Here is a 212,663-nt window from a genome sequence, read left to right on the forward strand (position 1 = left end):
CTCGAGGAGCGGCTGATAAGGGATGCTCAAACTGCTCGTGGGACGCTTACACGATGCTCGACTCAGAGCCAGCCCTCGCAATGCAGAAGAGGTCCTGCAATCGTTGCCGAGAGCTTTCTGGTCGCTCCCTGAGCGGCAGCAGGCAAAAAGCCAAGAAAATGGAGCACCGTAAGGAAGGGCATCGGAAGCAAGGGTTGTGTGGGAAACCTTGGTGCACCCACGCCTTGGGGACTGCGTGCAGTCTGGTCCCTGCACCTCGGGCAAGGTGCAGCGATGTTCCAAAAGGTGCGAGGAGGACAAGTGAAATCACGGGGGAACGGGGCACTCGCTTCACAGAGCCCAAAGTCTGGAACTGTCCTGAGTGGAGGGGACAGAGCCGACGGGAAATTTACCGGTGGGTCCTCGATTGCTATGAAGGCGACAGGTAAGGTAAACGCAGCGGTGGTATTCACCAGATCCTGCAATGCTAGGGCTGAGGGCCGTTTGATAAGGAAAGGGTTAAAAAACAATTAAGTGCTTTCTCAAGCAGCAAGTGGTGACCTCCTGGAATTTGTTGCCTTGTGAAGGTTTGGGGAGCATCAGCAGGTTCAAAAACCCATTAGACGAACTCACGGGCATAAAGTCCATGAAAAAAATACTGAAAGGACTAGGCAGGGATGAATCGCTAATGCGGCAACTGTGGCCAGAGGGGTGGTGGCCACCATTAGCCATGTCTCTGGGCTTCGGGTCCGAGGCCTGGTTTTGCTCAAAGCCGAGCAACGTCAAATTGCAGCCAGCTCTCCGCCGTCCCCTCCCTCCCACTTGCGGGGCACAGTGGCCCCCAGGACGATGCCAGGCGCCGGCGGGGCACGGGGCGGAGGGGCGCCGGCCCGGGACGGCCGCGCTGAGGAGAGGGGCGGCCCCGCCGCCCAGGCGCCGCCTCCGCTCCCTGAGGAGAGCCCCGCCCCCCCGCCGCCTGCCCGCCTGACGTCACTGGCCAGCGGGACGGCGCCGGCCAATCGCCGCGCAGGCGCTCCGCCCCGCCTTGGCGCGGGGGAGGTGGGGGTGCGCAGGCGCAGTCGGCGACGGAGCGGTGGGGAGGCCGCGCGAGACTAGCGCGTGGCGGGCGTTTCGAGTCGTGGTGGTGCCGTCGCCCTCCCTCAGCCTTCCCGCCGTTTTCTGCCTCTCCCCTCCCTCCCTCCCTCCCTTCCCTGCAGTCGCCTGAGGCGGAGCGCTGTGGTGAGTACCGGGTGCTGTGGGGTCGGGGCTCACTCGCTCCGGGAGGGGGGCAGTCGCCGCCGCACCTCCTCGTCCTGCCCCGGGGCGGCTTTTAGCCGAGATCCCCTCGGGGCTGTAGGCAGCCGCTGCCCCAGAGCTGGGACCTGGCCGGCGGGCGTTTGGGCTCACCGGCGCCGGGAGAAAGCCCCTGCGGGCCCCACTCGTGCGGGCTGAGCTGGCTGTGGCGATCGGGCGTCCCGGTGCGGGGGACGGGGATCGTGTGGCGCTTCCTCGGGGTCCTAAGGTGTTGGTTTTGGTGTTTGATGGCGGCTTGAGCGGCAGTGTCAGCGCGCCTTCAAGATCCGCGTACGCACATATAAAGCTATGTGCGGTCCTTTTTATTTATTTTGACCACAGCTCTTTTCTAGCATGGAAGGCCGCGGGCAGTTGGAAGGCTGCCCTGTGACATGAAACTTACATAACAAGTTCTATTTCTTATATAATCTGTAACTAAGATAAATTAAATACACACAAAATTTCAGAAGGATGCATTTACTTGTTCAGCACTCATGCTCTTCTGGCCGGCTGACAAAGTGGGGTTTTCTGGTGGGATGTATGTATTAGAAACAAAGTTTTAAGTAATACCGAACTAAAAAAAACCCCTGGATATTACCAGAGTATTGCAGACAAGATCTCCTGACTTTCTTGATAATTTATCCTATTCTTTGCCGTCTGTTCCACTCATTTTGGGATCCCAAAGCTGATGATTTGTTTGCTGGGAAACAGCAAACCAGCAAACTCCTTTTTCTTGTAACTTTTACGTTGTGACTATTTTCACAAGAGTGAAATTTTACACTGTGAAAGTGAAACTTTACACTGATCTTAATTTTAATTCTTTATAATTGATAAAAAAACTGCATTATTATGTTGATATATTTTTATGTTAAAGGATTTCTTGTTCCATTTTTAGAGGAAACTTTAAAACGGAGGTTTAGAAGACAAGATTCTGCTTGCTGCTGAAATTAAAAAAAAAAAGTATGAGCAAAATCTTGAAGTGCTGTGTAACATCACTGTAGTTTTGTTTTTAGAACAAGCTGAAGGCTTCTCTCATTTTGGGAGAGTTAAAATGATTGTGGGTGGGGTTTTTTTATTTAATGTGAGGAAAACTATAGAAGTAAATCACTTTTGCAGGCCAATGAATTACTCAATATTTACACCTGCTGCTTTTAAATTAATGGTAGTATTCTATTTTAAAAGTAAATTTATGTGAATTAAGGAAAAACATAAGTGTTGGCAAAGATCAGGGATTTAATTGATGTGTCCTGATTTGATGAACAAAATATATTAAGACATCCCTGAAATAAAAATTGGTTTCTAGTCTTTGAATAGCCACTCTAATCCAGAATAGCATTCAGTTTTCTGGTGTGATCTGATGCTTCCTTTTTCCCGTGCAGACTCTTTTTATTAAAATGCTGAATATTCATTTAAAATGACAAAACAATTACAACTGGAATAATACTGCAGATTTTTTCATGTATTTGGATCTTTTCTGCTTACAAAAAATATTTTAATCATGAGCTGTGGAAATGATTTTGTGGAAACTCTTAAGAAAATTGGATATCCAAAAGCTGATGAGCTTAACGGAGAAGATTTTGACTGGCTGTTTGAGTCTTCAGAAGACAAATCGTTCCTGGAGTGGTTTTGTGGAAATGTAAATGAGCAGTATGTGGTATCTGAAAAGGAACTGCAAGATTTTGATAGTCTTCTTGAGTCTGGTAAGCCCATTTTGGAAGGAAATGCACTGGATGAAGTCCTTAAAACCTTGAAGCCTGTGGATTCAAAGAACAGTAGCCAAGAGGAGGAGGAGGAAGAGGAGGAACTGAAGAAATTACAGGATGAGCTTCAAAGTCTTCAGGAGTTAAAAAAACTTCAAATTCATCGGCATAATAAGCTTCAAATGATGATTTCTGCAAACAGCCATATATTACAAACATTAAAAAGCAAAGAGGAAGAAGCACATAAGGATTTGAAAGAAGGACTGGAAGCGTTTACTGCGGCAAATAATAAGCTTAATAATGAACTGCTGTCTCTTACAGATGCAGCTAAGAAATTGGCCTCTTTCTTCACCGCTTCAGATTCAGAACAAGGGTCAGATCCACATCCAGTGTTTTTTTCCCAACTTTCTTTGGACGAGTATTTGTCTCAGGAAGAACAAAGCACTGCAGCACTTAACTCACACATAAAAACCCATTTTTGTCAAGATATGTCTGAATGGGTTGAAAATTCACAGGAAGACAGCTTTCAGCTCGCGGATATAAGCAAACAAGTCACTTGTGATGAGACTTATGAAGGTTTTGAAGAGAGTCAAGAGATGGCCAGGCTCCAGACGGCATATATTTGTGCTCAACATCAGCTAATTCAAATGCAAGCTAAAGAGGAGAGCATGAATTCAGCGATAAAGTGTGCGGAGAGCATGCTACAGTCCTTAGAGAACAAGGTAAGCTGTGAAAGGTGATAGAAGGTAGCGGAGTTTTAAACAGGCAGAAGTGTTCAACTGGATCTAGTAAAAGGAATTGCTGAGTTATTGTTATTTCAACTATTTTTATGTAGCGAAATTGCACTTTTATGAAGTTTTAGTTTGCTCACAAAACTCCTCCTGTGAAATAGCGCCAGTTTCTATAGTGAGAAATTCTTCAGTATGGCAGAGTACCTTTAATTCTACTTTCGAGAATTACTACCTTACAGAAACTAGAATTTAGTAGTACCTTTCCAGTTCAGTTTAACTTTGAAATTTCAAATTATAACTGGCTCTCAGTTGTTTGTACAACAAACAAAAGCTTAACTTTGGTTGAAATTTTGTGGTATTGAGGAGCTAATATGATCAATCTATTCCTGTTTATATTCCATAGCATAAACTTGAAAAGTTTTAGTTCATTGACTTTTGAAACTCAAGTATTTGTAATATGGTGACATTATGGTGATGTTTTAAATACCGAATAAACGAATTGGATAGTTGAAGCCCCAGAAATCTCTGAATGAGTGACGGTCAGATATGACTACTGGAATTTAAGAATGCGAAGAAATCGTAACAGAAGGGAAAATACTAGCTTATGCCAGTCATGGACTAACTTGAGGCAGTTTGTATATTTTCATTTATGGATGACTAGCATATAGGGCTTGATTGATTAGAGTAATTTCAAAAAGATTGATTCCGATAGCAGTGTTGATAGCCATCCAGCTGAATATAAAAAAATTATATTTGCATGTGAGATTTCAGTGAGACACACTTGAAATCTGGGTGCCAAGTAAAATACAGCTCTTCTATTTTTTTCCACAATAAACTGCTTCCTGGCCCTGTGACAGAAGGAAATTACTATTTATTGAAATACATTTATTTGATATCTACTTTTTAAATCTGTATTTACTTTATGTTTTAAAGTTCTGTAAAACTGCTTGTGGAGTTTTCATTTAATTTTGTAGATACAAAAGATGCAGTGATTTTAACATAACATAAGTATGTGAATCTTCTGTGACCTGAAGAAATGTGTTAGGGGAGTGACTTGGAGGGAACCGTGAAGAAATTGACAAATATTTTGCTTTATGCAGGATATTGAAAAACAAGAAGATCTCGATGCTGAAATATCTAGTTTAAATGATAAAATTTCAACAATTAAACAAGAAATAACTCAGATAAACAATGAAGAGCTGCTTCCCCTTCTGAAAGAGAATGCACAGCTTCTGAGCGTGCCAGTGGTGAAAGGATACTTGGAGCGTCAGATTGCGCAGCAGGACTACTATGCTTCAAGACAAGATGAAATATGGAGGCATTTGGTAAGACAGAAAGCATCATTTGAACTTATTGAGCTAGCCTGTGAAATGGAGTTGAAGAAACATAAGGAGATCTGCTGTCAACTTGAGAATTTGGTAGAATCTCTGAAACAGAGCAGTAATGAGTTGCAACAGAGACTACAGGTGCTAACTGAGCAAACTCAACATGCCAAGCCAAGAAACACTATTAGTTCAAAGGATGGTTTCTCTTGCAGGTAAGCGTTACAGTCACTATTGAACTTTGACTTACTTTGAAATAATATTGGGGAGATAAAGGCTTAGGCAAGCTAAGCCTTTTCTGTTGCTAAGTTCTTAGTTACTTGCTATAGCTAATTAGTATTTTGAATTCTTCAGAACTGAAGCCTTCAAGATAGAAGATTTGTCTCTTGCTTATCCTTTGAAATTCTTCTCAGGTTTGCCCGAGGAAAAGCTGTTCAATTATCAGTCTTGTTAATATTGCTGAAGCATTCCTAAGCAATACCCAGAATGTAATGAATGTTTAAAGCCAAACCTGTCTTATGTGGTGCCCTGGTCTTGAGAGTGGTTCTAGAAGTATAGATGTAGAGAGCTGTTAATAACGATTTACCAGATCGTATGCATGGCCTCATCAGCTTAGCCTGCAAAAGCCCCCATGTGGTAGAGGAGAGGAACTCCTCCTTGATTATATGAAATGTGTTTAGCTCATTTTTACTGCTTGATTTGCCATCTGGCTGCAGTGTCCTGTCACCCACGTAGGAGTCTGTTTTTTCACCGTCTAAGTAATTAAGTCTCCTTGTAGCTCAGGCGATACAGTAGGAATGTGTGCTGTGTTGCTGTCACTTCAAGACTCTCAACCTTTTGATGAGGCGTATTGCATAATTATAGGTGTGTGTTAATGTCAGACTTCTCCTCCTTTTTTAAAATGGTGCTTTAAGTGGTTTTTAGTAATTGTTAAGTGATAGTTGAGTATGGTTTTGCACCGTGAATAACTGCAAGAATTAGGCAGCATTAATTTTGATCCAATTGTGCGCTTGCAGTGGCAACTTGTAACATTTTTGTTCAGGTTTATTATTAAGTCTCCAAATCACTGAATCTGAATGTTGTCTGGCTACTTTTTCACTTTTTTTTTTTAAAAGGCATGTGTTAGTATTCATGATTGTGAAGGGAAGTTGAAAAAGTTAAAAACCCTAAAAGGTTTGTAAGCAGAAGACACTTGAAAGAAACTCAGTTACTTTTGAAATATAGCTCCTGCTCTTATTAAAGCCAATCTGATTCTATATTGGGGCTCAACTCTGAAGATTTTAATATGCAGAGGTGCGAGCAACCAAGCAGTTATCTGTAATTGTATTAGACCCTGATGCAGTGTCAGGGTACAGTTTGGTACAACAGGTATTACTGTCTTTTGCATGGCTCGTAACTAATTGGATAATTTCTTAGCAGTCTCTTAATAGGTAGAAAATGGGAAATACTCCAGCGAGTTTGAAAATGTCATAAAGATCTCTCTTATTTCTCATTGGCCATTGAAGTCTGCTGTTTTTCAGCAGTTAAAAAAATTGGATCTTACTTTGCTGTCCTTGAAATGTTGGGAAATAGTTGGGAAAGCACATTGTCAGCTTCTATTTGTGTTCATTGTATACTTACTAACTGTTACTTTGGTATTTCATTGCTGTTAAATTAATATTGAAATATTTTGGAGTCCTATTAATCACATACTAGCTGTATATAGATAGAATCATTAAATCAGTGGGAGATACAGCAGTGTAGTAAGCGTACCCTGAGCAGTACTGTTCTTTATTAGTCCTCTCATTTCTCAACATGAACATCTTCTCTTGGCTAATAATGACATGAGTGCTTAGGAAACTTAAAAATGTTTGTGTGTCTAACTTCATTTGTTACAGGCTATATCAGCTTCTGGAAGGAGAAAATAAAAAACAACAATTGTTTAAAACATATGAAAGCCTGGAGCAGATGGCTCAGAAGTTAAAGCAGGACTGTGCTACGGCACAAGATCAGCTAGCTGCGTCTTCTCAAGAACAGTCTCTCCTTTTGTCCAAGCTAAAAAGTGATGTAGATACCCTTCATGATGCTCTGTATCATGGAGGAAATCAGATACAACTCAGTAGTCAGGTAAGCCCTCATCTAGTTATTAAAAATTATTACATTAATATATGTCATGTTCTTTTACTGAGAAAAATGTAGTATGAAGGCTGTAGACAAACAAATTGGCTACCACATGTCAGCAACAAATCTATTAGCATAATGATGGTGGGCCCAGTGTTTACATTGTTCTTAGCAAATATTGGATTTTGTAAACGGTGGCAGGTAATAATTTTTTGTTTCTGAGCAAATTGTTGCATCCAACTTTTACTTCCTTTGAAAGGTATGTACAGTCCTGTATTACTAGTAAGTTTATGGTGTGGGAAGTATGTCATCTGGATATGGTGTCACTGGAAAATTCTTTAAAATTTCTCTTTATTTCAGATGGGCTTTTTTTCCCCTGGTACCTCTAACACCTGAATAGTACAGTTTGGTCCCTTAAAAAGCCTGGCCATGGGTGGCTCATTTGGACAAAATAAGAAATCAGAATTTTGAAGGACAGTTGTAGTAGGACAATCCTGGTACAGAGCTCCCAGGTGTTGGGTTTAGAGCCTCTCTTCAATGGGAGTAGGCATTGTAAATGCAACTTGTTATGGTTTTTACAGAATTTGTGGCTATCTCAAAAGTGGATTGAGGGAAGTCTTCCGCTATGTTAGACTTTCTTGGTTAAATACATAAAAATATATTTAACACATCTGTCAAGTGAATTTGAAACATATAGAACAGTTTTTATCAAAAAATGAAACTTTGTACTTGGAACAATACATATGTAGGGATTACATGTTATTAACTCAATCAAATACTTTTCTATTGATTCAAGTTACCTCTTAAAACATAGTGACATCTCTTTCTATTGCTACTGTTTCTCAAGAAAAGTAATTTCTTTAATAAGGAAATAATGTGCAAGTAGGTGACTAGTCTGCTTATACTCAACTAGCATAAGAATGACAGTTGGGAAAATTGTAGCTGGTAATTAATGATTTAATTTTAAAATTGAATTGGCTTTTTTTCTTGTGGGGTTTTTTGTTCCCTTTTAAGATTTGACTAGCTATGAAGACTTGTATTTGATTAAAAATGTCATTCAACCATCTATCTAGTTGAGGGCCAGATTCTTATGGTCTTAACGCATCTGGTTTAGTAAACAAGTAAATGAAATTACATTTTCATAACCTGATGCGAGTACCATTACATGGAGCTCAGAAGTTACATAAATTGAAAGGAATCCCGTATCACCTGTGTTTCTGTTTTTTGTGATGACTTTTCACTTACAAATGAAAGCGGCTTCCAAAAGCAAAAAACTTTTATTTCTAGTTCAGCTGGCGTATTAACAATATAAAAGTAATAATTTTTTGTCTTGTATTTTTTTGTTAGGAACTTACTGAGCAGTTTCATCAACTGGAAGTTGATCTAAATAAACTAAATCAACTCCTTATGGATCTGCTTGCTGACGTGAAGTCAAAGAGAAACTTTTTAGAGTCCAATAAGCTGCATCAGATGGAAAGAAACTTGTACGTGTATTTTTTCAAAGACCAAGACCACTTGAAAGAGATGGTGGAGAAGCTTGAGCAGCAGGCTGAGGCTAAAGCCAGCAGTCTGGAAGATTAGAATTTCACCACCAGTGAAGCTCTTGATGTTTAAACTTCAACGTACTCTTAAGAAAGGAAAACCTGTTAATGTAAACTGTCTACAAGTTTATGGAATGATAAGTATCAGCTTATCAAGGCTAACATCTATTTATCATTGCAATGTATGTTTAGCTGCCACAGTTACCAGGTTTGGATTTTGTGCTGCTCTATGACTTTTGGCATCTGCCCACTGAGTTCAAATATCAGTTTTGTCAAAGTTCTTTGATATGAAGTAATACATTGGTTATTTGAATGAACTACAGTCAGGCCGCTCTTCTTCTAGCCTGTATGTTGATTTCCATTGCACACAGCATAGCACAAAAAGGAACATTTCATACCCTTGAGATAAGTTTTCTTGCATGCTGAGAACCTTTTGATATGTGAACTGAAAAATAAATGCAGAGAAGGCATTCCAGGTTTTGGAACATGAATGGAATGTGCTCACTCTGAAGAGGAGAGTTCTCCAAGGCAGATGTTCTGTGATTATTTCCCTTACAGCTCTTCTAAGAAGATTTGGGGTTGTTAAAAATGTGTTGGAATATGTACCAGAATCCGTTTCAAGTACCAAGACCATCTGTTTAAAGACCATTCTGATTTCTCTTAATTTAACTTATGGCCCATCTTCTCCACTGAAACCAGTCCATACTCATACTGGGCTCTTCAAAGAAAAAGAATTTTAAATTTACCTTTGGGACTTCTGAGTTTGCTCTATAATTGATAATGATAGGGATTTCAATTCAGAGTCCTGATGCTTTCCTACTTCTGCTTTCATGTGCATTGTTAGACTATTTATCAAATTTTTATATAGCTTCCTAATATACCAATGGAACTAAATAGGCTTTTATAGTATGATAACTTCGTCTTTTATATTTTGATGGGATCAGCTGTGCTTGCTTTCAAGCATTGTACATATTGATGAAGGTTAATAAATTAGCTTTAACTTCAGTAACAGTAGTCTTAAAACTATTCCGATGGCACACTTTTAACTTTTATGTGAATATAACTTATTTTTAAATGTTTAAAATATTTTTAACTTAGCGGTCGGACGTCTTTGTATCTGGATTTCATGCTGATTAACTCTCTACATTGTGTTTATTATTAAATGCCAAAAACTATAAATTCAGTTCAGTGTTGTCAATATTTACGGTGAATCTGTGTGTTGGTTTTAGGTGTGTTCTCATACATAGTGTCTTGTTTATATTTAGTCTGCTAGGTTCTCATTTTGATATGCCCCTGGGGCTTTAAGACTGCTGCTTCCCACCCTGAGAAGCCAGGGAGTGTTTTTAGCCTGTGTAGGAATGAAGTGTTGCTCTTCATTATGAAGGTTAGGAGGAGTTGTGCATAGGGCAAGATTATACTTCTGACTGTTGGAATGTCATGGAAGAGGAAGCCATTCTGACTCTCTCTTCCTTTTGCATGCTTACCATAAAATTTGAGCTATATAGATATAGCCAATACTAATGCAGCCTGATAGATGTTCCTCTTTGAATCTGGATACAAATGTTTGTACTTGTAAGTATTCAAACTTGCAATCTGCCTATGGTCTTGAGCTAAGAAAAATATTTCCATGTAAGCAGAGGAAATATTGTTTACTTAATGGTTAAACTAGACTTGAAAGTCTACTCATTCACTGGATTTAGTGGGAGAAGACCAGAGCGACAGGACTCCAGTTATTAACTTGTATGCGAATAATTTACTTAACATCAGGTTTTGGTAGAGCAATTGACTTGTACAGCTTGAATCCTTTAAGTAGTTTGAACGTGTTGGGTATTTATCTTGTGTTTGTAGTAAGTTTTATGCATTGTTCTGATCTAACAATATAAGGTCAACAACATCATCAGTATGGACACTGTTGTTTCTAATTCTCCCATATGTGTTGTATCTAGGGGCTCTCCAAGTATTTTGTGTGTGTTATAGAACATGGCCACAGGTCAACTGGAAAAGCAACTGCTTTTCAAAAAAGGATTAAATTTAGAACAGCAATAGCTGCAGTCAAAGCTTGTAGAGACTTTAGATGTTGCTGACCTGTTTCTTAAATTAACAAATAAACTATAGTAACTATTTTAATGTTATTAATATTTAATAGTGCTTGAGTACATCAGTTATACGAAGTTGAAGGAATAGAGGTCTTTTATGATAAGTTTTCTGAAATAACACATCACTAATATTTGTATATCATGATAGTAATACTTGTTTCTTTCATCTTGTGTTGGCTCTAATTTGGCAGTTACTTGAAAGGTTTTTTTCTTGATAAAATCTGAGCACCAATAACAGTAAATGTATGCATACGCTAGGTATAGACTAGTTTAAAGATGTTGAGGAAGGGGGAAGTGTTTCAGACATAAATGATAATTCTTGTTTTATTTGTCAGATTTTTTTATTAGAAGTTAGCTTTACTTAATAGGACTGCTTAATTTGTTATCAGTGTATTAGAACACTATTTTAAAGAAGTTTCACTTTATGTTTTTTCTAAATTATTACAATTTGCTAATTTTTATTTACAATACTTAGAAACTGATAGGCATGTCAGGGAGGAAATGTCATTTTCGATAGAGGAGAATGAATGGCTGAACATGTTCACTATATTTTGTCTTTAATTTCGACAGAATGTAAGTGCAGATTGTTCTGTGGCCCTGATATCATGCATAATTTGTGTGTGTTCTGTGTTTAGGTTTAATCTTAAAAATGGAATGGTATACATCATACATAGGATGTGAGGCTTCTAAAGTGCCTTTATCTGATACCGCTCAGAAGATTATGACAGCTTTGCAGTCTATTCCTGTAGGAGAAGTTCAAACTAGCAGAAAAAATAACCAGAGTGAGTAAATCTTAGCCTGTTTAAGTGTTTCTATTTTCAGTTGAAAAACTGAAACCCAAACAAACAAAACAATATCAAACCTCTAGTCCCTATTTAAAAAGAAAAAAAAAAGTGAGAGTTCAGGTTTCCAGGTTTTGAAAAGAAATTAAGCTGTAACTGTGACATTTGCTTGGACTTTTCTGATTAAATAACACTATGTGAGTGCAAGGAACTAGGATATTACCAGTACCCTCAATTTCATTATTTTTTTTTCTTCCTGTTCCTGCTGTGTGGTATAGAAGTAGATGAGAATTTCAAACTGTTAATTAACTAATACTGCAAATTAAATGTATACATTAACTTGACTATGGACTAGATATTTAAAGATCACTAGAGGTACTGGGAACTTACCAGAAGGCCTGTGAACTCTCCAGACTCATGTCTGTCCTTTGAACACTTGTTCATTAACAACTCACTCCTTGTGAAATTCTAGGGAGAAGAGTGAACAAAAGTCCCAGTGGTAGAGCAAATTAGGTAATGTTAGAAGTGCCTCAGCAGATCTTTGACTCTGTTGAGCAAATCTGACCCAGAATGTTGTGGACATTAGGGAGGTTTTGCAAGATGGAATTTTTATTCTCAATTCTGTGTATTTCATACCCTGCCAGTCTTGTAGCTCTGGAAAGAAGTGGATAGAAAGGTAGAGTTTTGCTCAATTTCAGTTGTCTGTTTTCTCCCGAGAACTAGATCCTGGAACATTATCTGGTCGATGTGATTTAGATCTAGCACTTGTTCTTATATACATGGTGTTCGTTGCAGCCTCCATTTTACGTAAATAACAGTTCAGGCTCTTCTTTCAATAGTAAGGTATTGGATCAGTGGAGCCTGATGGCATAGCTGTGAAAAGGGTAGTAGTTCATTGCTGTGTAAATCAGTGATACACATTTGAAGAAATATGGTATGGGTTCATTTTAAAATGGGACATTTGGACCAAAACCCAGCTTATTTTAAAGAAAATCAGATCTCTTTTCAGACTCAGTTCAATTGCCGTTCTTCTTCTCTTGCTACCTTGTCATTTTCCCTTCCTTAATTTTCCTGTGTAATGTTTCTTGTCTTAGACTTGGGAACTCTGTACTGTGCGATATCTGTATCGTGTTATGTTGTCCGCTCTTGATCCATTCACTTTCTGTCAAGCTGTAAAATTACAGATTCTCTTTTTTAAAAAACACCATGAAGGTGTCTGGTATCTTTAGCCAAATGAGCTTGCTGTCCTCTTTGTAGTGCTGCTAAATCCTTATTCACTGGGGAGTGAAAGAACAGTATAAGCATTTAGTGGTGGCAGGTCATATGACTAGCTTTTCCTGCTCTTGTTTTCCATGTAGTAATTACTCACAGTCGTTTCTAGTGTGCAGGCTTAAGAGCAAATTTATTTGAATTGCTTTTAGGACATTGCCTGTGTATATATAGCTTTAGCTGATCAACGTGGATCTGGAGAGAAGAAAAAGTTTGCCTCCCTTAAAAAAGACAAAACCTGTCACATTAATTGATCTGTTTCAAACTGCATTGAACTGTATTTTATTGATAGATCTTTAAAGATTAAATTCTACTTAATGTAAAAAATGTTTGTCTTTAGAAGATAAATATTGGGTTCAAATAGGACAAATATCTGCGATGTTGAACTAGCGGGTGAAATTCTGTGGTTATCTTGGCAGTAGAGCATGTAATGGTTCCGTCTAGCCTTAAGGAGTTTGAAGGCAAGGATAGGTTTCTACTGCCATCTGGTGATACTTTTTCATAAACCAGAAATTTGAGGTTGCATAGCTCTTTAGATACTGTCATACTCAATACTGTGTGCTCAAGGAGGGAAATGTAATCCTCATCATCTTCTCCAGAGGATGAAGTTGTCAAGAAAAAGTATCTAGCTGTGAAACAATTAAAAGCACTGAATGTAAACTGAGTTACTGTCATTCTTAAATTATAATTTTATTGTTGTAGGAAGTGTCAGGAAAACCAAACCCAGAATGTTTGAAGCTACGAATACAGCTATGCCATATTCGCTATTCTAACAGCTCAAGTTAGAAGTCTGAGCTTGAGATAAATAACTGATTACATACACACACCAACATGAACCTGCATGTAATACTATAAAGTAATAAAGACTAGTTAGTCTTTGAAATCTTTTTTTTTTTTTTTTAATATTTTAAGTACAGGGTCCTGGTTTGCCTAGACAAAATTTTTTTAAACAGTTTCAGTATATAGGAATAGATCACCTTACACTTTTTTTGACACTGGTCATCAGCACATTAGATTCAGAAAGTGTCTTGCCACTGGTAATACAAATTTCATGGCTGAAAACAATAGTGGAGTGTTGTACTTGGTATGGACCAGGAGTTAGAAGGGAACAAAATACATATTTTGCCCACGCGGTGTCTTTTTTGTCTGGGCAGGAAAAGAATCTAGAGATAAAGGAATCCTAACTAATTGCAAACTCTGGGGAGACCCGCACTTCAGTGGAGTTCTTTTTTTCCTTGTTCCGCTTCCTGTACCTACTGAGTTTCTAATTACGGCTAGCCTGTTTCCCCTTGTTCGTTTATTCCAGTCTTTACTTGCTTCTCCTCTTCTTGGGGCTACGGGGCAGTGTTGAGGGCAGGAAAGAGAAGGCATGTCCTAACTGTTTCATTTGGCATGGTGCAGAGTCCTGAGGCGTGCTTACAAAGCCCTCCTTGAACTACAGCATCTGTCTACTTTCAGAGCTGGAGGCTGAATATCACCGGTAGTGCGGTGGTGGGCCCAGGCTGACAGCTGTGCTGTGGCACAGGGCTCTGTCTTAGACCCAGCGCTGGTAGCCATCCTGCTTCTTGGGGTGCTAGTCATTACCTTACCTTACTGTCAGTTTGGTAGGTCTGAGTTCTCCTTGCTCTCTGTTCTTCTCTGGTCTTACAATACCTGTTATATCACAAGGATGAACAATGTGAAAAAATTATCCTCTGCAGATGAAGCATAGTCAGTTCTCTGTAGGGCGTGATATGCTAAAGATGTATATGCAAATAGCGTTTTACTGAAGAAAATTATTTTTGAATAATACTGCCTAAGTCCAAGAAAACAGTTAAACTGTGTAAAGTGTGTAGAGTCTGGTTTTTGTTGTTTTGGTTTTTTTCTTCTTCTTGCCCATGCCCCCAGCTTTATTTTGACCAAGAAAGGATGTGTTTTCTTAAAAGAAGGAAATACGCATATTTATGGTGCTACAGTAATGCCTCTTCTGAATACTGTGGAAAAAGTTTGTCTGCTTTGTAGCAAATTTGAGTTAATTTTTTCTTAATGGAGACAGAGCATGCTTTTGCATATACATATTTAGGAAATTGCAGGCCCTTTTAAGAATGAATGATATTAATTGGAAGAAAATGGTTGTCATGGAAAATTTTATTGCAATTATTTTAGGTTTGATAAAAGTGTCAGTAATGTAACACTGTATGTAACCTAAGTTGTATGCACTGCTCTCAGATTCATTTGTATTGTAAAATATTTCCCATTCTTTTTTAAAGGTATAGAGAAGACAGAGGAAAATAAACTAGGTGATAAGGATGCACATCTGAAAAATGAAAAGGCAAGCATATTGTAAGATTGAAGACCACTCAAAGCAGTCTTTTTATAGCAGGTTTGAAGTTGTTATAGACGGGCTCTTTCATAACAAGCTTTATTACAATGTATTTCATACACTTATAGTTCAGATAACTTTCCTCTGTCTCATTTTGCACTTAGCATCTCTTTATCTACGAGAGTCTTGGCCCCCCTTCTGTTATCCTTTTTATAGGAAGTTAGTCTTTTGTGACAGATTGATCAGAAATACATGAGGTTGCCACGTTTGGATAGTTACCAGGGTTTAAAAATGTTCTCAAACCTCTGTCACTGAACAATCAGTAGCACACAATCATAAAGTGAGCTGTTTCATATGAAAAATTACTTCATATTAGGAAGTTTAATTTTTGTTTTAATCATCTCCCTGAATTTGGTTTAACATGCACGTGAGCAAGTGCCACTGCAAGAATGGGAATGGATAGCTGTGGCAGCCCCAGCTCAGGCTGTGATTCTAAGATCCATTGAGTTGATTGATGAGTTGCAGATACTGCAAGTGTACTTCTGTCCCAGCTGCAAATTTCGCAGCCTTCCTTACTCTGACTCTGGTGCACGCTTCAGCAAGTCCAGTCAGGTTGCTCGAGATGCAGAAAACTGGTTTTTATTTTTTTTGTGGGGTGAGATAGTTTCCTACAAATTAAATTGGCTCATGGATAGACATGCAGCTGTGGGTGCACATGGATAGGAGTGGAACCCCTTTTTGTGATGATGAGGTGCTAATTTTTACTGGCTGCATCTAGTGAAATTTTCCTACATCCACATAAATTATGAAACTATGTCCTGGGAGTTGTTTTCTCTACTTCCAGCGATGTCATTATTTCTAGTAGAAGATCAGTTCTTCCTGGAAGCTGCTGCTTCTCTCTGTGGCTAATTGTAGTTCCAGCTTTATTATTCTGACTTGAGAATTAAATTGCTGTGTTCTTATTTTTGAACTTTGAGAAGAATTGCTTATTCCTGAGTCTATAATTACTTGAGTGTCCTAATTCAAATTCTACCGTGTTAAACAATAAAACTATTTACAGTTTGACTGGAGAATACACTTGAGTGAATTAGTTGTCTTTCTACAGCTCTTAAACGTTTGGTCCTTCTGTGATATTATTTTTCCACTTATGGTAACTTTTTATAGTGTCCACTTTCTGATTAGCAATTGCCAAGTCCAATTAATTTGTCTTCACTCAGAACAACCCCTATTCATTTTGGTAGTAGCAAAAGCTTAATTAACTACCTTTTTCTATTTACTTAGAACCCATTAATTGTACTTTTGCTGTGAAGTATGATCTCAAGCAGTCTAAGGCTTTTTCATCTTTTGACTCCATAGTTCTGAGGTTTGGGAATACGGGAACCGGGTTGAGGAATATTGCAAAACCAGAAAAAAAAATTATTGGCTTTGTCATTCTGGCTTGCTCAATCAATACAGATTGAATAGAGATGGACGATATCCTTTGATCAGTGAAAAATGTCGTCTTGTGGAATGGATGGGAGCCCTGCACAGCAGTAACTCATGGTTCTTTTGAAGTGAGAAGGCCTTAGTTTTTGAAATGGTAATGACAGCAGAGGTACTGAAGGAGACTGACTATGCTACAAGAGCAGAAAATATAGTAATTATGAGAGGCTTCAGTTACTTTTCAGTGGAGTGTGTGAATATTACACTTATGCAATGATGCCGAGACTAAAAATTAGGAGACAGCTGCTTTGTGGAACAATTAGAGAAGTCACAAGAGAAAGTGTTTTTTATTTGATTCTGTGTGAGATCAGGTTCAAAGTCTCCCTGCTGAAAGATACTCTGACAGGGACTATCATCTTTCCGAGGCATTAAAAGATAGATAAGTCACTACAGGAATGCTTCATTTCAGAAAAGGAAATTACATAAAAATGAAGGTGCTTTTAAAAGAAAATATATGGAATTTCCCCTCCAAAGTCAAAACATTTGTAGGTAGTATAGGGATTTATTCAAAACAGAATATTGGAGACTTAAAACAAATACTAAAATCTGTCCAGGAAAAAGAAGTATGGCTAAGCTACAGTATGAAGGAGACTACTAAAAAGTGTCATCATGCAAAAAGCTGAACTTACCAGAATTTGTATTCTTTTATAGTTGCCTCATTTGAGTAAGTTAAATGTAAATATACAATAGTATAGTCAAAATAAACTTTGAGAAACTGCTTGCAAATGCATCACTAGAGATACATCATTTTTTTCAAATGCCTCAGGAGTCGAAAGCTTGCCAGCTCCTGTAAGACCTCTTGATGATCAAGGCGTAAGAGGATTATTGAGGGAAGATACAATTCTGTATATCTGTAAATAGTTAAACACGCATTTACCTTGGGGAATCTTGGAAAGGTTGCCAGTTGCCATTCCAGAGTCCTTGTTTATGAAATCAAGACAGAGGATCTATCTCAGCTGAAGAGGTTGTAGAAGAAACTAGCAAAATAAACTGTAAGAAAATACTAGAGCCAGTAGCATACCAAGGAAATTTCTGAAGGAAATAAAGGACAAAGAAGTAGAATCGTAACATTACCATACAACTTCTTGCTTAATGCTATTTAATAGCATGCTGGTGTAAAGGTATCCAGGTACTATCTGGAGTAGGAAAGCTCTTCAGGGCATAGTGGATTAAACAGAATAGAATATAATACTTATTCATACACCTGATAGTACTTCTTCGGTGCAACTTTCATATATATTTTTGTTACATCTTACAATCTTGTAAGTTGTTTAAAGAAATTGGTGGAGGTCCAGTTGACTCAGTGTACTTGAATTTCCATAGCAGTCATTGTGGTCCCTTGCCAAAAGTTCTTTAATATAAACTAAGCTGTCATGAAAAAAGCTCTGAATATGGAAGCTAAAGATGGAAATGGATGGTCTCTTCTCCCTTCAGACAAAGGTCACTAACAACCTAGTCACTATGGAGGACAGGCTACTGGTCTAGATGCATCTTACAGTTGTTAATTTGCCATTTTTAGTGTTAATAACTAATACTATATTAAATTAAAAAAACAGTGGTGCTTTTGGATGTAAGCAATATAAATCAACAAAATAATCTTTACTGGTAAATACTTGAATTTTGTTTTATGTAATGTGGTTCCCCTAAACTGACTCTTTGTTTTGTTAGTATCAACATTTTTTTCATAGCATATCGCTTCCTTCAAAGCTTATCTAAATTAACTCATGTACACTTATTTTTATTTCTCCTAATAAGTTGAATAATGGGTTCACTAAAAAATTTCCAATTTTTCCAGGAGATTCATGATTCCACAATTGCCTTATTGAAAACATTTGCCAGCCCTGAAAAAAGCGCTGCTGGTCAGATAGTCAGGACAGTACATACTGATGAAATGCTTTGCTGTCAAGATAGCAAAATAGTGAGCTATTACCAGGATTTAGACTTGCCAACATGGGGATATAGAGAAAAAAATCTTTCAGTAGAAGCAAAAAACCTGAAGGATAGTGAAAAGAATATAGCTACTCCTCTTAAAAGAAAGCAAGATGTGCCTAGATGTTGTTCAGAGAAAACAAGAAGATTATCTGTAAAGACCTACACTTCTTCACATGAAAGAAGTTATAAATGTACTTCTGGACAAACAGAAAATTCTGAAAATTATCCTAGTGATATCAGGAGTTTGGGATGTGAAGAAAAAAAAGAATTGCTTGCAACTATAGAACAGGCAGTGGCTTTTGTAACTACTATGATATTTCAAGATGGTTCTTCACAACTCAACTCAGAGCAGGTTAGTGAATGACGTGTTTTGTTTAGAGTCAGTTTTGTAGAACCATTTGAACTGTGCATATGACTCTCTGGTAAACATAAAGCTGTGTTCATTGGGAGCCTAGAACCTGGACCAGTTTTGTGTATTAATTGCTTACCAAAATATAAATGTAAAATGAGGTAAACCTTAATACTTCTGACTACGTTTTATATTTAGTTACCAAGTACAACTTAAAAAAAAAATGAAACCGCTTGGGCTAAACAGGCGTTTGTATACTTAAAGTGAGACTGTTTGAATTAGAATATTTTTTCCTGCTTTTTACTGTCTGTCACTGTGGATTTTTGTTTCAAGGCTGAAACACTTGCATGCTCCTCTACTGTGTCAATGGTGTATGCAATAACTCTAGTGTACATAATAGGTTTCATATTGTAAGATATTTGGGAAATTTTCTTTATAGGATTGCATAAAATCTGTCAGAGGAAACAGTATTTTAATTATACTTAACAGGTCTTAACCTCATCAGTAAAAGGAGTTGTTGTGTTAGTGAAGAATCAGACTGATCACCCTTGCCCTCCCAGTTACTCTTCAATCGACTATACTTGGAATGCTAAGGAAAAGGATAAATTAATTTATTTAAAAACTGAATGGTCATCTCTTTGGGAACAAGAACAACAGGCTCACAAGAAATTTGCTTGGTGAGAGTATGTAGGAAAAAATACTGTTTTGCTTTACATATGCTTTTAGCAACAGTGATGTTGGTTACATGGCACAGGCTTAATTTCCTTACACATCAAGCTCATTGACTTTCATATTAGCTGTATTAGGTCTGTGTCAAGCCTGGGCTAATATAAAACAAATAAGAATAGACTATTCCTTTGGGCTCAGCATATCACTAACTGCAGCCCTGTGGAACTAGGTTGGGATTCTGGTAGGAGCTGTTTACATTCACCAAGAAATCCTTTATGAATGGCTTATTGACTATTTCGCACCAAAAATATGATTCATCCAGGTTTATCTTTCTTGTCTTCCATTTCCTGAATTACATTTCTTATCTAGTACATTTTTGATGGACATTATTACGGTAAACATCCTTTTTGAGCTCTGCTAATATTTTTAATTTTTTGAGCACAATAGGCTTTTTAATGGCTTTTGAGATCCCAAATGAAGTTTTCCTAATATTCACTAATAACGTTACATCAAAATGACAAGATAATTTTTTAAAGTAAATGCTTTCTCTATCTATCTGTTTAATAGTTGGACTAAATTAAAAAAAAAAAAAGTTGGATTATGTTTTAAACTTCCAGTTAGTATTACCAAAATCCATTTTTATTCCTTACTATTAACTTTGAAATAGTATCCCATAAAGGGAGAAATGAGAACTGAATCTGATTCTTAGATATAATAGTCTCATGTTAAAACTTCATTAGAATATTTTGACTTTCAGTAATAACTGCTTTATTGTAAACTGCTGAATTTGGGTTATTAAATTACAAAGCATTCTTTTTGAAGATGTTGGACTTGGTTGTTAGTTGCATTTCTGCCAGTGCTTCATTGTGACTTGAAATAAATCACTTCACTTACCTGTAGTTCTCTAGCTGTAATATTGGAGTTATATGACAACTAGTTTAATAACTTGTTGTTAGTTTGAATATAGGTTGTTCTGAACTGAGAATAACATATCAATAAAGCATGTACATATGAACAGTAAAAATTCAATAATAAACAAGTTGAATAAGTTATTAGCATTTAGATGAAACCTATAGGTAATTATTTGTTGTAAGAATGGTGCAGTTGTTTAATAGTGGATCTACACCGTATACAAGAATACTTTATGACCCACACAATTTCTAATATGTCCAAAAACTTGGTACTGTGGTTTCATACCACCAAAGATAAATAAACATGAAAGCTCTATAAAAAATTATTGCTTTTCTATATTGCCAAAATAGAGCTTATAAAAAAAAAGACACAAATAATTAGCAAAATCTATATACTAATATATATAATTGGTAAAATCTATTTAAAATAGAATGGATGTGGGAACTATAGACACTTTCAAAAGGAATGGAAAAATGTGACAAAGATTAAGCATTCTAGATTTAAATATTATATTAACACTAGGCAATTATGGCAATTTAGATTGTCTAGTAACTTTTAAATCAGGATTTTACAATACTGCATTAACTCAGAAGCTTCTGTGATCTTATTTGGGTATATTAAAGTATTATAGGGATGCCAGTTGCTGTTTCGGATTAAGATTGCATTTAATTTTGAGTATTAAATAAGGATTTGTTTTCTTTATGAATACATGATAAGGCATATCTGCCAGGATGTTTAATTTTTTATAGAATGAAGCTTCAGGAGTTATTGAACAGAGAATTTAATATTAAAATACAGTATTCTGTTTGTACAGGAATAAAGAAATTTCTTGTGTTAACTGTTTAGTATTAGGTGCTAATTAAGCATATAAAGTAAATAGATTCACTAAATCTACTAGCAATACAATGTGTGTTAATGAGCTACTTCTGTGCAGGCAAGTGTTGTTTCAAATGCTACATTGCAAAGTTCCAATTATTTGCTTTAATGCAAAAGATTTCCTGAGGACTCTACTTCAAGTTTATGGTAATGAAATCAGCTGGAAACAAGGTAACTATCTCATCTAATCTATGATCTAATCCTATGATGTCTGTGCTTTTGATGTTTCTGTTAAAATCACTAGGTGTAGAAGTAACTAGATCGGTGGTTAAGTATTGGAAATATTGGAAAACAGAGTTTTAGTACCATGGAAAAGAACACCCTTCTTGGGAGATGTTGTGACCAGCGGCTTAGCATGTCAAGATGATGTATTTCTTCTCAGAGTAGGAACGAAATCAGTGAATAATTTAAGGATAGCTTCCAGTGGAAACCAGAGCTCTAACAGAGTCCTGAGTATAGCTGAAAAGGTCAAACTGCTTCATGTTTCATGTTCTCTAGAAGAACTTTCTCTGCTCAAGAGGAAAGAGTAAAATAAATCCTAGAGGTGCTCATAGTTGTCAGAATTAGGAATCACTTGAATGAGTCCTTGGTTTTTTGATAGGAACAAATAAGGCTCTTTTGTATGGATTTAAAAGCAACTGCAAACAGAAGATATAAGATGTAAATATAATTTTTATTTTTTTCTTTGTTCTGTGTATGGGATTACTGCTGAGTGAATTATAAAAATCAGCGTGACCTTTCAGGAAGGATTCCCTCTACGGAGAGTCTTCAGCTTGAAAAAGTTTCATCAGTAAATCACAGTAAACTGATGATGATTTAGAATCTGGTGTGAAGATCTACACAAAAGACACTTAGCCCTGGGAATGGGAAGAAGAAACATGATGGTACTGCCACTAGTGACAGTTTTATAACCTGTACACACAGGAAATATTAAATCTAGGTTAGATCCTATCTGATGCATGGGATTTGAGTCTGAAGTTTCTAGTATCCAAAAGAAGTCTTGTCTAGGTTTTTTTTAAACGTTGGAAGTTGATGCTTCCTCACCCATTATTTCTGCTATGGTGGAAAAAACCAACCAACCAACCAAAAAAAACCCAAAAAACAACAACACAAAACCCCTACCTTTTTTAAGGTAAAAAAATCCCATCATTGTAAATCGATCAAACACTGAAATTTCTATCTATGTCATATTGACTGCAATCACTTGAGTGATCGCACTCATTCTCAAACTAGTGTACTAACCAGTGGACTACATACAGATACATTAGCCCTGAGTAGAAAAATATGGTATGCTTTGTCATTGGGATTCACTAATGTTTCGGAGTAGGAGGAGGACAGGACTTGAGTGCCATTTCACAGTCTTCAGGAAAGTGTGCTTTTATCTCCACAGACTCTGCTCTTCACTTCTTCCCAGCTTGACCCTGGTTTTTCTTCACTCCTTTCGGCTTTGTTCTGTCTCAGTTCCATGTGTGCCTCCTCCTCACCTTGAAGGTGTCATCCTTTTTCCAGGACTGAATTGGTGGCTATAACTCATTACTGCTACTCTCACCTTTGGTGAAAATTTTAGTTGGGAAGGGAGGGAAGAAGGATGGACGGATGGATGGTTGGGGGGTTTCATTCTTTATCCTTTTTCAGCTAGAGACTCTCTCATGCTCATTGTAAATAGAGATATGAGAAAAGGATCTTTGAGGTATTTCAGAGACTATTTGGTAAGAGGATTCTCTTCCATGTATCCTTGGTAAGATGTAGTTGTTGTTATTATTAGAAAAATCAGTGCTCATTTCATGCAGTCTTCACATGAGCTTGTGAATGTCCAGCATCACGCTAGGCAGAGCCTTCCTGCAGCCTCTGGGCGTTTTCCAACAGCCGTCAGCTGCCGAGTGTTACTGCCCAGCAGTGAGGCCGAGTTGCTTAGTCTGCCTCTTCACAATGCATCGTTTGAGTTCATGGCAAATCTGTCTGTTACAGTTGTCAAAGTTTCATGTAATTCCTGTAGGGATTACTTCCTGCTGAAAGAGCAGTGGAAATCCTGTGGACGCATCCAAAGTTTGGTTTTAGAGTGGATGCAGGGTTTGACATACTTTCTTAAGCTGCATGATTCCAAGGCAAAGACTGTCCTTCCAATCACAGAGAGACTCTCTTAGTAGTACTACCAGGAGGGTATCCTTGAGACAATTTCTGAGACTGTTCCTTAGCATCTGTTAGCCTTGGAGGTGAATAGCTGTTTGCATTCAGAGAAAAGGATAGTGAGCTACATAAAATCCTGGTATGAGATCATGCAGATGAAGTATCCTTCAGTTATCTGGCTACTCCAGCAGAGCTCAAACTGATTCAGGGGCAAGGTGTCTCCTTCCCTAACATCTGCTGAGCCGCCACATGAAGTTCTTTTCAGCAACAGTTATATCCGTGGGGATAAGCAAGCCTGGTTCGCTTTAGAATAGTCCTGCAGCTGTAACTTGCATTGTGGACATGAAAGTTTGCTTCCAGGTAACTGAGTCTGTAAGGTTGTGTAGCATGGAATTCTCTATACATGTACCTGTGGGTTGTCATTTGAACTTACTTAGGGGTTACTGAAGAGGATACCTAGATCTACCTTTGAATATATCACAAAGCATTCTAGTTACTAGTTTCTCTCTCCTCCTCTTTGTAGTACTACAGTACATAAGTTGAGATTGTGGTTGAAAGGGATATGAAACAGCACTAGGCTTGCTCCATCCTATATATCTATGTGAGCATGAGAGAAAGTGCAGTGTAAGCACGTGTGATCCTATAGGACAAAAGGTTCTGATTTTTGGGAACAATGCATTGTGCACCCATATGTGAATTCATATATATATTAAAGATCTCAGAAGTCTGATTGCTAGGAAGTAAATCTTTTTCTTCCCTGAGCCCTTATAGCAATTTTATGGATATCAATCAAGTTAACAGCAACAACAAAGCTGTACCAGAGGGAGACACTCACAAGAAAAACTTCAATTTGAAATTTTTCAGTGATAAGAAAGAGAGGCTTTTACAGTCAATCTTAAGAACCAAAGGTTTACTTACATCTTAAAACTTGAAAAAAAACCCAAACAAACCCACAAAAAACCCTCTTCAAAAATATTCAATATTGAGCTTACTCCTATTTAGTCATGATATTGACTGTTATGGCTGCTAATTCAATGTTTAACGCTTTCATAGTGTAAGTATTTGTCTATTTAGGATGTGTTTCTACAGGAAAGATGGGCAAAACTTTAGAGGTATTTCTCAGTATGGGAGGTAATTTAAATATTCTGATTGTCAGAAATAACTTCTTTTTTGTAGTTGCTGACAGTGTCGTGTTAGATCCAAGGATTGCAGCATGGCTGATAAACCCCAGTGACACAGTTCCCTCTTTTGAATCTTTAATACAGAAGTATTTTGAAAAGCCTTTTTCTATGGGAATAGTAAATACAGATACAGGCACTTCGAGAAATGCATCAGTAAGTAGTTTGCTTTAAATTGTTTGTGGTTGGGATAAAAGGGGAAGGAAATGATGAAAGAATTGCGTTTGCTTACAAAATATTGCAAAAAATGACAGATAATGCTTTTTTGATGGAAGAAAGTTATTATATTAATATTACTTGTTCAAAATCTAATTTGAAAGAAAGGGGAGAAGGGAAGGGTTTACTACCTTCTACCAAGATGGGATCATATTTTCCAGGAACAGCTGTAAAATTCTGCTTCAAAAACATAAAGTTCAGTAACAATTAATAATCTGATCTTTTTTCTTTCCGGTCTCCCTGCAAACTGATTTCCAGCTTTGCTTTCCAAAATGTCTAATGCCTTGTTCTCTAATTCCTGTGAACTTGTAGCCTGTATTTAGATAAGTGTTATTAACAATTTTGCTGAATTTCACAGCTGGTAAAAACACTACAATATAGGCTGATGAACAGGAGGGAGTCAAATGTGAACCTTCAAGCGTGTGTATGAAAAATCTGTGAATTTTTATTCTCAGTAAGAGAGAATGCGTGATGAACTTTTTGAGAAGCTATTCGCAGCACTATAGAAATGTCTTGCTGTCTGTTGAAACTTATTTACTGAATGTTATAAAATTTTGGTATTTGTATTTTGGGCCATGGTGATCTACTCTGGACACATTAGCCTTCAGAGGTTGTTTGAATGATGAAAATAGGTGTGCAACAACCTAAATGACGTTTTTTGGAAATCTTTCACTTTTCAGAAGCCTTGCTTCTTCAGACACAAGTATTGTAACATGATTATAGGGCTTCTAGGATACAAATCCACATTTGTCAAGTGGGCTTAAAGCACGGACAGAGGTCAGTTGTATCAGCACATACCCATCAGTATAGACATTTCTGAGAAAACCAGAGCCAGTTTACTTTAAAACACTAGCTGTAAACTGCAGTTGTTCAGAAGCTACTTCATGAATTAAGCTGTTAGTGTAGGGAATGGACAGGCAAACAGGCAGAAGCTATAAACTTCTCGGTTATTTCTATATGTGATGTCTCCTCCTGTGAGTCAGCATCCTTAATCTTGTCTCTTTCATTAGCTTGACTCAGTCTTTTGTTCTTCATGTATCACATCTATTCTTAGTTGTCATTTCTCAACTTTGTCATCCTGATTCCCAGCTCCGAGTTAAATATTGAAGTCCTATTTCCTTCCTGCCCTACTTCAGGTCTAGTTTGTTTCCTTGCCCCAGCCATCTCCACTGCCTTTATGCTGACTTGTTCACCCAAGTGCCGGTTAATGCCTCCCTCTGACATCCCACGATTATTCCCCCCCATTCCTTATGCAATTAATTTGTTCCCTGGACTTTCCCACTTTCTTTTTGGCTGCTCTCTTTGCTCAGTGAGTCCCAGTTCTTCCTGTGAATTTTAGCTCTTTGCCAGGTTTATCTCTTCAGCCTTCTTGCTCTGACTTTACTGGTAGGTTCCTAACAGTTGTCTGTATTCCCGGAGGGATCCCTGTCAGGTGATATGTCTTGTGCCCCACTAGTTCAGTTAAACTCCCTCTGTATTGTGCTAGTCTTTTCCACCCGGTGTAGTACTTGGAATGACTGCTATTTTATTTGGTAGCCTGCTAGTCACACACACACCTCTCTAGCACAGAATATGTGCTACTTGCTGCTTGTCTGTATACTTGATGCTGTGCCAAAAGGCTCAGTAAAAGGGGTCATAGTCCGTATACCTCGAAACCTTTGCTGAAACAGGTGCTAAACATCACACTGCTCTTGTCATTGCTGCATTTGCTGATGAGGAATCTTTGTGTCAACTGAAGCCTGTCGCTGGGCTTACTTCCACCTCCAGAATGCGATCAAGGAAGCTGTCTGTTGCTGAAATACTATTCACAGGCAGCTCGTTTGTTCCAGAACCAGTGGGTATGAACACGGTTTCTGGGAGAGAGGTTGATGGCTTTTCACTGGTGTATGGGCCTGCTTAAATTAATCTGTCTGGGGCAGAGAGAAGTCCTCACTGATAGGACTAGACTGCTATAAGACAAGGATGGCCACCAGTGGATCTAGGTATTTTAGCTTTGAAGAGAGCCCTCTGCGTCCTACCTTCAAGGGCCAAGCATTTCTCAGTCTCGCGGTGTTCAAGCCTGCTGTAGGCTGAGGGGAAGCCTGTACAGTAGGTGTCCGTATTGTCTACTCACAAATGACCAACACAAACAATGCTGAAGTTGTGTAGACTAATAGCCCTTGAGCAGATGGGGAAGCCGCGTGGGCTGTCAGTGGAATTCATTACTCCATTTTAACTCTTTTCTGCTGCTGGGTCTTTGCTGGGACATGCTTCCCGCTAACAGACATCAGCTTACTTAGAATCTGTTTAGTATTATGGGCTGTTAGCTTGAGTCGTATGGTCATTTCAAGATAAAAACAGCTATGTCCATGCTTAAGTGTGTTCTGAATGACTGCAACAGTAGTGCCCCTTTATTTTATGGTGTGTGGTAGGAAAACGTGTCTGCAGCAAAGATTACCCCAAAACTTGGGTAATTGTTTTTAGCGTGAAACATAACTTCTTGTAACTAATAGGTGTCTCCTACGCTTTTTACGCTTGGCACTTCTCTTAAAAATTAGTCAGACCAGTATGATAAAGTTCCCCTGATGGTTATTCCCCAGCTGTGTACCAGAATGCATGCCTCTGTAGCAATGATGTGATATAATTTGTCCTGATGTAAAGTAATTTTCAGTCAGTTCTGGTTCTATTGTGTTTGAGCAGCAACAAGTAATTTGGATTCCTTCTGCATTCTGTTTGGATCAAATAATGGATAAAGCATTGCCCTTGTCATTCTGCATCTGCTGTAATGCTTTGGTTCCAGACTTCTGTTTTTCTTCAAATAATGGGGCTGTTTTGCAAACAGTAGGCTGAAATTGTGAGTTTTGTGTACAAAGCAGATTTTTATACACTGTTTGGAGGATGGATTATGTTTACCTGTTGATTTACAGCTGACTCTTGCACTGTGAGGGCACAGGATCAAGTGTTTAGATATACGGGTGTCTTGGTCTGTGCCTACCCTCACTCCCTAGAAACACAACCAGCAGGTTCTGAGAGTCACCCTGAAGACAAGGAAGAGATAATTGCATCTAGCTCAGAGAGCAGTTCCTGCAAAAGACGCTGTTCGGATGGAAAGAGGTGTCCAGAGATACCTTCTCACAAACTCAGAAGGGTCCTTACCTCCCTGAAGAGGGAGGAAGATCCTCCCCCGTCCATTAATTTTTATATGAATTTAATTTTTTTTAATTTTTGAAAAAAACTTAATTTGGAGATCTGTTTAGACTGTATAGACTTTCCTTTAGGAAAGATGTTGAAGATTTCCCAGCCACTTTGATTATTCTTACCTGCTTTTGATTCAAAAGAACTACTGTCCTGTCCGGACAGATTAAAAACTTTGGAGGACCATGGTATTCTCACACCAGGCCTGTTCTTAAGAAAATATTCTTGGAAACAATTTCAGTGGTAATCTTTCTGGTTTAGTCCATAATTCATAGCTTAATGGCATCCAGTTTAGTAGAGTGATGTCACATCTAGTTACATTGCATATACTCTTCCAGATGATAGAATCTTGGTTTTGTTCTTTACAAAATATTTGATGTTTCATTCAAATGGAAGCATTGTCTTCATTTTCTATGCAATTTTAGAGGAGAGTGTAAATCTGATAGCAAGTAGAAATGTCCTTTTCTTTCCTTCTCATCACAGAAGGACCAAAGGAAAGATTCTGAATATATCAAATAAAAACCATGAAATTGTGAAATGGGCAGCAAAGTCAGTTTTGGTAGCATAATTTCTGAGAGCTTACTCCGGTAAGGAAAATTCTTTCTAGCTCAGTTTGAGTGGAGAAAGCAGAATATATTTCTTTTGGAGCAGATTTTATCTCCCAACTGTAGGTATTTCATGAGAGTAGTAAGAAACCTGTAGAATAGTTGCAGGTCTGTAGAGGAAAGAGAGACTCCCTCTTAGTGTTCCATCAGCTCCAAGATAGGAATGCAAATAATAAAGTGGGCATAGAATAATTAGGATTCCTTTAAAATACACATAGGGTGAATGATAAACCTGAAGATAGATTGCTTACAAGATGCCCAAGGAGCCCTCTCAGTGCTTTTTCAATTCAGAAGCTTTCCATGTGATTTCATGGCCATTTGGTTTCCTGTCAATATACTTTTTTTTAAAACTTTTTTACTATTCTTGACAGAAAGATGTAATTCGCTTGGGAAGCAGATTTTAAATTTATTTTCAACCCTGCCTATGTGTATTAATCTAGTAGAAATGATCTTGGAATACCCTGTTCAGCAAGAATCTAGCCAAATGTAGGTCAGTCTCCAGCAATGTGACTATTGAGGAAGAAACAGTGAGTATTGCCAGATTATCTTCTAAAGTGGTTAGGACTCTATTGGCCTCAAAATTGATTTCCGCTCTGATGAGTCCTGTATGTGATGTACACTATACTCATGTTGTCAAACATAAAATAGTAAGCATAGGCATCCTGAAGGTCTACTTGCTATTGATTCCCGCCCCCCCCAAACTATCATGGACAGGAATCTGCAGTCAGTACTGCACTGTGTCTGGGATAATTATCTTGCATTCTGGGTTTCTGTACTTGCTCAAAATGCCATAGTCTTACAGGATTTAATGCAGGTGTTCCCTGTCAGACTTCTCTTGTCAGTTTTTCCTTTCACGGATTTTTTTTTTTTCTTCTTTTTTCCTTCTCATTTATTATATAAAACCATAACTATACTAGAATCTTTCTTAGAAGTCTTAGTTACCCTTATTAAAACACTGCCTTATGTCAAATGAATCTCACATCTACCTTTTTGGAAAGTCAGATGCTGATCTCAGGGTATGGAACTCTAGAGGATCTCACTAAATTGAGTGAGCATAAATTGAAAGTAATACATGCAGAGAAGTTTCAATTTACAAAGAGATCTTGGAATCACTGTTGCCAGTTTCATGTTGGTTCAATGTGTAGCAGCAGCCAAAAAGCCAACAAAAGGAAAAGTATTGAGAACAAGAAAAGGGACATGACTTTTTTGCCATAGAAAACCTTGGTGCACCCATGTCTTGAAGCTGTGCAGTTTTGGTCTCTGCATTTCAAGAAAGGCACAGTGGGCCTCTGAAAGGTCAGAGGATGGAACGGCTGCTTTATAAGGAGGATGTGGAAAAATCTGTGGTTATTTAAGACAGAGACAGAAAGACTGAAGGGCACTATACTAGCAGTTTTCTAAATTATGAAGGCAGTGGATAAAGCGAATGCAGCGGTACTATTTGGCAAATCCTGCAGTACTATAACTCTGAGTGATTTGATGAAACTAGGAGGAGATAGGGTTAAAAACTGATAAATGTTTTTTGTTTGTTTTTTTTTTTTTAATGTGGTTAGCAATGAAGTTGGCAATCTAGAAATAAACAAGAAAAACATTTTTTAAGCAATCAAAACCTGGACTGTCCCTTAGAGATGCTAGTCTAACTTAATGAAAAAGTTTTCTAGGCTGCAGATTAAGCAGGTTCCATTAAGCCAATTGTTCTACACCTAGTGTACATGAAAATAATTGATACGTGATTCTCTTTATAAAAACTGTTGTGTTCTTCTCCTTCAACTTATTCTTCTAAACTAAATAAACCTGATTAATCTCTTTCTCTGTAGGTAGCATTTTCTAAACTTACTATTATTTTTGGTTCTCTTCTTTAGCCATTTCTTAATGTCTGTCTGAAAGTATTGTGGCCAAATTGCCCCAATATTTCACTTGTATCCTCAGAAGCATTTATCAACACAGAATAAATGCCTCTTTTAACACAAATAACCCTTATTTTAATTTCACTGTTTTACATAAAAAAGTAAGAACTGTCATAACGTATCATACTTAATTCCATGTAACCTATTTTCCTGCCTCCAACACAGACCAGTATGTGATTCTTGGGGAAGAGTATATGGACAAGCAAACGCATAACTTTAGTCCTCTGGAATGCTGTCCTAGGTTCTATGGTTTGTGGCCCAGGAATTTTATGGGACAGCGCTAGTGTTTTTGCACTTAATGGCTTGGATGTAAATTTATTCCGTAATTTTGATTGTTCAGACATCATTGAAGATACAGGCTGCAGGAAAGAAAATCTACATCTGCAGCATTTTTCACATTCCCATCTTCACAGGAATTTAGTAATGAAATCAGCACTTTATTGTTTACATTTTGAGTATTAGCATGGTAAACAAATTTAATAGGTTGACATTAAGTTTATTTTTAGTGATCATATTCTTGGAGCTAACGATCATATTCTCAGTGTCCGTATGCATTTCAAAATGGTCTTCTAGCCAACTGAATGAGGTGGCATGGCTCTGTGCAGAACACCTCTAGAACAGAAGGGAAAGAAGTGAATCGTTCAGGCGCAGAAGAGCAGCAGTACTGATAGGAGAAAGAAAAGTGCAAGGAATGTTTTCATAATTTTACAAGTAGTAATAGAATTCTGGCTTCAGTGTCAAAGGCACTGTAGTGATACTATTTCTCCATACTCGGTCTGTGCAAAATGTAAATAAAGGAACAGGTAAAATCTTGAATATTCATGATCTGTACTGCTCTGTTCATGAATTGTGTTTGTGACAGGTCTAAGAATATTACTAAAATATTAAATATAACAGGCTACCTACAGAAAAAAATATTGTTTAATCCCTTTAAAAATAGATAGTATTCTAAATATTTTTATGTTAGCATTAAAACTATTGTTTTTTTTTTTTTTTATTTATATCAGTATCAAAACTTACGTGTGAACTTGGAGAAGCTTTATAATGTAATGATGTACCTTGCTCGTGACTTACAGGTAAGATATAAAAAGTAGTTACTCAGATATAACTTCAGAGGTATTATCATGAATTAGAGAGTTAGTGATGTGCTTCTCATTCAAATCAGACTCTCTACTCGGGTTAAATAGAAGGCTTCAATCCTTACTGGTTTACAGTGCTGGTCAACATTTAAAATAAAGTTGCCCATCAAATTTGCCACTTTTTCCAGAAGGAGGAAGTGGTTAGTCTCAAGGTTAATCTTTAGAAGAAACTTTTCCTCTGCAGCAGTTAACTAAATATTTAAATGAAGATTCTAAGAACAGGAAATGGTCAGAATATTGTGACTTTTCTTTTGGTATTTTAAAGCTACATGAAACAGTCTAAAAAGTGTTAACAGAGTTAAAACAGAGTATAGCTGGGTTTTTTCAATGTATTCCTTGGGTACAAAATAAAAGCATATCTTTTGCTCTAGGTTGTATTAGCCAAACACTGGTCAAACATTGGAACAGGCTTCCTAGAGAGGTGGTCAATGCCCCAAGCCTGTCATTGTTTAAGAGGCATTTGGACAATGCTGTTAATATGTTTTAACTTTTGGTCAGCCCTCAAGTGGTCAGGCAGTTGGACTAGATGATCATTGTAGGTCCCTTCCATGTGAACTATTTTATTCTATTTTAGCCCTTATTGCAGTTCAGAATACATCTCAAGAAGTCTTTTAGTGTTTTTTTTGTGTGTGTGTGTTTTTCTCCCTGTAGTCATATACCTGGAAAAGTATCAGAATTTAGGGATATGCTCAGGTTCTGGTGGGAGGTACATCACAGAATACTAGGGGCTTTCCTTGAAACTGATGGTGGCAAGTGTAGGGCTTAGACCGTTAGTTGATGGAGCCATATTAATCTGGATATCTAAAAGTGGCCCAGCAGTATGATGAAACAATCTGTGAAGGAACGCAACAGGGAAACACCAAAGGCACAGAAACACTGAGAGCCAGCCTACAGGAGGAGTTTTTAGACAAGTATTGCTGTCTGATGGCTTCAGTGGTTAGAGAAAAAACAGACTTCCTGTTCTTTATAACTAAATTTGGTTCATAACCCTATCATCTTTTATTTGCTTCCTAATGAAAACAGAGTTATGAATTCTGAATGATTGCTTAATTGTTCAAGTGAATAAAGAAAAAGGGTAACTGTATGTCTTATTATAATGGAGCTTGCTCTAAAAATAAACTGTTTAGAAAAATGAGGTATGTATATTTCTTTATTACTATTCCTGTACAAAATGATTACTATTACAAAATGTATTACTATTCCCCACAAAATTAAGTGCTAATGGACTACGGTATTGAGATACTATAATTCACACTAAGTGGTATTTCACTTCACAAACAGTGTTGTCATATAAAAAGGGATTATACAGAAGGTGAAATACTGCTTACTGGAAAACAGATCCACATAATGACACTGCTATATGTTTTAAGATTAACATTAGCTGATACTGAAGAATTTAGTTGTATCTTGCTTTACAGGTTCAAGGTTTGTGGAAATTATTTTGCACATTAGAGCTTCCACTTATCAAAATTCTGGCAGGTATGAAAGTTCAGTTCAAAATATGAATCTTCACTATTTTCACACAAGTGCTGACTATGCTCAAGTAGAATGTTATACTTCAGAATACTAAATGTTATCTTAGCCTCATAACAGCTATGTGAGTGTGAGTTTCCATTTTACAGTCTAAGAAGCATGTAAGATCAAAATTGTCAATTGTAAGTGTACTCAGTATATAATTGTATTTACAGTGATGGAAACACACAAAGTACATGTGAACAAACAAGAACTGAAAAAAACATCAGAGATTCTGGGGGTAAATTTTGTCTTTATTTTTCTCTTTTGGAAATTGTATAGCATCATCTTTCTGCTTTTACTGAGGATAACTGATTAAAAAGAGGAATCTTTTTGTTTTGTCACGTTTTACGTGGCCATTTGGGATTTCTAGTATTTGTAATATTATAAATATAACTAATGATATTTACATTTTAGGATACTTCCATGTAGGCAAGCAAAAAAGAGACATTTGCTTCATTAGCCTTGCTCCAGAATTGAGATTGCTTTGCAAAATGCACAGATCCTTTCGGGTTATGTGTTATAGAATAAAAATTGTAATAACTCTTTCTGAACATACAGTTATCAGTAACCATCTTCCTGAGAAGTGATAGATATTTCTGTCTCTCTTTTTAAACAAAACACTATTTACAACTTACGTGTTCTGGGAGTTCTAAGTTTGCTATTTCCCCATTGATAAAAATAGCTACAAGGCAATCCTATTTTGTAGCATAAAATCTGACTAGATAATGATAGTGGTTTGACAGATTATTAATTTAACAGAATAATTTCTGTAGCTCTGTTTCTCACAGGTCTCTATAGTCTTCAGTAACCTAAATTATTTTCCCATAAATTTTCGTACTTTTTACTACAGTAAATCCCATTCTCAGATCATGAGGAAATATAGATTAAAGAGCATGTAAGCAAACTACTAAACCAAATGCTGATAGCCAGCAATGATTACACATTATCAAGTACCCTATTTTTAAATAGAAGTCCAATATACTCATTAACCTAGGAAAGAGCAGATATTGAAGAAAATAATAATGTAAACAGAATAATTCTGATGTACTAATTTATAGTTGCGACTCAAAGAGCTTGAACAGGAAGCTCATCAAGTTGCTGGAGAACAATTCCTTTTGACCAGCAGTAGTCAACTCAGAGAGGTAATGTTATTACTACTATTATTACGTAAGTTATAAGTTCTGTAAATTGTTATTGATACAGAAGAAATGTAAAACATTTAAAATTGTCCTTATAACTTCAGAATTCTTTCTCTTTGATATGATTTATCTTATTTTCTGATTTTAATGGAGGACATATCAGTTTTTCATGAATCTGGCAATGTTGGATAATCTGTATTTGAATGTATTTACATAAATTATGCATTTGATTTTAGTAAACACACTACTTTTTCAATAACTCAAAAATAAAGATTTGATCTTTTCAATTCTGTGTTAGTCCTCTTTGCTATAGCATGCTCTATTTTCCTTGAAATCTGCTTTCTAGACTTAAGTTCAGACACCAAATAATTTTCCTTTAAGTTTCAGCACTTGAAACACTGAAACATTTCTCTTATGTGTTTTTTCTTACTTCAGGTACTATTTGAAAAGTTAAAACTGCATGTGCTGTGTGAGAAAGTTCACAGAACTGAAATACAACAACTTGTATCTACCTCAGAAGTTGTGGTGAGATGGGGAGGGGTTTTAAAACCATCTGCATGATTTAGCAAAAATTCTAAGTTATATTCCAGTGAAATTGTCATTTGGCTAAAGTTTTCCTAACAGTCTTGATTTATTTTTGTGTTGTACTAAACACACTTCATTTATTTATGCCAGAAATAAAGGTTACACTCCATGAAGGGAAAAAATGAACTAGCTACTGAAGCTAAACTTTAGCTATTAACCAGGTCATACATGCAGTACCATCTTCCTCAAAGGAGGGAGACTTACTGGCCAGAGTTCGGTAGCTCAGTACGACTGACTGGTTGGGTGAAAGAGACCACTGGTGAAAGACATTAATGTAAAATCTGCAGGTGAAGGAAATAGCAACCCAGAATTTCTCTTTGCCATCCGGAGATTTGGGCTAAAACTATGTTGTCATCATTTTATGCACCCTTCATTCATTCATTCATGAGGTAAAGAGGTCTGTAGGAAATTGATACCTGTGGTTTGAATTGGGAGTTTTCACTTTCTTTGTATGGTCCAGTGTTTTACTTGTGTGCATTGCACAATCATTGAGGTTGGAAAAGGCCTTTAGGATCATTGCATCCAGCTGTAAACCTAGCACTGCCAAGTCCATCACTAAACCATGTCCTCAGGCACCACGTCTACCTGTCTTTTAAATACCTCCAGGGATGAAGACTCAACCCCTTCCCCAGGCAGCCTGTCCCAGTGCCTGACAGCCCTTTCGGTGAAGAAATTTTTCCTAATATCCAATCTAAACCTCCCCTGGTGCAACGTGAGCCCATTTCTTTTTGTCCTGTCGCTTGTTACTAGGGAGAAGAGGTGGACCCCCACCTCGCTACAACCTCCTTTCAGGTAGTTGTAGAGAGCCATAAGGTCTCCACCGAGCTTCTTTTTCTCTGGGCTAAACAACCCCAGCTCCCTCAGCCACTCCTCACAGGACTTGTGCTCCAGACCCTTCGCCAGCTTCGTTGCCTTTCTTTGGACACGCTCGAGCACCTCGATGTCCTTCTTATAGTGAGGGGCCCAAAAATGAACACAGGATTTGAGATGCGGCCTCACCAGTGGTGAGTACAGGGGGACAATCACTTCCCTTGTCCTGCTGGCCACACTCTTCCTGATACAAGTCAGGATGCTATTGGCCTTCTTGGCCACCTGCGCACACTGCTGGCTCATGTTCAGGTGGCTGTCAACCAACACCCCCAGGTCATTTTCTGCCGGGCAGCTCTCCAGCCACTCCTCCCCCAGCCTGTAGCGTTGCATGGGGTTGTTGTGACCCAAGTGTAGGACCCGGCACTGAGCCTTGTTGAACCTCATACAGTTGGCCTCGGTCCATTGATCCAGCCTGTCCAGATCCCTCTGCAGAGCCTCCTACCCTCCAGCAAATCAACACTCCACCCAACTTGGTGTCATCTGCAAACTCACTGAGGGTGCACTCAATCCTCTTGTCCAGATCATTAATAGATCATTTTGTTACGATAATGACAGTAATGGAATTCCTTCTTAGAAGAGAAGAAGCCTCTGTGTAACTGCACCCGTTTCTGATTTGGTGCCACAATTGTATTGCTTTCGTTTACATGGGAGTCAAATCAACTCATTGCTGAGAAGAAAACATCTCTGGGGAAGGTGGAAAGGTAGTATTTTTTTCTCATGTGTGAAAGAGGAAATTCAACTTTTTGGGCCAAGAACTACCAGATATGATCTCTGAGGTATTGTCAACAGTATAACCACACACTACTCAAGGAGAAGGAGGTTTCATAGATCAAATCTAATCTTGGAGAGTGTAATGTAATCTTGGAGAGTGACAAAGAGCCTTGGGAGATGGGAGGGATCAATGAAATAGAATGCATGTCATCTTTTTGTGGGAACATAAGATTTGTTGCAGTAATCAAAGCAATGCTTTTATCTAGTCCAGTACTCTCTTTCCAACAATTGCTGAGACTTGGTTATTTAAAGGTAGGCTGAAACTTTCCGATAGATAAATACTAGATAATTAATCTTGAGATGTTGTCTCTCCCTGGTAGCAAGAAAAAAAACTTATGCTTTTAAATCTCCATTCTGGTACAGTTGCATCTATTTTTCATCCTTAACTATTGTAGTCCCAGATATTTTTGTTGTACTTATAAATACCCAATCTCTATTTTAATAATTTCATTCTTTTTCTTAACAAAATTTTATGGCAATCTACAGTCAAAAAGTAATTGGAAATATGTTTTCTTTTATTGCTTTTGAATTTGACAATTTCAATTTTTCTTGAAGGTCTTCTGTAACATATTTTAGGGGATGAACAGGAGAAATTCTCCTGTTGGATTTTGTGTGTATTATTTTGTATACTTTTATCATGTTCTCTCTTGCATTGATGCTGTCTAGCCCAAAAAATAAAGAAAGGATCACAAGTACCACTCCCCCCTCCATGCCCCAGTGTTTTCAAAGTTGTTGTGGAAAAGTTTTTGTCTGCATGTCTCTTTGTCCCTGTCTGGGACAGGAAGGGAAATGAAATGGGAAGGGGTGATCTCCAGCCCTCCTGCTGAAGGCAGGAAAGAATGGAGGCTTCCTTGGGCCTAGGGTGAGATTGCTTGAAGGACATTATTCTTTAGCCAATATGTTGTCCATTCAGCTTGGCAAGAAAATTTTTTCCTCCAAAACTTATTCTGTTAAGATTGTTAAATAATATAACTTAACAGAAAAGTGTACCATTAATTCACATTCTTTATTTTGCAGCTAAATAAGTTGCAAGATCTTCATCCTTTGCCTAAGATAATTTTAGAATACCGTCAGGTGAGCTGATATGTTTCACATAATGTAGTTGCACTGAAACAAAATTAGCAAGAAAGATAACATGTTCACAGCTAAATAAATAAAAGTTGGCTCTAATGTAAATTAACTCAAATATTCATTTAAATTTTGAAGTTGTAGGTATTCTTAAGATTTTTTTTTTTAATTTAATGTTTATACTTCTGTTTTGCACTAAGATTATAGCTAGCAAACTGCTGCAAAAACAATTGGAAAACTTCACTGTTAATTTTGTCTAGGGCTATAAAGCACAACTTAGGGCAAAACATCTATTTTTTGAGTTCTGAAGAGATACTCGGCAGAAAGTGGAGATAACTAGTTATGGTTTTTTTTAGGTGATGAGCCTCTTGAAAATCTAGTTAGTCTGCTCTCACACTTAATGTTTCGGTGTTCAGTGGATGAGTTAGTTTTGTAGGTTTTTTTTGTTTGTTTGTTTTGGTTTTTTTTGTGTGTGTGGCTCTTGTGTAGTTTATTGACCTGGGGATATAAGATGTAAAAGAATACATTCCAATAGTTCATTTACTAGTATCTGCAAAGACCTGGCTTTGGGGTTGTCGTGGTTTAACCCCAGCCAGCAACTAAGCACCACGCAGCCGCTCGCTCACTCCCCCCCAGTGGGATGGGGGAGAGAATCAGAAGGGTAAAAGGGAGGAAACTCGTGGGTTGAGATAAGAACAGTTTAATAATTGAAGCAAAATAAATTAGAACAGTTAAATAGGCAAAACAAAAAAACCGTGCACGCAAACAAAACAAAACAAGGAATTCATTCACTACTTCCCATCGGCAGGCAGGTGTTCAGCCATCCCCAGGAAAGCAGGGCTCCATCACGCGTAACGGTTACTTGGGAAGACAAACGCCATCACGCCCAATGTCCCCCTTTCCTTCTTCTTCCCCCAGCTTATATATACTGAGCATGACGTCACATGGTATGGAATAGCCCCTTGGCCAGTCTGGGCCAGCCCTCCCCCCGGCTGTGCCCCCTCCCAGCTTCTTGTGCACCCGGCAGAGCAGGGGCAGTTGAAAAGTCCTTTACCACTGTGAGCGCCACTTAGCAACTACTTAGCAAGAACAAAACGTCAGTGTATCCTCGACATTGTTCTCATCCTAAACCCAAAACACAGCCCCATACCGGCTACCAAGACGAAAATTAACTCTATCCCAGCTGAAACCAGGACAGGGGTGTAACCGAGCACTTTCCTAACTTATGCTAATAGGTCAAGCTGTTAGTGAGTATAGAATAGAATCATAGAATTGTTAATGTTGGAAAAGACCTTCAAGATCATCAAGTCCAACTGTTAACCTATCACTGCCAAGTCCACTGCTAAACCATGTCCCTAAGCACCACATCTACATCTTTTAAATACCTCCGGGGATGGAGGCCACCTGCGCACACTGCTGGCTCATGTTCAGGTGGCTGTCAACCAACACCCCCAGGTCCTTTTCTGCCAGGCAGCTCTCCAGGCACTCCTCCCCAAGCCTGTAGCGTTGCATGGGGTTGTTGTGACCCAAGATGAAGTATACATCCATTATTTACTAAGATAAGACTGTATTTTAAAAAAAGCCTACAAAACAAGTTAATATGCATTTAGAAATTAAGATCTTTCTTTAATTTGAAAAATCTCTTTTTTTATGAATAAGCATTTATCTAAACTTTTATGTAATTTAGGTTCACAAGATGAAATCAACTTATGTGGATGGACTACAAACATGCATGACAAAGGTAGAAATATAAAAAGTAGCCCGTAAAATATGGTATTTCAAATACATTATAAAAGGATGTGAAATGATTGCAGTGTTTACAGTTTAAGAACTTTTATATATGCAAAATTATAAAGTATTTCATTTTGTTTTTGTTGCACTGATTGCAGTAAGGTTTTATTACTGATACTTATATTAAATAAAATTTAGATGTTTGTCTTCATCCTTTTCTTTTTGGGGTTTTTTACTTTACTTGACTACAGGGATTTATTTCCTCGACATGGAATCAGACAGGAACTGTGACTGGCAGACTTTCAGCCAAACATCCAGTAAGTGAGCCTATTAGAAGATTTACATTTTAATTAGAATTAAAAATTAATATTATTTTTATAAAATATGTAATATTTTTAACACATGACATGTTCATTTTCATTTAAGTCTAGCAGTTGCCATATTGTATGTAAATGGTGGACAGAAAAAGCTTATTAAATGGGTGTTTAACTCTAGAACATTTATTCTTATGAATATTTTCTGTTATCTGTGGATGAGAATTTAATGTTATTACCTGAAGTTTACCTGAAGTAGAGGGGCAGAATCGTGAGCCATGCATGCACCCTCTAGACTTCTACTGAATACTTCTTTGTAATGAATTCCTGGTGTTCATGAACCACTCTTTGTAAAGGATCAGTGAGCCCTGGAAGGTACCCTGGGGATTATGGAAAAAAAAGGAAGCTCTTTTCTTCTGGAATTTGGCTTCAGACCTCATAGCAGCAAAGGGCTAAGCTGGCTATGCTGTTGCTCTGGAAGTCTTGCCAGATGCTTATATGTCTGTGACACTTGGGCTCTTTGTGCTTCCTCTCTTGTCTTTAGCTATAATGATCTCCATGTACATGGTTGTGGCTGGAATGTGTTTTATTTGACTTTCTGGACTGCTAGAGACTTGAGGGTTTTTTGCCAAAGTGGTCTTTTTAAGGTCATATTTGAATAAATTTTATTATACCATTTTATTTGGAGTTTAGGAAGCATATTGACCTTTCACTGTAGGGACTGGTGAGGGCTTTTGCATTCCACTTCTTTCACAGCCCATAGCTACATGGACGAGTGTGTAGGACCTGGAGTGGGAGGAGACAGGGTTGCAGACTGCTTCAGGGGCTCAAGTCAAGGCATAGGTGGGGCAATAGCAGTAGAAAAGTAGTGATTACCTGCCTGCAGAAATGTTCTGTTTACTAAGAAAGGTCATGTTTAAACCAATGACCTGACCTCTGGCCCTGTGGGAGAGGGGGAATAGATGCAGAAGTGGGACTTGGCTTATGAAGGCTAGAGGGAATCTGCTGTCCTTTTAACTTGTGCCCAAAAGTATTGTCAGTTCTTATCCATGCAGGTTTGAGCACTGCTCCACAGGTACTCGCCTTAAGCTTCATGGGTACAAATGGCTTTAGAAGTTTTCTGCAGTCTTGGGAGAAAGGCCATGGTCTTCCACAGCTCTGTCTAGGAGTAGAGATGTTAGACATAACGGTCATGTTGTGACCACTTTGCATGGGTGGGCTCATGTGTCTCCTTGCAAGTCCTGACTGGTATGGTGACTTTTGGAGTTCTGGCAGGAACCTGTCCTGGGAGGTTCTCAGCCTCACAATACTGGTGACTTCCTCAGCTCTTCTTTTACCTGTCTTCACAGTTCAGGTTTCATTTATATCTTCCTACCCTCATGGTATATATTTCCATACAATTTGTCATCAAACAATTTATAGGAAGTGCTTGTGCTTTTTCCTGAGTAAAAAACAGTGTCTGGGACTCTGAATTAACAATGGAATGGAGGAGCGTTACTGCTGCTCCCGCTTCTCATGCACCCAGATGGGGGAAGTGATGGGAGAGAATGGAAAAGATGATCATGAAGGTCACAGTTTGCCAAATATTCTGATGTGATGCACAGGCATTTACAAGTCAGAGCTGAACAGACAGCTGTCTTGAGCAACCGCGTACAATACAAGGTGACCTTTGGCCCGTCATGCTAAAAACAACAGGAAATCTACTTTTCTTAAAGGTTGTTTTTCTCCAAAATAATGCTGCTAAAGTTAGCATCCAGGGTTGCCTCAGGCTGGCTTTTCCTTATAGGGAAAAACATCGGCATGGCTTTTTTTGTGTGAAATGTTTATGGAACTTATACCATCTGTTTTTGAATCATTTATTGATATAGAAGATATACGGCAGTGCCCAGTCACTTTACTGAGTGTTAAAGGATTGGGAAGGTTCTTGCCAGAAATCATAAATATTGTAGATATTTTTGCAGTTACTGTGATGTTATGTCAAATTTTAGCTGAATATTTGCTGAGGTAGTTTATTTTTAACTGTCTTTTAAAATGCTTTAAGGAGTGATTAAAGCAGAAGATAAGTGTAAATTAGATCAAGTGAGAATTCAAATAGAAAAACCATCCCATTTCTTGCAGTGGTTGTGGGAGATGGGGTTCCAAACAAAGGTTTCTTTATCTTTCATTTGTTTTGTAAAGGTAATGGATCTATCTGTCGTCTTTCCTTTAAGGCATTAAATGGAGTCCAGGAGGGATTTGCTCGCAGGTTTAAGGGAAAATGACCAGATATTAGGTATAGAGCAGGATTTCTTTTTCAGATAAACTCTTCTGTGATCTTTCAGACAAATCTACATCTGATATATGGGTGATGTATATTTTTGGCTTTGTGTGGGTTTCTCTCAATAGATAAGCCTATTCACACGAATTTTTATGATTCTGTGTTGCAGCAACTTAGAGGGGGTTTCTTGGCAGAACTGTACTTCAGTGGCTCTCCATGTATACATCTATTTTAGTTTAACTGCGCGCTCCGTTTCTTCTCGTTTGCTTTCTTCTTCTACAATATGTGTGCTGCATAATCAATGCATTTTTCACAAGTAACAAAGTGTTATATAATAATATAGTACATCGTTAAACAGGGGCACATTTGATATTGTAGTCTGCTATAGCATTGTAACTGTCTATTTGCTACTCCATGAGAACCTGCATATCTGAAACCTAAAAGTAAATATAAACCCTAAAATTCTTCAGTCAAATTATTTCGTAATATATCCGTAGGCTAGTTATTTTTCCACTCTATGATGGATTGCTTATGACTATTAGGGGAAGTTAGGTTTATTATTTGAATATGTTATTTTAAATTAATTTTTGTATATTAGTCTTGTCTACGTTAGGATACTCCTTTATTATATTGCTCATAGGTAACTTTCCCATTAAATATATTTATTACATTCATAAAGAGTAGTTTATGTTCTCCAAACCTACCTTGAAATACCACTTTCCAGCCTCTCACCTTTTAAAGCAAAAATAAGTCATGACAGAGGTGGACAGACATAAAGCCAATTAAGATCAAGCCTCTTTCAGACTGAACAGAGAGAAATCCTAATTTGAGATATAAAGATTGTGTATAATTGGATGTTATAATTTGGTTTAAAATGTAAACTTCAGTGCTAGGATCAGATATTCTGTATTAAGGTTTATTTCCTCCAGGCTTCTGCAGCAGAGAGAACTGAAATGCTACTACTGAGTTTACACTTCTATACTTCAGAAGATGTTTGTATCATTAAACTAAAAGGCATAAAGCAGTGGGCTTCAGGGGTTGTTTCCTTCCTTTTAGTAACAAAAAGTTATGCTGAAGATAAATTTTTTTTGCCTTCTCAGACCAAGTGGAAAAAAAAAAAAAAAGCATTCCTATTTCTCCCCAGGAAAAATGCTTTTACCAGCTTGTCCAAAAAGGCAAAGAAATAAAATAATATAACCTGTCAATCAAAGAAGCATGTTAACCTTAATTTGGAAAGCAGGAATGTAATTTGAAAGAGAAACTAATTAGAGTATGTTGAATGTTAATGTGCTCAAAAAAGGACCATAAAACCCCCTGAAATATTGAATATACCTCCATCTCTCCAACAGATATAAGTAATATTTTCTGAGTGTGAGTGCATGATAGAGAATTGCATGCTTGTTTATTAGAAAATGTGTGTTACTAATAGTGTTTGGAATATGAATAATAAATTACCCATCTGGTTTTCATTCTAATGGGGGAGACAATCTCTTGAAGTAGAGACACCTTTGAGCAATTGCCATCAAAAATGAGTCTGCTGTGTCAATTAACTTAGCAAACCAGTCTTTCTGATTATCCACACTGTATCTGTATTACTTGTCTTCTGGGCTGTCTTCTGGAGTGAACGGACTAATTCTCTCTGAGACAAAGCTCGAATGCAGTTTCGGAATAGTTTGGGGATCGTTTATGGACAGTGTGGATGAGATGCTGCCTGTTTGTCTCCCTTTCATAACATTATCCCAACAGGTTTTACATCCTTAGCATACCCGCATGCGCACACCAAGCAAGGCGGGCTGTCAGAATCGTGCTATCAAAACTATAGTGACAGCCCTCAAATTTCAGGCATTTTGTCTCAGGCCTCATTAAGGCTACAGGCTGATTGGTGATATTACCAATACTCTTTCTGAAACGTTGTAGTCTATAGTCGCAATTGGACTCCAGCACAGAGTGTTCTACAAGGTATTTCAGTAGTGGTGAGCTGCTCTACAAATCTGAAGTGTCCTGTTTTTCCCTGTCCCTTTCCTTCACAGCTTTTAGAAGGCTTTGGCAGAGCTGATGCAATGTAAGGAGCCAGACACCAAGTCTGGGAGCAGGGATGTGGTCACATCTTTTTTTTTTCAGAAACAAACCGATACCTTGGCTGCTTTTGAAACTGCACTATTAGGATATAATTTTTGTAAACTTGTTTTCTACACTGTCCTACTGAAATGAATGTTGACTTAAAATGGACAGACAGTATGGGTCTTACATTTGTATCGATCTTGAGTGTTTTCTATTTTTTTAAAAAGTATGTTTATTGGAAAGCACTGGGGATAGAGACAAGACAGACATATTACGGGTTCGTATAAAACATCTTGTCAAAAGTATTCTATAATGTCATCTAGGCTAACAAAATCATTTTTAGGTAAGTATGCTCTGATGTGGGCTTCACTGAAATAACAGTAAGATGTCTTAACAGAGATGAGAATGTCTATGCGTTTTCTTGGACCTATGCATCAAAGCAATTTAGTTTCATATTTTCTAGTCAGTATAAACAACTATCACTCAGATGAGCTGATATGCTATTAGAGAAAGTCAGAGCACATGCCGTTTGTTATGGCTGGTCTGTGTTCTCTGAGTATCTCTTGCATTCAGAATGTATTTTTGTGCCATGTTTCTTTTCAGTATATTTATTCCAATACTCTTGAGTCATATGCTGATTATGACTGCACTAATAGCACTAAAATAGTATGTAATTCTATGAGTATTTAGGGTTTTGATGTTTTTAAAATCCCTTCTGTTGTCACTTTATTTTTTAGAGGTATACTTTAGTGAAGGCTTTAGCATTTAAAGAAACCATATTTACAACGTCGGAGACAGAAGTTCTCTACTTCCTCTCTTTCTTCCTCACTCATCACAGTTTTTTGGTTTATGATAGGGAAATTTTACTTAAAAATGAGTGAATGAGCATGTTGAGAAAACTTTAGTTCAATTGCATTCATGATGAAAATTTACACTATGTTAACATTACAATAGGATGTTCTTCATTATTGGTGTGACAACTGCAGTATGAAAAGTCACTGTCAGTCGTATCATAACACTCATGTCTGATGCTCCAGAACATCATCATCTTTATTTAATATCTAAATGCAAAAGTAAGGTTTCTGCATCATAGACCTTTGCTCTCTTAGCATCTCGAGTACACATAGTATCCTTTTCTAGGATATATGCATGCCTTTGGCATTCTCTGTAGTAATGTTCCTGATGTATATAAATTCATTAATGGCATGGTGAGTGTGGTGTATCCAATACATGGACTACATTTTTTAGCATCATGTTTTCCATTTGGCTCAGTAAAGCTTGGAGCATCATCTGGGCTGTAATTCTGTAGTAACGAGCAGTTCAATCATGTATATAACTTCTCTTCTATTTGGTATTATCTTTGTATGTATCATTGTTCTGTGTGTTATTTAAAGAAAGATAATGTGTAGCCAGTATAAATCTGCTTCTATGCAGTAATCAACATACAAAATGCTTGCATTTTATTTATTCAGGATAAGATAGGGAGTCTGTCATTATTTCTTCTATAAACTAAACATAAGCACAGAAATATATAAAGCAATTAAAATTAACAGCTCAAAAATGAAAGATTCTGTACAACTCAGAATAATATCCGCTAAAGTATTTTTAGCACATTATAAAATATTGAGTGTGGAGGCTGAATTCCTCCTTCACTCTCCTTTATTTTCTGGCAAAAAGCTCCTCAGAGAAGCTCAGACTTGTAGAATTGGAGGAAAAAAAGTTCTTGTAAAATTTTGCTGTGCTAGAGAGATGATGACACTGCATACTTCCACTTGTTTCATTAAAATTTGAAGATACTACATTTCAGTACACTATGCATAAATTAAATTGTCGGCACTTGAGTGTCTACTGCTGTTGAGTGGGCTTTGTTAAGGTAGTTGGTTATATGCTGATTCATTTTATCCTTTGAATGGCCTTTGCCAGCGATGTTTTGGGAATGCTGCAGGTAAAAGCCAAAACCACGCACCGATCATGTTATAGAAATTCATGCTGGAATATAGCTAGTGCTACTGCCAGGTTATTCTTCTCTAATATGAATGTGAGTGGAGCACATAGCTAACAAGAAACAAAAATAGTGTCATCTTTGATCAAAACAAGTGGTTTTTTAGCCATGTAGCTTTTGCTACACAAATTAAAAGCTGTTTTAAAGTGAAGTAATTATAGTAATATCTATTACTTAGAGTATTCTAGTACAGAAGTTAATCTATACACTGTGTTGTGTCCCTTGGAATTTTAAATCTGATTCCATGTAATTTTAGAATACTTTAAGACCTATGTTAGCATGGTATTTTTGTTACAAGAAAAAAATAGTGTTATTTACTTGTAGTCTACCACAATCTTCATTCTTCCACTGTTTATCCATATAAATTTCAGCTCCTAGCTGAGCACTTTTCTTGTGCTTGAGACTGGCACATGCTAGCATCCCTTGAAGTCTCAATGTGGTCACAGTCATTGTACCTCTGTACTGAGGAGTTTAATAGAGCCTATGTCCTACTGAGTTCATTTTCCCTGTCCTCATCCGTAAGAGAGTTGCTCAGATTGAATCTTCAGCAATGTGCAGAAATGCATGTATGATCTTTATATTAGTTTAAATATTTTTGTGCCTATTTGTTATGAAGTTGTCTGTTGGTACCTCTTGTGAGTTGATTAAGATTTTAGAAATTCTGCTTGAAGATTTTTTTTTCAGTCTTCATATGAAGTACTCCATGAGTGGGATTTTTAGATATACACTTTTAGGAAACACTCAAAGCTTGCAGCCTTATGTTCCGAGAGGACAATTGAGAAAAAAAAAAAAAAAAAAAAAATCTCAGACACACAAATTATGTCTTGTCTTACAAGGTTTCAAAAGCGAGAGGTGTTAGCATATTCCTCTAATGGCTGAATTCCTTTATGCAAGGACAAAATATAGTCTAATTCTGATCTCAGCGTAGGTTTCATTATGTTTTAACATAACAAAAATATTTAAATATATTTTTTTGCTATACAGTGTTCTTCTACTCTAAATTGTTCTTCCATTCTGTATCTCAGTCAGCAAAAATTACTTCAAAAAAATCTGAGATTTCTGACAAGACAAAAAAAGGAGGCAACAGAAATGAAGAATGATAAAAAGAGAATGGATTATAGGGGAAGATCAAAAGTTAGGTACAGCAAAAGAGACTTCTTGTCTTGGATGGTCCAGTTTTCAGACAGTACTGATTTTCAAAAGCTTTGTCGTTGGCATTCCAAAGAATTTCAGGAAAAGTATCTCTGTAGCTGTATTACATTCCTATTACATCCCTATTACAGAAAGCTTTCTCTGCTGACAGTTCTTTTTTTTCTGTGTCAATGAGTGGAAAACTTGCCAAGTCTTTATTTCCTCAGCATATTTTCATAAAACCTCAGAAAATTTCACCCAGTTTTGAAGATGATGCACCCTCTCAGGTTTGGAACAACAGCAACAACAGCAACAACAAATACTGGTTTGTATAAGGGTCACTGAAGATAGACAGAGTAGGACAGAGCTCATCTTGCTGACTCCCACGTGGCCTTATTGTCTACAGTTCTCCTGTACTGACATGATTGTCTGCTGGCTGTGGCTCTTGGGAACTTATAGTTAAGGACCATTTCTATCAAATCAAGAATTGTCCTTTCCTCACTGTGAGCAAAGAGAGAGACATGGTTATTTAGGTTTCCTGTAACTCCTTCAATCAGCCTCCTGTTCACAGTCTTTTGTAGCCTTTTAAGAGGAATTCCCCGCTAACATATGTTCAGTAAATTCCTCAGTATGTGGAACAATCTTGTTTGAGATGCTAAATTTTACCCTTTCGTAAAACAACTGTTACATTTTTTTCTTCAGAAAGTAAATTCCTCCATTCTGGAAATCTTGTCATTTTTCGTGTGTTTAAAGAAAGGTCTAGTATTTGTACCTTTGGGCAATATTCCCTTGATACTGTTTACTGTAAAGCTATAATATACAGCTAATATACAACTAGTACGATATTTAATAGCTCCAACTGCCACTCAAAGGGTTGTTATCTCTATGCCTTAGCACTGTTTTTTCACCAAAACCAAATCATATCTTCTTGGAGTTCATCCCAGAGTTTAATAGCCTCCCATACTAATGAACATTAGTTTAGCAGAGCTTATATTCTGAGTATAAATTTCTTTCAGGAAAATGAAATGAAATAAGTAATTAAATTTAATCAGTTTATATATGGGAAACGAAAGCAGTCTTTGTTTCTTTGAAAGATGTATAGAGCTGCATATGTACAAACTCCCTTGCTTGCTGTGCAAAGGTTAGTAACCTGTCAGTAGATAATGAAGCATCTGGGCCGAACCCGTGATTTGACAAAATAATTTGTCACAGAACATGTCAAATCAATAAGTTAGTAAAATAAAATATTTTTTGTTATTTTAAAAATCACTCATCGAGTCCTTTCTCATGTGCTGCTGCAACATTGTTACCTGAGGTCGTTGCCAGGTCTACATTTCAAAGAATATGGCAGAAACAGGATTAGTAATAGGAAATCAAGTGCATTATTCTTATGGCCAACTCTCTAAAGTAAGAAGCCGGTATTTTTCATTGCCATTTTCTTCTTCCCTTGTATTCACTTTGAAAGCTGCTTAAGCTTGTGGGAAGGTGATGAATTATTTCTAAGAAGTCTCCCACTTGACTGACACCTAAAACCTTGATAAGTCTGTGCTGCTGGGTAAAGCAAGAGGGGAGTGCATTACCTTTGAATGATTGTTCACTGCTGAAAAACTGTAACTAGTACCAAAAATTAAGAAATCCTTTACCAGAAGTCTGTATGACTCTGTTTTTTTTGACAAGGAAAATAGATGTCTTTAATTTTTAACTAGCCACTAGGTGGCAATTGCAGACAAGTCAAGATTTGCTTAGGAATGCAGGTACATATACATACCAGGCTGGTATTGCTATGGAGACCTTGTTCATTTTCATATTTTCTCTATTTATTGAGCTACATGCTGTATTTTAAAAATTAGATCTTCAGACTAACTTAAAATTGTGTCTCATATAGATGTCCTAGAACATAACTGTTTATTCCTTTACAATAATAAATAAATGCTGCTATGGACAATAATTAAATAAGGCGATTTTCCAAAAGAGAAATCATGTTTGTTTGGTTTTTTTTTTTCTGCTGTGTAATTTCTCATGAGTGAGTTGCCACCAACTTTGGAGGTGCCAGACAAATTGAGTGAATTTGATGTTGTGAGTGCCCTCAGGACTCAAAGTCATGTTCTGCATTGCAAGAATATGACTTTGTGCAGTGAGCAGTTTTCCTTGCTATTTCTCCAGCAGCTTTGGCCTTTAGCAAAGGAGCAAGCAGAGTGTTAACGGTTAAGGAAGTCGCTCACTGAACCTGTGCTTACGTTTCTTCTCGAACTGATTAACTGAGCTATGAGAGCACAATTTATCAATAGGTGTGGTCCCATGTAGAGCAAGAAAAGGACAACTGAAAAAGAAGGAAAAGGAGAGAGAAAATTTTGAAGAAGGAAATAAAGAGAGGGGAAAAAATCCACTATGAGAATAAACAGAAAAAAGTAGTTAGAGATATAGAATATAAAGCTCAAAGGAGTTGTCATCTATCTGTCTATTATCATTATAATGAAGTCTGGTCTTACAGACCAAAGTATTACTTCTGCTCCAAAAGTAAATCAATGCTAGTTATCAAACAGATGCCATGAATTTAAAAGCTTACTCTGTGTTTCATTGTGTAGAGCTGAGTTCTTGTTCAAAGAAAACAGTTGTGGCCTAATTATTTTCATAAACTTTCTGGAGAAGAATATACTAAGAGAAACTCCAGAAACTTTTGGACTTATAATGCTTCAGTTTTCGCTGGAGTGCTACATTTCATGAGACAAATTAGAATTTCTCTGCTCTGAACTTTTTTTAAACAGAAAAGAAAAAACGTGTGTTTCTCAAGTATTAGGAAATAATTGATTTCCCGAAGCAACAGCTATTAAAGTAATTAAATCTGACAAGATCACAGTCCCAGTAAATATTCTTGCTTATAGGAAATGGAACTAGTTTTTGCTATTTGCTGGCATTGGTAGCTACAGTAAAACAGTATTTAATTCCTCTATTTTCTTTATTTTGCTCTAGTGTTTGGCACTATGCCTCACTGTAACAGCAGGTGGATTAGTTGTCACATCAAAGGATATATATATTGTAATTTTACCTGGTCTAACTGCTTCCTTATATCTGTTCAGTCTAGCTCCTTGGCTCTTTTTGATCTTCCCTTGTGACACATCCATACTGTATACACTTCTGAATGGTACTCTTATCTCCGTAGTAAGTTTTGTCTCTGTTCTTATTTTTAAATAAGTCCTTAGATCAATGCAAGAATTAATCAGAATCAAATGTCCATAGACTAGTATGCAGCCACCTCCATGCATTCCCATTTATTTCAGTAACTTACTGTTCATTTTTTTGCTGTTCCCCTCCCCGCCATTTGTAGGTCTTCAGACAGACATATTCCATAGATATTTAGAAATGCAGATCTGAGCAGTTAGTAGATTAATGAGCCATTTTCTAGTAAAAAAGAATATACATATGGCTATAGATGCCTTTGTATACATATATAGACATCTATTTCTAGGGAGTTACCAGGGCTGACTGAGGTTATTTGCTCAAAAAATAGCAATTTATGCTACTGAAAATGTATATGGAGATGAAGAGAGAGGTATGGTTAGCTGAATCAATATAAATAACTGAAAGAGGAATTTAGCGTAGGAAATATGATCAACAACCCTACTTGACATAGAGTAAGAAATAATTAAAATGCACCATCAGCCTCTGTGATTAAGTGAAGTCTAACTATACTGACTTCAAAGGTAATTTATCCAGTATATATCTGCATACTGTAATCCTTTGAAAGAACCAAAATAACATACTGGTTTTTAACCTAGGAAGGAATCAAAAACCAATTGCAAGTGTAGATGTAGAATTTTGGATACCGAAAATGGAAAGCTCAACAGAAAGTGTAACTGATTGAGAATTAACTCATCAAACTGTGAACTGTATATTATTTGTTGGATTTTGATTAGGTTTTGTTTTCATTGGTAATTCTATTCTTCTTTGATACAATGACTTTCCTTATGGATTAGAGCATCCTTTTTGCAAGATTTGAATGCTTTATGAGAAGGCTGTGTTAGTGAGGCTCTAACAGAGACATTGAGAGTCCATCAATTCTGAGTCTCCTTGCCAAAGTGAAGTCTGTCATTGTTTCTGAATGGCTGTGTATACAGAAGCTAACAGTGTAGCCAAGAATCTACACTATTTTCACCTGAAACAACAGACAAAAGTAGAACAATCTTTAATAGAGGTATTTTCAGAACCAAGAAAACAGATTTCTAACCTGTGCTAAAACACCAGAGTAGGGAATGCATCAGGATCATCACTCAGGACAAATTATAGTGGCAAAAAATCAGATTATGGAGGTGGGGGGAAAGAAATCGGCAGTCTGTTTTTCAACATGTACAGTTTTAATCTAGTGTTCCTAGTGAGATTTTTTTTTTTTTCTGCTATGCCAATGCTCCCTGCTTTTCCAACATGATGTTTTCTGAAGAGTTTAACCAAAACCCAGTGATCCAACAACCATCTAGATGCTGGGAGAATGTGTCAAGAAATTGAAATAACAAAAGAGGTGATGAATTTATGGAGTGCTAGGTCCTTGTGTGGCAGGTCCACTGCCAAAGAAAGGTGTCAGCTTTGGACACCCAGGAAAAAGACAGCCAGCCTGCGTTTATCATACCCAAAGTGACTTTAGTGCAAATCAGATTCAGTCCTTTTTTCTTTTAAGTTTGATAACTATATCACAAAATTTAATCTTTAATGATGTAATACTTGTATAGGGGGAAAAAAAAGGGTGGGGGTGTTCACTGACAACAAAAAAGTGAAAAAAAAAAAAAAAAAAGGGTACAGTTGTAAGGGTGGGGTTTTTTTCAGCTTTCTGCCATTCATGACCTGAGACTCGACAAGGCTCTTGACCTGCTGGTGATGCTTTCCCTGATGCAGCCCAGGATGCTGATGGCCTTCTTAGGTACAAAGGCTCATTGCTGGTTCATGTTCAATTTGTTTTTCACCAGGATCCACAGGTCCTTTTCTGCAAATCTGCTTTCCAGACTCTGAACTCTATGAGATCCTTGTAGCCCATTTCTCCAGACTCTTGAGGACCTTCTGAATTGCAGAGCAGCCATCTGATGTATCAACCGCTCCTCCCAGTTTTGGATTGTCTGTCATCTTGCTGAGGTTGCACTCAGTCCTGTTACCCAGGTCATTAATGGAGGTGCTGAGAAGTATTGGCCATTGGGGTACTCCACTAGCACCTGGCCACCAGCTGGTCTTTGTGCCACTCGTCAAAACCCGTTGAACCTGGCAGTTCAGCCAGTTTTCAGTCCACCTCGCTGTCCACTTATCTAGCTTGTACTTCATCAGCTTGTCTATGAGGCTTTTATGAGAGTTTGTTTTGAAAGCCCTGCTAAAGTCAAGGTAAACAACATATGCTGCTCTCCCTTCATCCACTGAGCTAGTCACTTCGTTGGTTAAGCACGATTTCCCCTTTATAAATCCGTGCTGACTACCCCAGATCATCTTCTTGACTTTAATATGTTTGCAAATGTTTTCCAGGATTATTTGCTCCATCACCTTCCCAGGAACTGAGGAGAGGCTGATTGGCCTGCAGTTTTCTGCATCCTCCTTCTTGCCTTCCTGGAAGAAAGGAGCGACACTTGCTTTCTTCCAGCACTCAGGAACCTCCCCTGATTATCACAGCCTTTCAAACATAATTGAAACTGGGACCTTGGCTTCATCTATCCTTCTATCCATTGGAACCTCTGGAACTGAATTTTGGATTATGGTGCTGGTTTGTTTTTTTTTTTCTTCCCATTTTTTTTAACCAATGCTGGTGTTTTCTTGTTAATCATCCACTAGAATAGCTTGATTTTTTTTTTTCCTGCTCACTCAGAAACAATGAAGAGAAGTATTAACAGTTAACTTTCACAACCAGCCTTTCCATCACACTGTTTCAAGTATATTCCTTCTTGTCTGTTGGACCGTAATTGTTCAGAGAGAGCAATTTTGTTTCCCTATAACTTCTAACAAGATGTGGATGCTCTTTTCTAACAGTAAGGGATAACAGTCACATCTCAGTTTGGATCTGTGAAGGTTTTGCAGAAATATACTTTAAATAAATACATAAAAGCAAAAAATACAGGTTGTATTACGTAATCTGAGGTGGTAATGGTCAGTGACCAAAGCCACATTGATCTTCCACTTTTAATACAATAAAACTGTCATCTAATTTTCAACCCAAGCAAAGGAAAGCTTTCCATTTGGAAGACTCTTCTGAGATTGTCTCCTTATTTCTCCATCCTTTTAAATACCTAAAGTAAATTTATCTCATCAAATTTGATAATCTAAATCTTAGAAAACATCATCTCCAGGGGAATCTTAGGTCAACTCGTTGTAAGTATGTGTCATATACAGATAGACTGAACTACCCACTGGAGATTCCTGTCTTTGTCTACTGACTATGGTCTAGTTTAGACCAACGACTAGCCTATAGAGGTCTAAAATTAGATGAGAGGAATCTATTAAGCTATTCCAGTAGCTTAAAGATGAGCATTACCACTTTCATGTTTCTTGAGTTACTTCTTTTCTGAAGATTTATTCAAATTATGAGTTGTTAACTAATTTACAAGTGAAAGTACATTTTGCACTTGCAATTACTGACTAGTGTTTTTCAGAATTATTAGTAACACTTCTAAAATTGCATTAAAAGCAGACTTTCTGCATATGCTGTCAGTGAAAACAAGATGGCAATATAGTGATTTTTTTTTTAGCATTGTAGGTAGATTTTGAAATAAATTTTTATTTATTTCACTTTGTTCAGGTTTTTGAAGCTAATGAGTTAAGGAACAATAATCAGTGAGAGTAACTATAAATAACTCTTTAACCTGTGCTGGCGGTTATCTTATTAAGTACATGTCAATACCAGTATAGAGCCCAATGAAAAGTCCATACAGTGATCTCTACCATTAAAATAATTCAAGTCAGAACTAAAATATTGTTGTTTTTTTTTTTGAAGTGTGTAAAATTAGGCTCCCACACATTCATGTCCAGGTACATAATAAAGGACTTATTTTTCTAAACTTCTGAGGATCTACTAGCTTCCATGGCCACTTAAACTGCGTATTATTCATACGAACAAGCATTATCCTCCCCAACTTGTTATCAATAGAAATCAATAGTTATCAATAGAAATGTTAGGTTTGTGCACAGATTAAATAACCACTTATTTCAAAATATAGTTAATGGCATTACAATATGCGTTGCCACAACTGTATTTTTAGATGTTTCTAGAAACTGAAGAATAAAATATTTTAAGATGGCAAGTGTTTCTTCTGGGTCAAACCTCGTATTGATGGATTGAGAGCAGTGTTCCTAGTTTACCCATGCTGTGAAAATATTATGTACATTATGTAGTAGTTTCCTATCTCTCTCTCTGTGTATGGTGCTGTGGTGGGTGTTCAACGTTAATACATTTAATTGTAGATCTTTAAGGGTGATGCTAAGACTAGAAATGATACTGTTCTGTTTTGGGGATTTTGTTCTTTTACTTCTGCTTTAAATTTCAATAGCTTCTGCAGTCTGATTACATCCCTCTTAAGTTTAAAATAACAATTTTGAGTTCAAAATTACATAGAAAATGATCATTCTGATTTGGAAATTATATAGCACTATTCCCATCTCCTGAATTCACAGTATTACATAATATTAGTATGTTCATCTAATTCCTGAACCACTTGCAAATTAATTGTGTGGAATTACGAAAATTGAGCTTGATGCACATTATCTCTTGTCATGTGTTACCTTTCTAGATGAAGAGGCATGATGACACAAAATAACAGAAGGAAGCTATCGTGTGTCATTTTCTATGCTTTACTGGAGGTGTATGAACCCAGATCTTTAAAGAAAAATCTTCTGTTATTCCTAGTCCTGCATGCTGGTTGATAAATTTAGTTCTTGCTTTTAACCTTGGCTGGTGTGCTGTAGTTAATGAAGAACTCCTTTATTTTATCATGCATTTCAAAAAAAGTGTGAATTATAAAAATTTCTAGAGCCTGAAGGAGAATCTGTTCCCTTAGCTTAAGGTGGGGTTCACATGTATTCTTTTCTTGAAAGTAATGCACCATATCTAAAAAATACAGATTAAAATAAGAATAAAATTATTTTTATTGGGTTACTAATTATGTTCTATGTTGCATCCAGAGATTAGGATCTGGAAAGGCTGCCAGGAGAAATCGTTCTTACAAGCTTCCAGTTTTCAAGGAAGAGCAAATATTCAAAAGTATCTATAGTTAGAGAAGTGTGAAGATTCCTTTGAAAGGCCAAGTTGTTAATCTTATTTATTATATGGGAAAAACTTGTTGGCATTAGTATCACTAATGTTCTTGTAAATGCTGCTTATAAACTGTTCATAGACATGTTTTCATAAACTGTAACTTAGCATATTTATTCTTCTTATTTGTAGAACATTCAAGGTATCTCTAAACATCCAGTTAGAATTACAAAGAAACAGTACATAAAAGGTAAACTATGTTTTTATTAACATGAAAAGCCAATTTTATCTAATTATTTTACTGAATTATATTGTATTTTAAAGCTGACCAATAGCTCCAGCATTAAAGAATAGACTATATTGTTGATGCTTAGTTATACATTATCATTTAAACCAATTACTTTTTGCTGGTTGTTCCTGCAAAAATTTGCTGTTTCAGCACTGATCTAAATAGTCACAAACTTTTTAGATTTTTTTTTGTTTCCCTCGACTATCTCACTGTTCCTTTTTCCAGATGAAATTATGCACCATTAAATATCCTAGGGATGATTTTGTGTGTGTTCAGCTCATAAGGCTTTTCCTGAGGAGATGTTAAAGCTGGGTCACTTTAATCAAACTCACAACTAAACACCAATAGTTAATCAGATGTGTTGTTTTTGATAACAGAAGCAGATTTAAGGCAGATGATTCAGAGAGAATCAAAGTGTAGAAAAGCATGACCCAAGCGATAAAGAGAGAAATCCACAATCGTAGACTCAAATATAAGAGGGAGATTTGCCAACATAAGCTCTCCTTCTTGAACACCTGCAGCCATAGCCAGGAAATGCCGCTCGTTTGTTGCGCTTGGTTCTCGGATAAGGGCAGGCTTGCCTTTTCACCACTATTCATTCCCTGCGTTTGAAACAATACAGATCATAAACCAGGAGTCTGTTGAAGACAATGTAAAACTTTGACAGCAGTTTTATTTTATCTACCTGATTAATTTTTATAAGTGTTCTTTAAAAGTTGTTATAAAAAATGTGTGAGCAGTGGCTGTGTAAACCTGAGCTGCCTTGCATAACTCTGGCGCAGAGGCCTTTCTGTAAACAGTTCAATCAATTTTGTTAATGATCTTATAATATGTGCTTCTCAAAAACATATTTCTAAGTTTTTCATTCCTGTATCAAGGCACACTTATTTTTTCCACTTTTATGCTGATCAGATTAATTTTGTTGTGTTTCAAACCACCATCCCTTTCTACACCAAGACAAGTGGTATTCCCAGGATGCACTGAGTTTCTAATACTTTGTCAATGTACATTATTGCTTTGTGATGTTATAGGGGATATCTGTCATTAGAATTTGGATGCCTGTATCAGCTGTATGTTCTCAATATTTTATTTCCTTACCACTTTTAACTCAGAGTTTGTTTATTAACACATTACTGCAGCATGTTCAAAGATAAGAAAATATATTTTTTAGTTCATCTCTACAGACCCTTCCTTATCTGAATGCCTCCTTTATTAAGTGATCTGTGAATAATGTTAGTTATTGTAGATATTTGTTAGCTAGTGTTTTGGGAAGGGTTTGGTTTTGAAAAAGGAGCAGAAGTAAGCAGCACTGCAAAGATGGCAGAGATAAAGATGTTGGACATGACTGATAGAGTAAAATAATTGTGATGCTGACAGTTGGTGCTCTGCCAGGTTGCTCACGTTGCCATTTGTGTGGTTTTAGTTGTGGGTTTGGTATGTCATTTACAACCTCCTATGAGCTGCAACACAGTATTTTTGGACCGGGGTTTGGGACTTAAATGCCTATCTCCTCTCTAGGAAAAGAAGCGGAAATAGTAACTATTTCCCCAAGAACATTGTTTGTTTCAAAAAAAGGATATTCATTTTTAGCAGCAGGTAAGATACTACGTATTATTATTCTCATACATATTAACGTTTGCAGTTCTATCATCTCTTTTTCCCCTCTCCTTTGGATTATATTTTACAGGGCTGTCAAATCCCTTAGTATCAATTAATATTGTTATATGATGTATACTCCTTAGTGTGCTTCCGAAGTGGATGATATGTAAGCCTTGTCAGTAGAAACAAAGAGCTAATAAGAGTAATTGATGCCTGAAGATAATGAAGGAATCAGACACCTTGTGATCTGTAGCTGGAACATAACTTCTTCAGGATGAGCTTTTTACAGGCATCTGTTTTTTTTCAGCAAGAGGAAATGACTGAACAGTCCAGGCTTTCATTTTAATTTGTGATAGTTTGGTTAAAATACAGATGTGTTTTTATTTTAGAGCAATAGATTTATTTTTAACATTCTGTTTCCTAGATTTTTCCCATATTGAGTTAAGGATCCTTGCTGACTTATCATCTGAACCAGAACTTTTGAAACTGTTTCAAGAACCTGAAACCACCGATATCTTTTCCACACTGGCTTCTCAGTGGTAAGAGTAAATGTTGCGTTTATTTGATAGAAATTAGATGAAATAGTAAGAATAACTTAAACTATTGTATTACTGTGTAGTGATAACAAAATACAGTATTTTGCTACAGTATCTATTGCTAATACTGTTTTAACACTGTGAATTATAATTCCTTTCTGTCTTTCTGAACCTTTTCTTCTCCACTGTGGTAATTACCATGTGTCAAAATGTTGCAATCCAACTGACCAGTATGAGCCTTGTGACTAAAGCTAGTGCAATAATATATTGTGAACAGTGCATGCTGATAACTTTCTTACTGTATTATTGTTCACCAATTCTTTTTAAAAACCCAGAGCAGCAGGTAAGTAGGTTATCCATCTGAAAAATTGCAGAACAACTTTTCTCAGTAAAAATACAAGCATTTTTGAAACCTGCTTGTTTATCCAGTAGAATTATTGGAATAATGCAGATCAGAAGATTAACTACCAAAAAAAGGTGGAATATTAGATACTTAGCTCTTTGAAGGTATTACCGATTACTGTTTGTATCATGGTGATGCCTAGAAATCTTACTTGAGACTGGGACTCTCCTTGTACTCAAAAGTGCATGAGCATTCACTAGGTGACAGGATAGATGTCAAGAAGCTTACAGCTTGAACAGATAGGTCAAAAAAAGATTAAATATAATGCTATAACATATAAGCAGATTAAACAGAATGATGTCATGTAAATGGCATGCAATTTTCCTGTTTTCTCTTTGTTCCTCTCTTTCTCTCTTTTAATCTTTTATCTCCATTTTTTGTTGGAAGATTGTTAGCTGAAAATGAAAGCAAAAATAGATATGATGAGTTCATCAGACCTGATCTAGCTCAATTCCTACTCTACAGTTTCTAAATTTTTGCAGGTGTAGCCTTCCCAAACACAGTATTACCTACTCACTGCAATATTTGCTAATATACTCTGAAGCAGTACAAAGAAACAAAATGGGGCTCAAATTATAATTTTCCTGCTACCAACAACTGAATCAGCACTTGAGGCATGTGCATTCTGGGAGAACACAACTCAAGGTCACAAACATCCCAACGAATATAGCTATGGAAAGATCACCTTTCTCTTAAGAGTCGCTTAGAAGCTTCTATTGATATTATAATCAATTCTTAGCTCTAACATGATATCACTAGAACCTCGTGATGGAGTTAAATCCTTATTTTAGTTTGGAGGTATATTGCAAATGTATGCATGAAGATGAGTCAAATTTTGTCTCAACTCTGGGCAAGGCTCCAGAAATACCATTCTATTCAGCAACCTCACAGCTCTTGGCAGCCGTCAACCTCTTATAGTTGCTACACAGTAACTTTAAATTTAATGAAATATTACAGGCAAATATTTTTATCTGACAGAAGTGTCATGATGTGTCTACAAAATCATTACGTAATGATTCTGCCGACTCTTCTTTTAAGCTTCAGGAAAGCTAATGCTTGGAAGTAACTTTCTATTAAATCTATTATAGGGCTTTTATTAATTACAGAAACATGAAGGGTGTGTTTAATCTCATCTAACCTTGGACATCTGTTATATACCTGGAGAGATTCATTTGACCTATTGTTGATGTGCCCTGTATAAGAAGATCAATCATACATTAATAGTGTTGACTTCTCATCATTGAGAACAAAGTAGGTCTGGGGTGGCCAGCTCACATGTAGACACCTGTATTTGTTCTGACAAATTCAATTCCTCCTATGGGATCAGTTCCTATTGAACTCACCTTGGGTTTTGGAATTTTGTCCTTAATTTATTTAGCGCCGAAGAGAAGACACAAAATCACAAACTTCACAGATGCTTTCCCATTCCAGATACTTATTCAGCTCTCATAGTCCACTATTGATAAACAAAATCTTTAGAGCAAACAATTAGTTCATTGACTTTATTGTAGTTGGTTCCACCTCATTAGTATTAAAATGAGTTATGAGAAGGAAGAACAAAATAAACAACAAAACTTTTATCTCGTCTTGCTCTCCTGATTTTCTCTGGGTCTTAATCCTTCAAAATCTGTGCAAGTGATATGCCAAGTGGCATACCAAATGTTTTATTCTGTTTGAAGGAATTGCATGTTGTTACTATTTGTAAATCTTTTCTAACACATTTTGGACAATTGGAAAACCTTGACAAAAAAGGTTTTTTCTCTAAGAGATCTATAAAGAATGAATTAGTTTCTGAAGCTGCCTCTCAGAAGAAAAACATTAACTTAATGTCAGTGTCTGATAGCATTCCAGCTTCTGAATGCATGTCAGTTGGTATCTTTTAGCATGTTTTCTGCATCTAAAAATCCTTAGACTAATGAATATTAAATCATAAGTAGTAAAGAATATATTATTGGACAAAAATATGAGCCATACCTCAGAGTCCAGCCAAGTTTTATAGTAGTTTATTCACCTTTTTTTTTTTTTTTAAGCTTCATGGCTTCACCATTGAACTGTACCTCTATTTCTTAGCTGTCCTTCAGGACTTCTATCTGAAATCCAACCTTTTGAAAAACCTTTACAGGCTTTTTATAGCATTTGGAAACAAATACACATGGTGGGCAATTTCTGCCTTCTTGTAGTGAGGGGCCCAAAACTGAACACAGTACTCGAGGTGCAGCCTCACCAGTGCCCAGTACAGGGGCACGATCACCTCCCTGGTCCTGCTGGCCACACTATTCCTGATACAAGCCAGGATGCCATTGGCCCTCTTGGCCACCTGGGCACACTGCTGGCTCATGTTCAGGCGGCTGTCAACCAACACCCCCAGGTCCTTTTCAGCCAGGCAGCTCTCCAGCCACTCCTCCCCCAGCCTGTAGCATTGCATGGGGTTGTTGTGACCCAAGTGCAGGACCCGGCACTGAGCCTTGTTGAACGTCATACAGTTGGCCCTGGCCCATCCATGCAGCCTGTCCAGGTCCCTCTGTAGGGCCTTCCTACCCTCCAGCAGATCGACACTTCCACCCAACTTGGTGTCATCTGCAAACTTACTGAGGGTGCACTCGATCCCCTCATCCAGATCATCAATGAAGATATTGAACAGGACTGGCCTCAACACTGAGCCCTGGGGAACACCACTCGTGACCGGCTGCCAACTGGATTTGACTCCATTCACCACCACTCTCTGGGCTCGGCCGTCCAGCCAGTTCTTAACCCAGCGCAGAGTGCACCCATCCAAGCTGTGAGCAGCCAGCTTCTCCAGGAGAATGCTGTGGGAGACAGTGTCAAAGGCCTTACTAAAGTCCAAGTAGACAACATCCACAGTCTTCCCCTCATCCACAAAGCAGGTCAACTTGTCATAGGAGATCAGGTTAGTGAAGCAGGACCTGCCTTTCATAAACTCATGCTGGCTGAGCCTGATTCCCTGGTTGTCCTGCACGTGTCACGTAATGGCACTCAAGATGATCTGCTCCATGACCTTCCCCAGCACCAAGGTCAGGCCTGTAGTTCCCTGGATCCTCCTTCTGGCCCTTCTTGTAGAGGGGCATCACATTTGCTAGCTTCCAGTCATCTGGGACCTCCCTGGTTGACCAGGACTGCTGATAAATGATGGAAACTGGCTTGGCAAGCTCCCCTGCCAGCTCCCTCAGTATCCTTGGGTGGATCCCATTACCCCAGCTGAAACTAAGATGATATAAATAGATTTTAATGTTCACTTGTATATGCTTAGTACTATTCCTATTCTTATCCTATCCTGTCTGTAATGATGGTCATATGCTATTACCAATATTATCTTACAGTGAGTACTGTGTTATGGCCTACAAAGAGTAAGCCTTAAATGACAGGTCAACACCTGCTACTACAAGAACACCAAGAGTACATTACATTAATGCCCTACTTGGTGCTGAACACAGTAAAATTTCAAGGCTTGCCTAAACTTTTGAAAATTCATGATATAACGGATTCCAGCTACCTGCAAGATCACCTTGTGTTATATTGTCTTGATGTCCTATGACAGTTATAGTCCATTGAAAGCCAAATCGTCATCCCAGTGCTGAAGATGATGAGAGCTGTCTTGGCAGCTGTCTGACCAGCCAAGAGACCTAACTGCCATAAGACATCCAAATGACAACAAATCTCAGAATGAAATTGCTCTCACTTCTTTAATCTACCTTTTGCACGATAAATGAAAAATAAGTAATTGTATTTAAAATGCTGTTGATGGGCATATCTTAAAATCACTTTCAATGACAGAGGCTGTAAAATAAGTTTACAGTCTTTTAGGTAGTCTGCAATTTCTCTCTTAATTAGAGATGCAGTGACTACCAATCTTTTTCAAACTGTTCATTTGTCACGTTTCTCAGTAGGTTTTTGTTCCTCTGTCATAGTATATACTCATATTGACCATATTAGGTCAAAATCCAGGAAAAGTATCTTGATTTAGCTAAGTGCTTAAGCACACCATAAATACGTGATTTCATCGTACCTGACTGATGCCTACTTTCCTGCCTGAGTGCTTTTTTGAATTGGGATAGTACTGCTCTACAGCTCCTATGACTCAAGCATTAAGCTATACTTAAAATATTTGGATAAGTCCTTTCCCCTGCTTCTTTAGAATCTGCCTTAGAGAACTGGAGATCCCTGGGAGTGATGAGTTCAGCTGCATCCAGCAGAGCATAGTGATACCCTCCATCAAAGGTCCTGAGGGCAGCCTAGCCATACAAATGCAATTATATTATTTATGACTAGGGAACTAGCTTAGTAATTTTAATCTTGAAGATCACTGTCACTGTGTTCCAATGTTTAATACAGATATCTCTGATATCTGCAAATTATATTTACTTCCTGTATCTTAGGTTCTTGAACCTGAAATAGAATACAAAACCCAACATTGGGTTGCCAAGCTCCATGTACAGTGCCAAAGGATGCATCTCAAAGGGTGAAAAAGGCTATATGCTGACCGCAGAGCCATCTAAGTGAAGTTATGAGAAATTCTAATCACAGAAGTTTGCATTTGAACTCCTCTTAGAAAGCTGGAACAGAATGACAAGGACAGCCAGTAGTCCAAAGTCCCTACCTGAAGATACCTGCCAGATAGGTAGTGTTCTTTGAAAAAAGTGAGCAGGATTCACTCTTTTCAAGTGGCTGTGGTGCCCAGCTTTTATATAAGAGCTAGGTGCTTGGAGACCTCAGTTCAACTTTTTAAATCTTATTCAACTCTACATCTCTCTTCTTCCAGGAAAATACAAAGCAAGGTTAGACTTTGTATGTTGCAGCTGAGATTCTCTTCAGCAAATATTGTAAAGTTGAAATAATTGTTGAATAATAATAATTTGTTTAGTTGAGAGAAGATATGATTTAGAAACAACATGGTAAAAGTTTTCAAATAAATACAAGGTTATTGCAGAGAGTTGGGTAGAGAGTGAACTAAGCATAATGAATGGGCTTACACTCTTGTAAGAGATTTTTCAGTTAAAGAAATCTTTGACTACTAAAGGTAGATAAATATGGAGATGGGTTACCTATGAAGGCTGTGGAATTTCTATCACTGGAAGGAATGAGACAGTTAGACAAAGATTTCCAAGGATAGCTGAGGTCACTTCTCACTCTCTCCCAACCATATTTTTATGACACTATGATTTTAATGCAGATTGCTTAGAGCATTCAGTTGGAAAAGGGATTTCTTTGTCAGTCCCATTGGGGGGATTATTTGTTTTTTACTAAGTGATCGTTTAATTCTGTTTGTTAGTAGTAGATACAGGGACAAAAGTCAAAGATTTATGACTCTCACCTGAGTACTCTAAATAGAATAGGGATTACTTTTTTTTTGATCATGTTTGCTTTCCTTCTGAACTCATGGATTATGCTGTTGTTGTTGTTGTTTTGGGGTGGCTTGAGGTTGTTTTGTTTTGTTTTTTGCACAGTAGTCCCATTTCCATGTGGTCTCGGAGGATGCCAAACCTAGCTTGTGGCTTTGCAATTAGAGCATGCTTTAGGCAGAGTTGTGGATGTGAATCCTATCAGGTGAAGAGACAACTGAGTTGCTGTCCCTCAGTAGCCAGGCAACTGTTCCAGCATGGTACCTCCTCCACCTTTTGCTAAGAAAAAGCCAACAAATCCAAACCTGATAACCAGAAGATATCAGTGTGAATAATGACGTAATCGGATTACATTTCCTAGATTGGGTCCTACAGGAATCGCAGAGGAGGTCAAGTGGGCTCAGACTGTGTCTATGATGAGCATGCGCACAGTGTAGAATTTTGAGAGCCTATTAAACTGTCAGGAGGGAAGAGTTCCCTGAGGTACCCAGAGAATTCAAGGATGTCCAGGATAAAGTGGCCACTTTCTGCAGTGAAAAGGGTTGGTTCACAGTTTTGGATATAGGCATCCACATTAATTTCTTGAATTTTGTCTAGGTCTCACAGTTCCTTATGGAATTACCAGCGTAGATTTGTGAGAGATGGACTTCCACTGAGACTGTGTAATAGAGACCTGGCCAAAAAATAAATGTAGGGTTACTGCTCCGAGGTGAGCATCATCCCAGTGGCCAAGTCACTTAAACTAAGCGCATAGATTGAGCTTCAGGTGTCTGCTTTATGTTTTAGTCTGTAGAAAATTATTACTAGGTTATGCTTTCATCTAGCAAGTGATTCCTAAGGCACACATTGGCAAGCACCAACAAGGTATTACAGATATGTTTGCAGCCTCTAATCTTCTTAGTTTCTATTTAGATGTGTTTATGTCATAAATGTCCTAGCAGATTTATGAAAACATTTTGCCCTTTCTAAATTATAACTATGAGTGGAGATGTTAAAACATGTAGACTATATATCTTCATAAACCAAGAGGTTCAGAGGAAAAGACCCTATCAGTAGGTTGGTTACAAATGGATTGAAGTGAAAGTCCAGTACTTCTATATCCAGAAATTTAGGTATGGGAATAGGCAGGTGATTTATAGTCTCTAGGAACAATATTAGCATATGAAACAAAGAACATTCTCTTGACCACATTATCTCTCTGAGATTAAATCAGTACAAACTTAATCTAGAAACATTATTAAATGTTGTCTTTTCAAGCTAAACATACCTTTTCTGTGGATGATATTTACTATGGGAGAAGGGGAGAAATTCAGAAGGGTCTTTAGTAAATTGTTTGCAGTATGATCTAATTGTGAGCATAAATCTATTACTACTATAAACTGTGTATTTTCATTTTTGTGGGAGCAGAAAGATAATTGTCCCTGTGCACAAACTTTTCCACACAGTGATAAATTACCTAGGCATTTTCTGTCATATATTCTGTGTCATAGGTTGTCTGTTGAGCCAGTGCAGATCCAGTGTACTAAAATCCATGTTAGTCTGTGCCTCAGAAAAATCCCTTTATAGGTAAGACTGTTAGACAGTTGTGACTTGGTATTTTAACTTTTGTACTCTGTAACTCTTTTCAGTTTGGAAATTATAGTATATGAATCGGAGAACACACAAAAAGTTTGCCCATATACAATCATTTTTCCTTGTATTCTGCAGCTGGTGAATAAGAGAGTAGAGAAATTTTAATAATCTCTATTAAAAGTACTTATATAGTACTATGTAGTGGAGGAATATCTCTAATACTGTTCAATATGCAGGTGTATTGTGTATTAAAAGATAATGACCTGAATAATCTGATAACTGCCGCCATTCCAGTATGAAAACAGGCATTCTCTTTAAACTATTAATTTCTACCTCTAAACTATAATTTAACCTGTACACATTAACTGCTGATGGTGAATTAAAGTAACAAGGTAATTAATGGATACTCTTTAAGGGTAATATTTAGTTTGATTATACCAATGAAAGGACAATTTGTGACAATTGTGTACAATGGTTACACTCCAGGCTACGCTTGAAAGAAGGCTGGAGAATTTAGTAGTGGTCTAGATGCTCCTGTTTCTCTTTGAGATCTGAGTTTTGTAAAATCCAAACCACAAAATGTTCCCTTCTCTCTCATCTGTCATCTGCTTCCTCATATTCATGCTATTAGTTCTTTCTTTTGTGTGATGATGGAGAACAGCATGAATACATGTCCTTCTTCCAGGTATTGAATTTACCTTCTAGTAAGTACTGGACATAATAATTGTTCACCTGAGCCTATGTGGCTTTTAGAGAGTTAAAAAAAATGGCTGCAGTATCTACACTATCCTTGCCAGAATCAGAGGAACCTGAACACTTGATTTCCAGTAATCTTGGGAACTGCAGGCTGCTTATAAAATGTACTGAACATAAAAGTCCGTCTTTCCTCAGCTGATGTGTATGTGGGATCGTGGTAATATCTGTTGGAACTGTTTTGGTAAGAGACAGACATGCTAATTTTGGAAATTACTCGAGAAAAAGCCTAGAGAGAAACAAAGCACAGAACTACTTGGAATTACCATATCTGAAGGACAAAAGTATTTAAAAAAAAAAAATAAATCTTTTTGTTTGTTTGTTTTTTAAAAAAAAGATAAGTTCAACCAGATTTGAATAGAAAGACCACAGCGCAGAAAGGTTTGTTTTGTTCTTTGCAGACTGTCTTCCTCCAGGAAGTGAGGAAATTTTATTTCTTTACCACCTGCCAAGCAGGGGGCTCAAGGAACTGATTATATCTAATAATTGCAAGGTGAGCCAAACTGTTGCACACTGGCAGCTGGTCCAGCAGGAACTATGGCAAAATAGGGACTCTTGTTTTTCCAGCCACTTGGCAATTCAGGACACTTCCTGACAATAGCTCTATCTGTTCATATCCTGCTGAGTTCTGAAGAACGCAGGAAATAAGCAGAGGTATTTTGGATGTTCCTGAAATAAATCAAAATAAGTCCTCATGGGCTGAATTATACAAAAAGATAGCGTACTGGGTCTGTTTGAAAAAGATAAGGTCAAGTATGCACAAATGCTTGGTGGCAGGCTGACTAAATACATGTACACTTGCCCATACCTGTTTTATACAACCTTGTTTCAAATACATTGTTTGTATAAAATAGATTAAAGATTCATCCCCAGCAAAACATGGTCTTTTTTAGGTTACTTCATATAAATGTATGGTATAGCAGACATTTAATTCCGTTAAGCTGCCTACTCCCTTGAATAGCAAGAGCAAAGGCCAGTAAATCCGAAATGAGAGAAATAGATTGAGAGGCGAAAACCACATCTGTAGCTAAATGATTTTTAAACAGATCTGAATATTTGTGCTTCTATATTAATTTTATGAAAATATTATCACCAAGCTCTTGAAAGGGTCATTATTAATCAAGAGATGACACCTGGGTGTTTGTTAGGTGATTAAGGAATAATGAAATAATCATGCTTATCCAGGTGGACTTCTACCGAGGAGACAGGAAGAGCTTTAGCTCTCCTCCTGTCCCCATTAGCAGACATATGGTTACAAGATGCAACCACAGGGTTACACAGCTCCCTTTACCCCAGCTAGAGATTTCTCAGTTTTGTTCATTGTCTAAATAATGAGATAAACCAGATTAGGACTTTTAGAACCCCATCTTTGTCTAAAGATTTTTTAGGTAGTCCAGGCTATTTCATACACTTCTAATCAGATATTAGAACACGTAGTCTCTTGGATTCATTTCTCCACTTCTTATGAGCTTACTGTCAAGTCTAAAATGAATTTGGGTTAGTTCATTTCACTTCATATATTGCAAAATAATGAAATCTTTGTTTTTTGGAGTTGCAAAGAAGGAGACTTTCCATACCATTGAGCACATATAAGATTATCAAACTATGTTTTGCAGTATTAAGACAAATTGCAAGCATACCTGCTCTTCACCATGGAGTACTTAGGGTTACTTCTAGAATCCTGCCCTTGAAGAGAGTGGAAAAAAGTTTTCATGTGTATTATATGGCAATCCCCTTAAATAAGTGTAACTGAATATCCCTGCTGGAGTCTCCGTTTAGAAATATATGACTGTGTCGTGATCTTTCAGCTCTGAAGTTTGGCTGTGTAACTCAGGCAATATTGATTCGCTATAAATCTGCAGGTCCTAAACTCAGTGCTACCTGCTAGGAGTCTCACTAAGGGTTAACATAACGTTTCTTTCATTATCAGTGCTTTACCTGGTTTTGTAATACTGTTATAATTTTTAATTAGTTTCAAGGCTTCTGCTTGTTTTTCTTCTGTGAAATAGATTCTGAAGAAACAATTTTTGCAGTATTTTTAACTGAGTAATTACTAGTACTTATCCATCGTCTCATTGTTTATGTATCATTTCTATTCTGATCAATATCTAAAATATCTCTTATTTTATATCTTGTATCTTTTTTTATTCAGAGTATTACTGATAAAAAGTGAGGAATCAAGATCTTATTTTTTTCATATATGCAGTTCAGAGAGAGAGACAATTTCAATTTGAATGGGAAGGCACGCTCTTCCAAATGAAGTCACGTTCAGGGGCAGGTATTCTGTGGCAGAAGGTCTAATTGTGGAGATACTACTTATTATGAATGTGGTGTTTAATAGTAATTTATTTGGTAAAATAGTTGTGAGTAAGCCTGTACCACTTGCAGCTCCTGCAGCTGTATCACTGCAGATTTCTTAGGATTCTACGTGAAAAATCTTTTAGACCTATGAGGTACTATAGTATAAGCTTGAATTCCTGTGAGAATAAATGTGATCTCTTGTGGTAGGAAAAGACGCTGACAAGGTGACAGCAGTTATTAAGAAACAGAGAAGCGTTCAGAAGAGAAGCTCTAAGAAAAAGTAAGGCAGAATCTCTCACACTGCTGGTTAGTGCTTTATGCTTGGTAAGAGTATGCCTGGTCTTACACAGGAGTATAAGACTAGAAGGACCTTTTTGCTCATAAAATTGTTGCAGGTGACAATATCATAAACTCCCTTTCATAGATTGGTACAGTCTCAACTTAGAACTAGTTTTAACCTACGTAATGCTATTGAAGAGCTGTTGAATTCCCCATTCCTCTTCTGGCTAGAAAACTCCTTTTACTTTCTACCTTATATTTATTCCTACAGTTTATATACCAAATTATTCTTGCCAAGGTTGTCCATTAGCTTTATTAGCTCTCCTCGCCCCCCAGTGTTTGCTTTGTATAAATACCTCAGGAAGGCAATCAAGTGTGTTGTCAACCCTAATTCTTTAAGGAAAGAAGACAAGGTTTCTTAGGGTATTTGTCATCAAAATACCTTAATGAACTAGTATTAGGAGCAGCTAGTTATGACTACATGGAATTCCATGTACGTTAATCTGTATTTCTTCTTGGCAAGGAAAATGAGTCTTTGTGGCACTGACTAACTGTTTCAGTTACCAAAGCTAGCTTTTTTAGCTAGCTCTGAAATCTCTGCACCAGAGCACAGTGTCAGGAATACTTGTATCATGGTCCAGAAACATAACTTAATTTTGGAACAGCCATGAAACTGAGCTAGCAGAATGATGAATGAAACAAAGAAATAATGATTCGAGAGGCTACCTGTATTCTAATAAATTTAGTGCCAGGGATGTTCCTGGTTGCGGGCACTCAAAATCTGGGTTGGTAAATTGGTCCCTATCATGGTTGTGGCTCTGGACCAAACAGCTTCTGGGCATGGTTCCTGAATTAGCATGGGCCAGGGATTATTTCCACCAGGCTGCTGGATGCAGCACCATGTTTGGATGGTAAGAGAGTTTTAAAGTATGGATATGTGGTGGTGTTTTCCAGTTAGCCCCAGTGCTGCAGAATATTTATGGGCAGGTTTGATATCTTAATATTGATATAGTCAGTGTCTCCTTTCACATCATTGATTTTTTTTTTTTCTCTATTCAATATTCTGGTAGCCTACCACCAACAAATTCATATTTCTTGAACATGGTAACCAAATTATGTTAACTACCCCAGATAAAATTATAGAATCATAGAATGGTTTGGGTTGGAAGGGACCTTAAAGATCATCTGGTTCCAATCCCCCTGCCATGGGCAGGGACACCTTCAACTAAATCAGGTTGCTCAAAGCCCCATCCAACCTGGCCTTGAACACTTCCAGGGATGGGGCATCCACAGCTTCTCTGGGCAACCTGTTCCCGTGCCTCACCACCCTCACAGTAAAGAATTTCTTCCTTACATCTAAAATCTTACATCTAAATCTATGCTCATTCAGTTTAAAGCCATTACCCCATGTCCTATCACTACATGCCCTTGTAAAAAGTCCCTCTCCACCTTTCTTGGAGGCCCCCTTCAGGTACTGGAAGGCTGCTATAAGATCTCCCTGGAGCCTTCTCTTCTCCAGGCTGAACAACCCCAGCTCTCTCAGCCTGTCTTCACAGGTGCGCTTCAGCCCTCTGATCATCTTCATGGCCTCCTCTGGACTCAGTCCAACAGGCCCATGTCCTTCTTAAGTTAGGGTACATTCATTCTTATGAGTGCAGTACTCCAGGTGGCGTCTCATGAGAGTGGAGTAGAGGGGCAGAATCACCTCCCTTGACCTGCTGGCCATGCTTCTTTTGATGCAGCCAGGATACAGTTGGCCTTCTGGGCTGCAAGCACACATTGCCAGGTCATGTTGAGCTTCTCATCAACCAATGCCCCCAAGTCCTTCTCCTCAGGGCTGCTCTCAATCCGTTCTCTACCCATCCTGTATTTGTGCTTGGGATTGCCTCGACCCATGTGCAGAACCTTGCACTTGGCCTTGTTGAACTTCATGAGGTTCGCATGGGCACACCTCCCTAGCCTGTCAAGGTCCTTCTGGATGGCAGCCCTTCCCTCCAGCATGTCGACCGCACCACACAGCTTGGTGGTGTTGGCAAACTTGCTGAGGGTGCATTCAATCCCACTGTCCATGTTGCTGACAAAGATGTTAAACAGTAACGGTCCCAATACCGACCCCTGAGGAACACCACTTTTCACTGGTCTCCACTTGGACATCGAGCTGTTGACCACAACTCTTTGAATACAACCATCCAGCCAATCTGTGTCTCCAATTTAGAGCCAAGGATATCATGTGGGGCAGTGTCAAATGCTTTGCACAAGTCCAGGTAGATGATGACAATTGCTCTTCCCTTATCCCCCAACGCTGTAACCCCGTCATAGAAGGCCACCAAATTTGTCAGGCATGGTTTACCCTTAGTGAAGCCATGTTGGCTGTCACCAATCGCCTCCTTATTTTCCATGTGCATAGTTTCCAGGAGGATCTGCTCCATTATCTTGCTGGGCACAGAGGTGAGTGACTGGCCTGTAGTTCCTCAGGTCTTCCTTTTTTCCCTTTTTAAAAATGGGGGTTATGTTTCCCCTTTTCCAGTCAGTGGGAACTTCACTGGACTGCCACGACTTCTCAAATATTATGGACAGTGGCTTAGCAACTTCATCCGCCAGTTGCCCCAGAACCCACAGATGCATCTCGTCAAGTCCCATGGACTTGGGCACCTTCAGGTTCCTTAGATGGTCTCGAGCCTGATCTTCTCCTACAGTGGGTGGTTCTTCATTCTCCCAGTCCCTATCTTTGCCTTCTGTGGCTTGAGCGCTGTGGCTTCAGCACTTGCCAGTGAAGACTGATATACTGAATCTCGCCAGTATATTGTACAGCAGTACTAATATTGTCCTGTCATTGGAAATAACTCACTTGACATATCTCGAAATTGCATTTGTTTTTCCGCAGCCAAACCGCACCTTGTTGTTCCATGATCAATTATTACATCTTTTCTCTGATTCTAATTCCTCATCCCCTACTTTATACAAAAATTCTATACTTTAATAATTCTTATTTGCAAATAAAATAACTTGTAGAAAAGCAATAGTCTATTATTCTTTAGACTTGTGAAAGGGTTTATTTCTCAAGCTGTGCAGCATGTAGGGATAGGTTCCCAATTACTACAGTCTGCAGGGGGGAAATGGTGTCAGGGTGCTATCTAATTTTGTTCCTCTGTGCCGTGTTAGAGAAGAGTTTGTTGTGAAATAGCTTGGAAGACAAGCTCTAAGATCTCTGTATATTGCATTTCTGTGTCTCTCTTCTGTCCTATTATTATACTCACTTTGGAATTATATCTGCTTGAAAACATTGTGAAATCAGCTGTAATTTTATCCTCAGATTATGCCTCCAGTTTTGGCCTAGGAGTATTTAGCCTAGTATGCCATTAATGGTCAAGTTCATTACTTTTACTTAAATTTCTGTAAGGCTAACAGATTAAATCATTGTTCTGAAGAAGCATCATTATTTAAATCAGGCTTGTTTGCATTAGGCAAAAAGCACTAATTCTAGATGGAGATTTTCATCCCTCTCTCAGTAAACACCACTTGTGAGATATGTCTGTTTCTTAATGAATGATGGTAGTAACTGTTACATTTTTGCATAGTAAAAGAATTGTACTAAAAGGTACTCCTCAAAAGATTCTAACAGGAAACACTTGAAAATTGTGGCATTTGCAAATATAATGTGCATGATAGCTGAAATAATTTTTGTTTTGCCTTTGGAATGCCTCCACAAATGAGGGTTCAAATATATATAGGTATATATATTTGAACTTTTCTGCTGAGATATAGGAGACTCATCTAGGTTTTGGCTTGTGATGTTTAATTACTGCAGTATGTTTTTTCAAAGAGCGTTCATGTAGCGGTTTAATTAGCTATCGCTTTCTCCACCTACTCCCTTCTACTCCCTTGTTGCATCCCCTCCCCTCCCCCCCCCAAATAACTACTGTAAATGCTGAAATGTAGTAAAAGGGAGGACGTTCAGTTTGCCTTCTCAGAATCAGAGTTTTAAAACATTTTAAGCTCTGATTTCAATGCCTCATGGGTGTTGGTGTGGAATATTTTAACAATTTTACTTTTGCAGCAAAGCAATTTCTGTCTGTTTTGAAAGCTCACTTGCAATAGTTGATATTAATGAAATGTAACGCTTGTCTTGCTTTGCACTCTGACAGACTGTCTGTATGGCAGCTTGTGGAAATTTCACCTTGTAGTTTACAGTCCCTTGGAGAAGTGCAGCTGTGACATTTGTTTAGACTAGCAGATAATAAGGCAGAGGGAATAAAGTCTTCAGGAAGCATAACGGCTTTTGTTTTTAGAAGCGCTAAACAATAGCTTTAAATAAACCAGGTTGTTAACTACAAGTTTAACCAGACAGCTTAATTTTATGTCACATTGGAAGGTTATTATTATTGCACATTAAATGCTTTCTTAGCATTCTAGAATAAATGAAAAATAAGGTTTTAGAATTTTCACCACCACAGCTAACACACACACTAGTGAAAAAGCAAGCTCTGAGGAGGCTGGACAGTCCTCAGTTTTGTTTTTTTTCTTGTGGTATCTGATAACATTTGGCTTTGCTAATTTCAGGGAGAGGCTTTCTTGTGTATGAGAAGCTATCTCCAAATAGTCATCTCCTCCAAGAATGACTTTGATAAAATGCTACATTTTATGAGCACACTCCAGAGCTTAATGAAATGTTTCCATTTATTTCATTTAGCTCAATTAACTTTAACTTTAGTGTCAAGCTAAATCTTGATGAAATCAAGAATGCAAAGGCAATTCATTCTTCATTTTTACTTTTGCCTTTAATTCAGTGTGATCATGGGCATAATAGAAATTTAAGCTGCAAGAGGTGTTTTTAGTGAAGATTGAAAGAGCTGGGATATAAAGTATCTCATCCCTCTCTGCAGAACCCATTTGTTCAAGACCGTGATATATAGCATGACTGATTTCTTCCACTTTTGATTGCTCTACCAAGATATTTAAAAGTCTGTTGCTTATTTTTTTTCTGAACTATGTAGATGCAGTTTGATGTAGTGTGACATCTCCTCTCTTCTTCCGCTGCTTGTTTTTCCTTAGCAAACTGTACATTGTTGTAATAATATTATAGCTCCATGTTTTGTTCCATGTAACATCTGAGATGGCAGTTACATCATCTTTTGATTATATATTAAGAACTCTGTTTCCTTCTGTTTCACTTTTCTGGTATTTGTCTAAAAGCTACTCTGCAGGTCCATCTATTTGTTTAAAGTTATGAGACTTCAAAAAGGTCCAAGATGGGTAATTATTTGATACTCTGCTGCAGCTACCTGTGTCGTCTCCCCAAATGGCTTCTGTTCCTTCTTAACTATTTGAAGTCTCTTACAGAACAGCTTGGCAAGTAGATGTGAGAAATGAAGAAAGAACTCTGAGAGCGTTAATTTGCATTTGATTCCTGACATTATTGTTTTATATAAATGGCCTCTGTCAAATTTTATGTCATCCCAATTTGTATAGACCCCTTAATCTGTTTACATTTATTTGTTCTTTCAGTGATGGTGCCCATCACTGTTGATGATCACACTGGCACCTGAGGCTGGGATTTAGTTACCCTGACTTCCCTTTATTCTGTGCTCGTAGACCCGAAGACCCTAAAATAAGAATGCCCTCTAGTTAATTAATTCCTTCAGCAATCACATGACTCAGAAATAAATATCACTTGTCGGTATAATTCACTACGTAAGAGAGACTATGGATGTGAGAAGAAAACCCTTTTTTTTATTCCTACAGGAGTGAAGGAGAGAAAAGATGTAGGTTGCAGGGTAGGATGTGCTCTTTCAAGCACCTTCATCGATGTCAGGGACTTTCTGTTCTAACTGACAGATGTCCAGAATTGTGCATTTTTAAAGAAAAATGTCTAAGCGACCTTTTTTGTCAAGAACATTGAAAATAAGTGCTATCTAATTTATGTCTTCAATATCCACTCTCTGGGACATCAACATGCAGGTAAATATCTTAATAAAGATAATGGATCACTTTACTCCCAAATGAATCTTTCAACAAATTGTTGCTGATGATAGCTATAATTTATGACATGACCTTGTTGCAGTTTCTTTATCTGGTTCCCTGCTACTTTAAAATGTAGCAACAGAAGCCTTCTGGCCCACAGAGCAAGCTGCAAAGACATGTCTTCATCTTCTGTAAAATACATGAAAGCTAGATATCATGCTCTTTAAAAGAAGGTTGAAGACTAATGAAATAAATCTTCATGCAATGAACTGTAGAGGCTACTCAGACAAAATAAATTGTTTTATGATTAACCACTTTTAAAATCTTTAAACCTTAAATCTTTAAATCTTTATTTAATCTTTAATAGTCTTTTAAAATCTTTTTTAGGACTTTTAAAATCCTAAAGTGCTTCTGGAGTCTTCCAAAAGAGTTTTATAGGGGTTATAAAGCTTTTCCTGGTGCTAAATAGATAGAAGACAAATTAAAATGCAGTTTGACAGGGTCACATACAAAGAGGGAAAAGAGACACAATGACAAAAATGTTGCAGAGCTGACTGTAGTATAGGAAGGATGACATCAAGCTGACAGTGCTGTAGTCTTTCGTTGAGAGAAGTTGACCACAACTAAAAGCTTTTATAAAGCCCTCTAAACTAAATAAAACACAAATTTAAACTCCCTGAGTGGGAGGTTGTGACCCTCTCCCCTCCGTGTTTAAGTACATGACCCCTATATTTACATGGGAGATCCATAGCAGAGATTCTCCAACATGTGGAGTGCCCACTGGAAGACAGCTCTGCCTCTCCCGATGCCAGGGTGGGAATAAATATACATGAGATGGGAACCCTGTGTATTATCCTTTAGATAAGGAGGAGAAGATGTGAAGAATCTGGTGTACTACTTAAGATATCCCAATGCCCTAGTTTGTTGATTCATTTATCGGTGCATATCCTTGGCTGAGGATTTTCTTTGTGTTATTCTGTAACCTTACATCTCACTTATGCAAACCAGTTTATGATAAAAATGTGAATACAAGCACTTGACATAACATCTGAATCAGACATGACAAGTGTTTAGAATTGACATGGATAACGAAATAAAAGAAAACTTAGGTTACATCAGAAAGGCCTTTGTTAGCTATTTCACCTGCCGTTTCCCTTCTGACAAGACGTTAGTCTGCATTTCAGTCTTTGTAGATGCTTCTTTCCTTTTTTTTAGAAAAGTGTGTTAACTGTATTTCCACTCTCCTGGGCAGTCTAGACAAATGTCATTTTTCATCCTGTTGTTTCTATGCTCTTCTTCTGAGGAAGACAGTCTAGCTACTTTTTGTTTAGAACATAGTTATATAAATGCCTCATAGTTATAGAAGGCATATATATGTGTTTTTTTCTGGACATTCTGTATCAAACCATACATTAAAACTGTGTATGATAAAAATATCTAGATGGGCTAATTGCATGTACCTTATGCCTGGCTCTTGATTGACATGTGAGGCAAAAGTAGTGATCTATTTTATCACTACTACAGTGAAGCAGTGATCTATTTTGATCACCACTACTACAGTGGCTTCTGGAAAACTGTTTCCCAACCTCTTCCTTTTCTGTATTTTGTAACAGAGATTAACCAGGCAGAAGTTGTTCCAAGATAGCTTCCACATGTTACCTTAAAAATGTCTGAAACAACCTATGCCTGAGCCTTGTCAGCATTTTCCATTAGTCATGGAATAGCAGCTTTCAAAAAAATTGCTTATTCTTGCACATTGCATTAACAGTGAGCAGACTAGGTTATGTGTTGCCAATGTTTTCCATATGTTTAGGATGCTCACATACATTGTGGTATATATTCTGCTTGCCTTGGTTATAATAAGGCCAATGTAATTGAAAAAGGAAGCTTTCAGAATTTACCTCCTACATGATCCGTCCAGTGGCGATACTACTGTAAAACTGAGCTTCTCTAAAGCTTGCAGTTGTCACTAGTTACATAAACTGTCTCTACCAGTTTCATATGCCAACACAAAGTTCCAGGCACAAACTTACAAAATAACACAACCTTCATCTGCTGTTAAATAGCAACATGTGATTAAAAATGAGAGATTTATACGGTTCACTGATGAAATTTAAAAAAGCTGTAAAAGCAGTCAGATGAATGAATGTGTATTCGCTCATCTATTCACTCATTTATTGGACATTAATGACCATGTATAAAATGAATTTAATGCCACTCCATCTCGTTTCCCACATCAACAGCTCACAGCTAGGTCTTGGATTAATTGGCAGATGCAGGAAAGCGGCCAACAGCTTTGTGGCTATTATGACTGAGCATAGCTTGGCTGGAATGTAATGCAGATCAAGGCAACGCAAGTCTGCCAGATATTGTGTTTAAGAAGTTTGTTCTGCCTTTTCCTGTACATAAACAGGCGACTTCCGTCACCATACAACATTTCCCAGAAATGCTGAAATGTCTTATCGCATTCTTTTAAGACTGATTTCCTTCCATTTCTACCTGTTCTCAAACTTTTATTTTGGCATTGCTCAAACTTTATGCCTTGTGGCCTCTTTGATTTTTTTGTTTCAGATACTTTATGCTGCGTGTGCTCATTTCTGTGTACTGAAATTTGTGTTAATTCTTTCTTTTGAATATTCTGTACACGTTAAAATTAAATCCATCCAGATCTCTACTCTGTATTAAATATGTTATTCTAGTTTATAGTTAAGCCTTTTTTAAATTACAGATATGATATTGCCATATTTTTCTTGGGTGTAAAGAAAGTTGGTATTCATATATTTTAAAGACTTTAGACTTAATTCAACAGAAACTCTTTGAGACGTCCATTAGACCCCATTAATACATGAAAACATATAGTGAATTTTGGAGAAATTATAGAAAATATTCAAGATATTATCTCTGAAAAAGTAATGAGTTACATATGTCTGCCTTTAAGTTTCATATCTGCACTGTATATTTCTTACTAATAATTTGATGTTATCCTTCTTCACTGTTTTGCTAGAAAATTTTTCTCCATTTTTTTCACTCTAAGAATTAGGCAGCTATTCCCTTTTAGGCATACAGCCCAGTTCTTAGTAGAACCACCTTTTTAAAGAGTTTTTATGTCTCTACTCTCACTATGTTTGTCAGATTTTCTACAATTTTCGACTGTAAGTTGTTTTGCTGTCCTCACAGACCTTTCCGGGTTGTTTAGCTCTGCTAACTCTTTCCAAGAATAATGAGACCTGTTAACCTGAACATGTCTTCCAGCACTGAAGTCCATTCTTGGTTCTATCTAATAGATGCATATCAAGTAAAGTACTATAAAGCAAAGTACTTGCAGAGCAGTACTAAACAAAGAAAGGTAAAGGACAAACAAATCAGAGATGTGGAAATAGACTGAGACAAGTATGCAGGCAAGGACAGGAACATAGGAGGTGAAATACTGCACATTTGGAGACGGCAAGTCAGGAGGAATTTGAAGATGATGATAATATTGATTACGAACTTGAACAAATAGCGTATTTGAGAGAGAGAGTAATGAGAAGGATGTCATAAAATGGAAAAATGTTTCATGCTAGAACTAATAACTGCATATATATTTTCTGCAGGACTTCAGAAATTGTGCTATTTCCACAACAAAACCTACAGCAAATTATTTCTTCCCTTGAGGTTTTTTTCTGCATCAATTTCTACTACATTGCATTAACGTTCTTCCTGTTCCTCCAGATGTACATACAGTACTGGGAGAGCTGAAGTCTGCCTCCATGTCACTGTCTGGGTCCAGCAGCTAAGGCTTTTTTATGCTCATTCAGCTTCCTTTTTCAGATTCAAGTTTATTCAAAAACAATGCATCTCCACTGTAGATCTAGTTTACATCATACCACAATTCAGTGCTGAGTATTTTCATGCATTAGCTAGCTTGCTTAGTGGTTGTAGCTTAAAAATTTCTTACACAAGTAAGAATCGTAGAATCATTAAGGTTGGAAAAGACCTCTGAGATCACCGAGTCCAGCCGTTAACCTAACTGCCAGGTCCACCTCTACACCATGTCGCTAAGCACCACATCCACATGTTTTTTGAACACTTCAGGGACTGTGATTGCACCACTTCCCTGGGCAGTCTGTTCCAACGCCTAACCACTCTCTTCGTGAAGGAATTTCTCCTAATATCCAATCTAAATCTCCCCTGGCACAACCTGAGCCCATTTCCTCTTGTCCTGTTGCTTACTACCTGGGAGAAGAGACCAACCCCCACCTCACTACAACCTCCTTTCAGGTAGTTGTAGAGAGCGATAAGAAGATAACGATGTCTCCTTTTAAATATCATGGTATTCCATGATGAGTCCAAAGCCAAACTAAAAGTTTTAACTTTATATAGGTTCTCGCAGTACCCATTAAAAGAAATTAATTATCACAAATATAAATTTGTTTGTAGAGGAAACAGGCTGAAGAAGAAAGCCCACTGGGGATTTCTAACATGGCTGCTGCGTTTCTAAGCAATTGTCGTCCCCGTCCCCCCCCCCCCCATTTTGTTATTTAAAGAAATAGTCTTTTCCTCAAACTGCAGGAATGCCACTCTGTATTACAGAAGGAATCAAGCATCCTAGGTAGAAAATAATCATTGTCAATACAAACAGAAAAAAAACATTTTCATTAGAAGAAAAAAAAGGAATAGTTTTGATTAATGACTTCTGTTTGCTTAAGCACTTGTGATTTATATGGCAATTTCATATGTCATCGTTCCGGATTCTTGAATGTGGTACATAAATTTACAAATATACAGAGTGCTGGATGTAATGCATCTCTGCCAAGTGTTCACATTTCCCACTCTGACACACTAGGAGGTGTTGACTGACCATTTTGTTTTTAGCATTATATTAAAGGGAATATTTGACATAAAGCTCTGAAAATTTAATTGCTTCTCATGTATTTCATGACTAATCAAAGATCAGGAAATGCTAAGTGACTGTTGTGATTGCCATGGTCACATGATGTATGTACCTGGTCACATGATGTATGTACATCTGCACCGATAACTGGCAAGGTTTTGTTGCGATTGCTTACAATGGAAACAGGATCCTCCTCCTGACACTGCCTGTCATGATTACAGAATAAGTCTATTTCTGTTTTTCCCAGTCAGCCCTTTCAAGTTGAAGCTTGGATAATGCAAAATCATCCTTAAAATCCTAGCAGTATGTATCACTGTGCACATAATCAAGTTCTAGTGTCTTCTTTCACTGTTAAAGCATCTCTAGAATCACAAGTCCCTCCCAGCAAGACTCTCATCTTAGGTCTTCCTCAGTACTATGATCTGATAAGTATGTATGTTCCGCTACAGATCTCCGTGACTTCTCACCAGCTGTGTTCTTTCTATTACAGCCCTTCTTTTTCAGAGAATTGAGCAGCTAACATACTTAGCCCCTGCTGACCCCTTGGCTCTCAGGTGTCTCTAGCCTCAGACTTAAGTAAATCTGCAAGTAAACTCAATTGCTGTACTCTTATTTCTCACCTTCTCCCAGCCTCTGGTTCAAATTATGCAGTATTAGGAAAACAGTATTACATTTTGTATTGTTTCCCTAGTTTCAGCATTTTTCAGTCTTGGTTCTTTGTTTCAGAAAGGTCCTCATGTAAGATCTGCTCTCTTATCAGATTCTGTTTTCCCTCCTGGTTCTGGATAGATGCTTTCTCAAGTGTATATGTAGCTTTCTGCCAGGTTCTTCAGGAAATTCCTGTGGAATTTCTGCCAGAGGTTGCTTCAGGAAATCCTTAATGATGTCTAGTTTCCTAATTCTGCACTTATTAGCTGCAATTGCCACTTTATCCTCTTATTCAGGTACATCTGGGAATCTCAACCTACTTTATTCAAAAGAGCCATGAACTTTTGACCTGGCATAACTAAGAAGGCAAGTTATAAGAGTCTCCAACTACCAGAATAATTGACTTAAGTGGGAATAGTCTTCATTACAGATGGAAAACATTATGTATTAGATTATCCAGTTCTTCATGTTTCTCAGCCTAAAATGATCAGTGAAAAGTCCATTTTATCTTTGAGCAATTAGTAGCATTCAAAGGAACAATGTGAGCTTCTACAAAACCAAAGATTATTTGCCCAATGAAGGTTTGAAATCGTATTCAATTTTATTTTTCCTATTCAAAAAATCTGTACTGCCATAAGGACTTGCTTAAATCTGATTGCACTGAAGGTCTACCTGTTTGTCATTCAGAGTGCCTAATTATACTAGCACTGTGCATAGGCTTGGCTAAGAACAGTGTATGGGCCAAGCAAGCAAAAACTTGTGGCTCTGCTGATTTTCTAGGTGTTTGAATATCATAATAATGGTGAAAGACTCTTCTTCAAGAAGATACAAAGAAATATGCCAATTTATCAAAGCTCGTCAGCCAAAACTTTCATGACAAAGCATCTTTCATGGCAAAAAAACTTTCATAGCAAAGCGTAGCAAACTTTGCTTTTAAAAATGCATCCAAATCATCATGAACAGACTCCTGAGGAGAGTTATTCACAAATTATGCATATGTCATCAAGTATCTCTGATAGCAATTCATCTTTGTTCCAAATACAATTTGTGTAGGTATTTGTTTTCAGAGTGTGAGTAGGTGATCGAGATTTCCCCCAATGCACTTCCATTTAAACAAATGATCAATATTCTTCAGTGCTGTCAATAATGCCAACATTCTTTCTGAAGCTATGTTTGGATAAGGAAAAGCATAGGTGGCACGTACTTGATGATTGCAGAGTCCTAGCTTTTTATTTGCAAATTGCTAAATCCATTAGCCCTTTCATAGGGCTGTTTACACCAGTTGGTGAGTGAATGAGAACTGGGAAGGATGATACTTTGCTGGGAGTAAACTAGATACACGTTGTAGTTAAGAAACAGCCGGTGCTGCTGTTTTATGAAGTATCTCTATTGTGGAGGTCTGTCAGAGATATGGAGAGATTCAGCGCGTGCTTTTATCAGTCATTATTCTTGACAAAAAGTTGGATATTCTTACTAGTGAAGCCCTGATATAACCTTTGTTTAAATAAGCTTTAGGTCAAACTCAGCTTTGAGTCTCTCTATACCTCATGTCTTGAAGAAATGCTGTTGCTGGAAAGATTTAATTTTTCTCATGGGTCAATATTGAATCCTCTTCAGCCTAAAGAACTAATAATACAGTAGTAGGATTTTTCCTAGCCAAGAATTTGATTAAAAAGAAAAGGATAGGACAAGATGAAGTTTAAAATAATTTCATTTACTATGGACTATCACCACCAAAATTTGTAAAGAAGTTGTGCATTCCTGGCCAAAGACAAAAGCCCTTAAGTGCTTCTGTTCATATCTTACGAGTCTGTAGTTATTAAATGGTTATTGACTTTAAATACATTTTCTGTGGGGATAAAAAATTACTTTTAACTGCAAATACATGATTTTGGTTTGTTTGTTTAGGAAGGGGATTCCAAGTGAAGAAGTGAAACACGCTGATAGAGAGCAAGCAAAGCGTATAGTTTACTCAGTGGTTTATGGAGCAGGTAGGCGTTTTTAGAAAAAAAAAAAACCAGCTACAGTAGATTCATATGTTATACATAATTTATATAAGTAGACTGAATTTCTAAAGGTAAATAAAAGTTTGCCAGAGTATTACATTATTAAATGATCTACCCAGTATCAAAATTATCAAATTAATACAGCCACATTGACATATACAAAGATTACTCTGATTTTGTGTTTATTTGCTGCTGATGTAACTGAAGTATTTGTCTTTATCTAAAATGAGTTTAATTTTGAGTAGACTTTGCATTCTGTCAGTATATAGACAGAGATAAGAATAACTGCAGTGAAATTAAAAGAACTCCAGTATTGTCTCAAAGCACATTTATAGAATCGCAGAATGGCTGAGGTTGGAAGGGATCTCTGGAGGTCAGCAGATCCAGCCCCGCTGCTCAAGCAGGGAAATCTAGAGCTGGTTGCCCAGGACCGTGTCCAGACGGCTTTTGCATGTCTTCAAGGACAGAGACTCCACGACCTCCCTGGGCAATCTGTGCCAGTGCTCAGTCACACTCAGAGTATAAAAGTGTTTCCTTACTTTAGATCTTAATGTTTGCTGCAATTTCTTCACAACTGCAGAAAACCTGCAGAAATCCAAACTGTTACCCATTCTGCCTAAGTCCTGCCCAAGCCCTAGATAAGTCAAGACATTCCGCACACTTTCCAAAACTGCCTGCCATTTCTTAAATGATGCCCAGCTCTCCTTATGCTTCAAACATGCTTAGAATTGCCTTTTCTGGGAAGATGGAGGCATATGTATCATCAGCCTACAAGCTCTTGTGAATTTGTTTTAGTGAACAGCTAACTAAACTTTATGTAGGTCTTCTGGAGAAATCCAAAAGCTCTACAGAAGATGAGTACTTGGAAAACTCATTTAGAAAATGAGAGTCCTAGGTTACAGGCTTTGTTTAACTTGGAAGAACTTAAAGCTACAGCTTGGGTTCCTGGGTAAGAATGCTTTCTAAACCATCTTTTGCAGAGAGTCATCAATAGTCCTCAAACCAAAGGTGTTGGCCAAGGACATTAGATTTCTTGTTTAGGGCATTCAACTGGGAAGGGGAGAAAAACACTTCAACTCTCCAGAATATTTATTTTATATATAGGGGAGTGTGTAGATTATAAACTCACATATAAGAAAATATATAGATATACACACACGTGCATTTTTACATTAAGCTGTATTGCATTTTAAACATCTGTGTTTAAAATCTATATTAAAAAAGCCCAGCACTAGCTCCCTGCAATGTAAATTCAAACCTTCCCATGCTGAGACTGGAATCAAGTCTCCCATTTTCAGCTTGCATGTTTTCATCACTAGATTATTTTACAAAATGCAAGGATTAGCACCCCTGCCCCTTGGTCCATGCAGATGCTACACATTTCCTACCTGTTCCCTTCACTCTGGGTGGAACAGGCAGATACGTGGCTTAATCAGACTGCATCACCACCGGGTGTACACCCTGTAGTTGTGTACATAGTCAGTGGAGAAAAGGAAATGCCTCAGTTACTGGGGCTAGAGCCTCCCCCAGTAGAGCCTATGCCTGTCTACTCATGCTGTAGAGAACTTAGGTGATGAGATTAAGCAGAGTATTGGCACTCCCTCACTTGCTCTGTACCAGGCACTAAACATTTCAGTGCAGTGGTGCTTGATTTAAGTATCTCCATTTACTTGTTCGTGCTTCATCTCCCTCTCTCTCAAATGAGGGCAGTTGAAGCACCTGAAAGATAATAAGATGCTTCAGTTCATTAGCAGTGTGATCAGATCCTAATTAAGACATAACATGGAATGATATTGTTAAACTATTTAGATGGAAACTGGGCTGACAAAAAATAATTATTAGATACCTGAAATTGATGGACTGAATTCCACCCACAGTTTGTCTCCCTTTGAAAGACAGCTAACTTTTCATTAAGGAAACATTTTGATACAACTGAAGAGTGTGAATAATATTTATTTCACTTCTTGTGGGATTGAAAAATACCGAATCATTCCCTGAGGAGCTTACCTGTATTATGCTTACAGGAGTTAATGAAAATCTTTCATATAGTAAATAGTAATCTTTTTTTCTTTTTGTTTTCTTAGCTTTAGGTTACACTTGGTTCATATTTTCAAGGTCTTTTCTATAATCCTGGAGGATAGAAAATAGTATAATAAAGATAGAAGAGTCTGTTTATAAAGTCTAGGAGTTGGTACTTTAATAAATACAGCAAATATTGAGAGGGATGAGAGTATTACTGTCTTTTGCTTGGTTTGGAGCAATTCAATTCACCCACTTCTGCTTCAATGATCTTGTAAAACTAAAGCACAGACAACTTAAACATCTGTAAAATAAGGAATTAATTCCATTCAATGGCAGTATGTTCAGGCTCTGAATTGACACAGAGGGATGTCAAGGCATTTAAATGAAAGGCAGAGAAACTAACAATATTTTCAGTTTCGAAAGATGATATTACAGAATGGAGAACCCTAAAACTCATAGGCTGCTGCTAGCAATTCCCCTGGCACAGATAACTCAAGGAGAGTGCTCAGGGAAGCTTTCGTACGCTCCTGAGCGTTGCTTCGCACAGCCTATGCTCCTGCATTGTGGAACGTGATCTAACACAATTACGTGCCTGTACGTTCCCCTCTTTTTGCTTCCCAGGAACTGCATTTCCCTGGAACCTTTCAGACTTCCTTACTGATATTGTGGCTTAATTCTCCTACTATTTTATGCAATACTCTGTTCTGTATATTAATAGTAATAATTAATAGTTCTTTAGATGGACAAACTTAGATGTTGCACTTCTCTAAGGAAGCCACAGCAGTCTCCTAGCTATTAACAATATGTGCTTTAGCAGATAGATTTGTCATTTGCTGACCCAGGAAGAAAACCCAAATTAATTAGATGTCAAATAAAAGTACAGACCTATAATAGCTCAGCAAGAGTCATCCTGGATGCCTTGTGCGTTTCTTCTTCAGCACCTTGTCCAGACTGGTGTTCCTGCAGCTCAATGCAGATCCTGGCATGACTGCGAACAAAATGCTACAGAATTATTCTGAAATGCACATCAGACTGACAGTGATGGCATTTAGGTGGCTGAAATCGTCTCTCTCTCAAAAATGCTAGATAATTTTTCTTGACAGTATTACTGTGACAATAACTATTCTATGCTTTTGGTCCCTTGAGACGTCGCCTCTCAGCTTATGTTATTTGCAGACACAGTGCTGGTTTTGTGTTGCTGTGCAGCTGACATAAATATATCTGTCTTTCAAACCTCATATGACTAATGTTGATGTATGTTTTATTTTTACTGGAACTGTTTGGTTTATAAATGTGTTTAAAGTGTAGCTCTTAGTTTATATTTTCACACTCTGGAAAACTGTCTTCAGCTTTTTTTCCACCTTATCTTATCAATGCTTTTAGATTCAACATAATATATATTGTGCATCCATATCCTATCCAAAAGCTATTATTCCTTTCTCTCTCTGTTGAAACACTTTTCACTTCTGTTTTTTCTTGTTCCAATGCTTTTATCTCACAACTTGGACCCAGATTTTTACAGACATTGAGGAGCCTAAGACTGCTTGAAATCCGTGGGACTCGGACTCCTAACTGCCTTTCTAAAATCAGGCTACTTGGTCTGATTGCTTCAGCAGTTAAGTTTTTCTGTGACTTCTACACCAAATCTAAAACTCAACCATCCACATCTCCATCCTTTTTTTTTTTCAATCTTCATTCACATTTGTGTTTATTTAAAATTGATTTCAAGTTCTTTATCTGCTCCTCAAAGTTTGCAGATTTCAACACTGAACTAGTAAAATGATACTTAAAGCAACAAAGTTATTTTGTGAACAACAGGGATTTCAACCACGTTATAGGTATACATTATAACTAGGAATTTCGTAATTACATACTTCTTATTAAGTATATTCTTAATCCAGTAACTTCAGTAAAACATTCAAGCTCAAAGTTAAGCACTTGCTTTGTTGAAATATGACTGTAGTATATCAGATCCATCCTTTAGGTTAACTAATTCCACTAATTGTGAATGTAACAGTGATATTGTATGTAATGGATTTCTGTTCTGCTTTATTGCATGATAAAGATGATAATTTCTTTACTGCCAGGTAAAGAACGACTTGCTGACAGCCTGGGAATTACTCCTCTTCAAGCCAGTCAATTTATAGAGAGTTTTATGCAAAAATACAAGAAAGTACATGAATTTACAAAGAAAACCATTGAACAATGCTGAAATAAAGGTAATCTGAAGTCTGTAAGCATATTTTTGTTCACTGATCAGCACTGTGTGACAGTACTGAAGACAAAGATTCAGCTCAACCAAAATTCAGACAGTTATAGGACAAGAAAAAAGATGGAGTATAATTTCTTGGTGAATTGGGTTTTTTTCTCTTTTAACCCTAAGAGGAGCCTGTCTGCCTTTTCTTAGAAAGGTGCTAACAGAATAAGACGTCTGTTCTCAGAGTGAACCCTACTTAATGTCAAGTTACACTGCATCATTTTGACATATAATGTAATCCAACACAAAAAAGCCCAAGGAATCTTTTACTTAATAAATATGCTACATGGCTGCTGGACCATGGAAGTTCAGACATTTAGTCAAAGAGCCAATTTACAGAGCCAGGTTTTTTTAATGTATTTCTTCTTTGCTTCAGTCAGAATTTATGTGCTTGAAGTTCAGGTGGTATCTGTGATGACAGGTGGGTACAGAGTGCTGCTTGGAGCCAGCAGCTGCAAACTCATCTTGCATCAAATTTGTTGTTATTCTACATATTCATTTAGATTTAGTGAATCTTACGAGTGCAGTAATTTGAGGAGAGAAAATATAGCTGCTTGAATTATTTTCTTTTAAAAGCTTATTAGCAGAACTGTCAAAATAGATTTCTTTTGTTTCTTAGTACGCTGTACCAAGACATTTTCCAGCAATAAATTTGTAATATAATATTATCCACCATTGTATGGGTGAGTGTCATGACAGAAACATACAAGTGACTTCTAGTCATGAAAATTATAGTATTCCTACTTTGTATGGCTTAAAAATCTACTGGAATCATGAACCGTCATTGTGTCACACAATTGCATTCCTTCATTCATTAATATTGCTAAATTAACATGAAGTTACTGAAAATCTATTTTCAGCCATAATTAAGCCCAACATAACATATCTAGCAAAATTATTACACATTTACTATATATTTCTTTGATCTATTTGAAATAACATAGCATTCTTTTCTTAAAGGTGAATGAATTTCAATAACCAGAGTTCTGTGATAAAGAATCAGGTTTATGAGTTTAGTAGACTAGAGCATCATAACTAATGATGTCCTTGATTGTCATCAAAACACACTTGTCTAATTAGTGCTTATTCCTCCTCTCCCTCCCATCTATCAACCATTGTTTTAACCGTTAACGGTAGAAGAACAATCTGTTTCAGTTGTACAAGCTGAAAAAAATCTGCAGCAGGTCAACATTGTTTAATATTTTTCTTGTTAAACAACCTCAGATTCCAACTTTCCAACAAAAACATTCCAAGCTAGTGAGCTCATTATAAGGTAACTTTACTTATCTGCAGATCATAGGTGAACAGCACCCACCTGACTAATATTATTTAGGTGTTATGAATGTCTGATACTCCATGTGGATGTGTTAAGCGTGTAAATAATAACTTGTGATGAAGATATTTTTGTTAGTGTATCAGTATATATGTTATTATATTGTTGTTGGGTTTTGATGACATTACCAACATATTAAAAAGGCTACATTAAGACCTCATTCAAATATGTATTCACAGATTAATCTTTGACCACAGAAGCATACCGTGCCACTATTATATGAAAGATGGTATCTGTTTGGGGATGCTAATCAGCTATGAGTATTGCAAGGGTGATTCTGTTGTGGAGACATACCACACAGGAATAAGGATATTACAGTAAATCTATTTTTCCCTGAGAATCCAATGTTTCAAGAATTCCATCTTTAGATACTGTTCTTTATCGAAAATCTTAGTTAAATTCGGAAGACTGATTTGCCAAAGAATATCCTAACCTCCAGATAATTCAGCTCCTTGTTCCAAAACTGGTACTTCTGGTATCAGCGCTCCTGGAAATATACTAATTTGCAGAAAGCTCTATTAATTCAGCAGAACTATCTTCATCCTCTGCACCTAAGTTTGGGTATGTGTTGTCCGTAGTAAGGTCATAACTTTGTGTTTGAAGAGAACTCCTTACCACGTGTGCTTGCGTATCTTGGTTGCCAAAGAGGAGGTTAAACTCTGTGGCAGTTTGAACGCCCATGGTATCTAATGACGATTTATGCATAGTCAAGGTGATCAGAAGTATAATGAAAGATTTTGTAAACATATATTTTTAACATGGATGATTTTTCATTTTTCTTAAAAGAAGAAAAGAAGTTTAATTTTGAAGATAAGCTGAGATAAGGTTTTGTGTGTGTTATTTTGACAAGAGGATCCTCACATCTCTCTTTCTTTCTCAACTCCTCTCACTTGCCATCCAAAATAGTTGTTTTGGCAAAATACGTCATTAGGCCTAACATAAAGCTTTAACTGTGTTTTCATGTGTTTCTTTTAAACTCAAAAACCCCACCACACTAGAGTTAAGGAAGTTTAGGACTTTCATGTCCCAGAAAGGGACATGAAAATACCACATAAAGAAAATGGGAAAAAAAAGTTATAGCTTTGATTTTTTTTCCGCAAAACTATTTGATAATTTTGGGAAATATTCATTAATGATTTAATTACTCTACAAATTGATTTTTCTTTGCTATTCCCAAGTAAACTATTCATTGCATGGAAAGCTCTAATTATGGCTGCTAATAGATAGCTAATTCTGCTAGGTATTTATAGTTTCATCTCCCACAGAGAGAGTTTGCTGGTATATCAGTAGACATTCCCAATGAAAATATAGCTTTAATGAACAGAAGTTTTTCTTGTATAACATGTACCAATTCTCTGAATGAAATAATTCTTAGACCAAAAATACAATAAGCATTTAAGGTTTGAATAAGAGAAGCTCTGACTATTTTCAGAGGGCAAAATGTTGAATTGACTCAGGCAGTACATAATTACAAAAGTCTGTATTATCTTCAAAAAGAATTTTTGAAATTTAATTTTAATCGCTCTAAGAATACTAATTTCTATTTGAATCCTACAAGGTTATGTGGTTTCCATAATGGGACGTAAAAGACCACTGGCTAATATCAATGCACAGGATTACAAACTACGCACTCAAGCAGAGAGGCAGGCTGTCAATTTTGTTGTTCAAGGTAAAAACCCACCTGCCTACCTTCCTATTTACCTTCCTATCTCTTTATCTGTGCTTGGCTTTAGTGGGCAACAACTCTGATTGATAATCTCAAAAGAATGAATATTCTGGTAGTCTACTAGAGTAGACTACTGAGTCATATAAACGAGAATTTTAAATTATGTATTCTATCTACCTTGAAAATTGCCAGTAAACAGTATCATAAACCACAATGTTCTAGTACACTATAGTGCTCTGTGGCAGTTAAATATAGGTATAGATACGAACTATGCATAGAGAGAATATCTAGAATTCAGTGCTTCAGATGTATTGTTGTCTAAAAACATTTTACTTTCTGGTTTTGATAGGTTGTTACTACAAAAGAGTTTCTGTGATTATGCTGCTTACAGATTCTAGCTTTTATTTTGCCAGATTAGTTTAATAAATACATAATATTACAAAAATTGTGCATTATTATTATTTGTTTTGAAACCCAACTCATTCTTTGTAAGGAACATTCAAACTTAATTCTGTGGAGGGCAAGAAAAAAGGTGTTTTTTCACAGGAAAACATTGCAAATTTGCAATATAGGTTGGAAATGTGAAAATCAGCATGAAGTGCCCAAATGTTAGTTAATCTGATGCATTAACATACTCTGTATAAATTGCTCGGGGCTCAGTCTTGTACAGAATTTAGCCACCTAAAGAAAAAAATAAAAACCTAACTGGCAGTCCAAAACTGAGATCCCTCCTACAAAGCTACCCCTTGGAAGAATTATTTTTTTAATTGGATGATGCTAACAGGGTTTTCATTAAGTTATACTGGAAGTGTACAATTTACAGGCAAGTAAAAAGTGCTTTCTAGACATGGTGCTTTTTATAAAGTGACTTGAATTTTCCTTTTGAAAGAATCATTTGTTTTTTCTTTTTTTCCTCTCCAAATATTATTCATTTTAAGGTTTCATTTTAAAAATTACTTGGGTATTTATGTCATGTTTGACACTCCTTAGAATTAGTAACTAAATTTAAGTAACTAAATTTAGTAACTAAATTTAAATTTACTGTCTCTGCAAGGATATGTACAGATCTAGAATTCTAATATATACACTGTTGCTTGAATAATAGTTGTGCTCAAGTGATGGCTGCCTTACTGTAGTAGGCACCCAACTATAGAATTTTAAAATATCCCTATAAAATCTGCAGCAAAGCTTGCACGTTTGTAACACTGGCCATGCCTGTACAACCTTCTCCAGAGACTTGTGTTCAGTTTACCTGGGTTTCCATCCAGCTGGCCAGCAGCCCTCTCCAGTTGAAGGCACAATGCTTGAGCTAATACAGCGAGTCCTGCTGAGTGTACAGTGTAGCATTAATAAAGCTACACGGCCTTCTGAGCAGCACTTGCTTATGTCCATCTGTCCAAAGAGCATGGAGCTGAGGCAAAGCTGTCACAGGACTGTCTACAAAATGCTTGCTTATAGGTATCATAACCTACAATAATAAGATGATTGTCATATTTCATTGTTGGTTCAAATAATACTGGAGGACAAATCTGATGAAAAATAGTGTAACTGTTATTCAAAACATGCAGTGTTAGAAGGTGTGACGAAGCAAGGATTAAAAACTCTAAAGTATTCAGTATTCCTAAATTTTATTAAAAATTTCCTTCTAGACTACAAGGATTTTTTAATTTCAGGATTTCATCTCTGAGATAATATTTAAAGACTCTAAAAATTTTCTAATTGTGCTAAAACATTTCATCACAGTTAGGGTACTAAACTATATATATGTGGTTTATACATACATAATAGTCTAATTAATTTAAGCAGTTTGCATTTTGGTTATGGTAGCAGCAACTGAAGAAGGCTTTTTCTGATGCATGACAACATTGACACGTAGAGTTCCAGCTTTAACTTACTACAACTGGATTTGCCACTGGTCTTTTGTAGTGTTTTTTCTCTTTTTGAACATTTCCCAGTTCGATAGTTTTTACCAACGTACAGCATAATATTCTTCAGTTATAATTCAGCTCTAGATAACCTTATAGAGCGAACCGTTTACTTTATTAAGATATTATTAATCATGAAAACTGTTACATTTAGTTAGAAGAACTCTACTCTGGGAGTTTGCTGGTTTGTAAGTTCCAAATGCACTGGGAAAATAATGGAGCACCATCTACCGGTATCTGGGCTATTATGTTATTTTATCATGTTAACTTTAAGGAACATTTTTAAAAAACACTGCAGAACTGGTCAGAAAAATATAATCAAAATATTTTTCTAAAGTATGCTATATCAGTTAAACTTTTACAAAATTGTGGCAAAGTCAACCAGAAGAATATAATTATTTTCTTTTAAAATATTTAAAATACCTTTTTTCTAAAAATCATCTTTCAGAAGAAAAAAAATATTTTTTCTTTTGAGAGTTCTTCTGTATTTTATTACTTTACATTGTTTCATGAAGAATACATATAGAACATATATGTTGTGATGGATTAAATATTCAATTCTATAATTTTATTCTCACAATCACTTAGAAGGTCACCTGACCTTTGCTGAAACATCCTTTCTTACTTTCTACATCAACATGTCACTTTTTGTCTTATATTGAATTAGTTTGACTGCAGAAGATAGGTGTTTGGGGCTAAATTCACAGTCAGACATAGCCATCTCAATAATCAGCTGTGGATCTGCACTTGATGTAGTTAATGAGTAAAACAGAGTCTCAGTATGGGATTCAGAGAAAGTGGTTTGTCACAGAAAGCCATGAAGAAAGAAGAGGTGTTAAGTCTATCTCCTCAATCTTTTAGATATCCTCTCCTATCTCCCAGGAGGGTACCCTTACCATTTGCCTACCTGGCTGCTCTTTATCCCTGCTCTGGAAGCTGGACCATTTGGAAGAAAGAATTAAAAATTCATTGAGATAGGGGGTATGAAAAGGAAGATGTCTTCGGTCTAGTGCATTTAGGATATCTGATGGGACACCGAGAATGATGGCTTCCAATCCTTACGTAAAGATTTTTTTCTCTACTTTATCTGGTAGATGTATATGTAAAATGTATTAAAACAGTGTGGCATGGTTCAGAACAGACCCCTTCACCAAACTGCAGGCCTGGAGAATCATTCTGCCTCTTGATCACCAGAAATGTGTAATCTAGCATATAGCATGACGCTGTTTTATGCACCACTGCTCTTAACACATTAATGTAATGAATATATATTACATACACATAGAAATATGAAAAAGTATGTAATTACATTTCCAAATGGAAATGTAGCTCTGAACCAATGTTCTAACCTTTTGTGACATTAAATTTTAATTGATTTCTAGGTAAATTTTAATTCCAAATTAGAATGAGATAATTCCAACTTTTTTTATAAAAAGGAAGTTTTCAACTCATGGCCATGACTGACAAATTCACCTTTAATTAACACATAATTTAATATTATTATTTTCTGGTTTTAATTAGCATGTAACTACTTAGTTTGTTATTTATTATCTTATGATCTGTTAAACATATCAGATGAATTGAATCTGCTAGTTTTGCAAATTCTTATAATTCAAAATCTTTGGATATTTTTCATTCCTATGCCATAGTTCCAAGAGGAACATTTTCCTTTTGCATGCTTTAAATTAAAAGCAGATCACTTTCTTTCACAGGATCTGCAGCTGATCTTTGTAAAATGGCTATGGTGGAGATTTTTACCTCTGTTGTCATTTCTCCGACTTTAACAGCCAGGTTAGTAATGAATGATTGCAAAACTGTTTGATTTTAAACAGAATTAGTTGAAATGAATGTGTTTTTAGCATTTTAAGCAGCTGTAGAAATATTGTGTATGCCTCTGAATCTTTTAACAAACAAGGACTTGTGGGATGGTTTTATACAGTCAAAGTTATATCTTTGTGCTTAAATGGTTGGATCTGTAAATCCATCCCAAGGCGATGAAGTGCCCTGGGGCCATTTAAACTCAGTCAGATCTAGTTCAGTGGTAGTTCCGCATGTTTGAAATCAAGCCCGCTGATCATATCCTTCCTGTATTTTGAGGGTATTGTACAATGGGAATTGAACATTCAATGGGCTGGGAAAAAAACAGGAATCAGGAAACCAGTGCTCAAGCAAAATAAATGAACATTTTTTGTTCTTGTATAGATGGCTTTCCTTTGCTAAAGAAAAGCTAGGTCGTCATGATTGTCCTCTGTTGTGACTGCTCATAGTTGGGTAGGAGATCACAGAATGTCCTCAAGATTTTTATGCCACTAGCAGAAATAATGAAGTCTACTTTTCCTGTAATACAGGATGGAGGGGATGGTGCAGAGTCAGTGAGCATTATTATTTGCTGCAATAGAAAGATACTTTGAAGGCAAAGATGCAGAAAAAAACCCAAACAAACGGATTCTCATCTTTTGTAATGCTGTAGTAAACAATCCAGTAGAACATGAATTTTTGCAGTAGCAGTTCAGATAAAAGCGGAGAGAGCGAGTAGTGCAGAACATCAGTGTTTCTGTTGTCATCCAGAAGGGGAAATCATAAAAACTTAGCTGTAGCAATCATGTATTAAGGACTTCAGTGGGAGTTTAGGTCAGTACAAAGTAACAGGTTTTGGCCTTCCAAACATACTTTGCAATTATATGTAATATCTAACCCTATAAATACTCTGTGTGTGTTTGTGCGTGTATCATTTACACACAGCAGTGTTGTCTTATTTGATCAATGTTTCAAAATGTAGTTTCTAATTACAAATATAAATTGCATGTGTTGAATTCAAAGGTGAGTCACTCCTATGCCAAAAATAAAACTTGTTCTGAGTAACACTCTTAAGTGTTCTTGCAACTGTTTGAGCAAAATACTATTACCAAAAAAAAAAAAAAGAAATAAGGGGCTCGCTAGTACAAATCCAAAATGGGAAATGGTTCTTTGGTGGACATACTGCATGCATTCAGACAATGATGCATTTATGTATTAAATGTTGGATGATGTACTATAACATATTGCATTGCACATTTTGGGGCAGATTCTCTGCGCTGATTATAATTCTTTCTGCTGCCTGAGTTGTACGAAGAGACCAGAATCTGGCAGCTGTGGCCTGGTTGAAAATTTCTGTAGCAGGTGTAACTTTGAGTTAGATTAGCGATAGAGCAGCTGCCTTCTGGGACAAGCAGCCAACGGTCTTTAATGGAGGAGGCAAGGGGAGGTGGTGAGAGGGCAAGGAACATACTCCCTTCTTCCATTCCTACCTAGCACACAGATCTTTAGGTTCAATAGCTAGCTGTTTGTTGTAATTCTGAGAAAGCCAAAGTTTTTTTGCGATTAATGCCGTGTCTGATAAAGCTCGTGAATGTTTTCTTCTCTCAACGGAAAATTTTATTTGGGTTGTCCTTTCTCAGAACTATTTCTTTTAAAGAAGTAGTGTCACCAGATGGCTAAGGAAGTAACAGATATGGGGAAGTATTGAAGTTTCACATGTTGAATTTCCTTGTGTTATGAAAGCATAGGGCAATGGCTACGCCAGACATCAGAGAAGTATCACTGCCTATCTTTCTTATTCCTATCATAAATGTCACAGCTGGGAAAGACCAAGACTGCAAGGGCATCTAAAAGAGACAGACTGTTTTAAACTGGAATTTTGAACTCCTGCCAGCCATTAACAACTGGATGGCTTTGCTAAAGGGGAGCCTTTTAATAGTCACTAATGGGTCCTTGCTGTAATATTTAGTAGGTACTTACAAGCCAGACTTGTCAGAAAAGCACAATCAATGCCTTTATAAATTCTGTGAACACTCACCTGGTTGGACGGTGGTGTTTGAAAACATCACTGTGATCTTGCCAAAAGAGTACAGGACTGAAACTTGAAAATTTGTGTTTCCACTTGTCTGCCAGGTGGCATTCAGTTAGTTATTTTTTCAGTGGTCTGTTTCTTGATTTTCTTATCAGTCGAGTCATGATAATGATCCTAACATCCTTTGTAAAGCACTTTGAAAAATATTGTTAAAAGGAAGTGTATACATAATTGGTGGTGTTGTTGTAACTGTAGGAATGCACAGTAGCTCTTCCAAAATGAGAAATATAATCAATCTCCTATTATCATCACATCAGATCATATTCATTCCAAAGATAGCACACTACTATCTTTTCTTCTATCTTCACCCCCTTGCAAGTATTTTTTTTTCCGTATTAGAACTTTTAATTTTGGAAACAGCATTTTCACTTTGAACAGCATATCAAAGAGAAATATCTTTTATATATGCTTTAGAAGTGATTGTAAACCCCACATTTACATTGGGAGACAGTATCCTATAAGGCATAGCCAAGTAGTGGCTAACACTAAACATTTTGTCTTCCTTACCTTGGAAATAAAAAAAGAATAAATTAATTCTGGATAAGGTCTTACAGTTTTTAGTGTTAGCTTGCAGGTGTGTTTGCAGTCTTCTCTACTGACAGCACTGCATTCATTTTTCATGTTCAGCTGTAAGCAAGCTCTGACCCAGCAGTTTGAAGCTTCGTTTTGTAGAACTACTAGTCAGTAGATTTTCAGTTGTTGTTTGCACATATGATATTGCCTTTGCAAGTCAGGGAAAGGTAATCAAGTTACATTTTCATGATGCTTCATCAGAGAGGCCCTCTTGACGGACCAGTATATTCCACTGTGACTGATCAATGGCTATTCTGTCAACTAGCAGTCTCATTTTTCTCTTTGTGTTTCTTCATCGTTTAATTCAAATGTCGGCCTAGCAACTTATGCTGTTGACAATATAAAGTCAATCAGTCACTTGGAAATAATCTTACAGAAATGGCGAAAAGTAGCATTAAGTGCAATACATATGATAAGAAACTGATATTAGTATGGGTTAGCTACTGGCATCGGTGTTAACATCTCTGAATTTTGTGTGGTACTGACAAGTAATCACCATGATTTCTTCAGACTTCTTCCCTATTACCTATATCTTTGTTAAGATGCTGTTCTGCTGCTGACGGCCAAGTTGCTTACTGAAAATGTGCTGTTGACATAAATTATTCAAGTGCCAGCTTTTACCTGTCTGATACAATTCACAGAACCTTCGCACAATGTTTCCTGCAGGCAGATGATAGCAAAGAAACTTCTGAAGCGAGATCAAGGCATACAGTAGCAGCGGAAAGAAAGATTTATGGAACTGATGGGAGTGGAAGGGTACTCGGTGAACTCAGATGGATAGTTGTAGTTATTTTCAGCATTTAAAACATCATTGCAGTGGCAGATGCATGGAACCTTGGTAAGAAAGAAGGATGCTGGCAAATTGTGGAAGAATTGCTTCCTATAGCAATTCTTGTAAAAATTATCACTTTGTAAACTGAGATGTACTGATGTTACCCAAAGTCTACCTGGTGCTACACGGACTTCTCAGAAAGTCATTAAAGATGATTATATCCCAACAACATGCAAATTAAATTTAACAGGTCTACAGAACTATTGTGTAATTTGGTGTGACTCCAGCAATTCTACTTTCTCACCAATTTATTGTTCCTTCAGCACTGGACCTGTGCCACAAACACACAGCTTTACTTCTCAGCATGTCCAGAGCGTAAAGAGACAGGTTCAGCAACAGGCCAGATATAAATGAATGCTCCGAAAAGGAGGAGCCACCAGTAAATAAAAGGAAAAGGCACGATCTTATTTTCTTGGTCGCAGCTGCTTTTCAATAGCAGTGGATGTTGGAGGTTTTGTATGTCTTCCTCAAGGAACAAACACTTTAATCAACCTAATGATTTTCTGAGTTGGTGAACTGTAAATGCAGCTCGCTTCTACACAGATAGCTAAATTAGTTAGAAACAGCTCTAATCGTCCCAGGAACAAGCATTGTGTCATGTGACCTGGATTTTTTTCAGACACAAATCACGTGATAAATCACAAATGATTCATTTGGTGGAAGTGGCTTCAGTTTTAGTTACACACAAGAACCTAGAGGCATTTTTATAAGGCGTGTTGGGATTCGAGCATTAGTACTTTATTGACTGCTTATCGTTTCTCAGATTCATAGAAAAGGACTTACCGATAAAACCAACTTCTTGATTACATCATAGCTTCAACTAAATACATTCAGTAAACTGCTTAGTGCTGCTGCTGTGGGTGATGATTTTCTTTAATTCTGGGCATAAATCTTATGTCCCTTTATCTGTTTCTTCAGGAATTAAAGAATTGTTTTTACTCATGTTTCTGCTGTAGCAGTTACCCAGGATGTTCAGGTAAATGCTTATAGCTCTGGTACTCTGCCCACAATTCCCCGTATATGGTTGCAGATCTTCTCTAAAGGATTAACTCTAGCAAGATTGTCAACTTTTATCCTTAGCCTAATACTGGAGAAATAGAATGACAAGGAAAAGAGAAAAGCTTTGGATTCTGCTTGAGAGGAGAGTAAGATTTTTGTTTCATAGACATATGCTTTTGTTTCAGTATCAGAAGGAAACACGCTAGATCATATTGCTATGTCAGAAGTGACTGTGAGCTCTCCATAGCTGCTGTCCCAGTCCAGTGTGTAGCTCTTTGCTTCCCAAAGTGGCCAAATAACATTGTATTTCTAGGCGTGCTGTGACTTAGCAAAATAATTTCTTTCCTCAAGCATTCAAAGCAGTATTTTGCATGTATCCGCAAGATGGTGAACTGTTACCTGAACACTTCATGCATAGTGAGCCAGAACAAGCCAGAGTGATTTATTCTTTATAGGAAGAGCTAAATATATTTAATATGCTGAAATCTCACAGCCAAGAAGGACATTCATGATGTAGCAGGTTTTTCAGTGTTCCTTTATGGGGATCGTTCAACACAAATAAATAATTTTCGTTTATAAAAACCTTTTGTAAGTCACCATTTAGATTGGTATGTTTTAAAACACTTTGGATACATGCAAAAATTCTATTCTCTTTAATTAACCATCTGTTCAACTTCCTGCTCTTTGTGATGTAGCTGCTGAGAAAGCAAATTTCACAAGTTAGCTGAATTTTTATAGTTAAAATGTTAAAATGTCAAAATATCTTGGTCTTTATTATGGAAATACCGAAAGAGGTAGCTTAAAGGTAATGCAGGTAACATCTATGCAGGCATGATGTATCTTAAGCTATAGCTTTTATACTACCACATTAGAAATCCTTACAGATGCAGCCTCAAAAGAAACTTGAAAAATCTACAAAATGTTACAAAATTATCGTAACCTTGTTCCTTAGTTACATGACAACTTAATAGGCATTCTTTGCACTGGAATCTGTGTACGTTTGTGGGGACACAGTAACACAATTAAATAACAGGTAGTATTAGTAGGATCAGAAAAAAATTAATACAGTTTTAGTGTGGGGAACATAGAGATTTCTAAGACGAATCAGATCCAACATCCATCTGGTCCATTATCACTAGTGTGGCCAGTAGCAGATGCTTCAGGAGGAAGGTGTAAGATTTGTAGTAGGATAGCCTGTCTATCTGCAGATTTTCATCTTGCTCTGGTTGTGGGGATGAACCTAAGTTCTGAAACAGAAGATTTTAAAGTCTTCCCCCAAAATCATTGTATGTCATCATTTCTAAATGTTCTCGAAATCCATACAAGTGTTTGTTACATGAGCAACCATTCTGGCTTTTTCTGGCAATGTGTTTCATTACATGCCTTTTAAACCAATATTTTTTTCTATTAAATATGAATTTATTAAGTATAATTTTCTCAAAATTTCAAGTCATTAAGTTCTTGTTTTTCAGTTACAGAACATAAAACATCTTTACATTTGTTATTTTTTTTTTGTATTCCCCCATTTATCTGATTTCAAAATATCTTATTCTTTTTATAATTTTTTTTCCAACCACTTAACAGCTTTTATGCTCTTTTGGGATTTTTTTTGCATTTATCATTATATACAAAGCTTTTAACCATGTACTCGCCTATCTGCAATTTTGAAGTCTCCCATTATGCATTTAGAAGTTTCAAATTCAAAATGAAAAAATGTGATGTTACTAGTTGGATGATTATTTTATTAAACAAAAAAGGGGATAACATAGGATGACAGACAAGGATATTAATATTTGGGATATAAAATCTGATACTGTTCAGCATGTCTTCAAATTAGAAATAAAATGTGTAATTTTTCATGGAAATTTTACACTTGAGTACTCTAGCTCATAATCAGACAACCTGATGGTGCCACACCATTTTTTTTCTGAAGATGTAGAGCTAACCAACAGGAAGCATATTAAACTATTTTAGCCTGGGATCTCAGCCTGGTTCTTAGTCAGAATAAGGTGCCCTTAATTCCTTATAGAATCATAGAATCGATAAGGATGGAAAAGACCCGTAGGATCATCAAGTCCAACTGTATTATGCATGACAATTGGACCCTCTTATTTAAAGCTTTCCCAGTTACCCAATTTTAAACCTTATTTTAACTTATTTTCTGTTCAAACTCTTAAACCAGCCAGCTCGATGAAATATGTGAGCTCCTCTCAGCTCTTCTTTAAGCAATATACTTAGCACCTTACACGTATGGTTTAGCCTGTTTCTTTCCCTTCCTTTGTGCTGCCTGTGCTTAGTTAGACCTCACATGGGAGTGTCAGGTGCTGTGGTGAGGGAAGTGAATAGAGACAAAAATTGAGATTGAGGTGAGTTTTGAGGGGTCTGGAACGGGCACGTGGTCAGTCCAGATTGCCTGCTACCAAACGATGGAGTAAATTAACCGCCAGTTTGTAGGAATTCATTGGTGGTTTATATTTTGTATTATCTTCATGCAGACTAGTGTGGAAAACTAGGCCATGTTATGCTTTGGATATGTTGTTAACAGCAGTAAAAATTTCTGTGGTGATACAAAAACGTATCACAAAAATGTACAGAGGGCTGTCTAACTTCAGGTATCCAACGTAGGTAGCTGTTTTAGGAGGTGGTACCCCTGCAAAGTCAATGCGTAGAGTTGGGGTTTTCCAAACATTAATTCAGAACATCTAAGTCAGAGCCTACCTTAGTCCCTTGACCATAGAAGGAGCATTAATTTAATTAGTTTGAGCATCTCTTGGCACATTGTAATGGCCTGAAACACTGCACATGGCTGTTAAAAAACAGATTCTGAGAAAGACTACTATGCTGATCTTGTCTTTCTTTTCCCTATCCTACACTGGCCTTTTCTACAGGATATTCCTGCAATAGAGTCTGCAGCATGTCATGCCACAGCGCTCTCATTTGCAGTTTAGACAAAATGTTGTTTCCTTGAATGGTAAATACAGTTGCTCGCCAATAAGGTAATAGCTGTTTTGTAGAAGTCAGTTCAATATTGTACTTATTTCTAGGCAACACATTTGAAGTAGTCATGGAAAAACTTGCTATTCTGTACTTTAGAACAGAGAGGTCCAGATCTGGAATATATTGCTTTACATTAAGAAACAAAATCCTCATTTGTTCTTATATCAGACAAACTGGCCTGGTAATAGGGAAAAATATACTATAAGGAGGCAATATGGCGTCATAACTAGAATACTATGGAAAAAAATCTCTTGATAGTTTTATTTGTTTTGGCATATATAAATCAATAATATGATTATGATATAGTAATGATAACTGGGTGGATGCATTGAAGGCCTGATAAGTTTAGTCTCTGTGTTGTTTCACAGAAACTGGAAGAATGATGAATGTAGTGTTGAAGAGAATAAAAAAGATTTTCTTTTCAAAATTCTGTAGTCCACCATAATAGTTTAAGAAGGATATTGTGTGGTGGGCACACTAAACTGGTGTCAAAAGCCATATTCAGACTGGCAATCTCAGAAATATTTCTGCATTTGAAGGTGCAGGTTGTAGCAGTATCTCCATCCCACACCACAGTCATACTCAGATGCAGGTCGTGTTTCTCAGTAAAAGAAATCATGTGTGTACTCATCAAAAACAGTGCCTAATCTGCAGGCAATCAAAAAATAGTCAATAAAATATTAGCTTGTAAATCAAAGGCATTCTTATCATCTGCAGAACAACAAAAATACTAGTCTCTGCCTGGTTTGCAGTTTCTAATCTAGTTTACAATACCTTTTAGCAAGAGATAATGAGAGGAGATTGCTATTTCAATATTCCTTCAAAGTGAAGATGATTTAATTAAGCTCTTAAGCAAAAGTATAGGATTCTTTTCAAACTTCTTTCACTCAAGGTGTGCAACGGGTGGGTGGGTGCATGCACTGGAATGGTGAAAGGTATGAATTTTGAATGTATAAATTGCTTTGATTTTTTCTTTCATCTTTATTGATGTCAAATTGAATGCTTCCTTCTGTGGAACAGCATATTGCATGCAAGTATTATTACTTTAACAACCCTGAAAAAATACAGGTGGTCTTGTACTGTAAACATGCAAGAGTAGAACCCATTAAGTTGGTGTGAGATGGATAAGAAAAAGAGATAAGAGATCATAAAAAAGAATCTAACTTGTTTGATGAACATTAAGGAGGAAATAGTGTATACTATTCCACTTCTCGGCATCAAGCTAGGAAATCATGTTTAGTGTTAACTAAAACTTATGTAATACAGAATCATAGAATCACAGAATCGTTCAGGTTGGAAAAGACCCTTAAGATCATTGAGTCCAACCGTTAATATTTTTCATTCGAAAACAGAAGTGTATTAGAAATACTTATTTCTTAGATCTTGCATCTCTGAGATAAATATTAGCCCAATTTTCTAAGTGAATGTGCATTACCCAGTAAGAGAGTAGCAGAGCTAGACAGAGAACCAGCAATGCTAACTTCTAGTTTGGTATTTCAGTAGACAGAATATTGTCCTGAACTTCAAATTAATCATGAGATGTTTAAGATGGGTTAGATGTAATTCTGCAACTCTGCGCAGTTCCTCAGTTAACTGGCAATATAACTGAGCTGACAGGGTGTGCTCCTGAAGCATGTAAAGTTGTGTCAAGTCTATTGTGCTGTCTGGACAGAAATTTTGAGTTCAGTTCACATTGCTTCCACAGGTTTTCTGGCTCACATAAGGTAGCACTGATCTCTGGTCCAACCCTGCTCCTCCTGAACTCGGTTTTACTTTTATCGTGGAGATGAGGTGGTCAGTTGATCCAATGCTGAGTGGTTTTGAAAAATCCTATTCTTTTTCCTCTATTCCTAAATCCGGATAAATTTATGATAAATTTTTTAATGTATATTGTAAGTTCTTCTAAGAAAGGACTTTTTCTTACCAAATATTCAGAATATATGGTGCTCTAATCCTGACTGAAGGCATGAGACACTACTCTGGTACAAATAATCACCAGTCTATCGCATTTTTATTGCACTGGTTTAATCAATGCAATTATTGTCACTTATTCCATTGATTTACAGTATATTCACATTTAATGTTCACAGTTCTTTCTGATTTATATCTTTTTACATGTCATTTCAATGGTTAGGAATCTCTTGATTTAATTAATTTACTTGCATTGGAAATTATAACTTTTCATGTAACTGTATTCTCTTGCTACAAATGATCCTGGTCTTTTCATCTATTTCTTTTTGTATCTTGTGTCCCAATTTCCTATTCAAAATATGTTAATCTGTTTCACTCTGCTTCTGACTGTGTTGTAAGTGACTAATAATTTAAGATCTATTATTAGAGCTCACCACACTGTTAGTCAATGTCACATTGCAATTTAAGGCAGTGTGAAACTATCTTAGGATATTTTCCTGAAAGCTGTGAAAAGTTATAAGTAGTAACCACATTGATATTTCAGCCATTTTTAAAGAATTATTTGCTTGAATAACTGCTAGGTATTAAGAAAAGTCTACAATGGGCATTTAATTTAAATGTTATACACAAATTGCAAAGCAATTTGGAAATAGGTGGTACAGTTTCATGACTTAGACTCCCAGCTACAATAATTAAAGAAGTAATAAAATAAACCTAGTAGGAATACAGTCTAATCAGATAGGCAGTATTTTTCCTTCCTGAGTGAGAACTACACTCAGGGATTATATGTGCTAGATTATATTTATTATGCCGTGGACTTGATTCAATCAAATACATTTATTATTTCCATTGTGAAAGTACTTTTGCACCCAAACCAACAATTTAGGGTGCTGTTCCTGTAAGCACTGAACAATTAAGTCACAGTCCATATGCAAGAGACCTATCGATATAGAACTAATACTGACAAAGACAAAAACAAAGCAGCAGTATAAATTCATTACATAAATTCAAACAGCTCTGAGTGAAGAGCTCAGGTACGTGTAGTTGCATGGCTTTCAAGATGTTACTGCTTTCAGCTGTACACTCTGTCCTTATGAAGGCAACTGCCCCGAGAGCAGAGGCAACAGATCAGGTTGTGTATCTATGTGTATCTACATTTTCATCCTTCAACCCACTTGTTTGTCAGCATGAGGACACCTATTTTGCACTTAAGTGAAAAGATTATTTCCTGGAAAGGACTGGCCAACTAGGAGTTAATATTGGTATACCAGCAATCCAAGTACTCTTACCATTGACCTGATTTGCATTAGTAATACCACCCATTTGCAATCACATTTATTCCAGCTCAACTTGAAAAAAAACCAAGTTATATTAACAAAACATAACCTGTCTCTATAATTTCTTGCAATTTTCTGCAAATCACATTGGTTTTAAGTAATACCTTGTCATGTCATCAAATCCCTGAATGACATTTATAAGCTAGCAAGCACAGTTTGGGTTCATGACCATGACCTTTATGTTTTTAGAATACATGGAGCGGCAATTCTTTTAACTCCGTTAATGATTTTTTTCATTTTTTTAGGATGTTTATTTTCACTTTAACATATCCATTGTGCATGTGAGAATTAGTTGATGGTATGAGTGGAAAGCACTGTTAGAAATTTCTTGCATATGTTATCTCAAATCTCTGAAATTTTTCAGGTTAATTGCCCAGATTCATGACGAGTTGTTGTTTGAAGTAGAAGATTCTCAAATCCAGGAATTTTCAGGTAAATACAATCTTTCTTGCTCTTTCTCTCCCACCCCCTTTTTTCTCCCTATAACCTGTGATTTCTCAGAGCGTAAAGAATTAATGTAACAAGAAGCAGCACATTGATTCTCATGATTAAGAAAATGTATACTAAGCAGATTTTTCTGAATGTTTTCCACCACTGGCTCTTATGTAGATAAAACATGATATACTCCTCATCTGGAGTTCATCAACATGCTTATTTGTATTTAGTTTTCTTATCAAGATTCCCTCATCCAATGTGTGAATTCTGTAAAGCTAAAGAATAATACTTTCTCCAAGGTTTCAAAGGGTTTTAGAAGGAAATAAACCAGCTTAAAAAGAATGGCTTGGAAAGTAACTTCCTAAATACTTATGATTGGGGCCTGTTACATAAAGAAGTATAAAATTCTTAATGTAAGAATATAATGTACTGTAATTTCTAAGTTAGTTTACTGCTTTTTTTGTATTAAGAGAAATTTATGGTGGAACTTTCAAGGTTAAGGGTTAGTAAAAGTTCCTGCCTACATTTTTATCCTCTCATCTGGCTTGCTTCCAGACATTATTTCCTAAGCCAGAGTTTGTCTCAGCATCTGGTACAAATTTAGCTAGCAAACGAGGGCACACAGGAGGCTGTTGGGTCTCTTCTCCAGTAAGTAGTGGATTTATTCCTGTAGGCATTCACAAACTTTGGTCTAGTTTGAAGCTCAACAATACCTTTGGGTAAAATACTTAGCATAATGTCACAAATATTTTAAATGAACCAATAAAAGAATATCTTCCATTATAACCTAAGCGTCTAAGCAAAAATTAATTTCACCTTTCTGTGTCGCATTCATTTAAACAATACAATTTGCTGTATTAGTCTCATTTCATCACTGATCCCTCTTGTGAGTATTAGTTCATAATGAGAACATTAAACCTCCATCTAATCAAAACACAGAACCTGGGAAATATTTAAGTTCAGTATATTAGGGACATTGTAATGAATTACGTTAATATATTAACATTTGACCTCTAAATACAGGAGTTCAAATCTGGTTTAAATTAAAAAAACACCATACAATTTATCAGAGATTGCAGTATCTACTCAGACAAGGCCAATGTCTAAAAGTGCCATAGTTTCACGGGTAGAAAGTGTACTATATTTAATGAGATCTGTAAGACAGCGTAGAATGATTTTTATTATCTTATTTTACATCAATTTGCATTAAGTATAAAACTAATATACCCAAAAGATAAAAATTATTCGTGTTTTTTTATACATATAGAAAATCACAGATTATGCCCTCATCAGATCAAATTCTAATCTCCATTACTAGTATGGATTTGTAGTAAATTCAGCAAAATCAATACTTTTCCAGTATAACGGAAAAAACCTCTAGCCATCATATGAATAATAGTAATAAATTATCACACTACATAAGCATGATGATGAGAGGCTTTTTTCTGAAAACACAAAAGAGTCCAGTTCAAACACTTGAGAAGTGTCTGCTCTCCATACCAGTGTAACTCGTCTGCATATCTCCACGTCTAGCTGCAGCGTGCAGAACAAACATACCTGTAAATTCCTTGTTCCGCTTCAAAGCTATCACCATGTCATTGAAGTTGCTAAGATGACCTTTAGGAAATGGACCTGGGAAGTCTAGAAGTCTGAGATAGCTTGGAAATTGTCATTGCACTTCACATAGGCTGCCAAGCTTGAGTGTTTAAGATGGAAGTTTATTTCATTCTGCTGATTGATTGAAGATTGATTTTTAGGTTTGTCTCTACTTTTCCCTAAGAGGCAAAGAAAAAAAGAAAATTGTGCAATACAGTAACTTTCAGATACACTCACTTACCTCAGAACAGAAGAGTGAAAAAATGTCTTTTCCTTAACACTAAAGACCAACCTAAGAAAGACATTCGTTTCCTTCTTCATGTCTCCAGTCATTCCTTTCCTTCCCCCTTCTTCATCACTGGTGAGGCCGCACGTGGAGTACTGCATCGAGTTCTGGGCTCCCCAGCACAAGACAGACATGGACATACTGGAGAGAGTCCAAGGAAGGGCCACAAAGATGATGAAGGGACTGGAGCATTTCTCCTACGAGGAAAGGCTGAGAGAGCTGGGACTGTTCAGCCTGGAGAAGAGAAGGCTCCGGGGGATCTTATTAACGTATATACATACCTGAAGGGAGGGAGCACAGAGGACGGAGCCAGGATCTTTCCAGTGGCGCCCAGTGACAGGACCAGAGGCAAGGGGCACAAACTGAAACACAGGAGGTTCCTTCTGAACATCAGGAAACACTTTTTTACTGTGTGATCAAGCACTGGCGCAGGTTGCCCAGAGAGGCTGTGGAGTCTCCATCCTTGGAGATGTTCAAAAGCCATCTGGACAGAGTCCTGGGCATCTGGCTCTAGAGGGCCCTGTGTGAGCAGCAGGGTTGGACGAGATGACCTCCAGAGGTGCCTTCCAACCTAACCATTCTGTGATTCTGAGTTTTGCGAATAGTTCTGCTACTGGTAAAAGAACTAATCCGAGTTGGCTTAAAAGTAACTGAAGCTGGCTCTTCCTTCAGTGTCATTAGCGAGGATTTTGCTTGATCTGACTAGGCAGAGAAAGGGTGCATCTGCACCAGCATGTGACTTCCAGTCAGGAGTACGATGATGAAGCAGATCTCCCTGTTGTCCCTAGTCCATAGTGTGAACAGTTTTGGTTCACATCACAGAGCAGTCTGAGAGCAGTTGACCTAGATTCCTTTCAGATTAAACTAAATAGGAAGACTTTTCTCCTAATCTTTTCCAATTATTTCAGGAGCTGCTAACTGAGGTAACAAATTAGGCATGTGAGTTTTAAACCAAAGAAGGAGTGTCAGTAGGATGTATGCTCCTAATTCACTTTGGTGCTTTGAAAGTCTAAATATGGTTTTCGTCCCTTTACCTAAAGTTCTTTCTCTCTCTTTTTTAAAGTCCTTACTCTTCTTACTTTTATTTGCTGATATTCTTTAGCTGTCAGCTTTGTCTTTACATATCTAATGAGCTTTTGTCCATTCAGAAACTTTAAATTACAGAATCTGCTGACTTGCAGATTCCAGCCTGCAGCTTAATGATCCAGAGAGGAATCTCAGTTACACAGTCAGAAAGCTCGGTAAAGGGAAAGACATGGACTTAAAGCTAAAGAGCAGTGCTTGATGGCTTTAATAGAGTACAGTTCAGTGCTGTGTTCGTCTCCTGCATTTAGTGTGATCCAAGAAGCACTGGCCTACTATTCAGTGTGTTTGCATTCTGATTCCAGTCATGCTTCTGATCTACTTTTTTCAGGAAAGCAACAGCAAATATATGTGTCTCAGTTTTCTTATTTGCAGAATGGATATGAAATCTTAAAATACTTTTAAGATTTATAAATGAAGACCATAAAGGTAAATAGTATTATTTCAATTAGATCGTAGTACAGAACGTAAGCCTTCTCAGCAGCATTTCCCTTATGGAAGTGTCTCTTTTGTATTGTTTTACAACATTAAAATGTCTATTTGCTTCTAAGACTCTCCTGAGTGGAGGCTGAGAATTGCCACAAGGCAATCATGATGCTGGTGCTTTCTCTATTCCTGCTTAGGACTTCATAGACCACAATAAGAATTTTCAGTACTTTTCAGTATACAGAATCCAATTTATAGTGCACCTAATAATCTATGCCCACCAGATGATTTTGAATCTTCTGAATTTGATAAACAAGGGGCAAGCAATAAGGTGTTCTTTTTTTCTAATATCTACTTTTGCACAAAATACTGCATGTAACTTAAGTTAGGTGTTATGTGTATTTTGGAAGGATATCTTCTTCAAACAGGATCCATCACCCACAATTTTATGGTATGCATACAGTTCATTTTGAATGGACAAGGCAAAACATAATTTATTTATAACAAGGCTTTGAATGTCCAAGCTTTCACATACTTTGAAATACAACAAAGCACGTACTACTCTGAATTGTGTAATTTTCAACAAAGATATGGGATCTTATTTCTCTCAATTCTCTGTTTAGGGCAAAAACAAGCCAGCAAAAGAGCTTTTAAAAAAATCCTCATTTTCTATTGGAGGGTGCCTGGAATGATCAAATCAAAACATTTGGCAGAAATTGGTTTGGTTTTGGCAGAAGACTGTCAGCTTTACCGTCAATAATCTGCCTGGTTTTTAGCCAGCTTGCCTGTCTGGCTTCCTCACATCCTGAGCTCTCCAGCAGCCAAGGAAGCAGAAAGGCAGATGATATTTTGAGAATGCCAAAAACTGGGCTCTTGGATCTGAGAAGGCTCAGCATCTCTGAGTTCTGAAGTCTGTGTAATCAGGTAGGCAGACAGTCCCCAAATCAAACCGTGAGTCTGTCTAGGGACTCTGGAAGAGTATTCAGGAATTGCAGAACCCAATTTTTCATTTTGTGGAGACTATTTCTGAGACTACCTCTCCATGCTCTGTTTGAAATGCCTCTTTGCCCTTGGATTATTCTGAATACATTACTGCTAAAAGGGGGAATGCACTTTGGGGTGAAGAAATGCAGAATAATTTTTTTTTTACAGTAAGAGGTACCCATAGTTACAACTGTAAGATCTGGCTTCTGATGCGTATTCCATATATACCTGGTGGATTTGAAAGGTGAACTTTGCCACTGGTGATTACTGTGGATTGTTCCTTGTCCCTATGCTTGCTTAATTGCATCCATTAGTGAGAAGCATAACTAAATGAAAGATGCTTGCTACTTGAAATAACATATTTTTGTAGAAATATATGTATTCCAGTACTTTGTGTTGGACTGTTCAATATCACAATGCATTAGGAAAATTTTTAAAGGTGGTTTTTTTAGAACTCATTTATAATCATACATTATTGATAGAATTAAAGAAGTTAATTTCTGCATCTGTTCTTACATTTGGTACATGTAAAACATACAGTTTTAAAAAAATTTTCTGATATTCTACCAGGTATAAAATATTTCAGCTGAAATTCTTACTTTAAATGTAAGAACACCAAAAGGACCAGTCTAAGAAAAAAATCAGAATAAACTAAGCCTATTTATTTTGATATTAAGATCAATTAAGAGTATTACTACCTAAAGAACAATATCTTATATTTTTTAAAAATCTGTCAATACAAATTTTTGGCTCATGTACAAATTCCATGAAATTTCATTTTATTCTGCTACAATTTCGCACTTAATGGGTACTGAGGCAGCTGCATTAAAAAGTGCACATGTTCAAAAGGGGACTCAAGTAACAGAAGAACAAAGAATGAACTGGTCATCACAAGGTAGTGACATTTTCTGTTCTCTGAGCTGCCTTTCTCTAACTTGAAAAACACTGGTGCATAAACTAAAGATGCCTTCAGATAGCTTTCAGTTTTCAAAAATCCCTATTCCATACATCATATGTCTGGCCAGCTTTGACATGTTTCTGGAGTCATAATTTCATAGGTGAATGAGCTTGAAAAATGTCCTCAGTCCGATAGGGACAAATAAGCTTTTGTCCCACAGCAGGCATGCATGTCTTGTCTTTGCTCCTATTCACAACACTTTCAATAAGCGTATTTATTCTGGCCAGTATCAAGAAAATCTAATATATGTTAAAATATACGTTAAAATTTCAGTTCCTCTATGATCTCTTCACTTTGCTGTCACCAATTTTTTTTTATACATAATATTTCAACGTGACATACTCAGCACTCACAAAACATTCCAGGATGAGCATAATCAACAAATCCCATAATTGCTGACTATGGGTTTTGAGAGATGAGAAGTTGCAAAAGTTGGGAGAACAGCATTGTACAGATGCCATGGCAGTATATGGCTGGCTGCAAAGGAACATTTTAAAATTAATAATTTATGTGCCCTAGATATACTAGATTCTTGACTGAACAGAAATAATCATTACCCCAAAAGCCTCCAATCTAAATCTTAGAAAAGAAACAAAAAATTAAGAGTTGTAGAGACAGATCTATTTAAATATTGTGGTCACTTTCATTAGTGACCACACTCTATATGAGATAAAGAAAATACAGTTTTGTATGCCTGGATTGTTTATTTTGAGCCTTGAGAAAGAGGAGAGTTTTCAAGGAAACTTGAGAGAGTAGCGGGAGAATTAGATATTATATGCATAGGACTAAAGGGGACCTCTTCTGCGATTACATACTACCATGCCATATGGTCTCTTTTATAAATTATCATCTCCATATGAAAAATTACTCCCACTGGGAGACTGTTCCAGAATTTCATCTGTCTGAAATACAGAACTTTAAATTTCAAGTCTAAATGTATTCAGCCCGTTTACCTATTTATTTTCTTGCAAAGATTTTAATTAGTTTAAACGCTTCCTTCTTCACTGTTTACTGTCTTAGCAGACTACTGAACAGCAATGGTAATCCAGCTGCTTTTTCTTGAGATTTCTGTTACCATTATATATTCATTATTTCATTCAAAATCTGTTGAGAAGTAGATGTAGGCAAATCTTTTGGATACTTTCAAAGGTATGATTTCAAAAGGCTGACACTCTGAGGGTGGTGAGGCACTGGAACAGGTTGCCCAGAGCAGCTGTGGATGCCCCCTCCCTGGCAGTGTTCAAGGCCAGGCTGGATGGGGCTTTGAGCAACCTGGCCTAGTGGAAGGTGTCCCTGCCCATGGCAGGGGGTTGGAACCAGATGATCTTTAAGGCCCCTTCCAACCCAAACCATTCTGTGATTCTATGATTCTGTAATTCTATTCTATGAAATGCAGGCAAAACAACTTCAGATTGCTTGAAATGAATGGGTTTACTATGCCACCCACTAAACTCTGGGAAGAGATGGAGAAGTCAGCGTGACGTGAGAAAAAGAACAGGGAGCCGAACTGACACAGAAAAAACAATGAAGAAAATGGAGCAAACCCATGGAGAGGTTTTTAATGGGTTGTCAAAGTGAATGAGGAACCATTAGGTTTGTTCACTGATGTGGCCACTTTGTGCTTTCTACAATTAAGAGCAGTTAAGGATGCAGCAGAATTCCGATCGCGCCAGATGCCTTAAAGTGAAAACTGTGTGAACCAACAGAGAAAGGTGTTGCAATCATCACTGCCATCATGAATCCCCTTTTGGGGATAACAGTTACATGGGAGAGAAGTAGTCAAATTCAGAGGTCTAGAGAACTAGGCGAAAACTGGTCTAACTCCATGCATATGCAGACAGCACCCCTTATCATACCACTCCCATCTTTCAACCCATAAATTGATGCCACTGACTCATGCTCCCTCTTTCATTGTCCGTTGGAGTTCTTTTTTTTTAAAAGGAACTATTTCTCCTGTTGCGCTGTTATTCTATTAATGTTTATTTGTCTAACAACAGCTCAAAAAATGTTAAGTTGCACAGAGTTGAGTGTGCCCTTAGATTGTTCATAACTGCTTTGGTGGAACATACAGAGATGAGCGATTGTGTATGAGAAGTGCAGAATTCAGATGTTAGGCTCTCACAAAAGCTGTGTGCAGTCATAGCCCGGTAGGGAGCTTACTGACGGAAAACATGTTTACCCAGGGACTGACCGGCAATCCACTTAGGCTTCTGAAGACATGCCACCTGGTTGGAGTGCCACGACGACTGCTGCATTGCTGACGTCCCCGAGCTGGCAGCTTGTTCAAATTCAGAGTGGGCTTCTCAAGACGGAGGCAGTCCAACACTTCTCTATTAATAGCCGTGTTGACTTGGACTAGATTTTAAACAGATAATTATTTAGGCCAGCACTTCCCCTTTCACAATCTGTGGTTGTCATGTTTGTTTCTGCTCTCCAAAAACAATTCTCCGTCCTACACCGGACCATAAACTACCTCAAATCTAACATGAAGCAAATATATAGGTGTAGCTGTACATAGATGTGTCAACAAATGTCTCAGTTTCCTCAGCCTTGGCACTTCAGCCACTGATCTTTTGAGTTACTGCATAATTCGGACTTCATGGAAAATCTTATGACAGCTCATTAGCACGCAAGTCGGAGCAAGCCAGCACAGTCTGAGCACGCCGCTTCTGTTCAGGCAGAAGCTAGTTATCCTCATCATTATTATCAGGCCAGCCTCAGTGTCACAAATGTGACACAAAACATTACATACTTATCTTCATTGCTGGCATCGTTAGAAAAGGTTTCGGCAGCAGCCAGAACAACCATACGCAGCTTCTTAGAGTTCTTGTTGCTCCTTTGCATCTAACGTCAGCTGTGGAAGAACCATGATGTGCATCAAGGGATAACTTCAGAGAACGCTTCTAAGTAATCATGTAGTTTTTGGTCTAGCAGTTATCACCACGTATTGCATACCCTGGTATTTCTCAATTCTGTAAGGCACATGACAACTTTTATATTATTTAGTCAGCCATCCCATCAGAGCAACGGAGGTTGCTCAATAACTTTTGTTCTGGGGCTGCCTGGTATACCTATTTCACTTTCACTAGCCAAAAGTTACTTCTTTTTTAAAAGCTGTTTATCCATTGACTCTCTCTTTGATTTTTATTAGAACCATATTGTGTTGCAGCAGCAATCTTTGTCAAGCAAAACACTAATTGGCATGACCAAGGATGACAAATCTGGTCTTGATTTGGAATAATTATAGATGCATTTTCACAGTAATAGTGAGCATAGTGTTATGACATGATGAGTTGTTAAGTTACATAAATCATACTGAACTTTAATTGTTTAGATTCTTCATAGCTCCACTATTCCACAGGGAAGATTTTTTTAAAAATTTGGCTCTGATCTTTTTACTTTGAAGAATAAGATATTTTAGACAGTTCAGACTTCTAGTATTTTTTTTCCTAGCTTTTATTTCAGAATGAGTTTTATGGCTGCACAAGAAAATTAAAATATATAAAATGTCACCAAACATATAGTTAAGAGTATTGAACTTCAATATAATTCTCCAAATTTCACTCTAAAATTCAATTTAAAATAAGGAATTTAACCTTCCACAAGAGTTAAAATTTAACTTAAAAAAAAAAGCCGGAAAAATTGTAATGATTAATTTTTTTTTATGTAGAAATGCAGGTATTTTATAACAGAATATAAAGCATGTGATTTTTTTTTTTTTCTATATAACAATTCTTACATGGAAAATAAAGCTGTAGGTTTTCAAATTTACCTTACAGCACTGGTAAAAAGAACAATGGAGTCCCTGCAGCAAACCACAGCCTTGGAAGTGCCACTAAAGGTAGGGACAATTCTGAATTTCCATTACCCTCTCAGGCATACTTAGCTTTGTATGTTATCATCATTATATTAAGAATCTAGAGACAACTATTTTGTCTTTCACTTCAGAAGTTTCATTTTCATATTTGCAGGTAATTGCTTTTTTAAATAATTATAAAAATTCTAAAGGAAAATAACTGAAAGAAACTCAACCTCCATTTTGGAAAGTGAGATTGTCATCTACTCTTTGTCTTAGCAATGCAGTATGGTAATTTCAAAACCTATTTCGTTCATTGCCATGAAATTTCTGTTGGGTGTGGTAGAGTGAGAAATATGTGCCTTTAATAGGCTTTCTAAATGTGCCAGGCAGTCATTACTGCTGAAAAATTATTGCAAAAGATCTTTCTTCAGTAATTTTCACCTATAAAATTGGTCTTTTTAAAATTTCTGTGCGGATGGCTAACATCAAGCAGACAAAATCATTGGTCATTGTTTAAAGTATTTTAAATTATCTACCAGAACATGATCTGTAAAAACTGAGTAGATAGCTACACAGCTATTGTATCTATCTATGTATTGGACCTAATTGTAATTATTTTATAAAATAATTATATTTTTCTCTCTACAAGACTGGTACCCTTCACTCTAGCCTACTGCTCAGCTTTTGTTGCTTAATAAAGGGACTATAGTTCCTGGGAATCCCTAAACTGATTAAGTGAGCAACAGTCCAAGGGTTTCCAGTTTCCTGAGGAATGGAGTTCCATGTTGCCGGATCACTCATTCAGTAGTATCACTGAATAAGATTTGGGGACAGAAGATCATTTATTCTATTTATGGTTGCAACATAGAGACTTGCGCTAGTGGAAACCATTGAAAAAGAAAACTACTAGATCAGTTCTAGCTTGTATTTTTTCCTCCGGATCCTCTATATCTATTTCAGCATCTCAGACACTTTGTGAGGCTTTCTCTGGAGGTCTTGCGCTTACGTATTTCTGGATCCTCATGGAGCCTATCTTTCCTACAAGAGCTGAGAGGAGAGAATGAGGGGTAGCTGAGATCTAAATTACTCTTTCTCCTTCCCCTGCTGGACCCACCCCCCTTGCTGTTCACTTAACCCTTGTAAGAACTTGTACTCCTCTTTACCAGATTTGGTCAAGTGAGACCTTTTGACCATACTGGGATTATACATTTTTTGCGTTGACACTCCCAGGCTTTGTAAACTGCATTTCTATAGGTTGCTTACACTGTACATCTGTGCTTGCCTAGCTTCTTTTATAACAAATTCCTTGAAAATAGAAGCAAGACTGTTTTTCAAGGAGTACTACATATAAATATTTTTAGTGATGGTATTAGGCACCTGGCACTCATGCTGCTGTAAGGTTCATTAAAATAATGGTATTATTGATGGTATATAAAGTGAACAGCAACACTATAGTCCTTCCTTTATAGTTTTAGGAGACTCTTTTTGGCAACTTTGTCCGAGACAACATCATTCATACTTTGCCTGAGGAAGTCATTGCCATGAAATAAAATTTGAACAATTTAATAGGTTTCTAAGACAGACAAATGTTTACATGGTTAATGAGAGTGTTCATAGTTACATGGGCAGAATATCATTTTAATGTTAGGCATTTCAGACTAACCACTAACTGGCAGAAGGTTTTAATGTCCTATGGACAAAATGGGACACACTATCTTAGAACACAGTTTCTTTCATCTCTGTCTAAGGTGTCTACTATCACACACTGAGAAATTCATCTCGATGCATTAGCAAATGGATTCAATATGTCGTTCCTATGAGAACAGCAATTCTCTGTTAAAAAACAACTACATTTTAATAGGTGAAAAGAAACACATTCTTGGACAATAGGTGGTTGTCTGGGGTTCTCAAAGATTAGGACTTTTTAGTAAGCAGTAAAAGTATTTGGAGATACATGTTTTATTACCCTTGTTTTGGTCTCCTTTTCCTGAGCAAATTACTGTAGGAGTCATGACATTCTTTTAATCCTACTGCACGTTAGATTACATGCATCATGAAGACACTTCATCTTCCTCTGAAGCATCACGAATGGATCAATGGCAGAGGCCAGATAGATAGAAAACATAAAGTGACCAACAGCTTGATCTCAGAGGAGAAATTGAGAGTGATTTTTAAAAAAAGATCTGTAGTTTTGTTCATGTTGTTTACCCTTCTATACAGTAAGAATACATATTTTGGGATTAGAGATGTTGAAGATGAAAAGATTTTTGTGAAATGCTCCTGCGCTCCTTCAGCACGCTTGCTTCAACTAAATATGTATTATGTGCTCTGTTAATATGAATATTATTTTTCAATGCAGAGGAAAAATGTCACTAAAGTAGAGCACACATACAGTCTTAATGGGGAGAGATTTCTTTTTCTTCTTTGAGGAAAAGGATGCTTTATCTTTGAAGTAGCTTCTTTTCCAAAATATAGTCCTTGCTAATGAGGCAGCTTTCATGTTAGAAAATCTACTGTGTAACAGAGCACCAGTAACTGCAAAGCAAAGCAACAACAAAAATACCCCAGAACTGGAAAAGTGGATGGTAAAAAAACCCTAGTATCTTTATGCATTACTGACAAAATGTTGCTGATTATAAACACTCTGATTTTGTAGCTCTTTTCAAAAGCGTAATAAGATGAAATTTGTTTTAGCACGTTCCTTGCAATTCAGTAACATGTATTTGCAACTTCAAAACTGAAGGTTAGTCTTAATTGTTAAGGTGTTTTAATCAAAATTGTAGTGACAATTAAGTATTAATAGATACGAGGAACATTTCATATTGGATAGGCATGTAATCTAGAGCAGTATCAACATCCAAAGGGAAAAGCAAAAATAGTAATCTTGCTATATGTGATGTGTTTGTTTGTTTAAATTTTCATTTTTTTTTCTGACAGGTTCCCTTGAAAGTGATTCTTACCATTGGGAAATCATGGGGGTGTATGACAGAATTGCAGGAGATGTAAAGCAGTCATTGGGGATGTTATTCAGTACCCGTACACCTCATTGGCCTATGCTGATTCCTCGCTGAATCGCTAGGCAACAGCGCTGCTGGATCTTTCATAAGCACCTAATACTCTGCATGTGAATTTTTTTACTTCATTTTGTCTGTAGCCCTAGGCAACAGCAGTGAGATAAAACTGGTTTTTACCAGTTCATTGTGTTTCCTTTAGCCAAGGTAACCAGCAGGGAGCCGCTTTTGTTCAGAGCTAAATTACTACATGTAAGAAATGAAGCAAGACAATATTAACCCTTTGGGAACATGACAAATATATTTGACTTAGATGGATGTTTAAACTGTAGTGTTAAGTATTTTGTGAAGTGCTTGTGTGAAATACTTCTGATCTGGCATTAGAAAGACAGTGAACTGTATCAGCCAGTGCTTAACTGTTGTGTTCAGCTTATTTTATAATTTGTGAATAGAAGGCAGCTGCTTGGTTTGCATCACGTATTAAATGTCATGTTCCACAGACTTAGAAAAAGAGTTCTATGGAAATGAAGAGTCTCCACCTTAATTTATCTTTAGAATTTTGGAGCAAAACAGGTAAACAAAACTGGATACCTTAATGCATTAAAAATAACCAGATTGTTGTCAGCTCAATTAATTTCAAACTCAGTTTGTACATTGTAGCCATAGCATACTTTAGAGGAAGTATTATAGTTTTGCCTAATCTATTATTTTTATTATTGATGTAATGCTAAATATTGTTTAGATAAATTTTAGGATTCAGCCTTATACTTTTTAGGATTCAGGCTGCTACTTTAATGTTTGGATTTGTTATTGATATTTTGGTTTTCTGTAGAGTTTATTCTTTAAATGAGTTTGTTTCATAACATTACTGGTTGCCAAAGTCTGCCTCCGTGCTTGTGGAATGTGAAACTGTCCTCAAAGTCTACCAATTATTTAGAAGTTGAAGTCAAGCACAAAACTTTTAAGAGGTGTTCAGTATCCTTCAGCATTAGAACTCAAATGATCAAAAAGTAATATAATTTAAATTTTAAAAGTGTACAGTTACAGAGGTTTTGCAGCAGTTTTAATTTGTGTCATTAAACAATTTTGCATTGTGCTTAAAGGCATTGAACTATTAAACATTGTTTTATTATGTTGCGTATTAATCATATGTAACCTGTCAGCTGAAGTGAGTCAGTCGTTTCTAAAAATTGGTTATTATAGTTATAAAATTGTCAGTGGTCATGTAAGCAAAGTCAGAACCTTCTACATATTAACTAGGGGTCAGCTCCTTGGCTGGGGGAGAGCCCAGCCTGCATGGCTGTGACACCGCACCGGGTCCTGCGAGCAGAGGGTCTGATTCCACCTTTCCCACAGAGAAGAGGTTGCACGAATTTTCTTCTGCTTTTTGCCATTTTCAAGCTTTCTGTGTTTGCAACGGCATTGAATAAGTGTGAAATGTTCTACTCTCTCATCTGTTTCACTCCTCTTGAAGACCTACTGTTTCCAGGAGGGCTGTGCTAATTAAGCCTTGCTTCTCTAAGGCTACATTTCTAAGCTTATGCTATATGAAAGAAGTCAACATTTTTTGTACATTTCCCAGCTGATTTCCACCTTGTGTATGTTTCTTAGGATGCATACTTTTAAACTGGATAGTGTATTATTTCAAGTCCTGCACAATATTAGGCATACCCTTCAGCCTAGCAAAAAACAAATACGCACTTAAGAACATAAAGAACCTTGATCCTGTCCTGTGAATTGACGTCTGTTCAAATATGAAGCTACAGAAATGCAGAGGTCACCATACAGAACAAATTTGCCAACACAGCCCTTCACAAAAGACTGCCAGTCACAGTTCCCCAGACGCATGCACTTTGTCTAGGTTGTCATGCAGTGGGCAAAGTTAATATTTTGTTCTCCTTGTGTCCCAGAGAGGGACTGTGAGCTCCTCTGGGCACCACGTTTGCCCCTTCTGCTTTTACAACTTTTCTTCCTAGTTTTAAGTTTCCAAAGAGTAAGCTACCAAAAGGAAGAGAACCAAGCAATAAGGGCACCGCTTTATCACATGTGTCTGAGGGCTCATTCTGCATACACTGGTGTGGGGGCAAAAGGCAAACTGGCATAATTTTGGAGGACTGTTGATGACCAAGATCTCAAGACTTGGTGCAGTTTGTGTCCCCACAGCTTGCAGGATGCATACCATGAACTTTATCTTTTCAGTGCTCCAGATTCTCCAGTAAAGACACTGTGTTTTCTTCTAACTGTAGACTGTGAGCTAACTAGCATGTATAGATTTATGGCATAACTAGGTGGAGACCAGAGCTCTTTGATGTACATGCAACCAGCGTCTGCTGTACTATTCATTAAAAATACTGGGATGTGTTCTCCGATCTTTTGGTTCTGTTCTCCTTGGATAGCCAGGTGAGTATCTAGTCTTCACTGTCTGCCATGTGCTACTCTGTTAAGGTATAGATTTTGTGGATTATTAGATTTCTCAGACCTCACTGAAGTGCTTTGGCTTCAAAGTTCCTCAGTTTTTAACTCATAAGTTCCCAGATATTGAGAAGAGTGCTGAGTCTTTGGGACAATTGCTTTTGCTTTGCAATCCATTCGCACTGCCTTCCATCCCGTATAGCAATATAGGTTTTGGAAACAGTTCTGTTTTTCAAATTGTGGAATTGCAGAAGTAAATATCTCTTTAGCATGGCAGTCATTTCCTTGAACAAGCTGCCTGAGATAGATAGGGTAATGTTTGCAATCCATTTCCCGACAAGGTCCTCTGGACAAGGCATCAATTTTACCACACTTGTGTGCTGATCTATGTATAACTATAAAATCAGGGGAGTGCAGTTTTTCCAAACTCTAGGCAAGCTACCCTGCAGCATGCCTGAATCTAAAGAGCCATTATAGGGAAGCAAGGCCAGTCCTGACCACAGATTTCCTCCCAAATAAATACAGGTGAAAATATCTGTATTTCATGACTGCCAGGAATTCCTTTTGGGTGGTACAATAATTTCACACCAGAGAACTCAAGACCCTTATTATAATAAATGACAACCTTTTCAGGTTATTTTGGTTATGCATGAAAGGGACTGTAAAACATGGTTAGGCTGGAGCAGGAGCAATCATAAGAGCCCTTTTCAATCCTTAAAACTCTCAGTTTGATCTCTAAAATGATTCCGTTTTCCCCACAACCTATGAAGAGATACTGGGAGAGCAAGAAACAAAACTTCTGTTTGAAGTGCAGAACCCTACAAAAGTACTGATCAATGAGTGTGGGAGATCACAGTTGTCTTTTGTGGGCAGAAACTTCATTAACTGATTCTCTGAACACAGCAATAATGCTTTTGAACTGATTTGTGTCTTTGGGTTTAATTTCAGTTGTGTCTTTGGTGGCCTGAACCTTTGCTTAGATCATCTGTAAATCTTTTCGTTTGCCATGTGGAGCAGCGGGGAAGGAACGCTATTCGAAAACACTTTAACCCAGTGTCTGTGAGAAATGGAACAGCACAGCTATGTGCTGGCATTTGCATGGGCATGGCAAGACCGATACATATCTGCTCAGGGCTTGAATGTTTTAATGTCCACATACCACCGTGGAACAGCGGGACTCTCGTCTTGAATGTTGGTCCAACTTGATAATAACTGTAGTTCAAACACTGGTCTCAGATTTTATGTGAGCAAGACATTTTAATTGGGGGGTCGGGGGGGGAAAACAACTTTCTGTTTTTGAAAACTGAGAGTAGATGATGAGAATGAATCTGCTAGAGCATCCAGGGCATCATTTGTTCTTGGTAATGATTAAGAAAAAGCCCTTAAAAGTAAACTCATTTCATTCTGGGGAGTCCACAGAACCTGATATCTCACTTTCTTGTTTAATCTGATATGAAAACTCCCGAAGAGTGGGTTGAAGGTTGTATTATGCCTTCCTGACATATTTCCTCAATGGCCTAAAGTGTCTCTTCTCGCTTCACCATTAGAAGACCAGACTGGATAAATCCCTGAGTAACCTGGTCTTAACCTCATCGCTCACCCTACTTTGAGCAAGAGGTTGGACTAGAGACCTCCTGAGGTCCCATCTTACCTGAATTTTCCTATGATCTTATGTCATTCTCCAGTTGGACAACAGCAGTCAGCTGGTTGAAAGACAAACCAGAAATTCCCTTCAAATATTCTGCTGTACCACATTAAAGTATGCAGTGCCATACCAGAAGAAGCCCCAGAAATGTTTTGGGATTTCATTCCTCCTTCCCACCTGTGTTGCCTCATTCTGCGCCAGCATTTACTATATTCCCTGGCTCACGGGCTCGCTTTTGGCTGGCATACTTCCTTTTGGTATTAGCAGGTTGTCAGAAACATTCAGGGAGTGGAAAGGAATCAATTCTTATTTCTGCCATTCTGCAATAGTTTTAGTAGGCAGGGTGTCTCTGGGATTTTAAATAAGTTTCAATCATGGCCTGTCTTTGCCTTCCTGGGAAACTTCCCCAGCCTGATCGGCTCATCTCTGCTGAAAACAGCAGCCTACAATCAGCTGGTTCTCTTGAGACATCCTGGAAGTGCACTTCTACCACCCATTTTTGTAAAACCCTCTCATATTATCAAGTATGTCTATTATCCGCTGTAAGTCCAGGCAATTTGTTATCCTCTCTGCTTGTGTTTTGAATTCTGGAGGTCCAACTTCCAGCCAACGTTTACACATTTTTGGTGCATTTTTCCATGTCACCTTCTCCATTCAAGGCTAATTAGTCAGATAATTTTTAGATTCTTTCTTCCTCTTTTTTTGCTATCTACACTGAAAATTTAATCCATTGCCAACCTTTCCCCTGCACTTCATAGATACTGTTATTATTGGTAGTAAAACGCTCACTGTTAATTGTCCACAAGTTAAAAAAAAATGTTGCTTATCTTTGTACCTCTAAGTTCTGTGCCGTCAGCTTGCTTCCCTCTACCATTTGGCATGGAATTGATAAATTTACGCCATTTTGGAGACTATTTTCTGGCCAACTATGTTTTTACTGTAGTTGTTCATTTCATGATCCATTTTTCCATGGTATCAAAAATTGACTGTAGAAATTCTCTCTTTTTTTTCCCCCTTCATTTTTTGGCAGATTCATCTGCTGTGCACACTGAATTTCTCACTTCTAATTATTCAAACGTGTCATGCATCAGATTACAATCCCATTTTCCAATTTGTGTGTTAAGCAGAGAGCTGTACTTAACAGGCTCCTGAGAATCAACCTCCATCCTCCCCAGAAGTGGCTGCTGCCTGTTACACTGCATTTCTGTACAGAATTGACTGAGACAAAACTAAGTATCTCCCTGGCTTACCCTGGCCTCTCTGCACTGAACCATTAGCCCACATCCAGCTGAGTCCAGAAATTAGTTCATTGCTGATTTATCCTAAATGTCTTGTTGGTACCTGGTTAGGTGAAGAAGACAAGTCTCCTCAGGACTTCTGCCAGAAATATTTTTCCTTTTCTTTTTAACTCTAAGCTGTGCCCCAAAGCCAGCTCAGATTGATGACTGACTCCAAACTGCATGTGAAGGACACCTATAAGAACTTCATTTCTTTACAGTGAATAAATTCTGCAGCAGTTTGAAAGCTGGGCCACCCTACTCGCCTGCCAGCAATCCCCATCTCTGTTTATCTTCCTGTCCATTCACTTGAACTGCGATGGTAAATTAAATAAGCTTCTCAGGGAGGTTTTCCTTTAAATATAATGAGCTTTTGTAACACTCGAGCTGGGAGAAGTCAACATCTTCCCTCAGGGCCTCTGTGGGTCACAGATGAGGTTAAAAAAGTGTTGTAAATGTTGCGCTTTAGTCAAATTCTCTGGCCGTGTTGTGCTGCTTCTGATACTATGGCTTGTGATACATTTGATTTTTCTTTTGGAGCTGAATTTTTTTTATTTTTTTTTCACTTCTTCTCATATGTGGCCTAAACCTTAACCTTTTCCTAGCATTCTCCATACCCCTTAACACTTCCCATTCCCTGGTAATCAGGTTGGTAGTCACTGCTTTAATTAATCTCACCCCTCCGGATTGGGCCATTCATTGTTCAGACATTTATAATTGCACAACAAAACGAATATTTTCTGATAATGAGTCATTTCTTTCTTTTCTGGGAAGCTTCTGAGTCTTGTTTATATTGTGTTTGTAGAGTTTAAATCTTGCTTTAAATCCTTACAGCCCATAGGTTTATAATTCAAAAGGATTTTAACACAGTGGAATAATAGTATAAAATCAATAAAAAGAAGTGATTCAGTGAGGATGAGTGCAAAGCTTTACACATAAGCAAAACAGTTAGCTACCCAAATGTAGGCAACATATTTCCCAAAATGTAGGGAACAGCCAGTTAGGTAGAAAAGACCTGGGAATTTGTGGGTGTTTGCATAGCGATCAAGACCGGTATAATCAATCCCTCCACTCGCTTCAGCCCCAACAAGGGCTCAATTGAATGCTCTGCCCAATTTCAGAACTACATTTCAGAAAAGATGTGGAGCAACAGGAATCCATAGGAGAGCAACAAGAATGATCAGAGCTGTAGACAGTATCATCATCTGTGAGGAAAGACTGAAAGAATTTAAGTCATTTAACCTTGAGAAGACTGAGGAGAGATCTGAAAGCAGCCATCCAGTATGAAATGGGCTGTCATAAAGACGGTAATAAACTGCTCTATAGGTCCCCTGGAGATAGAATGAGAAGTCAGGGGCTTAAATTTCAGCAAGGTGTAACTAGGGAAGGTGTTAAGCAAGCCTTTCTCAAGAATGCTAGTGATAATTAAGCATTTGAATGGACTGGAATAGAGCTTTTGGAATCTTTATTAGAATACATTTCTAGAACAAGATAGACAGATATCTGTAAGAATATACTTGTGCTTAGTTGATCCTGCTTTGGGACAGGGAGAATGATTGCGTAGCCCATTGGGATCCTTTCCAATTCTAGTTCTGCCTTCTGGGGTTCAGGCCTTGAGAACAGTACACATAGCATCAGGAAAAGTGCCACTGGCTCTTCAATGACAGCAGCAAATCAGACCCTCAGTTTACATCTCTAATGCAACATGATGGTGCTTCCAGTACAATGTACGTTACTAGTTCTGGACAGGCTCTGTGCTAAGTAAATGAAACAAAGCTCCCTGCCATACCCATCTTTGAAGTTGGCCTTGCTTTGAGCTGGGGATTGGAGCAGATGACCATCAGACATCCTCACCAACCTCAATTATTCTGTGAGTCTAAGTAGCCACCAGTAGCAGACCTGAAGCACCCTGCTTTCCTGCTGAGTTATTCCTAGCTAGAAACCCACCCAGTTCAGCTCTGCTGCCTACCTGGATGACAGTGTCGGGGTCTAATTTGCATCAGGGAAAGAGTCCATAGTGATATTTTTTAACCACTGGAGTTTTACTGGGATGCAGAAACTGGAGTTTTCTGATGGAGTCTGTCTCAACTAGTGCAGATGGATTTTTTTTCTTCATAGTGAAAAAAATGGTTAAGGGTTTTCTTCTGACCCATCATTGATCTTTAAAGGATCTTGTTCTTTTGATAAAGCAAAAACTAGTAGTGTTCAAGCTCTTCAGGATTCTCTTTGTTGTTAGCCTTTCTCCCTGCACATCTCCCTCCTTGCCACTGGCTGTTCATTGCCAGTTCCTTATGGATAATGTCTAACAGGAATGACTGCAGCAACGCCTTGCTAAGCAAGCTTTATGGGCACCCTGGAACGGGGTCGTCGGGCACGTCTTGACCAAAAAGCTCTTGGACAGGATGAGTGGTCACTGTCTCGGGGCTGGTGACAGGCGTCCCCTCCACAAGTCTCAAGGAGGCATCTTCAGCTGGGTAAGGTGAAATTCCCACAGACACCTGTACTGGTAATTTTTATCTGTATCTTTGTATGTGATGCTGTTCAGCTGGTCGAGGTTTTGACACATTCCCTTACCCAGTGTCACTCCTTGTACCTGTAACATCATAAACTATATGATTGTTTAAACACGGCAGTTTAGGGTCTTTTCCCCAGAAAGAAGTTACAAGGTCAATAAGTCGTAAAGACATAAAACACTGTTCCCAGGTTGATTTGCAGACAGCTGCTTCAGACTGGGCAGGGAGCAAAGTTTGTGTTCATCAGTTTTCCATTAGAAATTGCTGGGTGTCTTTCAATGCTGGGCAACACCTGAACTTCTTGAAATATTATTTCCATGTATCCTAATATGTTTAAAGTACATGATTATGACTTTAGAGATTATTTTTTTTCCCTGCTTCAATTTTGAGAAAAACATGCCTCTGCAACCTGCAAGCTCAAATCACAAAATGGGCATAAAGGCTCACAGTTCCAAATACTATGCGTGGTGCATTTAGTAGAACTCATAACACCACAGTTGATTTTTTTCTCCTTTCAGCCAGAAACACTGAACTTTTTCTGTCTGAAGTCTCTATTCAGAACTGTTGCTGTCACTTCATTTGGGAGCATGGAAATAGCAAAACTACACACCCGTGACTTTTTCAAAGATGAACATGAGGATGGATCCTTTGGAAGCCATCAGGACCTGACAGGCACAGTCTGAAATGCATTAGTTTTTGCTTCCTCTGTGTGCAATACAGTGCACCTCACCCTTCCAGTTGGCCATAAACTGCATTTGGGTATCCCTCCACGCCAGACCCGGACCCAGCACTCCAGTCTTGCTCATGCATTTGGTGTGGCCGTCCTTGCCATGCAGGGAGCTATTCCAGTTTGTAAATGACCTAATGAGCTGGGCAATTTATGTTTGCTTATCTAGAAGTCCAGCTTGGGTCAAATGAACTACTGACCTCTCTTTTCATCAGCTGTTAATGCAGGATTACTCAGCGTTACTCAGCCTGGCAGGAGTAGCAGGAGCTGGCAGACTTAGTGTCACATAGCATTTTTAGGATGAGATATACACTTAGAACTCCATAAAATGCTTAAGACCTATCCTGTGTTTGCCAGCCCTCTGAATGCCTAAGTAGCCTGCACAAAAACACTGCAGTGTGATTGATTCTGCCCCTCTGGGATTTAAGTGCCGCCTTCTGGGATTCACCTCCTTACGACTGATATGCTTTTCGTTCCCACACTGAGAAGGCAGTTCCTTCATTCAAAAGGCAGCCAGAGCAATGGATGTTGCTGCTGCTCCTGTGCTTTTATCTACAAAGTGTAGGAAATCTCTCTCCCTGAAAGGCTTTTGACATCCATCATCCACGGGAATGCATGAACCGCCAGATTACAGGACGTTCTGCCGGCGAGCTTTCTGTGCTCCCTCTTGGGGCTGGCCACTGTACATGAACTAATCAATATTCACTCTGCCAGAAAGCTTTAAAAAAAAAAAAAAAGGGAAAAAAGAAAAGCGCGCGACTCTCCAGCCTCTGAGTTACCATATCCCACAGAACAGCCTAGAGTCTGGTTCCAACCTCCAGTCCGGGGAATGCTTCACCGTTTTAGCCATGTTATTGTATGTAAATCAGAACAAAGCAGAATTCACGCTGTTGTGTAATGGCCCATAGGTACAGCCCAGTGAAATGCACATCTTTTGCCATGGAGATGGAAGACTTTTTCCCTTTAACATCACTCCTGCATTATACATCCTCCATGTCCGTCTTCTTCATGCTCCACATTAATGGTACGGTGGTGTGCACTTTCTTCTCCCCACTTCCCCTTCATCACCTTTTGACTCAAAAGTAAGCATTTCAGCTATTTTTGTGTGATCTCTTGGCCTTAAAACTCATTTCTAGTTTCCTTATATTTCAGTTCTTTCACAAAATTATCTTGGCAGTAGGTGTTACTCACTCCCTGCCCACTCCACCTCCTGCTCTGTTTTGCTTACTGATACTTCTGTACCTAACAGTTGCCAATGACATTTTTTATTTCTTAGCCCAAGGACGTTCTTTCCCCAGCAACAGCAAAGTCTCTTTTCATACTTGTTTTTTTCCAGATCAGCCAGCTTAAAGTATTGTCCTGTTTGTGATGCAGCTAAACACATTAGTAATAGTGGGGAAACTGTGGAATTGAAATCCTTTTACTGCCTACATGAACCTCACATTGTGTTTAATCTCCAGATATTTCCTTTCCCTGCCTTGAAGAAATGGGGAAGCAAACCATCCTGTTGCCTGGTTCATAAAGCTATTGGACTAAAAGTCAGTTTTGAAAACGCTTCTTGATATACAGCTGAAAAATGTGGGTTCTGTTCCATAAAGACTAGTGATATGGAAGAATCCAGCAGGTAAAACAGAGGCTAAAGGAAACCTGCATGGAAAAGACTCAACTCAGAAAGCATGAAGATGCTATAAAGAAGCCTGTGTCTTTCTGCTTCCCACAATTAAACAACTCAGAAGAACATTTTGAACCCTTTGGTACTGATAATTTTGAACTTGGACATCAGTGCAGGGATCTGAAGTCTCAAGCCTCAGCAAGAGGTTTAGAGAAGAACCACAATTTGCAGTAGACCTTCCAGCGTGTATCTCCGAGTGCATCACGATTTCTTTCCTGAGGTTGTTTGAAATTGCATCTCAGCCGTCAGGTCTGTATACCACTACTCTTCCAGCCACCTTATCGCTTAAAGGCAATTCCTTGTGGAATGAGCGCGTGGTCCTCTTGTTCCATCAGCGTATGGCCCCGGACTGTGAAAGTGCAGCCTCTGGCAATGATGGTAGTCAGGACACAGGCATGAAGCTATTACCAAGGCAGGCTGTATCAAAGAGATTTTATGGGAAATGGTCTTACATTTCTTGTTTTCCTTAGACTCTGACATGCCTTGTCTCTGGAGACGTCACCTGCACTGTACGTGACCTTTGACGGTCCACCCCAAAGGACTCCAGTGCCAGAGCCAAACAAATTCATCGTTTGTTTGCAAACTAAGTGAGGGCTGGAAATCGAACTGAGCCATTTGAAGCCTTGGGCTTGTAATAATTGGGATGGATTGTAGGCAGAAGTCATAAATAGGTGTTATTAGACTGAGCAGGATTGACACGGTTTAGTGGTGGACAGTATTAGATTTACGGTTGGACTTGGTGATCTTAAAGGTCTTTTCCAACTTAAATGATTCTATGATTCTATGATTTAGAAGTTAAATGTCTAACCCTGGTAGCACTCCCAGAAATAATAATTAAGTAGGAACTAAATGGCTTTCTTTAATTAAAACATTTTACCAGAAAAGTAACATTAAGATAGGTATCTCACTTCCAAGAACTTCATGTCCCAGTAAACCAACCACAAAGTTACTATACTGTATTTCAGCAAGTGCCTCCACGCTCATAACAAGAATTCATTCTTAGTACAGTTTCGGGAGCTCCGTGGTCAGGCGGCAGAGCGGCACAGCGTCGGCTGCAAAAGCCGTTCGTGAAGGTAAGTACTCCAGTGAAGATCCTGTAGGAAGCTCTGTGCACGTTACTTCCCGGCTGTAACACCTCCATCGGATTCATAGACCCAGAGGAACCCCTTTAAAGCCTCATTCCGTGGGTATTCCTGAAGGAAAGGAGGGAAGAGGGGCAAAGATACTGTGGCCCATCTCTTAAAATGCATGCAGCTGGCAGAGTTAACCTCACCGCATGTCAGGGGACTGCACTCTGCAGACCGCATTGCAGCTACAACCACTCTGATTTAGAGCATCTTGTTCAGAGCTAGATGCACTAGAGTGGAAGTGGCTTGAACTGGTCTTCTTCAGCTCTACAACACGTAAATCATGCAACTTTTATTAAACTCATTAGCAGTAAAGTGAATGTAAACAGGTGTGTGTAACATTCTCTAATTTAGTGGAAGGGGAACAAAGAAACAATCTTGAATGTTGTCCCTTACCTTGACCTCATTCTTCACCTAACACAGATTTTATACAATAATATACAACGCTGCAAGCAATAGCTCTGCAGCCTCTGGCCAGTCACCCGGACACTTACAGAATGAGCTTTATAGCCTGCACTTAAACGTGTAGCTGTGTGCATACAAGGAGCATTAGGCTATTACACGTCAATGAAAAAATATTTCTTCAGTTTAATCATACAACTTTTAAAAATAGGTTTCTAAGAATGAGTTTTAGAGTACAGGAAGGAAAATAAGACAAACTTAGATATATTATTCTATATTAGCATGCTTGAAGTATGTTAAATTCGCAGCTCTTACACATCTGACATGGCCTTCATGGGGCCTGAGCTTCTGTGCTGTTTTCCCTTAAGACTTCTTTACATATGCAAAAAATACTGAAAATCTGTGCGGAAGCGCTGGTGACAAATCCTTTGACACTATGACATGATGAAGGAACAAACCATCTCAGTGAATAATTTTGCAGTTTATTAGCATATTGAAGTGTTTTGATTAATTTTGTTTAAGTGAATGACAAAGGAACAGTTTTATCATGTACCCTGCTCATTTCACTATTATTTGTACTATTGAAGTCTATCTTTATTTTTAATTATGCATAGGCAGGGCACATTCCTAGGACCAGAGGTGTCATGACACTGGTATTAATTAAAAGGCTACTGCAAAAATAGTAGATAATCATGGGATTGAGTTGGGCTTCTCAGACGTTCAGAGTCTAGGAAGACAAACAATCCTTTAGGGGGAAAGGCTGTTTATTTTTTTGTCTACATAACTTGCAAGTGCTCAAGCTAGCTGTGTGACTTGTTCACATTTGCTATGCAAACATAACATATAATAAACCTAAATGACTCAGCATGAGAGTAAGGGAGAAGACAACACTATTGCTTACCTCTCCAGCTTATCAGCTCTCCCAAAGCAACGCACGCAGTCTGGTTGGGCTCACTTCAGGTCGCCTAAACACAGGGTGTCTCAAATGATGCTAGATCCTTATGTTTAGCCAGCTGAATCATGTCCATTGTATTTCTAGAGAGCATTACTACTCATATCAAAATCTATTGTATTTATTTGCGTTAGAATGAGGGTGAAAAACCAGCATCTGCCTTCACTGAATGCAGTATTTCTGCAAGTCACAGCGAGGGAACTTTGCCAGGATGCCCAAAATCTCGCGTGCCGGTTTTGAATACTGCATAGACCTGAAGCACGAAGTGAAATTGCAGTCCTCTTCCCAATGGCCAGACTGAAGGCGTTTGTGTGTGATAATCATAGGTATGATCTCACATTTAGGAGATTGATATTGCAACGATAAAAAGTTCAGATCTAGCATCAGTGAGAAACACCTCAGCCTTGTGAAAATTTAATAGCAGATCAAGGACATTTTTGCTGCAGTTTAATGTGCCCAAGTGCCAGCCATGCAAGTTTTTGCTGCCTGGGAACCAAAATAGCACAACAGCTACTGGAAAGTTTTCACAGTATTGCATTTGTAGAAATTAGTTTTCAGTGTGGGGTTTTTTTTTCCTTTTTTTTTTTTCTTTTTTTTCTTTTTTTTTTTTTTTTTGCAAGGCTTTTCATTTGCTCCCCCTTTTTTCAGCTCCTCACCCTTCCCAGGACACTGACATCCTGCTTAACATTATTTGAAATAGAATCTGATGGACAGAGGTAATTTTTTTCTTCTGTGTTTAACACCTACAAAACTTAATGGGAATGGAGGTAGTGGTAGGTCAGTATAATTTTCCCTGTCATTTGAACCCCATTCACCACACTTTGCAATGCAAAAGGAGAATCTTCAGTTGGGTTCTTTCTTGCAGTGGACTCAATGGGAGAGGTGGATGTATAATATACATCTCTACATTTGTGAAGGAAAAATGGTAGCTTTTTTAATAGACATACACATGTTTTTATGGGTTGTTAGATGAATTGATGTACATATACAGTCTAATAATCATCAAGAGCCTGTTTTAGGCCTCATTCTTACATTAGATAATATTTTGAACAGAAAGCTAGTCTTTGCAATGTGAAGCAGAATTGCAGAATTGCATAAAATGTAATGCTTTATTTTTTTTTCCCCTGTGGTTAACCTCAAAGTTATTTTAGATGATGTTTTGTTGGATATACTGCACTAAAATGAAAGGAAGAACTGCTTCTCTGTCATGCATTTGCCTCTATGTATATCCATGATGGGATTTACCTACAGTGTCAGCTGGAGAACATTTGACCTAGGGCATTCACAGCAGCAGACATAACCCTGCTCCTCCAACATATGCCATGCATTCAGCTTTAAGAGGCTTGGCACAAAGTTGCCTGGTTTTGGTTCCTCTCACCCACCTTCTGAGCTGGAGCAAAAATTAAGCTATTTATGCAGTTTTTACATGCAGCATGAGGTCATTTTTCAAGGCAGGGGGCTTTTGTCAGACCAAAGCAGTCCAAACAGGACTAGCTACCCTGCAAGCACCTCTTGGATTGCTCAGCTCATCTATATACATGAAAAAAAAAGAAAATCCATATCTGGGGAGAACATCCAATCCTAAGTTCATTTTCTGGTGCGATCCTCTTGGGTTTGAAGGCTTGACCTTCCCCTTCTAATTGGACTGCAGTACCTCTGAGACCTCCCAGCCTTTAAGAGCAGGAGGAGGATCTCGTCACTGATGGGACACCAGAATGGATGCTTCCCCACCTGACACCAGGCCAAGGCCAAGAACAAGCATTTGTAACCATTTGCTCATCCCTCGCCCAAACACTCTTTGATGCTGCTAGGGAGAACAGCCTTCCCCGGGACCTGCTTGGCAGGTCCTGGTTCAGTACTGAACCTTCTTCCTTCTCCTCTTGATGCTCTGCCAAACATCTTCCTAGTGCACAATTATTTAAAGGTTTTTTAATGGTCCACTGGCTTCTAGCTTCTTCTTCAGTTCCTTAAAATGTTCCTAAAGAAGTCACAACCTGTAAGACAAAGTATTTACTTTTTTCTTTGTTTTCTTTACCTTTCCGCAAAGAAGAGAGCACAAAAGATTAACCTTGGGAGCTCGTCTCATCATACAGACCATTCTCTCCTGTACTTGAGAAACAAGTTCTGTTCAGCTTAGATGGCTGTAGAAGCTTCTGTTCTTACAAATAAGCCCATCGGATGTAAACCAAAGTTGTCTCTAAATAATGGAGTTGAAAGAATGAGCCTCATTTTTTAATGGCTGTTATTCAGGGGTGCTGCAAGAGAAAGTATGAGTGATAACATATAACAAAAAAAGAAGAGTCAAAGGCAATTCAGTTTGCTGTAGTCTTCCTCTCGTCCATCCCACCTACCTCTCTGCAGAGAAACACAAAGCAGCTGATTATTCTTCTTTTCCTACTCTATCAGTTCTTTCCTGTTTAGGGAAAAAAAATCTAAGTAATTAGCTTTTAATATAAATATTACTGGTGAGCAGCTGATTTTCACGCTTCTCTCCAACAGGTGAAACCACAACGCATGTAACCAACGCAGCAGGAGTTGCACCAGACTGTAGACCAATTGAGTTTTTGCCAGTAATTTGTCTTTACTACAGCACCAAACCTTCGATTCTTTAGCAACCATTTCAGATTATTTCTAGGAGCATAGTTCACTGTTAAGGTTTTAAGTTTTGGTGGCTGAATACAATGTTACCTTTAAATCCCCAGTGAATATTGGCTGAAAAAAAACGATACTGTTTGTCCTTCAGCTTCCCTGAGTTCTCAGGCACAATTAAGCTTTTCTGCAGAGACATCATGTTAGGATTTATCTCACCTTAGGCGTTTATAGGATAGACATCTACTGCTGGGCTGGTCTAGACTCACCTTGGACTGGTCATTTACGGAGAGAAATGAGCACTTCTAGAGCATGATTCATCTGACCCTGCCTTTGACATCCATGTGAGAAGATTCATCTCTCTCCAATGCTTTTTCCTCTTCTGTTATAACTGACCTCAGGTGTGAATTTACTTTATTAACTTTGCAAATGCAGTCAAGCACAGAAAAGAACAAAAACATACCTCAAAGAAATCAATAGTTAATTTCTTGGCAAATTTGACAAATTTTATAAGAAATGGTATAACCATAAACATGAAACTTCCAAGCTCCGTCTTCCTCCCATGCCAATAGTTGACATTCCAGCATTTTACACATGATTGCTGTTAAGTGACAGAGCTGATAGCTCTACAGATTTCACCTCGTAGGAAGAGCAACCTGGAAAACTTTGATGGCAAGAGCTGCCAGGGCCTGAATGTGTCCTGGCAATAACATGCAAGTGCTATGCCAAACCGTGGGCTGTGAGGACTTCAGGGAGCCAAGCAGACAGCCTGCGGTGCCTTAGCCTGCTTGATGAGGAGTCCATTTCAAAAGGAAGTTTTCTCCAAGGTCTTTGCTCCCCAGAGGAGCGTGGCCATATCTTGAGATGACGGGGCAGTAAAAAGAAGCCGTTTTGCTTTGCTGCTTTGGCCAGTAGTGTTGCAAATAACTGCAATAAAAATAATCTTTGGGATGGGACACATTCACCCTCACTGGAATACATGAGTTTTTCCTATTTATTAAAACAGAAGAGATGGCAATTGTGGCACTTACTTACTTACATTTGTGTAACAGAGGCGGGAGGTGGGGAGTTGTGAATCAGGGCGACGCTTAAGGGAGTAGAGAGAGAAATGTAGCAGCAAGCTTGGTGAAAGACTCCAACCAGGAGAAGGAACCGTCAGGCTGAATCCTGCACGCCCTCAGGAGCACTCCAAGCAGATGCTGGCTCTTGCTAGATTTAGCAGCGGCTCCTTTGGCTGAAGCCGAGCAGATGTGTGAGGGCTTTCTGTGAGGTTGGCAGGTGGTGGTGGGATGGCTTGTGAAGGGGAGCTGCTGGCTGGGAGTAGAAACACAGCCTGGAGCAGCGAGGCTGGATGTCCCGCCACGTGATCAGACCACAGGTCCCACCGCGGTGAGCTAGCTCACCACATTCATGGCTACCAGCGCGTCGTGTCCCAAGTATACCTGACTTGACATACAGTGAATACACCTCAGCTTGTACTAAAACACAACCATAATGCATAGGGTCACATAATCCTTGCTGCCCATCAGCCCTTGCTGCTGCGATAAGCATAAGGAGGTCCAGTTTATGGCTCCTGGTGAAGCCTAGATAGGAAATGACCCCAGCCCCTGCAGCTGTAGGGACATGGGGAGAACGGGAGGAACCCCAGAGCTTGCCATAGCACCCTGTACTCGGCCTACCTGATAGAGAGAACATAGCCAGCAGTAGGGAGCTGCCCGGGTGGGCAGTGGGCTTGTGGTGGAGCGTGGCTGGGAACCTAGGGGCGGGGACTTAACAGCTCTGTCTCTTGGCAAAAGGTGGGCCAGCATGGATGGACGGAAGGTAGATAGGTAGATAGATAGGTAGGTAGATGGAACATTTTCATGGCTTTTTGGCCAAGTTAAAAGCAGTTTTTGGGCTTTATGTGCTCAACTGTGTTAGACCCAAGGGCTTCGGCCCGGCTCCAGCCTCAGCCTCCCTACTTTTCTTGTGAGAGCACCAAGCCACTGAGGGGAGGCCACAGTTACGGCAGTGCGAACAGCTTGCGGTGGGTTCGCTTTGGCTTTTTAGGAGGCATTAAGGTGTACATAGCTAGCGGGTGTGCTGGAGAGCCTGCAATGGGGGCAGCGATCATGAGGTCCTATCTCATCCAGAGCACGAGGCACATCGGGCATGGGGGCAAAGTCCTTCTCCCCATGAATTTTAGGTTTTTTTATCCAAAGCAAGCCACCGTGAAGGGGAAGGAAAGGAGGCCAGGACAGGAATGTGTGGCAAGTGGAGAGTCAGAGCCCAACTACCAGTTAATTGAGGTACTTTAAGGCACACAGCACACCCACAATACAGCTGCTAAAACTAACACAGCTTTCATTGCCACTTTCCTGTTATTTCATTAAGCAGTTTTGAGGTGGGCTTCTTTTGGTAGCTTTGGTATAAAACAAAGCTTCTGCACGTGAGTGAACTTACCGCTGTTTCCCCCCTGAACCCCCCCAAATCCCACAACACACCGCTATCAGTCCCAGAGGTGTATTACATACTCCTCCGCTGAGTGAGATACTGCTATCGGCTGTCTGCACATCTGGATAAAGCAGGCAAGTGACAGGGGCTGGATCCACACTGCGAAGGCATTAACCTTACGCTCCACGGGGCTGCCTGGCTGCTCGGCCAGATAACCCTGTGCGTCCCAAAGCCTCAGCCCGCGCCACGGGGAAGGGGACGGCACCCAGTGCCCTTGCTGGGGGTGCTGCCTGGGGGATCTCCGGAGCCAGGTCGCCAGGCTGCCCCTTGGCTGCTGGCTGGCAGGGCTCTCCTGGCAGCATAACTGCCACCAGAAACCGCTTTTCAGGAATAAACAGCCCCCGAGGCCATTTCGGCAGCAATCCATTTATTCCAGCTGTACCTAATTGAACTGAAGGCTGGAGCCCCGTCTCCTCTCCCCACACCGGAGGTCAGTCCCTGCCTCACCGAGCTGCTCAAGGGGTGGTCAGAACCAGCCTGGGGCAGGTCTAACACATGAACAGCGGCGAACGGCCCATCTGTGCTGATTTTTACCTAAGGAAATGCAGAGGCGTAGGGAAGAGAAAGGGGCTTGTGTGGCTCGGGGAACCCCCACAGATGTATCTCCACCATGAAAAGGTCCTCACTGACACCACACACTCTATCGCTCCGTGTCCTCGGTGGCAGAAAAAAGACACCGCGTGGTTTTGTTTGGTTCTCTGCTCCAGTGGGACATTTCTCAGGGCTATCTCCGATCTCAGGTGGGATTTCGGGTGCAAGGGCTCAACGGGCAAATGGAGGCACGTGGCTTCAGGCAGACCTGTGCCTGGTGGCCAGGGCCGGGCAGGGCCTCATCGCAGGGCAGAGCCAGCAACGCAATGCCCAGAGGTGGCTCCCATTTACTACATGCAGCTCCAAGAACATTGACGCTTCCGAGCGTGTTAGCATTAGTCAGCGAGCTGGAACAGCATGGAAATATAATCCAAGGACACAGATGACACACAGATAAAGATATTCCTATTTATCAATGAAAACAGGAACGAGTGGTGTTTGCCCGTGCTGGACCGGGAGCTGGAAAAGATGGAGGCACCGTCTGCACTGCGGTGTCAGTAACTCGACAGCAATACAGTTTAGGAAAAAACTGACATAAGTTTTAGATTTTATTCATTCGTACATTATTTACAGCAGTTGCTTTCATATTACAATTCTTTCATCTTTTCAGTTTTCACTTATAAAAAATTAACCAAATAAACCTTATATAACCAAATTTATCACAGCAGGTCTGGTTAATTTTCACAGTTACAGCGGCCATCAGGAACAGAACTTAAGTACCTACAAGTCATTCACCCAGAGCACCTCGCCCGGCCCTGCCCGAGGACACCCCGCTGTCCCTGGAGAGCTGGCGGCTCCCGGGGCTCTGCCGACGGAAGATGGAGAGACCGTGCCGCATCGGGATAACGCTGCGTAGGCTGGAGCTCCAACGCCTAAAGCACACCACGGGCTAACTCGCGCACGTCTTAACACAGCCTGCCACGCTAGAGGAACTGGTTTGTATCGATACGCCTTGACAGTACGCAAACAGCTTTCCAACAGAGCCGACTGCTGCTTCCCTCCATCGGAAAATTGTATTAGTTTATTCTGCTTTCTGCTATTGTTGAGCCCCAGTAGTGCAGTAGCAGAGTACACTGGGGTACGAGAGTGCGGCAATGAGCGTTTACCTCCCTCTGACTCTGACAGCTCGTCCTCGTGCCTGTCTGTCCCACCAGGAACGGTATTTGCAATAGCTCACCCTTAAAACTACACTGAAAAACCTGCGCTGCCTAAGGACTTACAATGCCGACGGACGATTCAGGCGGAGGGATCCTACACGGGCAAGTTCTCTGCCGAGGTGAAGTCCAGTCCCAGAGACCGATGGCCTTTCCTCGTACTTAATCCTGCTCCCCAGGTGCAACAGCAGCACTGACGCCAGTGTGTTCCTAACGGTATCGTCTTCGTTAACTATCTCCCTGTGCTCTCCCCCACGTGCTCGTTTGCTTTACAGTGGTAATTATTGCTGTTTTTAAATATGCTCGTATTTCTTTGAGGACTTGTAGCCACTTCCCGTTACAAAGTACAGTACATACTATGCTGAACATAGAAAACACAAGACTAATTTCACATCGGTCTTGTACAACGGTGAAGAGATGCAGAGTAAGAGGCTGTTCAGGGGAATCCGAGTTTCTATTTAGGTATGTATTTAGCCTGTAACCCATGAACTAAAAAGCCACTGCCTTAGACATGAGCGGTTCTGGTAAGCAACTTAGCCCCAGTTTTGTTTTTTTTTTCAACTGACGTTGGACGTTTTCCAAATGCATACCACACATCTGCTTAACACTACCAAAAAAAAAATTATTGTTTTTTTCCTTTACCTTTACCGCATTTGTCTCAAGAAGACTTTTGCTTTAATAAAGTAACACAAGCACACAAACTGCTTAAAGCTAACAGCCCAGCACAATCATAAGTACAACTCACAAAGCAATGGATGCTTTGTTAAACCTAATTATATTTTAAAAAAAGCAAATATACATATTACAAGTCAAAAGGACTAAGCTTTGGAGGAAAAGAAATTGAAAACAATGTTAGCTATATGTTCATTACGCTTACATAGCAGTAGCTGCTTCTGCATTCAAACGTGTTATTTGTAAATAAAAATTTACAGTTGCATTATGTATTTGTTATGCTCTTGGTCTCAATAAGTCCTTCTTCTACTATTTAGATGTTAAAAGCATATTCTCTCCCGCAGCTGACCATCGTGTAATACAAAGACAGCACTGAACAGCGATTTTAAACAGTGATCAAACTCTAAATGCTGACGTAGAGCTTGTTGTTTTAAATGATGCTGTGTTTTAACTAAACCCTCTGTTGTTCAAATTATTCTCTTACTTTATTTTCAATGAAAGGTACTGCAAATGACCACTCAGGTAACAGTTTTTCAGTGGGAGATGAGCATAACCTCTGTGCATAGTCTCTATTACTGAGGGATGCAAGAGCATACCATTTTTTTACTCAAGATTCTGTGTGGATCTATTTTGAGGGAGAAAGAAAAGAGAAAATTATCCTTTTGCCTGTTAAAGCTTATTTAACAGTTTGCATCCCTTTGTTTTCTTTACGTGGTACAGTATATTCCACTGCAAGACTCCAGCTAGCATGGAATTAAAATGCCTTTATTAAGCGTTAAATAGAGTGCATACCAACAGCATCATACTAGCGCTAATGAAACACAGGCTCCCAGCACATCGAAAACGAGATTGTTAATTCGAGGTAACCGGAGCTGGTTCCTGCCCCTGTGTGTTTGGCAATTCGGAAATCCCTGCAGTCAGTCTCTATCCATTTGCACCTCGGCCAGCAAATCTGGCAAATTAAAAGGCAGCAGACCTGCACCACGGACGGGTACGGTTCAGTGAGCAACGGGCAGCAGCAAGGACCGTGATGAGGTTTTGTAAAACCATGGTTCCCTTGGGAATTCTGACCACGGGACTTTCTGTTCTCGCCCTCCAGGGCCTTATCCTGCTCCCCCCGGTGCCGAGGGGCAGTTTGCCACAGCAAGGACAGGGCCTGACCCCCCCCGGCACCGAGCACTTTCTGCTCCTGCTGCAGGTGTGCGGCTCTGGGACCCCAACAGGCACGTCCGAACCCCAACAGCCACCGGCCGACCCGTAGTCCTGCTTCTCCTGCACAGGGACTATTAAATTCAGATATCATGACATAAAGTATCACCCATATTTCACGTGGGGATGAACGCAGAGGGGAAATGACTGCCCAGGTCCCAGCCCCGGGGACAGATGTCCCCAGGGTCATTTACCCCTGCATTCGCTGAAGGGCAATGCTGAAACAAGTCAAGACACAGAGCTGGCCCTTGGGGTTTTAAGGATTTAGGTGCATCCATCCTGCATGTAGTGGAAGAGGAACGACTTGTGCCCTGCGGGCCGTGATGCTGGCTTTGGGCACGCAACCACCTCTGCGGCATCGCAAATGCTGGTCCTGCTTCTGCGCCCCACGCCACCCCCATTGCACGCTGCCTGCAACGACCAACCAGCTCAACCCCGCAGCACTACCACACCTCCGACCCGAAGGGCACAGAGCATCCTTACAGTCGCCTCATGACTCCGTTAAACTCATCTTGCTTCCAACAAACATCTTTTAAACCAAGCCTGCTTCTCCCTGACAGGGTTGACTATACTGCCAGCTATCTCCTTCCATGATGGCCAGCCCAAAAAGCCCCGCAGCCAGGGTACCCCACGGCCGTGCATCTCTCCTCCCTGAGCAGGCAGTGCCCTGCAGCAGCCCCGACCTCCCCGGCTGCTCCCTGAGCCGTACGTGCCGCAGAGACAGGAGCGCATGGACCGTGCAGGCAAGAGCCCAGCTCCTGCCCCTCAGTCTTGTGTGTGGGGACAGCCTGCAGCGCGCCGGGGAGAGGCAAAGGCTGGCTCAGCAACACCGTCCCACATACCGCAGGGGAACAGCAAGGTAGAGGAAAAGAATAGCTTTCAGCTGATGGCAGTGCCCCAAACGTTTCTGTGGCAAGAAGCGCTGCAAAGGGCATCTCCCAGCAGAGATGAATTATGGCTGCTATCTCTAAGCATCTTGCAGGTGCAGTCTGCTTCACAGAGGGAAAACTCGGCGGGATTTTACAGCAAATACCAGTTCAAGGTTTCGAGTAAGATTAGAAACCACTTTCCTTGTTGCTTTGATTGCTCAGCGTTATTGGCCTGGGACCATTCAGGGGCCAAGCTTCCCACAGAGCTTATTGCCAAATACTATGTGTGCTTGAGATGCCACTTTGCTCAGGATGCACAGGGCGTTCCTGCTCACTCCCCAGGGAATTGCCCAGGCTGTGCCGGAGAGCTAGGGCAGCCCCGAGGCTGCGGACCTCAGCCACAGCAATGCAAAGTTTCCCCTTTTGTTTTTTTCTACTTTTTTAGAGACCTCTACATGGACACCACACCCTGATCCTGTAAGGTGCCTTCCCCAGTGAGCAAGGGCTCTGCCCCAGTCCCCTCCGAGCAGAGGACACTCGAGCAGGGATTAGCAGGAAAAGCCACGATGCTAAGGAGAGAGCTGCCAGGCGAGGAAACCGCATCCTCAGTGCCGCCGCACGGCACGCCGCCCAAGGGCAGCGGCCTGCGACAACCCACCTGCACAGCAAATAAAAGCGGGCACCTGGCACAGCTGGGGGAAGCTCCTTCACATCTCCAACGCCTCCTCCACCTAAATTTGAAGTAGTCCTCCTAGCCATCGTGTTTACTAAGACCCAAGAGATGCTCCACTCTTCCCCGTGCTCCAGCTAGAAGTGTCCTTGGAAGCAGAAACCACCAAGATAAATTAGAAGCATCCCCTGCCATCTCATACTGATGGGACTCTGTTGGAATTAGACTTGACAACTGGCAATAGGCTTTTGATGGCAGTAGATCCAGACCACAAGTTCTTCTGCTCAGGACCAAACCCACAACCATCTTGTGCTGCTCTGCACTACTCAGATGCTGAACTGGGATGGGAGCAGGCAGGAGGTGACGCTCAAGCCTGGAGAACAGGGGATGGTGACGGTCCCAATGCAGGGCTGTGCCGACCACGGCTATCTGGTGCAGGGGAAGCAAGAAGCTCCGCAAGGGGGGCTGCAAAACCAGCACAGGGGGCACGAGTGACGAGCTGTGGGATCCTACTTTTCCATGCAACGCTGTTTAAACCAGTGCACCCTGAAAGAAGCACCGTGGATGGATGGATCCACCAAAGGCAGTTCAGCCTCAACACGTCACCCCGTGAACTGCACCGTGCTCTACCAGCACACTGGCCTGGGCGGCGAGGGCAAGGCAGGCTGGACCCTGGGGAGGGCAGCGGGTGAGCCCAGCGTGGTCCAGAGCCCAGGGGCCACGCAGAGCGGCAGGAAGAGGCTTTCTGGCTCCAGAGCTTAGCCCAAGCTATCACATTAAGGGAAACTTCCCATGAATGCAGATGAAACAACAGTATCACTTGACGCTTTTAAGCCCAGCCTTGTCTAATCCTATTCAGAGCAGCTCTGGGTGGGAAAGCAGCAGCAACGCCGGAGGTCCTGTACCCCCGTCCCGCTGCTGCCACCAGGGATGCAGCTCTGGCAGCCAAGTGGGCTTCCCAATAAAAGCCAGGGCTGGGATCTGCAGTGTTTCACCCACCACCCCTCTCCATCTTCCGAGGAAAGCAAAACCCAGCCTATTTGGCAGCCAGCCCTTTCCTTCAGAAACGAGCTGTCCCGGCTGGAGAGCTGGGAGCAACCAGCTGGATTTTTTCCAAAGAGCCTGGTCACAAAGCAACTGGCAGAAGCATTAAGGGAAGAAATTTGCTCGGCAGCTACTGGCCAAGTGGCAACGACTCAATCCTTATCGGTGCATCTCTGGCAGCTGGCATGCCCGGGGAGGAACGCAGACAGCACCCCAGAAGCTGCACCTTTCCAAAGCACCTCTCTGCCAGGCAACTCAACAGGTATTACGATCAGATACTGTAATATCATCAGTTAAGGTTTACATGTTTTTGAAGAAAATACTGGTAACCTGATGGTACTTCTGCGTCTGTGGGATCTGGTGGGATTTATTCCAGATTTGGCTTTTCTGACAGGATGTGGAGTTGTATTACAAAGGCACAGGTATCAAATAAAACCAGCAACATTCTTTTAATTAAATATCCCAATAAAAAAATTAACACTCAATTTAGGCTTTACGTATTCCTCCCTTATTAAGAGACTAGTTTTGGTTTTTTTTTTCCCCTCTGGAAAGGTTTTAGTGCAGTGATTATATAGCAACAGAAAAATAAACTAAAAAAGGCACAAACTGTTTTGTATTTTTTTTTTCTTTCAACTTTTGCTAACACTTTATATTTGTCTATTTTACTTCGGTTAATAAATCACTGAATGCAGCAAGAAAATATTCTGCCAATTTCTGTACACTATACAAAAACCCCTACCAACAGTACATTATTTCAGCTTCAGGAGAAATGTACAGCATAGAAAGACTTTTAAAAATATAGTGCCCCATACAGAAATTTTGTTAATTAAACTCACGGTCTCTTGCTACAGTGCCCTTCACCATCCTCATTCTCCCCCCTTATTGCTGGGACACACACTGGGACTCTGCCCCTCCGGCTCCTTACAGGCTGGGCCGAGCCCGAGCCCAGCGCTGGGCGCGCTGCCGCGGTTGTGCCAAACGGCTCCTCCATCCCCGGCGTGGGGGCCCGGTCCAGGGCCGGCGGGCACTGCCATCAGCACTGCCGGCCGCGTCCCAGCGCTGCGAAAGCTTTCGGCTGGAGAGGAAAGGGCAGCTCCCGGTACGAGCGAGACGCGGGCAGCACCCCACGCGTGGGTCCGTGCCGCCCGCCCCCCGCCCGCCCCACGGCTCCTCTCCTCTCCGCGCCCCACGCCGCCTCCCCGCCGGGGCTCTCCCGCTGATGCTGCCATTGTGCTTGCAAGCGCAAGCGTGGTTAACACAGGCATAACCCTTTCATCAAGTTCATTGTGATAGGTGTTGGTTCCCCCCCCCCCGCGTAATACTTCATAAAATAGTAACTTTTTTTTTCCCCAGGAACTAAATTAAAGGTGTTTTCCCTTTAAATGTATTAACAGAGCTGAACCCCTCCACCCACCCCAAATTAAGTGCAGCCAGAAATGGTTTTCTTTATACTTCTGATACCACGTTTTAAAAATTAAAACCTACCGATCTTTTTTCTCCCCCCCCAAGACGTAATTCATGCAAAGTTGCTATTTGTTTAAATAAGTTATAAAAGTTGATATCTCAGGCTAGAAGAAGCTGTAGTCTTGGTTATTCTTTAGTTGGCAGGCACTGTACATACATACCGGGTACAGACACATGCCGAATCTGCTTTGCATTGCTTTTTGCATTGTACAATTCACAAATCTGACATCATTAAAGCAGTTAATTACCTTTGATGGAAGGCTGCAGTGAGGCCATCTACATTTATCAAACAAGCAGCTGGTTAAGATAATAAGTATGTTCCCCCCCCACCCCGGCGCTCCCCAAAATGCTATTATCTGTCACACGTTGCTTCTCTGAAGTGGTTAGATTTGGTGCGCACATTAATGTGCAAATGTGTTGCCATAGGAACTGCAGCCTCCATTACGCCTCAATGACACCATTCAGCAAAAGCCAAAACTAAAAATAATAACAACAACAACAAAGAAAAAAAAAACCCTTAAAAACAAAATAAAAACAAACAAACCAAAAAACCCCAAAAGGCAGCAAAGAGAAAGTCCAACGCACATGCGGAGTCTGGCCCAGGACTGCAGGTTACGTGTGGCTACAGAACAGCGCAAGAGATATTTAGGTTTGATCTTAACTTCACGCTATGGTACAACGGGGCTCAGAGTTCAGCCGGTCTGAGTCTGTGCTGGCTTAGGAAGGCGGGGGGGAATGGAGCGGAGTCGTGGTTACCGGATGCACCCAGGGTCTCTCAGACATTTGGCAGAATGAGGCACATCCAAAAAAAGTGCAACACCAGTGCCGTGGCGGCAGTGCGATGTGTTTGAGTGCGTGCACGCGCTTTCCTCTTCATGCATTGTAGCAAGCGGGTTGGGGCGGGGGTTTTTTGCCCCCCACCTTTTCTTTGAAAACTATTAACCAGTAAATAACGGTAAGACGAATGCATATTCTACTTACTGGTGCATGAAATACTGAAAACTGCATTCAAGTAATATTTCTGCACTATTATGAATGCATCACTATGTTACTTACATTTGGAAAAGGAGAAGACTATGTACACCAGAGCAGTGGTACGATTTTGCAGTTAAAGTTTCTGTGCTTTACGGAGGTACCTGGGAAGGAGAGGCCGCCGCTCCGCTCCGCTCTGCCCCACCGGCTCGCAGGACTCCCAGCGCCACCACCTACAGCATGCGAGGAAGGAGCGCTGCTCGGCCGGACGATCGAGCTGCACGGAGCAAACCAAAAGATGACGTGAGGGAACAAAAACTCAACCCAAAATTGGCAAATCAACAGTGACGAGAAATAGAAGGGCAATTTATTATTTTTGAAGGGGGAGGAGGAGGAAAAAAAAAAATAATTTTTTTTTCGTTTGGTTGGTTGGGTTTTTTTATTCTTCCCGCAGCTGCAGGCGGTAGCGGTGGTAGCGGAGCTGGAAAAACATTCTCTCCAGTAAGGAGCGCGTCATCCCTGGCAGGGCGTAATGTTCGACGACACCCACGTGCTTGAACCCCAAGGACTCGTAGAGCTTGTGGGCTGCCATCTTCACGGCCGTGGTTCCCAGCACGACGGAGGAGTAGTTGTTGAGCACGGCAAACTCCAGCACTTTGCGGCCCAGGGCCTTGGCGATCCCTTTGCCGCGGTAGTTGGAGTCGACGGACATGCGGCGCAGCTCCACCGTGTTGTCCTCCTCGTTGCCCCGCGCCGCCACGATCCCCACCACGTTGCCGTCCAGGACGGCGACCCAGAAGCAGGAGCCTGTGGGAGATAAAGCAGCACATGTAGCTGCCGGCCACCTCGGACAGGCAAAACAGGCAAGGCACCCGCTTACAAACACACCGACGGGAGCCGGGCTTGGGGTCAGAAATCACCTCTGTCACACATGGGGACTAACGACCTCCATAAATAAGGACCAAACTTTCTTTTCCCTTGACACTGTGAAGGGGATGTTGTTTTCCAGAGGAAAATGCACAGGAAAGTCACTATGAACCAAAACATGAGATTCCTAGGGAGCAAGTATTATAAAGTGCCTTTGGCTGCCATCACAGACAGGTCACGATCCTCAGCTCCTGGTGGCACACGATGGGTAACTTCTGACCCACACACAGCCACGCTCTCCTGCCCCACCACGAACTTCACCGCAGTGAGTCCCGGGCCGCTCCCAGCCCAGCACAACCCATCTTAGGCTGCTTGTTGCATCCCACCCTGAGACCTGGCAGCGGCGCAGGCAGCCCCTTGTACGCTTTGTTGCCAAACTCCTCCTCTACTAGGTGCCACGCTTTCCAGAGGATCTCATCTCCAGGCGAACAGCTCACCTGCGGTGCGGGCAGAGCACCATCGGGCTCATCAGCCGAGAGCTGCCGATGTGCTCCGGGCAGACCTGTGGTCTCCAAAGCGAGCAGGACCGGCCGCATGCAGGCAGGGAGGCACAGGGGAGAAGCACAGGGTGGTGCACAAAACACCACTGGTGATTGGGGAGGGCAGGATCTGACCCAGATGCCAATGAGGGGAAGGCTGAGCCCCCTTCCCTGGTGCTGTGGCGAGAGGCAGGGAGCCAGCTCGGAGCAGGGCAGGAGCAGGAGCCCCTGTGCCAGGGCACAGCAGGCAGGGCTGTGACACAGGGAGGCGGTGGAGCCTCCCTACGTCTGGGAAACTTGTGCCTTCTGTGGGCCAGACACCCAGCCATGGTCCCAACCTCTTCTTGGGACTCATAAGGGTGTTGCTTTTTGGGTGCAATGCAAGAGCAGCCCTAATGGCTCTGGGGTCCCAGGGAAGGGGGCAATGACACCAGCCCTGGGCACCCAGGCACTAGTGCAGCCGTTTCCCCTCCTCAAATCTCAGTACCTTCATGGAAAACACTCTGGAAGAGAGATGCCATGGGACAGGCAATTCACCGCAGAGAAATTGCTGCAAGCCCCAGGAGCAGAGGAAGATTGTCCCTCTTCCCCAGGGACACTTTGCCTTCAGCCAGCACCCAAAGCTTGTTCACAGCCATGACTGCAGCCTTGCCAGATGAACAGGGCTGGCTGCTGCACCCTGGAGAGCCGTGAGCACTGCTCCACGCACGCAGGGACAGCACGAGGACCTGGCCTCCCTGCAGCATCCTCCTGCCAGCCCCTTCTCCACCCCATGAGGCCTGGCTTGTTTCTGACCTCCCCCCCCCGCACATCTGGATATGTGAGTGCATCCTCCTCTTGCGGACTTCAGGGGCCCAGTGCAGGACTCGCCTAAGACAGTTGCAAATAGAAAATCCAAACTGGGCAGCAAGATGAGAAACCAGGATCACCAAAGCTGGCGAAGCACAAACAGGGGAAAATGCCATATACATCCCCCCAGAAAGAGCATCTCCTGTGCACAGCCAAGATCAGGCTCACCCCCACCCCTTTTGCCCCACAGTCTGGGGTGCTCATGGCTAGACACCCCTTGCTTTGGAGCTGCTGCTCCTCCTCTGCTGGCATGTGCCAGGCGAGAGCATCTCGTGAGCTGGAAACATGGTGCTCAAGCAACTCAGGCCAAAACCACGTAGAGTTTCAGCAAGCAAAACCAGCCCATCCTTAATTGTGCCCCGGCACCAGTCAGCTGGCAGTGCTGCTCCAGGGACGAGGACGCGGCTTAATGAACGGGCTCGTTTTTGGGGGTGCAGGAGGTCAGCACTGCCGCTCTGCAATGGGGCTGAATGCTTGATAGGGCAGATGCTGCCTTCAAGGCAAAACCCATCTAATCAAAGCCCAGAAGCCTGAAGGGCACCCAGTCAGGCTTGGGGCAAGCACCCCAGGGTCCCAAGCGCTCCCACTACAGCCCCAGTTACGATGCTCAAATAAAACTGGACCTTAATGGAGAGAAGTACCAATATCTTCCCATCCCACTGCTCGTAACAGCCAACGAACATTCAAGCTGATGCAATTAGAAGCTGCTCTAACTCTGGAGTATTACAGCATTGCTTGGCCCCATCAGCACGGGGACTTAAAAATTAAATTCAAGTAATGAATTATTCAGGTCTTAACTAAAGATCTCCACAGAAAATCCTGGCGAAGGAAAAGTGTCTTGAATTGAACTGAAAAGACCAATGTTGTCAGCACAGGGCAACTGTGACCTTCGCTTGGGATATTGCTTAATTAACACCCAGGAAAGCCACTATTCAATTACAGCAGCTAACGAGGGGCACTGACAGGTCTCTTGCCACGAAGGCCTTTCAGTGCTCAGGAGGAACATGGCTTCACCCAGAAAAAGAGGATCCCATCACAGGAGAAACCCCCGGGGCGCTGCGACCTGCCACAGGCCTGGCCTTCTCCTTCCCCTGGGCTAAGCAGAAGGAAACCTGACTTGGGCAGCAGCTCCATCTTTAGCATCAACCCTGCCAACTGCCCCAAGCCAAACGCGTGGCACGCCTCCGTAAGGACCGGTGTTGAACAGCCTGGGTGGGTGCTCAGGGGCACACGGCACCACTCCCCCTGCAAAATGGGGAGGGAAAAATGAGTAAGGCAACGGAGAGTCCTTCGTTACTGGAGGAGAGCAAAGCGCGGGGCGGCGGGAGGCGCCTCCCCAGCTGCTGCCTGCGGGACAAATGCACCTTGCGGCTCGGCAACGCCATCGGAAAGAGACAGCCGAGGTCGTCTGCGCTTCCCCACGGCACAGCCCCGCTGCCGAGGAAAAGGCGAACAAACGAAGCGTGGGGAACCAGCCCAGGTTCAACCCAGCACACCGGGCTCGTCCCCGCCTCCAGAGCGACGTGCAGCTCCAGCGATGCTCACTTTTGTTCCCGCTGCGAGCAAGTCATTACGCTGTCACTATCTAGGTCAACAGCTAATTTTTAAAACACTGGGACCCATCTTGACCCATTTATCACAAGCAGTTAAGATGTCTCTCCTCTGCTGCTGCGTTGACAGTGTGGCTTGTTCCCCTGCATTCACCTGGATCTCAAAACGTAATTTATTCAGACGTGACCTCAGACGAAGACCTACAAGCGCTGAAAACCCAGCAGCCGCCTTCCCTCCGAATACAAATCGCAGGGCTGAGAGCTCACCGCTCTCTGCTCTGCAGCCTTGTTTTTAAACCTCCCTACACGTGGCAGCTCTGCCCAGCACCCCCAGCCCATCCATCAGGCCTCTGGCCACACGGCAAGCACACCATGAGATCGGGGCTGCAGCGATCCTCACCCCTACATGCACAGCCACCAATTTCAGCTCCCGTGGCATAGCCCAAAAAGGGGATTCACGAGTCGCCCTGCGTCCGGGGAGCAGAGATGAGAAACAGCTCCCGGGGATGCCCCCCCGGGGGCACACGGTGCCATCCCCCAGCACCCACCTGGTCCTGAGGTGGCCCCAAAAAGTGCCACAAAGTGGCCAGTGACTGGTGCCCACCAAGCCGCAGCTGGTGGCAGAGCCACCATGTCCCTGTCACCCAGCCCTGTGTGCAGCAACTCCGCCTGGAGCTGCTTCTTCAGCAAGACTGGCTCGTCTCCCTCAAACCAGAGACACCAACCTAGGCTCCTCGTGGCTCGAGGATACACGATTACTTCCCTGATTGCTTCCTGCTTTTATTCCTGATCTTCCCTTCTTAGCAAGCACCTCTCCTCTGTGCCCACCAAGCCTGAGAGGCTGCTAAAGCTCAACCCGTAACACACTTCCCGCCTTTGTAAAACAGCGCATTTCCAGTATTTTTAGGTCTTCTGCCTATTTAAAACCCAAATCTGGCCGTGCCTGCCACAGCAGAGCCCACAAGGCCCTTCACACCCCTGGCCCCCTCCGACCATCCTCCAGGACGGAGGCCGTACCCTCATACCCGGCCACCCCAGCAGGGACTGGCCCGGTTGCAAGCACCATGACCGCAAACCTGCACTCCTTGTTAAGTTTTTACTTACAACTTTAAAGCTTAATTATAATGATTTTGAGTTCAACGTGAAAAGAAATAGTATCTGGCACATCTCCCAGTGTGTGTTGTGCACGCAACGCTTATAATTAGCAGCAGACAGGACGCATCTGCTCAAACAATGCGAGTTGTATTCAGCTCTCATTTACAGCCGTGCCATCAGTCCCCAAGACTTTTACCCTGCTGCCCACCCCATGTCTGCGCCTGCTCTGAGGATCACCAGTGGCCAGATCCTTCAGCCTGCTAAACACACCTCAAGTTTCCAAAGGTGGCTACAAGCCCGGGAGCAGCTTTCACCCATGGGGTTGTCAAATGCCTCCTCCAGGGAGCTGCATCCCATTCGGATGGGGATTTGCTACTGAAAGCGGTTTTGGGGTCCCACCACGTGCTGCTGACCTTGGGCTGAGACCTTCTCTCCTCTAGGCAAACCCTCCAGTTTCAGAGCAGGAACCCTGATGGTCTTCAGTTTGCTTTTTACCTAAACTCAACATGTTTTCAGCAATCCCAGCCAGCTGCGGCTCCTCACCATACCCACTCTGCCAGCAGCACTTGCTCTGGAGCGTGGTGGAAGCAGCCTGGGAAAACCACCTCACACTGCTACTCCCCAGGGCTGAGGGGCTCTCTCCCATCTTTTCTGGACCAAGGGGATTGACTCAGAGCCTGTCTTGTTTCTGCACTTTTTCATGCCTAGGATGAAATAACATTAATTTCATCTCACCTGTCAGTAATGAGCAACAGCCTTATTGCTCGCAGCGCTATTAATAGCAGGAGCTGACGTTTTACTCTCTCACACCACTATCCGAAAATAATCACTGCTACAAAGATAAACACAAACCCTGACGGCTACAACTCTCCTTGCCCTTCAGATACTCATCTCGTGGCAGAGTCTCTGTCTCTGCCTTTGCTTTCATCTGCCTCCATCTTCTGGGGTTCCCCTGTCAACTCATCACTACAGACATCCAAAGCCCTTCCAGTTCACCCTGCCCTAAACTCCTCTCTAGATTTTTGACCCTGCAAGAAAATTTACTCCAAGGTCTGTTCTTCATGGATGTCTTGCATTTAACTCCAGCTGCCCTGTGAACACCACTCTGGCATACTGGAGGCATTAGCTGTTTCCAGCCAAACACCAAGCCTCTTTGCAGCACTGTCCCTTGCCTCCCCACCCGACTTGGCCCCTCCAGGCTGCCAACAGGCAAAGGTGAGGAGAAACAGCCGTGGAAAGCCCACCACCACCTTGCCTAGCTCTCTCCACTCCCCCAGCCCACTGCCTCACCACACAGAGTCTCAACTTCAGGAACTCACAGCCAAAAGCCGTAATAAAGGAAGAAATGTTTTACGATGAGGGGGGTGAGACGCTGGAACAGGTCTCCCAGAGAAGCTGGGGGTGCCCCATCTTTGGAAGTGTTCAAGGCCAGGTTGGATGGGGCTTTGAGCAACCTGATCTATTGAATGATGTCCCTGCCCATGGCAGGGGATTTGGACTAGATGATCTTTAAAGGTCTCTTCCAACCCAAACCATTCTATGAAAACAAGAACTTGGGATGCACACATCTATGAAAAAGGCACAAAACGTCTGTGATGTGCATAACAAGGAAGATGATTTAGGGTTGCTCATGCTTCACAGCAAGGTCAGATGTGGTTCCTCAGCTGACAGCACCCAGGGCCTGAAACCACACATGATGGCTCTGTCTTTCCGCTCTAAATTTAGGGATGATTCCCAGCTTTTGAGGACCAAACGAGAGCATTCTTCTAACCTGCCCACCCCTCTCCCGCAGCGCAGGCTGCCCTCAGGCTCCACACACCACCACGTGCCCCACGCCCCGAGGACCTCCCCAGAGTGGTGGCACCACACTGGCCCTCATCCTCCATCCGAGGCACCTGCCCAAGGAGGACATGCCGTGTGATCCCCCGGCTGCGCTTGCAAGCCTCCCCTCCCGCTCTCCTCCACCGTCATGAGCTGCACAGCTCTCCCCCGTGCAGCCGACGAGGATGGTGGGTGAAAATAAATTCATTTATTTTTGCTGCAAATTCTTCTACACCCTTCGGTGAATAAAAGGCCAGTGGGTGGATGGGTGGAAAGATTGGAGCCAAAAGCAATAGCAGAGAGTACTGCTAGAAAGGAGGGGGAAAATGAGACATCAGCCTTCCCCACCAGTACGAGTGCTGCACGATTGACTGTAGCAGGTTCCCCCAGCTTTCCTAAGTCCCTTAGCGCTCGAGGACCGCCACCCCACAACCCAGAATTGTAACAGTGCACATCGCTCTGACAAAGCAAAGCTCTGTCTGCCACATACTTTTAAAAACCATTGTTTTCTAGTAAATTCTAGTATTTCCACAGGAACAAGCGAAGCTCTGCCACCCCAAAACATCCTGAACTCACACTTGGGTCCTCCCCTGTGCCCGCACCCACACACCAGGGTGAGGAGGGGGTTTGGGGCTGGGCCAGATAAAACCCATCCCTGCTTTCCACGGGGCTGGAGAGAGGACAGAGCAGCTTCTGCAGCCACCACCCACTGCTACTGCTAATTTTGCATGGGTGGGGTTGCATCCCTGTGGGAAGGAGTTTTCCTTGGAAGCTCAGCACAGGGCAAGTATGGAAACCTTGCCCAGAGGCAGGCCAGTCTTTTCCCTCTTTCTCCAAGGGTGGCACTGCTATCTACTGCAGCCGAGCTCTTATTAACGTATTAATTAAGCACGGACTGTGATTTTCAGTTCTGCTTTAGCATGTCACAGCAATGCAAATGTGAGCAATTCCCCTCACGGCTCAAAGCTGTCCTGGGTGACGTCCTCAGAGCATCATCCAGATGAAGGGACCAGCAGAGCCACTCTGCAGCTACCACCACTGCCGGGAACCCGCCAAGTGAACACCAGCTCCTCTGCGTGCTTACAGCAGAGCCAGGAAAGCATCTGAGGACGGGCCACCGTGAGAAAAGGAAGCTGATGTCGAGAGAAACTCTGCCCAGGCCAGGTGTGAGCTCTGGGAGGGGATGGAGGCTGCCCGCAGGCTCGGTGTGTGTCTTCAGGGCTTTGCTGGGATGAGCAGCATCCTGCACTGGGCAAACCTCCCTCTCCAGCCTAGATTTTCCTCCAGGCTGCTAGGAAAGGGCAAAAGGAGAAAAAAACCCAAATAAAAAACCCCCTAAAATCAGCCCTGTGCTTCCCATAGGAAAGGACCTGCAATTGCCCGCATCCCTCGCTCTTAATATACCTATGTAAAAGCTTGCCAAAACCAACAGGCTTGCTAATCCTAGAGATCCGAATGCCCCCAAACTCCTCTCTGTGACCCGCTGATGTACTGCGGTGCAGGGCGGTGCGACACCGTCGCGCAGAAATACCAGGGCAGAGGAAATGCAGCACGCCATCACATCATGAAGCTTTAAATATTTGCCCTTGGAGTCACGTGTTCAGCATCCAGTGCCATCTTTCGTGTGATTTTGGCCAGAGCAGCAGCCCTTTCTGCCAAGCAGGGGTGGTCTGAGCAAGGCGGTACAGAGGGAACCAGGGGCTGTCCTGCACTGGACACAGTGCTGTGCTATTATTACTTATTTATAGATAACAGAGTAAAAAGCCCCAAAGTTCAGTGTCTCGCCTCTCCTCCTGCCAGCGCTATTTATATACATTGCTTTAAGCACGACAGGCCATGTGCGGCAGCAAGTGGACAGAGTCCCCAGCCCAAAGCTGGCTGTGCCCCGGCCACGCATTGCTGATGCTGTTTAAGTCCTTGCCCTTTTTTCCCATCTGGGTTTTGAAGATGGAGCAGAGGAACTCAGCACTTGAGGCAACTCTCCCTCCTCCTTCCCCTCCACCCTCGGCGAAACGCGGGGCAGACCAGCCGAGTTACATCAGTGTCAAGGGAGAAAGGAGGCTCTTCTGGGGAGAGCGCGGCTGCCGCCATGTGAATGCTGCCGGCGGGAGGAGTTTGGGGCACAGACGTGGCATCAGCTGCTGCCCGGCCACAGACACAGGCAGTCGGGGTGCAGGGGCTAACCACGGACAGGCAACCTGCTACGGACTGCAACTGCTCAGCTAGCCCGGTCGGGAAGGGATTTATTTCTGTTTACGAGGCACGTTATCTCTCCTTACCTCCATCTTTCCCATGTCTTGAGTTTCTCTCCCTTTCACCCTTCTAGTTCCCATTGGCTTCAAGCAGGGCTGCATAACAGCTCCAACAACTTCTGCTAATAACTCTACATTTGACTTCAGTTAAAAGGCATTCCTGGAGGGCTCCTACAAAATAATGGCATTTCAGTGTAGTTTATGGCCATGGAAACCGGGTGAGATGTGAGAGACCCTGACTCTGACACTCCTGACACCCATGAGCATCCCTCTACACCAGACAAGGCCCAGGCGTGGGGGAGCAAAAAACGTCAGAGACACACAGGAATTATTCATGCGTGAAATTAGAAATGCTGTGGGACCCCTTCCTTCCCATAAATAACTCCACATAACCTACCACCGCAGGATTCATTGCCCTGTTATAAATAACTCCCTGCTGGAAGAGCACAGGGCAGCACATCTGTATGCCGAGGGTGGGTGACACCCCTTGATTCATGGGGCATCTGGGCAGCAGGCAATGAGATCACCTACACAGCATGAAAAGAGATGGATGATTTGGTCCCAAGCAACCAGCTCAGCTACTTCTCCATCCACCTTCTTTTCCATCCTTGCTACCTTTCACCTTTGTTGTTACCAAGGGCTGAAGCTACTTGCAACCATCTCTAAGCTCAGGCAAAGCCTGACGGTGACATCCAGCATCTGACCTGCACCATGGCCACAGCATGGTTCCACACACATTTGCTACCAGAAACACTGTGACCACAACCCACAACAGCAACGGGTCTCAAACTGCCCCAGGAGACAGGAATTCAGAGGTGGCCTCTGCAGCTGATAAACTTGAGCATAAAATGAGACATGGGAGGTGAAGGGGTTTTCAACTGCAGGCAACAGCTGGCCTAAACATCCATGCAAACCCAAAGGCATACTTGGATTCACACTGGTATATGCTGTAATGTGCCACCGCTGATAAAGCTGGAGCGGCAGCACACGCTGCACAGGAGCTGGTCCCACCGGGAGGTTTTGCTGCAGCCTGGCTTTACCCTCACCTAGGGATGGAAAGGGTGGTGGGGTTGCAATTTAGAGTAACAGTACAAGAACCGACTTTCATCAGTGCCCACTCCATGCTTCCTGATGGAGCTTGAGAGCACCCAGCTACTTTATCACAGGTATTCTGTTTTGGGGTGTCAAAGCCCCTGTAAAACCCCTAAGATGTTGACGGCTAGCTGTAGTTCACTTTCACTCTAGTATTTTGACTGAAGAAGAGAAAAACACATTCTGCAGCAAACAGGCTTCAGAAAGTGGCCAGATTTGGTCCTAAACAGCATCTCCTGCTGTCACTGCTGGGGATGTAACCCAGCGGGCATTTCTAATCTTCTTAAAACCTTTGCTTCAAACCTAACCCTGTTCCTTTGAAACACCTATGTGGCAGCTCCTATGCATGCACCTTACTCCTGTAAAGCTTCAGGAGGACCCAGCCTGAATGTCTGGATCAATGCAAGCTGTTAGTGGCCATACCCCGTGTCAGCACTTCACAGGTTGATTTTTCAAACAGGCTTCAGTCCTGCGGGGCCTGGAGCGTCTCCGTGTGTGACAGCACCGGGGGAGCTCAGCAAAGCCCTGGGAAGCGCTCGGCACATCTCGGGAACAGGCTTTTGATGAGACAGCTAGAAATCCAGGCGACGCCACAGACAGGGTAAAGACAGCCGTTCCAGCACATTTCAGAGGGTGCTATATTAAGAAGTGCAACAGCAGGACTTTAAAAATCTTGTATCTGGCTCTTTTTGCTGGCCGTGATGCACCTTGAAAAGCAAAGACTGTAATAAAGCCAATGTATAACAACTGTTCAAGAAAAAGCTGCAGAAGCAGTTATGTGGGATTAGAAATACCCTGCTTATCAGGGCATGTTTAGCCTGGCCCATCGCTCTGCTCTCCGCTATTGAAAAGAAGGACACGCTACAGAGAAAGGAGAGACAAAACCACCGATTTAGCAATTGGGGTCTACCTGCTGGGTCATCAAGAGAAAGCACAGTTTGAGAAACCAGGCATTGTCTGTGGTTTTTGCATGTGAGCAATTGTTATCGATAAGCAAAGAATTAAATAGCTTAAAGGAGCGGATAAAGACTAGAATATGCGATTTTGGCCCGGCATTGTCCCCAGGGCTAACTGGATGGTGAGTCCCAGCTCAATGGAGCTGGCTCAGCAGAATGGACTGGTCTGCACAAATGGACAAAGCCAGAAAAAAGTATTTAGAGTACTTTCAGAGTAGATGTTCCCTATGCATCCAAAATCTGCACTAAGCCTATCCACTGCAGAGTCAGGCCTTAAGTAAACCAGCGCTTTAGAATTTAGACTGGTTTTTAGTTAGAAGTTTAAAGGAAAAAAGAAATCAAGCCCTTCTGCCAGCTTTGCTAGCCTGCGTCCTCTCAGCAACTGCTCCAAAAAGACTGACATTACAATTAGCTGCTCGTTAGTTAAATTAGTTTACAAGATAAAATGTGTTGCTGGTTGTGTTTTAAGCCAGCTCCTTAAATGCACATTGTTAAGGCTCACTCTCCATCTTCTACATCAATCTTTCATTATATGGCTTTATTGCTTCCAGAAAGGTACTGAACTTACGTTACAGCACTTTCCACTTCCAAATACTGAAAAAACTGGAAAAACCTACAATTACTGGATGTTTTAGAATTCATTATTTTCTGGCTGACTTTTACTTCATATGCATTACTGTAAAAAGGCACTGAGCAATAATCACCAAATGATTTCGTTTTAGCTTAGCAGTTGGCCGAGCCATGAATCATGCAGGGAAAATGGATAGAATCGATCTTATTTTCGCCATCCATCATTACTCGTCTGATCTAAATTTAGCCAAGACTCCCTTTAGTTCAATAGAAGTGCCTGTATCTACACAGGTGTTGGACCAAATGCTTCACAGCAAAGAGAGAAACGAACGTTATGTTTACTTAAGGTTAAACAATAAATGCAATTCTGAGCTCTACAAGGACTTCCAAGGAGTTTTATGCTGCTCTAACCGAGGTCAACAACCTTTAAGGTGAGTCACCCTCCAGGAGAGCCCCTCCTCTGCAAATGACCCTGGCAACAGCCTACACAGCTGCCTGCAAACAACTACTTTTAGCCAGGAACAACGGAGGCAAGATGAACGGGCACCCAAGACGTAGGTTCAAACTGAGGGTGTGGCATAATGATGCATTAGGACAGAATAACCATCTATGCCTGCAAGCTCTTTAAATCAAGGGTCAAAAACAAGGCTGAGAGGAGCTTCCCCTACCTTACAGCCAGATCACCTACCTACAGCCAAAAGGAAGGGACTAAAAACATTTGCATTTTTAAAAAGTGACAGACAAAAAAAAAAAAATCCAAAACACACCCCAAAACAGGACTACATTGCTTACATTACTTTCAGGGGCATCAAGGACAGCAGAGCTGGGAACAGTTCACCCCCATCAGGTAATCGACTGCATTTTATAGCGTATAATCCCAACGCATGGGATGGGGCTCCCCGAGCGCCGCCGCAGATGCTGACTGGTTCTGCAAACACACCCAAATCTATGTCTGTAAGGCAGAGAAGTGACAGAAAAGGGCAATGGCACAACATTGAACTGTAAATCATGTAAAGGATGCAAATATTCAGCCAAAACACATTGTACGCTCTGCTTCAGTGGTTGGAAACAGTTTCCCCCCTTAGCACATTCCTGCTGCCCTCAAAAGCCTCTGAATGAAGACTTCACTACCACAGCAGCTGATGAGCAATAATGACGAGTAGCAGTTCGCAATATTTATGGTGCAGAAACACTGACCAGAAAAGTCTCAGACTCCAGGGCAGCTCCTCCGCTTTCCTTCCTGGGGCATACCAGGCATTGATGGACAGGGACTGCAGCTCACCAAACGCTGCACAGCAAAGAGAAACTACCACGATGCTCCCTAAAACTAGCAATAAATACAACTCTGCTGCACTCAAAACCTTTCTTTCTGCAGATGACTTGAGTTTCACAAGAATCCTACCTTGTTGCTAACACAACGAATCAAACCTCCCCGACCTCTAACTTTCCGTTGTGTTAATAACCTACAGGAGTGGAACAGCAGTCGTAAGGAGCTATATTTTCTCTGAAACCACAGCAAAGAATTCATTACTCAACATAGAGGGAGACGGGGAGAAAAGAAAAGGTTCAGGGCACAGATTTGGTACAAACTACAGGCTGAAGTCAGTTGGCACGTGGCTTGATCTCCTCGAGCCTATTGCAAGCAATAAAAATTTCTTCCTATTTCTAGCACAGCAGCTTGAAATGGTGCTGCCCTTCCCCAAACACACCCTTCCCAGAGCTCAGGCATCCAACAAGGATGCTAATCATAATCAGCTGGGACCAACTCAACCCATCGTATCACAGCGCGTGAATAGTCACCATCTGCCACATCAAGGTAAGGCCCCAAAATCCATTGCAACAGACTGGGAAGCGCTTGAGAGGCGAGGAGTGAGGGTGACACTGAAGCACAGCTCACTACCTCTGTCCTCCCCAGCCGCTCACCACGGATGCTTCTTAGGGCACTTCTCACCAGGACCAATCCTGTCTGACTCGGTAGTATGAGCCCCCCAACTAACGGGCCAAACTTATTCCCCTAACCCCTGGGTAAGGAGTAGATGACTAAATAACAGGGGAACCAAAGTGATAATAAAGCTGGTAAGGAGAATCAGGCTTGGGTCAACCAACCAAACCTACAGCCTCTCTGCCCTGCTGCCATCGAGGCAGCACAGTGTCTCTGGGGAGACACTCACCCTGGCCTGGAAGGTGATAAAAAGCAAACAAACAAAAAAGCAATCTGCACCTGCAGCATGCCAAGAAACAAGGCCTTTCCCTTGGAAAGGGGATCTGCCATGCCTTTCTGACATTCAAGGCTAGAGGTAGCAACAGGACTGATGCTTCAGTTTGTAGCAAATGCAACTCCTGACCCGCATAAATAAATGAATAAACTAGCAAACCTCTCTGGAAGCAAACCTTGCTAGTATTCCCTAAGTGCTTTTAACACCAACACCTTTTAAACACCAGAGGCTTCCTCCAGCAATGACTCTTCCTCTACAGCATATCAACCAGCCTATCCTCTTCTGAAAGAGCAGGGAAACAGGCACTCACCCCACCACATGGGACCAGACCCTGAGGCATTTCGTTACGCTGTTGTGGGGCTGAACCTGACCCATTGACAGCTGCAGGCACCTCCTGGTGTTTGCACTTTCCCACACCTCCAACCCAACCCTCAACCATCTGACACAGTGGGTGGTGATGCCAGTGGACAGGTAGAAACAGCAGACGGAGGTACTGCTGCGTTCCCATCCTGCTGTGCTTGTAAAGCCTGGCTGTAGGAGATGCTGAGCCCCTCCTGAGATGGTGCCTGGGGGTCCTCAGCCCTTCTGAGGCAACCGGGCTGTTGTGTCAGCTAGGACTCTCATTACTGCAATGGGCACTCTCTCCTTGAAAATAAACACAAGCTTTTTTCCAGCAGGAAAAGCTTGTGAAGGCAACCTACTGCCCTTCAGGTACCACCTCCCCATGGCCATCCCGCTGCAGGTTCCCACTGTAAATCACCACCTTTCTTGCCTGCAGCCTTCTTTTCTAGATTTACTGTGAATATTTAATCCCTGAAGGGCTGTTACATTTTTACCTAGCTCAGCCAAACTAAGCCCTGGTTGCTCCAGTGTGTCCCACCTGTGTATGCCAACTTCCCCCCACTCACTCTGTTGGAGCCCTACACAGCAAGGAGGGTAACACTGGGTCAAGACTTCACTTTCTTCTGTCACCCAAGTAATGAAAACAAAAGTCCTCTACAAAGCCTCGGTATTGTCTCCTTCCACCCACCGCACTGCAGACCCCACCAAGACCTCCCGAGCAGTGCGAGCCTCCATCACCACCCATCGCTTCAATTTCTAACTCTCAGCAAACCGGTGGCAATGTCCCCACGTAAAGTCAGAGCACTGCCACGGTGCAGAAACACACCTCACTGTTGTTAAAAGCAACGTGTTTCTATATCTCTCTTCCAGTACGTCAAGGCCAACGCGCCTTGGGTGTAATTCTACTGAACTCCACTACTCCAGACTGAAACTAGCACATTTATTTAACATAGCAGCAAAAGAAAATTCTACATCCATAAATACATGAACATCTGTCAGGCTGGGCACAGACAATGGACCTGTTGTGGATGATGCATTAACAGAAAATGAAAATTACATGTGTAAATCTCTACATCTCTAAAATTAAAAGAGAAAAACCCCCTTTGCCACGTGTTCAGACTACCATACCAGACCAGTCAGGCCAAAAGGCCCCTACAAAAGCCTAATCCAGTTATTCCCAGATCTCCAGTGATGACCATCTATCAGCATCTTGCATCCTACATCCACATGAGTGGGTTCCTTTGAGCCCCAGCCTCAATACCAGTCATGAGAGCCACGGATTTGAAAGAGATTTGCAGAACAAATCAATGGAGTGAGTAGGTGACGGGCCATGTTGGGGAGACACGTGGGAAATGAAGGGCAGCCTGCTGAGGGCTTGTGAAAGCAGATACTTTCATACCCTGTACCATCAGTGTGCGGCACGTTCATTCACCAAGTACCTGCGGAAAGGGGGTCAACTTATAAATATGAACAGCACCTCCAGCAACCAGAGCCAGGAGAGAGGCAAATCCACGTGAACCTGGGTAGAAATGCAGTATTTTGAGGACCTGCTGGATTTTCCCAACTACAAAGGCAACACCAAATAACACTAAACCCCCCATACCCGATGCTAAGACAGGGCAGAATGAATCTAAGAGCGGGTTCACAGCTGCAACAACGCCTTCTGATGCACCAGTTTTCCCTAAAACACCATAAATTAATCTTGCAGGCAGCCGATAGCACACACAGAGCAAACTCAAGGTTTACTCCATCACCGCATTTTACATTTACGTCACACGTTTCCTGTAAAGGTCAAAAGAGCATTTGGACCCGTACTGGAGGATGCCCCTAAGTACAGGCTAAACTCCCAACAAGAGACGAGGGATTTAAGCACATGAGTAAGTTAAAGCAAATGCTCCCCCAGAATTTCACTGCAATCCTCTTTAGCTGTTTGAGTTATCCATGAAAAATGTTCCCACTTCTCAAGAGCCCCTGCAGATGCTTTGATGCTTTTCAGACTACTGATGGCTCAAAAAAAGCCCCGTAAAACCTGATGATGGCTTATTCCCAAATGAAAATCGCTGCCCGAGAGGCACGGCTTGATGTTATCCTCTGAACATTTGCAGGTTCTGAAATCACACCAGATGTGTATTTTCATACCCATTAAGTGAATCCAATTGACTTTACAGGCAGCAAAAGCTTGAAAAGGTGTTCTACAAATACCCCTTCTAAACAGTTTGGACTTTAAAAAAAAGAAAAATCTCTCATTAGCATCCCTTTCATACAGGAACTTCCCCCCCACTTGCTTTCTCTCTTTTTTAACAAATCCCACCACTACGATGTAATTCCAATAACAAGGACTTTACCAAGACGCTCACTGCTGTTAAGCAGAGTATCTGCCATGCTTTTATTGCTCTGTCTCTAACTAACCATCATCTAAAATTGCTCAGCGCTTACAAATGGCAGGTGCTCCAAACCAGGCTATTTTCAAAAGCTTCTCTTTGCAGTTCTACTATTTAACATTATTTTAAATTGAAAGACTACAGATTTAGGTCTTCCCTGGATTCCCACTAGAAGTGTTACACAGTGTTTCTGATGCTGTTATCTAGTTCCAGGGAGGATGAACAGATTTGGCACCTCCAAAAAAAGAACAAAAAGCCCTGATCTCAGCAAATGAAATCGTTCTTTGCTGTACTCTGACTGCAAGAATGATTTTATATATCCTCTTAAAATGGGCAGAATGTGTTTTATAGGAAAAATCGTAGTGAAAAAGATCAATAGGCCATGCCCAGATATAGCTGGGAGCGATGTGGGTCAGATGCTCTAAAGAAGGTGTAAGAAATCCTGTTGTTGGCAGCTCATCTGCCTTTAGGCAAAATGTTCTCTCCCTACCATCACCGACACGTGGGTTTGTGCACTGACGCACTCTGTTTTCAGCTTAGCAGATACAATATCCTCGTGCTGCTGACTTCTATTTATTTTCTCATCTTTGTTATTCTGAGTATTCTACCAACAAAAATAAATACTTGTGCTCACCATGCAAAATATCCAAATGACAAACTAAGAAGGAGAAGAAAGTACTTCTAGAGTGAAATTAAGCAAAGGGACATAAATTTAAAAGCGCAATGGGAGGAAGGGGAAGATCAGAGAGATACAAAGAGGGATGCTGGGTGTGGGACCACCACTCTCGGGAAATGGCAGAAGTGATGAATGAAGCAAGAACCAGACCAGACAAACCCACCGGAGAATTCAACACTGGGATGGACAAGAGAGCCAAGCAGAATTCAAAGGATAAAAAAATGCAAATATTGCAGTTTGACACAAGACTGGAAGAGTGGGATACAGAACTGCTGTGGCAGGGGAAGGAAGGGGGGAAAAAATGGAAAAAAAAAATAATTCAAGGAACCACTATTGGTTCCCAATAGACGGTATTATCTGATAGCTGTTGAAATGAGCGTTGTACGCGAGATGCACTGAGGAGCCATTCATGGCTGGACAGCTGGTCCATCACCCCCCATTTCAATTAGCAGCGTTAGCACAGAGACCAAGAGCTGCAACTGTAAAAAGCAAATAAACTTGCATCTCTGATGCCCGTTTCCAAGTCAGGATTCAAGCACATTGGCAAGAGAGAGTGGGAGCAGCTTGTATAGCAATCACTGGTGACCGAGGATAAATCTAGGCAAGTAGCTTACTTAAAAATGCAGTTTTGTCAATTCAAAACAATTTACACATTTGTCCTGAATTGAAAGATCTTCAGCTGGGACAGAAAACGCAGACGAAGGCCAGGCTGGCACTAATCTTGCGCACAGTGCATCCCCCAGCGCTGCTGGCCGAGACACCTGCGCCAGTTGGGTCCTCCCCGGGGTCGCAGGGGACGTCCCAGCTGCCGGGACTTCGGAGATGGTCCCCCTCGACACCACCTCTTCAACTACTATGCTGGTATAAAATGCCTAAATATATAATTTAAACAGGGCCTGGGATCCAGGCAGTCCGACCACTGGCTCAGCATATATTTAATAGTGCCGTGCAAAGAGGAACAGAGGGACCTGCCTGGGAGGTAACAAACATTAACTGTATCACGGCTCTACCATAATCAGCGTTTTTTAAACATATACTTGGGTCTGACCTTTGCTTAAGGAAGCCTATAACAGAACCAACAATTTTGTTTCAGGCTGAAAAAAGGATTACGTTCACCACTAAACACAGATTTTTGCTTCTTCACAGTGATAAAACAGAGAGGGACTAGTAAATCAGCTTAATTTGCATGAAAACTATCCTCCCTCTTATTTTCCAGTTCCTGAACAGAAAAATAATTTTCTCATAAAACCTCTGGTTTTCAGTTTTGCCACTTGGATAAATCCTAGAAGCAGCACGTGAATTTTAAGTGACAAATATTACTTGCACGTTCTCATTTCAAGCAGTACACGCTAACGTGCGACTAATGTGTTGTATTTTTCTATTCGCGTTTACACTGTTGTAAATCCAGTTTTAAAGAGCAATATCTCACGTAGCCACTTAAAAATACACCTGTAATACATGTTTCCCGTTACCTAATTTTGAAAAGTCTCCTTTCACTCACAGAATCCCATTTTAAAGCAGAAAGCCAGCTTGGCACTAAACTGTGGGAGTCCCATGTCTAAATTTTAGAATTATCCTGTAAGAAATAAAATTTTCAATTCTTGAAAGAAACACTCATCAAATGGTTATAGAAGACAATAAATGATACTGTATATGCTTTCATAAATAGTTAATTGATTGCTGGGGTCCAACGGGTCAATAGATGACTTAAAAGAATGGCTCAAAGCCATCTGTAACAGATACCATAGCTTGTACCTGGCTCTAAACAGACCACTACAAACTAATTTTTGATGCACCCTTAATAAAAGACATGAGACTTCATGGTGGTTCCACTTGGCCTCTAGCAAAAAAAACCAAACCAAACAAAAAAAAAAAACACAAACAAAAAACCAAAACAAAACAAAAAACCAAAAAAACAAAACAGAAAACAAAAAAAACTCCAAAACAAACCAAACAACTTATTATTCGGTTACAAATAATAGATTTGTGACTATAACCCAGGTAAGATACGCTACTATCTTTGGATTCCCTTTAAGACTGCTTTCATTAGCCACCTGTCAGGAAAAAAAACCCAATTCCTCAGCTTCCTACTGGGAGGGGAAAAAATAAAAGGGAAAAAAAAATTCTAAATATACACTTTGAAGCTCCCTGTTTCACTGATGCAGAAAGCAACAACAAAGGCCCGTACATCCCTCGGCTCCGTGCAGAACCAGATACTGGCAAAACACTCTGCGAAGTCTCTCTTTTTGCTTTAGTCTGGAAGGGAGTAGCATCAAACATGCTATTATTTGTAACAGATCTCCAGCACTGCATTACCAAAATAAAAGCGTGCGCTCCGCAATACACCGGTAAACAACGCTGCCTGCTCCCGCAGCCCACGAGGGGCTCGGGGCTGCCCCCAGCCCCGCCGGCCGTTCCCGTCCCGGGTAATTAACTATAACCTGCCTGAATACAGATGTAAGCCTACAGAAGGAATACGTGATTTTCAGAAATATGCTCTGAAATTTGGAGGCATTTTGAATGGGCAGTCTTCTTGAAAATCAGGCCATGCATTTAAGCTTTTACGTTAAAAACTGCTTTTTCAACAGATTTAGAGGACTTAAGATAGAGAGCAATACCGACTCATAATTTCTAAAGTACTGGGACCCCTGGTTGTGCACACTGGGAGGAACCAACCTGACCACAGACGCTCCTGAATAATCCTAAGACGCTAAATACAATATTAAATATAATATAATAATGAGCTTGGGAATAAGATTTTTCAGTTCATGTTCCTACATCCAAAATTCAGCGTCAAGAGGGTCTCAAAGCTTTCTACTTTTAAAACCCTCGCCACTTGTTAGATACCTGACACAGAGCCTACGTTTAGCCTCTTATGAAAATCAACCTGAAACAGACTTTTGGGTAATTGTTTTAAATCTTAGCCATTCCTAAGAAAGCGAGAGAAGGAAGAAGAGCCACTGAAAAAACCTTTAAAAGAGTAATTGATTTGCATTTAAACTTGTGGAGAAAATTCTGCAGTCCTTTTTAGGTTTACTCACAGTCATGAGAAATTGCACACAGCCATGCTAGAAAACATTAAAAAAAAAATACTCAAAGCTAGGAAAAAAAACAGAACACCTGCTGTTCCTGCCCTCTTCATGTTCATAAGTCCGGGCATGGCTTGTGTTTGACAGTCTTGAGAAGTTAACTGTGCCTAAAAAACTACTGATCTTCAATTTACACAACTTATTACTTCTTGTATTGAAGATTAATGAACAGCACTTGCATGTACCAGGGTTTTTGAATACCTGCAGGCAGAGCTTACATTCAGAAGCATCATAACCACTCAGTCATGGCTACAACTTAAATACCGCTGCATTAACCGACAGTCGTGGCAATTAGGGACTACCTTTACAGAGCATTTTTGAACGCATGGGAGAAAAAAAAATAGGTTATATTGCTCTGCAAAATTTACTATAAAATCTATTTTCATCTAATTTTGACATGGGACCGTGCCAAAGCTCATGGATCTGAAGTGAGAGCTATTTTTGTCTTATGGATACGCACACTGAGGAATGGGTTTGTGCATATGTTCCTGCTCCAGGAATAAATAAATAGGAGGGGGGGGCGGCTGCAGCGGCCTGCCTGTGAATGTGTTTATCCCATTTGTGTGCATGCCACAGCCCTGAATCCGCAGGCAGCTCTGCTCATCAGACAATCTCAGTTTTCCCTTGTGCCAGCCCTTGGCTGACAGCACCACTCTTCCACTCTGCACTACCTGAACCTCCCCAAAAATGGAAAAAAACCCGAATAACAAAGATTTTTGTGGGGCACAAAGACCTTGCAGGTCCCTGAGTGGGTTGAGCGGAGCTGACCCGCACGGCTCGGTCCTGCGTGGGTCTCGCATGGTGCTACCTCCAGGCCCTCCCGGCGCTTATCGGCAGGGGTGCAGGGTTGGGCCAGGGCCAGCAGAGCTGCCTGCAGCTCGCCCGTGCTGCCAGGACCAGGGAGAGCCCTCAGGGTGGTCAGCTCTGGAAGGCGGGGTGGAGGTTAGGAGCTCTGGTGCTGGCCCTGGCAGTGCCGTGCCTTGCTCGCTGTGCCCAGGCTCGGTGCCTGCGGGACGGGGCTGCCTCCGGACGCAAAAGCCAAGGCTCCTCCACAGCAAAAAAAGGCAGGCATGTGTGATGGAGTATCGGAAGAGGTGGGTTTTGGGAGAGGCAACCTAACTTTAAAGACATTTTGCATGATTCAAATAATAAATAAAAAAGTATTTCAGTCCATTATTAATGCTGGACAAAGCACATCCCTAACACTTGGAAACATGTTTTTTTTCCTATTGCTTCCCAACGAACTCTGCACTGGAGATGTGAAACGCCAAACCAGGCAGTTCCCGTGCTGCTAAGCTGTGGAAACCCAAAAGCAACAATGGGAATTGCTAAGCAGCAGCACCAGCATCCCTGACCGTCCCTCTCGCAGGACGCCAGTCTCAGAAATACTTTCAGACATAATACTTCCCACTATAAAATGTATTAGAGGTCTCTAATCCTAATCTTGTACGATCTCTTTGATGTGCAGATCGCATCCCTTGAAGCACCCCCATTGAATCGCAGAGATGCCAGCACGTGAGATGCTCGCGGACAGACCCTCCGCCGCCTGAGGATGAGACCTGACCTCAGTTCCCAGCAGCGGTGGGGAGCAGAGCCGGGAAACGCCGAGGTGGAGATAAGGATGCAGCCTCTCCCCTGGGTTCTCCAGCTCTGAGCCCCACGCCGGACTCCTCGAGGCCCTATGGGGTGCGTGAGGAGAGGCATGTGCGAAAATCCCGATACAGGACAGCTAGCTCAGGGGTTCGGCAGATACGTGAGGTCAGGGCGCTGCATAAGCCAGCAAGAAATGCTGAAGATAGGGATGCTTCAGATTCCAGCTGCCTCTCGGGCACCAGCAAGCGGGGTAGGGCTCTCCCAAAACACATTCCTCCACTGGGAAGCAGCAGCTCTGAGCCCTCTCCCGGCATCAGGTAACTAAGCCCTTTCTTTGCAAAGCAAGAGCTGCTCTATTCTTTCCAAACAATGTTATCAGTGGGCAGCGGCACTCCTGCTTATCTGGCAGCTTGAGCATTACCCAGAATGTGGAAGAACTGGGCTCCACGGCAGCCCCTCTGCCCGGGGGCTCTGTGGTGGGGAGAACCCCCCCCCAGCTTGCAAAGGGCCTGGGCATGGCAGAGCAACGGCAGCTCCCAGCCCAAGGATCTCCTCCCAAAGCGGGAGGAGATTTTCCCTGCACCCCAGAACTCAGCGCTGCTCACCCCGCAGCTCAGCACCCACTGAGCGGGGCTAACGGGAACCACGCGATTTCCCGTCCAGCTGCTCACCTCCTTGCAAACACCTGGGCTCAGCTCCGTCCCTCTGGCACCAAACCCACTGTGGAATGGGCCCGATCCAAGAGCACAACTAAAATGCTTGTTACCCAGCCAAACATCCCACCGACGGCGAGAAACACCTCAAAAGGAAGGAGCAGCAAACAGGACCTCACCTCCTCACAACCCAGCTCCAGCCCCACTTCAACTGGTGTCCTTCCGGCAGAAGGATGTGATCCCAAAACCTCTGCCAAGCAGGGCAGGACATCCCTGCTTTGGGCTCCGCTGCAGAACGTGTCACCCAAGAGCGGCAGGAATTGAACTTTAATGAGCCATCCCCCCTGGGCCTTGTCCCCCAGGGACGTTGGGGTATCAGCACAGGCTGTTCATCCAGACCCTCACGTACCAGGGGACAAAGGGCGGCGGGACAGGGAGGCTCTGCTCACCCCTGGACGGAGGCAGGAGAGCAGAGACGCGCGTCCCCTCCCAGCACGAGGCACCCAGAGGCACCCACCGCCCAAAGCGCGAGAGCCGCAGATGCGCAGCCACTGCTGAAAACCACAGCTCTCAGCGCGGCGTGTTTAATGCGACCTGACACCTCCTGCAGCAACCACTTCGGCTTCATCTGCTGCATTATGCAAGGCAGATGCCCTCAAGACTCCCCCAGGTCCCGCAGCCACAGCTCTCCAGATTGCCCATCCGTGCTGTCTGTCTGTCTTGCCCTGCAGCACTGGCCATTGCAACGCGGCCACCCAGCTCGTCGCCGGTGCCCAAAACCACCGGCAAAGGTCAGCTCCCACCACCACCAGGTCTTTGCACCACCATGACACACAGGCATGCCCTTCAGCAGAGCCTGCCAGGACAGCCAGCTGCAGGAGGTAACACTCTAAACCACTGCAGAAGGACGTGCTGGCTCATCAGCCAAAGCCCCAGCTCCGCTCGTTTTGGAGAGCAGCGGTTTATGCATTGGAGGCAAGGAGTCCTGGTTTCCATCAGCTCTCCAGCGGAGACCTCAGCCTTGCAAGAATCTCTCTAACACACCAACCACCGCAAAAAATACACAACGCAACTGACTGGGACAGAAGCTTGAAGAGACACTGTAAAATTGATTAGTCGTCAAAATCATCAGACCATAAAAGAAGCTCCAGCTGTGCTCCTCTCTTATTTGCGTAGAGAAATGCAAGAGGCAGGGCTCTATTTAAAATTAATTCCTCCTTTTTTTTTTTTTTGTTTACTAGAGCCTAAGTTACTCTGGTTGACAATTACGCCCATTATCCAACTCCTTTCTTTTCCACCACCCCAGTGCCTTTTTTCATAGCCTATGAAGATGAAAAAAGAAAAAAAAAAAAAAGGAAAATTCCAGTAAGTGCTCTTCTAAAATGAAAAATGCAAGTTTACAAAGAGCTCAGGAAGGTGTTTGAACCATTCAACCTTCTGTTTTAAGACTCCAGTGCAGGACTCAACACAAACAATTCCTTTAAAATCAACAGCGATTTCAAGTCACCCCACCGCGTACGAGCTCAAAGTAAAGCGCTGGCCCAAAAGTTCTGCCAGATCCCTGGCATAAGTGTAGGAGGACAAGAGAAAACAAAGATTTAAATTTTGGCTAGTGTACTTCTGCAAAATCACTGTCAGCACATATTTTTCAGTTCATACAAAACACAGTGGAGGAAATTTAAAACAATAACTAACTCGGAGGCAAGCAGTTCAGAAAAACTGCAGAAGAAAAATCATAACACGACGTAACTCACCGGATTGTTCAACACTAATCATTAAGCTGGGTGCTTCCAGCATCCCATTGCAAACCAGGTCCTCTTGGTTCAGTTTTAAAACTGACCTACGTTTTTTGCAGATGCTTTGGCAAAATTACCAAGAATGACCCATTTTAATAGTTAAAATACTCCCTCACTGTAGACGCCTGCCTTACCACAGGTTATTTGCTGTAGATGCTCTGGACAACGGTACCCCAACCCCAGGCACCACAAGGAGCCCACTGCAAACAACAGGTTTTCATGCCTAGGTACCATGGATGCCAAGAGCAAAACCTCAGCAAAGCCATGACCCACATCGTGATGCAAGACCTTAAGACCATGTCCCAGTTCTACCTTTGTGTTCGTCACCCTAAGAAAAAAGAATTCGCAAACCCATTACAGAAATGCTCCCTTGCCCTATTTTCCATGTTGGAAAAAAAAAAAAACCCAACATTCAAGCAGGTAGACAAGGATTCTCCAAAGAAGGAGTGAGAGGTTGCCTGGTCATGCTCCCAGCCAAAGCCAGGCCAACCTGCAGTTACATCAGGTTGGGTTTTTTAACTTGTCTGGCTGAGCTCTGACCCTCTCCAGCCTCTCTGGGCTCCCGCTCCCACGCTCGATTGCCTTTGCTGTGACCATTTCTTCCCTAACACCTCACTGAGAAAGCTTTCACGAATATCTCAGCTGGAGCAAGACACAGGAGAACGAGCCCTTCTCATTCCCACTGCAATCATTTCTGCCTGCCTGCTAATTTGTAAACTAGCTGAATAAAAGACAAACTTGGGGCTGGAAGCCGTTTCATTGTCATTTTTCTGTCCTTTGGGCGGGATGGGCAGCGCCGATGTGGCACGTCGCTGCCTTTCTCTGTACGTTCAGACAGACGGCACACAAATCTCTGGGCTTTTCCAGGATGACTGTATTTATACTTATAGGGAAGAAATCTGGCAACTGTATTTTTGGGGGAAACAGGAGCAAAACACTGGATTCATGCCTCATGCACAGCTACACCAAATAGCACCACATGGCTTCATGGCACGTGGACAGGCACTGGGCAGACTGGCATCACTGGTGGTGCCAGTCCCGACCCACGGACATCCTTCTCCTCCTTGTTCCCCAAAGCCTCTTCGGTCTTTACCTAATTACGACTCCAGACAACTTGCTTAACACCACTATCATCAAGGACCTATAACAAGCACCAACAATCCCATAAATCTGCTTTTTATGGCACGGCAGAAGCCTAATTACACATGATTAAATTCTGTCAAAAATTAACGCCCACACACTTGCTCTAAAATTGAAATCAGCCCTTTTAGGTACCAAATAAAAGCAATGCTAACATTTCAAAGACATGTTGGCAACACAGCTGAACCAGATTATGTTGCTGACCCTAAACAAATCGAGGGCATTCCTTACTCTTCTTTGAGTCCCCTTCCTTTCTTTTCCATATATGCTAGTGTTATAAATACAGGCACTTTGCTCCATGCCCTGAATTGTGACCATGCAAGTCCCAGGCGTTAATGAGCGACGCAGCTCAAACACCTCCTAGCTCCATACTACGTGTTCTTATTCTACTGGAGTCCCCTGCTACTTTCTCCAGCATAACACGTCGTTGAACCTCGCTACAGAGGTTCGGAAATGTTTTGCTACGAGCCCTTTTATTTTTGTGACACCACCTTTAATGAAGATTGAGCTTTTTAAATACAAGTCACACGTTACTTAATTTTTACAAAAACAAGCGCCGTAAATGAAACGCAAGCTGTGTGTAAGGTGGGACAACATCTGTACGAGATGCGCACTATGACGGGAAACGAAATCTAAAGCAAGCACATCTAAGATATTTGGTGATTTTTATTAGACGTGGAGCATCATTTTAGCAAAATGTAATATTGCACATTAGAAGCGAAGGCAAGTTTCTGGCTATGGTACTTCCTACGAGTCCTCTAAAAGCGCCCGAGACGAGATCTGTCACACCTGGGGAACAATGATACAGCGAAAACACAGTCACACAGAAAAACAACAGAGTAGGTACCCCGGGAAGATGGAACTAGGGTGGGGTACTGGCATCGCCTTGCTCTCCCAGCTCACCGCTAGTACTACACGACCACCAACAGCAAACCTCAAACCCCAAGAGACTGCCCAGACACCCCCTTCCTCTCGTCCTCAGCATGGATGTATGCCTGCAAAAAGGGAAACAGCACCTGCCAACTTCTAAAGGGACTTTTTTTTTTTTTAAATAATCACATAAGAAATCTTTTACAACTTAACAAGCAAATGATATATCATTAGATACTGTGGTTTCAATTACATGCATATACGTAACAAATGGATAAACGCATATTATGTCAAACCCAGGCAGCATCCCTTTACATACCTGATCTGTGCCGCTTCCAAAACACTCGCATTAAGGAGGGTTCCTCTTGCATAATATGGGAAAACGGGCGCAATAACTAAAATGGGTTCCTTTATGCATTTGGCCTAAAAGGCCTTTCGTTTCCCCCTCCCCCCTCTCAGAACGAATACCAAGCGTGAGGAGCAAAGAAATACCCAGCTCGAGAAACAAGGGCTGGGGTGGACCTAACCAGCAGGAAATAACCTGCATCATCCGCCCCCGAAAACCCGTGCCCCGGAGCGGCCACAGGACCCAGAGTGCTGCGCGCGGGGGTGGATGGAGGCTGCCTTGGATGACTAGACATTTTGGGGGTTGGGGGAACCCAAACCAAAACCCCAAAACAAAACCAGAGATGGCTTTGTGGCTGGTGTGGCTAAAGAGCTGCATTCTGGTGACTTTTGAGCTTGCTCAGTGCTGCTGACAGGAGGAAAAGGCGCCAGCAGCGGGGAGCAGCCATGTTCCCTGAGCAGGGCTGGGGGAAGGCGCCCTCCGGGGAATTCGGACTCACCTGGCGGTTTCATGTAATATTGCTCAATATCGGACATGTCCGTATGCAGCGCACAATCGAGATAGTGGAGGATAACTTTTCTACTGAAGTAGTACCTCATGCCCATCAGAAAGATGGGCAAACAGCAGGTCAGCAGGAAGGACTTGGTCACAACAAAGCATATTACTATGGAGATAAGGAAGAGAAATAAACGATACCTGTCAGAAAAGAGAATTTAGTGTTGATTTCGGAATACAAACTCATTATTAAAAAAAAAAAAAAGCACAGACAAAAATATACATTTACAGTACACACACAATTCACACTCTCGAGATTATCGTGTTAAGTGACGGCGCATCACGCCGAGGTAACCCCGGAGAAGTTTAGGGGGTGTCTGGAGAGAGCCGGCGGGGAGGACGCCGCCGCGCCACGGCAGGTGCCACCGAAGCCCGGGCGCGGGGCTGGCGGGGACGCGGGGGCCAGGCACAGCCCGGGCCCCGCTGCGCTTTCCCCGGCCAGGCCGGAACAGCCGCGCTGCGGGCACGCCGCTCCGCAGCCATGGGTTTGTCACTGCGGCATCGCTATTTCCATCACGGGCCGCACCGACTCCCGGGGAAGACGCCGTGCCCGCCTCGATGCCGGGGGGCTGCTGAAGACCTGGGGGGGCTGCTGCAGACACCCCGAGCCGGCGGCTCCCCGCAGCACGGCCCCAGCCTCCCAGAGCCGCCGGCTGAGACCCCCTGCGCCCCAGCTGCCTGCTGGGGGGGGTCCCCCTCCAGCACAGGGCCCCGTCCTCCCCCCTGGCTGGGGGCACGGGGGTGCAACTTGCCTGCAACCACCAAGGGTGTGAGAAGCCAGCCCAAAGCTTGCTCGGGGGACACACACACACACACAATATTAACAACGTGCCCCCCCCCTTCCGTACAATTATTTGCACGGGGAGCGCACGTTATTATTTGCACGGGGGGGGGGGGGGGCACCTTGTAGGCGCTATTTCGGGGTTACCCCCCCCCCCCCCCACGCCGGGGGCGGGGGGTCGCTCCGCCGGCGGGCCCGGCCGTCTCCAGGCAACGCCGGCACGCGGCGACCCCTCGCCCCCGCCCCGGGCTGCGCGGGGGCGGCGCAGTGCGCGGTGCGAGGCGCGCACCGCTCCCCTTCACCGCACCCCCACGCAACCCCCCGGCCTGCAACAAGCCGCAGGACGGCTCTACCCTCACCCCCGCGCAACCTACGCGGCGACACCCCCCCCCCCCCTTAAAACCCGCGCATCCCCCAGCGGCGCAAGCTCCCATCCGTGCCCCCCCCCCCCCCCCCCCCAGCCCCCGCCGCAGCGCTGCGGCTCCGCGGCCGCTCCGCACCGCACCGCGCGATGCCGCAGCGCGCCCGGCTCCTCCCGCCTCTCCGACCATCTTGTGCCGATCCGCGGGGGGGGAGGAAAAAAAAAAACAAACACCCGCGACCCCCCTGCCCCCAAAAGGGAGCAGATACTCACCCGCCAGCAGCCCGTAGAGCAGCTGAGTGAGGGGCTGCTGCTTCAGCCCCCTGAACGCCGTGTTGGGGATCCGCTCCATGATACCCTCGTAAAATATGCGGCGCACCACTTCCTGCTCGGAAGGGTGGAATTCGCGGATATAGACATTATCGCGGCGGGGGTCCTCTTTTGGGGAGCTGAGGGGAGGCGGGGGGGAGGAAGGGGAGCCCGCCAAAGAGGGCCACATCTGGGAGGAAGAAACAATGATCGTGTCTTTTTTGGATCCCGGGATTGATTCATGATCTTCCGCCACAATCTTGGTCTCACAAACCATCTTGGGAGACAGACAATGCATGCAAACCGGCCGCGGGGAGGGGGCGGAGGAGAAAAACGGGAGGGGTGGGTAAAAAAAAAAATTAAAAAAATAAAATTTAAAAAAAAAAAAAAAAAAGGAAAAGGGGAGGGGGAAGGAGCGGGGCGCGGAGCAGGGACGGAGACCCGCCGGGCAGCGGCGGCGGCTGCGCGGGGCGCGGAGCGGCGCGGCCGGTCGGGACGGGAGAAAGGAGCTCCGCTGCATTTTGGAGAGGCATTTATAGGGCGGGGGGGGGGGGGGGGGGGGGGCGCGGGTCCCCGGGGTCCTAGCGCCCCCCGCATTGGCTGCGCGGGGTCGCCATGTGATCGGGGGGGCGGGACGGACACCCCCCCCCCCCATCCCTGTACCGCCCCTTGCAAATTACTACGGCGCGTCCCTACGCGGGGCTGCGCGGGGGGCGGCGGCGGCCCCGCTCCCTCCCGGGGGCTGCACATCCCTGCCCGCATGCACCGGTGCATGGCGGGTGTGCGTGTCTTATTTATTTATTCATTTGCAGCCAGCGCACCGCACGCCCGGCGGCTTTCTGGAACAGTCGCTGCGGGTGCGCGGAGCGGTGCGCGGAGCCGCGGCGGGGTGGGGGGGAGCCCGGCGTCCCCGCACCGCACCGCACCGCACCGCGTCCCGGCGGGCTGCGGCGTGGGCCGCCCCGTGGTGAGTCATTCACCGCGGCGGCGCGTCCCTGCGCAGGCCCGCCGCGGCGCTCCGCGGGCGCGGAGGGGCGCCCCCCCCCGCCACCCTGCGCGGGAGCCCCAAATAAATCCCCCTCCCCGCAGATCAGCCCCCCGCGGCCGGTAACTTTTCTTCCCGTGGCCGCGGCGGTGCGGGGGAGCGCGGCCGGCCTCGCCGCCCCCGCGCCCCTCCGCGGGGCGGAGAGAAGAAGAGGCGGGGGGTGAGGGGGGGCGCGCAGGGAGGAGGACGGGCTCCTCCTCTTCGCAGGACCCGAAAAACCTTCGGCCTCTCCCGGTTGGAACCGGCCGGCATCTGCCCGAGGCATGCGCCGTGCACGGCCGGTGCGGGGATGGGGCGGAGGCGGGGGGTGCTGGGCGGGGAGCCGGGGTGCCCCGGGCCCCCCTTCCCGCCGCCGGCCCGCCCTCTCCTGCGAGGTGCATCCCCCACCAGCTTCAGCCGCGCCCCCCCGCCAGGTGACGGCCGTGCAGCCCCCCCTGCGGGGCGCAGCTCTGCCGTCCCCAGCAGCCTCACCTGTGCATCCCCCGGGAGGTGCCGCCGCCTGCAAGCTGCACCCATGCACCCCCCGGAAAGTTTCACCTGGGTCTTTTCCTCCCGCAAGGAACACCCTTGCACCCACTCCTCTTTGAGTTTTACATCCCTGCATCCCGCTGCCAGGGGCACCCATGCACCCCCCTGCAAGCTTCATCCCTGCATCCCCCGTCCATCAGCGGGTGCAGCTGCGGCGCTGGCACCCTGCAGGATCTGCTGCCCGGGCAGCTCCCGGGGTGCGCTTTGGTCCTCAGGAAGACGCACGGTGCCTGGATCTTTGCTTCAAGCTAAAGCTTGGTTTCACTGTGATGATTTCATTGTGGTTTCATTGCTTCACTTTTCTATTAAAAATTGTTCAGCAGTAAGAGAGATGAGAAAGGGGAGAGGGGAAGGATTAGGTAAGGGCTTGGAAACCTTCCCACCCAGCACTCCACGGGCTCGCGCTGCATCGGGCATCCCTGGTGAGAAGCTGCTGAGAAGCTGCTCCTCAGGCGGCTGCGGGACCTGATGGTGGTCGGACGCTGCAGCGCTGCCAGCCTGCTCGGAGGGGCAGGCACGGCACGGCCTCGCTAGCAGCAGGCTCCAGCGCCCGCAGAGTTCCCATTTCTAACGAGCATCTTCTGCAACTGCAGCCAGAGCAACCCCCCGCTCCCAAAGCCTGCCACCGGCTGAACCGGAGATCAAACTGTAGGATTATGAAAGACGGCACGGCGCAGGTACGGCGGCGGCCTTGCTGCTCGGTGGATGGGTTAGCCAAAGGAGCAACATCTGCTCGAGAGCGGAGCCTCCCACGGGAAGGAGATCCCCCCCCTCACGGGGAGAGGCGAGACATACGGCATCCCTGTGTCCCCCCGTCACGTCTCGCCTCAGCAAGGATCAGTTGGACTCCTGCACTCGGGAGATACCTGGCAGCCCCAAATTCACCAACGCAAAGGCAAAGAGGCTGTGGATGGGAAAAAAAAATAAAAAAATCGGGGCAGCATTTGCCTTTGAATTCTGAAAGCTTCAGGCCAAAGATAGGAGGTTGCTGTTTCAAAAATATAATTAAAATAACGCTTAGTTTCCATATGCCTGGGTTAAGCAGGCATTTATTTTTGTTTGATCCTTTCTAGTCAGATGCGTTGCTTATTTATGAAATAGCTACAGTAATAAAAACAACCCATTCCTTAAAAAAAAAACCAAACCCACTGCAGTTATGTAACAGCCAGGGGAGCTCCCAATTCCAGTCCCAGGCTACGGACCTGAGTATTTGCAGATGAGTTATCTTTAGAAAGGCACTAATTACTTGTTTACTATTTATGCTGCCACATTTGAGCATCTTATGAACAGTAATTAATATCCCCTGCTCCCCCGAGGTGAGGGGGGTACCGTCATCCTCAGCCACAGCGAGGGAACTGAGGCACAGGGGAACGCAGTGATTTATGCACCATCATGCAGTAACTCGAAGACGACACAGGCACCGGACCAGATTTCCCGAGTCCTTCCTCGCTGTCTGAGTGCCAAACTTTGCCTTTCTTATTGCAGAGCCAGGAATTCAGCTTTCTCTGTAAATGGGGGGGAAGGGGAAGCGCTGGGGGTGCTGCTGCACGGTGGGGAGGAGGGATGGGGAAGGAGCGGGCAGCCGTGACTGACCGAAGCAAATGTCAGTGAAAATCAAGGGCCTCGCTGAAATCAATTGCAAAAGCCAGTCAGGTTCGCAGACGGCAGATTTGGGCCCCTGGAATAAAAAGGATATTGTTAACAGCAGCTTGCTGGCAAGGCAACTGCTCTGCCAGGAGCTTTCAGTCTTTAAGAACGCAGTTGTCATCCCAAGTCACTGAGGATTTTGCTCTTGGGTTTACTCCCGCTCCTCCAGGACCTGAGGGTAAATCTCCCACATGCCATGACCGACCGCTGAACCTCATGGATAGAACTAACGTAATTAAGATGGACAGTTTAGAGTTTGAATTTCATACCAGTGCTCTCAGCAGCTCTCACTGCTCAGCGTAAAGAAGGAGCTTGTATAGATGTTTGATCCATTGGTACGGCCAGGAAAAAAACCTGGGATAGCCGGGGCAGATTGCGCGGCTCTGCGGGGCTGAGGACGTTTGAGTATTTCGGTAAGAAACATGTTTTGTTTTCAGCAGGTCTGCTTTGGGCTGACTTTGCTTTGGATTAGCACATCAAACCAGTAAGGCTTGGAAATGTCATTATTCATCCTTCCCAAAACTGCAGCTCTCATCTTGGGTCGGGGGGAGTCCCTCCCCTTTACGGGTCATGGGAAGCCCCCACCAGACATACGACAGAATCACCTCTTTTGCCGCTGGGAAGCTCACACCCTGCTCTCAGTCTGAAATTTTAGGTTTTCTGTCTAACCTTGGGCTTTGAATGACTTGAAACCTCTTCCAACTAGGTTTTGCTGTAACTCTTGAAGCAATGAGATGTGATTGATCTGCGATGTGATTGCAAACGAAGCAAACAATTTGGGATGAGCAGTTACTCTTGCAGAGCGTCTGTACTTAAGGAGTGGGGAACACCAAGGCAGGTCCCTGGCAAACCTTAGCCCACTGCTCAGGATCTGCTGGGTGAGGAGAGGGGTGCTGCCGGCACGGGCCCTGGGCCGGAGCACTGCGATATTGGCTCTACATTTCTTCAGCAAAAGCTACAAGCAGCCACAATCCTTTGCTCATCAGGGGCTGTATCAATCAACCTCAGCAATTAACCGGTTGACAGCAAAAACTGCCCCAGGTTATATTAATGCAGCGACTCCGGAACAGCTCTTCCCAGCAGGATGAGGCTGTCTGGCAGGGATGCCTCCCACCCTGTCCTTCGCAACGTCTCCATCAGCGAGCGAGGAAGGAAGGTATCCAGGTTTAAAGCTCTTCTTCTCAGCTACCTCCAGGTTCTCCTCCAGCCTGGACCTTGGTCATTTCAGCTGTTTTTTCCACGCTTGACCCGAGATGCCTGGGTGGGCTGAGCCCCCCCCAGGATGGCCGGCTGTTTGGCCACAGCAGCCTCCCACCCTCCTGCTTTGCTGGGCTGGAAAAAAAGTAAAAGCCTCTCTGTTGACTGCAGATGTGCATATGAATGTGAGGCATTTGCCTAATAAATATCTTCCTAAAGGGGGATTAATTAGCATCCCAAGATTTGCTCTCACTGCACTCCCTCTGACTGCAGCAGCTCTGCAGCAGCTTCTCTTTGGGGCACTTATTTCCAGCTGAGAGCGCGCTGCTGGCCCCTTTCCCGATGCACAGACCCCCGAGGCCGAGGATTCACAAATCTTTTGCTCAGGAGCCGTCACCAGCAGCAGCACCCATGCCCTGCGAGAGGCTGGCAGTAACCACGCACACATCCCAGTCTCCCCAGTCCTGCCGTATGCCGTGGCCCATTGCAGCGGCGATGCAGGCTCCCTCCTTCCCCAGCTGTCTGGGTGCCACAAATAATAAGTCACTATAAAACCCGACGTGCCAAATTATTTCCAACTTGTAAAACTCGGTGAATTGGTAACCAGGGGCCAGAGGTGGGATCCGCTGACCAGCGTAGACCTCTGCCACGTGGACCTCTGGGCACTACGAAGGGGGAAAACCATCCTCTTGGGAGGCACGGAGCCTCCCATCCCAACGTGGACCTCTAAAATAGATCGGATGAATCATGTGCTAAAAGTGGTTGGGTTTGTCTACAAAGGGAGTGCAGGGTGACTAGCGTGGCTGTGGAAGTCTCCCCAGGGGATATCTGAAGATTAATCTCTTCCTACAACTTTTTTGGGTTGAAAGAATTTTGTGGGTTGTGAATAAAATCCGCATGTTTCCCAAAGAGCGTACATACACACAGCTGGCTTTATCCTCTTCCGAATGGGGATTTTGGAGCTTGCATGTACTTTTAATGTACAGTAACATCTATGGCAGATGTCACATCAGAAACTCCACTCTAATGACAGGAACATCAAACTCTGAGCTGGGTTTCAGGCCTATCCAATGATTATTCGGAGATTTATTTAGAGCATCTTGGTGCAACCGTGAGGAATACTTTCAAACAAGGAGAGATTCTGTAGCGATTTAAAACAGCTTCAGTCAAGGAGCAGTGTTTCCTGACACTGAGTGCAGTGGCGCGGGGAGACAACACATCTTTCCTCCTGTTAATATTCTTGCTGCAAGCTTGGATAAAAAAAAAATTGAAATTTTTGTCCGCTTTTACCAGAAACCTTCATTTTAATTAGCTGTAAGAGAGAGAGCTGTGCAAGGCTCTGCGACACATGGGAGAGGCTGCAGGGGGGCTGTGTTGGGAGCACGGTGCCATGAAGGAGGGCCCAGGACTATGTGTGGCCTAAGAAGAGCCGAGAGCAGGAGAGCTCTTACGCACGTGGGAATAACACAGGCGGCGTGAGCCAGGAAACGCTCATTTCTTGGGGCTTTCAGTGCAGGACTTTGCACCTTCTTTGTAAATTAGCAACACCACTTTGGAAAAATACCTGCCTCCACAACCTTCTCTTGCTGTAAATAACCTCCAGCCACCCAAATTTTGGCTACCTGCTTCGGTCAGCAAGGTAATGCTACTACAAAATTTGCTGTATCATGAACAACTCTGTCAATGTGTATCCATCTTTGCTAAGGAAGAAGAGAAGAACAGAAGGTTAATGACCGTACTTTCGACCAACAGCTATTTTGCTGGCATTTTTAATGACAATTATTTTAACTAACTATCACCAAAGTATGGCTGCAGCCTTATGATCCTCTAAGGAGGCTTACGGGACTTGGATGAGCAGCATCTTATTTACCCTGCTACATGGCAGCCGCTGCAGCCTGACAGCAGGCAGGGGGGGGGAAGGATTTGAAAAGGGCCCAGGGGAGGTAAAAGGAAGGAAAACAGGCAGAAAATCACAGAAGAGAAGAGATGAGTATATTCTTTAGCAAGAAGAGGGAAATTAGATGTCAAACCAACCACAGGTGGAAAAACCTCAAAATACGACTAACGAATGCCCTGGCCCAAGATGAGCTCTGTGATGAGAAGGCAGGAAAAGACGTGAAAAGATTATTTGAGGTTTTATTGGTGACATGTGGGAGTCGGTTCTGCTGCTGAGCAAAGGAAAGTGGCATTTTCAGCTTGGCCTGCAAGGCTGCGCTGTAACTGCTTGCAAGGGCCAGCGAGTGCCCCGAACTCCTCCAGCAGCAATGTGCGCATTGCCTCAGGGGAGGCAATATATATCATCCCCTGTATGCGCTGGGCTCCTGTCAGAGCTGATTTTACACTGGTTTTTCCAGCACTTGATCCAGGCTGGGATTTTCCTTTCCTTGCATAATGCCTTTCAGCAAGGAGCTGAGGCAAATTTTCAGGTATTTCCAGTTTTCCTGCTCAGTGGTGCCTTGAGGCCCCGATGCTGCGGGGTGTGGGTCCTGTGTGGGTCCTGGGTCCCCCTCCCTCTGCACAGGGATGAGGGGATGCTCGCTCTGGGCACCGCAGAGGCCTGGGCTCCTCCTGGAGAAGCAAAACTAATGGCAGAGAGAGGCATCAGCCTGACCCCCCTTCACTATCTGGGGGGCCTCAAGCTCTTAAAATCCCACTTCCCGCAGCTGTCTGACACTCGCTTTTCTTCTCCACAGAGATCCAGGTGCCGTTGAGCCCAGCATCCTCCTTGGGACCGGTGTAGGCATGGGGAGAGGTGTTGGGCATCATCAGCTGGGGTCTGCAAAGGGGTTTCTGGGGAGCCGGGGGCAGGCTCCGAGCCAGCCACAGGCAGCAGCACTCAGATGCGCTCCCAGCAAAGAGCACGCTGGACATCTGCTCGTGGAAGGTTTCACCCCCAAAGCTCACTGCTGGGGCAGGAGGATCAGGGCAGGATCACACATCATTGTTTTTCTCAGTCAGACGGAGACCTGCCCCGAGAACGAGGCGTCCCCATTTTCCTAGGGTAGACAAAGGTAGAGCAGCCTGAGCCCGGAGTCTGCTGTGAAGCCTGCTTTGGTTTTCTCTGTGTGCTGCTCCGATTTTGCTGGAAACATTGCAAGTGTAGGGCATTTCCTCTTCATAAGCCAAGAATGATGGGGTTCACATTTTCAGGAAAGCCATCCGCATTTTCTACCACTGCCACTTGAAAAACCACCCATCATTTAATATCTCCTTGTTCTTCCAAGCTGCAATGCTTGCGAAAAACAGCAATGCTCCTCCTTTCCTGGAGCTGGCCATCCTTTTCCCTACGCCACCCTTGTGCCTCCTTTCCCCAGTCCAGCCTGGCATCCTTGTGCACTAAGAAAATGTCCCGTACCTCCGGCCCCTCTCAGCTCCCATGGTGCCTTTGCTGCTGCTTTTCCCTCCCTCCAAAGCACATGGCCCAGCTGAATTTCAGTTATTTTTTGCCCAACCTGAACCGAAAGCTATTTGGGGGCTGTTTTGTGGGTATGTAACACGGCAGCAGGTTTCCACAGCTCAGTTAATAAAAAGCCATATTAAGGTTTTGCTTGACCCCTTGCAAAGCAAACAGCGAGGCTCTGATGGTTGTTGCTTACTTTAGCTCTGCTTTCTGCTCTCCCTTCATGGTGAGATCCACCACTGTCATCTGGAGCTCCTGGCCAGAGCAGGGCAGTGTAGATGATGCAGTTATAGGTAAGGAAAGCCACAGGAGTATGTCCCAAGTAAGACTTTCAGCCCTAAAACATCCAAGCAGAAAAGCTTGGGATCTGAGTGTGGGCCAGGTCGGAAAGGGTCGTGGCAGCGCCCAGGAGCAACAACCTTGGCAGCAGATCATAAGTGATTGGTCCTTTTTGGTTTCCTTCTGTTTGGAGCTGAGGAAACCATTTCATTCTCTAAAGCTTTTTTCCTACACTGAATTCTGGGGAAAATCCCCTTTTGTGATTTCTGCTTGGTTTTTTAAAGTGGGACTTTGTGGGAGGCACTTGGTTCCATAAACTAGAACTTCAAGGAAAACACCAAATATCGTGAAAGCTGTAAAGCAGTGGACTGGCAACAAAGGTACTGGGTGGAGAGAGACACAAGCAAATCTTGTATTTTTAAAGAAGCGTTTTCAGGAAAGTGTGTGTGACTGGAAAGACAACACTCTTGGAATTACCTGGTGGATACTGTTGATCTGATAGCTCTGCAGGATTCACATTGACACAGGTCCTGGTCCAGGAGAATTAACCATCTACAGGGAGCAGGCACTAGAAACAGAAAGGAGAGGTTTGACTCTCCCCTCTGACCAGGGCCACCACATGGTGGTGGGTGACGCTATGATCCTGGGGTGCCATATCTCCTTTAATACTGAAGTCCTAACAACTTGTGAAATTTAAAAGATCCAGCGGCGTTTTCGTGATGGTGAAGTTGCAATATTCATTGCACTGGGCAAATTCACAAAACGTATAGTGATATCCCATGGCATCCCAGCCCAGAGCGATGAGCACAGCCTGGCACCCTACAGAGGCCAGGGCAGGGAAGAAGCCATCCTGCAGTCGTGGCTGGGTAAAACTGGGCTGAAACACAGCAGGTGCGAGCTACCCTTGAGCCTCTGCCGTGATCCCACATCCTCGGTGCCGGTGCAGAACTGCTGCCTCCGTGGCAGACAGCTGCTGTGTTGTGCCTGTCTGTTTGTTGAGCTGGGAAAGTGGGAGAGCACCCTCCCAGAATGAAAACTGCTGTGCAAACACACACTCACGCCATTATCCTGTGGCTCAGGCTCAAAGTGTGTTTGAACTTGATTATAAACAAAGTCAGGGCAACCGGTGCAGCAGGAGCCAGGGAAGCAACGATGGGGATACAGGCAAGAGGTGCAGGACTGCAGCTGCAGGAGCTGGATGACAGCAAATGTCTTTAGAAAGCAGGAACCTGTGACCCTGGAAAAATGAGCCTTATTGTAAGCATCACCCTGTCCCTGAGCCCAGCCCAAGGAAAGGAAGGAGGTTTGCATGTCCTGAAGGTCGACAGCTTCATGCTGGTCTGGCCTGAGGATGAATTCACTCCAAACTTGGGAGAGCCACAGGCAGCTCCTTGGGAAGCAGAGGGGGGATCTCCTGCCGGTGGGGTTTCAGCTGCAGGAGGTGCCTCCTGGGTGGAGAGGAGCCAGACGAGCCATCCTCCTGATTTCCCTGTTTTGCTGTTGGATTTTCGCCCTGCCGTGGAGCCAAAGGTGGGTCAAGCCCCAGGGCTGCCCTAGGATGCTCAGGTGGGAGTGGAGCTGCCCTGTGGGGCCTGAGGCTGGCCCGGGGAGGGGGTGCGCTGTCCTGCCCGGGCTAGGGGAGGGCGAGCGGGGTTTATCCTGCACTGTGCAGCGCTGTACAGTGAAGAGGAGAAAGCAAATGCACACAGACCTCCAGTGGCCCTCCCGAGTACTACACTGCATTGTCACTGCCACCCCAGGGACGGGGACCTCGCCTGGGGCTCCTCTTCTCCATGCCACTGTACCTGGGTGAACCAGAGCTCATGTACAAAGTAGGGGTCCCGTAGAAAAGCAAAGAGATATGGAAGAGATCCTCTTCTCCCTGCTTCAGCGGCCAGTGCCTCAAGCAGGAGGTTGGCTGAGGCTGCAGGCTGTGCTTCAGGTCTCGGGGAGGAGGACAGCCGGCAATGCAGCGAGGCCGTCCCGTGGCAGTGCTGAGCTGCCTTTCCTGTGCTCGGTCTGACTTTTGGGGCCCAGAGTCTGCAGCCTGTGTAGGAGGGTGCTTGTAGCTGCAGGTCCTTGGAAACAGAGATGAGCCTGCACAGTCCTAACGTGGGTCTGGGATTAGGCGTGGGCTCAGCTCAGCTGCTTACAGGCTCCACTGGGCGTTGCAACACGGAGCTCAAGTGCAGGTGAGACACTCAGGGATTTCTTTTCCCAAACTTGACCACATGCATTCTCACAACAAGGGACCAACACTCAGGAATGCTCTGTGGAAAACATACTGAAGGGCCAGAAAAGGTCTGGCTTAAGGATTATTACAGTGCATCGCCAGGACAAGCACCACACAACTTACGGCGTGGTATGGAAACTCTGCACCTGCCTCCTTCCCTCCCTCCCTCCCTCTTTGAGGCACACAAAGCCTTTCCTATGCCATCCTCCCTCCTGGTGTTCTCATCCGGACAGGCACAAGGCTTGAACTCAGCAGCTTCAGGTGATCTCACCAAAACCCTTCTAACAACCAGCACTTCTTCACACACCTCTATTGTAAATACCTCCGTAAGAAATGGTTACTCATTTACAAGGTAGTGCTCTACGTGCCAGTCTGCTGCTCCTGGGGGGAAAAAAATTGTAGCAAAATAAACCCCTGGTTTTTGATGATGATTTCCCAGGTTTAACAATGACTGGGGAATTAGGTTTGATGTTTTTTTCTTTTGTGACCCCTTTCCACCGCATGGGAAAGCTGTTTTTCCTTAGCATAGTTTCTTAGCCCCAGTCTCCTGCATTGCATGGCTTCTTCTGACTGCCCCAGTGTCCATCACCTTCCTGTCATGACCTCTGCAAGACAAAACTCAGGACAAATGTTTTACAGCCCACTTCCCAAGGAGACATCTTGTGTGTCTTCGACAATCAGGTTTTATAAGGGAAAAACCAAGAGCAGTGCTGAATGCAAAAGAGAAGATCAGAGGATTTGAGTTCAAGGCTTAGCGTCTAATTTCAGCACATCCGAGTGAGGATTGAAGTCTGGTAAGAAAAACCTCCTTCCTGCTGTACCCCATCCACCCGCCGGCGCTCCCTGGGGAATTGCTGCCGGCTGCTTCGAAATTCAATTTCTGCACTAGCAGCGGAGCGTTGGGCCTGGCAGTAATTGCTTTGCCAAATGACCAGCTGCTCATTGCTGCTAGGGCACTGCGGGGCCAGAGGGGCTGGTCCGTGGTGCCGGGATGGTGCCATAAGTCTTGGGGCTGCAAGAAGCCCCATGCTTTTGGGCCTGCACCCCCCTGCGCTCAGCTGTGCCTCCATGAGCAGCACGTCAAGGCTCAGGGCTCAGTGCCTTGCCCAGAAACAGGGTGGGTTTGCTGAAAGCAGAGCCAGGAGTCTTGAATCAGCATCACTGAGCCCACCACCTTCCCCATCCCAGCCTATCCCAGCCCATCCCAGCCCACATCCTCCTGGTTCCTGCTGTATTCCCCCAGCGTACGCTGGGGTGCCCAACCTAGCGGGAAAGCTTTTGGGGGACCACAGGCTCCCTGGCTGATGTTCACCTGCTGCTGCTCCCTGACTACCCCGTGCTATTTTCAGCACATCTCCAGAAAATAGCTCACTCCCCCCGACACGACTGGCTCTCCACAGCGGGGAGCGAACTCAGCAATTTACCAGAGGGATTCTGATTCTTATTTTAGACTCCTATTTTAGCCTTCTTTTTCTTTTTATATTTGTTAAGTTAATCCTTTTTACAGCTCTGGGAGCAAGGTGCTGCCAGTGCAGCATGGCAGTGCCCGCAGGAAGACTCACTGGCTTCACAGCCACACTCCCTGCAAACTGCTTTCCTCACCTTGCCCCCATGTGCCTCCTTTAATTTGGACAATAAAAGATGCTCTGAGCTAGGCAGCTGCTTTTTTTTTTTTTTTTCCCTCTCCCAACTGCAAACATCACCATCTCCTCAACAACAGCAGAGAAGGAGAAATGGCAAATCTGGGGTTTTGGCATGCCTGGTCCAGGGTGGCAGCAGTGATGTTGCTGGGCCTGGGACTGAAGACTGCAGAATCCTAGCGCAAATTGAAACTGCGGGTCATATCCATCGCCTTGCAATCTGCTCCATGTCCATATCCCTCATTGTAAGTGGCCCTTCCCAAGATCACATTTTGCCACGAGATCTGCCTTCTATCTGCCATGTGCGGAAACCTGGTCACCAGAAAATCTGTGTATAACATCTGCGGGCCATCTCAGTTTCAGTGGACGGGAAGAGGGTGATATGTGGTGGTCATGCGAGTCTCTTTTCAGTTGCTTCAGTACATCAACACGCTGGTACAACCAACCCGGGTGACATCTGTTATTCCTGCAATGCCAACTATGTATCATCTTGACTCATTTTCTATCAGATCCAGCTGTTCTGGCTGATATGCTATTGACCTTTTCAGCTGGTTCAGCACTTGGCTACCATGGGGTCATTGGATGCGACTTTGACACAGGCTCAATGCTTACATCTATTCTGCTGGGGTGAGGAAGGATTTCATCCACCTGTTTCGAGCAGGAGCACCTTGGAAGATCAGCTGGCCCTTGCTCACCAACATGAGGTCACTGCCGTGTCTGCAGGCTTCAGGCAGCATCAATAAATCAGTCTGGCCCTGAAGTTTCAGTAAACTGTGTAATCCGGGAAGCCCAGCTCAGCGGCTTGCACCCTGGCTCTTGGGAACCACAGGTTCACATCACAGCAGGACCAGGTCCTGACTTGAGCTTTGTTAGGCGGGAGGAGATGCCATAGTGATGCACGTGCTAAAAATACCTACTAAATATCATGTAGCAGCCCTGCTCCCGGGGGGAGCATGGCCAGGGCTTGGGAAAGGGGAGAGGACAGAAAGGCAGGGTGAGGGACTGACCAACACACGTAACTGCAACACAGGAGATGGGAAGTAAGCAGAGCATAAAATGTTGGGATGCTGTATTTTGTAGAGTGGCTTGTTCTTCCAGGCAATGATTTCTCAAAGTAGCTTTATCTTTTAGTTTTGCCCGTCTGTTTGCCCATGTTCATCCCCTGAAACAGAATCTCTAGTTGAGAAGGGGCCAGAAGTTATCCAGATTTCCTTCACCAAGTAAGGAACAAGTATTCCCAAAGTATTCCTGGTCAAAGTTAGTCTCATCTGTCATTAAAAACCTTTGGAGATGGGGACTCTACAGCTTTCTTCAGGAACTTAACCTCCAATTTTATTGCCTGTTGTTTAAATCTCCTTTTAGTTACTCTTCATGTCTAACCTGAGTCACTTTTGCTGCGTATTACCCCAATTACCTCTTGTCCTCCTGCCAGGAGCTGAGAGACAACAACTGACCAACTTCTGCTTGACAGCAAAATGTACATGTTGGAAGACTATTGTCTTATGGCTTTTTAGCCTTCTTTTGTAGACTAAACAAGGCTTATTCCTTCAACTTTAGCCACAAACCTTTTTTTTCAGCCATTTGGACTTTAGAGGGTAAGGCTTGGCTGGTGTGCCTAGGCTAAGATTGTGAGCAAAAAGTCCCTCTCCTCATCACTGCAGTTGTGCCGGCAAAATCATCAAAGCAGATGCAGCCACATGTATTATGTGGCCTTTTGTCAGTGCTGCTTGTGGTCACAGCACCATGGGGAAGCTGAGCCAACACAGCCCTTCTGCAAGAGTTTTCTAGCCAAGACTCAGCCGAAATTCAGAGGTTCATCCCTTCACTGGAGCTGTGGTGGTTTGCAGCATGTTTCTGCTTTGGTTCCCAGCGGTATTGCCACTGTCCAGCTTCTCTAGGAGGCTTCCCAGGCGGGGACACAACCTGCGCCTTTGGCTCTGAGCTTCCTTGTGCTTTGTGCTGCTTCTGGTGCTGTGGACGGGGTAGGGAGTGGAGAAGAATCCGTCCTGCAAGGCTCTTGCTTTGTCTTTTCTCCGTGCAAAAGCCCATGCAATGCTCCTGGAGCAGGACAGCCCAGGCTGGATGTCCGTCTCACCACGGGGACACCCAGCCCGTGCTTTGTGCACCCTCACCTGGACCCCTCTGTGCTGCAGCAGGTCTCTGAGAGATGCCATGGACTGTTACAGTCCTGCCTGGACACCCTCCTCCAGCATGAAAAAAGCCGTGTATGTATAGGGAGAAGACAGAAATCTTCTCTCCTTGGGTTTTCCCCACGGGATTCCTTTCCTCTCTGTAGGTGGGAGCATATATGACTGGTGTGCCATCACAGGAGGCCATCTGGGCCAGATGTCCTGCACCTTCTGGGAAAGGGAGGACTAGAGAAGAAGGAGAGGCAGGACAGCACCCAGCTGGCACATCCAGGGAAGTTTGGTTTCCTTATGGTTGGGTCTGCACTGAAGCCTCCTTGGGTCCCCAGTGCTGAGGACAAATTTTGCAAACCTCTCTTCTGCTTTTGATAATCCTCTTCTCATCTCAGAGGCCCCAAAGAGGGGTCTGTGTCCTGTACAGGGGCCTCCCTCGGTGACTCGTGGAAGGCATAAGGTTGTTTGTAGGCTGGAGGGACACACTGGGAACAGCATGTTTAGCTGGTTTTGCTATCTCAGTGGGACTGATTGTGGGGAACAGCTGGTCCGGCCAGGAGAGAAGTGCGATAGCGAGATGCCAGATGAGTAAGACTAAACAGAGCAGTCCTGACTTGCCTTTCCCTTCCAGCAGATCAGACCAAAAATGACCCCAAGCAAGTCACCCAGGTGAGACGCAAATGAGAACCAGTGCCTTGATTTTAAAGTGGCACCCGGTCCCACTGGAAAGGACCCCTTCAAAGGACCTGGCACCCTGGCTGTTTTGTGCCCAGCGCCGATGCTCAGCGACTCCCGTGATTTTTGGCTGTACCGCTAACAATGCTCAGTTTTTCTACCAGATGCATTCCCTGTTGGAAATCTCTGTTGGAAATCCTTGTAAAAAAAGTACTGGGTACAGGTCCTACAGTTTCCTGCGGGGACCTCCACCTCCCCATGCTGGGGGGCGGACGGCCGTTGCAGGGGATGCTCTGGGGCTGCTGGTGCTTCTCACCCCAAGGCACTTTGCAAACATTCAGCCCCCCAGCTGTGTGGTGGAAATCAAGCTGCCAGCCACCGAGACCTCCTGCCAGAGCTTTGGGGCTGGGGTGATAAGTGCTGGGGCCCTGCAAGAACTTTGGGCTGAATTTAAAGGTCTTACATTAAGTGTCTGGTTTAATCGTGGTGCTTAAGGTCAGGAGAATGATGAGATCTACCCACCAGACCCGACTGCCTTGGCAGTGGGGAAAAGCTCTGTAGGACGGGGTATGAACACAGTCACGCTCTCACTCCCCCTGTAATATTCAGGTAGAGAAGAGTCTTCTCTTTAAGCAGATGAGGACAGTGTTTTGTCATTGCCTAAACAGAGGTGAGTGATGCCATTTCACAGCCTGCCTGGCGTGCAGCTGCTCTGCACGGGCAGGAATCTACCCCAGGCCTCCTATCACAGCCACCAGCCCCGTATGGACACTCCAGTGACCGCAGAGGACCCCAAATGGTGCTATGTGCTTCTGCAAGGGCAGCCGAACGGGGCCTGTGCTGGCTCCGCTTTGCAAAACCAGAAGCAGACCCAGACCCTGGTGCAGGTAGGCGATGCCCGGTGGAGACGCCTGCATCCAGACCGCAAGATGTCATTGCCCAAGACTCGAGCAGATACAGTTGCTTTGACTTGTTGACTGTTAATACTACTGTTTGGGTTAAACAGCCAATTGCACAAATGGGCTTGGGGTAGCCCTTGTTTTAAGTGTACACACTACAGCCTTCCCTGCAAAACAATGTCTGGCCCCAAAGTGCATGCAACTAGAGCTGGGCAGAGCGCGGTTTTCTTTCCCTGTGAAATTTGTTAGGGTATCAAAGAAAAGAATAATAAATCTGTCATGAGTTGCAATGAAAAGCCACAAGCACAGAAGCATTTTTCAAGCTGTAAACCTGAAAGAAAGATTCCAGTGAGCAAAACTGAAATGTTTCACTTCCATTTCAAGCATGCAGCAATTGCCCGTCACCCCACTCTAGTTGCAAAACAATACGTGTTCAGCGATGTCAAGCGTAGTTCAAAAAAATACTTTTCCAAGTTGCAAAATTACTTGAAGCCAACTTTTCCCAGCAGAACACATTGTTTTTAGCTCATATGATTAATTTTTAATTTTCCCATGAATCTTGTTAGCCCAGCAGCAATCCAATAAACTCCAAGCTGTAGCTGGGCTCTGCCATTTCTATGAGCACGGGAAGAATAAATGTGGCATGTGGAGTGATTTATGCAAGTTCACTTGTGTTTCCCAGTTGTGGTCGCAGTTCCCCTGCAGCTCCGATGCTCTCCAGGAATCTCCTTGGTTCTTGCCCTACTGCTGTGCTCCCGAACGGGCTGTCTGGGTCTCCCGTCTGTGCTGCTGTCTCCCAGCCCACCCACGCCCTATCAACCTGTCACTGCGATGAGCGTGGAAAACGGAGAGCCAAGGGGAGCTATGAAGTGTGTATCAGCCCACCTGCCTGCCCGGCAGCATCGAGCCCACACCTCCGCCAGCCTGCTCTGACTATGGCAGCGAAAGGAGGAGAAATCAGAGGAGGACATCAAGGCTGGGGAAAGCGGTGACACAGAGAGTTTGGAACTAGTGGCACTTGCAAATTTGTTTCATAAAGACATATTTCGGAGGGAGGATTTCACCTCTGTGCATGAGGAAATATCTTGTCAGGGAACGAGACAGAGGCGCTTGTTTTGTTATTAGGCATCCGAAAGGATCATGGGTTTCTGATGAGCTCGGAGGCATGCAGAGCTTCTCCTGGGCCCAAGATGTGAAGTCAAGCATGAGATGAAATCAGTTCCTGGGACGAGATAATATTTAGCATTATCGAATAGGGAATGGGGGGAGAAGGCAGGGAGGGATGCTGTGCACGGCAGTCAGGCTTTCCATCCTGCCAAGCCCCAAAGTCATGGAGAGAGTCCCAGATGGAGAGTCCCTCAGGGAGGACAGGCATGGTGATTGAGCCAAGGCAGCCAGAGAGCAGCAATCCCAACCAGATCCCTGCAAGGGGAGAAGCAAAGGTATTCTGCCTGCTCCTTCAGTCTCTAGTTGCTGTTGGGGGCATATTCAACGGCTCAAGTTATGCTGCTTGCAGGGAGTCATCACACTTAAGAAAAAAGCCAAGTGGAACTAAGATCCAAGCAGTACTTGTAAGTTCCTCCTGGATGCTAAACTCTTTGGGGATGACAAATTCCCCGGACTATTTGCATGCGCTGCATCTGTAAAGCACATAACGCAGCAATGGCCTGCTTCTCCTCCAGGGTTTCTCCAACTGCAGCAGGAACGTAGCTGTGGCGTGGCCTCGTGGGACCCGGCATTTCTGTGGACTCCTCTCCAACACATCAGTAGCTGTCAGGTCTTCTGCACGGCCTCCAGCTTGTCTGCGTTTCTCCCTGAGGCTCGGCAGGCAGGTATGGGTTTGACCGAGGACGCCTGCAAAGCTCCCCATCATTTTCCGTGCTGGCCGGGGGATCGAGTGATGGCCTCAAGGGTTAACAGCCACCGCCAGCTGTGGCTCCCGAGCAGGGACAGAGAGGTCCTGGGCACCCCGCCAGGAGGTAAGCTGTTTGATCACTGCTGGCAAAAACTTCAAACCCCTTGGCTAATTTCGGATGTTCTGCTTGTGACATGGAGAGCTGCATTCCCATCTAGGAGAGAGCTCTTTCCTGGGACTAGGAAGGGAAAGAGCTGTTTATTTTATAACAGCGTCAAGAGTGGCCTTTAATTTCAGCACATCTATCTTTCAGAAAGCTCCGGTTGAGGTGGTTTCCTTCATATGACATTTTTCCTCTTAGGAGACCTGAGGGTGCTGCAGACAAGACTGTTGCAAAACCCAGGGGATGCAATGCGGGATGACCACTCCCTTTCCAGGAGTTTGAGAGACTAAAAAATGCAGAATAATAAAATCAGAGGGAAAATTTTGGGCAAAGTCATGCTTACTTTCTATGCTCTGAGCAGGACAAAAGATTTTTCCACATTGGCAAAGTTTGATATAACTACAAAGTTTGATATTATCTACAATAAAAATAGCTATATCTATATCTATATCTATAATAGATACAACCTTTTCTTTAAGCTCGTTAAAAGAGAGTTTTAGCTGGGTTGGACTTTGGACCCAACGTGTCAGGAGCAGAGCATCCTGCCAGGCTGCGAGGGCCAGGTAATGAAAGAGGAGCGTGCTTGTCTCCAACCGGAGATGCCATTTGTTTTAGTGCTCCCTGGTTTAGGAGCTGTCGGGGAGCTCCTCAACACGAGGAGCTCATCCTCACCCAGGCCCACTTCGGTGCTCCCCTATGGAGACACCATCTCTTCTACTGCTGTTGAAGACCAAACATGGAAACCCATCTGTCTGGGGAGGCTGGATTTCCCCATGTCTGGCCAGGGCGGTGAGAGTAGCACTGTCGCCCTGATGGGAGTGGAGACCTTTTATCAGTGAGGGGTTTCCCCGGAGGATGGTGCTGACAGATGCCAGCAATGAGATCATGGAAGAGGGAGCGGCATCAGATGACCGGATCACAGTCTCTCTGTCCTGGACGTGTGTCTAACCCAGAGCTTGTACCTTGTAACGCACAGCGTCTGTGGCCTGTAACAACATGAGATACGTGTGGCCTGGTGACAACACTTGGCGAGGCTGAAAGAGTGTCCTCTAGCCCTTGCCATGGTCTATCACCTGCCTTCTCCAGTGACGGTCATTGCAATGATTGAGGCTGCTGGATGCTATTTAGAAATCTTGGGGTGGTGATTGCTCCCTTTCCATCATCAGCTGTACAGTGAAGTGTTATTCCTGGCTGCCTGCTTCCCCAGGGAAAGCAATATCTGGGGTGAGAATATCACCATCAAGGCCATGCCTTTTCTGGGGAAGCTATAGGGAGATGCCTTCATTCCCTTGCATTTTCTCTCCCTATTAGGTAAAGGTGTCACCATGCCTTACAGACTGGCCCTGCTGTAGATCCTATAAATATGGTGTCAGCATTGGCTCTGGGATTTTTATACCCTAATCCCCCATGCCTGAAAGCACCATGTTTCCAGACAAAACTGAGAACATCCCTGCAGGATGGGGGTGAGGACTCCTTGCTGACCTAGCCCTGTTGGCTTTAGAGATGGAGAGTGCTTCACGCAGGGACTGGGAGGGCAGTGAGGATCCTGCCGCACAGGGGCTGCCGCTGCTGGGACACTGATGAAGGAGTGAGTGCCACCAGCTCTGACAGCAACCCCAAGGGTTTGGCATCATGTCCTCCCTGTTCCAGTGTCACCTACACCAGACTTTGTAAAACTTGGGCTTAGGATACATCTTTTCTGCCACAACAGTTAAAAAGGCCTCGGATCTATATGAATAAACCTGTTTATTTTCAGCCCAAAAAACTGAGGAATGCCACGTACTTCCAGACTGTGCTGCAGGTTTCCCTCATGGCTCAGGGTCATGCAATTGAAGATCAGGTCTCCACTGGGCTTAATGGACACCAAGAAATCCTCAGCACTGCTGCTGACAGTCTGAGTGGAAAACCAGAAAGGGAACACAATTTTTGTGCTGAAGCTAGTGAATACAGGCATCAAAAATGCAGTGACGTCCACAGCAACATAGCAAGCCTCTGGCACAGACAAAAATCTCCTTAGTCCCCTATTTTGCCCTGACACTGTCTGCTCGTTATGGCTGCAAAAGCCTGCAAGAGCACAGGGATGTGCCCTCCAGACCCTCCGTGCCGGGGTCACGCAGCAGCTGATGTTACTGCCACAACCAAGGATCCCCTGTGGCTTCCCGGGAGCCTCCATCTGACTGCTCCGACGCCACAGCGCAGATGTTCCCGTGCGCAGAGGATATGTCAGGATTTCTGGACATCTGCTCGCCCGGTAAGAGTGGCTGCCCCAGTTGGGCTGCCTGACATCCGTAAATATGGACAAATGTGCTACAATCTACAAATGCCACCACGGCGGAGACAGAGAGCACGCCTCCAGAAACCCAGAGAGCTGGCTGCCCTTCTCTTGTTGGTGACGTTTTGTGAACATGTAGCAAGTGCTTTCTGTCATTGTCTCTAATATATCTCCCTTACAAATCCACCTCAACTTAACAGACCCACAGCAGAAAGTGGGAGTTTTTCCATCAATTTATAAATGCAGTTGGGATGTGAGCTGCATGGGTTCACAAGTTTGGCTCAAACATTAGCATCAAGGCTGATACACGGCTGCGAAGGGCAGGGAGCAGAGAGGATGGGGAAAGAAACAAAGAATGGGGAAAAAGAGGTGTTTGGTTTTAAAAGAGGAGTAGAAAGCCAGAAAAAGAAAATCAAGAAATGGGGAAAAATTAATGAGGGAAGAGGAAAGAGCAGGGAATGAAAGAGGAACACTTGCAAAAGCAGGGGATACATTTGTGCAGCAGGTGCTTGCCCACTCCAGTCTAACGTTCCCCCAGTTCCCTTACTCCTCGTAGACGGAGAGCTGGCATCCTTCTAACTACAAACCATGTACGTGCAAAAAAATCCCACAGCAAACTGAATCACCCTGAGAAGAAACACAGGAGGTTAAATTACGAGCTCATTGGGTGGAGGTGCTTTCAGAGGAATGAAAGTTTTGGCAGGAGGCAATTTCTCCAGAGATGATGGCCATGTCAAACCCTCCCCTTCCCCTTCTCCATGAACCAACCTCATCCCTGCTCTGCCGAAAAGGCTGTGCTCTTTATTTCAGCCAGTCAGAGGTCTCCATCACTGGGCAGGTCTGCAAAGGACTGCGGGATCTACTTCTGATCATGCATTAAAAACGACGTTTGCCTGCTGCGTTCAGTATGGGAACACCACGCCTGGGCTTCTTTAGACGTCCAGCTTCATAATACATTTCTGCTAACATGGTCAGGGACCTCCCGTGCTTCTAGAAAAGGAGGCTGAGGTAGCTGGGCTTGTTTAGTGTGACAAAAGGGAGTTAAAGGAGAAATCGAGCAGTTGCCTACAATTCCTTGACAGACAATGATAAAAATGATGGAGCCAAACACTTCTCAGGAGCACGGGGCAGTGTAAGAGAGGGCAACGGCCACAGTCTGCAGCTTGGGAGGGAGAGCAGGGAAAACATAATTTCACAAGGAACATAGTGCAGCACTGGCACAGGTTGTACAGCAGCTGCTCAGTCTTTGCCTTTGAAGGTTTTCAAACAGTCTTTGTCTTTTGGAGGTTTGGGCTAGAAAAGCCACATCTGACCTCATCTAGAGTTGGCAGTAGTCCGGCCTCAAGCAGGAGGCTGGTCAAGAGGCCTCCAGAGGTCCCTTCCAAGCACTATGACTATGATTCTGGGGCTATTTCCACTCAATTTCAGCATTCATGTCTGAAAGTTTGTTTGGTTCAGTCTTGCTGTGCAAAGTGCCCAGAATGATGCTGCTTGCTCTTAGCAAACTGCAGCATTTTACTATTCCAGCTTGTGAAACTCTTTTGCTCTGATTATTTTCCTTTTAAAAAGACATCCTTAGATTGTGGCGGGTGAGACTTCTGGCAGGTTATTGAATCTCATCCACCTTTAGCATGTTACTATAAAACATTTCTAGTTGTCAGAACTATCCAATTTGTGTATTCTGGAGACAGCTAAGAGCACAAATTGGATCTGAGGTTGAGCATTATGCAGTTGGGCTATTGGGTGGAGCATTTTATTTTAATTTAAGGGTTGTTTTCCTTTTGTTAATAAAATATTCAGCCTTTAATGCCACATAGTCAAACAACAGTTGGAGAGCCGAATGACTGGTGGTTCCAATTCTGCAAGAGCATTAGGAAACCCATAACATTTATCAGGTGCTGAAAGCTAACACATGATGTGTTAAATCTGTGATTTAAAATGAGCTTGATATATAATCTCTGAGACACCAGAGCATCAAGGTTGGATAAAGTTTCTCTGTAATGCACTTAAGAAAGCTAAATTAAAACAGTTGAGGTCAGTGAGTTTAATAAAAATTATTTCATACTAAAGCAATTTACTTCTGACTCATAACAATCTTCCCCTTTTGTTAGTCCCAAAATTAAATAGAGGAAAAGCTGTGTTTTTACAGAACTGAAGAGCAGCTCATTTTTTTGTTGGATGCTCTCAAGCTGAGCTGAGCAAAATCTGATTTACTCAGATTTAAGTCTAAGTCATATGCTTCCTGCAGGAATCCCACAGCAGTATTCTATTTTTTCAGGTGCAGAAAAGAATTTTTTAAATTTTATTTTATGTGATTATTCACTCCGCTGACATTTAAGGAAATGATGTTCAATTTCCCCATTGTGTATAAAACCTTTCCCTTTCCAGCAGACGTTACCTACTTTTTTCCTAATCCTCCACCGGCCAGGGTAGTACTGCGTTACACCAGGTTTCATATCTTGTTGGTCAATACTTTTTGGCTGCAAGAAGGGAAATACAATTGAATTTCTGATCTTTGCAGTTTTCTCCTTCAGATTAACACTTTTTATCCTGTTATAAAACTTCTAACAGAACATAAGCAGAACAACTTGTTTTTGCAACCATCAGAAAACTTTCTGGAAAAAGTCCTACCAAAAATACAGGTATTTTGCAAAATCAATAAACTGAGGGTATCCCCCAGGCTGCAGCAGTATTTCAGAAAGGCAAGGCAGCTGGAGCAATAATATAACTAAATGCCAGAATTTAATGAAAAGCTGTCAAATCTCGGCAAAAGGTGAAAAAACGAGGAGGTCACGTTGCAGAGGGCACTTCTCTGTGCACTGGCAATAACAATTTGCTCTTCTTCAGGGTCTCTATCTGGCACGAACAGTGACATCGTCGATTTGAATGTCTCCCCTCCTTTTCAAACAGTTATATTATATTACCCATTGTTGTCAGGTTTGTTGTTTTGGCAACTTTTAATGGTATTTACACAACATCGCTGTTGCTTTGACTCCTGAACAAGAGCTTTGGGATAAAACCATCGACCTCAGCGAGCCCTTGGCTCTCGCCCAGGAAACCTGTTTACGGTGTTTCCTTCCTAAGGAGGCAAAATGGTTAAATAAGACATCTCCCAGAACTGGCTGGTTTTCTGATCACTGCCTGAAGGGTTGAAGCTTTTGTAATGCAGCTGTCTTGGGAGAGGTAGCTGTATTTGTATGACTGTCATATATCCTGGTTGAAGGTGTTTCTCTGTAAACTGCTAACCGCTTGTTTATGAGCTGGGAATTGATTTCTTGGCGGCGGTATTTCTTCAGACTCTTCACTATGTATAACGGATCCCTCCAGAGTCTTTTGATGCCCCTAAGGATTACAGGTAGTGACTGAAATATGCTATTATCTTTCTCCTTAAATTTTTCACTACTTCTGGGAATTCTGGGATTCCTTGTGAGAGCCAGAGATTTCAGTCTGTGCTCTGCAACTCCTGCTCTATTCATTGTATGGTGACTGTGCTACAAAAAGCAACACTATATTTATCTATGCCCAAAGTACTTTGTATAGAATTAATATATGTATATATTTCAACCAGGGGTAGAAAAATAATGAAAAAAAAGTCAGTGGTGAAATTCCCATTGCCTGTCCCAAGGACTCGGAGAGCTCCTGTCCAGATGCGCTTACAGTTGCTGTATTTTCTTTACGTAATCAATAGTGCTGGAGCACGTATAACCGCGCACCCAGGAGCATGTGCAGCAAGTGCAGCAAAGAGTGAGGGCTGCGGGGAGCAAAGGAAATGGTCATGGTTCTCACGAGCAAAGGGAGACAGACCAGGATGTGCTTACCGCCTGTACTCTCCTCTGCCCGTTGTATGGTGATAACAAAACCAAGTGAAAGCAGAAGTCCAGCCATGATGATGTTAATACAGGCTAAATGGCAGGTAAAAAGGAGAGCAAAAACCAGAGACACCAGTCAGGTATGCCCTGAGAGATACTGAATTCATCCAGCTTACTTACGAGTGAAGGCGTTGTAGATTTGAGGGTTTTCAGCACTTTTTAAGAGGCAACTTGCAAGGTGAAGATTGAAAAGGCCTGGCGACAGTCGGCAGGATGAACACTCAGGAAATGAAGTCTGTTCAGGGCTTGCTGAGGACAGGGAACTGACGTGATCAGGTTTAGCTCATGCGGGGTTTGGGACCTTTCACCAGGGACCCGCTTCTGTGGAAGCAGAGAAATGACAACAACAATAAATGGGACATTATCAGGGGAGAATTGACATGGTGACAATAAAGGAGACACGCTCAAGTGGTAGAATAGGGCTCAGGAGGGGGCTCGGTATGATTATGCAAAATTGCAAAGGCTAGTCACTGCAAACACAAGTTTCCGAGCAGAGCAAAGGGCCTGGTTTTTGCCAGCCCTGCTCAGTCACCCGCTGAGGCTGCACAATGAGAAGTGCCCTGCAGTGCTCGGGAGCTTGCTGCCCTAACTCTTTGCAGTGGGATTTGGAGGGAAGGCACAATGCCAGTAAGTGCCAAGTGTTGCTAAGTCTGTATTAGAGCATATGCAAGGAAACCAGAGTGGGAAGGGACCTCTGGAGGCCTCTTGCCCAACTTCATGCTGCAAGCTGTCTGCTGCTGACTCTAGATGTTGGAGACAACCCACATGCCCACCTCTAGCTGTCTGTCCAGCATGGCTCGGATCTCCTGTAGCGCCTGTGTGGTAACTACCTACATAGCCATACTGTAACGCACGTAAACACATACTCGTGGCCATCTCAAATGGCACTGGGCCCACATTCAAGCAACTGAATTGTGCCTGTCAGGCAGGACGTATAATTGGCATGACGGGATACATGTAAGTCTGTCTTCAAGGTTGGGGGTCTGGAGCAGTCACTTCGGAGTTTGACATAAGGACCCAGAGACCAAAACAAGTCTGTGCCTTAAAATACAGACCTGAGTGGCCTTCCCCTGCTCCCTCCCAAAATGCGGTGAAGCAACAAACAGCCAGACCACCCCCAAGAAAAGCAGGTTAATATAAACCACACACCACTCCTGCAACTGGAAGCCATTTGGCCAAGAAAACACAAAAATGATGACAGATGTGCCAACCAGCAAACTTCCTGTGAGTGACAATCTTCCTCCTTCTTTCAGGCTCTTGCTTTTCAGCTTGAATCCCTTGAAAGGGTTAATGAAACCTCAGAGCAGGGAGAACTCCAACAGCTCTCAAAAGGCTTTTGATAAAGTCCTGCACAAGAGGCTATTGAGAAACTTGGCAATCCAGGGGTGAAAGGTAAAGTCCTGTCATGGATTAAAAACTGGAGAAGAGATAAGGAGCAAAGAGTAGGAACAAATGGCCAATTCTTAGCATGGAAAGAGATTAATCGTGGGTAGCTGCAAGGACAGGATTGCAGACTGGTGTTGTGTTTACTTACTGCTGGCCAGCCAGGAGGTAAAATGCACTGTTGGCTCAAAATGTTCAGGATAGCCAAGACTAGGGAGATGTAATACAAACCCAAGGAAAACCTAACTTAAGAGTCCAGTTCTGCCAGGAATTAGTATCACTCAGCCTGTCTTAAGAGGCATGAAGACAGTAAAAAGGCAAGTTGGCGTGAGAGGCAAAGACACAGGCAAATACAGGCTAATGCTGAGAAGACAGAACAAACACTTATTAGCCCATTGTCACGGGCAGCATAATTAATGCACCAGAATTAAAAAGCTAAAAAAGTGAAAACGGGAAAAAGAAAGTCCTGAGGGCTCCATGGCACTGCACTTTGACTAACTACACCACCCCCCACGTAACCTGATGCACACCAATGGACAGGAGCAAGGCAAGACTGTGAATATGAACATCCTACGCACTTGTACATAAATTACGAGAGGTCTCCATCCTCCTGCTCCCTGCTACAAGAATAATCACTGTCTGGACTCAGAAGAGGTACTAATGCAGTTACAGTTTTCTTCTGGAAATATCTCTCACTGGAGAAAAGTTTTGTAGAGATCATTGCTTTTTCTGATATTGGATAAAAATGACAACAAATTCAATTTTACTTCCTTACACAGGGATTTAAGAACATTTGACATATATTAGCAACTAAAATTTCATGGCTGCCCTCATATCATACCTAAGAAACCTTATTGTCTCCATTCAACATGGAGCATCACTGCAGTACAGAGGCATTACTACAGTCAGTATTAACCTTGGAGGTGAGTTACTTTACTTACTTAAACATATTTATTTGGTGTGGAATGACATGGCCACAAGTGGCTCTCTCTTCCATCTCTCAGCAGAGGAGGTCTTGGTGAAGACTTGAGTCTAACTTTATCTTTTAAAAGGTCAGAGCCTTTTTGTTCAGTCCCTCCTCTAGTCATTAGTGCCAGAGACAGAAATAGTCCCCAAAACTCCCAACTCCCGCTGTTATATTCAAGTCCAAGAGTCCCTAAGTGTCCTTCAAGATGCCAGGGGAGCTTGTTCTTTGGATGAATTCTTGAAATGTCTTGGCCAGGTAAGAAAACCTCATCTCAAGTACAGAACCACCCTTGGCAGGATGGAAAAAGGATGTGCAAATGAATATGCCCTGGTTAAATCCATCAAATGTAAAGGGAAACTAAATAGTCAGGAGTTGTTTGTTGCGAGGAAAGGTGAAGGGAATTTCAACCTACGTTTCATGTACATATGATCTCTTTAGGATTCACTGTTACACCATGCTGTCTCAGGAGTACGTGGTATTTCTTCTGCCCTTCCTTCAATTTTGTTTCTCCTCATTTGTGATTCTTTTGAAAGGGTATACAGAAAGGGAATAGGGCGAAATGGACACAGCAATCACAAAACAGATTGTGTATTTCCTACGGAGGGCTCATCTCCAGCTGCCACAAAATTGTTTGGAAAGATCATGGATTCCCTTGATGACAGCATTGCAGGTTAATTAGGTGCACAAAGTCAGGTAATTAGGTGAATGCAAAGAGGCAAAAATTGAGAGCTTCCCTGTTGTAAGAAATCTCAAACAAATTGGTTGCCTATTAGATCAGATGGATTTCCTAGTGTATTAAAGTCTTCCAGCAGCTTGTATTATGCAAGCTGCAGAAATTTGATAAATAGCAATGATACTTATTCATGTAGCATCACTATGGTGTTCTGAAGATTAATCAGGTATTGTCAGAGGAGCTGGGCTTGCTTTCTGACACATACATCAGGAACCTTCCCGTCATTCCTGTATCACAAGGGAATGGTGAAAATGTCCTCTGCAAATGGCTGAGAGTTACCCTGAAGTGGAGACAGCTAACCACCAGAGGTTTCACTCTATCATCAACGTCAGCAAGAGGAGTTTTTCTTAAACACAGTCTCTCTCTGCTCTCTCCGAGGTCAATTGGAAAATTATTGAATTGAAGGAGAATGAAGTTAAGCCAGAACCTAAGGCTGCTGATCATGTCGTCTTCCTCCCCCACCTTCACCCACTCTCCAACATGTTCATATAATAGAGCTGAATAATTACAGCCTGGGGTCCATGTGGGCATCCTGATGAGCAGGATCAGCATGCATAAAACAGGCTGGTGAACTGGATCATCCAAAGGTGCAGCCAGAAAAGTTCAAACATGAGCTGAATATCAATGGGCACCACCAGACACCAGCTGTCTCATTCCTATCAGAAATAATTCAAGTGGCAGATTTAGTAACTCGCTAACTAATGAGCTCAGGATGAGCAGCTAAAGCCTGAGCTCATCCCATCTAGTTCCAGGCACTGAACTTTGGTCCCAAGTTAGGAGTCTCACTCCTTGGCTCCCTTTGTACTCAAAGGAGAGGTAGGCACTGCTTCGTGGTAACTGGAGAATCAAAAGGAAACATGCCAGAAGGGTCCATCCCCTTGTCCAAAGCCAGGACGACAAACACCAAATGCATTCCTGACAGCTGACTGTCAAAGCTGCTCCTCAAACCCTCCAGTGATGGAGACTTCATCCTCAGATGGTCTGTTCCCATTTTTAGAAAAGAAAGCTGATTTCAAACATCCAGTCTAAATCTCCCCAAGTCCAACACAAGATTTTGTGCCCAACAGTTAGGGGACATATTCTCCAAGCCAGGAGCCAAAGCAGCATCTGTGGTATCACCATGCACCCTGTGCTACCACCATGCACCCAGGCTTTCAGAGCCATGGTAGATAAGCACGATTGCATCTTGTTGGAGCACTTGCTCTCTCCCCCCTGCATCTCCCAAAAAGAAGCACTCCAGGTCTGTGGAGGGTGCATGCCTCCACAGCATGCCTCCAGTGCCTGGGCTGGCATGATTTACCTGACCTTCCTTGTAGCTGGAGACAGGTGCTTGGGTCAGCGCAGGTAGATGCTGAAGGTAACACCTTTGGCCATCCCAAGGATTCCCAGCGCTCACTTGCTGTGGGCTGTGCAGGGACTCTGGGAGGTCTCCGTGTGACATGGAATCACCCAGAGCTGGATGCCAGCAGTAATGGTGAGGTCTGGCCAGTGCGGCTGAAGTGGCACAGCATGAGCATCCCTGGAAACACTGCCAAACACATGGTCCATCTGCTCCAGCCTGTGGCATGGCTACCTGCCTGGATTCTGTCCAAGCTTGCCATGTCATTTGCTCAGCATGGGACCAGTCAGGTTGGGTTCATTAGATGCGAACAGGTGATTTTTTAAAAAATACGATGTTTGCACATAAAAATCAAACTTTGCCATTTCAGATCCTTTTAGGGAGCAGCAAGAGCAGGGCTGCCACATGAGGGGCAGAGAGCAACCACAACCCAGGCAGGGACATCACTCACCAGGACAAGGTTGGTGAGAGAGTGAGTTCCCATTGACAGCTCAGTGACCATCGGACCTGGCAAGGTAACGAGCTAGGTCTGAGGTCCTGCTGGGAATAATTATTGTCGTAGCTGTTACGCTTCATTCAAGTAGGAAAAAAATTATATGCTTAAGAAAAGTACTAACTTATTTACAATTTGAAAAGTCACATTTTGCTTTCAAACAACACTCGTAATAGTTTCTAAAACATCAGTTTTGACTTTTGCACATTTCTGTATTTGGCAAATTGTTTCAGATTTCTTGAAAACGCCTCTTTTGCTCAGTGTTTGCACCTCGGCCTAGTATGAGTCTCTGGCAGAGAGCACCTCATCATTCCTTAGCCAACAAAACAATTACTGGTAATGTGCAAGCAGTGGTAGAAACACTGAATATCTGAATATCTTCTTTAGGCTTTACATTTACTCGTTCTCCTTGTGCTCTGCATAAGCTTCAAAGCCAGCTTTCAGCTCAACAACTACATCCATGGTTTTTGCCATGCATGTGAGGAGGACGAGAGGCAGCAGGTACAAGTTGAAATAAGAGAGGCTCAGACCAGATTAAAGGGAAAACTCTTTCATCATGAGGACAGCACAGGAACAGGTTGACCTCAAAGCTGGCCCTGCTTTGAGCAGAATTTTGAACTAGAGACCTCCTGAGGTCCCTTTCAGCCTGAATTATCCTCAATCCTGAGTGCATTTAACTCATCTCACAGAGACAATCCCTCCTCCACCAGCTCTGTGTGATGGGCTCACCCTGTGGAGACCAGCAGGGCTTTGGTTTTCTCCAGGCTCTCCAGAACCTCCTTGGCAAATGATAGCCAGAAGACCCTGGTCCCAGCACCAAAAAGTCTCCCCAGCACATTGCTGGGAATCTGCAGCTCTGATCCACCTTGGTACATCCACAGGAGAGCACTCTCAGAGCTACTGATCTTCATGACACTCTTGCTCTAAAAAGATGTGTATGTCTAATATATATGGACGGGATTATGTTCTGGAGGTGCCTAATTTCCTATTGAATAAATATAAAAAGGGAAAAGACTATTTTAGGGAGAACTGGCCTCCCCTGTTCGTCTTCTGAAGTGCCAAACTCAAGTGATGGCAAAGGGAAATTCAGTATTAGATGGATTGGATTTGCCCTCCCAGGCCCAGTGTCTAAAACCTCATTGAGGCAGTGCCTGTGTTAGGCAGTGACCAATTATTGCCATTCTAGGGGAGAGGATAATGCGAGAGAGAGTGAAGTACGCAAATACAGAGTTGATGACCCTAGCAGTATGCTGCACAGATTCACTTTGGTGCATGAAACATCCAGGAAAATAGTTCCAACAAGAATAATGCAAAAACCATTCTGAATCTCTCTACCAACACCACAAATAGCATTTACAGAAATCTGTCGCTGCAGAAACGGGGACAAAATGAGCCTCCTATTCTTTCTCAATCAACACAATAAAGTTAGATCTTGGTAGGGCCATTTTGCATAGTGAACCAATTAATCAGCCCAGGCACCAGATCAGACAAATGATTTCGCTCCTCTGAGGACCTGTCAGCACACTACAATGATGAAACCAGCTAAGTATGTATGGAACTAACTGGGAAAGAAAGTGGTACCTGACCAGAATATATTTTCCGCTCAATAATGCCTGCCTGAGTTTGGCCTCTCCAGTCACGCCAAACCTCAAGAAGCCTGGAAAATACATTAGAAGGAAGAATAAGTCTGTCTGGTGTAAATTGAAATAGTCAACACTCCTTTGTGAGTGGCACCGAAACACATGGTAGCTCACCCAGTCCTTGTTCATGCCACCAGTCCCTCAGACTTCAGAAATGATTTCTGAAAACCTCTCCAATTATTGTGCCATCTCGATTTCTCGTTCTTGGGCAGAATAACAGAGAATGACACAGTCACCAGACTTGCAACACAAAACATCAGCCAACACTGGTGCAATTCTCAATACAGGTGTAGACCATGGCACGGCAGAAGGAATCCTATGCTTGTACTGAAGGACAGCCTCAGTATGAATGTATGGATGATTATTATCCATAATTTAATCACTCAAATGGCTTGAAAGCCATTTCTGTAGCTAGTCACTTGAGGCCACTCTTTCTAAGGGGGATTTGCTCCTCTAGAATATTTTTAGAGAAAGACATTTTAAGGTACTCATTTAACATCTCTAAAGCTTGTCTCAACATGACATTTGAACAATTTATAGGGATGAAAGCACCCATAATTGTCATTTAACAAGCTGAAGTTGCTTCTTTGATTTCCTAACACCATTCAGTTCTTTTTCACAGGCCCTATAGTATGACCCTGTCATTACATTTTTGTTCTTTGATTTAGCGATTCCAATTCTTAGGAGCTTATCAGAAGTTTCATAGAATTTGGCACTTATCTTAAAGATCTTACTCTCAGGGCAACTGATTACATAAGAATGCCACATTTTATTTAAAAGAATAAGTTTCTAGTCCTCCGGGTTACAAAGCAAATTTAAAACACAGATCTGAAATATCCTAGTGGCTTGCAAACCAGAAGATAAATTGAGAGAGTGTTTCTTTCTGTATCTCATTATTTTCAAGCCAGTCTTAAAATGGTAGACTCTTGTAAATCTTGTAAAATGGCAATTATGGGTGATTTCCTCCATAGAAATTGTTCAGTGTCACACTGAGACAAGCTTTAGAGAGGCCTGATTCATGATTTTGGAATATTTGAAACTGGCACTGCTGTATCTTGAAATCTGTAACCATGAACATTTCAGTGCTTGGGTCTCCCTATTCAGATATTGTACATTCTACATGACAGTATCAAATCTTTAGTCTGCATTTATATTTATGCTCCTCCCAGACAGCTTCCTAAATAATACACACAGATATTGCATGGACAATGTAATTCCCCCAGATTTAAAAAAACCCTATCATATCGATTCCCTCTTTCACTCAAAGGAATTACTTGTCATCGTGATTTGCCCTGGGCGTTCTGCACTGGTTCACGGGCATTTCTCGTATTTTATGTTTTGTAGCTTTGTTGGTTTTCTCTCTATGGAGTCCAAATCTATTATCGTATCTGTATCCATAATGATTATTCTGTAAATTTGTGGCTTTGGTTGAAGGTATCACACCATATTTACAGTGCAATATATTTTTATCCAACGACTACAGAACAGATATTAATAGAAGACAGAGATAACTTCTGTGAAGTGCATGGACCATAAGACCTCAGTTCCTGTTCCCCTTTGCAGACCAAAACCACAGTCTCTTCAAAGCCATTTGTCTAAATGTGCTCTTTGTTGCCTGTGTGGAGCCACGCTGCAAGTCCCAAAGCTCTTCCAGGGAAGAGCCACTGCTGGGAAATGCAGGGCTCTGGCAGAATGAAGCCATTTTTCAGGTCTGTGCTGGTGTTGATTCATACAGCAGCTCCTGGGGCATGCTCAGGGACAGATGAAGCTCCAATGCAAGGGAGAGCCAGGCTGGGAGATGCATTTCAGCCAGCCTGGCTGAATGGAGACCAGCAGTGGCTCAGCAGCAAGGGAGGTGAAAGACAGGAGGGGAATGGCTGGGTTAGACAAGATGTGTACCTGTAAAACAGGAATACAAAAATACGAGAGCAGCATCTTCATAGGGTGGGGTTCAGTCCTCCACAGAGCGCAGAAGTGAGCAGCTGATGGGCAAACAGCACTGCCCTGCCAAGGCGCCTTGGGTCGCCCCATTGAACGGCACAGGGCTGGGTATTCATCTCCTAAGAGAGCAGAGCAATGCTGCCGGAGACTGCCCAGTTAATTCCACCTAAGATGTCCCCTGAATATGATTCCAAAATCTAAACTTAGCTGTAGAAGGTGCAAAAAAATGCCTAGTCCCATGTTGGGTGTCTCTGACCCTAACAGAGACCTTGGGCTGCTCCTGGCATAATAGACCAGACAAGAAAGCAGAATTTCTAGCATATGGGAAATGTTCTCACTGTTCTTGTTTGAAATTTGATTGTGCTTTGAAGTGTACTGAACCCATAACTGTCTGAAGCTTCTCACAAACTGAAAATTCTAAGAAAATGGCACTTCAGAAACAATGTGATGCGATGCTTGAAAATAAAATGTACTCCTTGGACCTTGAGGATGCCTAGCGGATCTGACAGGCTTATGTTTCCAAATGCTGATGAAGATTCATTTTTAACATGCGCACCAGGTCCTTTTCAGCGATACCTGTGTGCAATCACAATTCCCTTGTTTGTAAAGATCACACAGAGTAGACGCAATAGAGAGCGCAGTATTTTTAGTGTATACACTAGTTTAAATTGAGACTTAAATAATGCTATGACAAGCAGTGTAGAGTGAAAAAGTGGTAAGTATTTTAAAATGAAAGTCCCAATTCATCAGGAACACTCATCAGTGGGATTATTTCCATGCGTGAAGTTCGGCATTCATTTAAGTACCTTTTTGGACCTTGGCCAGGGAAGAATATTGATTTTGATGAGTTTTCCATTAATCACATTGAAAGATTAAACACTTTGTTTTGGGGGGAATCACATAACTAAACAAATTATTTTGATTTTCTATAAAATATTGCATTGGTCCCAAAGGCCAGCTGGTTCCAATTTACTCTCAGAGTAAATGCTTAGTTGCCATTAGATGTCTGTGAGACAGGAGATGGCATTCTATAAATACTACATGACCATGACCACGGTAGGGTGATGCTCGTTCCTAAATTGGATCGAGCAAATGCTGATATGTGAAGTATGCTCTCTGCTCTCCTTGCCTGCCCCTTCTCCCAGTACTCCTGCTCTGCTCCCTCTGATTGCATCTTACCATGCCTTATACCCCTTAATGCCTGGATATTTTTAGAACCATCATCATGCTGAAGGCATGGTGATAATCATATATGTATAGACAAAATATGTGAAACCATGTAGGTTCATAGTATGCCATCTTCTACGGACATTTATAACCTGCTTGGAAAGGCTCACTAAGGAAGTGACATATGTTACTAATTAGTCTTGTTGCTAATAATAGTGATCTTCTGGTTTATAGTGGTTTTTTTTTTGATCTGGAGCAGGTGAGAACGACCCAGGGTCCATGACCTACATGGGGTTCATGAAGCAGTTTGAAGTGTGTACGGAAAACCTAAGTTGAAGTGCGAGTCACCTAAACATCCAGAGGAATGCACACTTTGTATATGGGTTACTTCTCTATGGGAGCAGTCTGCATGCATTCAGTCATTTCTGCACCTTACTCTGAAACTTGTGAGCCATGTATGCCTGGGAAGAGTTGGGCAGCGCTGTCTAGAAAGCTTCCAACACGCTTTATGTATTACTCATGTGAATTATTCACCATGACACTGGAGTAATTTGGGTTGAAAAACAGCAACTGTCTAACAACAACTGAAGCAATGTAGAAAAAGAGGGAAAAAAGTTATCCAGACAAAATTACAGGTAATATTTTAAAGTATATTATTCCTTGAGTATGACACCATTGACGTGAGCAGTTACCTTATAATTGGGATCCTAAGTGCTGTTTTCCATGGGGTAACCTAGACTTTCTTTGATATAATCTTGCTAATGCACACGAATACATAAAATACCTTGAACATGGGGTACCAGCTGCCAGTATCCCAAGCTATGATTTTGAGTCTGCCACTAACATCTCTTAGATTTCCTCTTAAAGCCTCTCTGACTGTTCTTTTTAAAAAAAAAAAATCATTTTGCTGCTTTTTCTATCAGTTTCTGTGGCTTATACCTCTAGTTCTCTTCCTCATTCACTCACATACCAAAAAAATGCCAAACTCTCTGCATTTACTTTCAATCTGGAGTCAAAGTCTTGTAACCATATAACACAACGTAATTCAATGACGGATGACTTTAGTTTTAGGGGGTGACTGCCCAAAGGCTGTATTGCTTTGCTGATTACAAAAAGAGCTTAACCATTTCTTCCACCTGGCTTGAACAAATATTATATCCCTCACCTACAATAATGCTTCACTCAACCATCACCAAAATAATAGGTTATTGTAGCCTTAACCAACCAAGTCATCTCACCTTGCTAATTGTAAGGTTCTTCTACTAATTTCTATATTAAGTATGAAGAAGAAGAAAAAATAGGACAAAGGTAATTTTCTAATGAGTTAGAGAAAAATGTCCTTGGGAGCGACTGCTCTAGGTTACATCCCTATGAAATAACAGGAAGATTGAACAAGGAAAACTGAGGTCATGATAGTTATTAAGGTAGGACATGGCAGCAGACAAGTCTTAGATGGAAGAAGTAAGCACAGACCATGGCTGTGTGGAAGCAGCCTGGAAAATTTGGAGAAATCAGCATTGTATCTTCAGGGCTACACCTGGTTTGGCTACTTTGGTGAAGGCATTTGAACTCACTCATTTGATGTCTCTAAATCATGAGAAATCTGCCTCATGGAACTTTTCCATAGTAGTAAAACTGTAATTTAAGCTCTGTGAGTGAGAAGACTAAAGAGCCAAAGAACAAAGCCCTTGGTGGTTTGGTGCTCAGCTAACACCAACAGATGGGCGTGCTGCAGAGGAAATGTCCATGGATGTCAAGTGAGGCACGCCTGAGGACAGAAAAATGTAGAATTGAACTTTTTTACTCTATGCTATGGTTATAGGGACAGGCCTCTAACCTTGTGGTAGATCACTCATTTACCACCTGTGTTTTGGACTCCCTCCACGAAGACCTGGGACACTGGATGATGAGGCTGGGGGAACCCAGCATGGTGGTTCTAACATTGCCACCCTCTGTAGACCCCCAGCTCTTCACCCCACCAGAAAGATAAACTGGCATATGTTCAATAACATGGAAATGAGGACAACTACTACTGCGTAGCTACAGTTGCAACTAGCTTGTATGTTAAAACCTTAATTTCACAATTGTAGGTTTGGGCTCTTAGGACAATGGAGGCTATACATGGACAGTTTGAAGAAAACAGATTTAGCTACCTTTTCATTTACATGGTGAGCAAATAGAACCAGTATTCATGGAGTTTCAGGGGCTAGCTGGAGAATTGTAAGTATGTAGTTTCTAAGTACAGCTTTAGTCTCAGCACCACAAATGACAAGCACTGTGACCTGCAAGGAACAGGTCATGGTTTCTGCTCTGATGGACTCCAAGAAAAGGACATCAAGTACACATGGTGCACACAGAAGAAACAGCTCTGGCGCAGGAGGAACAGGGCTGGGAACATCACAGTTTGGAGCTCCTGGATAAACGAGAAGCATCACTGCCTCAGAGTCCACAAGGAATGGATCGAGCAACACAGGGATGAGAGCAAAAGGCAGTGTGGCAGTTTCCAGTGAGCATAAGCAAAAGGATCAGACGTTCTGCTGCACAACGGGATCCAGAGAGCAGCCTGCAGAAAGGTGGCAGCAGTGGGATTTGAAAACTCCCCCAAATTCCCAGGTCCTCAGAATGGAACACAGAGAAAATTTTCTCAAGGTTTTAGGGAACTTGAAAGGATCTTAACAGAGAGGAACACCTGGAGATCTCATAAAACCTCTCTCCCCTGCAAACAATGCAAGATGGAAAAGAATTGGCAGTGAGTTAGTGGTTAGGTCAACAGTAGCAAGCCAAGGGCCACAGCTGTAGCAGCAAGTCACCCATCCAAGCACCAGACTGTGCCCCACAGAAGGAGGAAGACAAGCAATTTTCCAAGAACTGATCTGACTACACTAACTGTTAAACTCATATTCAAAAGCAGAGGTTGAAGTGAGGAAACAGTCAGCAGTCATTTAATAGAAAAATCAAAATATGGAGAATGGAATTAGTGAAATTACCAAAGATACAAAGGGAAGAATTATATTGAAAAAGGATCAAGTGGCCAATAGAAGGAGAGGCAATACATTATCAGAACTGCTGGGATCTGCCTGATAGCTCAGAAACAAGTCCTTTGACAGTCAGTGGTTAGTGTCCTAACCGGTAAAGCAGATACCACTTGTTAACTTCTACACACTACAGCTATCTGTTTGTAGATACACAGAATTCACAAGTATAAAATGTAGGTGGAGGGAAGGGAGAGGGGATCCTTATTCTGATATATGCTGGAGGTGTAACGCTGTCAAAACTAAATGGCCTTAGAATTTCTAAAAATTGTAGAGGTTAATCTCCTTACTCAAAATGTTTCATCTAATCCAGGAAATTTAGTATTAAACCTCATCTTGACAGTCAAAGAAGAACTGACCACAGAATTAATTTTAGTGATGGCTTTGATACAAATGGTCTTACTTAACTGGATTTCGTGTGTACAAGCAAAATGAAGTCCTGATGATTATTGTAATGAACTGATACATATATTCAATCTCTTAGAAAAGTGTTTTACAAACAGAAACAACTATAATCCAAATAACTTGGAAAGCAGCATGTGAAAATATGATTGTTAGCTCATTTTTGTAAGATTTGTCTTAAAATAGCAAAAAAAAATCCGTAATCCCACAGTCAAAGAAGAGTCATAACTTCTGAAAACCTTGCTTAGAAGCAAAATCAAATAATCCACTCATGTTCAAATATACACACAGTTTCTATTGACAATGGAAACAGAAGATCACTTTAGAAGCTTTGGGCAAAAGATTAAAAAAATCAACTCAGCATACACTAAAAGGGAGGAAAACTGGCTAAGCTAGCCAATCTCAGAATTACAAGAATCATAATTAATGAAGTAAACTTCTACCAAGGCTGCACAGGGATTGTCCCCATGCTATTATGCATTTCTATTATGCATTGGGTGGTGAGACACTGGAACAGGTTTCCCAGAGCAGCTGTGGATGCCCCATCCCTGGCAGTGTTCAAGCTCAGGTCGGATGGGGCTTTGCGCAAACCCATCTGTTGAAAGATGTCCCTCCCGGCAGCAGTGGGATTGGAAGTAGATGATCTTTAAAGGTCCATTCCAACCCAAACCATTCTATGATTCTGTCAACAGAAAAAAATAAACCAAGTCCTCACAAAGTTATTATGTGCTATAAAGACTGAAGGGCAGGTTAACAGAAGGAAGACAGAGCAGTGATATTGAGCAAACATGATTGTATTGTTAGATGAACCTGGATGGACAAGATGCCTTTTATCATGACTGAATACAAATGCTATATTTAGAGTCAGACATTCTGAGCCTGTAAGACATTCTCACGGGCCAGGGCACAATTCTCTGGAAAACTGACTTGGAAAAGCACTAGCAAGCAGTAGTAGATACTTAGCTGGCCATGGCCTACCATGATGATGCAGTGATTAGAAAGGCTAAATGGGACTGAATGTCCACGTTGGATGTCGATTGTCTTGGGGTCTTCCTGTTTGGGGTCCAGAATCCAAGCAAGTGTTGATAAATTTGGGCAGGAATAGTTGACTCTAGCATGTGCCGGAAGGATTGGTAAAGATGCCTTGGAAAAATAGTCACAAGAAAAACAATCTATGTGGTTTACAATAAAAATGGAAGGTGCCTGAGTTGTTTGATCACTGTCTAGCAGAAGTCTGACACTGAAGGAGCTCAATTTGGTGGACAAAGGTACAGGAGTCCAACCACAGGGAGCTGAGGTCAGATAACTTCAGAATAGAAGCTGGGTGTGAACTTTCTACTACTGATGGAAACTGGCAACTGAGTACAAAAAAAGATGCTCGATTTTTCATTGCTTCTTGTCTTTAAAGACTTTAAATCAAGACTCAGATATTTTTTCAAGAAGAGAGTCTTGTTGGAACAGAACTCTGGGAACGTTCGCATCCCACCCTTGGGAAGGTGTTGGACTAGAAGACTGGGATCATAAAGTTCTGGCTATATCAGCCACAAATTTGGAGTCTGGATTGTAATCAAACACATCTCTGTATGCCTCTGGCTTGGAAACACCTTGGTATTATTCCCTCAAACATTCTATGTAAAGAAATGTCTAAGAAGGAAAATTAATTGCAAGTAAGCAGATATTAATTATTTTTGTTGTGATGAATCTGAATCCCAAATCCATTCTCACTGGCTTCCCTGGGGCTTGAGAGATGGCAAGTGACCTTGCTCTGTTGAGTCAGTTGCTCAGATTTAAACCGGGAGTGCAAAATTAGCGATCAGCCTGCACTGTGCTGAGAGTGTCTGGTTGCAGTTTGTGCCATATGTGCATTCCATTTCAACGGGGCCTGCGAGAACAATTTTGAGGACATCTGTTAGCAGCACAGTCCCACAGGAGCGCTCACAAGTCGCTTGTGAAATGGCCCATTTTAATTTTGAAAATCCTCTGCTTTGTCTACGAGAGAGGGGATTTTCTTTACGATTTGTCAGGGTTGACTCTGCTGAATCCAACTGCACCAGCTTTGGCGCTCCATCCATAACTCAGTCCTTAGAAGAAAATAGTCCTTCTTTACTAGTCAAGATGTCCAATTTGCATTTCATTCATTCACTTTCTATTTGTGCTGCCAGGTGTTGTAAGGCCTGGTGATATCTCTAGTCTCCCACACAGAATATGTTTTAAAACCGGAAATATTTGAAATTCATCATTAAAAGGGCTTGTCCACCTTTCACAAACCCCTTCTCAGCTTTACAAACCAAATATTTTATAGGTCCAGTTTTTAGAAAAGGGTCTTGAAAGGCTCATGGAAAACTTCAGCTTCTTCATAGTTTGAAGACATTTTGAAATCAGACTATTTCAGATCTCAGTCAAAATATTTGGTGATCTAAAAAAAGATAACTACCTCTCCCCACAAACCTTGCCTCAAAGTAACTTTGCTATTGACAGCTCTTTAGTGCCCCCTCATGATGATTTGTGTTTGACAGCATAAGCAAGAACACGAGCTTTTGGTTAACTCAGCAGTGATATTTGATGTACAAACTTTTGCACTTCTGCACTGTAGGTGACCCTTTGTAATGAGATAAACACATCTCAATTTATAGTCCTACGATTCACCTCCACCCTTGTTACAGGAACGGAGCGCAATGCTCTTGTACAATACTGCTATCGCAAAAGAGGACTAAAAAGTAAACCGTGTAGGGTTCTGGCATGTTAAATTTTGTCAAATCCAGATTAAAGGAGATGCTCTCTTCTAATTCTCTGTACTTAGTATTATTTCCATTGCCCAAAACTGTCTAGCTTTTTGCAGGAGGCTTAGAAAAATCGGAGCGACACCCTAAGCCTATGGATGCTGATAACAATATTTCTCCTGACTTCAGTAAGTTTAGGATTTTGCCAATGACTCAGTCTTAAAAAAGAAGAAAGGTACCTTGTAAATTGTAGACAAAGAGTGGGGAATGAATCGGGAGGCACTACAACAGGAATTGACTTGGTTTTATGCAATTTAAACATGTATATGCCTAAGACTTGTAGATACGTTAGTATGTGTGTTTGCGCATTAGGCAAAACAAAATCAAATCTCTTCTTGAACCTACTTAATATATGCATTTGTGAGAAGTCAGCTGGTGAGTGGTGGTTAGCAGAGCTCACTGAAGATTTCTAGGGAAAATAAAAGTATCTTACAAATATTAAGGTCCTTTTCTGGCTAGTCTCAGTGCCGGTGCTGATGAGGTCCTGAGAACGCTTCCCACAGGTCCATTTAAAAACACTTATCAGAAGTATTTTATAACGAACAATCCCCTCTTTGCTTCATCTTCATTCCTCCACTCTTCTGATATTGTATCAACCTATCAAGCTAAAATGGGTTCCTAGCACAAGGCCACACATTGACCAAAAACATTTCAAGTGCTGTTACTACTCTACAAAGAATTTAGTAATTCTAGCGATCACTGCTACATCTTTACTGAAGGTTATTTTAGTTCCAGTGCTGCTATTACAGAGAGCGGTTGACACGCCTGAGGGATGGGATGGCATCCAGAGGGAGCTGGACAAGCTTGAAAAGGACAAGCTCATGAGGTTCAGCAAGGCCAAGTGCAAGGTCCTGCACCTGGGTCAGGGCAATCCTCGGTGTCAATACAGGCCAGGGATGAAGGGATTGAGAGCAGCCCTGCGGAGAAGGACTTGGGGGTACTGGTGGATGAAAAGCTGGACATGAGCAAGCAATGTGCGCTTGCAGCCCAACCGTATCCTGGGCTGCATCAAAAGCAGCGTGGCCAGCAAGTTGAGGGAGGTGATTCTGCCCCTCTGCTCTGGTGAGACCCCACCTGGAGCACTGCGTCCAGCTCTGGGGCCCTCAGCTCAGGAAAGACATGGACCTGTTGGAGCGGGTCCAGAGGAGGCCACAAAAATGATCAGAGGGATGGAGCACCCTCTGAGGTGTGGCCAAGAGAGGAAGTGAGGAAGTGAGGAAAGGCCGAGAGACCTGGGGTTGTTCAGCCTGGAGAAGGCTCCAGGGAGACCTTATTGCAGCCTTTCAATACTTAAAGGGGGCCTATAAGAAAGATGGGGACAAAGTTTTTAGCAGGGCCTGTAGCAATAGGACAAGGGGTAATGGTTTTAAACTAAAAGAGGGTAGACTTCGACTAGATATAAGGAAGAAATTTTTCACAATGAAGGTGGTGAAACACTGGCACAGGTTGCCCAGAGAGGTGGTAGATGCCCCATCCCTGGAAACATTCAAGGTCAGGTTGGACGGGGCTCTGAGCACCCTGATCTAGTTGAAGATGTCCCTGCTCATTGCAGGGGGGTCG

The 212,663-nt window shown here is 41.9% G+C and overlaps 3 protein-coding genes across 4 annotated transcripts; 2 read left to right on the forward strand and 1 right to left on the reverse strand.

The window, feature by feature from the left end:
* The first annotated feature begins 1,133 nt into the window (after nucleotides 1-1,133).
* HAUS3 (HAUS augmin like complex subunit 3) lies at nucleotides 1,134-9,816 on the forward strand. Of its 2 annotated transcripts, XM_082316276.1 has the most exons (6): nucleotides 1,134-1,218; nucleotides 2,168-2,232; nucleotides 2,652-3,694; nucleotides 4,804-5,240; nucleotides 6,903-7,131; nucleotides 8,473-9,816. In XM_082316276.1, the coding sequence occupies exons 3-6, from the start codon at nucleotides 2,771-2,773 to the stop codon at nucleotides 8,704-8,706; spliced, it is 1,824 nt and encodes a 607-aa protein (XP_082172402.1). In that variant the 5' UTR covers nucleotides 1,134-1,218; nucleotides 2,168-2,232; nucleotides 2,652-2,770; the 3' UTR covers nucleotides 8,707-9,816. The 2 variants fall into 2 exon arrangements, with proteins under 2 accessions (XP_082172402.1, XP_082172403.1); XM_082316277.1 differs by lacking the exon at nucleotides 2,168-2,232 and having other exon boundaries at nucleotides 1,143-1,218.
* A 1,572-nt stretch (nucleotides 9,817-11,388) lies between these two features.
* Nucleotides 11,389-116,225, forward strand: POLN (DNA polymerase nu; the record flags this gene model as incomplete). The annotated part of the gene is given in 25 exon segments (XM_082316275.1): nucleotides 11,389-11,544; nucleotides 15,063-15,124; nucleotides 18,393-18,881; nucleotides 19,368-19,555; nucleotides 21,394-21,506; nucleotides 24,639-24,796; nucleotides 31,550-31,618; nucleotides 33,100-33,160; nucleotides 33,370-33,434; nucleotides 34,255-34,338; nucleotides 34,771-34,860; nucleotides 37,579-37,635; nucleotides 39,317-39,370; nucleotides 39,612-39,677; nucleotides 55,527-55,584; nucleotides 57,142-57,219; nucleotides 57,647-57,761; nucleotides 81,814-81,896; nucleotides 86,021-86,142; nucleotides 86,146-86,152; nucleotides 89,082-89,192; nucleotides 92,827-92,905; nucleotides 104,017-104,084; nucleotides 113,200-113,261; nucleotides 116,157-116,225. Coding segments are annotated over 25 exon segments (2,541 nt in total). The 5' UTR covers nucleotides 11,389-11,411.
* A 26,898-nt stretch (nucleotides 116,226-143,123) lies between these two features.
* NAT8L (N-acetyltransferase 8 like) lies at nucleotides 143,124-171,681 on the reverse strand (the record flags this gene model as incomplete). The annotated part of the gene is made up of 3 exons (XM_082315331.1): nucleotides 143,124-143,491; nucleotides 169,877-170,041; nucleotides 171,348-171,681. 3 exons carry the CDS (start codon nucleotides 171,679-171,681, stop codon nucleotides 143,124-143,126), a joined length of 867 nt encoding a protein of 288 aa, XP_082171457.1.
* Between the last annotated feature and the right edge of the window lie 40,982 nt (nucleotides 171,682-212,663).

The sequence above is a fragment of the Platalea leucorodia genome, assembly GCF_965183815.1.
Source record: "Platalea leucorodia genome assembly, chromosome: 6".
NCBI lineage: Eukaryota > Metazoa > Chordata > Aves > Pelecaniformes > Threskiornithidae > Platalea > Platalea leucorodia.

Coding starts and splice junctions, on each gene's coding strand:
- HAUS3 (XM_082316276.1), top strand. CDS start 2,771: ATGAGCTGTGGAAATGATTTTGTGGAAACTCTTAAGAAAATTGGATAT. Junction 3,695..4,803: donor TACAGTCCTTAGAGAACAAG/GTAAGCTGTGAA, acceptor TGCTTTATGCAG/GATATTGAAAAACAAGAAGA. Junction 5,241..6,902: donor AAGGATGGTTTCTCTTGCAG/GTAAGCGTTACA, acceptor CATTTGTTACAG/GCTATATCAGCTTCTGGAAG.